This window comes from Oryctolagus cuniculus, chromosome 5 (assembly GCF_964237555.1).
Source record: "Oryctolagus cuniculus chromosome 5, mOryCun1.1, whole genome shotgun sequence".
Classification (NCBI taxonomy): Eukaryota; Metazoa; Chordata; class Mammalia; order Lagomorpha; family Leporidae; genus Oryctolagus; species Oryctolagus cuniculus.
In genome coordinates, this window is record NC_091436.1 from 16,504,832 (window position 1) to 16,791,917 (window position 287,086).

Below are 287,086 nucleotides of genomic sequence, written 5' to 3' on the forward strand. Positions count from 1 at the left end.
AAGTTTTCAACTGTGTGGTTTCCCTCAGGGGACCCTCCCCTTTGATGAGACAATGCATCACTCTACTGAAGTTCTTTTTTTTTTTTAAGATTTATTTATTTATTTGCGAGTCAGAGTTACACAGAGAGAGGAGAGGCAGAGAGAGAGAGAGAAAGAGAGAGAGAGAGAGAGGTCTTCCATCCGCTGGTTCAGTCTCCAATTGGCCGCAACGGCTGGAGCTGCACTGATCCAAAGCCAGGAGCCATGGAGCTTCTTCCAGGTCTCCCGTGCAGGTGCAGGGGCCCAAGGACTTGAGCCATCTTCTACTGATCTCTCAGGCCATATCAGAGAGCTGGATCGGAAGTGGAGCAGCCAGGACTTGAACGGGTGCCCTTATGGGATGCTGGCACTGCACGCGGCAGCCTTACCCACTACACCACAGCACCAGCCCCTCTACTGAAGTTCTACAGGGAAGCAAGCATCATCTTGGCACTGCCCAACTGAGTGGAAGCTGAGAATGTGACTCCAGCCCTGAACTGTTCCTGGCATCCCTTGAAACACCTTCACATAATCACAAGGCTGCTTCTTTTTAAAGATTTGTTTATTAATGTAAGAGGTAGAATTATAGACAGAAAGAGGGAGAGACAGAAAGGTCTTCCATCTACTGGTTCACTCCCCAAATGGCCACAATAACTGGAGCTGGGCCAATCCAAAGCCAGGAGCCAGGAGCGTCTTCTGGTCTCCCACATGGATACAAGGGCCCACTTGGGCCATCTACTGTCTTCTCAGGCTGTAAGCAGAGAGCTGGATCAGAGGAGGAGCAGCTGGGACACAAACCAGTACCCACATGGGATGTTGGTGCTGCAGGCAGAGGTTTAGCCTACTGCGCCACAGCACCAGCCCTCACAGCGCCTCTTGGGAGCACAGCTTGAAAGTCACAGCTTCTACTACTACAATCACAAAATCAGATACAGGTCACCCCAAACACCCTGAGTTTCCCTTATAAACACATGAGAGTTTTCTTCTACTGAGACTTCAACACATCAGTAATCCATAATATGGCTTATCGTCCACATCATCATGGCCCAAATTTCCATTGATCTTATATTCATTCATTTTTCAAAAGAATTTAGGCACCAGAATTGTGACACAGCAGGTTAAGCAGCTTTCAATGCCAGCATCCCATATCAGAGTGCAAGTTCGGGACTTTGCTGCTCTGTCTCAGATCCAGCTCCCTGCTATTGTACCCGGGGAAGCAGTGGAAGAAAGCTGAGTGCAAGGGGCCTTGCCACCCACACGAGAGACCCAGAAGAAGTTCCTAGCTCCTGGCTTCAGCCTGCTGCAACCTTAGCTGTTGTGGCCATTTGGGAAGTGATTCTCTCTCTCTCTCTCTCTCTTTCTCTCTCTCTCTCTTTCTCCCTCCCTTCACCTTTCAAATAAATAAATATTTAAAAATCAAAATAATTTAATTAGATGGCTACCAAGTATGCTAAAAGAATGGTAACTTCAAATACTACTACTTCAAATAACTATAACTTGAGTTTTGGAGTGCAGCAGATAAGAGTTCAAATCTGGCTCTATCAACTCACCTGGAGGCCTTGTGCCAGTTACTTAAAATCCAAGACTTGATAACCTTGTGTACATAATGGAATAAAAGCATTGTCTCCATGATTTCTATGAGGATATCATGCCACAGTATGACTAAGCACTTAATACAATGATGGTGCTTCATAAATGGCACTTTGAGACTCATAATATGGCTCTGTGCTTGATGTCACTGGTTACCAAAGACTATCCAAAAGTTGAGAATACACATGAAAGACACTGTCGTGACCTTTGCCTCTTGCCTCATATTTTAAACAGCCCTTTCAGGGTTCTCATTTTTAGGAACTTTAAAATACTTTAAGAAATCTAAGGGCCAGCGCAGTGGCATATCAGGTAAAGCCGCCGCCTGCAGTACCAGCATCCCATGTGGGCACCGGTTCGAGTCCCGGCTGCTCCACTTCTGATCCAGCTCTCTGCTATGGCCTGGGAAAGCAGTGGAAGTTGGCCCAAGACCTTGGGCCCCTGTACCCACATGGGAGACCCAGAAGAAGCACCTGGTTCCTGGCTTCGGATCGGCAGAGCTCTGACCACTGTGGCTATCTGGGGAGTGAACCAGCGGATGGAAGATCTCTCTCTCTCTCTCTCTCTCTCTCTCTCGACCTCTCTCTCTCTTTCTGCTTCTCTGTAACTCTGCCTTTCAAATAAATAAATAAAACTTTGAAAAAAAACACAAAGGAAAAAGGTGCATTGAAATACTAACTAAAACAGTTTAAAAAAGACAAATTTGTAATAAAGTAAATAAAATACACGTGATTATTACTGTATGAAATAAGATCTAACGGGGCCAGAGCTTTGGCGCAGTGGGTTAGCACCCTAGCCTGAATCGTCAGCATCCCATATGGGAGTCGGTTCAAGTCCCAGCTGCTCCACTTCCGATCCAGCTCTCTGCTTTGGCCTGGAAAAGCAGTAGAAGCTGGCCCAAGTTCTTGGGCCGCTGCACCCACATGGGAGACCCAGAAGAAGCTCCATGGCTCTTGGCTTTGGATCGGAGCAGCTCTGGCCATTGCAGCCAACTGGGGAGTGGACCATCAGATGGAGGACCTCTCTCTCTCTCTCTTTCTGCCTCTCCTCTCTCTGTGCAACTCTGACTTGCAAATAAATAAATAAAATCTTTAAAAAAAATAAAATAAGATCTAACAATGAGCTTCATTGTTCTGATTTTGACATAATGATGAAACAATGTTTTAAAACTGCTGAAACAACCAATTTAGTATGAAAAACCCATGATTTCTACAGGTGGCATGGTACTGCTATAACTGCTGAGGTTTCTTTTTATTGGAAATTGAAGAAAATATTGAGAGTAAAGAAAATAAAGATGAATTTTTTTCCCAGCCAAGTTCATAGGTCACCTGAATCCTATCAAATGAATGAACCACTTGGGCACCAGTTTTAGAATTTCTATATTTGGAGCTGGCGTGGATCAGCAGGTTAAAGCCACTGCTTGAAACACAAGCATCCCATATTGACCCACCCACGTTTAGAATCCCAGCTGCTCCACTTCCCATCCAACTCCCCGCTAATGCATCTGGGAAAGCAGCAGAAGATGGGCCAAGTACTGGGGCCCCTACACCCACATGGGAGACCCAGATGGAGTTCCTGGCTCCTGGCTTTCACCTTATCCAGCCCAGGCTGTAAAAGCCTTAATCCCTACATTAGAGACACACCCAACCCAAATTGTATCCTCTTAAATGTAGAATGGGATTAAAATATTAATGCCTTTAAATCTTCTCAATCATGGTAAAAATTAATTCATTGTACTATAATTAACAACTTAAGGAGAAAAAATACAGTATTTCTCCTTTTCTTGAATTTCTCATATGAAATATCCAAGCAAAGTAAAAAGAAAGCAATTATTTTTGTTGTCTTACAAAGTTTTTTCTAGTGTGACTTTTTTATATTATTAAACAGAATTCTGTTTCTGGTTCCTTCACCTATTTTATGACATGTTATGATAAATCACTGTAATATTTTGTTGCAAGAATTTGTATACATTAAAACTAAGGCAACAAATAAATGAGGACATATCCAACTTTGTTGTTTGACCTGACTGTGCCAGAATCTTAGCTCCTGGGTAATGATTTTACAATGGAAACCGCAAGAATGTGCCAGTCAACAACAGCTTTTCTTGCCGAAACCTCTGTACTAAGTAGCACAGAAGAAAAAAAAATCAGCCACTTTATCGTGCTAAAGGATCTCCCCCTTGTGCCTAAGCTTTGTATTAAACTCAGGCAGAATTTGAGAGTCATCAGCATGACATATAACAGAGATTAAGACAGAGAGGGGAAGCAAGTTTGCAGTCCTTGATAAGTGACTGAGAGTTGAGGCTTACAAATCCAATGCAAACACTATTCCAGGAGGACTAGAACAACTGGGTGACTCCAACTAATAAGCAGTGCCTGAAGAACTCTGTCTTAATGAGTATTGGTTGTTTGAAGATGTTCATTCCATCCCTTTAAAATAATAGAAAAAAAAAAACAAATGATCTATTTAGCAAAATAAAAATGATCAAGCCATATGATGAAGTAAATGTTTGTGGCCATGAAAAGTCCCATTTTCAAGATTTTTAACACATGGAAAGCTGACAATATTGAAGGAAGAAAGCAGTATTTGAAGATGCATTTGTTGAAAACCCTGGGCCAGTGCTGTGGCACAGTGGGTTAAGCCACTGTAGCAACTTGGCATCCCACATGGATGCTGGTTTAAGTCCCAGCTGTTCCACTTCTGATCCAGCTCCCTACTTATGTACCTGGAAAAGCAGCAGAAGATGGCCTAAGTGCTTGGGCCCCTGCCATGTGTGTGGGAGACCCAGATAAAGCTCCTGGCTCCTGGCTTTGTTGGAGTCTAGCCCCAGCCATTAACTCCATTTGGGGAGTGAACCAGCAGATGGAAGATCTCTTGTGTCTCTCCTTCTCTCTGTAACTCTGCCTTTCATATAAATAAATATTTGTTTTTAGATTTTTGTTTAGAGGTAGAGTTACGGACAGGAGAGAGACAGAGAGAAAGGTCTTCCATCTGCTGGTTCACCCCCAAATAACCGCAGCACCTAGAGCTGAGCCAATCTGAAGCCAGGAGCCAGGAGCTTCTTTCAAGTTTCCCTCGTGGGTGCCGGGGCCAAAGCATGGGGCCATCCTCTGCTGCTTTCCCAGGTTATAGGAAAAAGCTGGATCAGAAGAGGAGCAGCTGGGACTAGAACTGGTGCCCATATGGGATGCCAGAGCCATAGGCAAAGGCTTAGCCCACTATGCCATGGTGCTGGCCCCCAAATAAATAAATCTTAAAGAAAAGGATACCCTGGCCGGCGCCGCGGCTCACTAGGCTAATCCTCCGCCTTGCGGCACCGGCACACTGGGTTCTAGTCCTGGTCAGGGCGCCAGATTCTGTCCCGGTTGCCCCTCTTCTAGGCCAGCTCTCTGCTGTGGCCAGGGAGTGCAGTAGAGGATGGCCCAAGTACTTGGGCCCTGCACCCCATGGGAGACCAGGATAAGTACCTGGCTCCTGCCATCGGATCAGCGCGGTGCGCCAGCCGCAGCGGGCTGGCCGTGGCGGCCATTGGAGGGTGAACCAACGGCAAAAGGAAGACCTTTCTGTCTGTCTCTCTCTCTCACTGTCCACCCTGCCTGTCAAAATAAATACATACATACATACATACATACATACCCCAAATTAAGAAATTGTGTACCATATGTTCCTTTAGTCATTCAAAAAGTACTAACTGATTTCCTAATGCGTGTCACATTTTCTAGTAGATGCATTTCACTTTCACTTTTCAGATCCCAGTTTAAATAGCATCATCGCAGAGGTTGAAAGTATTTTCAGAGGTGGGCATTTGGTGCACCATTCCCTGTCCGGAGTGCCTGTTTGAGTCCTAGCTACTCGATTTCCTGCAAATGTGCACCCTGGGAGGCCGCAGATGATGGTGTGAATGCTGCCTCCCATGTGGGAGACCCAGATGGAGTTCTGGGCTCTGAGTTTTGGCCTGCCCAGCCCTGGTTGTTGCGGACATGGACATTTGAGGAGTGAACTAGCAGATGAAAGATTTCTCTGTGTCTGTCTCTGTCTTTCTGCTTTCCAAATAAAATGAAAATAAATTAGAAAATGCAAAGAATTATTTCAAATGGTGGAATTCCTCATTGAGCACCCACTCTGTGTTCGTGGTGTGCAGCACAGGCACACAGAATAGAAGGTTGTGGCTGCCCTAGAAATGTACCAGTGGGAGTCAGAATCAACATGCTAGAAGTGTCTTCCATATAAACTGATTTTCCCCTTTATGTTCTAAAACTTCTGAAAATGGGGAGAAGAAACATTAAATAAGCTGAAGGGGGGAAATGGGGCACACCTAAGGAGAGCAGGAAGGAAGCAGACAACCTGCACGGTAATGGCTTAGAGCAAGCTGACTGCAGCTCCACCAGGTTCCCTGTGCAGTTCACAAAGGTAGGGGCCAGGCCAGATTCTAGGAATATTCAGGTGGCCACCAGGGGATGCCAGAATGGCAACATCTTTCCATTTTCCTGGGGTCAGTGAGCGAAAATCATTTTCTGTGCGGTATGATAGTGAGAATGGAACTTAGGGGCACAGTTAATAGGAGGCTGGTGCTATGGCCCTGGGTTAAAACTTAGTGGCCAAAGTGATGTCTTTAAGAGGGGATCAGGTCCCCAGGGAACCCTCACCTCTTGAGAATAGGTTCAAGGGCCCTGTAAAGGGGGTTTCAGATAGCTCAGCTTGTTTCCCTCCTGCATGTCCTCACCTGAGGACACAGGGCTCCTCCTCCCCAGCACCTGGGATGCTAACTGGCCCTCACCAGACCAGGAAACCACCTGTGTCTTTATCCCAAGTCCTCAGCCTTCAGAACTGTGAGAAATGTATTTCTGTTGCTTTAAAATTACTCAGTGAGGGGGCCAACGTCGTGGCTCACTTGGTTAATCCTCCACCTGTGGCACTGGCATCCCATATGGGCGTCAGATTCTAGTCCCGGTTGCTCCTCTTCCAGTCCAGCTCTCTGCTGTGGCCCCGGAAGGCAGTGCAGGAAGGCCCAAGTGCTTGGGCCCCTGCACCTGAATGGAAGACTGGAAGAAACCACCTGGCTCCTGGCTTCGGATCAGCGTAGCTCCGGCCATAGTGGTGATTTGGGGGGTGAACCAACGGAAGGAAGACCTTTCTCTCTGTCTTTCTCTCTCACTGTCTAACTCTATCTGTCAAAAAAAAAAAAAAAAAAAAGACTACTCAGTGAACAGCATTTTGTTATAGCAGCACAAATAGACTAAGAGAACTGGAAATTACAGATCTAGAACTCAGGAGTCCCAAGCCAGTACTAAGTGCCTGGTCATAATCCTATCTAGACCAAACGTCTATTCCTCCAGCAGGAACTAATTAGTAGACTACAAAAAAATTATAAAAATAAATGACAACAATAATAAAATCAATCAACCAACTAAAATCAAGAATTGGAAAATATTCAGATTTTTTAAAATTTGACATTAGGATCCTATATTTTTTAAAATTTATTTAAGAAATACAAACCTTATGCATTTCATATTTACAGATTTAGGAACATAGTGATTCTTCCCACCCTTCCACCCGCCCATATTCCCACCCTTGTTCCTCCTCCCTCTCCCATTCCCATTCTTTTATTTTATAAAGATGTATTTTCAGTTAACTTTATAATCATAAGATTAAATCTATACTAAGGGGCCGGCACTGTGGCACAGTGGGTTAATCCTCCACCTGCAGCGCCGGCATCCCATATGGGCGTCAGTTCAAGTCCTGGCTGCTCCACTTCCAATGCAGCTCTCTGCTATGGCCTGGGAAAGCAGTAGAAGATGGCCCAAGCACTTGGGCCCCTACACCCATGCAGGAGACTCAGAAGAAGCTCCAGGCTCCTGGCTTCAGATTGGTTCGGCTCTGGCCATTGCAGCAATTTGGAGAGTGAACCAGTGGATGGAAGACCATTCTCTCTGTCTCTCCCTCTCACTGTCTGTAAATCTATCAAATAAATAAATAAAAACTTCTTTAAAAAAAAACTTCTCATAAAGAGAGAGTTCAACAAATAGTATTAAGAAAAATGAAAAAAAAATTGTTCCTCAACAAAGGGCTATTCAAAATCATCACATCAAAGAATGTCAATTTCACTTCTGTAGATTACCTTTTAGGTATTCTACTAGTTACCACAGATCAGAAAGAACATACAGTCTTTTTATTTTGGGGACTGACTTATTTCACTTAAATTATATTTAAATGGTTTATAGTTATACCTGTTTTGTTGCAAATGACAGGATTTCATTTTTTACTGCTATGTAGTATTCCACAGTGTATATATACCATAATTTGTCTACCCAGTCTTCAGTTGATGGACATCTGGGTTGATTCCATATCTTAACTATCGTGAATTGAGCTGCAATGAACAGGGGGGTACAGATAACTCTTGCATATGCTGATTTCATTTCCTTTAGGTAAATTCCCAGGAGTGGGATGGCTGGGTCATATGGTAGGTCTATATTCAGATTTCTGAGATATCTCTATACTGTCTTCCATAGTGGCTTCACTAGTTTACATCCCCACCAACAGTGGGTTAGGGTACCCTTTTCCCCACATCCTTGCCAGCATTTGTTGTTTGTTGACTTCTGGATGAAAGCCATTCTAACTGGGGTGAGGTGAAACCTCACTATGGTTTTGATTTGCATTTCCCTGACAGCTAGCGATCTTGAGCATTTTTCATGCACCTGTTGGCCATTTGAATCCCCTCTCTTGCCCTCTCATTCCTGTTCATGGGCCGGTGCTGTGGCTTAGTAGGTTAATCCTCCGCCTGTGGCACCAGCATCCCATATGGGTGTCGGGTTCTAGTCCTGACTGCTCCTCTTCCATTCCAGCTCTCTGCTGTGGCCTGGGAAAGCAGTAGAAGATGGCCCAAGTCCTTGGGCCCCTGCACCCGCATGGGAGACCAGGAAGAAGCACCTGGCTCCTGGCTCTGGATCTGCACAGTTCCGGCTATTGCGACCATTTGTGGAGTGAACCAGTGAAAGGAAGACCTTTCTCTTTGTCTCTCCCTCTCACTGTCTGTAACTCTACCTCTCAAATGAATAAATAAAATCTTTAAAAAAATGTCTGTTCAGCTCCTTTGCCCATTTCTTAACAGGATTGTTTTGTTGTTGCTTAGTTTCTTGAGCTCTTTATAGATTCTCAATATTAATCCTTTATCAGTTGCCTAGTTTACAAATTTTTTCTCCCACTGTCGGTTGCCTCTTCACTTTGCTGTTTCTTTTGCAGTGTAGAAGCTTCTCCGTTTGATGTGATCCCATTTGTCAATTTTGGTTTTGATTGTCTGCTTTTGGGGTCTTTTCAAAGAAATCTTTTCCTATGCCAATGTCTTGTAGGGTTTCCCCAGTGTTCTCTAGTAATTTGATGGTATCAGGTCATAGATTTAGGTCTTTGATCATTCTGAGTGGATTTTTGTGTAAGGTGTAAGGTAGGGGTCTTGTTTCATACTTAGGCATATGAAGATCCAGTTTTCTCAGCACAATTTGTTGAAGAGACTGTCTTTACTCTAGGGATTTATTTTTGCTCCTTTGTCAAAAAATAAGTTGGCTATAGATGTGTAAATTGATTTCTGGAGTTTCTATTCTATTCCATTGGTCTACACATCTGTTTTGTACAAAACAGTACTAGGCGGTCTTGATTATAACTGCCCTGTAGTGTGTCTTAAAATCTGGTATTGTGATACCCGCAGCTTTGTTTTTGTTGTATAAGACTGCTGTAGCTATTCAGGGTCTCTTGTGTTTCCATGTGAATTTTAGCATTTTTCTAGATCTGAGAAGAATGTTGTTAGTATTTTGATTCAGATCACATTGAATTTATAAATCATTTTTGGTAGTGTGGACATTTTGATGATACTGATTATAGGAGATAATAGAAGATTTTCCCATTTTTTTTATGTCTTCTTCTATTTCTTTCTTTAAAGATCTTTGACATCCTTAGTTAAATTTATTCCAAGGAATTTAATTTTTTTGTAGCTATTGTGAATGGGATTGATCCTAGAAGTTCTTTCTCAGCTATGGCATTGTCTGTATATACAAAGGCTATTGATTTTTGTGTGTTTTTATATCCTGCCACTTTACCAAACTCTTTTATGAGTTCCAATAGTCTCTCAGTGGAGTCTTTTTGATCCCCTATGTATGAATCATGTCATCTGCAAATAGGGATAGTTTGACTTCCTCCTTCCCAGTTTGTATCTCTTTGATTTCTTTGTCTTACCTAATGGCTCGGGCTAAAACTTAGGATCCCATATTTTAAAACCTGGACATGTAAAATAGAAGACTGGGGGGCAGTGTTGTGGTGTAGCATGTTAGACTTCTGCCAGTGATGCAGCATCCCACATGGACACCAGTTTGAGTCCCAGCTGCTCCACTTCCAATCTAGCTCCCTGTTAATGTGCATGGGAAAGCTGCAGAAGGTGGCTCCTTGGGCCCCTGCACTGATGTGGGAGACCTGGAATAAGCTCCTGGCTCCTGGCTTCTGCTTGGCCATTTGGGGAGTGAACCAACAGATGGAAGATTTCTCTCTCCCTCCCTGTGTAACTCTGCCTTTCAATGAATAAATCTTAAAAAAAAAAAAAAAGATAAGCCTATACATACAGAAAAACATATATATACATATAAAAACATATATATATATATATATATATACACATCAAAGTCTTGATGGTATATATGGAAGTGGTGATGTTATGTTCTTGTTGTTTTTCCGTTTTTTTTTTCCTTCTGGTTTATCCATTTTCTACAAATTCAAAATATCATTTATTGCTTACCCAAAGTGTCAGGCCTTACATTAGCACTTTATCTAGGTTATGACAGGCATGTTTAGAAGTGTTCAAAGTCTTCCCCACCCCTAATCTAGAAGGAGAAGGGGGAGGGGTAACGGGGAGTGAAGAGGAAGAGGGGGAGAAGAAAAGTGTCGTGGCAGGGAATATCCTGGAACAAAACAAACAAAAGTTTGTACAAAGAGAACTGTATTAGAAAAATCAAATGTGTGGGAGAGGGAATGTTAAGCAGTACTACTTTGGGGATAGGCTTTTTGCATAGCAGTTTAGTTGTGCTTGGGATGCTTGCATCCCCTAATCAGAGTGCCTGGGTTCTAGTCCTGCCTCCATTTTTGATTCTAGCTTCCTGCTGAGGCATACATACCCTGGAAGGCAGCAGGTGATGGCTCAATTCCTGAAATCCATTTGGGAGACCAGATTGAGTTCTGGTCTCCTGGCTTCCATTTGGTACAGCCCTAGCTGTTGGGTGGCATTTGGACAGTGAATCAGTGGATGGATGATCTCTGTATCTGAAGTAAATATTAAAAAATAATTTTTTTCAAGTATCACTCTAAATTGTATTTTCAGTCCACCCTGGGGTTTTCTTAAAAATGCAAGTAAAATGTGAACTATGTTGATGTTGTGTCTTGTGTGAATTTCTTTTATAAAAACAAACCTTGAGATTGAACAATGGCCAACTGTGGCTTTAGAAAGATTCAAAAACATCATTGCATTTTGCCAAATGCCAAGCATTACCTCAAATCAGAGAGAAAAGCTGGATCACGCCCATAAATCTTATCTTGCTGTTGAGTAAAATCCACCATCCTCTGCCTGTTTGCCTGCCCTTCACCCATGTTTCCATCCTAAGGAACCTGGGAAACTGAATCTCTGCCTTGATAAAAAGCTGTTGCATGAGATTTACAAGCTGCATTTACTTCATACCTAACCGTGTGTGTGGCATTATCAGTAACTGAAACAAGTTAATATGCTATTTTGGGAAAGTTTCTCAAGATCTCTCAGCTCCTCAGAGGAAAACCTGCCCACGTCTGATTCCAGAGCTCCAGCTCCCAGCCTGCCACCCATGCTACTCTGCACCTGCGCCAAACAAGCTAGTTCGTAGGCCACATTTGCTCACATGGAAAGACCAGCGGGGAGCTGTAGGCAGAGCCTGGCCATTGGGTTTCTTGGCCCCTCCCTTCAGCGGCCCTTTTAGAGATTTTTAGAAAGCATTTCAAACACCAGTTTTATAACAAAAGAAAAAATAAAGAAGACTTGTAAACATCACTTGACATGCCCATACCTCATATCCCAGTGACTGGGTTTCAGCTCCCACATCCCAGCCCCCAGTGCTCTGCTTCTGATCTCACTTCCTGCGAAGGCACACCCTGGGAGACATCAGCTGATGGCCCAAGTACTTGGGTCCCTGCCACCCACATGGCAGACCCAGATGGAGTTTCCAGGGTTGTGACTTTGGCCTGGCCCAACCTTGGTTGTTGTGGACATTTGGGGAGTGAACCAGCAGATGGAAGATCTCTGGTCTTCCCCTGTCTCTCTACTTTTCAAATAAAGTGAAAAATAAAAGTGATTCAATTAAAAAAAATGAAAACAGTGCGGTGAATGAGAGAAAATACTTGAAATTACCTATGTGGTAAGAGGTTTATGGACATGCTTTAAAGATCTTACAATAAAGATATTTTAATTTTAAATGGGTAGAGAAGACATTTCCCCCCAAAAATATACAAATGGCAATAAGTACATGAAATTATGCTTGACATCACTATTCACTAGGGAAATGCAAATAAAAACCACAAGGCAACACTTTCTATCCAGCAGCACAGCTACAATAAAAAAATCCAGAGAGACAGAAGGCAGATTAGTGTCTACCGAGTGCTAAGGAAATGAAGAACAGGCAATGACTGCTAAGGGGTATGAGGCTTCTTTTAGGGGTGAGAAAAACGTTCTCAAACTGGCTTGTGGTAACGGTTGCACAGCCTTGTGAATATAAAAATATTGTCATTCAATGGATTATCTGTATGTGAATTATATCAATAAAGTTGTTCTAAAAACTCAACTCATGGGGTGGACATTTAGCCTAGGAGTTAAGATGGCGGCATCCCACATCAGAGTTCAATACCTTGCTCCAAGTCCTGACTCCAGCTTCCTGCTCATGCAGACCCTGGGAGGCAACAGGTGATGGCTCGAGTAATTGGATCCCTGCACTGAAATGGGAGACCTGAATTGACTTCTCAGCTTCTGGCTATGGCCCAGCTCAGTCCTGGCCATTGCAGGCATTTGGGGAATGAACCAGCAAATGGAAGCTCTGTCTCCCAACCAAAAACAAATTTTATATATATATATATATGTGTGTGTGTGTGTGTGTGTGTGTATTTTTATGTGTGTGTGTATATATATATTCAGAGACCCTGTTCCTCCTAATATTTTTTTAAAAATCCTCCCCCCCCCCCTTTCTAAAGATTCACTTATTTATTTTAAATGCAGAGTTAGAGACAGACCTTCCATCTGCAGGTTCATTTCCCAAATGGCCACAATGGCTGGAGCTGGGCCAGGCTGAAGCCAGCAACTTCTTCCAGGTCTCCTATGTGGATGCAGGGGCCCAAGCACTTGGGCAATCCTCTGCTGCTTTTCCCAGGCCATTAGCAGGGAGCTGAAAGGGGAGCAGCCATAACTTGAACCAGTGCCCATATTCATGCCAGTGTCACAAGTAGTAACTTAGCTCGCTACACCATGACACCAGCCCCTAAAACTCCCATCTTGAGTGGCACTGCCATCTTCCTTCCTCTTTCTTGGGAGGTGGTGGTGAATGACCTCCTAATATACTCACACACTAAAATGTCATGTTCTTAATAAACATAGGGGGAAAAAATGGCACTCTGGAAAATGTAATATATTACACAATAGCTCATGCTGTGACTATGGAAGTCAACCATTATTCAACTGTGTTCTAAATTACGTCGTAACTACAGGTAATTCTAATGGGATAGATGTTTTTAGTAACAATGTTTAAAACATGAACACTTGCAGATAAGGAAACAGAGTAAATTAAAAATGTGTACCTATATAAATAAAAAAATTTAAGCATTTAGCTATCACCTCATTTGCTAGACACATTATTTAGGAACTGTTATTGGCAACATCTATGGCACACATTAAAGGTTTCTTTAGTATATAGATCTCATTTTTAGTATTTTCTTGATCTTTTTCCCATTGGAAAATAAAAAACAATGAGATTCTTAGTACAATTCACTTTATTATTCCAGTGCAAGAAAACATTTCCAGGTTATTTTCCAATTTCAGTTTCAAAACAAATTGAAGATTTTTAGTCTTTAATATCTGCAATGATAACTAATAATAAAATGTTTAAGGATATAAAACAGGAACTGATTCATTGTTGTTAATACTCCAAATGCATAATAATCTTCTAAAGTAGCAAACTAAAAAAATCTGCTCACTTACAACACTTATGGGGTAAAATAATTTCAATTGCTTACAGATATCATAAATAGAATGTAAAATATATTATATTTCTTCAAATACCATCTGTTTCATTGTCCAATTTTGTGGTTTCCTAACACTTGTTCCACAGGTCAATAAACATTCATATACATGCAAATAAAATGGGTTATTGAAAAGAAATAGAATCCCACAGGAACAAAGTTAGAATTAATTTATGAGGTAAGTTTTGCTTTTATGTGTTCAAACATGACAATGTAAGAAAAGCCTTCCTTTACAAAGAATCAAGTCAAATAAAATCCCATGCTTTTTAGAATGTTAAACACAATGCAGTATATCATTTAAGAAAAAACAACTTAAAAAGCAGAATACATTTCTGTTTTGCTTTCTACCCAATAAAGCTCATTAAAGCTACTTGAAATTCTGCATTTAACTTGAAATGCCACTACAATTCCAACATATATGTAAAATCGGTAGTGAGCCTAAATCATCCAGCCCCAGACCAGTGTGGCGGGCCAAGACATCCCCAAGAAACACTACCGAGAGAGCATGGAAGGCGCACCCAGAAGCTAAGCTCCCCAGGGCTACTGCAGAGCGGCCAGGTGATTACGTTCACTGCTTTTCTGGGGGTGAAAAAGGGCTTGCCACATCTTCTACACAGCTGAGGGTTCCTTGACCGCGTCAAAGTGGACCATCGAACTGAAACACGCCGTACTTCCCACCGGTCAGCCAGCTGGGCTCAGCAGCTGTGAGCTGCTCCCCTTGCCCAGGCTGCAGACCGACCTGGATCTCAGCTTTTAATGTTCGGATGCTGCACAGAGGTGCAGGATGGAAGCCATTCAGAGCCTGATGAAACGGAACAGTGAACTCCCATTTTCTGTCGCCTGTCAGCTTCCTGTAATTCAAATCACCCTTGAATAAAATCAAATGTGCCTTTTGTAGTTCGGCATATAAGTCAGGAGCGACCTGAGGCATTGCACAGTATTCGTGGGGCAGAGTCCAAAATATATGATCGTGGTAAATCCATCTACCCATTTTAAGGTACTTTCCCCAGTCAGCCCCACACTTGGACATCCACTTATGGTTACAAGACTTAACCTGCTCAATCAACCAATTGAAATCACGTATGGTCGTGTCAGAAACAAACCATGGAATAGTTTTTCCATGAAAATGAATCTCAGTGGCCAGTTTAGAGGACAAGAAGAAGTCGGCTAGTACTAAATCAGTGACGAGTTCAAACCCAGAATTGTCCAGAACAATGTCCACTCTAACGAGAGGGGTGCTTCCTCCTGCTTTCTTGTATTTGCTAAGCAGTGACCAAAGCTGTTCCAAGTCATTCACTAAAATGAAAGGTTTCAGGTCTTCCAAAGAATTTAACACGTCAGTCTTCTGAGAACTACTTTCCCCACCCGATATAGAGAGATCACACTTATTTCCCCACAGCGAAATCTGCAAAAGAAAAGCACAAAGCATTCATTTGAAAGAACCAACCAAAACTCAGTTATGTAAGATGTGAGGGAGGGTCACTAAGCATATTCATAAAATTTATTTCTGCAGCATTTTTTTTTTTTGACAGGCAGAGTGGGCAGTGAGAGAGACAGACAGACAGAAAGGTCCTCCTTTTTCCGTTGGTTTACCCCGCAATGGCGGCTGTGGCCAGCGCGCTGTGGCCGGCGCACCGCACTGATCTGAAGCCAGGAGCCAGGTGCTTCTCCTGGTCTCCCATGAGAGTGCAGGGCCCAAGGACTTGGGCCATCCTCCACTGCACTCCCTGGCCACAGCAGAGAGCTGGCCTGGAAGAGGAGCAACCGGGACAGAATCCGGCGACCCAACTGGGACTAGAACCCAGTGTGCCGGCACCGCAGGCGGAGGATTAACCTATTGAGCTGTGGCGCCGGCCCTGCAGAACTCTTAAAAATGTCCATGGGGTGGCGCTGTGGCACAGTAGGTTAATCCTCCACCTGTGGTGCTGGCATCCCATATGGGTGCCGGTTCTAGTCCTGGCTGCTCCTCTTCCAATCCAGCTCTATACTATGGCCTGGGAAAGCAGTAGAAGATAGCCTAAGCACCTGGGCCCCTGCACCCATGTGGGAGGCCCGGAAGATCTTGGCTCCTGGCTTTGGATCAGCCCAGCTCCGGCCATTTGTAGTGTGAATCAGTGGATGGAAGACCTTTTTCTAGGTCTCTCCCTCTCACTGTCTATAACTCTACCTCTCAAATAAATAAATAAAATCTTTAAAAATAAATAAATAGTCCATCAAGTAGGTATTTTCTCTAATAATGCAAAGATTGTGTTTACATGATGCTATATGAAATAAAACAATGACATTTTAAAGTAGTACATACATAAAACATTTTTTAAAAACTGGTTTGAATGACTTAAGAATCCACACTGTTGGCGCCAGCACTGTGGCGCAGCAGGTTAACACCCTGGCCTGAGGTGCCAGCATCCCATATGGGTGCCGGTTTGAGACCCAGCTGCTCCATTTCCAATCCAGCTCTTGGCTATGGCCTGGGAAAGCAGTACAAGATGGCCCAAGTTCTTGGGCCCCTGCATCCACGTGGGAGACCTGGAAGAAGCTCCTGGCTCCTGGCTTCAGATCGGTGCAGCTCCAGCTGTTGCAGCCATTTGGAGAGTGAACCAGTAGATGGGAAGACCTCTCTCTCTCTCTGCCTCTCCTCTCTCTGTGTTACTCTTTCAAATAAATAAATAAATAGATTAAAAAAAAAATCCACACTGTTTATTCAGAATGAAAATGTATGCACCTTGGAGATATCAGGACATCATCAGACACTATGCAGAGGGAGGCTCAGTGAAACAGAGAATCAAAACTGTTCTTTCTTCCTTCTCAAACCCCCACTAAAACTGCCTGGTTTCTTCTTCTAATTGTAATTGTAGGAATAAAACCTTAGGCCGCCTCTCTGAGATTTAGTGCTCTCATCTGTAAAATAAACAAATGGGACAAGATGATGTCCAAAGACCCAATGCTTCAGATAAGGTGAAGCCAGTTAAGGACCTACTGTAATCAATGATCTATTATTTGGCTTATATCAAAGTAATACTCAAATAGTATGTAGCCCTGTTTTCTTTAATCTATAAAATTACATGTTCAGGACTGCAGACTTCAGAGACACACCTGGGTTAAAATCCTAGCATGGTCAACTAAGATCTCTAAGGCTCAGATTCTGCAACTGAAAAATGAGACGCTACTTACCCCAGAGAATTAACTGACATAATACATGCAAATAAACCAAATATCCTGGACATATAAGTATTCAGTAAATATTGGGCAATACAGAGTCAACTCATTTGTGATTTAGGGTGAGAAAAATTCATGTTCTAACCAAGAATATTATTTTTAAAAAGAAAGAAAAGAACACATTTTTAAAATGCATAAGGATTAAATAATAACTGAAGTGTCTAACTAGGGCTGCACTTCTGTATGACTTGTTGGGGAAACACATACCATGGCACCCACTAGCTAAACTAAGGTTGTCTGCTGGCCTGCACTTTTCCTTCACACCACCTCCCAGTTCATAACCACATAGTTATCTGAGCGAATACTGAACTGTCTCAAGATTACAAATTCTAAGACAGCAAAGAATCTGCTGGGTTTGTTTTTTTTTTTCCTAATCCATGAATCTAAAGAAACATTTATTCACTAGTAAATTTTGTGGCTTTTTTTTGCAGCTAAACTAGAAATTTATAGTTTTTCCCCTAAAAAATGCAGTGGTGTCCTTTCTTATGAATAAATTCTCTGATTTTCTTGTCAGCCTGCCTCAAGGAAATGCACGGGTTGAATATGCTTGCTTGCGTTTGGGCCCATATCAAATGGTTATTTAATCCAAATTCTGAGCTGCAAACTGAGCTGATCCTTCCGGACAAAGAATGTTTGAACAGATGACAGCACTGGGTAATAGAAGAGAAGACCACTCATCCCGGACACGGCCGAGAACTGGAAACACGGTCTTACCAGACACTACTGGGCCCAAACCATTGTTCTGCCCGCCACTGCCACGAGCACAGCAGGAATGCCAGCCCTACTTCCTACTGAGCTTTAATCCTCGGGGTTTCGTCCGGTCCTTTATGGGCAGATGTTACACGGAGTTCACATGGGATTCCAAAAGCTTCACAAGCCTTCTTGATTTGTGCACAGTGAATGAGATCGGAAGTCGAGCCCATCAACACTACAACCCTGCATCCACTTTCTGATTTCAGAAGCAACTCCACGCTCTCTGCAACCCACTCAAAGTTTTTCTTTATCATCTGGAGCCCTTCGGGAGTCACTTCTTTGAGGTCGCTGTTAAGACTGTTTTTCTGATGGCTTCTCTCTCCTGATGGCCAGAATCTCCAGGAATCATTATCAGTAACATCGACAAGAACAAATCCTTTGGTGGTTACATCAACACCAAATTCAGTGTAAGGTCTGGGTGGACTGGGACTTCTCCAGTATTTGGAAAACAGCCTGCGTGGTGTGACTCATCATGTCCGCTCAGTCTGACCTGTAAGGCCGGCAAAGCAAAATCTGGCAGTGATGTACTGTTCCTCAGACCACTGTGGATCATGATTGGCATCATCCTTAAAAACATCTCCACTTTAGGAGGGTAAAACCTGATCCTTCCTGGACACAGATTTCTTCTGAGAAAACAGCCAGTTGCTGTCCCTCTGCAAACCCACTCAGTGGGCATGATTTCACGCTGGGCTGCGATGAAAGCCGTCTCCCCATATTTTCTGGTGAAAGCAGTTCCGATACCTCCTCTTGTAATAACTGAAACATACAACTGGTAATTTTATTGAGACCGAAGCTTTTCCTTCCAGATAGAGGATTGGTTCTGGCCACATTTCCTGCTGTAATGTGGTCCTTGGACTGCAGGAGAACTTTTCCCGGATTATCTAACAACTCATAGGCTTCTTTTGTGTTGTCCTTGTAGAGTTCTGACCAGTCTTCAGTACCTCAGCTGTTGTCATTAACCCAAGTGTAATCTGCTTGCTTCTTCCACCGCCACCTGCCCAAGGCCTAGAACAACGTTAGACCCAACAGGCCCGGAAATACTCCGGTGCACAGCTGTAGGTGCTATGAGCTCTGGGAACGATCATTGCTCCCTGCATACTAAATGTCTTCAGGCTTCTCTTGGGATGTTACCGTGAGACTCGCTATGGCCACGAAAGAAAGGCAACTTTTGCCTTTACTTGGGAGCGCAGGCAGTGTGGACCAAGAGGCCAAACTGCATGGCAGAAAATAGATAAGCAGTCATTGTTCTTCACGACTTATTATACTAAAGGGATAAAGAATACATTCTAGAGGGCCAGCACTGTGATGCAGTGGGTAAAGCCACCTGCTGTGACACTGGCAGCCCATACAAGCACCAGTTCGTGTCCCAGCTGCTTTACTTCCAATCCAGCTCTCTCTCTGCTAATGCACCTGAGAAAGCAGCAGAATATGGCTGGGTGCCTGGGGCCCTGACACCCACATAGGAGACCCAGATGAAGCTCCTGGCTCCTGGCTTCTGCCTGGCCTAACACTATCATCTGGGAAGTGAACTAGCAGATGGAAGATCTCCCTCTGTCTCCCCCGTCTAACTCTTTCAAAATACATAAATCTTTTTTTAAAGGATTTTATTTATTTATTTGAGAGGTAGAGTTACAGACAGTGAGAGGGACAGGCAGAGAAAAAGGTCTTCCTTCCATTGGTTTACTCCCCAAGAATGGCCACAACGGCCAGAGCTGTGCCTATCCAAAGCCAGGAGCCAGGTGCTTCTTCCCAGTCTCCCATGTAGGTGCAGGGGCTCAAGGCCTTGGGCCATCTTCTACTGCTTTCCCAGGCCATAGTGGAGAGCTGGATTGGAAGAGGGGCAGCCGGGACTAGAACCAGTGCCCATATGGGATGGCGACACCGCAGGCGGAGGATTAACCTACTGTACCACAGAGCTGGCCCCTACATAAATTTTTATTAAAAAAAAAAAAAAAAAAAAAAGAAACACGGCAGCATCAAATCTATTTAAAAAATATTCAAAGCAGATTAATCCCTGAATGTATGGGCTACCCAGGAATCAAGAGCTGGCATGCTAGGTTTTTTTCCTTTTCAGTTCCAAGCTAAGCCTAAAGCATAATTCAGAGAAAAAAACAAAAACAAATCTAGGTTTAAGAAACTGGTAATAGGCTTCACAGAACTGAATACAAAAGATACTCATATTACCTGCAGAAGTTTAAAGAACTCATTTTTCAGCTGATTTTCTTCTAGGTCATCAATAGTTCTCGTCAACTGTTGCAGGTGAGTACATAAAGCAATGACAGATTCCTGTGACTCAAAAAAATTCTGGTCTTTGGATTCTTTAAATACATCAAAGTCATCAATTGGTGGACTAAAGGAGGAAAACATAAGAGATCCATTTATATAAGTTTATATTTTTTAGAAAAAATATTTTTGTTAACTTTAAAACAAAGAGAACAGCACCATTGAGTCTCAATAATGAGTAGTAACAGATACTATACACCCTGTAGACAACAAAGTTACACAAAAGTAGATACTCCACACTCATTTTAAGTAACTATTAAAAGTTTCCAGATCAACTTTCTTAGCAGAAGTATTATTAAATAATTATAATATACTAGCAGGAATTCCAAGGTAAAAGAAGAAGAAAAATAAAATATCAAGATAATTGCTTTATTTCAACAAAACTTTTTTGAATACCCAACATAGAAGGATCCAAGTAAGTTACAAACAGCATGTGAATACAAATGTAGTTATCACATAGAGTCAAACACAGAATAATGTGACACACAACGTAAACATGAGACAAATCAGACTTCATACCACTGTAAATCTCACTAGAACAAATCACTTATAAATAGATATTTACTGATCAACTTTTATGCCCAGGTTGATTTCTACCAAAGGTGATGTATGTGCCACGGCTGTTTCTTCATGCCATCCAATGAAAGAAACCTAACTAAGACACGACCTGTACAGGTTGAATATCCTTTATCTGAAACGCTTGGGAACAGAAATATTTCAGATGTCAGTGTTTTCATAGTTTGGGATATTTGCATGGACTTTTTGATTAAGTACCCTTAGCCTGAAAATCTGAAATCCAAAATGCTCCAAAATCTACAACTTTTGAGCATCAATATGATGCTAGTGTTTTTGTTTGTTACATAGGTTATGATGCAGCTTGGGATCCACGCATCCCATACCACAGCGCTTGGCTTGAATACCAGCTCTGCTCTGATCAAGCTTCCTGATAAAGTGCACCCTGGGAGGTAACAAGTGAAGGTTCAAGTACTAGGAGCCTACTGCATGGGAGACCCAGATGGAGTTCCAGGCTCCTGGTTTCGGCTTCACCAACAGCTCCAGCTGTTGAAGGTATCTGGGGAATAAGCCAGTGAATGGAAGATCTCTCTCCCTCTCGCTCTCTGCCTTTCAAGTAAAGTGAAGAAAAATAAATAAATAAATGTTTTAAAAGATGTGATTTTTTTTTTTTAAAAGTTTCTACTTTGGAGCATTTCAGATGTTCCGATTAAAGATCCTCAACCTATAATAGTTTTTATAGAATTGAATAGAAAAGACATTCATATTATCTGATCTAAATTAGCTACTTTTCTTGTGAGCCAGTAGAAACAAATTAAGACTGACATAAGGGGATTGATTTCTTAAAACAACATACCAGGCTTCATACACCAAATGCTGGCTGGCTCCTCCTGGCCAGCGGTAACCTATGCCAAGGATGCTGCCACTGCTCAAAGCGCTTTTGGAATTCCTTTTTGAGGATTTTCTGTATCAATTTTTAAATATCTTGTCATTGACCACACAGCTTTGTCTTTTGTACTCCATTCGTTTTTGGAAACAGCCAAAAGTCACTCAGAGCCATTTCAGGAGAATGAGGTTCAGAATCAAACTGAATACAAACATTTTTGGTTAGAAAAGAGGAGTGACTAAAAAGTAATGAGACAAAGTTTTCTTTTCGAGGCTTTTAAACTGGCAGTGAAGAGCTTTCACAGAATTCAAAGATGTTTGTAGCAATGGCAGCATTGCTGGGATCAGTCTCTGTAGGGGCCTTGCAGGGATAAAAACTATTTAATAGATGCTTAGTTTGAAATGCAGGGGTCCTTACACCAAAGCTCACAGACCCAATCTGCCCTACTACCTGTTCCGTAGGACACCAGCTAAGGATGGTTTTCATATTTCTGAATGTGACACATGAAATTCAAACTTCAAGGTGACAAGTAAAAGTTTTACTGGCACACCAGCCAACCTTGTTCACTTACTCCTTGTCTATGGCAGAGCTGAACAGCTGCAACAGAGAATATAGATCCACAAAGCCAAAATACTATTTGGCCCTTCATATGAAAAATTTGCCCACCTATGTTCCAATGTTTTACTGACAAATAATTCATTAGCTTCAAGTCACACCTCATGTTAAGAAGGAGCCCTATGTCTTATATTTAAGAGTATAAACTCACATATACATAATTGGTTTTAAAATTTTTGCTATTTTAATAAGACTACTAAAGCTGTACATGTGCATATACTACAAGCTGGTAATAAAATCCTAGATATATAACCAACAGAAAATCACACATATGTTCATCAAGAACATAACAGTGGCTGGTGCCGTGGTGTAGAAGGTTAAGCCTTCATCTGCAGTGCCAGCATCCTATGTGGGTGCCTGTTCAAGTCCGGGCTGCTCCACTTCCAATCCAGCTCCCTGCTAATGGCCTGGGAAAGCAGTAGAAGATGGCCCAAGTTCACCTGGCACTCATGTTACAGTTAAGACTCTCAGGGCCTTGGACTATGGAAGTCAGTGGACAAATGCTTTCTCTGGCTCTACAGACTGTTGATTATACAGTCCCTCCACTTCTGCTCCCTTGAGACACCCTCAGAGATTAAGAAATCTGCTTGCTGCTAAGCTCAATACAACACTTCTTTATATATCCTAAAAACAAAAAAAAAGAGGGAAGAAGAGGAGGAGGAGGAAGGAGGAGAAGAGGAGGATGAGGAGAAGAGGAGGAGGAAGAAGGAGAAGAAGAGGAAGGGGAAGAAGAAGAGGAGGAGGAGGAAGAAGGAGAAGAGGAGGAGGAAGAAGGAGAAGAGGAGGAGGAGGAAGGAGAAGAGGAGGAGGAGGAAGGAGAAGAGGAGGAGGAAGAAGGAGAAGAGGAGGAGGAGGAGGAAGAAGAGGAGGAAGAAGAAGAAGAAGAAAGAACCAAGTGTTTGGGCCTCTGGGAGACCTGGAAGAAGCTCCTGGCAACTGGATTCACACTGGCCCAGTTCTGGCCGTTGTGGCCATCTGGGGAGTGAACCAGCAGATAGAAGACCTCTCTCTCTGTGTCTGAAACTCTGCCTCTCAAATAAATAAATCTTAAAAAGAAAAAAAAAAATTGTCATAATGTTTACAGCACCATTCTTCATAATAATGCCAAACTGGAAACTACTCAAACTACTACACTGTGGGGAGCAACTCGGACTAGACTAAGTTACTGGAATTAAGACTTATTCTATGCATCTGCTCTCCCACAATATGGCGCTGGGAGAGGAGAAAACAGCTTCTACACAGCTGCCTCCAGTTCAACCAATAAACTGTAGGACCTGCTCCTGATTGGAGGAGAGCAGCGTACTCAGCGTGTGGGTAGCAGAGTTGGGATTGGTGGAAGAGGACTATAAAGGAGGAGAGAGACAACATGCACCAGGAACATCTATCTGGAGGAACACCTGTGCAGCCCCCGAGAGAGCCGGCCGGCGGTGTGCCGCTCCCCCGCGGAAGTGGGGAAGGTGGCAGGGGGGCCCGCCCCTCCACGGAGGTGGAGGGACGGTAGCCAACCCGGGAAGAACCAGCAGCAAACCCGGGAAGGGCCGAGCAGACAAAAGAACAGCGCAGGGTTTAGTGTCGTTCCTCCACGAAGAGGGGGAGCGACATAATGGTGCCGTGACTCGGATATGAAGCCTAGGCAGGGTTTAGTGTCGTTCCTCCATGAAGAGGGGGAGCAACACTACACAATACAATAATAGATTATAACACACTCATATAGTGCTCATATAATGCATTCCTATACAGAAATGAGAATGCACAACACTATGGATGAATCCCACCTACATCATCATGAGTGAAAGGAGCCAGGCACAAAACCACATACAACATAATTTCTTCAAACTCAAGTTTATAAACAGGCTAAATTGGGGCAGGCATTGTAGCACAGCAGGTTGTCACCGCATTCTGAGTGCTTGTCTTAGTCCCAGCTACTTTGCTTCTTTTTGTTTTTTATTTTTATGACAGGCAGAGTGGACAGTGAGAGAGACAAAGGTCTTCCTTTGCTGTTGGTTCACCCTCCAATGGCCGCTGTGGCCAGCGCGCTGCAACTGGCGCACCGCGCTGATCTGAAGCCAGGAGCCAGGTAGTTCTCCTGGTCTCCCATGGGGTGCAGGGCCCAAGCACTTGGCCATCCTCCACTGCACTCCCAGGCCACAGCAGAGAACTGGCCTGGAAGAGGGGCAACCGGGACAGAACCCGGTGTATGGCGCCGCAAGGCGGAGGATTAGCCTAGTGAGCCGCGATACCGGCCCGCGACTTTGCTTCTAATCCAGCCTCTTGTTAATGTATCTGAGAGGGAGCAGATGACAGCTCAACAGCTTGGGTCCTGGCCACATGGGAGCCCTGGGTGGAGTTCCTGGCTCCTGTGTTTGGCCTTGCCCAACCCTGGCTGTTGCAGACATTTGGGGGAGTGAACAAGAAGATGGAAGATCTTTCTCTTTCTCTGTCTCCCTCTCTTTCTCTCTGTTGCATTGCCTTTCAAGAAGATGAAAATAATGAGTAAACAGGCAAAATTAACACAGGCCAGGAAAATGGTTATCCACTACAGGTGATGCTGGCAGTGACCAGCTCCTGAGGGACTAGCAAGGGTCTGTCTGCCTCTTAATGTGTGCACTAGGTGCATGGACATGTTCCAGAATATTTAACGCATGTACATTTCTCTATATGTACATTATACCTTAATAAAAAGTGTTAAAATGCCGATTTTCTCTGTACTTTCATGTTTCTATATCTGATGTACATTTGCTTAATATTCTTACATTTCACATATGGCCAAAACAATGAATCTTGGGGCTGGCGCTGAGGCATAGTGGGTAAACCCATGGCCTACAGTGCTGGTATCCCATATGGGCACCAGTTCAAGACCTGGCTGTTCCCTTCCAATCCAGCTCTCTGCTATGGCCTGGGAAAGCAGAGGAAGATGGCCCAAGTACTTGGGCCCCTGCACCCACGTGGGAGACCAGGAAGAAGCTCCTGGCTCCTGGCTTCAGGTCAGCCCAGCTCCAGCCATTGCAGCTATTTGGGGAGTGAACCAGTGGATGGAAGATCTGTCTCTGCTTCTGCTCTAACTCTGCCTTTCAAATAAATAAATATTTTTTTAAAAAATTGAATCTTAATTCAGACTTGCAGGCTATTTGATAAAAATCAAACATTTTGGGGGCCAGCACTCTGGTACAGTAGGCTAAGCCTCTCCTGTGGCGTCAGAATCCCATATGGGCACCTGTTCATTTCCTGGTTGCTCCTCTTCTGATCCAGCTCTCTGCTATGGCTTCGGAAAACAGTGAAAGATGGTCCAAGACCTTGGGCCCCTGCACCCACATGGCAGACCCAGAGGAAGCTCCTGGCTCCTGGCTTCAGGTCAGCCCAGCTATGGCCACTGCAGCCATGTGGAGAGTGAACCAGCAGATAGAAGCTCGCTCTCGCTCTCTCTGTCTCTCCCTCTCTCTGTTACTCTCCCTCTCAAATAAATAAAATCTTTAAAAAAATTTTTTTAAATCAAACATTTTGGCAAAGAAAACAACATAAACACACTGTGAAACGACTGTGTGCTTTAGGATCCTGCAAAAATCACCTTGGAGTTGCCACTGACCCAGACAGCAGTCCCCCTACAAGAACCTCACAGACTGGACATTTAGAAACCCCTTCAGAGGTGGACAGCTCTTTGTCACACTGTCTCAACATTGAGTTCTTGCACAAAATAACATGGATCCCCAGGCCTTCAAATGCCTGCCCTAGAAGCCACTTTGAGGGAGCTCCATACCCAAGGCTAATATTCCAGTTTCTTGAATTTAAAGCAAAATCCTCTCTACATCCTTTTTACAGGCTGTCTACTGGACTGGTTGCCAGAAACCCCATCTCCCTGACAGGCCCCAAAAAAACAGACACCCGGGCTCCATCTCACAAAAATTAAACCATCAGTGTTAATGGCTTAAAAATCTGCTTTTTGAAACGACCTTTCTTTTCCCCAACTGAGTTGTACGTGTGCAGCCAGATCTGGCAACGCCTGCCCTAGACGTTCGTTCTCCGACCCTGACCCCCTGCTAAATCACACACAGAAACGGCATTCCTTTTGCTTCCAACTCCACTAACCCTGCTCACACACCATCCAGTCTTTCAACACTGTCCCCTTTGGCTCACAGCACAGATATTTTCCAAATTAGAAAACCATCATCCGGAATTTTGCACTAACCTTAGTCCTCAACAGGCAATCAAACCTACTACCTGGAAAAGACAGTCTGATGAGGCGGCTCATCTAGTTTATGCCCACTGGGCTCCAACTCTGGCCCTTCCCCTCACTAACCAAGTAATCAGGAGGAAGTTAAACCGCTGAGCCTCAGCTTCCACACCTGTAAAATGGAAATCATAACAGCTGCACTTCACTGGGTTGCACAGTGCCCGGCACATAGCTAGGGTTCAACATGTGACAGCACCGTCCGTCTCCTATTGGGGGACCTTGTGTTCGCTAGGCAATGTGGCAGAATTTTAATCTTGCATTTTGCTTTCAGAGCGGCTTTAAACATACCTATTCAGCACAAATAATAAACTGTGATTTTGTAACATCATTTATAAAGGACAGAAAAACGAATACTAAGCAGTATGTTTCCCAAAATAATTTTATTTTACAGTTTGTGCTGGTTGGTCAGCTGCTTTAAATCTTCCTACGATTTAGGAACAGAAACTAAGAGTCCTCTTACTCAGCAAACCTCTATTTTTGGAACTTGTAAGCTAAAAGGGGCAATCTGTGCTACTTCTTTTGCACTATAAAACAATTCTGCATCAGAATTTTCCCAAGGGGAATGAAAAAGTATAAATAAGCCTACAAAAGTTTCTTTGAAACGTGTTTCCAAGTGTGTAAAACAATAGTGACTTAACATTCTGATGGCACCTTACACCACAAAAATTCTGACATACTATTTTCTTGAAGAAAATACATGCTTACTTTGTCCCATCTTGATCTGTCATACATACATATGATTTCAAATTAACATATTTTGCTCAATAAGCATAGAAGTCTTCCTGATAATATTTAATTAGTTCATATTTCACATTTTCTATCCTAACTGTAGCCAAGTGGGTTCCAATAGCCAAGAATCTATTTAATCAGTATCACTTGTGGAAACATCCACCAGTAAGTACCATTAACATTTGCTGAGCTCAGCTGAATGCAAGCTCCCACAGGTGTTTATTTCCAAGCTTGCCCTCTTACAATTTCAAGAGAAGCACAAAGTATCTAAACATTTGCTCTTTGATGGTTATGCACTTACCTCTGGATAATTGCCTCATGAATTCTACGGTACATGTAGCATTCTACAAACAACCACGGGGATTGGAACCAGCTTGGTTTTCCATTACTTTCATTTAGAAGACTCTGCTGATATTCTAGGTACTGATTCCATATGTCGGTATCAGCAAATTTCTCAACAAAGGGGACAATTGGTTTATCTGTTTGCAATTCATTCCGTAACTTAGAAAGAAGAGAAATAGCTTTCTTCTCAGCTTCCATGCCTTCCTGTGGGGGAAAAAAAAGAAATTTAATGTATTTCTGTGTGTGTGTAATTCACTCTAGAGTAACACATTTCTATGGATCTAAACTTAAGGAAAGTAAAAATACCAAATTTCCAAACTACATTTTGTCTTTCATAAACTACATTTTAAACATTTAAATTTAGAATGCTTTTAAGCTGAAAAATCAAAGACTACACATAGATGTCACACCAACATAATTATGCCTTACCTGTCCTCCCTTTTTCTTCTTAAAGTTCTGGCCTTGATTAACACATGATTCTATTTCACATGTTACATGAAAACCAGATACACCTTTACATTTTACATGAAAACTGAAACTTTCAATACCTGTTAGTGTGTTTCTGTTAACTAGAAATTAAAGTTAAAACAATTCTTACCTCCCCATGTTTCTCAAAAAATTCACTTTTATGTCGATGCAATGTATCAATGACCTTTGTTAAGATCTGTGGTATTCTATCCTTAATTGTAAGGTATGCAAATGATCTAGAAGAGAGTCACATACAAAATATTACTCAGTAGCACCGACACTAGGTTGGCCATCTTTTAGTTTCTGTAACACTTCCTTTAAATTAAACTTCCAGGGCCCATGCTGTGGCATAGCAGGTAAAGTTTCCGCCTGCAGCCCTGGCATCCCATATAGGCATCGGTTGGAGTCCCAGCAGCTCCACTTCTGATCCAGTCCCCTGCCAATATGCCTGGGAAAGCAGTGGAAGACGGCCCAAATGCTTGGCCCCTGCACCCTTGTGGGACACCCGGAAGAAGCTCCTGGTTTCTGCCTTCGGAGCAGCCCAGCTCTGGCCATTGTGGCCATTTGGGGAGTGAACCAGCTGATGGAAGACCTCTTTCTCTTCCTCTTAAATAAATCTTTAAAAAAGAAATTAAAATTCCTTTTCACACAAGTATTAGAAGGTAAACCAGAGAGAGTCATTATATTCTTAGAATTGTATCTACAGGGCCAGTGCCGTGGCTCACTAGGCTAATCCTCCGCCTTGCGGCGCCGGCACACTGGGTTCTAGTCCCAGTCGGGGTGCCGGATTCTGTCCCGGTTGCCCCTCTTCCAGGCCAGCTCTCTGCTGTGGCCAGAGAGTGCAGTGGAGGATGGCCCAAGTGCTTGGGCCCTGCACCCCATGGGAGACCAGGAGAAGCTCCTGGCTCCTGCCTTTGGATCAGCACGGTGCGCTGACTGCAGTGCACTGGCCGCGGCGGCCACTGGAGGGTGAACCAACGGCAAAGGAAGACCTTTCTCTCTGTCTCTCTCTCTCACTGTCCACTCTGCCTGTCAAAAAAAAAAAAATTGTATCTACTAAAAGTTAGTTAAAAATAAATTAATTATAAAGGTAAAGAAATGATCTTTCTAAAGTGCTGCAAAAAATGACTTCTAAGAATTGTATATTATGCAAATATTATACCAATTAAAGTGGAGTTTAAGGTGAGAAATAAGACTTCAGAAGAATATTTCATTATGATAAAAGTGTCAGCTCAACAAGCTATTACAATGCTAATTTCTTGTGTATCATGGCAGGTCCAAAACTGTAATGGCCTTTTTTCTTGGATAAATCCATAGTTACCAAAATTCCAATCAACTGAATTTATACTACACTAATGTGAATAAATGAATAATATACCAAAGGGGTGGGGGGAGGTAAGCTAGTACTGCCTATTATATTGATACAGGAATGTTTTTGGGAAAAGTTACTGCTGTGACATGGAAGCTAGGTAGTTTGTGCTTTAAGTGCTGGGTTCTCTCTGGAGTCTGTCTATTCTTCTCATTTTCCTGAATCAGAAACTAGTTTAATAGTGTGAAATATCTGTGTTTCCAAGAAAAAAAATTGGATACGTGTGTATATACATATATAAAAGTCTACATATAAGTAAATGTAGCAAACTGCTAAAATTTGTTAATTTGTTAAACATTTATTGATTTATTTGAAAGTCAGAGCTACAGAGAGAGAGGGAGAGACACAGAGGGAGAGACCTTCCATCCACTGGTTCATGCCCCAGGTGGCTACAATGGCCAGGGTGGGTCAGGCCAAAGCCAGGAGCTTCATCAGGTCTCCCAGGTGTGTGGCAGTGCCCCGAGCACTTGCGCTATCTCCCACCTCTTTTCCCAGGCCATTAACAGAGAGCTGCATCAGAACTGGAGCAGCTGGACATGCACTGGCAGCACAGGCAGTGGCTTCACTTGCTGTCACAATGCCAGCCCCTGAAATTCAAATTCTAAAACTTAAAAATAAACTTACTTTTAAAACTGTGACAGGACAGGAAAAGATGGCTCTAGAAATCAGTAAGGCTCCTCTCCCAATTCTTCACACGGTTAGAAAGATGAATGAGGTAACTGATATAAAATTATCTTTGCCTTAAAACCCTTAAATATGCTTGAAGAACACAGAGAACTAAAGATATGTAAGAACCCACTTCTCTCTCTTTGTCTGTCTATATTTTTAGTCTATTCTAATCCTTTTCAAAGGTCTCCCTTGCTGCACAGTAGACTCTTCTATGCAGATCTGCTCCTAAAACAATTAAGGCTCCCTACTGTCTTGTTCTCCCAGGCAAAAAATTAAGAGATTTTCTCTAAGTGTAAAAAATGAAGTTGGAGGTAAAAAAAATACTTGCATTAAAAAATCAAAAGGGAGGAGCCAGTGATGTGGCACAGTGGGTTAAAACCCTGGCCTGAACCGCTGGCATACCATGTGGGCACCGGTTCTAGTCCCAGCTGCTCCTCTTCCCATCTAGCTCTCTGCTGTGACCCAAATCCTTGGGCCCCTGCACCCAGGTGGGAGACCCGGAAGAAGCTCCTGGCTCCTGGCTTCAGATCAGTGCAACTCCGGCTGCTGCGGTCATCTGGGGAGTGTACCAGCGGATGGAAGACCTCTCTGTCTCTACCTCTCTCTGTAACTCTTTCAAATAAATAAAAATAAAATCTTTTTTTTTTTTTTTTTTGACAGGCAGAGTGGACAGTGAGAGAGAGAGACAGAGAGAAAGGTCTTCCTTTGCCGTTGGTTCACCCTCCAATGGCCGCCGCGGCTGGCGCGCTGCGGCCGGCGCACCGCGCTGATCCGATGGCAGGAGCCAGGTGCTTCTCCTGGTCTCCCATGGGGTGCAGGGCCCAAGCACCTGGGCCATCCTCCACTGCACTCCCGGGCCACAGCAGAGAGCTGGCCTGGAAGAGGGGCAACCGGGACAGAATCCGGCGCCCCGACCGGGACTAGAACCCGGTGTGCCGGCGCCGCTAGGCGGAGGATTAGCCCAGTGAGCCGCGGCGCCGGCCTAAAAATAAAATCTTTAAAAAAAAAAAAATCAAAAGAGGCCAGCATTGTGGCTTAGTTGGTAAAGCTACCACCTGCAAAGCTGGCATTCCACATGAGAGCCGGTTTTGAGTTCTGGCTGTTTCACTTCTGACCCAGCTCCCTGATAGCGGCATGGGAAAGGCAGAGGAAGCTGGTCCAAGTGCTTGGGATCCTGCCACCCAGCTGGGAGACCTAGGATTTGTAACTTCAGGTCATCAGAGACGAAGTAACAATAAAAACGTTCACAAGATACTCTTTAAAAAAAAACCAAGAAGTCAGGGCCAGCACTGTGAAGTAGTGGGTAAAGCCGCCACCTGCGGTGCCAGAATGCCATATGGGATCAAGTCCCGGCTGCTCCACTTCCAATCCAGCTCTCTGCTATGGTCTGGGAAAGCAGTAGAACATGGCCCAAGTCCATGGACCTCTGCACCTGCGTGGGAAGACCCAGAAGAAGCTCCTGGCTCCTAGCTGCAGATCGGCACAGCTCTGGCCCATTGCGGCCAGTTGGGGAATGAACCAGCAGATAGAAGACCTCTCTCAGCCTCTCCTCCCTCTGTGTAACTCTGACTTGCAAATAAGTAAATAAATCTAAAAAAAAAAAAAAAGTCTTTACCCAAATCAACTATTTACAATTTCAATCTGAGATCATCACACTTCTGAAAACTCATGATTGTTATTTCAATTTTAAAATTATTGCTTGTGCTTTCCTCAAAAGGATTCCTGAAAGGACAACTATAAAACTTGAAGAAAAAACTTGCCAAAACAGGCATATTCTCATTCCGTGCTGCTCTGAGTATCCTACATTGGTAATCGGGTTTTAGCATGCAGAGTAGTTACTCTGATCAGAACTTGTTTTTTAAAATCACTAATACTCTAGAGAGAGAGAAGCAACACTTCCTTAAGCCAAGTGACACTGGAATAACCCAAGAGGGCAGGGACAAAGACAGACACCCACCCTTGAGATCTCGCTTCAGTGGTGAAGAATCAGCCCCTTCCCCAGACCCAGGCCAGCGCCAGGGGGCGGCCCGAGGCAGCCAGGAAGGCACTCACCACCGAGTCCGCAGGACGCTGGGGGTGCCGCCCTAGATGCCTCCCCTCCCGGGCCTCACCCCGGACAGGCGCCCAGGCAGGTGCGGCGCCCGCAACACTCTGAGGGACCTGTTTCCAACATCGACCGGGCCGTTGCATCGATGCACACAGACCTTGCACTCGTGTGCCTCCGTCCGCAGTGCTATCTAGAATCGATCAGGCGACGCGCCCGAAAAAGTCGGAAACCGCAGCAGCCCCTCCCCCTCCGCTTTCCTAGAAGCGATCGACTGCGGTCTAAAAAGTGTTAATCGGAAAACTCCAAACATAAGCGGTACACGCAGGTCTTCATTCAACAGCTTTGCCACAGCACGCTAGGCTCCACTGTCTCGTTGATTATTGCCTCTTCCTGAGCCTACCTCGCAAGGTAAGCTTCACCCAGGTCTGTAAGAGCATCCACAGGGTCTAGACTCTCCCAGGCTTCAGCCACCCACTGGGGGCCTCGGAACATTTACGGGGGGCACAGACATTGCTGTGAGACTATCAACCGACCTGATCAGCAAAAGGAAGAACACGCGTTTCTCAACAGACCTGGGAGTCCCAATTTTCCCTGGAAAAATCCTAATTCCCCCACCCCCACCCCGCCAAGGCGAGTTCACTAAAACGGACGGAAGCTGCCGCCGAGGAAGCGCCTGCAAAGCCAAGTCCAAGCCGCGCCGGGCTCCCCGTGGCCGCCGGCGAAAGCCGAGCCCGGCGGCGGGCGCCCACCGCTGGTCCCCCACAGGCTCCCCTCGAGGCCGGCTTAGCCCCGCAGAAGTGAGGCGAACGAAAACGAGACGAACCCCACGTCCTGGCCGGAGAGAGACGCCGGCGGTCCCGCCATCACGCCCCACGACACCGGCGGCAGGGGCAGCAGAGCCGCGGCCGCCGCGAAGGAACCCAGAAGGAGAGCGATGTGGCTTTAAAAAAAAAAAAAGTGATTTTGAATGAAGAAACTTTATTGGTGACCGTACAAACAAGCAGCGGGTGGCTCTGGGACAGGGAAATCTTCCGGGGACGAAGGCGGGGACAACGGGAGCAGACGTGAGGAGCGGAATAGGAAGCGGGCGGAAGGCGGAAGCAGGCAAGGACCGGGAGGGACCAGGAACCAGGGACCGGAAGAAGCCGCGCCGCGCGGGTCACGTGGTGGGGCAGTCACGTGGCGCCGGCAGCTCGCGCGGCCCGGGCCTGGAGTTCTCTGCGCCTGCGCGGTGCCGCGCGCTGGGAGGGTGTTCCCTTCGGGGAGAGGGTTGGCTGTGGGGACCGGAGCTGAGTGGCCGCCGCGTGGGCGCTCTTCCAGCGCAGTCCATCCGCGGAGCTCTGCGCTCCAGGCGCTTCCTTCTTCCTTTGCGGCGGAGAGGTTAGTGCGCCGCCTGCCCCGCGCAGCCTGTGTGGTCCCGCGCAGCGGCAGGGGTGGTCTCGGCTCCCGGCACCCCCTCTGGCTTTGCAGGTTTCCGGGCGCCGCTGCGATGCGCCGTGAGCGAGCTTTGGCCTACCTGGCTGGCAGTGGAGGGCGCTCAGCCAGTGGACGCTGGTGAAGCTCCGTTTTAGAGCCAGTGCAGCGCGGTAGCTGCGAGGATGAGTCAGATACTTGGGAGCTGCAGGGGCTGGGAGGCCGGCTGCAAAGCCGAGCGCGCCTCTCCGTTGAATGGTGGTGGCGTAGCTGGAGTCGTTTTCCTGGTTGCTGTCGTTGCTCTCAGAAAGCTGAGACGTGCCCAAGAACTGAGTAGCTGTCTTGTGTTTTTAAAAAAAAATCAGTTTATGCCAATGCACTGGGCGCTAATGTCACAGAAATACTGTGTGATAATATACAGAACTCTCCCTCTGGGAGGCGCTCACGTTCTAGAAGGGAGAGCGGAAAATCTGTCCTCCCGCTGCTATTTTGTCTCGGCGGCATTGTCCCTGATGTGTGATTTGCCACGCTTACTGTCTGCAACTCCCGATGTAAGCCCAAGTTCAAAAAATAGGAAGTTTTGGTCCATTTTCTTTAAAGCTGCGTTATCAGCGAACTAGCACAATTCCCGGCACGTGGTAAGAGCCCAGTCCCTGCTTGTTGAATGAATTGGCAAGCTGGAAAAGGTATGCAGGTGATGTTAGGTGTAATGGGGAAGTAGGAAGTGGAGGAAGATAGAGAACGGGTGCTGGTTGTACCTGGTAAGTGAAGCGGTTGGGTTAAGCCTCACTGAGTCAGAGCCGTGAGAGCAAAGCTTGAGAGAAGGGATGCAGTAACCAGGTGGATCCCTGGGAGGGGGGCACAGGGAGAGAGTACAAAGATCAGAGGCCAGAGTGATTGGAGCAGAATGAGCAATCGAGAGAGCTGTGGGCGATGTCAGACATTTTAGGGCCTCGCAGGCCATTTCAAGGGCTTTGGCTTTTATTGTAAGCGAAGTGTGAGGCCATCTTCAAATTTTGCTCCAAGGAAAAAGAACACCCAACTTAGGTTTTCAGAGGGTGGCTTTGGATGCTGTGTGGAGAAGAATCTATCGAAGACAGAGAAGCGGGGAGAGCAGTGAAGAGCAGCGGGAAGAACCCATGGAGAAGACAGGCACTGGTTGTGAGAACGGTACCGAATAAGGCCAGTGTCATGGGGAATGAAGGCAGGAGCCAAGGTGGACTCCAGGGTTGTGGCCTTAGCAAATATGAATGTGATTGTTATTTACGGGGAGATTTCAGAAATGCAGGTTTTTTTGTTTGTTTGTTTTTGTTTTTTTGGTTTTTTGGTTTTTTTTTGACAGGCAGAGTGGACAGTGAGAGAGAGAGAGAGAGACAGAGAGAAAGGTCTTCCTTTGCCGTTGGTTCACCCTCCAGTGGCCACCGTGGCCGGCGCGCTGCGGACCAGCGCACCGCGCTGATCCAAAGCCAGGAGCCAGGTGCTTCTCCTGGTCTCCCATGGGGTGCAGGGCCCAAGCACTTGGGCCATCCTCCACTGTACTCCTGGGCCACAGCAGAGAGCTGGCCTGGAAGAGGGGCGACCGGGACAGAATCCGGTGCCCCGACCAGGACTAGAACCCGGTGTGCCGGTGCCACAGGCGGAGGATTAGCCTATTGAGCCACGGCGCCGGCCTGAAATGCAGTTTTGAGCTCCTTGCATCCTTGATGCTTCTCAGATGGGTTTAGAGATAAGTGTTTGATATTCGTCAACATATATCAGTGTTCTGTAAAAACAGCAGAAGCGGAGCAGCCGGGACTCTAACCATTGCTCAGATATCGGACGCTGGCATCACAAGTAGTGACAACCTGCTGTGTGACAATACCAGTCCTAAAAGTTCTTGTAATTACGTTCTTGAAAACTCACGTTTGGGGCTAGCACAGTGGTATGGCAGGTTAAGCCACACCGCTGCAATGCCAGCATCCCGTATAGGCACAGGTTCAAGTCACGGCTACTCCACTTCCAATCCAGCTCCCTGCTAATGCACCTGGGAAAACAGCAAAAGATGGCCCTAGTGCTTGGGCCCCTGCACCCACGTGGGAGACACGGAAGAATCCCAGGCTCCAGTCTGGCCTAGCCTTGGCTATTGCAATCATTTGAGGAGTGAACCAGCCGATGGAAGATCCCTCTCTCAGTATCTCCCTTTCCTCTAACTCTACCTTTCAAATAAATTAAATCTTAATTTAAAAAAATAAACAACCCACTGGTTCAAGTGATGAGGCATGGTACTAATCAGAGATGAGCTACAAGAATTAATTGAACTAAGACAGAACACCAGCTGCTGAAGATAATTGTGAAAGCAGCCTGGAGCATGTTCTACTTAAATTCACCATGACTCATATTTTTCCTTACCCTTGAAAACAAAAAATATATTTATTTGAACATCAGAGTGACAGTTTCCAACCACTGGTTAAATTCCAACGGCTGCAGCAGCTTGGGCTGGGCTGGACCAAAGCCGGGAGCCTGGAGCTCTGTTTGAGTTTCCCACGTGGGTGGCAGGAGTCCAAGGACTTGGGCCATCACCTGCTGCCTTTCCGTGCTTGTCAGCAGTGAGCTGGATTTGAAGTGGAGCAACCTGGACTTGAACTGGCACTCAGATATGAGTGAGACGCAGGCAGTCCAGCTGACACCTGCAATACTTGCCCTATGTTTGTCCTTTCTTAAAAGATTGTTTGAAAGGCAAAGTTACAGAGAAAGAATCTTCATCTGCTAGCTCGCTCCCCAAATGGCCACAACAGCCAGGGCTGGGCCACATCAAAGCTGGGAACCTGAACTCCAGCCTGGTCTCCCACATGGCTGGCAGGGACCCAAGTACTTGGACCATCCTCTGCTGCTTTCCCAGGTGCATTGGCAGAGAGCAGGATCAGAAGAGCAGTGAGGACCTGAACCATTGCTCATGTAGGATGCCAGTTTGCAATGGCCTAACCTGATCGGCCACAATGCTGGTTCCAGGGCTTAGTTAACATCTGTTTTACCCTGTAAATATTTGGGGGGTGGAATGCCTCTGTGACTTGCCCCAGCCTGAAAAGCATTTCCCCTGCAAGAAACAGCATGGTCTTTCCGGTACTTTCCACCTCTCCTGTACAGTCAGGTACATTTCCTGTGTTTCCTCAGCCTCATTCCTGTTTTAGCTGTCTTCAGTTGAAGTATAGTGCACAGATGCAAATGCAGTCTCCTTAAGGAGGTCTTCGTGCCACGGTAGCAGGGAAATCTACCCCTGCCTTCAGCTCCTGCTTAGCTGGTTGTAAAAGCTGGATCAGTAGACTCAGTACGGGAAAAGCACAGATCTGATAAATGTCGATATGCTAATGAAGGAAATGAAGGGTCCCACTTCATGTCAGTGGCTTTACAGTCTTGTCCTCCAGGAAGAAGGCCAAAACTGCATGAAAAGTGCTGTATTTTTAAGATTTATTTTATTTATTTGAAAGAGTTACAGAGAGAGGTAGAGACAGAGAGAGAGGTCTTCCATCCGCTGGTTCACTCCCCAGATGGCCACAACGACCAGAGCTGTGCTGATCCAAAGCCAGGAGCCAGGAGCTTCTCCTGGGTCTCCCACGTGGATGCAGGGGCCCAAGGACTTGGGCCATCTTCTACTGCTTTCCCAGGCCATAGCAGAGAGCTGGATGGGAAGAGGAGCAGCCAGGACTAGAACCCGGCACCCATAGGGGATGCTGGCACCACAGGTGGAGGATTAACCAAGTGAGCCACAGCGCTGGCCCCATATATTTGTTTTTTTAACCTTGTTCTTTTATTAGAATTAGGTCAAGATGTATCTGTTCTACAAAAATTTTTAAGAGAAATATGCCTTTATCTGGGGAAATACAAATATATATATATTTTTTTTTTTTTTTTTTTTAAAGGCTGGTGTTTAACGCAGCTGTTTAGGTGCCACTTGGGACACCTGCATGCTTTATCAAAGTGCCTAGGTTCAAGTCTCAGCTCTGCTTCTGATTCTAACTTCCAGTAATGTGCACCCTGGGAAGCCCGTAGGTGGTTGAGTTCCTGCCATCCATGTGGGAGACCCACGTTCAGTTACCAGCTCCCATGTGGGAGTGAACCCGGGGATTCGAGAGCTCTCTGTGTGTCCTTGGCTGCCTTTCAGATAAGTGAAAATCAAAATCAACAAAACCAAAAACTCTTCAAACTTTGAATTGATTTTCTTTTAGCTTGGGATGTGGTGATGCCTGCCAGACTTCTCCGAGCCCTGGCCGGATCTCACAGTCTATTACCCAAAGTGCATCAGTGCCGAAGACCCATTCATTGGATGTTAAGTCCACGTAAGGAATTTGAAACTACAACATGCAACACCCTGACAATACGTCAAAACTTGGATTTGTTCTTTCCTGATGCATCGGCTGGTGGTTTGAATAAGTTTCAGATGCTGGGAATGAATGAGAAAATATTAAATACAAGCCTGTTCTCTCCACTAAATATTGCACGTTGCCAGGGTGAAAGAGTGCAGCTTCCAACCCTGAAGTCATTGGATACTTGCAGGAAAGTGACCCACAAACCAAACTTCTTGGGTTCTAAGTGGTTTATAAAAATATTAAGGAGGAATTACTCATCTGTATCAACCGAAACCTTTGTTCCCAAACAAGACGTTCCTCAAATCAAGAGACCACTGAAAGCTTCCAGGACCAGGCAACCATCCAGGACCAACCTCCCAGTGCTGTCCGTGAATGAGGTAAGGTGGGTGCGTTAGTGATTGTCGCTCACACTGTAAACTAGTGTGCTTGTACCACGGCCTCACTGCTAACCTAAGAGAGCTAGCAACCCACTCAGTGTTTGTCATCAAGGTCTTTGAATCCTAATATATCCAAGAGGAATCACAGTGTTAATTTTTGAGAATGGATGAAGGCTGGCGTGGCACAGCAGGTTAAGCCTCTGCTTGTGATACTGGCATATTGGAGCACTGGTGTGAGGCCTGGCTACTCTGTTTCTGATCCAGCTTCCCACTAACGCACCTGGGAAGGCAGCAGATGATGGCCCAAGTGCTTGGGTCCCTCACACCAATGAGGGAAACCCAGATGCAGTTCTTGCCTCCTGGCTTTGGCATGGCCCGGTCCCAGCTGTTGCAGCCATTTGTGGGGAGAGCCAATGGATGAAAGAGCTCTATATCTCTATATCTCTTTCTGTCTCTCCTTCCTATCCCTCTGATTCTGCGTCATTCAAATAAATAAATCTTTTTTTTTTTTTTTTTGACAGAGTAGACAGTGAGAGAGACAGAAAGGTCTTCCTTTACCATTGGTTCACCCTGCAATGGCCGCTGCGGCCAGCACGCTGTGGCCAGCGCACTGCACTGATCCGAAGCCAGGAGCCAGGTGCTTCCTCCTGATCTCTCATGCGGGTACAGGGCCCAAGGACCTGGGCCATCCTCCACTGCCCTCCCGGGCCACAGCAGAGAGCTGGACTGGAAGAGGAGCAACCAGGACAGAACCCGGCACCCCGACCGGGACTAGAACCCGGTGTGCAAGCGCCGCAGGCGGAGGATTAGCCTATTAAGCCACAGCACCAGCCAATAAATCTTCTTAAAAGAAGAATATGTGAAACATTAAAGCAAAATATAAGCAATAAGATATATAAAAATACAGTTTATGAAATATTGGCCAAAAGCGGCTGAAGAAAGAGGACAGTATTAAGTCCAATCTAGGAATGGAGCTGCAAGGAAAAAAAAGTTTTTAGAAAATCAAGCTAGAAATTCTTCATCAGATTAAAAAGCTAACCGTGCAAACAGGCAGCATTCATTAGCTGCTCACTGTGCGCTGGTGGCAAGTTGACTTGGCAAGGTAGAATCAAAAATCAGCAACAAGGTGTTTGTGTTTTCATCCTCTGAAGCTCCAAGCGGGTAGTTTTTACTCACCAGTAAGGCTTTCAGGATTTTTAGCTACGGTTTGGTACTTCTCTCATAAGAGATGAGCTAATTAAAGGTCGAGATCAAGCCCTTGTTATCCTTTGTGTCCTGTAGGATGCCTAGGATTGTGCCTTGAGCTGATAAATGCTTATTAAATTGGAAAGGTTGGAAAAGAGGCAAAGGGATCTTTAATGTCTGCGGTCACCAGTATCCAACATTAGAAATAGGAGTGCAGCCCCATGGGAGACCAGGAAAAGCACCTGGCTCCTGGCTCCTGCCATCGGATCAGCGCGGTGCGCCGGCCGCAGCGCGCCGGCCGCGGCGGCCATTGGAGGGTGAACCAACGGCAAAGGAAGACCTTTCTCTCTGTCTCTCTCTCTCACTGTCCACTCTGCCTGTCAAAAAAATTAAAAAAAAAAAAAGAAAAAAAATAGGAGTGCAGATATCTAAAACTTGACTAGGCCTTCTGAGAAAGCCAGAATAATGCCTTCCTTTGCATCTTGATTTTTTTTTTTTAATTTGAGAGGTAGAATTACAGATAGAGGGAGAGACAGAGAAAGGCCTCTTCATCTGTTGCTTCACTCCCCAAATGGCCACAATGGCTGGAGCTGAGCTGATATGAAGCCCGGAGCCTCTTCCAGGTCTCCCACATGGGTGCAGGGGCCCAAGCACTTGGGCCACCTTCCACTGCTTTCCCAGGCCATGGCAGAAGCTGGATCAAAAGAGAAGCAGCCAGGTTAGAACCAGCACCACAAGTGATGCCAGCACCACAGGCAGAGGCTTAGCCTACTGTACCACAGTGCTGGCCCTGCATCTTGATTCTGAGAATAGAACTGAGCATGTCTGATTTTGGCTGTTTGTTTTCCTGTGAGGACAACAGCCTTTGATCAAGTCCACAACTTATTACTCATCCTCAGGTTGTGAAATCAGGGGTCAACGAATGCTTGTTATTAAGTCTCACGTTTTGCCTGGATTTTCTGCACCCAGACGTAAGGGGTGGCAGTGCTGGTGTGGGTGCTACACTCAAGACTGCCTCTTTCCAGGAGCCTGGTTCCCAGGGCCTGGAGGTAGGCTGGGAAATTTCTGTTAAGTAGAAAAAACTGCCTTGGAGGCAGATCCAGAAAAGAGAAAGTTTGTTTTTTCCTTCGTTAAATCTAGCAGCACAGTGTGTCCAGTTTCTTAGGAAGGAGGTGATACAAAGAAGATACTTTTTTTATAGTTATGGACTGAGAGCTATCAAAAGAAGCTTTGCTTTATTTCTTTGGGGTGGCCCTAGACTTGGAGGCAATTCTCCTGAGTTCGATTTTCATTAGGATTTTTTTCTACTTGCTTTCAGGAAAGAATTTGAAATAGATTTTTAAAATTCAAGGCAATTCCATATGAAATAATAAAGTCATTTAAATTTAGCAGAGCAAACAGTTGATGTGAACAGAAAAATAATTGTTATCATGTACCTGGTGTGAGTAATCTAGTTGGACACTGAGTATTAAGAAGCTTAGTATTTAAAGGAAGGAAGAAAGGGAATCTCCATGGGTTATGTGTCTCTTGTCTGGGTGGGGTGTGGATCGTGTCAGAGCAAAACATAAAAAATGTGTTTTTAGGAAGGAGTTTGTTTCATTTATTAGAAAGAGGCAGACAGATCTTTCCTCTCTAGCTTACTTCCCAGATGCCCTCAGCAGGTGGGGTTAGGCCAGGCTCGGTCCAGCCACATGGCTGTCAGGGACTCTTCCACCTGAGCCCCCATCTGCCGCCTCCCAGGGTGCACATTAGCAGGAAGCTGGATTGGAAACAGAGCCAGGCCTCAGATCCAGGCACTCTGATGGGGGTACAGGCATCCTAAGTGGCATCTCAACTCCTGCACCCAGTAAAAAATGTCTTAAGGGAGTTGACTTTCTCCAGCACTGAAGTTAAGAAGTCATTTATTTTATTTCATGAGTCCTTTTATTATAGGAGTTGTGTAACAGACAATGACTGCAGCTGCAGTTTTGGGAAAACGAGAGAGATGTTATCCTTCAAAAAGCACAAGAAAATTGTGGGAAATCTTACTTCTCTGAAGTAATCTGAGGTGATATAATTTCAGAACAATGTTTTCTGAAGGTTTTACTCTTCATGGGAGAAATCAGTCCTGACATGTGGCTATGTAGGTGCTTCAAAAAGTTTGTGGAATGGAATGAAAAGATGAGCTTACCTTGGTGCTGAGAGTTTTGAAATCCATGCATAACTTTTTCATAATACACTTCTCCCATGAACTCTTTGAAGACCCCTCTTATTTTCTCATGACTGAAGACAGACTTCTCTGTCCCCAACAGAGGGCCGCTCCACTTTCATGTGGGTGTGGTGGGGCTGGAAATCCTTGTAACCAGATGTCCTTTTTACCACCCTTGAATGGGACGAGGGAGGGCCTCTGCTCAAGGGCTGTTTGTCCTTTCCCACTCCTGCTCCTGAGCCAGCATTGGAAACTGAGTGGGTTTCACTCATCCTGCTTTGGAATTAACCCCTTACCTGCTCTCATTCGTAGAGACCTACTGATTTATTCGCCTGCCCCCCCCCCCCCATCCCATGGGCATGAGAGCAATGGTAGTGCTCCTTGTTGTTCATGTCCCACACTTTAGAAGAATGCTGGAGGATGAAAATCACTGATCTCGGCAGTAAGGAGCCCGGCAGCAGGAGAGTAAGAGGATGCCCATTGGTGATTTCCAGTCTTAGCGTCACAGTGTGCTGTAACAGCAACTACTGAGCAGTCAGTCTTTAAAAAATAAATAGATAACATCTAAGTGCACTGCTCCTAATGAAGCTAATGACTGGTATGTCGAGCTTGTATATGGCAGTCACTGGTGTGTGTGCATAGATGTGTGTGCAACATGATTTCTCATCATAGGGTGTAGTCAATAAAGCCTACAAGCAAAGCATTATACAGTAGCCCTCCTTTATCCATGGGGAAGCCGTCCCAAGATACCACTCCCTGCTCCATGGATGCTTGAAACTGCAGATGCCTTTTCCATCTTTTAAAAAAAATATTTCTGGGGCCGGCGCTGTGGCACAGTGGGTTAAAGCCCCAGCCTGCAGCGCCAGCATGCCATGTGGGCCCCAGTTCGAGTCTCGGCTGCTCCTCTTCCTATCTAGCTCTCTGCTATGGCCTGGAAAAGAAGTGGAAGATGGCCCAAGTGCTTGGGCCCCTACACCCACGTGGGAGACTGGGAGAAGCTCCTGGCTTCTCTCTTTGGATCGGCACAGCTTTGGCTATTGTGGCTAATTGGGAAGTGAACAAGAGGAAAGAAGACCTTTTTCTCTGTCTCTCCCTCTCACTGTTTGTAACTCTGCCTCTCAAATAAATAAATAAAATCTTTTAAAATTTTCTTTTAAAGATCTATTTATATTATTTGAAGGTAGAGAGAGAGGGCTTCCATCTACTGGTTCACTCCCCAAATGGCTGCAATGGCTGGAGCTGGGCCAGTCCAGAGCCAGTAGTTTCTTTCAGGTCTCCCACATGGGTGCCGGGACCCAGATACTTGGACCATGGTCCACTACTTACCCAGTCACATTAGCAGGGACCTGGATCAGGAGTGGAGCAGCTGGGACATGAATTGGCACCCATTTGGGATGCTGGTGGCACACTGTGGTGCCACAGCACCAACCCCTCCCCAAAAAATTATTTTTTTATTTTGGAAAGACACGCACAAGCACACACACACAAATTTCCATCCGCTGGTTTACTCTCCAAATGCCTGCAACAATGAGGGCTCAGCCAGGCAGAAACCAGGAGCCCAGAATTCAGTCTGGGTCTCCCATATGGGTAGCAGAGACCCAAGTACTTGAACCATCACCATGGCCTTCCAGAGTGCACATTAGCAGGAAGTTGGAGTTGGAAGTGGAACCAGGTCTTGAACCAGGCAATCTGATATGGGATCCCAAGCAGTGTGTGAACAGTTGTGCCAAATATCTGCCCTGCCTTTTCCATTTTAACTACGTACATAGGCACTGTGGCTATAACTTTGGTGGTTTGAGGTGTCTCAGCAAAACTAGCACAGATTCTTGTCCCTCCTTCACAATTTCAAAAATAGAAGATTGATTCTGGGGCTGGCATTGTGGCACAGCAGCTTGGCTGCAACACTGGCATCCCATACCACAGTGCCAGTTCAAGTCCCAACTGTTCCACTTCTGATCCAGCTCCCTGCCAATGTACCTGGGAAAGTAGTGGAAGATGTGGAAGATATCCCAAGTACTTCAGCCCTTATTACAAATGTGGGAGAGCTGGGTAGACTTCCTGGTTCTGGCTTTGGCTTGGCCTAGTTGAGGCCATTTGAGGAGTGAACCAGCAGATGGAAGCTCTCTCTCTGGCTCTCCCTGTCTCTCTGTAACTCTGCCTTTTAAATAAATAAATTTTAAAAAAGAGATTCATTCTTATTGTAGACCTTAGCAACTTCAGCGTATGATTTTTTTCTTTCTTTTAGTTGGGAACTTTCACTTTTTCATTTAAAGGAAGCACATTATAGCTCTTCTTCGTCATATCCAAATTGCCAGCCTCACTAGTCATGCACTTTGGGGCCACTGTTAAGTAGAATAAGGATAATTTGAACATGAGCACTGCAACACTTCAACAGTCGATCAGATAACCAAGACAGCTTCTGAATGACTAACAGGCAGTGTATGCTGCATGCCTGTGCTGGACAGAGGGATGAGTCATGTCCCAGGCATGGTGGAGTAGGATGGTGCGAGATTGCATCGGTCACTCAGAATGGTGTATACTTAAAAACTTAGAAATTTGTTATTTCTGGAATTTTTTTAAAAAGATTTATTTATTTGAGAGGTAGAGTTATAGACCGTGGGAGAGACATAGAGGTCTTTGATATGCTGGTTCACGCCCCAGATGGCTGCAACGGCTGGAGCTGAGCTGAGCTGAGCTGACCCGAAGACAGGATCCAGGAGCTTCTTCTGGGTCTCCCACATAGGTGCAGGGGCCCAAACACTTGGGCCATGTTCCACTGCTTTCCCAGGCTATAACAGAGAGCTGGATGGGAAAAGGAGCAGCTGGGACACAAACCAGCACCCATATGGGATGCCAGTGCCACAGGCAGAGGCCTAGCCTACCTACTACACCACAGTACCAAGCCCCTGGAATTTTTTTTTTTTTTTTTAAAGATTTACTTATTTGAAAGGCAGAGAGGGAGAGGTCTTCCATCTGCTGGTTCACTCCCCAAATGGCTACAGTGGCCAGAGTTGCACTAATCCAAAGCCAGGAGCCAGGAGCCTCTTCCAGGTCTCCCATGCAGGTGCAGGGATCCAAGCACTTGGTCCATCCTCTGCTGCTTTCCCAGGCCACAGCAGAGAGCTGGATCAGAAGTGGATTAACCGCCATTCAAACCAGCACCCATAAGGAATGCCAGCACTACAGGCAGCAGCCTTACCCACTAAGCCACAGCACCAGCCCCTGGAATTTTTCTTTTAACATTTCAAATTGACCATGGGTAAGTAAAACCATGGTTTCAGGACTGGGGAAGGGGGGGCACTATCATCCCAGTAATGTAAAATGTATCCATGTTTTATAACTTCCATCTACAATCAGTGTATAGCAGAAAAGTAGGCGTCTTCCTCTTGGTAAGTACAGCCTGTTTCTACTCACTGTCCTCTTGACACCAAGATGTGGGGTTTTCTCATCCCCCCTCACCAACCTCTTGTCCACCTCTCCAGCCACAGCTCAGTTCAGTTCTGGCAGTGACTAAAGAGTTAGTTTGGACACTGCAGGATAATTTCAGGTCCATGAGACTACCCCTCACATCAGACACGCGATTCAAGTTCCAGGTTGACTCCTGTACCATACTACTACTACTACTACTACTACTACTACTACTTTTTTTTTTTTTTTTTAAGATTTTGTGTATATTTTTTAAAGGCACAGTTAGAGGAAGAGACACAGAAAGCAAGAGATCTTCCCTCTGCTTGTTCACTCTCCAAATAGCCACAATGGCCAGGGCTGGGCCAGACTAAACCCTGGAGCTTCTTCCAGTTCTCCCATGTGGGTACAGGGGCCATCCTTTGCTGCTCTCCCAGGTGCATTAGCAGGGAGCTGGATCAGAAGTGGAACAGCCAAGACTCGAACCAGTGCCCAGATGGGATTCCAGCATTGAAGGCAGCAGCTTTACCTATTACGCCACAACACCTTCCCGACCCTGTACTTCTAACAACCAGCTGTCATTCGGGGTCTCAGTGACGCCGTCCTCTGGTTTGATGATTTGCTAGAATGGCTCACAGAGCTCAGGGAAACATTTACTGGTTTCTATAAATGTGGTTATAAAGGATACAGATGAGCAGCCAGAGTCAGAGGCGTATCAGGCAAAGTCTAGAAGTGCCCAGGACACAAAGCCTGTGTTCCTGGGGGGTTGGGGTTTGCCCCCACCCTCTACACAGAGGCACATTGTCCAATCTGAACCAAACTTCTTGTTGAGGTGTTTACATCACGTAGACATGGTCAACCGTGGGCTGAATGCAGCCTTTCTCCCTTTCCCAGGGATGGGCTGGGGGCTGAAAGTTCCAGGGTTCTCATCAAGGGCTGGTGTTCTAGCAGGTGGCCCCTATCCTGCCGCCATCCAGGAGCCCAGCAAGAGTGACCTTGCTTGAGCAGACATTCCTGGTGCTCATGGAGTGACCAGGGTGTCGGAGCTCTGTGCCAAGAACCACGGACAGAACCCAAACATAAACTCACTGTTAGAACACGGCCATGTAACAGCAACATGGCCATAATATACTAATTTTCTTCAAGAAAATTAGCAATGCTACTAAAACACAAATTGTACATTGATTTATGGCCGCATCTGCTGGAGCTTTGTCTTCTGTACCAGAAAAACAAAACACAACCGAAATAAAGTGGTTTGGGCTGCTTTTGTATTTTAAAACTGGAAGTCCTAAGTTTAGGGCCTAAATGCAGTGACTATTTTAGGTTGGTTGGTTGTTGATCTCCATCCTGAAACCTGAAATTTGTTTTACATATATGTGCAATTAGTGCTAAATATAAATTCACTATAAAAACCCAGAAAAACCATTTCTAAAAATGAAAGCTTTTCGCAGAGTGACAGCATCCTTGGTTCATGGGGGTAAAATGGAAAGAAAAGACATTCTGTGGTTCTCTCTTCCTTCTCTCATCAGGCCTTAATAAAAACTTGAAATTAAAAGCACAGGAAACAAGATGACAAAAAAAGCCAATTATTGGGCCAGCGCCGCAGCTCAATAGGCTAATCCTCCGCCTGCAGCACCGGCGCACCGGGTTCTAGTCCCGGTCGGGGCGCCGGATTCTGTCCCGGTTGCCCCTCTTCCAGGCCAGCCCTCTGCTGTGGCCAGGGAGTGCAGTGGAGGATGGCCCAAGTGCTTGGGCCCTGCACCCCATGGGAGACCAGGAGAAGTACCTGGCTCCTGCCATTGGATCAGCGCGGTGCGTCGGCCACAGCGCGGTGGCCATTGGAGGGTGAACCAATGGAAAAAGAAGACCTTTCTCTCTGTCTCTGTCTCTCTCACTGTCTACTCTGCCTGTCAAAAAAAAAAAAAATTATTAAAACGTGTGAATTGTTTAATAATAGAACAAGCCCCACAACTTAAACAGAGACTCAGATCCAAGAAGTTGAATTCAGGGAGAGCAGGGTGGCAGCCATGTCCGCAGTGCCACTGAGTAGAAATTCGAGCCAAATGAATCAGAAATACTGCAGGAAGGTAATAAGGTAACAATCTTCGAAAAATGGAACAGAGATCCTTGGAACAGTTGAATGAAGACAAGTTGTTTTTATTTATTTATTACATTTTAGGCTTTTATTCAGTGAGAGAAATCATAGGGATGTGAGAGCTTTATCTAAGAGAGAGAGGTAAATCTGGGTTCATACCAAGCACCAGGAACCAGCCACGTAGAGGAGCATCTAGGCCAGGAAGCCTAAGGCAGGTGGCCTGAAGGCCACGCGCCCTGGAGGCACAGGGCTACAGCAAGCCCCCTCCTGGCAAGAGGCCAGGGAAAGGAAGAGAGGCGCAGGACACACCTTGTCCCAGGCTTCTAACCCACTTCCAAAGGGGAGTGGTTAATTAAACAAGTTGTTTTTAAAGATGTATTTGTCATCTATTTGGACATAAGAATCTATTTTCTCATAAACATGGTGATTGAATACTTCAGCTTGTCTCATCCTTGAGAGTTCCATGTATTATAGCATGGGTGGACCTGGCCAGTAACAAACTAGAGTGAAACCAGCAAGAGACAGTGGGGAGGAAGGGGCTGCGTGGGCTGGAGACCACGCGCTGCCTACTCTAGTTCGTGATTGCCACGTCTTCCACTGGGTCAGGAGATGGTGGGAATCCAGATTTTATGCAGTGTCTCCACTTGTTGTTGACAATTAGCTCAAACTTTAGAAATGCTATGTAGGTCAACTCTTGCGTCAGATGTTTCTTTGAGCTGCAGGTTTACAACCCTGATTCTAAAGACACAGGCTCCACAGTTTTCAGTACAGTTATGGGAAAATAGCTCCACTGGCCCCACTCTTGACCTTTTTAATCCCCTGTCCTCCTCTGGTGCCTCTTCTCCCACTTCAGCCCAAACGGAGTGCGTCAGCTGCAGCAGTCACGGAAGTAATTCTGAGGTCCACCCTCATAGTCTGCAGTTTTGCCTAGCGAGGGTCAATCTGTTAGTTGTCACAGGCAGGCTCTGCCTGCGCTGGCCGTACCAGATGCCTTTTAACAGGACTCCTCCATTCCGCCAGCTTTATCGCTGGGTTCACATCACATCTGCTCTTTTCACTGCTCAAGGCCATGAAAAAATAGCCAGCACTCATAACCCTTCAGCACCCACGTGGTTCCCACACTCCCATCACCACGACTTCTTCCGCTCTCTTGATCCACGTGTATGTGACTGTGTCTGTGTGCTCCTCCCTCCCTACACAACCCTGGAAACTAGCCCATCCATTCTCTGTGAAAACAGGGCAATACGTCCATGCGTGCCCACTTATCCAGAGACAGAGTTCGTCTGACTTTGCAGTTTTTCTGATTTAGCTGCACTGATCTTGTTCCTGAGAGGGTATTGTATTGAGTTTAGACTTTGCCATTTGTGTGGATCCTCAGATCCTCTGTGTTCATTCATCTCCTTTTGAGTGTAGACAGATTGAGGACAGAGCAAAGCAGGGTTAGGCAGGCAAGAGAATGAGAGGACTCGTGGACTGGGTCTCTAAAATCTTACCCTGGGAATGCACCGGAGCAGCCAAGGATCTAGGAGCCAAGAAGGTAGGTCCTAAGAATGACTCAGAGCTCTTTTTAAAAGATTGACTTATTTTTTGAAAGTCAGAGTTACATAGAGAAGGAGAGGCAGAGAGAGAGGTCTTCCATCTGCTGGTTCACTCCCCCATTGGCCATAACGGCCCGAGCTACACCAATCCAAGGCCAGGAGCCAGGAACTTCCTCAGGGTCTTTCCATGAGGGTGCAGGGGCCCAAAGATTTGGGCCATATATTTTTTTTTTTAAGATTTTTATGTATTTATTTGAAAGGTAGAGTTACAGACAGAGAGAAAGGTCTTCCTTCCGTTGGTTCACTCCCCAAATGGCCGCTACAGCCGGCGCTGAGCCAATCCAAAGCCAGGAGCCAGGTGCTTCTTCCTGGTCTCCCATGGGGTGCAGGGCCCAAGGACCTGGGCCATCCTCCACTGCACTCCCTGGCCACAGCAGAGAGCTGGCCTGGAAGAGGGGCAACCGGGACAGAATCTGGCGCCCCAACCGGGACCAGAACCCAGTGTGCCGGCACCGCAGGCGGAGGATTAGCCTGTTGAGCCACGGCGCCGGCCCTTTTTGCTTTTTAAAGCTGACTTAAACCAACTAAATTGATGACAGAAATCACTAATGGATTGTGTCCTGCAGTTTGAAAAAACATAGCCATGGGCCATATTGCTTACTGTGTGTGTTACCGGTCGCAAAGGGGAAGGCGGTTTCCGGAGCAAGTCTCTTGGACTCTTCCTCAGCCTAGTATTGAAATAAAAAGCCGGGAAACAATTTGCAAAGAGGCAGAACGTTTTATTCAATTGGCAAGTGATAGGTAAAGCGTCTGGTCTGAGAGGAGACCAGGCGGGGTGCTTGAGTGAAACACTGGCTTTGAGGAAGTGTCCAGGTTTTTAAGTCATTACTGTTGTTTTCCAGTGGGTCATTCTGTGGGGGCACCCATTGGATGGGGGTTTCACATAGGTATGTTGATTGGCTTGGGGCTTGGAGATGGGGCGGCGGGTCTCCTGGAGACTGTCTCCTCAGGGGCTCAGCCCCCTCCTCTGCTAGCTCTAGGTGGAAGATGGCAACTAACTTGAAGAACTAGTTTAAAACTGCAAGGTCACACAAGATAGCCAGGGCCTCTCGGACCGTCTAACTCTCCCCAGGTGCTCAGCCCCTTCCCTTGCCAGCTCTGAGTGAAAACCTGCACCCACCCTGAAGGTGTGATTTAAAGCCACAAGGTCATGCATGCAGCACGAGAAGCTATTGTGGGGGAGATGCCAGCTGGCCTGGAGACAGGCTTTCCAGCCACAGCGGGCAGCCTGCTCGTGAAGGGCATTCTCCGTAGGTCTGAAGAGGCCCACAGACTCCCAGCCCCACTGGCTGTCTTCAGTATGTATGCCATATAGACACACACAACATGATAACTATGTATGCACAGTACAGGAACCAAAGCCCTAACCAAACCAGGAGGCATTTCCAGTTTTACAGGCAAAAAAATTTTGAAATCCCTGCATAGTTTTTTCATAACATTTTTGCGTTTTTGGAGCTTCCTCATTTGATAAGGAGTCTGTATCTTGCTCCATCTTTTTTTGCCTTGTAGGGGCAAGATCTTTGGTAGAATGAGCTGAAATTTGTCTCCAGGTCCCTCTGTCTCTTCATCCTTGTCGCATCCTTTGTGTGAAACCTTTGAGGTTTCTGAAGACAGCTCTGCAGCACCAGCTTTGCAGCTGGAGTCGCGTAAGGGGACACAGCTGCCGTCGCACAGGTGTGTCAGCCTCTTGGTAAACCGTGTTGTGCTCCTCTCTCTGCGACAGGACCTGATGCACTGCACAGCATTCGCAACAGCAGACGAGTATCACCTGGGAAGTCTGTCCCAAGAGCTGACCTCCCACGGATACGTGGAAGTAACAAGCTTGCCTAGAGGTACTTCTGCTTGAACCTGGGGCCAAGTATGTTAAAATGCATTAGAAAATCATTTTCTGTTCTGTCGTCTGAAGCATACACCTGTTTGCCTTTCATTGTCTGTTGAAAGGATTTTATCATTAAAGTGGCATTTAATCTTTTTATACAAATAACATGTAAAGAAAAGAAATTGTATTTACAGAGGACTTAGTTCTCAGAATAAAATCAGTGTGCTTTTATTAAGTTTCAGTTATAGGATCACTCTTCCTTGAGATGATCAAAGGCCAAACAACTTCCTGTCATGTCAGAAAGTTATTTTAGTACTGCAGAATGCTAAAACTGATAGAAATAGGAAGAGCTTTTAAAACAAATCACAAAATAGACAATAAGCACAATGAATATAAGAAGAAATATTTCGAGGATTTTAGGTTAGTCTCAGGAAGGATTCTCAAGAAAGTAGTGATTTAATGAAAAATGAAAAACTTAGGACATTTTGATGGAAGAAAATTTTATAGTAAAACTCAGATATCTTCATAACAACAAAATTTATGAATTTAGCCCAGAGTAGCAAAAATAGCAGGTTGGAAATCTCCCTGCTAGCGGAAAATCTTTTTTTTTTTTTTTTTTTTTTTTGACAGGCAGAGTTAGTGAGAGAGAGAGAAAGGTCTTCCTTCCATTGGTTCACACACACACACCCCCCAAAGTGGCTGCTACGGCAGGAGTTATGCCGATTCGAAGCCAGGAGCCAGGTGCTTCCTCCTGATCTCCCATGCAGGTGCAGGTGCCCAAGTGCTTGGGCCATCCTCCACTGCCTTCCCAGGCCACTACAGAGAGCTGGACTGGAAGAGGGGCAACCGGGACAAAACTGGCACCCCAACCAGGACTAGAACCCGGGGTGCCCACGCTGCAGGCAGAGGATTAGCCAAGTGAGCCAGGGCGCCGGCCCCACAGAGGAAAATCTTAAAGAGAGTCATTGAGTCCATATAAAAACAGCTGTGGGGGCCAGCGCTGTGGCTCACTGGGTTAATCCTCCACCTGTGGTGCCGGCATCCCACATGAGCACCGGGTTCTAGTCCCAGTTGCTCCTCTTTCAGTCCAGCTCTTTGCTGTGTTCCAGGAGGGCAGTGGAGGATGGCCTAAGTGTTTGGGCTCCTGCATCCGCATGGGAGACCAGGAAGAAGCACCTGGCTCCTGGCTTCAGATTGGCTCAGCACTGGCCGTGGCGGCCATTTGGGGAGTGAACCAATGGAAGGAGGACCTTTCTCCCTGTCTCTCTCTCTCTCTGTCTATAACTCTACCTGTCAGATAAAAAGAGGAAAACAACTATGATGTCCTTGTGGTTTTTCCAGCCTTGACCATTTGAACAGATGATCTGTGCCATTTGATAACAAAAACAAGTTGTAGCTGACTTAGAAAACCAGCTGTAGAGGCCAGGGCTATGGTATACTGGGTAAAACTACCACCTGCAGTCAGCATCCCATATGGGCGCCGCTGGTTCAAGACCCATCTGCTCCATTTCTGATCCAGTTCTCTGCTATGTCCTGGGCAAGCAGTGGAAGATGGTCCAAGTCTTGGGCTCTTGCACCCATGTGGGAGACCTGCAAGAAGCTCCTGGCTTCAGATCAGCTCAGCTCTGGCTGTTGTAGCCATCTGGGGAGTGAACCAACAGATGGAAAACCTGTTTCTCTGCCTCTAACTCTCTGTAACTCTGCCTTTCAAATAAATAAACAAACCTAAAAAAAAAAGAAAATCTGTCCAGAGCCCGTAAGATGAAAACTTGCCCAGGTGCATCCCTGGCTAAGATGCCAGCAGCATGGCTCAGTGCCTTGCAGGCTGGGGGTCTCCATGCCTGGGTCTCTTCTTTTAATTTGTGTTACTCTGGCTACATAGAAAACCTCTGACTGGTACAGCATGTAGTTCCATGGGAAGTTAGAGCTCATCAAAAGAGGTACTTTAAGACTTGGGCTCTGTCTGAAGAACCTGTCCCCTAACTTCTCCCAGAAATTCTGAAATTTTGAAGATAGTAATTTATATTTAGAAATATATGTTTTGCAAGTTAATAATATATTTTTGGTATGTTAACATTTATAATGTGCATTATAGAATATGTGTGTATAATAAATATTATTACCTTAATATGCAAAGCAACTATTCTTGATAAATTTTGGTATATTAATCTGTTTAATAACACTGATTATTTGAATGTGAAAACTTAAAAATAACTACAAATGATTTTAATGGTAGTTTTCATAATTAACCTGGAAATCAGATATGTTTAGAAATGTTCAGTATCGGCCGGTGCCTCAGCTCACTAGGCTAATCCTCTGCCTGCTGCGCCGGCACACCGGGTTCTAGTCCCGGTTGGGGCGCCGGATTCTTGTCCTGGTTGCTCCTCTTCCAGTCCAGCTCTGCTGTGGCCCGGGAGTGCAGTGGAGGAGGGTGGGCCCTGCACCCACATGGGAGACCAGGAAGAAGCACCTGGCTCCCGGCTTCAGATTGGTGCAGCGCACTGGCCATAGTGGCTGTTTTGGGGGTGAACCAATGGAAGGAAGACCTTTCTCTCTGTCTCTCTCTCTCACTGTCTAGCTCTGCCTGTTAAAAAAAAAAAAAAAAAACGAAAGAAATGTTCAGTATCTTTTATTTCTGTATATTTTCTATTGGGCCACACTTCATACAACAGAATTTAAAAATCATCAGAGCCTGGGAAGAGTGTGGGGAAGGGAGGGATGGAAAGAGGATGGTTAATGGGTTGCAGGGCTGCAGTTCGGTAGGAGGGATAACATTTAATGTTCTGTAGCTTGGTACGGTGAATGCAATTGACAATAATTATTGGATATTTCAAAATAGCTAGTAGAGAAGGTTTTGAATGTTGCCAACATAAAGATATGATATGTGTTTAAGATGTTAAAAATGCCAGTTACACACCGTATACATGCACTTAAATGTCATACCATACCCCATAGATATCGTTATAATTATGTGTCAATTAAAAATAAAAAGATAATTTTTAAGTTCAGTAGAATGATTAATTTGAGAATATTCAAATTACATTATTGATGAAATGGTGTTTAAAGGAAGTTATATTAATACTTCAGATTTTAGTTTAATTTCATAAAAAGCTTAATTTGTTAAAGATTTATTTTACTTGAAAGGCAGAGTTACAGAGAGGCAGAGAAAAAGAGAGAGATTTTCCATCCTCTGGTTCAGTCCCCAAATGGCCAGGACAGCTGAAGTTGGGCTGGTCCAAAGCCAAGAGCCAGGAGCTTCTTCCTTGTCTCCCACATGGGTGCAGGGGCCCAAACACTTGAGCCATCTTCTGCTGCTTTCACAGGCCACAGCAGAGAGCTGGATTGGAAGAGGAGCAGCCGGGACTCAAACCAGTGCCTATCTGGAATGCAGTGCTGTAAACCCGCTACACCACAGCGCCAGCCCCAAAGCTTAATTCTTGAACCTTAGTTTTATTGAACCTAGCACTTTAATAATTGGTAGTTGGACTGATTACTTAATCAAAAAGGGTGTGGGTGAACAGTTTTAAAATGTACTAACAATAATAGCAAAGTAATTTAATATGAAAATAGTTTATTTCAAAATAATATGGGAGTCATTTAATATATTAAAGCCTATCAAACTTTAGTAGAAAGAGAGATTGAGTTATGGGCATATCATGGTAGATAAATGACCTTAAGTACTTTATAAAAATGTTGATAAGTGACTCTTAAACCTATGTCACCCTGTGACATAGCTTTCATTCACTGATCTTTAAACCACAGATGCAGCAAATATTTTGGTGATGGGTGTGGGAAGTTCTGCAAAAGAAGGTGATCCTGGAACAGTGTTCTTCTTCAGGTGAGACAGGAGAGAAACCTCAGTGGGAAACGGGGTCATGGGCAGGGAATGGTGGCCACCCAAGGTGCAGGTATACCTCTTTAACAAAGGATCTGTTCAGAAATGTGTACGTGATTTAAAATCAACATTTGGTTCTTGTTTTAGCTCGGACAGTTCATCAGTGTCAGGAATCCTCTGATAAATCCTGTTTTGAAATAGAGTTTCGAAACTAGTGATCTTCCCCTGCTTTGTCTGTAAATGTGGGTTTCCATTGACTGCTGATGTAGACACCACTCCCGTTGTCTTCAGTGCTCTCAGCCTTGGCCCGTGCCCTGTCTCCTGCTGTCTTTACATCCTCGCTATTCTCTTTCTGCCCTTCTGTAGTTTCTCAGCTAAAGTTTAGCCCATCTTACTTCTCCAGAGACTTCAGCTGGTGAGACCTCATGTGCGAGTACACCTTAAACTCTCTCTAGGCTCTTATGTTAGCAAGTCTGCCTAGGGACTATATTGTCAAATCAGTAAGTGAATCATATTTTTTGAAAATTTCATTCTGGAAACATCCTATAAGTTATCTGAACGTGGCCTTATTATGACCCTAAAGAATGTGTTCTACCTTTAACTTAGTTGATTGCTTTGTTCTTTTAAATCAGGGAAGGAGCTGCTGTGTTTTGGAATGTGAAAGACAAAACTGTAAGTATAAGTGAAATATAGAACTATAAAAAGCCTCTAAAAGTACAAATCTTTAATTAACCCTCACTAATTTAAAATATTGGATGGAGGCCGGCGCCGCGGCTCACTAGGCTAATCCTCCGCCTAGCGGCGCCGGCACACCGGGTTCTAGTCCCGGTCGGGGCGCCGGATTCTGTCCCGGTTGCCCCTCTTCCAGGCCAGCCCTCTGCTGTGGCCAGGGAGTGCAGTGGAGGATGGCCCAGGTGCTTGGGCCCTGCACCCCATGGGAGACCAGGAAAAGCACCTGGCTCCTGGCTCCTGCCATCGGATCAGCGCGGTGCGCCAGCCGCAGCGCGCCGGCCGCGGCGGCCATTGGAGGGTGAACCAACGGCAAAAGGAAGACCTTTCTCTCTGTCTCTCTCTCTCTCACTGTCCACTCTGCCTGTCAAAAAAAAAAAAAAAAGAAAAAAAAAAATATTGAATGGAAAGTCAGAACCATCCTAGCTATACAACCGACAGAAGTATTTTAGCATGTGATAATGTATAAAATGAATAATGTATACAGTTACTTGCAAGTAATACATTTTCTAAGCTATATCATTCATGGGAAATGATTTCTTCAGTAGCCAAATCGGGATTTGTTTAGTATGTACACAGCCTTTTTAGAAGCAGTTGGGTGGCCAGGGTGAGTTAAGCCACAGCCTGCAGCGCTAGAATCTGATCTAGGTGCTGGTTCAAGTCTCAACTGCTCCATTTCCTATCCAGCTCCCTGCTAATGAACCTTGGAAAGCAGTGGTGGGTACCCTAGTGCTTGGGCCCCTGCTCCCATGTTGGAGACCTGGAAGAATCTGCTTCTGACTTTGCCCTGGCCCAGCCCTGGCTGCTGCGCCATTCGTTGAATGAACCAGCAGATGGAAGACTCCCCTTCTCTGTCAAATAAATAAAGCTTTACCAAAAAAAAAAAAAAAAAAAAAAAAAAAGCCACAGTTTGGTAATAAACATCAAGGTTTTATATTTAACTCAGCAGTTTTATACTCAAGAAGTTATCCAGAGGAAATAATCACAGTTCATGCATGATGAATTATGAACAAATTTTCATCGAAGCATTATTTACAATATCAAATATTATAAATAGATAAAATATGCAATAATGGGAAGCTTGTTACATATCCATAGGATAAAATATACTACAACTCTTAAGAATCATATTCCTAGAAAACTGCCTAGGTATATGATATAGTTAAACTCAACGAGCAGATTACAAAATATAACCAACATAATATCAGATCTTATTTAAAAATAAGCTTCATGGAATCACAGTTTAGGAAATATACCCTCATGTGATGGGGAGGGGGAAGATAGTCAATAAATAGGCATTTGTATAAAAGTACAAATGCTTGAGTTCTAAAATTGGAAAAACCGTTTTGGACAGCAGTTTAGCGATATTTATCAGATTTATAAGTGTGTGTGTCTTTTGAGCTAATATTTCCTAAAGAAATACTCCCACAAGGCCATGAAGATAGATGCATAAATAAAGATGGTGTCTTGAGGCATTATCAGAGTAAAGAGTAAAAATAATCTCCCATGGCGCTGGCCTTGTGGCACAGCAGATTAATCTGCTCCTGAGATACCAGCGTCCCATATCAGAGTGCTGGTTTGAATCGCAGCTAATGTGCTTCCAGCCCGGCTTCCTACTTAGATGTGTAGGAAGGCAGCGGAAGACAGCACAAGTGTTTGAGCCTCTGCCACCAGTGTGAGAGACCCAGATGGAGTATCTGGCCGCTGGCTTCAGCCTGGCCCAGCTGTGGCTGTTGTAGCCATTTAGGGAGTGAACCAGTAGATGGAAGGTATCTGGGTCTCTGTATCTGAGTCCCTCTGTTTTTGTCATTCTGTCGTTAAAATAAATAATAAATCTTTTAAAAAAAATATCTCCCATGAATGACCATTTAAGATGATGAAATAAATTCTGGTTCCTCCATTAAGGACACTAGTGTTGAAAAGATTCACATGTATGGTATGATCCCATTTCATATAAAAAGTAAAATGAATAAAAAGTATGGGAGAAAATTCATCATGTCTAATCATGATTGCCTCTAGGGACTAGGATTTCACACCAGAAGAAAGTCGTTCACTTTCTACTTCTGTGTTTTCGAAGATTAGATTTTACAAGTATGTTGGCCTTTGCTTTTTCTTTAGAGATTTACCAAACTATGTTACTGCTGGTTTCCTTTGGGTTGTGGGATATTGATAATTTTTTTTACTCCTTTATGCTTACTTGTTTTTCCCAAACATTAAAAAGAAAAAAAAAAGGTCAACCTGATTGGTATAATGTCACAGTGAACTTGCCTTTTCCTTAAAAACTAAGCAATAGAAAACACACTGTTAAATGTAATGGGAAAAAATGTTATAATCATTAACATTGTGACGTTCGCACTGCGGGAATTAGTTTTTAATTTCAGTTTTAACCTTCCTTTTCTTCTAGAGGAAACATGTGATGCAAGTTCTAGAAAAACATGAAATTCAGCCCTATGAAATTGCGTTGGTACACTGGGAAAACGAAGAGCTTAACTACGTAAAAGTAGAGTAAGTAACTTTAATCACTTGAAATAAACCAGGTGAAACAGTGGAGGAGATAAACATGAACATGGGAGACTTAAAGTTTTGTAGGCAGCCTACATCAATAAAATAGTATACCTTCATCAGAATGAACCGATCATGTTATTTCAGAAGAGTTTTCTCTCTAGTAAGTCCACATCGTTCTGCTGATTTGGGATGTGTAAAGGGAGTGTAATAGGGCTGGGTATGAGAACCCTTGGGGAATGTGAGCCTGCGGGGCCGTCCCAGGTCGGGTGAGTGGATGTCGTTGGGCCAGCGGATTTCCTTCTCAGCTAGGTGGGGAAGGTGGAGAGCAGTGAGCGCGGCAGAAGGCAATGGGCAAGAGACAGAAAGGTCTTTTTCCTTGTGGAGCTGCTGTCCAGTGAAACAGGAGAGATGGTTGCTGTGGATTAAGAAAGGAAGTGTAGAAAGCAGAGCTTGGAACGTTCCAGAGACTCAGCAGCTACAGAAAGACCACGAGAGAAGACAGCCGATGACAAGAATTACTGTTTCCAAGCGTTCTTCCGTGTCATCTCCAGTCTGACAAACCCCTGCCAAGGCAGTTACCTGGCTTTCAGGTGGGGCTCAGTGAGGCTCCTGCCTAAGGCTCCTGCCTGGTGACTGAGGACCTAGGCCCAGGGGCTGCCAGGGACTGAGGGTGTGAACCTAAGAGACAACAAATGGAGAGCTGATGGGATTGTATTAATTACTAAGCCCTCGGCCCTGTGGCCCGGTTCCATGCATTCTCCTCCTTCACTCTACTTCCAGATCACACTGTTGCTTACTGGGCACTCAGTTCTGCAAACGTGCTCATACACGCGTGCACACACATACACACACGCACACTTACAGTTGCTGGAGGGGTAAAACCTTCTGCCCTGCTCTTTGGAGCCCAGGTTCCTGCTGGCTCCAGTAAAGCATCTTGTCAGCTCTGCTCTAGGTCTGCATTCCCTTCCCTCTGGTGTTGTCAGGGCAGGCTCTGCCTCTGGCAGGCCCTGTGTCCACCTCCCTGGTCTCGGCTTCCTGGGTGGACGTTTACCTGTCCCCTTCATGCTCACTCGTGATGTTTATGTTCACCAGTTCCTTCCCCCCTGTCCCAAGTCCCTACCAGAGCCCTTCGGGCACTCCGTGAGTTCTCACAAACTCCCCTGTTTCACTCCCTTCCCGGTCAGGTCGGTGTGATTTTTAGATTGCACTGTGTGTATAGTTTTATATTTGGAATCATTACCATAGCAATTTATTATGAATGTTTTCCCTGTCTATTAAATATACTTCTAAATACGCTTTATAATTTTTGTTCTTAGAAAATTAACTATTGTTGAAGCATTGTCCTACTGAATATTTAGTTTCTTTTCTAATTTTTTACTGTTCAACTTTTAGACATAAAAAGGTATATTCACAAAGTGTTCTTTGCATCTTTGAATGTTTTCCTAGGATAAATTCCTAGAAGTGGAATTATTTGCATCAAAACATATGAGAACATTTATATGACTGATAGAAACTGTCAAAATGACCTCTAGAAAGAAAAATTGTAAAGTGGCTTTTTCCAAAGAAAATAAAATGTTTTCACATTTAGAAGATCCCCTTTTCTTTGTCTGTGCAGGGGGCAGTCAAAACTTCACAGAGGGGAAATCAGGTTAAACTCGGAGCTGGATTTAGACGATGTCATTCTGGAGAAATTCGCTTTCTCCAATGCTCTTTGTCTTTCAGGTGAGTGAGTGCTGTTGACTGTTGCCATTTTCTCAAGGGAAGATTAGACCTTTAGTAAAAATTCTGACTCGTTTTCAAAGAACATTCAACAAATCCTTAGCATTCCTTTTTCTCCCTCAATAGTAGTTACTATCAAAGACAGTATCTAGTATCTGTGTTGATCAAGCCTACCATCTCCAGAAGTATTTTACCCGTGCTTTTTACTGCCTTTGTTTTCCTTTGCTTGTCTCGCTGTGTGACTGTTACACTTAGGTAGCATGTAACCCACACTGAGAGCCCAGGCCTGTGTGTAGAAAACCACCCTCTGGCATTTCCCAAGAAAGGGGCAGAGTGTCACAGCAGCTCTAATATTGTGGAAGATCCGTGCTCCTGAGTAAGCTGTCTCAGTCCCCTGAGCCCGCCTTTGGCTGCTGCTGCAGCATGTCTGTACCTTCCTGGGAAGCTCAGAGCTTTCTAAGCTTCATGGAGAGCTCCCACAAGTGTCCCTCCTTCCCCATCTGCAAAGCTGCCACAGCGTCAGGGGGTCCTTTACCCCATCTGGGTTTCCAAGGATGTAGAATCGGAAATTAGAAAGTCGGGAATTGACTTATATGCACCTGTGTTCTGCAAACAGGGCTTGGAAACCCGTTCAGTTTCCTGGATCTTGTTCTACTTCAGTTCTGTCCTCTACAGTAATAACTATTCTTAAATTTCACTGTCAGATTTTAACTCATTTGCTTCTTAAACTGTCATTGAAATGACAACAAAGGTACTGTGTAATTATGCATTTCGTGTACACATGAATATGATGATAAAGAAATATTCCATTGTTAATTTTTTTTCCCAGTGAAACTGGCTATTTGGGAAGCAACACTGGATAAGTTTATTGAGTCTATTCAGTCAATTCCAGAGGTAATTATATCAATTTTATGCTTGCTTTCAAGGATTGATTTCTAGTTAGAGAAAATATAAAATTTCCCAATACAACAACACATGTTAACAACAAAAAAATAGTCACAACAATAATAAAGCTATACTGAATTTAAGCACAAAGAAAAAGCTTCCCAGTTACATATAAAATGAGGAAATAAATTTTATATTGATTATTTTCAACTTTTTAAAACTTGAAATTGTTTTCTTGTGACAAAGCAATTTTTTTTTTTTTTTGGTAAATTTTATTTTTTTGAGAGGCAGAGAGAACGAGCAAACTCCCATCTGTTTCACTCACCAAACAGTTGCAATGGCTGGAGCTGGGGCCCAAAGCTGGGGGCTGAGAACTTAATCCAGGACACCCACGTGGGTAGCAGAAACTCAGTAACTTGAGCCATCTTGACTGCCAGGTTCTACATCAGCAGGAAACTGGAGTCAGGAACCAGTGCTGGGTATCAAACGCAGGTACTCCAGTGTGGATGCAGGCAGGCATCTTAACTGCCAGGCTAAATGCCCACTCGTTGAAATATTTTTAATGCAACTGAATTAAAGTACAAGAAAATAAATCTTTCTTAAGAAAGAAGACTATTACCACTTGTTCTTGATGAAAAAAATATTTAGCTAAATTATGAAAGAAATAATGTCATGAATAATAATTATAGTCAAATATTTTAGTATGTAGTTATATTGTAATATTAAAATTTCAGTATGTTAAAATTATTATAATTAATTTTGTTCTCACTGGAACAGAATAAGGTAATTATACTTAGGAAAAGAGACCCTGCTTTTCCAATAAGAGTTTAAGACTGTACAAAGGTATGGAAATGCTGCTGAGGGGGGAAACTTAAAATATAAAGCTTCTACTTAATAAGATTGGGGGAAGGTGACCTTGTGACACAGCAGATTAAGCTGCCACTTGCAACCCCAGCATGCTACATTGGCATGCTTGTTTGAGTTCCAGCTACTCTGCTTCCGATCCAGCTCCCTGCTAACGTACTAGGAAAGCAGCGGAAGGTGGTCCAAATGGTTGGCCCCTGCCACCCACAGGGGAGACCCAGATGGGGTTCCTGGCATCTGGCTTCTGCTCAGCCCTGGGTGTTGCAGCCATTTGGGGAGTGAACCAGCAGATGAAAGATCTCTGTCTCTCATTCTGCCTTTCAAATGAAAATAAATCATTTCCAAAAAAAAAAGTTGGATATATTTCAGGATGAATTAAAACGCATCTGGGAGACAGTCATCCACAAGATGTTTGCATAGTGTCAGAATGATGCTTCTTTACAGTTTGCTTTATGGACCTAATACTTATTAAAAATATATGTGTGTGTGTGTGTATGTCTGTATACACACATATGTACATACATACAGTCATGTCTCAGAATATGTAGGGGATTAGACCCCCTAAGGACACCAAAATCTGTGGATGCTCAAGTCTCTTCTAGAAAATATTGTAGTATTTGCCTATAACCTATGCATATCTGTTGTATGCTGTGAGTCATCTCTAGGTAATTTTTAGCAGTACAATGTATGCGCCTTATAAAAGTTGTTACATTGTGTTGTCTAGGACATCATGACAAGAAAAAGAAATCTATACAATACAGATGTTTTTTTTTGTTTGTTTTTTTTTTTTTTTTTTTTTTTTTTTTTTTTTTTTTTTTTTTTTTACTTTTCTATCCAGGTTGATTGAATCCATGGATGCAGAACCTCTGGATACAAGGGACTGGCTATTTATGTGGGCTTTTTTCCTTCTCTCCCAAACAGGCTTTAAAAGCTGGGAAGAAAGTGAAACTATCTCACAAAGAAGTCATGCAGAAAATGGGTGAACTATTTTCCCTAAGGTAAAATTTGCGTTGTAAATAATATACTTCATACATTTCACAATCTCAAGAAAACATTCTAATAATTCTGGAAGGATAGTGAAGAGCAAACATTTGTACCTTTATAGGAATTACAGCTATTTTCATTTCATTGATTATAAGCAGGAAAACCATTACCCATGAGAAGCAGTTGAACTGTGTTAGGAATACACTGGAAGAAATTTTGCATGTGCAGGAGATCATAATTTACATGAAACCCATCTTAAAGAGCATAGTTGCTGTACTTTGAGGGAAGAAACATTCTGGAGTTTTGGTTAATGGGAATTTTCAATACAAATATATCACTGCATCGTGTATGCTAAATAGACATAATTTGCTACAAGAAAGTTTATGTATTATATTTTATTGAATCTGAGACATGATACAATGTCACAGGCCATGCAAAATGCTGCCAGTTAAACTATGATGGTGTGTTTTATCACAGAATTTAAATCTTAGACTTACTGAAATGGCATCTTACTTGGATATAGATTATGTCACATTCCCTCTTGGGCATACCTTAAAAGGAAAGCATAAAGGATATCTTCATGCACTGACTCACTCCCCAAATGTTTGCCAGCATTGGGCCAGGCCAAAGTCAGGAGCCAGGAACTCCATCCTCGTCTTTCACATGAGTAGCAGGGCCCCAATTACCTGACCCATCATCTGCTGATTATGGTTCCTAGGTACATTAGTAAAAAGCTGCATCAGAAGTAGTAGAGGCAGGACTTGATCCCATTCACTCCAGAATGGGATGCAGGTATCCCAAGTGGTAGAAAGTTAGGATTAAATATACTGAGGTTTCTGAATAGTTTCTATAATGGCTTACTTTTTTACCCCCAGTTTTCTTATCTTTACAATAAAGTGCTATATGTAGTTAGAAGGAATGTAATATATCTGTGAAAACAAATCTAGAAAGTTAGGTGAAAAATTCAGTCACAGATCATTTAATGGTACTTCAAAAAACTCATGAGAATTACACATTAATTCAGTTTTTATGAACTTTATTTTTAAAGATTGATATATTTATTGAAAAGCAGTTACAGAGAAAGAGAAATCCATTGATCTTCTGTCTACTGGTTCACTACCTAAATGGCTGCAACAGCCAAGGCTAGACCAAGCTGAAGCTAGAAGCCAAGAACTCTGTTAGGGTTTCCTCTGTGGGTGGAAGGGGTCCAAGCACTTCCAGTGCTTTCCCAGGTACATGGGAAAGGAACAGGGAGCTGGATCAGAAGTGGAGCAGCTGGGATTCAAAGCAGCACCTCACTTCACTGTGCTACAGTGCCAGCCCTTTTCATGAACTCTGAAATACCATTATATATGGTATCCCCTTTGTGTCAGCAAACAAAAATACATTTCATATTTATCTTGATATATATATTTATATGTACACATGTGTGCTTGCGCATACTCCTATGCATGGAAGAACAGGAAGACCTCATTAGAATGTTTGGAGGATCTGTCCATGAAGAAGAAAGGGTTTGAGTTTGTAGTTGGGTGGTAAGAGGAACTACCACTGTTTTTCTCAATTCTTCTTTAGGGTATTTTTATACTGAAGAGCTATTTATACCTTTTACATAAATTTTCATCTAATTAAAAATTTTAAAGTAAGCTTAGATCTCTTGTTAAAAAAGGATAAGGTAGGTGTGGGCACAGCAATTCAGTCACTGCTTGGGATGCCCGCATCGCATATTCAAGTCTCTGGGTGCAGTCCTAGCTCCTCAGATCCAGTGTCCTAGTAATGTGCACCCTAGGAGGCAGCACATAATGGCCCAGGAACTTAGGTCCCTGCCACCCACATGGGAAACCTGGATTGAGTTCCAGGTTCCTGGCTTTGGCCTCGTCTAATCCTGGCTGTTAAGAGCATTTAGGGAATGAGCTAGAGATAGAATGTCTGTATATATATCTCAAATAAAATGACAATAAAAATCTTTTTAAAAAAATTGCTTAAAATGCAGAAAAAAGAGAGAGAGTGTATATGTTTGTATATATGTATTTGCTTATCCAGTGTTTCCATGTACATGGAGGGGTACTGAAGAAACTGACAATTACACAGGGAGTCGGGGAAGGGGGAAGATGTGTATTTTTGATGTTTGAGCTATGTCCCCAAAAAGTGTGTGTATATTGTAACTTTCCTAATGAAATAAAACAAGCTTAGAAATTTAAAACAAAAAGAGATTTCTCTCTATCCACTTAATAAGTAATATTGGTATTAAATATTAGATTAATTTGGATGAAAATTTTGAAATTAAGTGTTTTAGCTTGCATGTTTCTCAGAAGCATTTTGCAAATGTCAGCATTAAAAATTTTTTCTTGACACATCATGTAAATATGGAATTAATAGAAACAATGATTTTTACTACAAAATAGATTAAAAAATTATAATTTCCCTTTTTTAAGGCATCGTATAAACTTGAGTTCAGACTTCTTGATCACTCCTGACTTCTACTGGGACAGAGAAAACCTGGAAGAGCTCTATGATAAAACCTGTCAATTCCTTAGCATTGCTCGAAGAGTTAAGGTATGTATTTTGTACTTGCACTGAGAGACACACATAATTTGCCCATAATTTATGTGATTGTGTGAAAAGAAATTTTAAACTAAATAAGTTTGACTCCTTGCTGACAAATATTTTGTTTGATTTCTTTAGGTCTCTTAGATTTCCCCTCCTTCTTGTCCTCTGCACACTTTTGAACTTTTTGTGTCAAAAGATCTTCTGGTATTTGCTCTGTAAGCTAGATAAGGCCTGGGAGCTTGTAGCCTCTGTTAAGTTTCAAGCAAGAGTTTATGAGGTCCTGAACAATAATGGTAACGGTGAGAACAGAATGGATTTAACAAAGGATCTTGTAAGACAGATGGAGTGACAGCCAGGTATTGAACTATGCTATCACATAAAGATCTCCTTCATGCTGTCCCCTTATCATCACACCTGCTCTCTTCCCTCCATCACCCTGAACCCTGTCAGAGAGTAATCTATCCCCATCTCTTTACTGAGAATGTTCTATAGAATCATATAGACTTTGACTTTTAAAAACTGGCTCTTTTCACTGAGTGTAATGCTCTTGAATCCATCTGAGCTGTTGGGTCTATCAATTCCTGCCTTCCTGGGGTTACCTGAACATCTTGTGGAACCCCAATATGATTTGGGTGTATTATTTTTGAAGTTATCTGTTTGCACAAATAGGTAGTGGTTGCTGTAGGCATTACATTTTACATAAATAAGTTACAATAATCTCCTGGTTTCAACACCTTTTTATATCAAATCATGCATAGAAACTTTTTTTTCCATTACCCTCCATATTTTTAACTGTTACTTAACTATTCTTCTGCAGACACACTGCATCAGATAATGCTAGAATTTTTGCTTCAACCACCAAATAGAATTTAGAAAAGAGGGGAAGGAAAATCTGTTCTAATTACCCATATCTTTATTCTTTCTGTGTTTCTTGTTTCCTTCTGACATTCAACAGTTTCTTTTATTATTTCCTTTCTGTTGAGGAGTTTTGGTTGGCTTTTCTTAGCTAAGTCTGCTGAGACAGATTCTCAGTGTTCCTCCATTGGGGAATTTCTTGATTTCCCTTTCATACTTGAAGGGTACTTCCACTAACTGTGGGGTTCCTGGGCTGACAGGTTTTTTTCTTTCAGCACCTGAAAAATGCTATGCCACTTCTGACTGCCTGGTTCCCAGTGGGAAATCTCTGTCTTCTAATGACATGGGATGTCTGACCATAATTGCATTCATATAAGTCTTTGAAGCACTGTTCATTTTTTTTTTCCCACCAGCATCTTTTCTCTGTACTTTTCAGATTGGGTAATTTCCATTATTCCATCTTCAGTCACCTTCATCATACTGTCCAGGATAAAAGAAAATTAGGCCTACAAGGTATAAAAGAGGAGTATTACAAGCTTCATAGTGATGAGTTACTGCCTGTGGTTGGATTAATTAGCTGTTGCTGTGTAGCAAATTACCCCAAAAGTTAGTGCCATAAAATACTTTTTATCAAATGCCTTCTCTGCAACTACTGAGATAATCATATGGTTTTTGTTCTTCAGTTTGTTAATATGATGTATCACATTGATTTGCGAATGTTGAACCATCCTTGCATTCCAGGGATAAATCCCACTTGGTCAGGGTGAATGATCTTTCTGGTGTGTTGTTGGATTTGAAGGCTAGTGTTTTGTTGAGGATTTTGCGTCTGTGTTCATCAGGGATATTGGTCTGTAGTTCTTTTTCTCTGTTGTATGTTTTTCACATTTAGGAATTAAGGTGATGCTGGCTTCATAGATGGAATTTGGGAAGATTTCCTGCCTTCCAGGTGCTTTGAATAGCTAGAGAAGAATTGGAGTTACTTCTCTGAATGTCTGGTAGAATTCAGCAGTAAAGCCATCTAGTCCTGGGCTTTTCTTTGTAAGGAGAGTCTTTATTACTGATTCAATTTCTGTCTTGGTTATTGGTCCGTTTAGGCTTTCTGTGCCTTCATGACTCAGTTTTAGGCAGTTTGTTTGTGTCCAGGAATCCGTCCATTTCTTCTAGATTTTCCAGTTTGTTGGCATACAGCTCTTTGTAGTAATTTTTTTTTTTTTTTTTTTTTTTTTTTTTTTTTTTTTTTTTTTTTTTTTTGAGGACAGGCAGAGTGGACAGTGAGAGAGAGAGAGAGAGAGACAGGGAGAAAGGTCTTCCTTTGCCGTTGGTTCACCCTCCAATGGCCACCACGGCCGGCGCACCGCGCTGATCCGATGGCAGGAGCACTTGGGCCATCCTCCACTGCATTCCCTGGCCACAGCAGAGAGCTGGCCTGGAAGAGGGGCAACCGGGACAGAATCCGGCGCCCCGACCGGGACTAGAACCCGGTGTGCCCGCGCCGCAAGGCGGAGGATTAGCCTAGTGAGCCACGGCGCTTGCCCTGTAGTAATTTCTGATGATAATTTTTATTTCTACTGTGTCTGTTGTCCTTTGTCATCCCTAATTTTATTGATTTGTATCTTCTTCTTCCTTTTCTTGATTAGTTGGGCCAGTGATGTGTCAATTTTATTTATTTACTTATTTTTCAAAAACCAGCTCTTCATTTCACTGATCTTTTGTATTTTTTTGTTTCAGTTTTGTTGATTTCTTCTCTAATTTTAATTATTTCTTTACTCCTACTAATTTTGGGTTTGGTTTGCTGTTGTTTTTCTAGGTCCTTGAGATGCATGGATAGCTCATTTATTTCTGCCTTTGCAAAGTCTTGATGTAGGCACCAACTGCTACAAACTTTCCTCTTAACACTGCTTTTTCCCCTGAAGCTTTGATGTGTTGGATTGTCATCTTCATTTGTTTCCAGAAATTTTTTGATTTCTCTATTGATTTCTTCTGTCACCCACTGTTCATTCAGGAGAATGTTGTTCAGTATCCATGTGTTTGCATATGTTCTAGAGATTCTTGAGTTGTTGATTTCCAGCTTCATTCCATTGTTGTCAGAGACGATACATGGTATGGTTTCAATTTTTTGAATTTGCTGAGACTTGCTTTATGGCCTGGCCTGTGGTCTATCTTAGAGAAAGTTCCATGCACTGGTGAAAAGCGTGTGTATTCTGGAACTGTAGGATGAAAAATTCTATAGCTATCTTAGTTCCATTTGGTCTGTAGTGTCAATTAAATCTGTTGTTTATTTCCTTGCTGATTTTCTATCTTCTTGATCTGTCCATTGCTGAAAGTGGGGTAATGAAGTCCCCTGTTACTATTGTATTGGAGTCTATGTCTCCCTTTAGATCCATTATCATTTCTTTTAAATAGCCAGGTTCCCTGTAATCAGGTGCATATATGTTTATAATAGTCACATCTTCCTGAAAACAGCGCTTGTTATCTCATGGTTCTGCTGGCCAGGCATCTGAGGGCAGCTTAGCTGGATCCCGTGGCTCTGCATCTGTCACACAGCTGCAGTCATCTCAGGCTGGCCGGGAAGGACTCACCTCCTTGTTTACTCATGTGGTTGTTGACAAGATTCACTTCCTCTCAGGCTGTGGGGTTGAGGCTTCAGTTCCTCATGAGGTTTTGGCCAGGGACGTCCCCCCAGTTCCTTGCCAGAGCTTCCTCCATAGAGCCTTTGAAACACAGCAGCTGGTGGTGTCAGAGCGAGCACCTTCAGGATCCAGAAAGACTGTCCACTAGAGAGAGCGCTGGCAAGAGAGGAGGCACAATCCTTGTAATTTCTTCACAGCAGTGATGTTCCAACACTGTTGTATTCTGTTTGCTAATGACAACTCAGCAGACCCAGCCCACACCCCAGTAAACACACACACCCGAGAACAGCAGGAGGTGGAGAATCTTTGCTGGCATCTTAGATATCTGCCTACCAAAAGGTTTTGAAAAAGACGGAGGAAATTGTAGAAGTCTACTTTGTGAACACTGAGCCACATCATCCTCACACTGCCAGTTATCTTTGATAGTGATAGGCCACCAAAGATGCTGGACCGTTGCTGATCTCCTTGTGTTCAGAACCATGTGACACTGCATAGACTAGAAAGTTGATGCCAAAAGCAGTGATATTCTAGTTTTTGGCCTTGGTGGAAATTTTTAAAGATAAGTAAGACCTGTGTCCTAAAACTGCAAAACATGGCTGAGAAACTAAAGTTCTGAGTGAATGAAATGTACTTATATGTGTATCATGTTTGTGACATAGATGTTACTTCTGCAAAGTGATTTGTAGATTGAATTCAATTCCAATCAAAATCCCAACAGGCATGCACTTTTTTTTAGAACTTGCAGGCTGATTTTATTTTATTTTTAAAATTTTTATCTGCTTATTTATTTTTATTTGAAAAGTAGAGAGAGAAAAAGAGAAAGATCTTTATCTACTGGTTCATTCTCCAAATGCCCAGAGCAGCTGGAGCTGTGCCAGGCCAAAGCCAGGGGCTGAGAACTCAATTTGGGTCTCCCATGTGAATGAGAGACCCAACTACTGCCTCTCAGAGTGCACGTTAGCAGGAAGCTGAAATGAAGAGTGGAGCAGAACTCAAACCTAGGCAACTCTGAAATGCGATGTGAGTGTCCCAAGTGGTAGCTTTTCCACTCTACAGATGCCTGTACCTCAAAACTTTATTCCACCAAAATAAACTTGACCTTTTAATTCCATTTTCACAAACATTTTGAAGTAGCAACATAAAAAATTTTTATCTACCTCCATTTATTTATTTAAAGATTTATTTGACGACAAAGTTAGAGAGAGAAAGATACCCTCCATCCTCTGGTTTACTCCCCAAATGGCTGTAACAGGCCAGGCTGGGCCAGGCTGGAGCCAGGAGCCAGCAGCTTCTTCAGGCTCTCCCATATGAGTAGCAGGGGCTCAAGCACTTGGGCCATCTTCCACTGCTTTCCCAGGCTGTCAGCAGGGAGATGGGTTGGAATTGGAGCAGCTAGGACAGGAACCAGTGCCCAAATGGGATGCCGGCATCACGAGAGGTGGCTTTACTCGATACACCACAATGCCAACCCCTTCTCTATTTTATTTTATTTTATTTTTTTTCAATTTATTTTAGAGAGTTCCCATCCACTGATTTAACTCCCTAAATGCTTGCAACACCTGGGGCTGGGCCAGGGTGGAAGAAGGCAGCCAGAAATACCCTCCAGGGTTCTCTGGGTGGCAGGAGCCCAATTACTTGAGCCATCACAACTTCCTCCAAGGATCTGTATTAGGAGGAAGCTGGATTCAGGAGCCAGAGCTGAGTATCAATCCCAGGTATTTGTTTAACCCATGTCTTAACCATTTTACACACACCTGCAAGCTAATTTTGAAATGAAAATGCCAAGGGCCTAGAGGCCTAGACTGGCTAAAGCAAAGCACAAAGCTGAAGAATTTTATTGCCTGATTTATAAAACTCACTTCAAAGCTACAGTAACCAAAAAACAGTTAAATACTAGCATAAGGATAGACATACATGTCAGTGGAACAGAAGAGAGTCCAGAAATAGACTCAAACACTTATGAGCAGTTATTTTTAACAAAGATGGCAAGTTCAATAGCAAAGGGATAGTCTTCTCAACAAATGATGCTAGAACAACATGTAAAAAATAACCCTATCCCATACTTGATACTGTTTTGAATTTGATCAGAACTAAATATAAAATTATGAAACTTCAGTAGAAAAATAGAAGAGAAAAACCTCATGATCTTCAAACAAGATCTCTCAGGATTGATTAAAAAAAAAAAAGCACAAGCCATGAAAAAGAAAAAAACTTGAAAGTTAAACTTTATAAGAATTAAAAACTTCTCTTTAAAAGACTAAGACTATGAAAAGGCAAGCCACAGACTCACAAGAAACATTCTCAATAAATCAACATGACAACAGACTTGTTCAGAACTTACAAAGCACTGTTTCTACATAAAGACAGCCCAGTTATTTAAATGGGCTTAAGATTTGAACAGACTTTGCAAAAAGATATATGAATGGCCATATGAAAAGATGTTCCAAGTCATTATTTGTCAGTGATTCAAATTAAACCTCAGAGACTTTTTAACCCATTAAAGCTGCTAAAATTTATTTTAATTTGAGAGGCAGAGAGCTACCATCCACTGGTTCACTCCCCAAATGCACACAGTGGTTCAGGCTGGGCAAGGCCAAAGCTGGGAACCAGGAGCTCAATCCAGATCTCCCCAGTGGTGGCAGGGAGTCCATTACTTGAGTCATAACCACTGCCTCCCAGGATATGCATTAGCAGGAAGTGGAATCGGGAACAGAGTCTGGACTTGAACCCAGTCACTCGGACATGGCATTAAGAGTGCCTCAACCAGTATCTTAAGTGCTAGATCAAACTTCTAGTCCAAAATGGCCAAAACTTTAAAAACTGACAACACTGAGTGTTGGTGAGGATGTAGAGTGATTGAATTTTCATGCATTACTTGTACAATACAATTTGGTACAACCACTTTGCAAAAGAAGTTGGCAGTTTCTCATAAAGTTAATCATAAACTTACCATATGACCCAGTAATTCCATTCTGTTTACTCATGAGAAATTAAAACATGTCCTCACACAGATTTGTACCTGTGTATAGGAACATTATTTATAATAGTCAAAAGCTACAAACAGGAATGCATTTGTCAAGAATCCCCAAGTCGTAGGTCTAGAATGGGTACATTTTATTGTATGTAAATTAATTTGAAAATACAGTCTTTTGTGAGAATCCTTTAGAGACAGCTATATTTACTGGGGACATGATTGAAAGTATTTGGCACTAAATGTTCTTGAGTATCTCTCCTTTTTCTCTGGGTATAGAGACTTCTGGAGGAATCATCATGATGAGATACAGGATCATTGCCACCAAGCAGATGCAGACCTCTCTCCCTCTTCTGATAACCAGCCTGCTCTGCTTAATTAAGGCAATAAAAGTGACTGAGCAATAGCCAAGCTGCTTGGAGAGGTTGAGCTCAGGCACCCTGGGGCCTCCTCAGATCCCAGTTCTGTTTGACATTGGTGCCTCTGGTATATTTCGCACGTGCCTCCAGGACAGAAGTATAGGGAAAGAGAACACGGTGACAGTCCCCAGTCATGGTTTGAGTAGAGGAGATACTGAATACATGGCCTAGACAAAGAGAAGTATAAAGATAAAGGTATCTTTCTAGAACTTACTCAGATCCCTTAGGTTCACCATGGCAGCCACAGTAAAAGATAAGAAATGTTAAAAGGTCAATGAAAAGGAAAGTGCGTGAATAAGCAACTAGTTGGGTAAAAATTAAACTTCCAAGAAGGAGAAAACCTGGAGAAAGTACCACTGTCTTGTTGCCCTGTTAACCCAGATGCCAGGAAGGGTACCCTGGACTTGTCTGGGGACAGAGCTCATCTGAATGCAAGGGCTCCTCTGTACCATTGGGCAGTCTCCCAAGCAGCCCAGAAAGCAGGTAGAGCAGGTATCATTCAGTCCAGCTGGAAGATTCTTTTGACAGCTCAATTCTCAGGCAGAGATTTCTTTTTTTAAAGATTCATTTATGTATTTTGAAAGAGTTACAGAGGGAGAAACAGAGATCTTCCATCCACTGGTTCACTCCCCAGATGGAAAACTTCATGATACTCTTCAGGCTCAGCAAGTCACAGATGACATATGACAGTAATTTCATGACTATCTCTAGGACTGTTTTCCTGGGGAAGTCCTGTGTCTTTAGGGTCTCCAGGATATCCAAACACACAGCAGGCTTCATGAATGAATGAAAGCTTCTGTGAAAAGCTTTAGCCAAAGAATGGGAACATAGAGAAAAATGCTTTCCCTTACTGTTTCTCAGAGGTCTCTACCAGCAGAGGTCTCAGGCTTCTCAGGCAGCTGAAATGCCTATTTTATTATCTCCACCACTCACATGTCAACTGTTCTTTTTTTCCTTCAGTGGTCTTACTCTGAGACATAGTTTTGGTGTTAAGATGTGTTATTTGAAAGGCAGAGAGAGAGAGAGAGAGAGATCTACTCATTCTACTAGTTCACTGTCTGAATGGCCACAGTGGCCTGCCCTGGGCCAGACCAAAGCAAAGCCAGGAGACAGGAACTCCATCCATGTCTCCTACGTGGATGGCAGGGGCTGAAGTCTTCTGCTGCCTTCCCAGGCCCATTAGTAGGAAGCTGGATTGGAAGCAAGATTACTGGGACTAGAACCAGTGTTCCCATATGGGGTGCGGGCAGCACAAATGCAGCTTAACCCATTGTGCCACAACACAGCCCCCACATGAGTTATGAGGCACACCTAAATTTTCTCAGACTGTATCTCTCAGAGTACCTTCCTGGTGTCCCAAATGCAGTTAAGACTAGTTGGCTTACGTTATGATTATTCAGAGGGGATCAGTTTACCCTCCCTCATTGTGGTTACTGTGGTGTTGGCAGGATAGGTTCTAAAAGGTAAGCCCTAGCACTGACCTTCAGCAAGCAAGCATGGAGGTAGTATGAGGAGAAAGTTGTTCCATGTTCTTTCCTCAAAAGATAGAGCAGGGGCGGGCACTGTGGGGTAACTGATGAGGCTGCTGCTTGCAGTGCTGGCATCCCAATACGGTGCCGGTTCGAGTCCCTCTTCCAATCCAGCTCTCTCCTATGGCCTGGGAAAGCAGTAGAAGATGGCCCAAGTCCTTGGGCCCCTGCACTTGTGTGGGAGATCCAGAAGAGGCTCCTGGCTCCTGGCTTTGGATCTGCACAGTTCCAGCCGTTGCAGCCATCTGGGGAGTGAACCAGCAGATGAAAGATTGATCTCTCTCTGTCTCTCTCTCCCTTTCTCTCTTCCTTTCTTTCTTTCTCTGCCTCCCTGTAACTCTGCCTTTCAAACAAATAAATCTTAAAAAAAAAAAAAAGGCAAGGAGTTTTAGGAAAATAGGAGTGATTGGGCATAGGCCATGCTGAAAAGAAGCCAAAGGTAAAATCATTTTTATTTGGTAATTACGTCATGGGAAAACATTAAGATAGCAGTTACAGAAGTGTTGTAAGGAAAGCAGCCAGTTTGTGCCACATTTTCTCAAGCTGGTTCCCCAAGGTTGTCACTGATTCCTTTTTTTTTAAGATTCATTTTGTTATTTGAAAGTTAGAGAGAATCTTCAGTCTACTGGTTCACTCCCCAAATGGCCACAAGCCAGGAGCCAGGAGCATCATCTGGGTCTCCAATGTAGGTGGCAGGGCCCCAAACACTTGGGCCATGTTCTGCTGCTTTTCCCAGGCCATTAGCAGGGAGCTTGGTTGGAAGTGGAGCAGCAATGAGACATGAACTGGTGCCCATCGGGGATGCCAGTGTTGCAGGTGGCAGCTTCGCTCACCACATCACACTAGTCCCCACTGATTCTAATTCATGCTGTATACACAATGCGCATTTGTTCTCATGAGTTCTCCCTTTTCTTCCTTGTAGTTTTCGGATGTGTGCCTTGAGCCCCAAATATTTCATAGATCCTCCACATTTAGGTATTGCTTCTTTTTTAGAATTATGTGATTCCTCACTAGAATGTACGCTTTATGAGATCAAGATCAGAGACCATGATTATATTATTTCGTTAAGAATATAATAACGTAGGGAGCCTGGAACACCCACATCCCAAGTTAGAGTACTGGGGTTCTATCCTTGGCTCTGGCCCCTTACCCCAACTCCCTGCTAATGTACACCCTGGAAGGCAGGAGCTGATGGCTCAAGTAGTTTCCCTGCCACTCACATGGTAGACCTAGACTGAGTTCCTGGCTCACAGCTTTGGTCTGGATCAGCCCTGGCCATTGCAGATATTTGGGAGACTGAACCAGCAATGAAAAGAATTAAAAGAATACTCTTGGCAAAGACTTTACATATAATACCTACTTGAAAAGTATTTGTATGGTTAATCAGTGATTAAGATTTCAAAATGAGGATCCAGCATTGTACAGCAGGTTAAGCCACTGCCTATGACACCAGCATCACATATGAACATAGGTTCAAGTCCCAGCCGCTCCGCCTCTGATCCAGCTCCCCACTGATACACCTAGGAAAGCAGTGGAAGTTGGCCCAAGGAATCAGGCCCCTGCCACCCATGTGAAAGATCCAGATTAAGTTTCAGGTTCCTATTATTGGCCTGTCCCAGCCCCAACTGTTGGGACCATTTGAGAAGTGGCCAGGCAGATGGAAAATTTCTTTCCCTCTCTGTAACACTACCTTAAATTTTTTTTAAATATGGAGCCTTCTCTGTTGTTTCAGCTAATGGCAGGACCACCTAGCCTCATCTGTGTAGTTGGTTATCCACAAACTTAAGTCACCTGGGTGTCCTCTCAGCCACATCCAGTCATTTTCATTTTATGCATTCCTATATTGATTTCTCTCAAAATATCATTCACTCGTTGGCAAATATTTGTGGCAAGTTTGTGCAGTAGACCCTGGGCTGGTGAGTGGTGCCATACTGACCCCTGCCTTCAAGCTTGCAGGCAGGATGAGTGTGCACCCCCTGGCACTCACCTGGACTGGCCCCCTACCCACTTCCCTGCCTCCAACGCTCCCCACAGGCCCTTTCCAGGCTGTCTGCATCTGCTGACCTGAAGGCAAAGAGGTGGTATCTTACCTATTGGTCAGTCTCCTCTGCCCAGGGTTGAACAAAGGACCTGCAGAGTAAATTCAGACCCTAGAGCACTGCATATTTGTTTTCTATTGCTGCTATAAAAAATTACAAGCCTAGCAGCTGAACACAAATGTGTCATCTCACAGTTCTGGAGGTCACAAGTCTTCAAGTGTTACTAGGACAAAAATCGAACTGTTCCCCAGGCTGCATTCTTCTCTGTAGGCTGGAGCCACTTCCTTGCCTTTTCCGGCTCCTAGGGGCCACCCACATCCCTTGGTTTGAAGCCCCTTCCTCCATCTAGCACAGGTTAGTTGGGCCTTCACTGCGTCATTCTGAATTCTGCCTCCTACTTCCAGTCCTATTACGTTGTACTCTCCTGGAAAACCTAGGGATTTTGCAGTCTTTTTACAGTCTCCTTTGCCATATTTTACCCATAGGCACATCCTAACTCCATGAATCTATCTATGGGGTAGGAGGAGCTTTATTTCTGCCTGTGCTACATGGGGTATGCAACACCTCAGTTTGGTACTTACCTCCTTAACCTCATTTCCATGTGCTTCTTTCCAAGTTGTCTAGGTCTAGTTGTGTTTGTTTCTGGACTGTTTCTGCTGTTTGAAAAGCTTCCCTTCTGCCCCCACCTCTACACTTGCCTTCCTAGGAACTGCCTACTTACAGCCTGACCCACACTGAGCGTGTCTGTGATGGTTTTTCCTGCTTCCTCTTCTGCATGCAAGTAGGATGCATGCCTAGCTAGCTAGCTGAAATAGGAAACACATAGTAGCAGCAGGGACTCATGTGGGCCCATTTCACCGTATAGTCCAGTGCTTGGATTAACTGAACACTGGAACTAATAAAAGTTATCAGATTTAATAACTGGGAGTTTCGAGGTTTTGGTAATAGTACAAATAATACAAATTGCAAAAGATGGGAAGAGGAAGAAAAGGTTCTTTGGTCAGAGTTGAAGCTAAATGGAAGAAGACTGGATCAGTAGTTTGAGAAGAGAAGCAAATGCACACCAGGGTCAAGCAGCTCCTAGAAATGAAGAAAGATGAAAGAGATGGGAGAGGAATATTCTGAACATTTACTCAGGCTAGAAACCACAGGACCCTAGGAATCCCTAAATAAGAGCAAATCATCTCAGAGTTTCAATATGTTAACTCATTAGTAAAGGCAGTTTCATGTTGTGTAAGAATCATAAAAATGAGTAGAATACGCTAACATGTTCCTATCAATACCTGCACTTGCAGTAATGGTAACTGGTCTCCTGATTTTCACTTACCAAACCTGCACCCTCCCCAAATCCCATGAGACTATTAAATAGTCCTTTTTCTTTTTTTGGATTTATTTATTTTACTTGGAAGTCATAGTTAGAGAGAGAGGAGAGGCAGAGAGGTCTTCCATCCACTGGTTCACTCCCCACATGGCTGCAACAGCCAGAGCTATGCCGATCCAAAGCTAGGAGCCAAGAGCTTCTTCTGGGTCTCCCATGCCTGTGCAGGGACCCAAGGAATTAGGCCATCTTCTACTGCTTTCCCAGGCCATAGCAGAGAGCTGGATCGGAAGTAGAGCAGCCAGAACTCGAACCCCGGCACCCACATGGGATGCCGGGACTGCAGGCGGAGGATTAACCTACTGTGCCACAGCACCGGCCCCAATCAAATAGTCTAAAAAAGTTTATTAGCAGACTTCTCAATTGCCATAGGAAAGTGAGAAATATTGAGTAGGGGGGCCAGTGCTGTGGCATAGCAGGTAAAGCTGCAGCCCATGGTGGTGGTGTCCTGTGTGGGTGCCGGTTCGAGTCTGGCTGCACCACTTCTGATACAGCTCTCTGCTATGGCCTGGGCAAGCATTGGAAGATGGGTCAAGTCCTTGGGCCCCTGTGCCCATATGGGAGACCTGGAAGAAGCTCCTGGCTCTGGATCGGCACGTTGTGGCCATTTGGGGAGTGAGCCAGTGATGGAAGACACCTTTCCCTCTCCTGCTCTCTCTCCCTCTCTGTAACTCTGCCTTTCAAATAAATATTTTTAAAAAACTGAGTAGGTATATAGGTTGCCAAGTCAAGTTCAGGCCTAAAAATCAAGGTTTATTTTCTGTGAACTACAATATGTTCATGAAGCATCCTAAAACAGAACCTTTGCATTTCAAAGTAGTGCCATCTGGTGGTGAGTGTGCAGCAGGTCCGGTGTTAAGTATTTGGGGTTTTTCAGATGATAATCGCTGTTTTCATGACCTTTAGGCTGTGCTAGTTTCAGGGCTGCTTTGTTTAAAATTTGAGAGGCTTCTGCTGGTTCACTTCCCAAATGCCTGCAACAGCCAGTGCCAGGCTGGAGAGAAGTCAGCTCCTACATGGGTGGCAGGACTCCAATTACTTGAGCCATCACTACTGCCTCCAAGGTTTGCATTACCAGGAAGCTGGAGTCAAGAACAGGAGATGGGCATCAAAACCACCTCCTCTAATAATGGGATAAGGATGCCTTACTTAGCATTTTAACTGCTACACCAAATACCTGCCCCAAGGATGCCTTTTTAAATTGCTAAACATCTAAGATCAGCTACCAAAACTAGGACTTTTCAGAAACATTTTCAGGTCTTTACCAATATTCACAAATAGAGAAGTTTTGGTATGCAAAGTATTTCTTGCAGTTAAGTCTGCTTTACAGGATGTCTCCCAGATGGAATCACAAGGCTGGCTGTCCTTGGCTGGGTGACCAAGGACCAAGAGTGGAAGGGATGATTTCCACGGTGTACCTGCAGAATTCTGCAGCATGCAACCAAAATAATTTTCCTAGACATGAACACTTGACTATACTTTTAAAAATACAGGTCATGAATGAAAAACTTCAGCACTGCATGGAACTGACAGATCTGATGCGGAACCACCTTAACGAGAAGAGGGCCCTGCGACTCGAATGGATGATTGTCATCCTCATCACCATAGAGGTGAGCAGAGCCCTCCTGGCCCACGCCCACCATCTCTGCACAAACACAGGGCTAAGAAAGAATTACAGCACGAAAGAGGATGGCCTTGTTCTAATTACTGATTCTACTTAGAAGTGAGGCAAGTTCTCAGTGATAGTATTTTGCAGCTGCATTCAATGTACTATTTTGAAGATTCCACATTTGTGAAGGTAGCATCTGGGAAAAGTTGTAGCTGCTTCTAACAGCCCAACACCAGGAATCCGTCTCTCACCGGCAGCTTGCCCTGTAAGGAAGGCAGATATTCACTCTAACATTTTTAATTAATCAGTCTTGGAAAAGTCATTTTAGTTTGCTCTGATAATTTACCTGCCAGGAAGTAATTTTTACTTTTTTCATCCTAAGGTAATGTTTGAGCTGGGACGAGTATTTTTTTGATCAAGTGTAACCAAAGTGTCATTGCCAAGATGCTTAAGTTCTACAATCAAAAGTGAAGTTCAACATTGGGTAATCTCATTTAATAGGTTATTTTTTAAAATAAAATTGTAATAATGGGCCGTTTCAGCTCCCAAATACATTGCTGCTTGAATAAAAATTATTAAGAACTGGTATGCGGCTCTCTATCACTAGCAGTTCAAAAAGGAAAAGTTTATTTCACCTTAAAGAACTTTGAGAACTCTTTAAAAAAGCATTCCTTAACCTGTCCCTGAATCCCAATCATTGTAATGAGAGCCACACAACTCAGGAGTGTTGAAATCAGTATATGCAACAAACTAGACCTTGGATGGCAGAAATGGATTTTGTATAACTACCTCAGTGGTGTAATTTGTGTTACTATTCACTGGCACTTCACTTTGTATTAATATTTTGTCTTTTTACCACTCAAGATTTATATATTTGAAAAGCAGAGAGAAATTGGGCCTCTGGGTGGCAGGTGATAGACTGAATTTTCCTCCGCTAGTCTGGTCTCCAAATGGCTGCAACAGCCAGGGCCAAGCCAGGCAGAAGCCAGGAGCCCAGAACTTCATCCACGTCTTCCACCTGGGTGGCAGGGGGCCAAGTTCTGGGGACCTCATCATCTGCTGCTTTCCCAGGCACATCAGCACGCAGCTGGTTTAGAAGCAGAGGAGCCGGCACTCCACACAGTGCTCCAAAATGGGACGCTGACATCACATAACTTGCTTTTCTGCAACACTGGCCCAGTCACGTCTGGGTTCCCAGAGACCTTTTATTTAATTTTGCATATACTTTGGCAAAATTATAAAATACTGAACACAATTAACATCCTGAGTGTTTTTTTTTTTTTTTTAATCTTCGTTGACGTATTTTTACACACAATCCCACCCACAATCCCACCGGAGTAAATTTTTCTTTTCCCACCCACAATCCCACCAGAGTAAATTTTTCTTTTAAGGTTTCAAAGAGTAATATACTGGTTCACTTCCCAAATGGCAACTGACTGGGGTTAGGCCAAGAACTCCATCCAGGTCTACATAAGTAGCAGAGGCCCAAGCACTTGAGCCATCTGCTGCCTTCCTTAGGCACAATAGCAGGGACCTGGAGCTAAAGTGGAGCAGTCCTAACTCAAACTGGCACTCACATGAAATCTCTGTGTCACAGGCAGTGGTTCAACAATGCAGACCCTACTGGGTGAATTTAATGTTCCCTTTATCTTATGTACAATGGTTAAGTTAGTAAGACAAGCCCACAATTTTTTTTTTAATTACCACTAACTTTTTAAAGACCCCTCCTATGCATATCCATGATCAGTCATTTTAAACTTAATTGCTTCAGTGCCCCATCAACATATACATTCATCACCTTATTAGTGGCCATTTACTTGCCAAGTGCCAGGGTGAACATCTGGTGGCATTTTGAGGTGTGCATATCCCAAAGGTATCCAATAACTTTCCAAAGGGATGTAGGCTTGGATAGCTGGAAGAAAATTTTCCTTAAACCAAATTACATGGCTCTAAAAACTCAACATGCTATGTACCCATCTGCAATCAATGAACCAAGCCTGTTCTTTCCCATCTTTTCTTCTAAACAGAAGGAGCTTTCTCCCATCCTGAATTATCTGGCCCTTTATACTTAAAATCCTGACATCTATTTACCCTATATGTTAAAACCTTTGTGAAGCTACAAGAGAAAAATGTCAAAGACTTGTCAATAAAACTCTTCTTTCCCCTATCTATGAAGAGGTGTACTTCCAGTAGTATTTCACTCTCAAGTATCAATGTGTACAACTTGCTGTTTGTGTTGATAGATTATAACAACTTTATATTTTTTAAAATTTATTTATTTGAAAGGCAGAGAGAGAGGTCTTCCATCTGCTGGTTCACTCCCTAATTAGCTGCAACAACTGGAGGGAGCTGTGCTGACCCAAAGCCAGGAGCCAGTAGCTTCTGGGTCTCCCACATGGATGATATGGGCCATCTACTGTTTTCCCAGTCCATAGCAGAGAGCTGGTTCGGAAGTGGAGCAGCTGGGACTCAAACTGGCGGCCACATGGGATGCTGGCACTGCAGGCAGCTGCCTCGATTATAACAACTTAATAAGCCAGAAAAATCATCAACATTTGGCGCCTTTTAGTCAGAGCATACTGAAATTTAACAATTTGTCAGAGTAAAGGATAAACCAAAGACTTTCATAAACATTTATTAAAATAATGTGGGGGAAATGCAACATATACAAATATTAAGAAAAAAAGAACAGTATTAAATTTGAATAAAACACTCATGTGTAAATGGCTCATGGTAGACATCAATTCAGTTATGGTAATATATCCCACTAAATATAGTCTTTGAAAGGTGCCGTTATAGCTTTATTTTGAAATGTCAATATTTGATACTTTCAAAATATTCTTTTTCAACTATTTAAATTTTATCTGAAAGGCACAGTTAGAGAAGAGAAAGGGAAGGAAAGAGTATCCCAAAGGTATCCAATTTTGGATACTTCCATCCACTAGTTCACTCTGCAAATGGCCAAAATGGCTGGGGCTACGCCAGCAAAGCCACAAGCCTAGAACTCCTGCCACACCATGTGGATGGTAGGGGCCTGGAAGTCCTTGGGCCGTCTTCCCCTGCTTTCCCAGGCCCGTTAGCGGGGAGTGGAGCAGCCAGAACGCAAATCAGCACATCACAGGCAGCAGCTTCACCTCCTGAGTCACAATGCCGTCTCCTAACTTTAATTACGACTAAAAACTTCAACTTAAGTTGCAGAAGAGTTCTGAAAATGTTACAACACAACAAAAAAAAAATGACCAAAAAAAACTATACCTGAATATTGAGAGCATACAGGAAGTATATTCACCATCAGCTTTGGGCACAGTTCTCAAAAGTGGTATGGGATTTCTACCACCTCTTTGGGTTTGGTCTAAAAGGCTGAGTTAGCAAGAGAGGGAGAAAGATATCTTCCACCCACTGATCACTCCCCAAACGGCCTCAAGTCAGGGCTGGGTCAGGCTAAAGTCAAGAGCTCCATCTGGAGCTCCCACATGGGTGCAGGGGACCAAGGACTTAGATCATTTTCGGCTGTTTTCCCAAGCGCATTATCAGGGAGCTGGATCAAAGTGGAGCAGCCAGGATTCCAATCAGTGTTCACACAGGAGGCCAGCATCACAGGCATAACCCACTGTGCCACAGGAGTACCCCTGGATTTGAATTCTTGCTTCATCACTACTTACTGCCTATTTAAGAGTGTTATCACCCTGGCGCAGCAGGTTAAGCTGCAACTCCTAATGCTGGCATCTCCTATCAGCGCTGGTATAAGTCACAGCTGCTCCACTTCCAATCCACCTTCCTGCTAATGCACCTGGGAAGGAAATGAGAGGATGCTTCAAGTGCTTGGATCCCTGCAGCCCACAAGGGAGACCCAGAAGGGCTCCCTGGCTTCTGATTTTTGGTTTGCCCCAGCCCTGGCTGTTGTCATCTTTTGGGGAGTAAGCCAGCAGATGTAACTCGCTCTTCCTTCGTCACTTTTTTTTTTTTTTTATTTGACAGAGTTATAGACAGAAACAGCAAGAAAGGTCTTCCTTCCGTTGGTTCACTACTCAAATGGCTGCTATGGCCAGCACTGCGCCGATCCGAAGCCAGGAGCCAGGTGCTTCTTCCTGGTCTCCCATGACGGTGCAGGGGCCCAATACTTGGGCCATCCTCCACTGCCCTCCCGGGCCACAGCAGAGAGCTGGACTGGAAGAGGAGCAACCAGGACTAGAACCCAGCGCCCATATGCGATGCCGGCACCACAGAGGATTAGCCAAAGTGAGCCACGGCGCCAGCCCCTCCCTAGCACTCTTTCAAATAACTATTAAAAAAAAAAAAGTGTACCACTTTGGGCAACTCATTATCTCTTTGGGCCCCCTTTCCTCATCTTTCAGTTGGTTTTAACAGTACTATCTGGTTGGGGTGCTGTGAGGATTAATGGACTATATATGAAGCAGTGAGACAGTTAATTACTACAGGCACCTTATGTGTGCGTCTTTCAAAAAGTTTGTGGAAAATGGAATTGAAAGATGTTTATTTTGGTGCAAAAAGATTTTGAGCAGGCAGTTAGTGTGGTCAGAATGCCCAAGTTCAAGTTCCAACTCCATTCTCCATTCCAGCTTCCTGCTAATGTGCGCTGGGAGCGAGAAGGTGATGGCTTCACTAGTTGGGTTCCCCACCACCCAAATGGAAGACTCAAGCTTAAGTTCTCAGCTCCTGGCTTTGACTTGGCCCAGCTCTGGCTATTGCAAACATTTGGGGAGTCAACCAGCAGACAGGAGACCACTGTTTCTATCTTAAATTAAACAAAAAAAATCCTTTGGAATGCATGCATTTGAGGGGTCTTCAAGAAGTTCATGAGATGTATATTATGAAAAAAGTATACATGAATTTTCCCACATATGGTTCTGAAAATAAATGGAGGCCAAATGAGAATTTCCAGGATTTCCTCTGAATCTTTATGTTTGAGATTTAAAGGAGAGATGTTATTGAATCCTGCCTGAGAATGGAGTGGCTCACCTAAACAGTATTTCCACTGTTTAAAATGGGCTGGCTCTTCAATACAAGTCCAAACAATCTTTTTTAGATTCTACAAATTTTGCATAAACCAGGTGGCTGCCAACAAATATTCTGGGGCACCTTCTTGAATAACCACAGCAGTTAGCAGCAAAGATTTTTTAAATATACAAAAATCAATATATTTCCAGTTTCATAATTTAACTACACCACAAGTACCTATTTTAAATTACTGTGCACCATGTAAAGCATTTTCCAAAACACTGTCCTCACACAAAGTGCATCAGTACACCACCAAGCTGTCCCGCAACGTTACGGATGTCTCAGTGCCACACCACAGTTACTAAACAAGAACCTCTGGGACTGCAGCCAGGGAATGAGTTTCCTACAACTCCCTGCAACATTCTTATGTTCACTAAACTCTGAGACCCATTAACTTAGGAGCTATCTATTGATATGTACCAAGGTTATATAGATTTAAATGATTCATTAGCACTCATGCTTACTGAGTACCAAATCCCAAGTGACTAAGTTTTCTTTCCCCAACCTAACCTCATATCCCACTCTCGCTGCTGTTAAAAAATGTGCACATTGGAAAGTGATGAGGATGAGAAGTAGAGGGAAATTTTCAAATTCCATCAATTCAAATCCATTTACACTTTCCTCTCCCCACAGGTTCTGAATTACTATTTTTAAAGATTTAAGGTCATTCTAAATTCCCTTTCCCTAGAGCATTAACAACAAAAATTTAAGAACACATTTTCACTACCTCTGTACAACTTGAAACAAAACATAGATTTAAATGATTCTTCAGTCCATACAGCAGACTCATAGAATGACAATCACTTTAAGTAGACTATGACCTCAGAGTCGGCTTTAAGGCATGGCATTCTGGTCTGGCATGGAAAGCCAAGATACTGTGGCAAAAAATGTCCTACATGAAGAAGGACCTCGGTGGGTGAGACCCCAGTGCAAAGGAGGTACTTTTCTCTGAAGGGAAGCGAGAACTTCCACTTTGCTTGTGGCCTTGTCTAAATACTGACGGAACTTGTACATTCAGAAAGATTTCATAGCCTAGGCAGCTCATGTCAAGAACCTTGGGTGATCACTGACATCATATGTAAGAGTGTTAATTGTTAAATTAACAACAGGAGTCACTGTGCACTAACTTCCCATGCAGGATCTCCTCAAAGATTTATGAGTTAACAATAAAACTTGCTCTCAAAGATTTGTCTCATTTTAGTCTATTAAGTGAAGGTTATTCTTATGTCTCATAAGTTATAGTTATGTCTAGTGCTTGCAGAAGATGTATTGACTGCTGCTTTAAGATCAAGTTTCTCAAAAAAAAAAAAAAGTGAAATTAACTGAGATGCAATGACTATGAACAGCCCTTATCTCTACTGTTGAGGAACAATTTTATTTTTTCCATGCAAACTGTTGAATTCTTTACTTAGTACAGAATTGGTCCTCTGTGTATAAAGTTCACTGAAAATGAATCCTAGTGGAAAATGGAACTGGGAATGGGAGAGGGAGGAGGAGGGGTGGGAGTGGGGGTGGGAGGGCAGGTATGGTGGGAAGAATCACTATATTCCTAAAGTTGTATAAAGTTTGTATTCTTTAAATAAAAGGTCTCTTTGAAAAAAAGTAAATAAATATATATTATAAAATTAAAAAAATAAATAAATGCTTCCTTAAAAACAAAATGCTTCAACATCCCCTACCCTATTGTAATAATACAATCTGGAAAGCATGCAGCATTGTAAAGCCTACTCATTGAGACAGGCATTGCAGCACAGGGGATTAAAGTCACTGTCTATGATGCTGGCATCCTATATGGGCTCATTCAAGTCTCAGCTGCTGCACTTTTTTTTTTTTTTTTTTTTTTTTTTTTTTTTGACAGGCAGAGTTAGAGAGAAAGGTCTTCCTTCCACTGGTTCACCCCCCAAATGGCCAATACAGCCGGTGCGCTGCGCCAATCCGAAGCCAGGAGCCAGGTGCTTCCTCCCGGTCTCCTATGCGGGTACAGGGCCCAAGCACTTGGGCCATCCTGCACTGCCTTCCCGGACCACAGCAGAGAGCTGGACTGGAAGAGGAGCAACCAGGATAGAACTGGCGCCCCAACCAGGACTAGAACCCAGGGTGCCGGCGCCACAGGCAGAGGATTAGCCTAGTGAGTCACGGCTATGGCCAACTTCTGATCAGTTCCCTGCTAATGTACCCGGGAAAGCAGTGGAGGAGGGCCCAAGTCTTTAGGCCCCTGCCACCCATGTAGGGGTAAACCAGCAGATGGGAAAATCTCTGTATCTATGTGTAACTCTTTCAAATAAAATAAATAAATCTTAAAAAAAACTACTTATTGATAATCATCCTTTCAGCCAATTCACTAAATAGAAGTTGCAATGTGCTAGTGTAGGCTCCAAGAACAGTGGTAACCATGACAGATCATGGCTCTTGCTTTCATGAAGCTTACATTCCTAAAGAAGTCAGCAGAAAACAAGCAAATGACAGTAATCTTCTTACAGACACTCTATAAAAAAGTCTATAGAAGACGTTCAGGGGTGGTATGAAAAGTCAGGAAAGGGAACAGACTAGTTAAACTAAAGAACTTAAAATTTATTTGAGGTTATAAACATCACCATCTGAATTTTAAAACTCAACTCTGGTTAAGTATAAACTACTCTATACATGAGCTTTGGGGATCTGCTTACCATAACAATTTTTCAAAATACTGCTGGTATAAAAAGATGAGTACCTCTGGAACTCACCAAATGAAGACGTACAAAAGGCAGAAAACTAACAAAAATTAATGTTACTTCCAACCAAATCTACATCTCTAGCCACCTTAAATTCAAGGTATTGATCTTAAAAGTCTCAGGTGGCATGGATTCTGGTTACCTGAGAGATTTTGATTAGGGACCTTGATTGCAATTAATTAGTTGAAATGCGTGTACATGGTTCACTGTTGAAACCTGATGAACTGGAATCCTTTAATTTTCTTTCCATCTCCCTTTTTAGGTGGAGTGACCAACCATCCTGGGTTTTCTGGAACACAGGGGTTTCCTGGGAGCAGCTAGACTTTCAGTGCTAAGATAGCAAGTCCTAGACAAACCAGGACTGGTTACCAGACCTTCAGAGCACATTTTAGAAATGAATGAGGTTTAAATAGCCATGTTTTTTCAATTCAGGACTTTGCTGCAACTCTATAGGTCTCTAATGTGGATCAACTACTAAAAATAAGGACCTTCATACAATGATCAATCATTTTCATAAAAATGTGCTGATACCATACACAGGCCCCAATTATTCATCAAGGAAATCAAGATGCTCCTCAACTCATGATGGGGTCACACCCGAATGAACCTCTGGTGAATGTCCTTAATGCTCCTAACTACACACAGCACACTGCGAAGTGCTGGCTGTTTCCCCTCATTAGTGCAGGGCTGACTGGGAGTTGTGGCTGCTGCTCTAGGAAGATCCAAATTCAAAGTACAGTTGCTCCCGTACCTGTAACCTTTGCACTACTACAAAAAATAAATAAGAAATAATTTTTAAAAAATCTTAAACTGAACCACTAAGTCAGGGGCTATATGCAGCAATTTTCCCTCTGAATTTCATTATTTACCTCATTTTTAAACATGAAAAACCCAAGTCAAACACAACCTGAAGTCTGTAAGAATTCAGATCCACTGAATTTAACATCTTTAAAAAGGAGGTATGAATTACTGATACTTGTAACAACTTGGATGAATCTCTCAATTTGGCCAGTCTGAAAAGGCTGTATATGCATAATCCCACTTATATAACATGCTAGAACAGACAAAACTAGGGAAGGAGAACAGATCTGTGACCACTGGGGTCAGGAGTGGAAGGTCAACCCTATAAAATAGCAACAGGGAATTTTCTGCAGACAGACTTGCCCTGTATCCTGGTAGTGGTACAGATGTACACAACGTTGGAATTCACAGAACTATACAACTAAAGGAAAAAGTCAATTGTACTGAATAAAATCTGTTTTTTAAAAAAAGTGGTTACTTTTAGATAGAATTAATTTACTGAGGTACTGTGCTAAGACCCTTTACATAGGTAATTTAGACTCACAAGCCTCTGACATAAATATGTATTATCCCTGCTTAAGTAAAACAAAAAACTGGCTAGGAAGTAAACATCCAAAGCCAAAAAGCTTGTAAGGGATGGAGAATGACTCCAACCCAGATCTGACCCCAAAGCCTATATTCACAGCCTCTGCAACATACTATACCCACTTCCCTCCACTCATAAATACCAACCACTGTCTCTCTGAATGATACAATCAGGACATTAAGTTTATTCTATTCTGAACAAAACACACTATATACACAAAGTGAAAAAACAATTCTATAACCCCATTGTCCAGAACTTCCTGCAACAGTAAAGTTCTACAAACCACACTGTCCAATACAGTAGCCTCTAGCCACATGTGACTGTTGAGCACATGGCTGGTGTGTCATTAATTTGTAAGCCACATGTAGCTAAGTAGCTACTGAATTGGACAGCACAGTTCTAGAGAATGATACACAAATGGGGGCCAGTGTGGTGCATCAGGTTAACCCTTGGCTTGAGACAATGTTATCCCATACTGGAGTGCTAGTTTGAGTCTCAACTGCTGTTTCTGACTCAGCACCCAGCTAATTCACCTGGGAAGGCAGAAGAGGGCCCAGCTACTTGCACTCCTGCTGCCCACGTGGGAGACCAGGATGAAGTTTCTGGGCCTTGGTGTTGGCCTGGTACAGACCTGGCCATTTGAGGAGTTTGAGGCCATTTGAGGAGTAAATCATCAAGTGGAAGATCTCCCTCCCTCTCTCTCTCTTGACACTCTGCCTTTCAAATCAATTAATCAATTTTTTTTAATAAAGAAGAATATATATGCCACAGAATGAAGAAACTTGTTAAATTATGATGGTAACTCACCAACAATAAGAGGAAAACAATTCAAGATACATGTAACAAATGCATTATGCGCAAACACATCACAAAAGCATGTCTACCTTTTGAACACCTGCTTACCACTTCAAGACTCAGCCTAAATACCAACTGTATCTACACTACCCCAGCACTGGGTACCTCTGCAGAGCAGAACAAACTGTACATTAAGTGTCTGAGTGTGTCTCCCCACCCACTGCGCGTGTGAGCACATTCAGCAGAAACAGCTGTTCACATATATCCCGCCGTGAGCACCTACCAACTATACCCAGAGGCTCTCTGTAGCAATAAACACTTTTTCACTCAGTTCTAGTGGGAGAAATGATCACCTTAGGTCCTGGAGTTTTTGAGAACCAGCAGTATACATAAAAGGAAGCCCCTGCCCTCAAGGCACTTACAGTGGGGGGTGAGGGGATAGGAGTGGAAAGACAGTAGACAAATAACAAGAATAATCAAAATAAGTGTGTACAGAGCTATGGATCAGAACAGGAACTGTCAGGAACCAAGATGGGAAGAGAAACTGGAAAATGGTTTAAGAAAAAAGGTAGCCAGTATCCTGTGTGTGTTTAGCAAAAGCATAATGTAACTTAACTGTATTATCTCCAACACTACTCAGAAAAACCTAATGAATTAAAAAAGAAACAAAACCAGGGATGGCCTCGAAGTTTATCCTGGTTTCATCCACACTACCAACATCAAAGTCTCATCCTATTCTTTGTACCACTAAACCAAAACCAGTCTTAGAACAAAAGATTCTATGAAGATTTCACAGCATAAAGAAGCAGTGCAGTAACTGTTTTTACACTTGTCTTGATGCTAACTCAAGATAGTTTGAATTCACTTAATATATTTTCCGTTTCCTCTAAAAGTTAATAGGGTGAGAGAAGTATTAACATGAGGAACTGACAAATCCAGACACATGGAATCTGTAGTTTAAATATCACATAGGAACCTGCAAGCTGGAACAGAGGACTAGAACAGTTCTAACATTGTAACTTTTTTCAAAAAGACTTTTAAAGTTTACCAGCCAAATTTCTCATTTTTATCAGCCCACAGATTGTTCATGACAAAGGTCAGAGAAATTTTGTTAAGTTTTCCTAGACTTAATGGCCCTGGGCAACTTAATTACTTAACTTCTTGGACTTGCTGCCTTAAAATTGAGAATGGAGTCAGACTAGATGCCCTCAGAGACAAAAATGACTTCATTAAAAAAGACTGACCTCAGCAAGGTTTTTGGTTGAATCCTAACTCATCCATAAACTGGAAAAATATAGAACTGCAGCAGTTATTAAATGATGTTCATGAACTCTTTGTATTCCTCTCTTAAAAAGGAGGAGCTTAATTCTCCCCCTTAAATTCAGGCTGGACTTAGCGACTTGTTGCTGATAGAATATGGCAGAAGCGATGATATGTGGCTTCCTCTTGCTCTTGCTCGGATCAGCTGCTGCAGGGACAGCCAACCACTACCATGTTGTAAGCATACTCTAACAGTGCAATGGAGAAGACCTCAGACCTGCTGCAGTCAGCCAGCACTAACTTGCCAGAGCATGAGACACTCTGAAAGCAGTTCCTCCATCCCCTGTCAACAATGGGACTGTAAACTCATGGAAGACTGACCCAGGACCACCTACCTTAGCTACTCCCAGATTTCTGACTCACAGAAACCGTATGAGATAAAAACATGCTTACTGTTCTAAGCCACTAAATTTGGAGTTAATTTATAACAAGAGAACTAATACACCAGCAGTGTTTTTCAGACTATGGGACCTGCCCCATTTGTGGTTGATGAAATCAATTTAGTGCAGCACAATTAATTTTTTTAAATGAAATCCAAGATAGCAAAGTTCATCACCCATAACAGTAAGTAGTATTCCCGAAAATCTTCAGTTTTACATGTATGTGTGCACTAAGTAGCAACTTAAAATGTATTTCTTACAATCACAGTTGAAAACACTGAAACCGAAAGGTCTACACCAGTAAGTTTAAAATAAACAGCTCCCTAAAGCATTAGGGAATTCCTTAAGGAAATATTGTCAACAACAGCCAACTATAAAACAAGCACTTCTTATAAACTTTATGACCAACCAACAATATTTAAGAAACTTAAAATACATCTTATTTGTTAAGCTTGATATTAAACAGGATATAGTATATACCCTAGACTTAACATTCTAACATGTAAAAGCTTGTCATTTCCCTAACTCAACAGGATACCCTTTATAAAATTATTTAATGAAAACACTGCTTGGGGCCCTAAAAACATTTATTTCCTCCTACTATTTCTTCTATTATCAATGTTAAAGGAAATTCTACCTTCAACTTGAGCAAAACTAAGCACATATAAATTGTTTTCTGCCCACTGTCCAAGTCTCACTGGAGCTTTCTTCAGAACAACCAAGTATATTTTTATGGTTGTGCCTCAGCAGAACACATACCAAAAACTTTCGGTAACACAGAACTTTGCAGAATATTTGTGTGTAACTTCTAATGAATGTGTGAAAACTATTTTTGAACTCCTAATTTGCCACATTTCCAAAATACCAAAAATAATTTGGTACATAGACTCAACAGTGATTTAGCATCTTATTTTTCTTATTACTTAAAGCATTCCTGGTTCTACAACAAAGACTTATTAAACAACCAACAGTTTCTCTTGGACTTACCCTGATACACACTAACTAGCCCCTCTCTGCAAAGGTTACTACTGTTTTCTATTCAATCTTTGCAAAGGGATAAATGTTGCTATTTCAATGAGGAGCCAGCAGTCTGATTAGCTCTCTTTAGGATACTGTTATTCCATAATGGTGACTAAAAATCAAAATAACCTGCATACTTGGCAAAATTTAAGTTTGTCTCCCTATGCTTTAGCAGCCAAATTCTGAAATCAAGAGCAGCAGCTCTTGACAGAATTATCTCTAGGAAGGATGCCCAGTTTCAGGGCTTACCCCGGATTTTTTTTTAAATGTATTTATTTACTTATTTGAAAGTCAAGAGCGACAGAGAGACCGAAGTCTTCCATCCACTGATTCTCTCCCCAAATGCCTACAACAGCCAAACTGGATGGATCCAAAAACAGGAGCTTCCTCTGAGTCTCCCATGTGGGTACAGGGGCCCAAGGAATTATCCTTTACTGCATTCCCAGGCCACAGCAGAGAGCTAGATCAGAAGTGGAACAGCTGGTTCAAGCCGATGACCATATGACACCGGCACTGCGGGCTGCAGTTTTACCTGCTATGCCACAGCACCGGCCCCTGGATTTACTTTTATAAATCTATACAGGAGCATAATACTGGGAAACCAGTCACTGGCCTTAAAAACATAGTTATTCTGACTTAAGGCCAATTCTAACCACATAGCCAAGTTTCTGCTCAAGGGCCTTTACCATTGGGGCCAGCATGGGTCTGTAGTTTATGACACGGACTGGGATGTGGGATGACAGCATCCATTCTGTAGTGTCTGTGTTCCCACAGGCTCTGCTCCCGATTCCAGCTTCCTGCTAACGTGAACCCTGAGAAGCAGCAGGTGATGGCCCAAGTGGTTGGGTCCCTGCCACCCGTGTGAGAGACCCAGACTGAATTCCCTGCTCCCAGCTTCAGCCTGGCCAGGTGCTGACTGTTGCAGGCATTTGGGGAGTGAACCAGCAGACAAGAGCTCTCTCCCCCTCTCAAATAAATAAAGTAATGAAAAATTTTAAAAAATCTTTAGAATCAGTTTTGCTCAGTTTTTTCTATCAGTTTCTCTTAAGTCAGCTTACTGTTCACCTGGGTACTCCATCAACACCATCAACTTGAACGTTTTCAGATTCAGGGTCTGGAAGAATCAAGACCTTAGTATCTCTGTAAGTCTCTGTGAAACAATCAAAATCACTTCAGTTTCCCGTTAAGATGAAACAGATCTGGATTCTAGAGCCAGTCCAGGGAACCGCCTACCAGTCAGAAGGGCAACTCTGATGATCCAGCGCTGGTGCGCTAGAACAATCGGGGTCAGAACTCAGTTTTGGGGGCAGATAGTCAAGCACCCAACAATCACTTATCTAGTTGATCAAGGCAGGTACATACTCAATTACTCATTTGGGGGCCATCAAGTTACACAGTTGCTTACTTCGCCTTCAAAGAAGAAATTAGTCATCAGCAGTGTGTGTATAACTGGATTGCTAAATCAAACTCAAGTTTTTTAAAAGGGACACTGTATATTAAATTGTCGTTAAGTTACTGAGCTTGCCTAAAGTCTTATAAACTATGTGCCAGGCATTGTGCTCGGCAGAACAGCTGTATGATCAAAATGGGTTAGACACCAGTCAAATCACGATACTTACAAACAGGATGGCTTAGACACCAATCAAATCAAGGTTCTTCAAAACAGGTCAAGATTCAAAACCAAAGAGATCCTGTAAACTGCTGCCTCCTTTTCCTTACCAATCAAGTCTTACACTCTACACTCTAGACATGTGCAACAAGTCAATCATTAAATTCCAGTCATCAAGACTCAACCCTACTTCCACAGATTTAGCAAAACAGCAACACTACAAAGTGAATTATAAAACGTTAAGAACGACCATCAAGGAATCCTAACTACCCTGCCCTGTGGCCATGTTTTGGAGATTTCCCTGGTGAACGTTTTCAGACCTCCAAATCTAACAGAATTGCCAACTCTGGGATCCACTCTATCAGCACCTCAGAAACCAAAACTTACCAGGAAAGTAAACCATTCTCAAACCACAAACATGCCCTGCAGACTCTGGTTTTTGGAACCAGAGCTTCATGAACTAAAATCCAACGCCTAGGATGAGCGTCCACTCCTACCCAGCCAGGCCCGCCTCACATCGCACCTCCAGCCCTCTGCACTTCACCTCGACTTCCCATCACTACGGGTGACAGAAAGGTACTGGTGATTTACAGTATCTCCACGGCTCTCAAGTCCAAGCTCACACGGGGAGTCAAGGGGACAAAGGTGTCAAGCACAGGCGGAGCGGCACTTCATCCCTGCCCCGAGCGCCTGCAGGATCCGTCCGACCCACACACACTGTCAGCAAGGGGGCCGTGCGCGGGCCGCAGCCCCAGTCGCTGCAGCGAAGTTTCCTCGCCTCGGCTGCACATGGTCTGCAGAAGTTTGGCTGGAGCGGGGCGCCGAGCTGGTGGGAGCGGCTGCGTGGTGAGTGCTGCAGGCGGCGGCGGCGGCGGCGGCGGCGGAGCAGCAGGAGGCGGAGGCGGGCGGGGGGAGGGGAGCGGCTGGGGGGCGGAGGGGGCTCTTGCCGCCACTGCTCTCTCGCCGCCTCTCCCCCCCGGCGGGAGCCGCTCGCAGCCTCTTTGCACTAGTCGCTCCGCTCTCTCGGTCATGTGACCTTAACGTAACCGGACAGGAAAAGCCCCGCCGCCGCCGCCGCCGCCGCGCCGGAGACACCGACCGCGGCGGCAGCAGCAGCAGCAGCAGCAGCGGCGGCGGCGAGAGGCAGAGGCGGCGGCGGCGGCGGGGACAGCGTGGCCGACGCTGCCCAGCTGTGGCTCCTCCACACCCCCCGCCGCAGCGGCACCGGCGACAGGTAAGCGCGCACCGCCGCCGCCTCCCGGGGCCGGTGCCCACGTGCCGCCCCCCGGCCCGGGCTCCGGGAAGACCGAGGTGGGGGGCGGGGGCCACCGGAGCTCGCAAACGGTTCCGGCTGAGGCGGTGGCAACAAAGACGGCGAATGACCGCCCCGTCCCGGGGCTCCGGGTGAAGGCAGGCGGAGGGCCCGGGCCACTCGGGGCCCCGGTTCTGGGAAAGCGAGGGCAGGGGCGCCCCGCGGGGGCGGCGGCGGCGGCGGCGCCTGGCGCCGGGTCTCTGGCCGCCTGACAAAACCATCCCCCGGAGCCAGGCGGCGGCGAGTCGGCGGCGGCTCCATCCGGGGCTTTGCGGGAGGGGGAGGGGACGGAAGCCGAGAGGGCGGGCGGCGGAGCGGAGGAGGAGGGAGGGAGGGAGGGAGGGAGGAAGGGGAGGGGGGCGACTCGCGTTCCGTTCCCCGCCGCCGGTGCCTCCCTTCCCGCCGCCACCGCGAAGTGCGTCCGAGCGGCGGCGGCGGCCGGCGAGCGTCCCGCGTGGGAGCCCCGAGAGGCGGGCCCGTCAGGTGCGTAATCCTCCCGCCGCCTCGCCGTCGCCTCCTGCTGCTGCCGCCGCTGCTGCTTCGGCGGCCAGGCCGCGAGCTGCGGAAGTGGGTTTGGGGGAGGGGAGCGAGCAGGGAGGGGGAGGGGAGGGATCCGGTCGGACCGGAGCAGGCCCGGCCTCTCTGGCGCTTCTCCCAGCTGCAGCGGCTCCTACAGCTGCTGCCGCTCCTGCTGCGGCTCCGCCTCCCCGCTCGCGGGCGGGGGCGCGCACGCGCGCTTCCGGCCTGCTCGGGTCTCGCGCTGTCTCCGGCTCTCGCGCGCGCTCAGCCCCTCTCCCAGGCCGGGCTCCCCCCGCCCCCGGCGCCGGGGCTGCTGCGCCGGCCCGGGCGTCGCGCACGGCGTAGGCGTCGCATTGTGCTAAACTCCGCGGGACTTGGGGCGAGCGAGCGAGCGAGCGCGCGCGCGCACGCGGGGCTGAGGCGAGCGGCGAGGCGTGCGGCGCGGCCGGAGTGCGTCGCCCCTCCCCTCCGCTCGCCTCAGCCCTCGGGGGTGAGGCGGGGCGGGCGGGACCGGCGCGGCCTGCGGGCGGCCTGGGGGCGGCCTGGGGCCGCGGCTCCGCCCCCGGCCTGGCTCCCGCCCCCTGGGGCGGGGTGGGGCCGCGCGGCGGTGGGGCCGGCGCTCCGCGGGCAGGGGCGCCCGGGCCTCTCAGGGCGCCGCCGGCGCGGAGCTGCGGCCCGGAGCTTCCGCCTCGGGAGCGATCTGCGCCTGCGATAAAGCCCCGGGGGCCCGCGGCGGCGCTGCGCTGTCTGCTGCCCGCCTGGAGCCTGGGGCCGCCGCGGTCGGGCTCCGAGGAGCGGAGGTGGGGGCGGCGGAGCCGTCCCCCGGGGCCGGAGTCGGCTTTTTTTCTTTTTCTGTTTCTTTTTTTTTTCTTTTTTTTCTTTTTTTTTTTTTATTTTTGCGCTGCAGCGAAGTCCCGCGACCATGCTTTTTTTTTTTTTTTTTTTTTTTTTTTTAAGGAAGGCCGCGGATACGACTGTTCGGTCTAGTCGCCGTCGGCCGGGAGGGAAGAAGCGACTGGACGGGGTGCCCGGGGCTGCCGCGGGAGCTCACGCCCTCGGCTGCAGCCCTGGCCGTGCCTGAGGGGACGACCCGGGTGCCTCGCGCCCCGCCCGTCCGCACCCTCGGTTTGCTCTTTGAGCAGACAATGGGCCCGCTTAGTGTGTGAGCCTGGGCGCGATCCACCTCCAGGGGTTACTGTTTTCGTAAATTCGGCCTAAAGAGGTCCGAATTGCAGCCCGCGCAGCTCCAGGGTGACCAGGGGATGCCCTGACCTCCAGGGTCCGCCGTCCACGTTGACCCCGAGGGAGTGCCACAGCAAGGTGTGGCCTGAGAGGACTGACATTTTCACGTAAAAGCAGAACTAGGACGTTTTCGTCCTCACTTGTCACAAGCAGAATTCATTGGTCGGTTCTGTTTTGCGTTCTGAGTAACCTTGGTGTATATGCAGCACGTTTTGAAAAAGGTAAAAGGTAGTTTTCAGAAAGGAAGTACCCCAACTAACAGCGCATCTCTTTGCAGTAGGCGGTTCTCGTGTCAACCTCGTGGTCTGTACATATTTTCCTGGCCAAACAATTGGCCTGTTACTGACACCAGAATATCTGAACGACAGGCAGTGATGCCGGTGTGAACTGGCACCGGTAGTCAGTGCAGGAGCCCATGAATGAGCAAGGTACAGCCCAGCTGCTTCCCTGCCACCCTCTCCTCTTCCGGGGAGGTCTAACTGATGCTCTGCTTGCTCTCCCCCCCCCAACAGTCTCATGGGGGGGGGGGGGTTGCCACGGTAGCACACTTTTTGTGCCTCAAAGAACTCTGCCTTTTCATAAACCCCCTGTGATTCCCTGTATCCATAGCAGGTCCCCGAGTAACTGGATGTGCTTTCCCCAGCTTGAGAATTACCTGAATACCAGGGCACTTGAACAAGTTGGTGGGAAGGAGGATTAAAAGATGATAAGTTTGTTTTGGTGTAAATTAATTTTGAAGTCTGTGCATGGTTTTTTCACAAGGCACATTTTCCATAAACTTTCTGAAGAAGTCTCTGTGGATTTCAGGTTTTTTGTGTGTGCCAAAAATCTTTTCATTCCAGTTTTCACAGCCTTTTTGAGGTGCCCTCAGGGGGTAGGAAGTGAAGGAAACATCTGAGGCTGCCCTGTGGCGCTGCCTTGGGATCAGCTTCTTTGCAGCTAGTGATGATCCTGCCGTCTATTGCTGTCTCTTAGAGCTTTGTCCCTAGGCCCACTCACCTTTCCCCATAGGAACTGAAAAGTGGGGCAAGCAGGCTGTCATAGGAAAGGAAGGTTGAAAGAACTGATCTGGGGGTTTTTACCATAATTTCAAAATGCATTTTCCTATTTCTCTGTGCTCTTTGGGTATCCAGCCATGATTCTGAAAAAGGGAATTGAATTTTTATTTTTCTGAAGGGAAAAAAAAAAAGCTGCAAACATTCTAAGCCTTAGATGGAGGTTTTTTGCTTTGAGAAGTAATGAGTGAGAGGCTGCTTCCATGCTTGTCCACTCACCCAAAAGGCCACAGTGGCCTGGGGTGCTGAAGCCAGGAACCAGCAACTCTATCTAAGCCTCCCAGTGGGTGGCAGGGCCCCAGCCACTTGAGCCATCACCACTGTCTCCTAAGGGTATGCATCAGCAGGAAACTAGAATGAGAACAGGGATCAAACTCAGGTGCTCTGAAGGTGGGACAAAGGCAACCTAACCAGGGTCTTAACCACCAAGCCAAACACCTACTCCTGGAGAATATTTTCAAGATCTTTTTATGCTCACGTAGATTATAGTTTTTATAGCAAATCGAGGCTGGTGTTGTGACAAAGTGGACTAAGCCACGCCTTGGGACACAGGCATCCCATATCAAGTGCTGGTTTGGGTCCCAGCTGCTCTGCTTCCAATCCAGCTCCCTGTTAACAGGCCTGGGAAAACAGCAGATGATGATGGCCTAAGTGCTTGGGTCGCTGCCACCCACGTGGAAGGCTCAGATGGAGTTCCAGGCTCCTGGTTTCTACCTGACCCTTGGGACCATTTGGAGAATGAGCCAACAAATGGAAAATATATATTTCTGTCTGTTTTCTCCTCTCATTCTGCCTTTCAAATAACTAAAATATTTTTAGAAGATAAATTCTACTTTGATTATTAGAAGCAGATTAGGGTTTAATTTGTCTGTATGATCTTAACGTAAATTTCCTTAAATTTGCTTATAGCACAATGTCTTTAGAATTAATCACTTTAATATGAATGCTTTATTACCCATAAATATCTGACCTAGTTTCTACTTGACACCTAAAATGTCCCTGAACTGCCTACTTTTGACTGCAACTTAAATTTTGAAACTAGTTTTTAATGTAAACATAAGCAAAATATAATTTAAAAGGCAGATCTTTTACCCATGTGATACTTTCCAATGTGAAAATAAGACTGTTAGTTAATTTATGCACTTCCTTTTTCCAGTTACTCTGAAAGAAGGTTGACTAAAGAAATGTTAAGCATGCCAATCTGTCATCACAATAAATACGATGCATTTCCTGTCTTTGAAGTACAGGGGTTTTTGTTTGTTTGTTTTTAAGATTTATTTATTTATTTATTTGAAAGGCAGAATTACAGAGAGGCAGAGGCAGAGAGAGAGAGGTCTTCCATCCGCTGGTTCACTCCCCAGATGACTGCAACAGCCGGAGCTGAGCCGATCCAAAGCCAGGATCCAGGAGCTTCTTCCGGGTCTCCCATGTGGGTGCTGGGGCCCAAGGACTTGGGCCACCTTCTACTGCTTTCCCAAGCCAAAGCAGAGAGCTGGATCAGAAGTGGAGCAGCCAGGACTCGAACCGGCGCCCATATGGAATGCCGGCACTGCGGGCGGAGGCTGTGCCCACTGAACCACAGTGCTGGCCCCTGAAGTAGTTTTAAAATATATTGAAATTCAAATGATCAGCCTCATTCAACTTTACTTCATGAACACTGCAATATTAATTATTAATAATACTAATTGGAAAAGCAGCTTTTCATCCTGGTAAGTGGTCTAAGCTACTTGGAAGAATCTGTCTGACTTGTGGGTAATGCTTCTCCTGTTAGTGATGTGCCCTGTGCATTACCGTATTCATTTATGCTTCACTTAAATAAAATCAAGGACTTCAAAGGACCCTTTTAGTGCACTTGACTCGGGTAGTCTAAGTGGTATTTAGTGTCTCTGAAAAGCTATTATCTTTAAAAAGTGAATTCACCAATTCCCAAAAGCTGTTTTGATCTCATGTTCCTATAGTGAAAGCAAAGGAGGAATTTAGATGGTCAAAATATAACTTGATTGTGGGTTTCCTCTTCAGCTGCACGTTTGAAGATGAATAACTGAGATGGGCATTTGTCACAGCAATTAAGATAGTACTTGGGAATCTCATATCCCGTATCAAAGTGTCTGGGTTCCAGCTCTGGCCCTGCTCCTGATTTCAGATTCCTGCCAAAACGCACCCTGGGAGGCAGCAGTTGATGGCCCAAGTACTTGGGTCCTCTGCCACCCATTTAGGAAACCTAAGTTGAGTGCTCCCTCCTGGCTTTGGCCTCACCCATTTCCGGCTGTTGCAGGCATTTAGGGACTGAACCAGCAGGTGGGAGAGCTTTCTGTTTCTCTCTGTCCCTCTGCCTTTCAAATAAAATTTAAAAAGAAGAAGAAGAACTTTAAAACTCAAAACCAAAACCAAGTTACTAGCTAATGGATCAGCCACACATGGTGTGTGGCAGAGACTGAAAGCCTTGACCACAGATGGTCAGCATCCTTCCATCCAAGTGGGATGGAAACCACAGCACCACATAGCCTAAGTGATCATTGATTTTCGACTTTGGAAACTGCTTTTTTGGTTTCTAAAGCTTCAACATGACTACTCATATGTCTTTTTTTTTTTTTAAGATTTTATTTTATTTATTTGAAAGACAGAGTTACAGAGAGAGGTAGAGACAGAGGGAGAGGTCTTCCATCCACTGGTTCACTCCCCAGATGGCCGCAACAGCCGGAGCTGCACCGATCCAAAGCCAGGATCCAGGAGCTTCTTCCAGGTCTCCCACATGGGTGCAGGGGCCCAAGGACCTGGGCCATCTTCTACTGCCTTCCCAGACCATAGCAGAGAGCTTGATCGGAAGATGAGCGGCTGGGACTAGAACCGGTGCCCATGTAGGATGCCGGCGCTTCAAGCCAGGGCGTTAACCCATTGCGCCACAGTGCCGGCCCCATCATATGTCTTACAGTCCTTGAATTTACTTAAGAAAGAGACTACCTGTGGTAGTTTTCCATAATTTCCTGAAAACCCCCTCCTCTTTACTTGAATTTCAAAAATTTTTTGCACCAAAATAAACTTAGCTTTTAAATCCATTTTTCCATGAACTTTCAAAGTTCCCTCCTACATGAAGATGACATTCCATAAAAACCCACTTGGAAGCATTGCCTCCCCTCTCCGTCTCTCTTTTTCTTCAGTTCCTCTCTGCTCACTATTCTAATTTAGGAACAGCTTGATAGTTCTCATTTAGTTGACATCTTTAAAAAATTCCACTTATCGGGGCTGGCATTGTGGTCTAGCAAGTGAAGCCACCACCAGCAACACCAGCACTTCATGTGGGTGCCAGTTCGGGTCCTGGCTGCTCCACTTCCAGTCCAGCTCTCTGTTGGTGTGCCGGGGAGGACATTAGAGGGCATCCCCAGTGCTTATGCCCCTGCACCGATGTAGGAGATCTGGAGGAAGCTCCTGCTCCTGGGCTTATCCTGGCCATTGCAGCCATTTGGGGAGTGAACCAACGGATGGAAGATCTCTCTCTCTTTCTCTTTCTATATATATAGATAGATAGATAGATAGATAGATAAAATTATAAATATTGTGTGTGTGTATATATATATGTATATATATACACTGCCTTTCAATTAAATAAATCTTTAAAAGACAGTTCCATTTATCAGTATTACATGGTTAGAGATTTTGTACAGGTCTTTAGTTTCATGTCTGATTGTCAGCCCTTTGAGTAGGATCAGTAAGAACTTTCAGGAGTGCTCTGTGGAGCAAGGCAACGTAGAGGAAAGTGGGGTTCAATCTCAACTCTTTATTGACAGTTTTAGCCTCTCGGACCCCGAGTAGTGATTTAAGAACATGGCTTCAGGAGTTGGGTACAGCTAGTTTCTCTGAGGAATCTCAGAGATAAATCACAGGACTTTTCACCTCCAGACCGATACGACCACACATATTAAACGTCTCTGCTTGGGGGTCTCCAAAGCATCTCAAACCCAAGATACCTGAACCTAACCTCAAACTCTTCCACACCAAACTGGGTCCTTGCCCTGTGTTCTGCCCCAGTAGAGAACACAAGGATCCACCAGGATCCATCCATCCAGTTATACAAATAAGTCTGGGAATCCTATTAGTCGCTTTGATCTTCCCCATCCTCCTCCATCTCTACCTGATCCACCCAGCAACCGATTCTGCTGGTTTTCATTCTCCTAAATATCTCCTGAATCCTGCCTATGTCCTGCCATCCTCAGCATCACCACCTCAGCTGTCATCTCTTTTTCAGGCTACTAGACCATCTGCCCTGAAAGTCACTTTTTAACAGATCTCCCCTCACCACGTTTTACTCCCCAGTTTCGTGAGTTCTGCAGTGGTAACCACCTGACTGCACAGGTCAGGATGGCCTTCATAATTGTGGCTATCTTATTGTGTCACCAGGCTAAAAATCCCCTTCCGGAATGTCTCATTTTTTTTTTTTCTTTTTTTTTTTTTTTTGACAGGCAGAGTGGACAGTGAGAGAGAGAGACAGAGAGAAAGGTCTTCCTTTGCCGTTGGTTCACCCTCCAATGGCCGCCGCGGCCGGCGCGCTGCGGCCGGCGCACCGCGCTGATCCGATGGCAGGAGCCAGGAGCCAGGTGCTTTTCCTGGTCTCCCATGGGGTGCAGGGCCCAAGCACCTGGGCCATCCTCCACTGCACTCCCGGGCCACAGCAGAGGGCTGGCCTGGAAGAGGGGCAACCGGGACAGAATCCGGTGCCCCAACCGGGACTAGAACCCGGTGTGCCGGCGCCGCTAGGCGGAGGATTAGCCTAGTGAGCCGCGGCGCCGGCCCGGAATGTCTCATTTTTAAGATGAGGACCACAGTCTATAAGGAGACCTGTGTCTCCAGCCTGGGTCTCTGGTCTCAATCTTCTGAGGCACTTTATCCTACAGGGTAATCACAAAGTAATAAAGCACTATTCAGAACTTAATTATTAGCAAGAAAAAACAGAAGGTCCCTTTTTTGTAGGGTTTTGTGTTTGTTTTGTTCATTTTTGTTTGCTTGTGTTTTGGTGGGAGGCAGAGAGACAGCTCCCATTCACTGGGTCATTCTCCAGATGCCCACAGCAGGTGGGGCTGGACCAGGCTGAAGTTGGGAGCTGGTCACCCAATCCAGGTCTCCCACATAGGTGACAGGAATCCCAAAGTAAGCATTAGCAGGATGAGATCACCTAAGAGAGGCTATAGAATGAGAAGGGGGCTGTGGCCTAGACACTGAAGGACTGTAGCAAGTGGAATAGCCAGAGGGCATACAAAAACCAGAGAGCCTTGGCTTGGAAGCAGAGATTCATCACAGCAAGAGAATGGGTGCAAAACTCCACAGAGAAGTCAAGTGAGCTCCTAAGTCCATACAGCCCTGGCTGACCCTGGTGAGCCTACTCTGGTGAGGAGTGGGCAGGAGCCCAACCCAACCACAGCCAGTGAGCCAGTGATGAGCTGGAAGGACTGCCAGCCATTTCCATGAAGGAGGGGTAGCCTGGACCAGAGCCATCTTCCGGTGCTGTGTCCTTGGCACGTGCAGCACTTCCATGCATGTAAAGCCTCATGGAGCCCATGAGCGGGGGGACAGTGATGAGGAAGGAGAGAAAAATCTGAAGACGTTGGCTGGGTGGGCCAAGAGCTGCTTGTGATGCACTTCTGGATAGAATCCACCACCCTCTCGCCCCATTTTCTCAGGCTAGTTCTCACATGGAAGAGTCTAGGGATTCCATTGTTCTCCTTGAGAAAGGCTTTCTTGGTCTCCAAAGTAAGATTTTAAAAAGTTGATCTGTGAGTTTTCTCCTGTGAATTTTAAGCATGTGACTTGTTCTCTTTTTTTTCTTTCTTTTCATTTGGCTTTTCTGCTTCTCTGGAGTCACACGGGCAGGGGCATTCTTACTTCTGTTTCAATACCTGAGTCCTTTGGACTTACTAGTTGCTAAATTGAGGACCTAAAATAACTCCAAAACTCCCTTGAAAAAGCAACATTAAACATTTTTATCATGGCTTCATTCTTAGGGTCTAAGTAGAATACATGTATATTAGTTTGCTTATGGAAGGAGAGAGAACCATGCATTTTGATTCATTGAAGGAGATAATATACATCCATTAATGTAAAAGCCAAAATCCTCTTAGAAATATTCATTAATTTGATGACAAGGGCTGGCATTGTGGCATAGCAAGTAAAGCCACTGCCTGAGACACTGGCAACCCATAAAGGCACCAGTTTGTGTCCTGGATGCTCCATTTCCCATCCAGCTCCCTGTTAATGGCCTGGGAAAAGCAGTAGAAGACGGCCCAAATGTTTGGGCCCCTGCAACCCACGTGGGAGACCTAAAAGAAACTCCTGGATCCTGGCTTCAGCCTGGTGCCGCACTGGCCATTGCAGCCATCTGGGGAGTAAACCAGCAGATGGAAGATATTCTCTCCCCCAACCCCCCAACTTCTCTCTCTCTAACTCTTTCAAATAAATTCATTAACTAAAAAAAATTTTTAATGATGTTAAAGCAAAATTATATGTGCCAGAAATCTCTATGGGGGCAAGCATTTGGTGCAGTGGTTAAGGCCTCACTTGGAATCCCCACGTACCATATTGGAGTACCTGGGTTCATAACCCAGTTCAACTTACAATTCCAGCTTCCTGCTAATGTGCACCCTGGGAGATAACAGGTGATGACTCAAGTCCTTGGGTCCTTGCCACCCACATGGGAGACTCAAGTTGAGTTACCTGTTCCCAGCTTCAGCCTGTCCCAGCCCTGGCTATTGTGGGCAGTTGGACAGTCAGTCAGCTGATAGGAGATCTCTTGCTGTTTCTCAAATAAAAAATTATTAATTAATTATATAAAAATATAAAATCTCTATAAGCAGAAGAAAATGAGGAGGCCAGTATTGTGTAACAGCCTGTTAAGCCTCTGCTTATAACACTTGCATCCCATATTGGAGAGCAGCTTCAAGAGTCCCAGCTGCTCCCACTTCCGGTCTATCTTCCTTGCTGATGATGCCTGGGAAAGCATTGGCTGCTTACTCAAGCACTTGGATCCCTGTCTTCTCTGTGGAAGACCTGGATGCCATTCCCTGCTCCTGGAACACCAGAGTCCATTGAGCTTTTATTTGTATGCATGTGTTACATCCCTACAAAAAGAATCCCAGAATTTTCCCTCCTGTGTGTTTCCATCTTCTTCATGGTCCAAGATGCCAGCTGAGGTTGTCAGTACAATGAAACCAAACTAGTGGGATGCAAGCAGATTATTCTGTCATTTTTCTAGATCTTTAAACTGTGTTGTCAACTCAGAGGCTGATCACTCCACACTTGCTTAACCTGCACGCAAGATTCACAACAATTTTCCCGGCTCTGTGATCATCAGGGATTTCAGATTCACCAGTGTAACCATGCTTCATCGTCACAGTTAGAAACTTGATGATGACTTTGGAGCACAGCCCAATAAGAACCTGGCACTCGCCTCTTTTTTCAGCATTGTTGATGCTCTTGAGAGCAAAGGCCGGGACGTACATGCCCACCATGATGGCGGCACAGAAAGATGGCAGGAAAGAGCTAAATCTCATTTCTTCAATTTATTGCTGCTATAATCTTGAGCAAGCTACCTACCTGCACTCTCTAAGCCTATTTCCACATTTATAAAAATGTAGGTACCAGTGCCTTGAATATCTCACTTAAGTTAGTGTGAAATTAAATGAAGCAGCATATGGAAATGAGTGATTGATGGTAGCACTCCATAAATAACAATGAGTCAGTCCATCTTTATCCTCAAGAGAGAAATAGGAATGTGGTGTTAACACTTGAAGCTACCGTGATGAAGCCTAAAGCTGGACACACAGGTGAACCTGATCAGGATCAGAGAACATTGACAGAGTTGTGCATCACGGTCTTTGGAGAAAAGCAAATTAGTAAGGTGGAAAAGGAAATACTGTGACACAGAAAAGAGCCATAAAGACAAGCTTCCAAGTTGCCTCCTGGTGGAGGGCATGTTCCTCTGAAATCCCAGCCTCATGTCTGGCTCTCATCCTGAGCCCCTTGCCTTTCATGCATCCCCCGATCCCTAATCTGTGTGGTTGTGCCTTTTCTACATGGAGTGGTCTCACAGGTCCTGTACTTGGTTTCCCCTGGTGGAAACATCATTCAAAACTGTAGTACGCAGCCAGGATACTGACATGGACACAATTGAACTGCAGAGGGTTCTATCCCTACAAGCATCACTCCTATTGCTCTTCTGTAGCCAACCCAATAGGAATCTCTTCTCCATGTTTTATTCCTTAGCCCACCGCTAGGAATCTATCCGCCATGTCTATAACTTTCAAGAATATTATTATATCAAAAGAGTCATGTAGTCTGTAACCTTTTAGGATTGGCATTTTTCACTGAGCCTCAGGAGTTGTTTTTTCTGTGGTTGAGTAGTTACCCTTGGTATGTAGCTATTCAGCTATTGAAAGACCTCTTGATTGTTTATAGTTTTTTACTATTAGGAATAAAGCTGTTAGGACATTTGTGTACAAGTTTTTTATGTGAACTTAAGTTTTCATTTTTCTAGGATAGATGCCTGAGAGTGCAGTTGCTAATCATATGGTATTTGCGTGTTTAGTTTTTTAAGAAAATCCTAACTTTCCAGAATAACCTCACTTTTCACATTCCTACCGGCAGTGCATGAGTAATCCAGTTTCTTCACCTCCTTGCCAGCATTTGGTAATGTGACTGTTTGTTGGCTGTCCTGATAGGTGTGTGGCGATTGTGTTTTTAATTTGTATTTCCCTGGTGGTGAATGACATTGAATATTTTCATGTGTTTATTTGTCATCTGTATATCTTCCTAGGTGAATTGTGTCTCCAAATCTATTACAAGTGTTTTACTGATGAGTCTTGAGAGTTCTCTATATATTGCAAATAATAGTCATTTGTCAAAGGAATAGTTTGCAAAGATTTTAAAACATTTTTTCCAGTCTTCAGCTTATCTTTTCATCTTTTTACAGAGCAAAAGTTTTTAATTCTGAAGACCACTCTAACAATTTCCCCTTTTAAGAATTCTGCTTTTGATGTCAAGTATAAAAATTCTTTGCCTAGATTTAGAGCCCTACAATTTTCTTTCTTTTTTTTTTTTTTTCAAAAAGTTTAATAGCTTTGTATTTTATACTGAAGCCCATGATCCCTTTTTGAGTTTATTTTTCTATAAGGTACAAGACTAGGATTGTTTCTTTTCTCTTCTTTTTATTTTTTGCTCATGGAAATTCTATTGACCCAACACCATTTGTTCAGAAAATTACTCTCCTGAATTGCTTTTGCACCTTTGTCAGCAGTCAGTTGTGTGTATTTTGTGGGCCTGTCTCTGGGTTCCAGCTTCTCTTTCATTGACTTGCATGTCTACCTAGTCTTGAATGCTAAAGCAGTGTGACACATCTTGAAACTGGATGGCTGATTCTTCCCTCTCCATTATTACATCTGAAAAATGGTTTCAGCTATTTCAGTTCCTTTGCCTCAAGGTAAACATTTTGGAGTAGTCTTCTCTATATCTGAAAAAAAAAAAAAAAACTTGCTGAGATTTTGATAAGAATTGTGTCAAACTATATATCAATTTGGGGAAAAACGAAACCCTCTGTATGAGAGCCTTCATAAACGTAGTATGTCTATCCATTTATTTAGATCCTCTTTGATTTCTTTCATCATTATTTTATAGTTTTCAACATGGAAGTTTTATACACATTTTTTGTTAGATTTATACCTGCTATTTTTTTTTAATTACTGTAAATGGAATGATACTGTTAAGTTCAATGTCCACATGGCCATTGCTGGTGTATACAGTTACAACTGATTTTGGTTTTTTTTGCATGGTTATGACCTTATGAGACTCATATGTTAGTTCTGGGAGTTTCTTGTAGGTTCCTTGAGATTTTCTATGTTACAATTATGTTATCTGCCAGACAGGACAGTTTTCTTTCTTTCTTTCCCATCTGTTTGCTCTTTATTTCCTTTCTTGCTTTATTGTACTAGTTTGTTCTTCCATTACTTGTTGAGTAGTGAGAGCTGGCATCTTCGTCCCAGTCTTAGGGGGAAGGCTGTTTCTCCCCATCAAGCATAATGTTTAGTATAATGCCGATCTATGTACAGAAAGCTTTTATAAATGCTGCTTGTGGAAAAAGGAGCAGTCTAGTGACTAGAGTGGTTCAGGCCAGAGTGCTTTCCTAGGGTCAAGTGTGAGCAAAGACAGAGAATTTAGAGTCCATATTTGTATTTAAACTTTGACTCCCCTACACTCTAGCTGGAAGGCCTGGAGCAAATTGCCTGTATGTATTAAAGCCCATTTTCTTCTCTACAACAAAGGGAGCAGAGCACCAACCCTGCGTCCCTCACGCTTTTGAAGTGTTAACAGCAAGGGGATAACAGATGTGTCCACCATTACGCATCCCTGGAAGGTGCTTACTGTCGGAACAAGAAAATTGCCTTAAACTTAGTAACATTTTCATCCTGCTTCGCGATGACCCCAGCCCACAACCCTAATTTGTCTCTGTGGAAGCTTTGACAAATTCTGATGCATCAATAGCATTACTATTTGGGGTCTTAAATGACTGACTAGCCCAGGAGTAGTTGCTGTGTCAAGCACTTGAAAGCACACCACTGCTTTCAAGTTTCCTGGTTTCTCTGACATCATCAGTAAACCAGGAGTAATGACAGAACCACCGCAGGGGGCTGTTGTGAATTCTAAATGAGTTAAGTTATAGATCGTGGTTAGTGGCGCCTGACAGCTATGATAATTACTGTTGGTGACTTTAAAGGACACATTCTTATTTGTGAATCACCTTTCTTAAAAATAAAATTGTTTGCTTTGCAGATTTTTTAAAAAATGGATTTGGCCAACCATGGACTTATTCTACTGCAGCAGTTAAACGCTCAGCGAGAGTTTGGTTTCCTGTGTGACTGCACGGTTGCAATCGGCGATGTGTACTTCAAGGCACACAAATCAGTTCTTGCTTCATTCTCCAATTACTTTAAGATGTTGTTTGTCCATCAGACCAGGTAACTAAAGTGGTTGATGATAATCTAATGACTGTAGCCTCCCTCACTGCCCGGCCCCTCTTCCCACGGAGCCGGCTCTTTGCCCACATCACACCACGGGCTCTGCCTCTCCTGGGCTTCCAGGTGCCCAGATCCCTTGTGGTTACCAGCACGTGCTTTCAGGAGCACTTGAGGATGCCCGCCGCACCTGCTAGCTCCACGCAGCCCCCGCCTGCACAGTCAGGCTGGGCAGGGTCCATCACGGAGCCCGCCTGCGGGAGACCTCAGGGGACCCCTCTGTCAGGAAGCTTTGTGGACTCTGTATCTGAGGCCTTTCTCTCACTCCTCCAGTCCCGATACCGTAAGCAGCCCCCTGACTTCCAACACTTGTTCTTGTTCCCTACTCTCAGGAGGCACTTGAGACTGTGAATTTCTCCGGGGTCCCTCTTGTCTGCCTTAAGACCTCTCTATATCTTGGCCCAGTACTCTCTTTCCCATCACTCCTTCTGAGAGTAAAAGGCCTGTTAGTGTCCGAGGAAAGCCGTCGTCCTCCCTGCCTGTGTTCCGAGATCTTGCCCCCTGCCATTGCCGTCATCCTGTGCGTTGTGCACTGATAGTCTCCATCCTCCCCGGCGTGCAGTCTGCAGGGAGCAGGATGCCTCAGGCCCTGCTGTCTACCTGAGTTACTCCTGGATTTTACCGTGGAAGTTCTCAAAAGGCTCATCATGTCCTTGTGTGTGCTTTCCTCATCCCACACTCTTCCTGTCCATGTGCACGGTGGTTCCCATCCCATCACTCTGCTGAAAGCATTTCCCAAGGTCACCCCCTCACCAAAACCACTGTCCTCCGCAGCCTTCGCTGTTGTGTTCCTCATTCTTCAGCTGCATCCTTACACCCACTGTCGGTGGTCTTAGCTCCTTCATGCTGTGCCCTGGGTGTGGGTCTTGAGCCCTCCCGGGTCCCTCCTGCCACTCTTCTAGGAGTGCTTATTTTTCCCCTGTATCTTGCCTCTTCTGCTAACTTGGAATTTATAGCTCTGGCCAGGATCTGTCTGTCTCCAGAACTTTGTTCCAAGGCCCCAGGCTGCCTCTTGGGCATTTAGGATTGAATCTACATCAGATCTCTTCCCAGAAGCCCCTTCTGACTTGCCTGTGTTCTTATCTTCGAGTAACCCAAGCTGAAAATCTCTCAAACCACATCGGAGGGGTCCCAAATCATATTTCCTCCAAAATGCCTTTCACCTGTTGCCTTCCCTTCCCTTTGTCACTTCTGTTTTCCAGTCATTCATTTCCTCCGTTATTCTCAGACTAATATTCCTAAGCCCTGCTCTGACTGTGGTGTGTACCTCTGATTAGTGTTCTTCCTTTGATCAACAACCACAACGATACCTGTTGCATATCAGATACCTGTTGCATATCAGATAAGACGCAGTCTCCTTACTCTGTCACTCAAGGTCCTGCAGGCTCAGAACCTGTCTTTCCAGCCTCATCAGCTGGGCCCTCTGGGACATCCCCACCCTTCATCTTCACCACCCCCACCTGGCCATCATTTTTGGTTTTTGTTGTTGTTATTATTGTCGTGTTTTTGGTGCCACTTTACAACAGCTGCACTGTTTGCCTAAATTGATGCTTCTATATATACTTAACCCGCTTCCTTTTACGTAAGTTTTCTGAGGGCAAAGACTGGGCTTTACAAGTCTTGGGGCCACCACAGAGACAGAATAACAGGCGCAAAGGCGAGGGCAGTGGCGGAGGAGGCGTCCTCTGAGCTTCACTGTGTCAGACACTTTGTGGCTCTTGAGGGCTTTGTAGTTAACATTCTCACCACACTGATTTCAACTGTCTTGCAAAGGGGGAGGGGACTATTTTGAGGAGGAAAGATACACTGTAGTAGATTTTAATTAGATGCAAGGGGCTTATCTCATGTAGAGGGCAGCAGGTGAATGCCTTTCTAACCAGGAAATGTGATATTTGTGTAATTGAAGGCCCAGGTTTAAGCAGTAGTGGGTGTTCCTGCAGCAGATGTGACTGACACATGCCGTTTGGGCTGCTGCCTGGTGGCCGGCCGTGCCCACCTCCGCGTGCAGAATTCGAGCTCACTGAGACACACACGGGACGGAGACCAAGGGCTGCTTTTACACTTCACTTCCTGTGCCAGGCGCTGTGGCCTAGGCCTGACTGCTCACTCAGATGTCTTCAGGTTAGTTTAGTGCACAGTTTATGTCCTATACTTGCCACTAGGGGTCTCTGTCTTCTGTGCGCTACACTGAGTTTAAATCACATAAGGCTACAGACTGAGCTGGCAAAAACAAACTAACCAAGAGGGACTGGCCTTGCTAACCACAGTGCTTAACATCACTTGTAAATCCTTATATTAAAATTCTAGTGAAGGAAAATATGAAAGTGGAAATTACTGTGAACGTGTAAGCAGGCTAAAACTGTACTAAAACTATATAAAAGGTTCATGTCAAACACATCTGCAAACTAAGCCTTGCAGATATATAGAATTATATTGTGGAGGGCAGGGAGATGAGCCAAGGCTGCCCACAGCGAGTGAGTAAGAGAGAAGTATAGGCTGCCTGCCTGGCAGGAAAAGCCATCAAGGATGGTGAGGACTGAAATATGACTTAGGAACCTTGACAGACTCCACCTGTTCTTCCAAGTGTGTGTGTGTGTGTATGTGTGCACATGTGTTTCTGCTTAAAAAAACATTTCTTAAAGTAAACAAATCAAAATAAATTGGTGTCTGGAGACATCCACGGGCCCCAGGGCTCCTGGCTGTAGCCCAGAGACTGACTGCATCCTCCTGACACTCAACAGCCCGGCAGGCCTTGGGAGCCCCTTCTCCCTCCAGGCCTGGCTGTGGCATGGGCCGTGTGCTCCCCAGCTCTCTCCTTTCCCTGCCAGCAGGGACTGCACAAAGTTCTTTACCCTTTGAGAGGTTTGCTGTCGGGTTGACCATTCACAGGCAATAGGCAGGACAGTCTAGCAATAAATGAGAGAAAATAATTGTAAAACTTGCACCAGAGCTTGTGTGGGAAGGGGCTCTGCTCAGTAGAGCCTCACACGGATGCTACAATGCAAGTCTTCTTTGACTTTCCACCCTTTCTCCTTTGGCGGGGGTACGGGGAGGTAGGAGTAGTAGTCCACCAAGAGCCCCCAACTCTGTCCCCTCCTTCCCCTGAAGAACCCTACAGTCCTTGCACAAGGAAAGGAGCCATCAATCTGGGGTAATCCATGCCTCTGAAGGCGGAGGGTTTCCTCGTTCCTTCGGCCTCTGCCTGATCCTGGGAAGGCCCCAGTTTCTTCTTCACCTGAGTTATTGTATCACTGAAGTCTTCTTTACTATACACAGTCCCTGAAGCTTTATTTGAAATTCTGAATTTCCCCAGAGTACTTAACTATGGTGTACCTTGCATACAGTACTGTTGGAACACATCTTGTGCTTAAAGGAATATTCTGAAACGCCAAATAAAGATATGAACGATCTGTGTGTCTTTTTTAAAAGAAAAGAGAAATAAAGTCACACATACTCATATTCTTCTCTTTATACTGTCAAAGGGGTACTAGTTTTTAATGCTTGATTTTTTTCCTTTGGCTTATACACTTTGTAGTCAAACATTTTTCATGCAACTGTATGTAGTCTCTTAAATCTACACAATGATAGCAATACCATATATATTCAAATCTGTCAAAATTTCTGTTAAAGTCACTTTTTTCTTTTTTAAATTGCATAAAATAAATTTAGAAGTGAAGGGTATGTTGGTATTTTAATGTACTGAAAAATAATGAACATAATTGCTCAAAGGGCCAACAAGAGTTATAATAACAAAAAGTCATAAAATCAAAACTAATAACCCTAATGGCATTCAAGGAAGCTGTCTTTGAGGCTAAAAATGCCTTGGCTCTAGGTAGATTCACTTAGTGGATGATCATCTGTACCTTGTGATCCGTGGATATTTATGTACCACTGGGTTTTAGGATGCATTAGAATTTGTCATTACTGACTGTTTGGAAAGAGATCCTGGGGACTCCTCATTTTTGCCGCTCCATCAGATTGATGTTTCTAAAATGATACATGGTAGAATCTGAGCTAGAAAATGAGCGGTACCACCAACTGCTAGTGACACCTCAAATAAATCCCTCAACTTTGGGGGTTTCAGTTTCCGTGGCTGGCAGTGGGAATAACCAAGTCCACCCTGTCTGCCACACAGCACTGCTTTAACAGTCAGAGGACCTTGGTGAGGCGGCTTTGGAATTGGACGCAGATTCAAAGCCCAGCCCCAGCGCTCTCCCCTTCCATGAAGCAAAGCTTCCAAACCGTTACCTGTCAAGTGGGTGCTGATGACTGCACTTGATAAGGTTCACCTGTAGCTTCCCTGTGATTGTTCGAATCATGCAGATCGTCTGACTCATCCTGAAAGACCTGCTGTGCTCTGAATTGCATCAGTGCAGAACCCCAGACTTTGACCTAAAAGATCCGCCAGGGTCAGTGCTTCTAACAGTTGGGAATGGGAAGTGTTTTGTTCTTGGAGCTTTATGTTATCATTTGAAACATCCCTTGACATCTGCCTAACAGGCTTTTTCTTGTTTCTTTCAGTGAGTGTGTCCGTTTGAAGCCCACGGACATTCAGCCCGATATTTTCAGCTATCTCCTGCACTTGATGTACACCGGGAAGATGGCACCCCAGCTTATTGACCCTGTCCGCCTAGAGCAGGGAATCAAGTTCCTGCACGCGTACCCGCTGATCCAGGAAGCGAGCCTCGCCAGCCAAGGAGCCTTCTCGCACCCTGATCAGGTTTTCCCGCTGGCTTCTTCCTTGTATGGCATCCAGATTGCTGATCACCAGCTGAGACAAGCCACTAAGATTGCTGCGGCCCCTGAGAAACTTGGGCGAGACCCAAGGCCTCAGAACTCCAGGATGAGCCAGGAGCCAGTGCCAGAGGCGTCCCAGCTCTCCCAGCTGACGTCCAACCTGGCCCAGGTGAATCGGACAAACATGACCCCTTCGGACCCGCTGCAGACCTCGCTATCTCCAGAACTGGTTTCCACTCCCGTGCCTCCCCCTCCCCCCGGAGAGGAGACCAATCTGGAAGCCTCCTCCTCTGACGAGCAGCCCGCGTCCCTCACGATTGCCCACGTCAAGCCGAGCATCATGAAGAGGAACGGAAGCTTCCCGAAGTACTACGCCTGCCACCTGTGCGGCCGGCGCTTCACCCTCCGGAGCAGCCTGCGAGAGCACCTGCAGATTCACACCGGAGTACCGTTCCCGTCCAGCCAGCAGGGCGAGAGCCGCGTGCCCCTGTCTCTCTGTAGCAATGCGGCCGACCTTGGCAAAGACGCCATGGAAGTGCCTGAGGCTGGCATGATAAGTGACAGTGAGCTACAGCACATCTCCGATTCCCCAGTCATTGACGGACAGCAGCAGTCGGAAACACCACCCCCCTCCGACATCGCCGACATTGACAACTTGGAGCAGGCCGACCAGGAGCGGGAGGTGAAGAGGCGGAAGTACGAGTGCACCATCTGTGGACGCAAATTCATCCAGAAAAGCCACTGGCGGGAGCACATGTACATACACACCGGGAAGCCTTTCAAATGTAGCACTTGCGACAAGAGTTTTTGCAGAGCTAACCAGGCTGCCCGCCACGTGTGCCTCAACCAGAGCATCGACACCTACACCATGGTGGACAAACAGACCCTGGAACTGTGCACGTTTGAGGAGGGCAGTCAGATGGACAACATGCTGGTGCAGACCAACAAGCCCTACAAATGCAACCTGTGTGACAAAACGTTCTCAACTCCCAACGAGGTTGTTAAACACTCATGCCAAAACCAGAACTCGGACGTGTTTGCCCTGGACGAGGGGCGGTCCATTCTCCTGGGCAGTGGAGACTCAGAGGTCACAGAACCTGACCACCCAGTGTTAGCTTCCATCAAAAAGGAACAGGAAACTGTATTGTTGGACTGAATGTTACTTACCATTTTAAAAAAAAAAAAAAAAAAAAAAAAAAAACAGAAACTGTCGTTTTTACAAAGACTGTCTTCCTTCCCTTCCCCCAAGTTCAGAGCTGAAGTTCTCCATGGCATGATACGAACAGGTCCCTGTTCCCCTCTCTTCCCCTTCTCCCCTGCCCCCGCCCCACCCCTGTGAAGGCTTTGTGCATTATAAACCTGGAATATATTTACTTAAATTCAGGGGATTTTGAAAGGATAATGGTCCATAATACTTATAAACTCAAATAGATTTGGAGACATTTTAGATTACTTGAAAGCATACTTGGAACTAATGAAGGGTATATAACAAACCAAAACAACCAGAATGCAATTTGGTAAACTAAAATTATGACTTTCCCTGGGTAATAAGTCTTCCTTCTGAGAAAGTGTCAGAAAATGCAGCGTTCTCCCTGAAGTAAAGCTGGGCTCTGTACTATGCAAAATCTGGAAGGTGTCGGGGAAGCTTCCACCCCAAGAAAATGCTCGTAGTGTTTACCCTCCAGGTGTCTTACTTCAGAATGCTTCCTTTGAGATTATGTCCCGTTCAGAAAAATCACTAGTTAAGAAATCTACCTTTACAAAACACGAAAGAAAAAGTAATAATGTGATGGCAATCTTAATTTGTGGATAACACATGACAAGCTGTGAGTGTGTGTGTTTGTAAGAGGAAGCGTGTGGGTACTTGCTAGAAACAGGTGAATTAATGCGCATGCCTTATCTAACTGCTGGCTTCTTTCCAAGTTGAACAACAACAAAACGCTGTATTCTAGTTTCCGGCAAATTTATTGTTTTCAAAAATCAGATTTGAAAGTACTGTTCTATAGATTGTCTCTCTGTATAGAAACCGGTATGCCATTTCCTAGCAGTTGCCAGTGGTAAATTCATTTTAGGACCAACCATCTGTCTGTACTACAGGGAAAATCAGTGTGTGTACTCCAGGGAAAAGGACATAGGAATGTGTGCCTCTCGTAGGGAAAGTGGCGAGCAGATACAGTAACCATATTGACTTTACCAGTCAACACTGATAGTTTAGTGGCAGCATTCATGAAGCATCAAAAATGGCAAAGAGAAATCAGGACCAAAAAAAAAAAAAAATCTAGTTGCTGTTTGGGGAAAATGAAAAACTTGATTTTGAAGTTTATTCTCCAACTTTTTAAATGTCTAAAATTTTCTCCATTGGCCTGAAAGCAGTAAAATTTGTCCATTGCTCTTCCCTTAGGCCAATAAGAGAATAGTCCCTCAAGACAAAGTAGGAGCCAGAAATAAGGACCGAAGGGGAGAGGGACGGGGGGAGGGGGGGATAGTTGATAGCTATACTGTACGCGTATGTTAAAAACTGAATATCCCACCATCCTATCCTATGTATAGTTGAGTTCTCAGATTTGTAAGTTTTTATACATCCTTTCATTGAATAAACCTTTAATTAAATGGCTGCATGACTCTCTGTGTATTTGTCTACCCAAAGAGATGCAGGAAGTGTGCAGAGCCTGGCGCCCTGCATTGTTCTCACTGCATCTCCTGCTGCGTGCAGGGCTTTGAACCCTACCCTGGCTGCCATTTTCCATCTTTGTGAGATGTTAACTGTTCAGTGCAAAGGATTAGACGCTCCATGAAGATGCTCTGATGGTCAGAATTGGCCTGGAATTGGACCCAGAGGTTCCTCTTACCCAACACTTACAAGAAGAAAAAAGGAGACCACAAGGAGTTTGCCTCAAGATGACACAGATTCAAAGTGCGGTATAATCCTAGATTAAGTATCAAGTGGTTTCCACCGATTTTATTTATTTATTTTTGAGAGAGCTCCTGTCTGCTGGTTGACTCCCCGAATGCCCACAGTAACCCCCGAGCCTGGAGACAAGAACTCAATCTGTCTCCCATGTAGATGTCAGGAACCCAATTACATGAGCCATCACTGCTGCCTCCCAGGGTCTGCATTAGCAGGAAGCTGAGCTGGGCTTCAAACCCGCGTATTCTGATACAGGACACAGGCATCTCAACAAATGACTTAACTGCTAGGCTGAATGTCCACCCCTATCTTTTTTTTTTTTTTTTTAACCATATTCACATTGCCTAACTTAAGTGAGAGCCTTGTACCAAGTTAATTTTTTGAATGTCTATGAAAAAGTAAATCAGGGTATGCCTCATGCGCTCCCATGCAGCTTTGAAGGAAAAGGAGATACAGTCAAAGGGCAGGGTCTGAGACCCCAGGAAGTTGTGAGAACCACGAGGGACAATGAAGGGTGAAGACAAGACGCCAGCAGGTGGGGTGGTGTGGTATAGTGGGTTAAGCAGCCGCTTGTAACACCAGCATCCTGTATCAGAGGGCTGGTTCAAGTTCCCACTATTCCACTCCCCCAATCCAGCTTCCTGCTAATGTATCTGGGAAGGTATTGGGCCCCTGACACCCGTGTATCAGTTCCTGGCTCCTGGCCCAGACCTGGCTGTTGCAGCCATTTAGGAGTGAACCAGCAGATGGATGACCTCTCTCTGTCTCTCCCTCTGTCACTCTTTCAAATAGATCAATAAATGAAAGAAAAAAAAAAGCAATAGAAAGAAAAAGAAGAAAGGAAAAAGAGAAAAGACATTGACAGCTGGCCCCAGTTCAGCTTTCAAAGTTGGTGGTGGGGGATGAGCAGCATTGTGTTCCTCTAATTATGTTTGGGATGCAGTGGCTTTAGCAATAACTCATGGCCACCGCTTCTGCCTGGCAGACCTCCGTCCACCTTCCAAAATAAAGAAAAGCTAGGTATCAACACTGAAGCCCACCCACCCCACCCTGCAAAACTTAGTGCCTGTTCCCATGTTCTCTTATGACCAACAGGTCAGAAGTAGCAATTCTAAGTCTTTGATGGTACCCATTTGAACAAGCTTTGGGGATCTCAGTGATGGCCTAGGCAATCTGAGTGTGCAGGCTTCACAATTCCTGTGGACTGTCACTCTCTGTCCCTTGTTAATACCATTGCTGCTATTGCCTAAGGAAAACAAGTGACTCCATTCATTCATTCATTCATTCATCAGATGTTGCTTAAAGATAGATCTTGTTAAGTGCTATACGGTTTTGCCATAGGAAATCAGTCTTTGGTGGGAAGAAAGCATTGTCATTAAAAGGGGCCAGTATTGGAGCCGGCGATGTGGTGTAGCAGGTAAAGATGCTGTTTGCAGTGCCGGCATCCCATATGGGCTTTGGTTCAAGTCCCAGCTGCTCCTCTTCTGATCCAGCTCTCTGCTATGGCCTGGGAAAGCAGCAGAAGATGGGCCAAGTCCTTGGGCCCCTGCACCCACATGGGAGACTTGAAAGAAGCTCCTGGCTCCTGGCTTCAGATCAGCGCAGCTCCAGCAATTATGGGGGAGTGAACCAGCAGATGAAAGATCTTTCGCTCACTCTCTCTCTCGATCTCTCTCTCTCTGCCTCTCCTTCTCTCTGTGTGTAACTCTGACTTTCAAATAAATAAATAAAATCTTAAAAAAAAAGTGGGGGGGGTGCATTGTTTTGGCTCAGTGTGTTAAGCCACCTCCTGCAAGGCCTACATTGCCTATGAGCACCCATTGAAGTCCCGGCTGCTTTGCTTCTGATCCGGCTTCTTGCTGGTGTGCCAGGGAAGGTAGCAGAAGACAGTTAATGTACTTGGGCCCCTGCCACCTGCATGTGAGACTTAGATGGAGTACCAGGCTCTTGGCTTCAGCCTGGCCCAGCCTTGGCTGTTGGTGGCCATTTGGAAAGAGAACCAGAAGATAGAAGATCTCTCTCTCTCTCTTTGTCTCTCTCTGTCACTCTACCTTTCAAATAAATAAATCAATCTTTGGAAGAAAAAAAGTTTGCCTTTCAAGAAAGAGTGGCCCCTTTAGTTCAAAATTTCAGACAAAACACTACACTGCTACAGTTAAGAAGCTGGGTGGAGGCTGTTGCTGTGGCATAGTTGGTTAGGCCTCCGCCTGCAGTTCTGGCTTCCCATATGGACCCCAGTTCATGTCCTGGCTGCTCTACTTCCGATCCAGCTCCCTGCTGATGGTCTGCAAAAGCAGTAGAAGTTGGGCCCCTGCACCCCATGGAAGACACGGAAGAAGCTCCTGGCTCCTGGCTTTAGATTAGCCCAGCTCTGGCTGTCGCTGCCATTTGGGGAGTGAACCAAATGGTTCCATTTGGGATGGAAGCTCTCTCTATGTGTGTGTCTATCTCTCTCTCCCTCTCTCTGTCTGTAACTCTGCCTCTCACATAAATAAATAAATCTTTAAAAAAAAAATGGGTGGTAAGCGGCTTCCTGCAATTTGGTTGGGAAATATGATGGGGAGGGAGACTCCTCACTAGGAGTGAATTCTAAAACCACCTTATTTGTATGGGCTTGTAATTTACTGTCATGGAATGCAACCTGTTTTTCAAGTTGATACTTGGATTTTTATGAAAATTTTCAGAACCCTCTGAATATTTAAATTACATGCTGCTTGGTTTTAGTCCTCTGTCTTGGTCTAGAATAAAGGATCATTGTGTTTGTTTCATCTGCAGGCAAGATTTGGTTTTAGAAATCTTCAAGCCAGGGGCCGGTGCTGTGGCATAACGCATAAAGCCGGCGCCTGCAGTGCCAGTATCCCACATGGGCACCGGTTTGAGTCCCGGCTGCTCCACTTCTGATCCAGCGCTCTGCTATGGCCTGGGAAAGCAGTAGAAGATGGCCCAAGTCCTTGGGCCCCTGCACCCACGTGGGAGACCTGGAAGAATCTCCTGGCTCCTGGATTTGAATCAGTGCAGATCTGGTGTTGCAGCAAATTGGGGAGTGAACCAGCAGATGGAAGACCCCTCTCTCTCTCTGCCTCTCCTTCTTTCTCTGTGTAACTGTGACTTTCAAGTAAAATAAATAAATCTAAAAAAAAAAAAAAATCCTCAAGCCAATAAAAAGTCAATTACCTTGTGATATTCATACAGAACAATTAATCTTCCTTTTCTGGAATGAGCCCCTTAAATACACCTGTAGAGGTAGGTGTTTGGCGCAGCAGTTCCAATGACCCTTAGGAAGCACACAGCAGCTTAATCAGTGGTGCCACAATGCCCACCCCTCTGTGACCGGTTTAGCGAAGGAAAACAGACAACAGAATTCTCTATTTCCAGTTGGAAAATGATGCTCATAAGCAGACCAAGGGGCAGGCAGTCGGCCTGAGAACCCACGGTCTGAGCAACACGTGGTCTGCAGGGAAGTGGGAGTGGCCAGGAGACTGCAGGTGCGGCCGCCTCCTCCCTACTTGATGTCCCCCGCCCTCAAGGAGCTGTGCTAGCTGGCTGCAAATGCCCAAAAGGCAGCTGAGGAGGAGGAACGAGACCAGATGCAGCTGACCTGCAAAATGGATGTTGCCCCTTTAACTGAGAGTATGTCTGCATGTGACATACACTTAGATAATTTTAAGGAAGACCAGAGCTGTTATTCTGAAGAAACCAAAATATCTGAGAGAGCAGCAGCCATAAAGTTGCTTCTGGTGGAAAGTTTCACCAAAATTGCTCTCTTTGAATTCCTGGTATGAATGCATTACAGTGCGTTTTGCTTTCTAGTTTATAAAGAATTTTCATAATGAAGATCTTGTGATAGATTAATAGATACACTGAAATGAATGGGTTAAGATAGGGCAAGTGAACTCTAAATCCTTGTCTTTCTCAGTCAACAAGCCAAAGTTTATACATGAATTTTTAAGAAATGTTGCAAGGATCTGTGTGTATTATTTTCATCTATGTGTCTCCAAGGACATAGAAGACAACAAAGCTGTTGATGTCTCTTCCTGGGTTGAGTAGAACTTGTCTCCCCAAAACTCTTGCAAGATGCTTCAACTCTGATGTCTTGATGCTAATGGTTGATAGATCGAGGGTGGACACTTGACCATCCTGGTGTCCTGAGAGATGGGTCTGGTGGGAGGTCTTTAGTCATTGGGGTGTGCCCTCCAAGGAGATTCTTTTGAGTTCAAGTGCAGTATAGCTATTCTCACTCTGTTTCCTGGCTCACCATGGGGTCGTTCCTTCCACATTCGCATGAGCATCCACCATCAGTCACTGAACTAAGGGATCACCCAGTCCTGAACTGTAATCTCCGAAGTATAAGCTGAAATAGAACTTTCCCTTCTTAGGAAGCTCCTCCTGAGTACTTTAGCGATAGTAACAAAAAGTGGACTAATACAGTCCCAAACTTTTTTATTCTGTTTGTGTGTTCACCTGTTAACTCCACATTTGCCCTGAATCTCATAGGCCTCTCAATTTGAACTTTTCCAAATCTGTTCTCTCTCTGTGGCCTGTGTGAGTGGCTCCCTAGCCAGGTTTGCAATGCAGAAGCTTCATTCTTTTTTTTTTTTTTTTTTTTTTTTTTTTTTTTTCAGAGTGGACAGTGAGAGAGACAGAGAGAAAGGTCTTCCTTTGCTGTTGGTTCACCCTCCAATGGCCGCTGCGGCCGGCGCACCGCGCTGATCCGATGGCAGGAGCCAGGTGCTTCTCCTGGTCTCCCATGCAGGTGCAGGCCCAAGGACTTGGGCCATCCTGCACTGCACTCCCAGGCCATAGCAGAGAGCTGGCCTGGAAGAGGAGCAACCGGGACAGAATCCGGCACCCCGACTAGGACTAGAACCTGGTGTGCCGGCGCCGCAAGGTGGAGGATTAGCCTAGTGAGCCGGGCGCCAGCCTAGAATCTTCATTCTTTACTTCATGCTATTCATGCGACAGTCTTCCAATATTGTGTCCCGTTCATCCTGCCTAATAGCTCTTGATCTAGCCCCTGGCTCCCCAACCAAACTGCCACAGTACTAGAGGCTATTATCAGCTCTTGCCTGGATGATCCTAACAGGATGTGCAAAGTTAGTTTCCCAAACTCCAGCCTTAGTTCTGTAGAAGCTGGGAACCACTGGCATTTTAGGTAGAAACTCCTTTCTCAAGACTAGTCCATGCCTTGCAGGATGTCAGGCAGCTCTGACCTCAACATGCTACATACCAATAACCCCTAGCCGCTGTGGTACCTAATACAGGGGCAGCCAGTACAGGAGGCGGAGTGGGGCAGCATCTCAGCCCCCAGCACTGCCTGGACTCACGTGGGAAAGTCATCACTTTCCTGCTAAGCCATGTTATTGATGTCCTAGGACAAATCCCCTACAGTTATTGTTTCTGAAGAACCCTTGTTATGTTTAGGTGTCATTTTCAAAAGGCAAACCCATCTGCTTTTCTAGGAATTAGGTAAGCACCTGAAGCTAATAGGGTTCAGTTAGAGCAAGCTCCAGTTTTAAAATTGGCCTAATTTTCAGTATTGCCTCTGTGTTCACAAATTATACCAAGTTGTTGGGATTAATAGAATAAACAAGGAAAAGCACAAGGTTAAGAATTAGGGGCCAGCGCTATGGCGTAGTAGTCTAAACCTCTGCCTAAGGCACCGGCATCCCCTGTGGATGCCGGTTTGTATCCCGATGGCTCCTCTTCCGATCCAGCTCTCTGCTATGGCCTGGGAAGGCAGTAGAAGAAGGGCCAAGTCCTTGGACCCCTGAACCCTTGTGGGAGACCTGGAAGAAGCTCCTGGTCCCTGGCTTCGGACTGGCCCAGCTCAGGTTGTTGCAGCCATTTGGGGAGTGAACAAGTGGATGAAAGATCTCTCTTTCAAATCAATCTTTCTTTTAAAAAACTCTTGACATCAACAAGCAACAGACGAGTATGCAGTATTCTAAGACAACTTCACTCCTAAATGTGGAACACTAGAAAAGCCGTGGAACTTTCCGGTAGACAACAGTGCACGTGACAATTGTCTGACAAGGTTCTGATGACACAATTCTGACGTCCAGATGTACAAAATAAAGGTGGGGAGGGGTGTGGGCATTTGGCTTAGCAGTTCAGATATCATATCCCATATCTGAATGGGTGGGTTCGAGTTTCAGCTGATTACAGTTCCAACTTCCTGTTAATGTATACACTGTTAGCAGCAGCAGGTGATGCCTCAGGTAAGTAGGTCATTGCCACCAATATGGGAGAAATGAACCAAGTCCCTGCTCCCAGCTTTGGCCTATCCACCCCTGGCTGTGGCAGAATATTTGGGCAGTGAACTAGTGGATGTAAGCTCTCTCTAGCACTGAAAAACAAAGGAGGGGGGTGATGAGGGTGCATTAAGTTGTGACAGTATCCTTTTTAAAGAAAAAACAGGCCGGTGCCTCCGCTCACTAGGCTAATCCTCCACCTGTGGCGCTGGCACCTGGGTTCTGGTCCTGGTTGGGGTGCTGGATTCTGTCCCGGTTGCTCCTCTTCCAGTCCAGCTCTCTGTTGTGGCCTGGAAGGGCAGTGGAGGATGGCCCACGTCCTTGGGCCCTGCACCTGCATGAGACCAGGAGGAAGCACCTGGCTCCTGGCTTTGGATCGGCGTAGCTCCAGCCATAGCGGCCATTTGTGGGGTGAACCAACGGAAAGAAGATCTTTCGGTCTGTCTCTCTAACTGCCTAACTCTACCTGTCCAAAAAGAAAAAGAAAAGTGTTTGCCATTATGGTATCCTCATGTCCTGAATGACTTAGCCCAGCCCCATGATGCCACTTAAAAGTTGTAGCTTTCTCATCTCATATGTGGAAGAGGGCACAGATTGTTTTCCTAATTCCAAATACAGAGACTGGAGGCAGTGAGAGATTTGGTAGTGAGGAGAAGCTTGCATCAGATGCTCAAGAATCCCAATAGAGAGAGAGTTTTGGATTTGGATTTCCGTGATACTGGTTTTATGTTCAGGTCCCAACCTCTTACCATGTGCGGATCCCTGGACCGTGTCCTATTCTTAGACAAAGGGGGTCTAACTTTCACTCTGGCTATTGCTCGCCATTTCGGAGGGGGTTTCTGTGATGATCCAAAACTTGTATATAAAACTGTATTTGGGGGATTCAGAGGTCAGCCACAGACCCCAGGTTCTATTAAAGGGGCCTGGGAACCAAAAGGCTAAAAACCACTTGCAAAGACTTTAGTGTATCCACACTTATCTCATTTATAAATCTTCACTTCAAACTCCCAGGACTCTGTGGACCGCCTCACAAAGGCTGGCTTAGAGTTGAAGATAAAACATGTGTGATGAATCCAGGTGAAATTACAGAAAGAAGAGCCATGGCATTTAATTAGATTGCATTTTATTTAGAGAAATGAAAATGTGCCCCCAAACAAAACTAGGAATCAAAAATTGTCTGGCACTAGAGGTAACTGCTAAGCTTGAAGCTTATACTGAAAGCTAAAATTCCAAGCCCTTGACTATCTTTAGCTCCAAACATCAAAAGAAAATATCAGAACAATATCTATATACAGAGAGAGGCAACACATGGGAACCATAAACAAAGTCACCTGAGGAGGAACATTTAATATTCCTCAATTACAAGAAGCAAAAGAGTTTACAAGTCTTGCATTGCCCTTAATTGTACATGGTTCCACAGTGATGCCAAAAATAGCAAAATTGAGGCACTTGCTTCAATGTCTGCAGTTGACACTTGATTATGATGCTCATCAATTAACAGCTTTAGAATTACAAAACAGGACTGTATTTCATGCTGCTGTTGGTGTTCCATGTACTAATGAAACAATGGACCCAGATGGAGAGCTTGCACAGAAGCAATTCACGACACACTCAGATATTGAGAACACCACAGAAAAGCCGATGTGGAGACCAGAAGCATCTGGCTTAATGTGGCAAGGAAATGTAACTTCACAAGGGTTGAATCTGTCGCAAACAGTACAATGTGTCTTCTCACCAGAGACAAAGTTAATCAATATGAATCCCTTATAAACTGCCAGCATCTCCAGTATTTTTCAGTTGATCTTCAAAAATTGACTTTAGCACTTGTTAAAGTCTCAGTTGGCGAAAAAAAAAGTGTTCTAATTTGGAGATTTTTAACATTGAATATTCAAACACAAGTGGCTATGATATACATATGAAAATAACTCCTAGGAAGGTATTAAATGTTTTCTGACTACAAGCCCATACACAGGTATGATGAGGTGTCTTACTAATAGAGCCAATTATTATGTGGTTGGGTTTGCTAACTTAGGGAAACTACTTATAACTGAAATGTTATGCTTTAAAGATCATCAATTGACAGTCAAAATTTTAATTTTCAACTTTGAGCGATGAGTTTGAGTAAAACTTAAGCACATATGTCAGACCCATCGTATCTGTGAAAAAGTGGAACTTCACACATGTAGATGGATGACAAACTGTTCTTTATGTGACAATTGTCTGACAAAGTGCTTTATGTGTCAGCATGACTCATTGATTTTTGACATTTAAAAAAAATTTCCCAAGATGATCATTTAGATAGGGATTTTCACTATTAAACCCTTGTTTCTAGAGACATTTGTCATTGTTAGAAACCAAAAATACTTGTATTAATGCAGCAAAATGACTCAAGAATTACCAGATGGTAGAATTATATCAGCAACGCCAGTCTGAAAAGCTACTGGTTCATTTCAACAGAAACTTCTGTGCCTCCACTGCCTCTGAGACATTCAGCTCAAACCAGCGCAAAGTGAGTCTTCCTGTGGTTGACTGTACTAGAAACTTCCGGCTTATCTCGTCATTATAATCTTCATCTCATCATTGCGCTCATCTTACCATCCTAACACACTAAACATACTCCCAGGCTTCCTAGTATCTAATAAACCAGAAAAGCTAAGTGAAACAAATATTTTATTTAAACCAGTTGTCAAATGACAATTTATCCAAATGAACATAATAATGCAACATTGTTCTTAAAGAAGGAGTACAATTATGGCACAGACACAATCCAGTATCTATCAAAATACCATTTATAAAGAACTTGACTTATTCCTCTCTGTGTGTGAATGTGGCCCAGCACGTGAGAGTTTTAAAACCAAAAGCTTACAATCAGTTCTTTTCTTCACCACATGAAAAACATCTCACGACTCTGCCTTAGGAATTCAGCCCACTCATCTGTCCGAACAGCCATTACAATTAGGAGAAAAGATGTTAATCCACCACTGAAAAAAGTTTCTTTCCAAATTCTGCTGGACTAGAAAGAAAAATTTCACAGTAACAATGCGACATTCTGCACACTTCAAAATGCTTTTTATTTTTAGCCCACTGTGCATAATAGGAAAGTGACCAATTTCAGAGTATTACTAAGCATAGATCTAATAATCAATAGTGGATTTTTTTAAAATAAGAATTGCACCTGCCGATCAGGAATGTTACTTGTAGGAAGCTCTGTTTTTCACATGTTATAATTGAGGCTCGAAGCTTTCCGAGGTTTCACTATGGGTGCATGCCCCATCACCTACTGGGTGGTAGAAAAGGCTTGTACTGTCCTGCACATTTCCTTAAACGTTAAGAAAAAAAAATATACACTAGATACAGAAGGAGGGTTACATAAAACATACACGCACACAAAGAATGATACTCCAGTTTGAGAAGCAGAACTAGGTATTGCCAACTCCAGTTCCAGGTTAGGAATTCAGGACCTTAAATCAGAAACATTATATGGTATCAAGGTAAAATAACAGGAGGGTCTTGAAAAAAGGAAATGTTAAAAGGCTGGAGCTCCTGATGCGGCCTCAGGATTGTCGCGGGCTCTCCCGAAGCGAGAGCAGAGGATGGGCTGCTCTCCCAGCTCGCTGTCTCCAACACTGGTCTTGAGTCTCAGTAGCAGCAGCACTCCTTTTCTTCCACCAGCCGTCTTCACAGTCTGCTCTTGCGAGTACACACCGAGCTTAGCTGTAGAAGGAAGAACCACAGTAAATCAATCTCTTTTTCCTCTCTTTTCTCCAAAGAGTAGTTGGGAAAGTAGACTGCATCAGGTGGGAACCCTAACAATACCATAGTTTAACTCTGCTAAAATGAAAAAAGATGGGGCAGGTATTTGGCACAGCAGTGAAGACGCCAGTTGGGGCACCTGCATCCCATCTTGGAGAGCCTGGGATCAAGTCCTCACTTTGCTTCTGATTCCAGCTTCCTGATAATGTGCACCCTAGGAGGCAGCAGATGATGGCTCAAGTGCTTGGACTTCTGCCACCCTCATGGGAGGCCTGGATGGAGGTCCAGTATCCTGGCTTCAGCCTGGCCCAGACCTGGCTATAGCTGGCAAATGGGGAAAGAAGCAGCAGATGGGAGGTCTCTCTGGCTTTCAAATAAAAAATGAAAATACATTAAAAATCAAAAGCAAACTGTGTGACAACATTTCTAAAAAAGATTTATTTTTTTTAGTTGTAAGGCAGGGTTAAAGAGAGACCTTCCATCTGCTGGTTCACTCCCCAAATGGTTGCAAAGGCCAACACCAGGCCAGGCTGAAGCCAGGAGCTTCATCCCACTCTTCCTTGTCAGTATAACGGTCCAAGTACTTGGGCCATCTTCCACTGCTTTCCTAGGCACATTAGCAAAGAGTTGGATCAGGAGCAGGACCCATATGGGATGTCAGCATTGCAGGCAGAGGTTTAACCCCCCTTGCCACAATGCCAGCCCCATGATCTAACATTTAAAGATGAAACATGATAAAAGCCCATATTGTTTTATGCTGCGCTACTACAAAACTAATGGCTGCAGTAGCACAGTCATGGTCACCATGTTCACTGAAAAATTTTAAAAAATGCTTGCTTATACTGCTGGTGAAAAAAAAATTCACCATTCCTCTTCCTGCAAAGAAATATAAGTGAAATTTCAAGCAGTCTGACAGAAACCTACTTTTGGCTCCTACATTAAAACAATAACAACAACAAAACTCAACAAACAAGCTAGTTGGTACAGTGCTGAGTGAACAACACCTCCCCCTAGACATGCCCCTTTATTTTCTTGGAAAGCAGTCACATGAGGTGGGAAAAAAAAAAAAAAAAAAAAAAAAAAAAAAAAAAAAAAACCACGGCACCTTTATTTCCATATCAATGATCCCAAATGAAATTTCTGAAAGGAACAAAAGCCATCCTGGGGCCGGCACTATGGTGCAGGGGGTTAAAGCCCCAGCCAGCAGTGCCAATATCCCATATGGGCGCCGGTTCGAGTCCCGACTGCTCCTCTTCTGATCCAGCTCTCTGATGGCCTGGAAAAGCAGTAGAAGATGGCCAAAATCCTTGAGCCCCAGCACCCGCATGTGAGACCCGGAAAAGCTCCTGGCTCCTGGCTTCAGATCAGATCAGCTCTGGCTGTGGTCATCTGAAGAGGTAACCAACAGAATGGAAGACCTCTCTCTCTCTCTCTCTCTGACTCTACCTCTCTCTGTAACTGTCTTTCAAATAAATAAAATAATTCTTTAAAAAAAACAAAAGCCATCCTAGATCTTTGACTCCAGTCAATAGTTATTTCCCAAACTGAAGGCTCTCTATAAAATCATAATTATTTGAACTCCCAATTTCTTTCTCTCTCTTTTTTTTTTTTTTTTTTTTTTTTTTGACAGGCAGAGTGGATAGTGAGAGGGAGAGACAGAGAGAGAAAGGTCTTCCTTTGCCGTTGGCCGGTGCACCATGCCGATCCGAAGCCAGGAGCCAGGTGCCTCTCCTGGTCTCCCATGTGGGTGCAGGGTCCAAGCACTTGGGCCTTCCTCCACTGCACCCCCGGGCCACAGCAGAGAGCTGGCCTGGAAGACGAGCAACTGGGAAAGAATCCGGCACCCTGACCAGGACTAGAACCTGGTGTGCCAGCGCCGCAGGTGGAGGATTAGCCTATGAGCCGTGGCGCCAGCCCCCAATTTCTTTATAACAAATTTGCTATTTAAAGATTTGAAAGAAGAAAAATTATTTTAGGAGAAAATGAAGCTTACTTACACGATGTTCTGGGCTTCTGCAAGTTCGGACTTTGCTGGCTCTATCTCCTGTTTCTGTGTCTCCTCCTGCATTTGGGTTTTAATCTCCTTGTCTGACTCACTATGCACTCTTCCTTCCTGAAACTCTACTTCCTGGGTGCCTTCCATCTCTTTGAGTTTTGGTCCATTTGTATCCGAGGACTCTTTGGTTAAGCCTTCTGCGGCATCTGTGTGTGCCACGGCTGAGCTCTGGTTCTCTGGGTCACAGACAGCATCACCTTTTTCGCCTTCTTTGGACTCCAGTTGCGACTTCTCTGTTCTTTCTCCTAACATAGCTTGACCCTCTTCTTTTGGTACAGACAGTGCTGTGGTGCTGCCCTCCTCGTCCTTGGATGTGAGAATCTCCTCTTCAAGCTGCTGGTCACTGACACTGGAACTGTCTACCTCACCGGTCAGGATGGTCTCTGAAGCTGCACTGGCAACTCTGCAGGGATCTGCATGCACCTGTCCCACTGCACTGAGCTCTGACTCCTCTGCAGCTTCAAGAACAAGTGTTTCTTCCTGTGCACACACCTGATGGTCACTGCCTGCCTTCTCTGGTTTCTGTCCAGCTGCCTGGCTGTCAACTGTCACCTGGTGCACCTCTGTCTGCAAGTCAGATGTCAACATATCAGTGACTGTGTCTTCTGTGCGTACAAACTGGTCCACAGCTGTCTGAATGATGTTTTGGACAAGTTTACTGCTCTCACTCTCAAGTTCCAAAATCTCATTTTCAGCCTTCACCCCTTCCTCTTGCGCTGCACTCACTTTGACATCCTCACAAGCCACCTGCTCACCATCTTCCTCTGATGTCCACTTCTGTGATGTGGTTTTGTCTCCTTCTGGCTCAGAACTTACATCTTCTTCAGTACCAGCACCTGCCATCACTGGTATCGACTCTGCCTGAGCATCAGGCACTGGGGACACAGCATCTTCTCCTGGCTGAGTCATCAAGTCATCTTTTTCAGAGGATTTCTCTTCTGGTACTAAATGTGCACCTGCAGACACCAAAGTCTCACCTGTTTCTAAAATCTTGACAGTTTCTCCTAAGACCTTCTCCTCCACTGCTACAGCTGTAAGAGGTAATGATGCCTCAGAGCTTTGAACTTGAACTTCTACACATCCTACCTCCTCTTGCTCTAGGCAAGCAGGACTTTCTTCTAAACTCACTTCCTTTTCTGTGTCTGTGACGGTCACATCATCTGTCTGAACCAGCTGCTTGGAGAGCTCTGTGGACGTAGGAATAGTTGTTTTTTGGTCAAGTCTCTCTTCACTCACCTGGGTTGGCTTTGCTTCACTTTCCTCACTTTCTACTTCAAATTTCATCTCTCTCCCCTCTGGACTTGGAAGAGACTTAGCATGACCCTTGAGTTCAAGATTAGCATCATTTGGACACTCTGCTTCTTTAACTACTTCTTCTTTGAAGGGGACTTCTGTTGCCTTTTCCTGCCCAACTGTTACATCTATGTCTGCAGACACCTCACTTCCTTTGTCTTTCATTTCATCAGCAAACTGGCAGGCCTCTTGTGTTGCCTCAGTCTCGGACAGAATGGGTGCAGTTTCCACTGATGGTTCTTCTTCTGAATGTTCTAGAACTTCTTCCATTTTTGTTTGTTCTTTATTTTCTTCCTGGGACTGAAGAGTAGATGGTACCGGAGGGCTCTCTTTCGGTACAGACTCGGCCTCTGCTTCTATGATCTGTGATTGGGTGCCAGTTGCGACCTCATGGAGCTCCATGACCTCAACCTGCTGTATTGTATCTAGAGTTTCAGAATCCGCCACAGGGGTGCTTCCATTCGTCTCACTGTCTGTAAGGGTTTCAGTGGGGTCAGGGGGAACAGCCTGCTCCACTATAATTTCCTGGGTTTTTTCCTCAGCTAAGGTTTCAGCTTGGCAAGTGCTTCTAAGCAGCTCACTAGACCCTATACTCTCTATGACTTGAGGACCTTCTCCAAAGCTTTCAGTGGTGGTCTGCACAATCACCTCTTCATGCATAAAATGACCTGTTGTAGTTTCTTGTATGTGTCCTTCCAAGTCTACATGTATCTCTTCCTTCAGATCCACCTCCACAGAGTCCTCCTCTGCTTCTTCCACCTTCTCTAGTGCTTTCGATGCTACTTTCTGCAAGGTGGGAACTGTGTCCTCTGGGCCACTGGTGTCTGGCAGCTGTGATTCCTCTTTCACTTTTTCTGCAACTGCTCGTAGAACTGCATGAGTCCGCCTCTCTTGATCTTCTATGTCCAGCCCGGCACCTTCTACCTCCTGAACAGGGGTGGCTTCCTCTGTGGTGTTGGGGGAGTCAGTCAGTTGGGAAACTGCCGACACCATTTCAGTGGTCTCTTCAGCACCAGATGCTTCGGTGGTTTCTTCGGCAGCAAACACCTCAGCAGTTTCCACTGCCACCACAGCTCCCGGAGTTAATTCCCTGGCACCAACCACTGTGTCATCGCAGGCATCTGGACTCTCTGGTACAGCTTTGGGAACCTCAGGGCCTTCTTCTGCAGTGACTTCTTTTTCCAACTCCTCCCCCATGGGTGCTGTGGCTTCCTCTTCTGCTGGTTCAAGAGGTCCTGTCACTGAAGTGGATATCCAAGAAGGAGATCTTTCTTCCACGCTAGTAACCATTATTGTATGAACCTGACTCTTACTGAGCTCCTGGGACACGGCAACAGCCATTGGCTCAGCCTTCTCTGGGCTTGTCTGGGCTTGCTGTGCTTCCATTTTCTCCCTTTCCACGGCATCGTATTCAGACAGAGGCACAACGGCTGGGACATCAGGGTCATCTTCGTTGGCGTCTGCTGGCCCTGCATCTTCAGCAGTAGCCTGTTCATGTTTCCCATCTGGCCTTTTCTTTCTTCGTCCAGGAATAAATTTCTTAATCGAAACCCAAGATTCTTCTTTCCCAGGTTCAACATCTGAGACTGAATGTTCTGGAGCAGAGTCCTCATTTTTCTCTTCCATTTTTGTCTTCGATTTTTTCCTGGCGGTGACTAATCTTTTAAATGACTCCCAGGTGGAAACGCCCTCCCCTTCAGAGGGGCTTCCAGCTGGCTCAGGCGAGGAGCTCCCTGGCCCTTGATCACGTTCTTGGGAACCCGTGAGGATGGCATCTGACCCTGCTTCTTTGTCTTTCCCGGCCTCCTCTGCTTTCTGGCCGTCTCCACCCGTCGTTTTGGGTCCCCCTTCCTCATCAGAAGACGATGCTTTTCTTGCTCTTTTCTTGGACGATCCCACACAAATTAAAGCTTCCCAAGAGACTGACGTGTCCACCTTGCGCTTGGGCTCTTCCGGCTTGGGCTCCTCGCCTGTTGCCCTGACTTCTTGAATTTCGGAGGCCGCGCTTTCTGTGGAAGACAAGGTGGCGCTCTTGACCTTGTCCAGCTCGTCTTCTTTGTCACTTTCGGAAGGCCTCCGGACGCGTTTCTTGGGCGTCACCATCTTTTTGAAGGAAGCCCAGGGAGTAACACCTTCTCTCTTCTTCTCTCCGTCGGAAACGGCTCCTTCTTCAGCGTCCCCTTCCTGGTGTCCTTCCGCCATCCCTTTCTCCACACAAATGATCTCCTCCGGCTCGTCGGGCGAGGAAGCAGAGCTCTCGCCCCGCTGCTCGTCGGCACTATCCGGGGACTCCGCGGGAGCCTGGCTGTGTTCCCCCGACTCTTCGTCTCCCGCCCGCTTCCCTTTCTGTCGCTTTCCGGAGAGCTTCTTCAAGCCAGTGCTGGTAAACAGCTTCTTCAGAGGGCTCCCTTGCACCTTGGCCCTCTCCTGGGCGGACAGCGCGTCCGCCTCGCTGAGGATGCCCTCGGGGGGCTTTGCGAGCACTTTCTCCTCAGGACTGGGTTCCGGCGGCTGGGTCTGGTCCGCGCCAGGAACCAACGCTTCTGCGGGCTCCTCAGCAGCTTCGGCGTCGTCGGGTCCGGCGCTCGTCTCGGGCGATTTTGCAGGCGGCAAGGCCTCTGCGGCCTCTGGCTGGCGCTCGGCCTCTGGCTCCTCCGGCGGCCTCTCCACGCTGCTGACGTGGACTTCGGCGACGACCTCCTGGAAGACTTCGTCTTTCTCATCGAACACCTCCGTGGCCAGCGGAGCGGCTCTCTCGCCGCGCTCGTCCAGGGGCAGCTCGACCTTCTCGTACTCGGCCGACAGCCTCGCCTCAGCCGCGCTTCCGGCGGCGTCCGGCTCCTGGGCGGGCGGCTGCTCCTGCTCGCAGGCCGGCGACGCTTTCTCAGCGCCGCCTTCCATGTGTCCGTTCTCCTGTGCGTCTCCCTTTTCCGGCTCTTGGTCCTTTTTCTTCTCGGCGGCCTCCGGCTCCTCGTCCTTGGGCTTCCTGAAGCTGGTCTTCTTGCGCCAGCCGGCCCAGCCTTGAGTGAAGAATTTCCTGAAGGGTGATGCTGTCTCGCTGGCCACGGGGCTGCTGGGAGACTCCGGGGACTTGGTGGGCTCTTTCTCTCGCTTGTCCTCTCCTTCTTCATCTCTGCCCTCCTCCGCCACTGGGCCAGCCTCGGCGGGAAGCGAAGTGCCCGTGTCGCTCTGCTCCTGCACCGGGCCGTCCTCCGGCTTCTCCGTGGACTGCTTCAGTTCGCTCTCTTTGGACGCTGCTTCCCCAGTCTCGCCGCTGGGCTCCTGGTGGTCGCCAGCCCCAATGGACCCTCCTGCGCCATCCCCTTCGTCTTTTTTGACAGTGATCAGCTGGACGGTGTCAGACTTCTCGGTCTTATCCTTTTTCACGGTGAATTTGAAGCCGACGAACTTGAACACTTTCTTAAAGCCAACATCGTTAGCCTGGGACTCAGCAGGCTGAGCTAGCTCTTCCAGATTGCTCTCTGAAGAAGGGATCTGTTCAATGATCTCAGGCATGTCCTCCTGCCCATCCTTGGTGATGTCTCCAACAACCGCCGAGTCTGCAGCCATTTCTTTAGCCGAGTCTCTCTCACTCACATCTTCAGACTCTCTCTGTCCAACTGTTAACAAGTGGGAGGGCGGAGAGAAGGGGAAAAAGGATTACGACTCAAGAAAATCAAACGTTTTAAATCATCCATCAAGACGCTCATTAATGTCAGGAAAGGGTCTTAGAGATAGCTATTACTCTTAACAGATTGGGTCATGTCTGCTTCTTCCAGGTTCCAGGGTACCACCTCTGGTCTTTCTGTTCCCTGTCAAAGGGAATGTAAACAGACTCAACTAGCAAAACATTAGGCGCCACGATCTGGCACAGTAGTTGAGCTCCCACTTGACACATACCTGCATCCCATATCAGGTGCCTGGGTTTGAGTCCCCAACTCTGTTTCTGACTCCAGGGCCCTGCTCACCTGCACCCTGAGAGGCAACAGGTGATGGCTCAAGTGCTTGGTTCCCTGCCACCCATGTGAGAAACCTTAGAGTTCTGGGATCCCAGCTTCCACCTGGTCTAGCCCTGGCTATTGTAGGCATTTGATAACTGAACCTGCACATGGCAGATTCTGTCAGTTTTTCAAATAAAAGTTAAAAGTTACACATAAGGAGGCAAACTTCACTAAGAGTGATCAGGTGATCAACCAGACAGCATTATCTTCTGTTACAAGGTAAAACGGAATCACATTTCATACCCCAGATTTCAAAATAGAATCTATCAAGTCTGAGAGATATAGGAAAATCTATATATTATATAAATATATTTATGAAATATCTCTCTATATTGGGTTAGATGAGTAAGCTAAATAGCAGCACAATGCTAAAGGAACTGAACTCCTTGGAAATACTCCAGGCGGGCTCATAGAAAGTATGAGGAACATTTTATTGTGACAGAAAGGAAATGTTCACTAACCATCAGGGAAATGCAAATCAAAACCACAATGAGATGTCACCTCACCCTGTCAGAATGGCTATTATACAAAAGACAGCAACAAACGCTGGTGAGGATGTGGATGTGGAGAAAGGAGAACTCTTATACACCATTGTTAAGAATATAAATTAGTGCAGCCACTGTGAAAACAGTATGGAGATTCCTTTTTTTTTTTTTTTTAAAGATTTTTTGTTTGTTTATTTGAGCGGTAGAGTTACAGACAGTGAGAGGGAGAGACAGAGAGAGAGGTCTTCCATCTGCTGGTTCACTCCCCAAATGGCCACAATGGCTGGAGCTGTGCCGATCTGAAGCCAGGAGCCAGGAGCTTTATCTGGGTCTCCTATGTGGGTGCCCAAGGACTTGGGCCATCCTCCACTGCTTTCCCAGGCCATAGCAGAGAGCTGGATCGGAAGTGGAGCTGGATCTATTTTATGGGAGCAGTGAATTCTAGTATATGCTATTCATTGTATTTTTTAAAGTTAAATTTTATATATTTTTTGGAAAAGGTAACAAATACACAGTACAAAATGACACACTGACACACCGCCCACACCCTACCCAGTCTTCCACCCTAGAGGCACTGCTAAGCATCTTGTGTCTGTTTCCAGAAACATTCCATGTATTTTACAAACCTAAAGGACTGGCACCCATAAGGGATGCCGGCACCGCAGGCGGAGGATTAACCTACTGTACCACAGTGCCAGCCCCTGGCTATTTCTTTAAAAACTAGAAACAGAATTTCCCTGTGATCCAGCAATCCCACTGCTGGGTATATATCCAAAAGACATGAACTCACTGTATCAAAGAGTTATCTGCTCCACTATGTTTATAGCAGCGTTGTTCACAACAGCCAAAATATGGAATCAAGCAAGGCGTCCATCATCAGATGAATGGATAAAGAAAATATGGTGTGGGGTGTATGTGTGTGTGTGTGTGTGTGCGCGCGCTAATATTTTCCACTATAAAACAAAATGAAATTCTATCATTTGCAGCAAAATGGTAGGAACTGAAGAACATCATGTTGCCCAAAATAAGCTAGACACAGAAAGATAAATGCCACATATTCTTCCTTCTATGTGGGAACTAAATTTTTTTTAATTTCAAAAAAGCAAATGCCCATGTGTGTCAATTTTGCTATAAATACAGTGTTTTCTCAAACTTTGGTTTGTTTTTATTTATTTAATATTTATTTATTTATTTGAAAGAGTTAGAGAGAGAGAGAGAGAGAGAGATTCCATCCACTGGTTCACTCCTCAAAAGTGGCCAGCCACCGTAGGGAACCAAACAATCATCCATTGCTTTTCTCAGGCCATTAACAGGGAGCTGGATTGGAAGTAGAGCAGCTGGGCATGAACTGACACCCATATGGGATGCCAGCATTGCCAAAGGTAACGTAACCCATTGCACCATGATTTGTGATGTTTTAAATCTTTGGCAAATAAATTCATAGGAATTACACATTACTAGAGTTCTAATGATTTTGTGACTTTTAAAATTTGAAAGAAGTTGAATATCTTTTCCTTTGATTGCTGCTTATAGCCCTTGCCTATTTTCCTGCTGGACTATGGTCTTTTTATTTACTGCACTCAAGACAGTAGAGTGATTAAGCTTTTGACTATAATTTAAATTAATGTTATTTCAAAAATAAGTAAAATATTCAGAAAAAATAAAAAATATTTGTCAGATAATTATTTTAAAAAGAGGAAGGAAGCAAGGAGCTCAAATATGGTGGGGGTGTGTCAAAAAAACATAAGGGGAGCTGGCGCTGTGGCATAGCGGGTAAGGCTGCTGCCTGCAGTGGTGGCATCCCATGTGGGCACTGGCTCGAGTCCCGGCTACTCCACTTCCGATTTGGCTCTCTGCTATGGCCTGGGAAAGCAGTGGAAGATGACCCAAGTCCTTGGGCCCCTGCACCTGCTTGGGAGACCTGGAGGAAGCTCCTGACTTCTGTCTTCAGATCAGCGCAGCTCCAGCCATTGCAGCCAACTGGGGAGTGAACCAGCAGATGGAAGACCTCTCTCTTTCTCTCTCTCTCTGCCTCTCTTTTCCTCTCTGTGTAATTCTGATTTTCAAATAAATAAATAAATATTTTTTAAAAAAAGGCACAAGGGCCAGCTGGAAGGAACGCCCACTGACCAAAATTTGAAGTATAAAATTATTTTGACATTGATGTTACAACACATTGAATAACATTTTTTTAAAAAAATCCAATGAATTGAGAGTAATTCTTCTTTTTTAAAGATTTATCAGAGAGAGAGAGAGAGAGAGAGAGAGAGAGAGAGATCCCTTCCATCTGCTGGTTCACTCTCCAAATGGCCATAACAGGCCTGGGCTGGTCCAGGCCGAAGTCAGGAGGCAGGAACTCCATCCCATGTATCAGGGACTCAGGGACTCAAGTACTTAAGCCACTGTCAGCTGCCTGCCAGGACGCACATTAGCAAGAAGCTGGATGAAAAATGGAGCAGCTAGGATTCGAACCAGCATTCCGGTATGTGCCACAATACCTGCCCCAGCAGCATTCCTTTTTAAAGCATGTACCATCTCCTGAGGTGAGAATGCTTTAGGTTCCCATTTGTTCTTATTTTTTTAAGATGTATCTATTTGAAAGGTGGAGTTACAGAGACACAGAGGCGGAGAGGAGAGGGGGAGAGGGGGAGAGAGAAAGATTGATCTTCCATCTGCTGGACACTCCCCAAAAGGCCATAACGGCCAAGGCTGGGCCAGGCTTGAGCCAGGAGCCAGGAACTTCATTCGGGTCTCCCATGTGGGTTCAGGGGCCCAAGCACCTGGGCTACCTTCCACTGCTTTCCCAGGTGTATTAGCAGGGAGCTGGATCGGAAGTGGAGCAGCCAGGACGTGAACCAGCACCCATATAGGATGTTGGCACTCTGCGGCTTAACCTGCTATGCCACAGCTCCAGTTCCCCATATGATCCTATTATACATCAACATTGTGATCGACTCCCAGTTAAATCTAAGAATTTCTTGAACATTTCCATGCAGTATTTAAAATTCTCGCAATTATAAAAGCATACTTTCTGCACACACTTCTAACGCAACACAAGGGATGACATTTTTTAAATGGTGGATGCCATCACTGGGAACATACTGGGTAAGAATGGCAAACTCCAACAACAAACTCTCTTCCAGCACAGTTGCATTAAGCATATAAATATAAGACATAAGTATATAAATAAGTAGATAAAATATATAAGTATATAAATATAAGGCAAGTATCCTGCCATGAAGCTGAGGTTACAAATGAACGCTGCTAACATCGTAGGAGAGAGCAGGTGTTTACACACACCACTTCCCCTCACTACTCTCCCTCCATCTCCCAAATCTGTTCCCACAAATACTTCTTTTTTTCCTTTTTCATTCTAGGAGAACTGAAATATTTGCAGTCAAACCTAGGGGGCCAAAGATGATATTGTTTTCGCCAAACATAATTCAGTATAGCTAAGCAATAGTCACATGTTCTCTCTATAGAGTGAGTGACAAACTGAGCACATTAAAAAAAAAAAAAAGGCATACAGGAATTTAAATCCTAACTGGTCAACTGGTTCCTTGTTTCTTGGCTCTAAGTAACCCTAAGAGCTACTGCTGGAGGACCCCTCCTTGCATAGGCTGGACACAGAGAGCAGGGCCCTGAGTCAGCCATACAGACTTGACAGGGAGACCCTGATCCGTGGAATACGGCTTCCACCACACCATCAAGCACCTGTCAGGCACCTAATGGTTCAAGTCCTGTGGACAGGCTCCTACACGACCTGCTCTGGCAGCCAAGGCCATTCAAATCAGATGCCAGAGGGAAAGGCAACTGCCCTTGCACACCTGCACATGATCTGCCCCAACCATGTGCACTCACCATGGCTGCCCACTCGGTCAAATCCACATGGAAGCCTGCCCTCTCCCCCGCCTTTTAAAGTTTAGTTCATTTATTTGAAAGGCACAGTAAGAGACAGAGGCAGACACAGAGAAAAAAAGATCTTCCATCCCCTGGTTCATTCCCCAAAAGGCCTCGAGGACCAGGACTAGGCCAGCGGGAAGCTAGGAGCCTAGAACTCCGTGCAGGTCCTCCACCTGGTGCAGGGATTCAACCACTGCTTTTCCAGCCCGTTAGCAGGATGCTGGGTTGAGAGCAGAGCAGCTGAGACAGGAGTCGGGCTCACCAGAGATCCAGCGTCACAGCCACTACACCACAGCACGGCCCGCCCAGGTTCCATCATGTCACGCAGTGCGCAAGGCCTGTTCCGTCCCATTCAGCATCCCACCCTTGGCTCGCCGCCAGGCTCTCGTCCCTTCCTACCCCCTCGCTGCACCCTACCGCTGTGACTTCCCCCTGACAAGGAAGAAGGATGGAAAACCCACACACCGCGTCTGGCCGGCACTAAAGGCCACGTTCGCCGCTCCCGGGTTCCGCGCCTGCAGTCGCCCGGGCAAGGCAAACAGCCGCTGGGGGGCGCCCGCTACTCACAGCAAAGGTTACTCCACCAGGGCATGGCGCGCGGCGGCCGGCCGGGGCAGGTGCAGCCGGACGGGGGCCCGCGAGGCCCGACCTGCCCCTCGCGGCTGCCCCATCGCTGGGCGCAGACTGTGCCCCGCAGGCACCGGCCACGCGGCTGACGGGAGTGTCCGTGGGGGTCGCCGTGCACGTCACAGAGGCCGGCCCCCCTTGCGCTACTCAAGCCGCCACAGGTGTGGCTCCCAGTGAGACTCGTGCATCATACAGGGGAGCAGAACCAGTCCTGGCCAAAGGCCTGCCCGATCCCTGCCAACCATCTTCACCCCCGGTGCATAAGGTGCTTCTCTTACCCGCCACGCCCATCACGTGGTCAGCTCTGAAGTCCACACTGCAAAGCCAAGGCGCACGGCATGGCAGGAAGCTGTGTGTGGACCTGAGCTGTAAAAGCTTTAAGTTCTGAACGAACATCAGGGTACAGCTCACCTGGTCACTACATCCAGGCAACACCGGCAGCGCTGATTACACAAACGGTACAGTTAACTCGCAGGTGAGCCCGGCGTATTAAGCAGACTCTTGCCGTGTGACCCAGCAGTCAGAGCCCCTTGGTATTCACCCAGATGAGCTGAAAAAACTTTCTTCCATACCAAGGACTGCACAGAGATGTTTACAGCCACTTTATTCACCATTGCCCAAACTTGGAAGCAACAAAGATGGCCATCAGCAGTTGAATGGACACACAGTGGAACATCCAGACAATGGAATATTATTCAGCATTAACACGAAATGAGCTGTCGAGCCATGCAAAGACCCAGAAGCACCTCAAATGCGTAATGCTGGAGCAAGCACCGGCACAGGGCAGCAATGCTCACATCCCACAGTGGCGTGCCCAGGCCTGAGTCCTGGCTCCAGTCTCCATTCCAGCTTCCCTAATGCACACCCTGGGAGGCAGCAGGTGACGGCGTGCTAGATGAGGGGGAGGTGTGTGGCAGCAGGATCTTTACAGGCTTATTGGTTGAAGGGAAGAGGGGAAAACCAGTTCTACAGGGGGAGAAATGGGTAAAACCTCAGCATCAACCTAGGAGGGACAGATGGGCCTTGCATGCAACACCCTGAGCAGGGCTCTACAGTGTTCTGTGTAAAAATGAGCAACCCAAATAGAATCAGGGGGAACCACACACAGACTGAGGGATGGGGTAGGAAGGGGAGAGGAGACAATATGCTTAGAATACATCCATGTCTCAAGGCAAAGGCTACAGCAACGTTCCAGATCAAAACACTGGCACAAATATGCACCCTATCACATCACCATCCGAACCGCTGCGCAGGCTTTTGAACAGCAGAGGGCAGCATCGAGCAGCGTGTGGCTGCCTACCTGCCGCTTTTCATGCCGTTCAGGCTGGAAGAAGCTGCAGAAACCTACTGTGTGCCAAGTGGAGGTGTGCTTGGAGATTCCGTTAAGATGGATGTCCAACTGCACCTATTACCCCTGAATTCCAGAAGAAGCACTGCTGGGAGAGTGAAGGGGCGTCGACATCTCCCATTAGCTTCCTGCCTGCTTTCTTTTTACTTGTGGAGATGCAGGTCCTTTCCCCCACTGTGGACCCAGTGCAGGTAAAAGGTGGCTGGTGCACTTCCCCTCCTTGCTTCCTCTGCTCTCCCCAGCTCTACTGTATCCAGTGCACCAAAACCACGCCACACTGCCCAGATCTGGCTGGAGGCAGATTCCCCAGGTGACCCCAGCATCATTTTCCATCCATCATTCCCATCCAGTTTGTGGTGAGCAGAAACCTTTGAAAAGATGTTTTTACGTGCCCCTTGCTTGCTGATTCTGGGTGAGTTACGATCTGTGGCTGAGTGAGCAAACAGGGAGTCAGTTAAATGCACTAAACACACACACACAGTATCTCATGAATATGTATGTTTTTTTATTACTTAAAAAAAATTAACAGAGGCAGGCATTTGGTTAAGATGCTACTTGTGACATCCCCTGACACCCCATATTGGAGTGCCAGGTTCAAGACCGGACTCCCCTCAGATTCCAGCTTCCCACTATAGTGTGCAACCTGAGAGGCAGCAGGTGACGTGTGGCTCAAGTACTTGAGTCCCTGTCAACCAGGTGAGACCTGGATTGACTTCTGGGCTCCTGGCTTTGGACTTGCTCAGGCCTCAATATGGCAAGCATTTGGGGAGTGAACCAGCCCCCCGTTTCTGCCTTTCAAATAAATTTTTAAAAATTTTAAATCTAGGGGCCAGCATTGTAGCATAGCAGGTTAAGCCTCCACCTGTGATACTGGCATCCCATATGGGCACCAGGAAGAGAGAGACGAGGTAGGTGCTGTAGCACAGCCAGTTACACCACCTCTATGGCATGCACGTCCCATACTGGAGTGCCTGAGATCGAGTCCTGCCTCTGCTTCCAGCCCAACTTCCTGCTAATGCACACCCTGGTAGACAGCAGCTGATGGCTCAAGTACTCAGGGTCACTGCCACCCACGTGGGAGACCAGGACGGAACTCCTGGTTCCTGACTTGGACCTGCTCAGCCCTGGCTGTTGCAGGCATCTGGGGACTGAACCAGTGGACAGGAAGATGTCTGTCTCTCCCTGTCACTCTGCCTCCCAGATAAATAAATAAGTAAATCTTGGGAAACAATGATAGAGACAGCTTCCAGACAAGGGAGTTCATGTTCACGAGCTCACACTTAACAGAGTAGAATCCAGGCACAACTACACTTCATGGAGACCTTCCATTAACACTGACTTTTGGGGCCAGTGCTGTGGCACAGCGGGTTAACGCCCTGGCCTGAAGCGCCAGCATTCCATATGGGCACCGGTTCTAGTCCCGACTGCTCCTCTTCCGATCCAGCTCTCTGCTATGGCCTGAGAAAGCAGTGGAAGATGGCCCAAGTCCTTGGGCCCCTGCACCTGCATGGGAGACCCAGAAGAAGCTCCTGGCTTCGGACTGGTGCAGCTCCAGCCATTGCAGTCATCTGGAGAGTGAACCAGCAGATGGAGGACCTCTCTCTGCCTCCCCTCTCTCTGTGTAACTCTTTTGAATAAATAAATAAAAAAAAAAAAACCAACTTTTAACTTAAGGCTTCAAAACCTCCCTCTTGTGCTATGCTTTTCGACACATCAGCTCCCCCATGGAATTCTCTGCCTTAGATTGGTCCAACAGGAAGCAGCAAATCAAAAAGCCTAAACCTCAAAGCATCATCGGTGCAGGGGTTCCCTTTTTTTGGCCCCCAAACAAGTCCTTCCCCAGCCACCACCAGCTTCAGAGTGGGCCTTTGTCACCAACACACAATCACCATCCTGGCAGGACAGAGAGGGGCCATGCTCGGGACGGACATCACTATGCATCCAGCAAGCCACCCAAATGCCCACGGATTCACCAGTGCCGGGGTCCTGCCACAAACAGCTCTGCCATCTCCCTGGGGATCAAAGATGCCCAAAATGGGAGTGGCCAGGGCGTCCACCGGGCCAGGCAGCTACTCCCCTCCTCACCCGGTCCTGCTAGCCACTGTTTTCCTCCTGCCCTACAGATGCCTAGCAGGGTGGGGACAGGCCCGCAGTCCTTCCCTGTGGTCACCCCCACAGCCTTCTGTACACCCCAGACACTGCATTACAGGCACGTTCCGTGCCAACAGATTTTCCCACTAGAAGCATTAGTGCAAGCAACATCACACGTGTCGTGCATCTCCGAAGAACATCACCACAGAAACCAAATATTTTTATTCCCTTTTTCTGGGTGGAGACAGGGATCATATGCTTGTGTGGGACAGTGTCTGTGTGTTGAAAACATCAGTTGGAAAAAAAGTTGATTTTAAGAATGATGGTGAAAAGGCTATCATTGGCCAGTGCTGCAGATCATTTGGCTAATCCTCCGCCTGCAACGCTGGCACTCCAGGTTCTAGTCCCGGTTAGGGTGCCAGGTCTGTCCCGGTTGCTCCTCTTCCAGTCCAGCTCTCTGCTGTGGCCCAGGAAGGCAGTGGAGGATGGCCCAAGTGCTTGGGCCCTGCACCCCATGGGAGACCAGGAGGAAGCACCTGGCTCTTGGCTTTGGATTGGCACAGCGCACCAGCTGTGGTGGCCATTTGGGGGGTGAACCAATGGAAAAAGACCTTTCTCTCTGTCTCTCTCACTAACTCTGCCTGTCAAAAAAAGAAAAAAAAGAAAAAGAAAGAAAGAAAGAAAAGGCTATCATTCAATTAATTTCCTTTTTACAAAAAAAATTGTTCATTTATTTGAGAAGCAGAGGAACAGAAAGACACAGAGAGCTGCCGTCCTCTGGTTCATTCCCCAAATGCCCACAAGAGCCCCTGGCTGGGGATGAGGCCAGGAGCTGGGAGCTCAATCCAGCTCTCCTGTTGGGTGGCAAGAAGTCGGTTACTGAGCCATCACCACTCCTCCCCAGGTCTGCATCGGCAGGAATCTGGAGACAGGAGCCAGGGGCAGGCATTAACTGCTGCCTGGCCCTCTGGTACAGCACGTGAGCATCCTAACTACTGGGCCAACACCCACCATCTTAATTTTCTGCACATACTCTAGGAGGCAGAGTCCACAGCAGGTGCATCTAAGTGTGTAAGATGCAGAAGGCTGGCAGGGGAAAGTGGTCAGGCCCCCATCGCCAAGCCGAAGACCCAGACTGTGTTCCAGCTTCTGGCTTCCACCAGACCCAGCCCAGCCTACCCCAGCTCTTGTGAGCATTTGGGAGGAGAACCAGTGAACGAGAGCTCTTTCATGCACACACACTCCCTCTCTCACATGAAAAAACAAAAGTTGAAATTTGCAGCACAGAAATCCCATTTTGTCAGAATTTTCAGGAGTCTCACACTAAGACGTTATTTTCTACTACATTGACCTGTAAGAAATACCACCACTTAGAAAATAAATCCCAGGAGATCCACAGTGTGTGTGTGTGTGTGTGTGTGTGTGCAAATATACTTTTTTTCTTGTGAAAATACCCACAGTTCCCACTAAGGTATCAAAAGCTCTGTGATCCCATAGCCAGGGAAGGCCCTGATTTGCCACGGGGCACCGGCCCCACAGCACCTCAGCTCACCTTTCTCCACTCTTCCAGATACTTGGAGATGAAGAAATAATGCTATAACTTGTTTCCTTTTAAAAAGCTTTAGGGGCTTAAAAGAAAAAAAACTTTTTTTAAGGAGTATGTTGAATTATGCTACAAAATGTTCGTGTTTTCATCCAGAGTTTCTCATTGTATTTTGGTGACATAACATCATCATTCCTGGCAGAGAAAAGTTAAGTACAATATTGCAAAAAGAAAAAGAAAAAAGGTAATAGACCTCTTCCAGGCTCACAATAACCAGGACCGTCAGGAGGACGGTTTACTGGGACATCTGGAATTGATTAACTCCACCCCCCCCCCCCCAAAGATTTGTAAGCATTGTTCTGGAATTCTTCCAGGAATTCTCTGCATTCTACATCTAACCCCTCCTGTCCTACACACCCAACTCCCCTTGTTCTAAAGCTCATTAAGCACAAATCCTCCATGTGGAGGTGATTAACCAGGATTCAGACTCAGAGAAGCCAAGCCCTGGACAGGAGCGCGAGGTGACATCATCGTAGGCTCTGGTTTTCACAGGGATCTTTCACTGCAGGGCCCTAAACGTCTGCGCATCACCGAGCAAGCGTTACATCTTTTGCACAAGAAACAGGTCTTGTAGGAGGGAAACCTGGTTAGGCGTCCCACGAGCTGTGAACCCACGAGATGCCTGCTTGATGAAAAGGAGGCGAACTAGCCCCTTTCTGCAGGATTATCATGAGGAATACATGAAAACCTCCACAGAGCACCCGCGCTCCGTACGTGCTAATTATTATTATCAAATGAGCAGGTGCAGAGGTATCCAGGCCATATCCCACAAGTCAGCTTGACAACCAATTGGCCTCCAAAGCAGACTGCGAACAGCCACATGCAGGGTGTGCTTTTGACTTGCAATCCAGAAGGAGCGTGCACCACCGCTGGAGGAGCCCTCCCCCCTCGGTTTACCTTAGCGATAAGGACTAATGTTGCCCTAATTTCTCATGCTGTTTCACAAAATTTGTAAATCATTACTATCAGTGAATCCCGACAATCTGTTTCAGAGAAAACAGGAAAACCATTTTGCTAATTCAAGAGGTTTTTTTTTTTTTTTTTTTTTTTTTTCAGGCCTGTCATTGAGATTGTGTGGGAACAGGGGCGTCTTTTTCATCATGGTGTCAAATCACTTATTTTCTGGTTCTCAAGCTATATCATGGCTCACGGGAGGGGAGGCATCGAGGCTTCGGGAATGGGGAAAGTATGTGATGCCGACAGTCATTTCACACTCCAGGTTCCACTGCACACATTTCAGCACGAGCCAGGCAGAGGGGAAGGTTAGTGTGCGACAGATGTTCCCTCCTTTCAGAAATGAAAACTTGTCCCTAAGTAGTCCCATTCTCAGACTGTGGGATTTAAACCCAATCCTCCTCAAACAGTCTACTACTAAAGAGGACCCCAGCATTCAAACAAGTAATCCCAAATGTGCAAGAGACCTTGGACACTTAACTAATTCTTAACATGGACATTTTACAAAAAGCCCTGGTTGCTCTTCAAGATGTAACCAGCCTTTTACAGGCTCTGATTACAAATCTGCCTTATCAGCACAATTCACAGAGCAGAGAAGAAAACAGAAGACAGCTGAAAGGCCCTTTAGGCTTTACTTCTTCCATTATGAAAACATTTATTTGCTGTTAATTTTTTGAGTTAAGATTTTATGACCAGAAAAAAAAATAAACACTTTGCCACATCCTTCAGATTGTAATAAAGGTAAAATTCAGAAAGTGATAGATCAAATTACCTGAGACTACCTTAAAAATTAGAGCATCCTTCCAACTTTTTCCATTCATTTGTCATTCTGTTGAAATTATCTGGATCAACTGTTAAAAGCCCCAATGCCCCAAATTTATGAGCCCTTAATGACTGCTAAAAAGGACAACTTTCCTTTCCCTAAGAAACGCAGCATAAGGTAAACTAATCAAATAATGAATAGGGTAAGAATCGCATTGCACACTTAAAGTACTCAGGGAAAAAATGATGACTGGAGAGGCTCCACCCCCAGCTACTGCTCCTGTCCCGGGGAAGCCATGGTCAGGGTTGGGCATTTGCATATTTCATTCATAAAAAAGTTAATGATCTGGATAAAGCAGAGAACTGTCTTGATTTTTAAAAATTTTGTCTACTTAATAATAGTTTTTAGGTATCAGGTGAATCTTCCTGCCAGATAAACAGTAGAGAGGTCAGTCAACTTGGGGAAGGAATTTGAAGGAAATCTCAAAATAAACAAGCTAATCTATAGGAAGTGAGAGGTATTTTTAGCTCTGCTACACTTTCACATTCATTTAAAATTCCATAGGAAGACAAGACTTTGCAAAAGCAGTTGCATTAAGAAAATTATTCAGCTCTAGAGATTCTACCCTGCACTTTTAATGCTTAGGACTTGGCAGTAATGATCTCAAATATTTTAAAGAGCTGTGCTTACAACTTAAATTACCGATTGGAGTTGAATTTTCTGGATCAGGGGAGGAGGGAGAGAGGAACGAAGACACACCGGAGCTGGGCAGCAGTACAGGTGCATAACATACAATTAGGTATAAGAACACCCTCAAAGTTTGATGTATATAATCTATTGATAAGTGGGTAACTCATATTCACAACCGGATTTCTAGAAAGCATGCTGGAAAGACCACTTCTTCTTTTTTTTTTTTTTAATCACTGCCTACATGGTGTTGCCACCAAACTGACCCAATTGCGGCTGCACAAGTAGCCCCGCTTAAACCAGAGGTCAAGTTTACTCCCCCGCAACGCCAAGTGTACCTCTCCGGGAAGTGCACCCGGAATAAGCGAGTTAAAATGCCAAACCTAGATTCTCACAGCGAGCGGCTTACTTAGCGCACGACCCTTCCGAGGGACTCAGCCACCACAACCCATTTCCCCGTTCACACCAACCGCGTGTGTTTCTGTGCAGGCGGCTGCGAACAGAAACCGAAGCTCAAAGTCCCCAGGACACACCTTCAGGGAGACTCCCGCTCGCGCGAAAATCAGACGCTGGGTCGCTGGGGCACTTTGTGCACCAAAGAGGCACGAACGCGGGCACCCGGGCGGAGATAGTGGCCAGCCACGGGCCTCCGGACCGCCACCCAGGGCCCCACCTGCGCCTTACCTGTGATGGTGATGGTCCCCAGCATACTGGACCCGCACGGCCGCGCCTCGCCCTCCGCCGCCGCCTCGTCCACCCGCGGAGCAGTCTGGCTGGGATGGGAAAGCAGCAGGCGCCCGGCCACCCTCGGAGGATCGCGGAGAGCGGGAAGTGCCCCGGCAGCTGCGGCCCCGCGCTAATTATAGGAGGGCCGCCGCCCACCGCCCACCGCCCACCGCCCACCGCCCGGGGCTCCGCCCCCGCGGCGCCCAGCACCCGCCCCGGCCGCGCCGCGCGCTCGGGTCTCCACGGCCAGACGCTGCCCGGCGCGAGTGTCCCGCTCTGCAGAGACCCGCGCAGGGCTCGCGAGCCAGGGGCGGTCGCCCGGGACCTACACGACGACTCCATGCCTGGCGCCGAGGGGCTGTGTGCATCTCAGCTTTTCAAAGTACTGGAAGAGAGTAGCCGCCCAATAGTGAATTCCTCTGCAACTGTTACCACTGTGTCCTGTAGGAGGTGCAAAACACGGCTCCCTTTCTAGCACCTGCAGGATTTTGTTCTGTCACCATCTGCTCCTCACGTGAGGGCTGGTGCGTCTCTGCATTTCGTTTGCTAAACTCCTGGAAAAGGCGAGACGTGTGCCTTCCAGCACTGGATCAAGGCAACCCTGAACAGGCACAAACACTTGAACATGCGTTTGCTTTATTTTTTTAAATGGAAGAAGTTAGCTAAACCTTTAGCTCCCACTGCGCCTGTTCCCCCCGCCCCACACACATACCCACAAACGTGCATCTCTAATACACAAGCTCCCAGCGTGGAAGCCAACCACAAGCTACGTTAAACCTCCCCCAGAATTTCTGGCAGCTTAGTACCGTCCCTGCATAAACCGCGAGGACCCAGTGCACCGGCGTGGGCGCTGGCTCGGCTTTAACGCACGCCAGGTTGCGGCCAGGGAAGATCTATGCGTCCCGGGGGTCGGTCCCTGCTTTTCCTGCTTTTCCACTGATTTCTCCACGCCTTGCCCGTCCGACCCCATTAGCCGCCGGCTCTTCCCCTAAGCAAACAGAAAAGTTTCGCCGTGGCTCTTGTCTCCAGACGTGAAGATCTTGTCAGTGTCTGCTTGGGGACACGGAGTCGGGGCGGGGGGCCTCGGCGCGGACCCCGGTGCAAACAGTCGCGACAAGGCGAGGGGGAGGGGAGGCTCCAGGCGCAGCCGGGGCGTAGGGGCGCGGCGGGCAGGGCACGCAATGGCGCCTTCTGCACACCAGGGGGCGAAACGCACCACATCCAGGTCCAGGGTGAACAAAGCTCAGCCTGCTTCCTTGCTGGCTATCTGACATTGTTAAAACAATCAGCGAGGGGGACCTGGCTTCTGTCTTCTATGCTGGCAAACACGCAGCCTGGCCGGCAGGCACGTGCCAAGAGAGAGTGATGGGCCTTGTCCTGAGCTGGCCCCTCAGCAGCTTCCTAGCTTGCATCTTCCCTAGAGGGGCCCTAACCTTAGCTCACAAGTGCTTCCAAATACTGAGAACAGAACAAGCAACCGCTATTCCACTGAATAAAGACAGCTGCACTTGTTACAAATTAAGCCCCGAGACAACACTGGGAAAGGTAAGCATGCTGCTGTTCAACCCGAGCACTGAAACTTTTTTCTTTTTATGACCCTGGTACTGCACGAGCACATCGGATTTGATGTTCTTACAGGGGAAGTGAAAATCTCAAGACAGAGCAATAGATCAGGCGGTAAGCTGTTGCCTCCTGAGCAGACAGTTCTCCTTTGATCTCTGCCTCCGAGAGTAATCAAGGACAGGATGCCTGCCGCAGCTGTCCGGCAGCCTCTGTGTATCTGGATTTACAAAGAAACGCCATAAATCAGGGTTAGAGCAGGAGTGGGGCTCAGGCACAAGGTCAGTGTGCATCACAGGCGACCTTCTTTCCTCACCACTTCCAGGCTCTGTTAGTTTTCGTTGAACCAGATTTTTAAATTAATTAATTAGAATGAGAGAAAAAAGATCTCAGCTACTGGCTCACGGTCCAGTTATACACCCTGGCCAGGGCTGAAGCAGATAGCCAGGAACTCAGTCCACGTGACTGGCAAGGACCCAACGACGTGAGCCCCCACTTGCTGTCTTCTAGGGTATGCATTAGCAGGAAGCTGGAATCAGAAGTAGACCTGAGGCCTGAACCCCCAGGAACTCCAATACAGGATGCAGGCAGCCCAAGCAGGGTCTTAACCTCTATGCCAAATGCCTGCTCCCAATCAGAATTCTTAGAGAAAGACATCATCACTCAAAGCAAAAACTATGGGGCCAGCACTGTGGCACAGTGGGCTAAGTCTTTGCCTGTGGCACTGGCAACTCATAAGGCCGCGGGTTCGAGTCCTGGCTTCTCCACTTCCAATCCAGCTCTCTGCTATGGCCTGGGAAGGCAGAGGAAAATGCCCAAGTGCTTGGGCCCTGCACCCACATGGGAGACCACGAAGAAGCTCCTGGCTTCAGATAGGGCCACCTCGGGCTGTTGCAGCCAATTTGGGGAGTGAACCAGTACAGCAGTTGGAAGACCCTTCTTTTTGTCTCCCTCTCTCTCTCTCTCTCTCCCTTTGTAACTCTACCTCTCAAATAAGTAAATAAAATATTTTTTTTTAAATTATAAAACATTTCCCATATCATTATAAGTAGATAGATGATGGAATATGTCTTCTCAACTCTGACTGGGTAATTCAACAAATACCTCCCAAGTCCTTGCACCTTATTTATTATGCTAGTGTCCAGAGGTACAATTGGGAATTGTCCCTGGTCTCAGGGAACTGAGTCTACACTACAGCTCACCTCTGAGCTAAGACTCCTAGCCTCTGGAAGCTTGGGGGACAGCCCTCCCTGGGGCACTGAGAAACACAGCAAGGAGAGGGGACAGCAAGGCAAAGGCACAAAGAGCCAGCGTGCACTCCTTAGAGCAACCAGCTCAGAGTCCACTTGGGGAGACCAGGGGAGGGACGGGAGGGCCTGGGATGACAACCAGCAAGACTAGAAACCTTAGGAAGGTTTCAAATGACATTTCAAGAATTTTCTAACAAGGCATTTCTAACTGGTATTGTGGCACAGCAGGTTAAGCCTCTGCTTGTGATGCCAGCATCCTAAATTGGAGTGCCAGTTCCAGTCCCAGCTGTTCCACTTTCAATCCAGCTTCCTGCTAACACTCCTGGGAAAGCAGTGGAAGATGGCCCAAGTGCTTGGGCCCCTGCAGCCATGTGGGAGACCTGGATGAAGCTCCTGGCTCCTGGGTTTGGTCTGGCTCAGCCCTGGCTGTTGTAGCCATTTGGGGAGTGAACTAGTAGATGGAAGATTTCTCTTTCTGTCTCACCTCCTCTCTCTGTAATTCTGCCTTTCAAATAAATAAATAATTTTTTTAAAAGAAAAGAAGTGGTGCAGCTGCTTTGGAAAGCAGCCTGGCAGTTCCTCATGAGGCTGAGCAGGGACTCAACATACGACTCAGTGAGTCTCCCAGCTATTTCCCAACAGGAATGAAAAGCCATCCATACAAAACCTGGGCGTGACTGCTCACAGCAGCGTTATTCACAGAAGCCAAAAGGGAAGCAGATCAGCTGTCCATCACAGGGTACAGGGGAAAATATGATCTGGCATATCTATACAATGGGATATCAGCAACAATAAAGAGGAATAAAGAAAGAGCTGGAACAGAGACGAACAGTGAAAAAAGTAAGTCAAAGAAGCAAGTCGCAAAAGACAGCACAGTGCTTGATTTCATATATATGAAATGCCTCCAAGAGGCAAACCTGCACACATAAAGTAGGTCCGTGGTCACCCAGGACTGGGGAGTTGGGGGAGGGAAGGAATGATTTCTAACCTATACAAGGTTTCTTTGTAAGGTAATGAAAACACTCCAAAGTTAAATGTAGTGATGGTTATACAACTCCGTGAACATACTGAAAACTACTGGACTGTGTATTTGAAATGAGTAACTGCATGGTAGGTGAATTATGTCTCATTAAAGCTGGTTGAGGGCTGGTGCTGTGGCGTGGTGGGTTAAGCCACCATCTACAATGCTGGCATCCCATATGGGCACTGGTTCCAGTCCTGCCTGCTCTGCTTCCAATCCAGCTCCCTGCTACTATGCCTGGGACAGCAGCAGAGGATGGCCCAAGTACTTGGGCCCATGCACCCATGTGGGAGAACCAGAAGAAGCTCCTGGTTCCAGGCTTTGGTCTGGCCCAGCCCCAACTGTTGTGGCCACTTGGGGAATGAACCAGTACACGGAAAACCTCTCTTTCTCTATCTCTCCCTCTCTGTCACTGTGCCTTTCAAATAAATCACTAAAAACAAACACATAAATAAAGGTGGTTGGTGGAGGGGGCATTTAGCCTAGTAGTTACAATGCTGGTGATGACACCTGCGACCCACATTGGAGTACCTGGGTTCAGTTCCCAGTTCCAGCTCCTGGTTTCAATTTTCTGCTGACACAGACACTGAATGGTAAAAATTGGGTTTCTACCACCCATGTGGGAGGCCTGGGTCGAGTTCCTGGCTCCGAGCTCTGGCCTCAGCCCAGTCCTGACCATTGTGGGCATTTGAAGAGTCAATCTATAGGTGGGAGCTCTCTGTCCCTGTGTCTCAAATAGACAAATATCATCCTTAGATTACTTATTTTTAAACGCACCTGGTTTGTTTGTATTTTGTAAGCAATGATCGTTCTGAAGGAAACCCACTGGAGATTGGGAGGCAGGGGTTGGTGGCACAGAGTTTGACCTGTGAATGAGAAAAGGCAACTGGGCAGGAACAAGAGGGAGAAGACACTCAGGGAACGAAGCAGATGGCGGCGGCAGTGAGGCTCCCATTCCCCCCAAAGATGCTGGGCAGGCAACTTGAAGTGCTGGTGTCCAAGAAACAAGGAAGGCCTGGGACCCCAAGGAAGAGGAATCTGAGAGATGGCCCTGAGTATGGACATAACACAGAAAGAGGGGTTGGACACAGAAGCTGGGGAGGCCTGCAGACAGAAGCAGCAATGGCAGCCTTGGTGGTCACTTAGCGGGGACAACAGAGCAGAGCCGGAACAATGGATTCAACACCAAACCCAGCCCCCAGGGGCCTCCTCTCCTCTTACTTTCCTTTCCTCCTGGCCACACACTTGGGAGAAAAAATAACCCAAAACCCATTGGGGCCTTGAGACGATGAACTCGCGCACTACGGGGAATCTTCACCACTGCTCTCCCTTTGGAAGGCTCCCAGATAATTTCAAATTCAACTGGAAACTGTCCCAACCTGGCTAACTGTAAGAGGCGATAAGCAGGCCTGCAGCCATCCCTTGGTATCCCGGGGTGGCTCCGGGACTCTCCAAGGACACTGCCATCTGCAAGCACTCAAGTCCCTCATAAAAAGGGAAGAAGTATTTGCAGAAAACCCACACACATTCTCTCCTCTACTGTAAATCATCTCTACCTTACCTACTAAAATGTCAGTGCTATGAAAATAGCTGTTTTATTGTATTATTTTAAAAACTGGACATGTTCTTTTTTAAAAAAATAAAAAAGAGCATTGTGGGTTTCTTAAAGACATATTTATTTGGAAGCCACAGCAATAAAGAATGAGGGAGAGGAAGAAAAGAGAGAGGGGCCCGGAGCTGTGGCACAGTGGGTAAGGCATGTGGGCGCTGGTTCAAGTCCCAGCTGCTCCACTTCCGATCCAGCTCTCTGCTATGGCCTGAGAAAGCAGTAGAAGATGACCCAAGTCTTTGGGCCCCTGCACCCATGTGGGAAGACCCAGAAGAATCTCCTGGCTCCTGGCTTCGGATCAGCACAGCTCCGGCTGTTGCAACCAATTGGGGAGTGAACCAGCAGACGGAAGACCTCTCTCTTTCTCTCTCTCTCTCTCTCTCTCTCTCTCTGCCTCTCCTCCTCTCTCTGTGTAACTCTTGCAAATAAATAAATCTTTTTATTTTTTATATGGAAGGAAGAAAGGAAGGGAAAAATAGAGGCCTTCCATCCACTGGTTCATTCCCCCAAATGGCTGCAACAGCCAAGTCTGAGCCAGGCCAATGCCAGGAGCTGGGAACTCCATCTGGGTCTCCCATGTGGGTGCAGGGGCCCAAGCACTGGGCCATCTTCCATTGCCTTCCCAGGTGCATCAGCAGGAAGCTACAGAGTAGCTGGGACTTGAACCAGAGCTCAGATAGGGGAAGACTTGTGTCCACAACACTGGCCCATTTCTAATAGTTCTGATCCTTGGTGAACTGGATCCAAGGATGTGGAACCCAAGGACAGACGCCAACGCACACTGAATCTAAACAACACTGCCAAGTTAGACACAGGATGCGCTGGCTCTTAGGCTCAGTGCATCTTCAGGTCTCTGCCCCATGCTACAAACACAAATAACAGTTAATTGAATTTTATGGTCCAGTTGACTGGCTAGGCCTGTATAGACAAGGCTATTTCAATCCAGAATCCCCACAACAAATAATTCCATGAAAAGTTCCTTAAAGAGGCTGCTGTGATACAACAGAAAAGCTAAAGGGAGATTTTTAAACCACTTAAAAATCAAGGGCAACATTGAAAACTGAATCCAAATACAAGCAGAATATAGAATAAACATTGTTCCCTTTGGAGTCTGTGCATATTTATTCCCCATGGTTTGTCTATTTTCTTTCTGGGATCTTTTTACCTTAGTTCACATACGTACAATTATATATATATATATATATATATATATATATATATATACACATACATAATATAATATATATAATAAGGTTTTTTTTTTAAAAAAAAAGACTTATTTTATTTATTTGAAAGAATTACAGAGACAGGTAGAGACAGGTATTTCCATGAAACAAACCAAGGGAAAGGTCTATAGATTAGCGTATGAGAATGTGCACTTCCTGGGACATACAACACTTAAAGAAACTAAGTGCCCCAATTATAGGGAAACAGCAGATCTAACTCTTCAGTGGAATATCTGGAAAAAAACACATGTTTGAAGGTGTTCATTACAAGGAAAATGCCTATGCTGACATACAAACTCACACCCCTCTGTTTCCATCTCAAACCTTATACAGAATATAATTCTAATTTTGCTTTCTTTTAAAACTCATTCCTTCCTCTCTCCCTCTTTTTCTCTCCCCACCCTTTCTTTCTTCCTTCCTAGGCAGAGAGAGAGAGAGAGAGAGACAGACAGACAGACAGAGCTTCCACCTGCTGGATCACTCCCTAAATGCCTGAAATGGCTGGGACTTCATCAGGCCAAAGCCAGTAACCCAAAACTCAATCCAGATCTCTCATGTGGGTGGAATGGAGCCACATACTTGAGCCACCACCTGCTGCCTCCCAGGGTGCACATTAGCAGGAAGCTGGCCTTGGGAGAGAGCTGAAACTTGAACCCAGGCACTCAGTGCAGGATGCCAGCACCCCAACCAGCATCTTTTCTGCTTGACCAAATGCTCGGCCCCTAACTTCGCTATGTAAAATGCATAGACGAGGCCAGCGCTGTGGCACAGAGGGTTAAAGCCCTGGCCTGCAGTGCCAGCATCCCATATGGGTGCTGGTTCAAGTCCTGGCTGCTCCACTACTGATGCAGCTCCCTGCTAACGTGCCTGGGAAAGCATTGGAGGATGGCCCAAGCCCCTGCACCTGCATGGGAGACCCATAAGAAGCTCCTGGCTCCTGGCTTTAGACCAGCCCAGCTCTGGCTATTGGCAGCCATTAGTGGAGTAAACTAGTGGATGGAAGATCTCTCTCTCTCTGTCTCTACCTGTCTCTGTAATTCTTTCAAATAAATAAAATCTTTTTTAAAAAAAAAAAAACTTATAAAATGTATATATAACTGTACATATGTGAACTAAGGTAAAAAGATCCCAGAAAGAAAATAGACAAACCATGGGGAAATTTGTGTCTCAACATGTTTCCAATTTTACAAATCTGTGTGACAAACCTCGGCTCCTTTGATGACCTTAGCCCACGGCCAGGGTTGTACATGGTGGCCCAGCTCCATGCTCTAAGGGGAGAACCTGAGGACAATGCCTTTGATTTTGTCAACAATACAAAATTACCCAAATCAGGATCTGATGCTCTCAAAGCACTGGAACACCTCCATTAGCAAAAGCCAAAAGCTGACTGAAGTCACGGTGTCATCCTTTAGAAACAATGAAAGAAGAAAAAAACACTCGCTCTTCCACCAAGTATGCCCAGGTATATAGGAACGGGAATCCAGTTCTTTCCTCAGTACCATGTGGTTCCAATCCTGTACACCTCATAAGACTCTGTACTCCTAATAAAGTCAAAAAAGGAGTGCAGAGTCTGAAAAGCTGATCTCTAGACCTGCATCTTCTGTTAGCTATGTGACCAGAGGCAAAGGATTTAGTTAAGCCTCAAAGCATCGACTGATGCGAGAATAAAAACAGCACTGTGGGGGCATGCATTTGCTATAGTTGACGCACTCATCAGGACACCTAGATTCCAAGTCCCAGTGATGGAGTTCCAGTCCTGGTTCCATTTGGGATTCCAGTTTCCTGTTCACACACCCTGGGAGGCAGCAGGTGGTGGTTCAAGCCCTTAGGTCCCTCGTGGGAAACCCGGGATTGAATTCCAGGCTCCTGGCTTCAGCTTGGCCCAGCCCTGGCTGTTCTGGGCACTTGGGGAATGAACCAGTGGGTACAAGATTTCTGTCTGTCTCTCTACCTTTTAAATAAGTAACAATAAAATAAAACTTATGAAAATGCCATTATATTAGTGCTATTCTGAGGCACAAATAAAAGTCAACACTAATACTGTGGAATATGTTCCAGAAGGAGAATGTTCTTTTTTTAATATAAAAAATATTTATTTATTTGAAAGGCAGAATTATAGAAAGAAAGGGAGAGGCGGAGAGAGAGATCTTCCATCTGCTGGTTCACTCCCTAAATGGCCTCAACAGCCAGGGCTGGGCCAGGCCAAAGCCAGGAGCCAGGAGCCAGGAGCTTCATTCCAGTCTCCCAGATATGTGCAGAGGCCCAAACACCTGGGCCATCTTCCACTGCTTTCCCAGGCCATAGCAGAGAGCTGGATTGGAAGTGAAGCAGCCGGGACTCAAACCCACGCCCATATGGAATCCCAGGTGCCACAGGCAGTGGCTTTACCCACCACGCCACAGCACAAGCACCGAATGTTTGTTCTTGGGCTCACCTTAAATCATGCACTCCCCATGAAGATGACAGTGTCCTCAATGGGGTGAAAACTGTCTCACAGGACTGAGTGGGGTGGGGCTAAAAATGCCTTGCTCCTTTTGTAAAAAGCAAGAAGGTCTCTTCATTATCAGCTTTTCAGGAATGCACCCTAATCAGAGATGCATCCTCTTGAGCTGTAGGTAATCACTTGACAGAGCCCTCTAACCTTCCCCGAGGGGAAAGGCCGGATCTCCCGTGTGCTAAAGTCTGAACTTTTCTGGGGGGAGAGGCAGGCGGAAGCAGAAGCCACAGACTTGGAAGAAATAATGGCGACAGCACACCCAGCACTGACTCTGGACAACAGGGAGATCCTCCCCAGCCAGCATGTGAACCCCTTGCTGCCGCATACATGACTTACAACCTTCCAGCAGTCACGTTAAAAAGAAACAGTCGAGGGCGATTTAACTATGATTAACCCCATCTACCTACAATGCTGCGTCAACACATACTCCTTGGTGAAAAAGTTATTAATGAGCTATTTTATATTTTTTTGTCCTAAGTCTTTGAAATCTGGCGTGTATCTTACAGATAAAGCACAACTCCATGCTATCAGCCGCATTTCAGCCGGCGCAGCGCTCTAACAGTGCAGTAACTGAGTGGTCAGCCCCACCTCCAGGCTAACGCGCATGAGGACTGCCGCTTTCCCACCGACCAGCCCATCCCTGCCGTCATCTCCTTGCCTCCTGGATCGAAACGTGCAAGGTACCCAACCAAGGCACTGCCTCACTTCCTCAGTGTGCTAGGGTTTGGATATGGGCTGAGGTGCCCTCAAGGGTTCCTGTGTTGAACTGTACCCCCCATTGTGAGGTATGAAGATGCCGCGAAGCTAATCCACTGTGATGTTTACAGTGAGGCCGGGATCGAATCCTGGTGCCTTATAAGAAGAGGAGATGGGGTTGGGGTTGTGGTACAGCAGGTTCAGCCACCCCTTGTGACGCCAGCATCCCACACTGGAGCACTGGTTCTAGTCCCGGCTGCTGCGATTCCAATCCAGCTCCCTGCTAATGCACCTGGGAAGCAGTGAATGATGGGCCATGTCCTTGGGCCCTGGCCACCCACATGGGAGACCAAGAAGGGGTTCTTGGCTCTTGGCATTAGACTGGCCCAGCCATGGCTGTTGCAGCCATTTCTGGAGGGAACCAGTAGATGGAAGATCTCTCTTTTGTAGTTCTGCCTTTCGATCAATCAATCTTATTTTTTATTTATTTAAGATTTTACTTATTTATTTGAGAAGTAGAATTACAGACAGAGAAAGGGGGAGACAGAGAGAGAGGTCCTCTATTCACTGGTTCACTCCCCAAATGGTCGCAATGGCCAGAGCTGAGCCAATCAGAAGCCAGGAACCAGGAGCTTCCTCTGGGTCTCCCATACAGGTACAGGGAGCCAAGCACTTGGGCCATCTTCTACTGCTTTCCCAGGTCATAATAGAGACCCTGGATCAGAAGAGGAGCAGCAGAGACATGAACCAGCGCCCATATGTGGAGGCTTAGCTCACGATGCCACAGCGCCGGCCCCTAAATCAATCTTAAAAACAAAAGAAGGGGGAGAGACCAGAGAAGAACCCCATGTCTATTCCCTGACTTCGAGTCAATGCCCGGCGCTGCCTCAGGACCCTGCAAGCAAGAAGACCACCGCCAGATACCGACCCCTGGACCTCCAAAACCATGAGCTAAAAACCAGATAAGCTTTTCTTTATTAAAGCTACCCAATTGCAAGGTTCTCACCATCATAACGCAAAGTGGACTAAAGGACAGTGTCCAGTCCGGAACCAGGCTTCACGCCCCCACTCTTCTCAAAGTTACCCAGCACCAGCTCAGATCCTAGACAAAGGCCCTCCCCACACCCATGACCTGACACCCATGCAGGAGTCCTCCCCTTCTGCGTCAAGCTAAGTAAAGCTAACTTGGTCTGACCACACATCGAGTTCCTGACAGTCTCTAAGTGGCAAAGAACTAGGTTCCCATCAACAGATTTATTCGATACTGCCTCTTTATCTGAGTAAAAATAGTCTATCATATACACTGACAGTGCATGGAGATGATTTTTTCCCCCTTACAAACTGAACCGTCTAGTATAGACTGGCTCAAACATAAAGGGGGAAAAATGAACATTTGCAGAAGTCATAGGTGTGAGGATCAGTTTCCTAGGAGATGACTGGGTGTTTATATTCCTAAGATGGTTAACTTAAGGGTCTGGGTTGGGGAGGAGGAAGACGGACACACCCAGGCCATCATCATGAAAAGCAAGGTGGCATCCACGCACTGGCTCTCAGGTCTCCTCACGCCAGCCTCCTGCCATCATCGGGCTTATACCAGTTAGGCAAATCCACTCCAGAAATGAGAATAGAAGCCTTCCTGGAGAGCTGGAGCAGCCTGACAAATTCCTTTACAGCGACACACCAGTCAATCTTTAACTATGAGAAACCAGCCCCAAATCAGACATGGAATGAAAACATCTAATGGGAGAGACCGACAAAACAAACAAAAAAGCAATTTGGAGGCGACAGAGGCTATGCAGAGGGGGAGAAAAAAAAACCCTCAGAGACAGAAAAGATATTGTAGGGGCCGCCTGCAAAACCAGCATCACATATAATTCTCTCTAACTCTGCCTTTCAAATAATCTTTTTAAAAAAAAGAAAGAAAGGATATTGTTGTCAAGAAAAAAATAGGAAACTTTCCAAAAAGGAATATTTAGAACAAAAAATGAATTTTTGAAAATTAAAAATACAGTAAAAAATTAAATCTAGACTTGAGGACATTTTCTGGAAAATGGAGCCAAATACAAAGAGATGGAAAATTGAAGGGGGGCCATTATTTACTTATTTGAAAGGCAGACTTACAGACAGAGAGGGAAAGATGAGAGAGTGTGAGTTGCTCTTCCACAAACTGGTTCACTCCCCAAGTGTCTACGATGACCGGGGCTGGGCCAGGCCAAAACTGGAAGCCCAGAATTCCATCCAAGTCTCCCATGTGGGTGGCAGGGGCCCAAGCACTCAGGCCATCTTCCGCAGCCTTCCCAGGCCATTAGCAGGGAGATGGCTCAGAACTGCTGCTCATATGGGGTGTCGGCGTCAGGCTGAGTGTGGCTTAACGAGCAGTGCACCACAATGCTGGCCCCAAGCGGGGAATTTTTCATCAGGAACATTCTAGAAGGTCTAAAATCTGAGTAATAGCAAATCTAAAAAGAGAACAAGGAAAAAGAGGGAAATGGGGAAAAAAATCATTTCCCAGGTATTAAGTTCGTGATTTTATAGACTGAATCAGGTCAGAAGAACCTGGCGAGCGGAAAGAAAATGGACTCACGGGAGGTTTCCCATTGGAGCAGCTTCAGAACACTGAAGACCAAGGGCTTCCATGAGTTGCACGGGACGGAGATCAGAACACCACCAGGCCGGCGCCGCGGCTCACTAGGCTAATCCTCCACCTTGTGGCGCTGGCACACCGGGTTCTAGTCCCGGTCGGGGTGCCGGATTCTGTCCTGGTTGCCCCTCTTCCAGGCCAGCTCTCTGCTGTGGCCAGGGAGTGCAGTGGAGGATGGCCCAAGTCCTTGGGCCCTGCACCCCATGGGAGACCAGGAGAAGCACCTGGCTCCTGCCATCGGATCAGCGCGGTGCGCCGGCCACAGCACGCCAGCCGCGGCGGCCATTGGAGGGTGAACCAACGGCAAAGGAAGACCTTTCTCTCTGTCTCTCTCTCACTGTCCACTCTGCCTGTCAAAAAAAAAAAAAAAAAAAAAAAAAACAAAACACCACCAGATCTCAGTGGCAATTCAGCCATCAAGACAGCACTGACAGAATCCTCACGTGTGGACAGACCGCACCGAAATTAGCTCTGCGGGTGCTCAGGGTCGAGACTTAGTGAAGCATGAGGAGAATGCGGTGCTTTCAGAACACGGTCATTCTCTGAGTGCCTTTGTCCCCTCAGGCCGCTATTACAAAGCACCGTGGAGTGGTAACTCATAAACTGACGTTTCAATTTACCTATTTTATTTGAAAGGCTGAGACCTCTCATCCACTGTTTCACTCCCCAAATGCCAGCGAGATCCTGGGCTAGGCCACGCGAAAGGCAGGAGTCAGGAATTCAGTGTAGGTCTCCCGCATGAGTGGCAGGGATCCAACTGCTTGAGACAGCACCTGCTGCCTGCTAGGTCTGCTAATGCAGGAAGCTGGAATGGGAGCCGGGACTCAAACCCTAAACTCACATTTAGTTCTCGCAGGTCTGGAGATCAGGGTGCCAGGATGGCTGGGTTTTGAGGAGGGTCTCCATCTGCACTGCAAATGTTGACTTCCCGTCGCGTAGTGACGTGGTAGAAAGGGAGCAAAAGAGTTCTTTCACTTTAAGTATTTCGAAACACACTGAGACAGGCACTCATCCCACTCCCGAGGACTCCACCCTCTGAGTCCTAGTTGCCTCCTAAGGGCTCCAAATACTCCCCTCTTAGGGGCTAGGATCTCAACATGAATCTCGGGGCGGAGGGTGTTGGGGGACATAAACATCTGGTCGGAGACACTGAGACACGGAGAGGCCACGAGCTTGGGGTAAGGTAAGGGGTTCTTGCAGGAGGCTGCACACAAGCAAAGCTGGTCTGCCACCAGAACATGCTGCCGGAGACCTCGAGTCTTCCAGTGTGTTTCCGAGTATTTGAAACCAGCAGTTCTCTCACTCTGATCTTGGGCTGCCACGTCGTGGAAGACTGGGTGCTACAGATCGAGTTGAGCAAGGTACCAATAGAGCAACTGGTAATTTCATGTTAGAAATATACGTCAATATAGATTGATATTTTCTTCACTCTGTTTGGCAGTAGCCCATTTAGCAACATCTTTGGAACCCCTTTATAGGTGATACATACTTCAGGATCAATTACTCATCTCCTTAATCAATCCTTCCAGTACATAATACTCACTTTAAAGCAACTTCTGTTGTTCTCATGTTTTAAAGCATTTGAGACATAAACTGTTCTTATATTGAAACCGAAACCCAGTTGTGCTTGGCAAGCGTCCATCAAACACATTCCTATTTAAAATATATATAAGCCCTGGCATTTTTCTTTTTATGTGCGACAGCTTATTTTCTCTGGAGATGTTTTGCCTAGAGAAGAAAAGATGAAAGGAGAGACACGATAAATGTTTTCAAATACTTAAAGGGCTGCCATGTGGAAAGAGGAGGTGAGTTTTTGCTGGGTAGTTCCAGGAGGCAGCGCTGGGACAGAGGAGAGCAGACAGAGGGAGGTGTATCTTAGCTCCAGTGGACTAACTGGCTTCCTTTTATGGAGAAAACTCCCCCAAATTTTCCACTGTTTGAGCAGAAGAGCCTGCTGCAAGGGGCAGGGGCGTGCCTCAGATGCCGTCAAAGCTCCCGCCATAAGAATGCTCACTGCCGACTCTTGACTTCGCTGTTGGGCAGTCGTGGAGGCGTAGTCTGGGCTCAACTGTGTACCCCACCAAATCACTTCCTGAAGCTGTAACCCCGGCACTGCAAAATGTGAGTGCAGGGGCCGGCACTGTGGCATAGCAGGTAAAGTTGCCACCTGCAGTGCTTGCATCCCATATGGGCAGTGGTTCAGGACCCGGCTGCTCCATTTCCAATCCAGCTCTCTGCTATGGCCTAGGAAAGCAGTGTAAGATGGCCCAAGTCCTCGGGCCCCTGCACCTGTGTGGGAGACCTGGAAGAAGCTCTTGACTCCTGGCTTTGGATCGGCACAGCTCCGGTCATGGCAGCCATTTGGGGGCATGAACCAGTGGATGGAAGACCTCTCTCTGTTTGCCTCTGCCTCTGCCTCTCTGTACTTTTGCCATTCAAATAAATTTTTTTTTAAAAGTGAGTGCATTTGGAGAGAAGGACTTTAAAGAGATGACTGAGTTAAAACAGAGCCAACAGGGCAGATCCTAATCCAACTGCACTGGTGTCCTTATATGAAAAGGATTTTTTTTTTAACTATTTATTTATTTGAAGGGGGAAAGAGGGAGAGAGTGTGTGTTGGTTCACTCCCCAATGGCCGCAGTTGGGCCAGGGCGAAGACAGGAGCCCAGGTACTTGGGCCATCCTCTGCTGCTTTCCCAGGCGCATTAGCAGGGAGCTGGGTCAGATGCAGGGCAGCCGGGACTGGAACCAGCGCTCCAAAATGAGATGCTGTCATTGCAGGCAGCAGCTCAGCTTGCTGGGCCACAATGCCAGCCCAAGAAGGGGATATTCAGACACAGGGAGACGCCAGAGAGGCGTACACAGAGGAAACACCACGGGAGGACACACAGAGAAGGCGTTCACAGCCAAGGAGACAGGCCCTAAGAGAAACCCAGCTTGCCAACACTGTGATCTTGGACTTCCAGCCTCCAGAACTGAGAACACACACGGCTCTTGTTTAAACCACCCCGTCTGGTAGCCTTAGCCGGATAACGGCCTTGTGCTTGGCATTGTTCTAAATAGTGCACCGTCCGCGTTAAGATATATTAAAGCAACTGGAGCATTCAATCAAATCTAGCAAATGTCACTTTTCACCTATATAACTAAAGCATGCACACTGTTAACACAGGGGCCCAGGGAGGACTACTTGATTTCACTGTCCTGACACTTAACTACAAAACCAATTGGAAACAATTCAAAATGTGGTCTTTAGGAACAAGTCTTAAAGGACAGGCTAAAAGGGTGTTGAATTCTAAACCCAGAGAAGAAGCTCTCTTTGGGTGTTATCAAACTTTTTATAATATAGGGACATTGTGTTCTAGAATACACCCCTGCCAGAACTGTTTGGGGGTTACTATATTAGGTGAGATTGCAGCTGTTTCACTCTGAAAGTGAGTCAGTCCTTGAGAAAACAGCTAAAGGATTTTCATTAAATAAATAAAATGGCTGCTATGGTGTAAATGTTTATATTCCCATGAGGTTCATGTTAAGACCTAATCCCCAAGGTGATGGTGGGAGAAGGAGGGGCTGCCTTGGGCGGTGATTCGGAATGAGAGCCCTTTCAGCACAGGCGGAGCACTAGGGAGCCTCTCTGCCCCCTCATATGAGGGACACCTGTGCGTGCGCCACCCGCGGGAGCACCTTGGTCTTGGCCTTCTCAGCCTCCAGAAATGTGTTGTTTATAGATGACCTGGCCTGAGGTATTTTACAGCAGCCTGAGGGCACTAAGAGAACAGCTAAAATAATAGGATGTTCCCATGAGTGGCTTAGTACCACTGGAGAAGCATTCGTTGTGAACCACCTGCTATGTTACTGGGCCGGGCGACCAGCTGCCCCTCCTTGCTCCTCCGCCAGTGGACCAGAACATTAGCCCTATCCAAGGGTGGACCTGAACAGCCTCAACACTCGAGAGATCCTAGATAACATCTCTCAGATTGGCTGACAGTCTTTAGGGCAAACAGCTGCAACATTTAGCAACAGTTCTCACCCATCCTGGGCTATTACCTATCCCTATTCCATAGTCCTGACCTTCCAGTAAGTGCAGAGCTAACACACAGAGAGACTGACGCCTTGGGCTATTACACTTGAGCTATTACCACCGTCTTCCAGGGTCTACATTAGCCGGAAGCTGGAATCAGGAACTAGGTGCTGAACCTAGGTACTTCGGTGCAGGATGCAGGTATATTAACCACTGAGCTAAATGTCTACTGTATACTATTTAATTTTTGGTGCTCCTATTACTGATATTAGTCACAGAATTTCACACATAAATGGAGAGGATCATTTTATGATGAAAATTGACTCTTAATGAGATAAGGGATGTTTCTGAATCAAGATCACATAGAAAAAGTGATGAAAGCAACTTCACTATGTTTCTCTGTCCTGGAATTAGGTGGTTTAGAAAAGATTGCATTGTGGGGGTTGGTGCTGTGGCATAGCGGGTAAAGTTGCCGCCTGCAGTGCCAGCATCCCATATGCACGCTGGTTCAAGTACTGTCTGCTCCAGTTCCCATCCAGCTCTCTGCTATGGCCTGGAAAAGCAGAAGATGGCCCGGAGTCCTTGGGCCCCTTCCTGCACCTGTGTGGGAGACCTGGAAGAAGCTCCTGACTCCTGGCTTCGGATTGGCTCAGCTCAGCTCTCAGCTTGTGCAACCATCTGGGGAGTGAACCAGTGGATGGAAGCCCTCTCTCTGCCTCTGCCTCTCAGTAACTCTGCCTTTCAAAATAAATAAAAATAAATCTTAAAAAAAAGAGAGAGAGAGAGCATTGTGGCATAGCAGATTAAGTCGCTGCCTGTGATGCTGGTAACTCATATGGAAAAGCCAGTTCGAGTCCCGCCTGCTCCATTTCCCTGCTAATGTGCCTGGGAAGGTGGCCGAAGACAGCCCAAGTACATGAGCCCATGCCATCCATGTGGGAGACCCAGATGGAGTTCCAGGCTCCTGGCTTTTGCCTGACCGCAGCCCCTGGTCATTGCTGCAATTTGGGGAGTGAATCAGTGGATAGAAAAATGTCTCTGTGTTTCTCTCTGTAACTCTGACTTTCAAATTAAAAAAAAAAAAAAGGCAAGAGAAATGAATAGAAGTCTTCCTCTCCTTCTTTCTCACCCCTTGTCCCATTGTTTTGCTTGGTCAGAAGGAAAAATAACAGTTCACAGAACCGACTTTGGAGGACAATAGTCTTATCTGTACATCTGGGCTGTTGGGTACTAAAAAACAAATCTGTGTTTCCTTAAGGATGAAAGCAACAGAATATTTGCCCCGGAAGTTAGTCAATGACATAAGTAATTTCAGAGCAGCCTCCCTGAACCGAGGGAATGCATTCCAAGCAGGTCCCAGAAGCTGCGCACCACAGTACTTTTACCCAAGTGCAGGGCCCATTTTGTGTGCGTTCTATCTGGTTTTAAAGCATATCAAACCAGGACACAGCTTGAGAAAATGGCATGCAGTAACACTGTCTCTGACATGCCCAAGTGGGCTGGGGGCCTCTGTCTGCTGAGCTCCTGGTTGATAGCATTACCGGGACTCATTGAATCACAGGCAGGTCAGGGTTGGATTTCATGTATCCAGGCAACACCTGGCCAGGCAGTAAGCACCTGTGAGAGCCCAGCGTGGGGAAGTGAAAAGGATTTGGCCTTGTTAGCGCTCATGCCACAAAGGAACCAGGCCTTGGATGAAATCAATGAAGCTGCAGCCGGTAGCGATGCAGGAAATGACTTGATATAAAATTAAAAGCAAACAGATCCCCCCTCCCCACAGGGTTAAAAATATATACTATTTTGAACTCTAAAACCTGAAACCGTGTCTTCATTTACGCAACTATTCATTGAGCACTTACTGTGTTTCAGATGCTATTCTAAGCCCAAAGAATTCCAACAATAAAACAAAACGAAATAGAACACACTGCCCCCAACTGTATCTCCAAGAAGCCTCTGCCCCCGCAGCTCTTATCTTCTGCCGGGGTGGAGGTAAGAGACAGGGTTCCTAGATGTGGAGAAAAGCAAAGGAGGAGCAGAGGGCAGCGAAGCAGGTAACAGGCATGTGTATCGTCATGAAGAAACTAATAAGACACCGATTATGTCATGAACTGAAATACAGAAAGAATCAAATCATAAAAATATTTCTGAGTACAGAAGGTAGCCTCTTGCAGAAAAACAAGTATGGGGGAAGGGGAGCATTCATGTGTTAAAGAGACCCAGAGCAGGTGCTAGGGGACCGCGCTCCAGATAAAGCCATTACACCTGCAGAGCGAGGAAGCGCGCCTTTCACTGCAGGATGGATTTTCTGTAAGGTAACAAGATCCGCGGGCAGGGCGGTGATTACTTGGCAGTAACCTTTTGGCCTTGCCCTATCCCAAAGGAACCATACACCAGGAGCTGGCGGGTGCCAGCAGCAAACTTAATTAAGGCAAAGACAGTGATGTGAAGCACCAGGAGAAAAATGAAATACTCCTAACTGTTGCAAATTAAACCATTAAATAACTGAGCAACGAATCCGCCATTTGTGACTGTATCTGGAGGGAAATATCCAGTTGTGGAAAAGTGGAGCTCTGGAAATGGAAGAAATGCACTCCCTCTAAGAGACTTTTGCTTCAAGCAACAACAATTAGGTTTTTGGCTTTTTTTAAGATCTTTTTTTCCCCTGGGTGCAAGGAGTCCGGCCCAGGATTGCGGCAGGTGTAACAATGGTGGTGGTGCACCTGCAACTTACAGAAGCAGCCTCCTCACTGTTCCCTGATCAGCATAAACACGGTCTGGCCCATCTGGTCCACGGGCCGATCCTTTTAAAGCAGTTGGTCCCAGAGCGGCAAACGCCAAGGGCAGAGCACCCAGCCGCTTGCCGCTTCCTTGTGGCTGGTGCGAACATCCTCAAGTTTGGGTGTACAAAGATGTGAACAAAAATTATTTGAAAACCAAGGAGAGGACCACCATTGTTTGCTCACATCAACAAGTGTGATGCAGAAGGACAGACAGAACACGGTGTCCACGTGCTGTATGTCTTCTGCATATACTCTGCAGACGGGGAATCTCAGGAAACAGAAAGAACTGCCCTGTAAGTGATTAATGTATCAAGATCTGAGACAATCACTTGATAACTTGAAATGGCAATGAATTCTGCGGGTACTTAATTTCATGACTGATTGCATTATTATCAAAACAAATCAGGTGTTAAGTTTTTTTCATTTTGTAATATTGATTTTCCCAAGTCTGGCAAAAAATAATTTAACAGGTACGAAGATTAAATCTCTTTTTGAGCCGGCACCACGGCTCACTAGGCTAATCCTCTGCTTGAGGCGCCGGCACACGGGGTTCTAGTCCCGGTCGGGGCGCTGGATTCTGTCCTGGTTGCCCCTCTTCCAGTCCAGCTCTCTGCTGTGGCCCGGGAGTGCAGTGGAGGATGGCCCAGGTCCGTTGTTTTAATTTGCATGAGATTTAAGTCTAAAATTGACTCCAGACTGTGATATGATGTTTCTTTTTTTTTATGATTGATTTATTTATATTGAAAGTCACAGTTGCAGAGAGAGAGAGAGGGAGAGACAGAGAGACAGGTCTTCCACCCACTGTTTCACTCCCTAGATGGCCACAATGGCTGGCGATGGGTCAGGCAGAAGCCAGGAACCTGGAGCTTCATCCGGGTCTCCCACGTGGTTGCAAAGGTCTGAATGTTGGGACTATCGTTTGCTGCTTTCCCAAACAGATTAGCAGGGAGCTGGATTGAAAGTAGAGCAGCGGGGCCACCAACCAAAGCCCTGTGGGATGCCAGTGTCACAGGTGATGGTGCTACCTGCTTTGCTACAACACTGCCCTACATGATGTTTCTAAAATCACTGCTGTTTAGGTGTTTAATGTACAGAAAGCCACAGAAGCCAGAGACTATGAAGCACACGATGAGGGCTGGCACTGTGGCCCAGCACTTAAAACTGCTGCCTGTGATGCCGGCATCCCATATCGGAGCACCAGGTTCAAATCCTAGCTGCTCCATTTCTAATCCAGTGCCCTGCGAATATGCCTGGAAAAGCAGTGAAAGATGGCCCAATTCCTTGGACCCCTGCCACCCACTGGGAGACCTGGATGGAATTTCAGGGTCCTGGCTTCAGCCTGGACCATCCCTGGCCATTGCAGTCTTTGAGGAGTGAACCAGTAGATAAAAGATCTCTCTCACTTCTCTCTCTTTCTCTCTCTCTCTCTTGATCACTCTTCTTCCTCTCTCTTTAACTCTGCCTTTCAAATAAATAAATCTTTATAATTTGCATGGGGGAACTTTATTTATTTTTATCTTTTTCATCAGAAGATAAGATTTGCCACAAAACCGCTGTCACCTGTACAGCCCCTGTGAATGCTGGGAGTGGCAGCTGCAGCCAGGTAGCCAGGCTGTCTTTCTAGATAAACAATTTTCATAAACTGCTAAGTCACCTAAAAACAGTTCAGAAGAAAACAGGCTTAATCTCCAAGGGAAGCAATTTGTTGTGACTTCTTTTTTGCAAAATTGCAAATAAATGTTTGTGTCCTTGCCTGATTGAATACACTCTAAAAGATGGCCTCAAGTTACATACTCTTTAGGGCACCTCCCAAACATGCATACGTCTCTTGCCCCACTTTTCTGTTTAGAAAATACATAGCAGACAGTCCCTTCTTTCTGTTTTTTACCAAAGTCCACACGGACCCAGGAGCCTGCTTTCCCCACAGAGGAGAGGACTGGCTCCGAATTACCAGCAGTTCTGGTTTCAGAAACAGTGAGTGAACCCATCGGGAAAAACAGGTTCACTCCTGGCTTCATACAACCAGCTCTGCCAATCGAAAGTAAAAACTCCACAGCAGAATGCCTGCTGATCTGTTATTTAACTGTAGCGAGACGAATCCCACTGTCGTCCTGGGCCCCAGAAGGGTCAGGCTTGTTCTTGATTTAGGTGGAAACCAATGTGCCCCAAATCCCACTGTGGGGAGCAGCTCGGACTAGACTGAGTTACTGGAATTAAGACTTATTCTATGCATCTGCTCTCCCACAATATGGCGCTGGGAGAGAAGAAAACAGCTTCTACACAGCTGCCTCCAGTTCAGCCAATGGACTGTAGGACTTGCTCCTGATTGGAGGAGAGCAGCGTACTCGGCGTGTGGGCAGCCGAGTTGGGATTGGCGGAGGAGGACTATAAAGGAGGAGAGAGAGAACATGCACCAGGAACATCTAAGGGGAACACCTGTGCAGCCCCCGAGAGAGCCGGCCGGCCGGCGGTGTGCCGCTCCCCTGCGGAAGTGGGGAAAGTGGCCAGGGGGAACCGCCCTTCCACGGAGGTGGAAGGGACAGTAGCCAACCCGGGAAGAACCAGCAGCAAACCCGGGGAGGGCCGAGCAGACGAAAGAACAGCGCAGGGTCCTGTGTCGTTCCTCCATGAAGAGGGGGAGCGACACCCACAATTAAGCATTTACAAGGCAAATGATACCTTGTTTCCTATAAACCTCCCTGTAGATTCATGGAAATAACCATGAACTCCAACCATATCCTATCACTGATGTCAAAAGAAAAGCATGAAAAATAGTATTTAATAATTTAGCAGGAAGATTCTGTCTGTGTTTACACTGCCTGGCAGACAAGATAAAGAACAAGTGGACCACGTTGCCTCAGACACTCCGATAAGCCAAGGCAGTAGCAGCTTCACTACACAGAATTCGGCCCAAGAACAAGGTCTCCAGAATGCCTCTGGCCTGGAGCCAGCGTTGTGTCCAAGGGGTTAAGCCACCACCTGCAATGCCACCATCCCATGTCAGAGCATCAGTTCAAATCCTGGCTGGGCATTTCTGCTCCAGCTCCCTGTGAATGTGCCTAGGAAAACAGCGGAAGATAGCACAAGTGCTTGGGCCCTGCACCCACGTGGGAGATCCAGATGGCGTTCCAGGCTCCTGGCTCCATCCTGGCCCAGTCTTGGCCTTTGTGGCTATTTGGAGAGTGAAGCAGCAGATGGAAGGTCTCTTTGCCTTCCCCTCTCTCAGTCACTCTGCCTTTCAAATAAATAAAAAAGAAATCTTAGAAAAAAAAAGGGAAAAACAAGAAATGCCTCTGGTGACACAGGGGAACAGCTAGCTCTGCCTTTCCTTGGGGACAAGGATTTTTCAGGACTTTCTGAAGGACAGAGTGGATTAATGACCACTCTTCCTGCAAGAGGCGCTTGGTATTTGCTCAGACAGAAGGTCAACCTCGGTTAGAAGCTTGGGTCAGCTCAGGGAGACAATGGAATAATCGCAGGGTGGGGGCAGAACCACTTTCTATAAAAATCAGTGTTTACTTATGTGGCTGAAATGTAAAAGAATCACATCTGGCTTGGAGGAAGAGCCGGCAGATCTGTAGTAAACAGGCCACAGATTAGCAAGAGTCTCCAGCTATCTGGGAATACTTGGGAACACCTCCCTGTCCCATCCCTCCCTCTTATCCACCCAACACATCAACTAAGTCAGATAAGAAGCCTGTAGCCTGGTCCCCCTGGGTGGCCTGTTTCAGGGACCTCACAGTGCTCATGAACGCTCTCCAACCCATACCCTGCTTTAGAACCCTCCTATCCTATGCTGCCCCAGCGTTCCTTTCTGGGCTGCCACTCTACGCCCTTCAGTAAAAATTCTTTGCTGGGATTATGCAGTTCCAACAGACCAGCCGTGAGACACGCCCTGCACAGGCTTAGTTCCGAGGAATTTGCTGAATTGGGTGTCGGTCTTGGGCACCACGCTCTCTATCTATGGGTTAACGTAACTATTCAAGGTGACAATGCACAGGAGGCACAGTTCCTGGCCCCAGCAGAAAAGCCCTCAAAGCCCTGGCTACTATTGTCCTAAATACTTTTGCTGGTTTCCCTTGTTTTGATTTATCTAGGTCCAACTTCCCCTATCCTCTGACCTCAAGGGGTTGCCCCACCTAGTCTCAGGTTCTCAACCCTTGCAAAATTCGTTAGGTTATCAACGAGTGGGTTTGTCTTAGCCTTGTTTTTATCTCACTGAATCTTCCAGAGACCATCTTCCCATCTCTCTGGGTAGTGGAGCAGCCATTTGTTAACTTTCTTCATCTTCCCTAAAGCACCCAGTATGGTGACTTGGCCACAGTGAACTCAGAGACTGCTGTGGCTTGATTTGATTCAAAGTTAATCTGGGAAAGGACATAGCGTTGGGAGTTTGAGTTGGGTCCATTCCAACTATTTGGAGAGAAATTATGTGAAACTCTCACACAAGGTCATGCAAATACTCTGTCTGTGAGACTTGTATTCCTAGCTCTATATTGTGCCTGTGGAGCTATATAAAGATCAGTATTCCCACCAACTTCAAAAGCAGCTCCCTGCTTGAAGCAGCTCTGTGGGGGCATCGAACAAGAAGAGAAACAGGTTCCACATGTTGGAAGAATCTCATCTAACCAAGGCAATATCGAATCTCCATCCACAGAACTCTTCCTTCCATTTATCTCTCTTAATCATGCCACACAGAAGGGTCAACTAACTAAATGCTGAGTCACCATTTTATGTATCTTCAAAAAGCGTGATTAATTATCTCATGATTAAACAGGAGGATGAAACGAGAATTCACAGTACAGGACAGTCCTTCTCCAGCATACAATCTTTTGGTTTTCACAAAAGATGTTCTGGCCATGGCTTGATTCAGACCCCCAGGCATGGATCCTTCCTCCCCCCGACATGGGCTAAAATCAGATGAGCGGGACGTGGCAAGAGACTCGCTTTCCAACAACAGCCCTTCCGGGGCCTCAGTTCAGGGGAAGGGGGTGTGCACCTCACAATGGATCTATCTGAAAAATCTATGTAAACATAGCAGGCTTCCTTCAAATGACAGATACAGACTCTTGTAAAGCAATCATGACTTCAGTGTGCCCACCAAGCATTCCTATTCAGCACTAGACAACCAGTTGGCACAAGGAAACAATAATTTTAAAAGACATTAAGTTCCAGAGAAGGATGTCTAAGGGAGAGGAAATATAACTTTAGACCTAAGTACTGGGGTATTCACTGACAGATGGTCAGGTAAATACTTCCTTTGGGAACCAACTGATTGTTCTGGTTGTGAACAGCATCTACCACGGGGGACTATAACGGTGCATTTTCTGTGAAACCACACGAGAACCGAGTTCTTCACTGCTCATTGCAAGTGTTGTTGGCTCTCCTGTCCCTCGCGTTCTGCCTGGAGCCTGGAGGAGTGGCTTACCCTCTGTGAGGACAACTGGCTCTTCCTCCTGGCCATTCAGGGCTCCCTCCTCGAGGCCGAGCTCGCCTTGTTCTGCTAAGCCATTGAGAGTGGACAGCTGACCATTCTTCTGCAGGAGCTGTGGGAAGACAAAGCCACGAAAACTTAATTGTGCTCTTCGGGACCTACAGTGAAAACAATGCATTCCAGAATACAAACCCCTTCAAGGAGAAACGCGGAGAAGTGGGGGTTCAACAGCAATGCAGATGGAAGTCCTGCATTTGTCTGAAAGATCCAGCGACCTCACAAAAGGCACAAGCAGGTATGCTATCTCACACACACAGATCCTAGTATCTGCACGAGTTTCAGCCAAGTCTTTCACTCATCCAGTCATTCCTTCGTTGATCTGAACACCATGCAGGAAACACGCTCTTCATTCCAGGTGACTGGGGATCTAGTGATGAGGAAGTCAGGTGTGATCCCTACAGCTCTGAGCTTACAATCTACTACGGAAGGCAGACTTCTCCAGAACAGTTTTTACATTAATGTCTCCCTGTGATTAGACTGGGATACGTAAGTGACAGTGTGGTGTGTCCTTCTCAGGAAACAAGGCAGGCCCAGCACAAAAGAATTACTAAGCCGCAGCTACGGCAAGCATCATGAGGGAGGCAGATGTACAGCAAATGGCAGTAACCACAGGGAGCTCACTCAGGCCAGGGTTCTCCAAGGAGGAAGCGGAAGGCTGAGATCTGAGCTCCCTGGGGCCGTGGCTGGGTGGGCCTAGAAGAGATGAAAGGTAGAAGGCCCTGGAGCATAAAACTCAGTGTGGGGCCCAGCACTGTGGCATAGCGGGTAAAGCTGCCACCTGCAGTGCTGGCATCCCATGTGGGTGCCGGTTCAAGTCCCGGCTGCTCCACTTCTAATCCAGCTCTCTGCTGTGGCCTGGAAAAGCAGAAAATGGCCCAAGTCCTTGATCCTCTGCACCCACTTGGGAGACCCAGACAAAGCTCCTGCCTCCTTGGTTTGGATTGGCCTAGCTCCGGCCATTGTGGCCATTTGGGGAGTGAATCAACAATGCAAGACACTTCTCTCTCTCTGCTTCTGCCTCTGCCTCTCTCTAACTCTGCCTTTCAAATAAATACATAAATCTTAAAAAAAAAAAACTACTCAGAGTGTCCACAGCCCAGAGAACAGAGATAGGAGATGCATGCATATTAGTTATGACCTTTTCCTTAAAAATATTATGGAAATGCTCACTCGCAATCCTCCCATAGGAAGGCCTCCACGCTGATAGCATCAATGGCATGCCCAGTTATCTTTTTACTCATGTGACCAGATGTAGAAAGTTTTAAGGCAACTAAGAACGGCACAACAACCACTAGGAACCTCAAGGTTTCGACAATGTTTTGTAGTTTGTACACATTTCTCGCTTATAAGCAACATAGGCAGGTACCATCATTTCCAGCTTACAGGTTAAGGACTCTGAGACTCAAGGTGGTGATGGTGAGGTCGGGCTGTCCTGCCACAAGCCCCACAGCTCTGCAGTGTGACCAAGCCAGACAGGTCTGTCACAACACCATGAATGGCTGAAGGCCCCCACAGAAAGACATGTACCAGGGCTTAAAGAACCTGTTATTGCACACAATGATAAAATGACTTAAAGAGAGTTCTGTGGTAACCAGTCCTGATGGCTACAAAGAAATCTCAAAGCATTCCCCTCCCTCTGACATCATTCCATCCTGCTTATGGTACAGGGCTAACTCTGGCCAGCCAGACCATGGGCTTAGAACAGAGTCTTGCAGGAACACGCAGTGCAGAGCCTGGAGCTGTGCTAAATTGATTTCACCTGGCTATCCCTTGCTCCCAGCAAAGCTGCCCTTCAGCTGCCTGAGTCTCCTCCTGAAATAATACCATTGTACTTTCATACTGACATCACAGATGGAAGAGTTGGCTTCAAAATGCTCATGCTGAGTCTATATATTAAACAGAATACTCAGATTACATTTCCACTTAAAGTCTTCTCTTACCAAAATATGAAAGATCGGAATTTTAAATGAAACCCAAAGACAAAAGCAAGGGGCAGAGGGGTGGTGTCTCCACAAGGCCCATCAGCAAAAATGTCAGAATACTTTAAATATCATCAGTCACATGCACAGGTCAGACTGCAATTTGATTAACAACATAAAGAAGAGCCAGAGGAGGAGGCAGGAACCATATACCACTGTGGACTACATGGTAGTGCAATGAATCTTGAATCTGCAAAATGCTGAAGTATGCATCGTGATATATACGGTGAGCTAAATAGAGAACAGGAGAAAGTCATCCCAATACCTCAATTTCAATGCAATAAACTCTGGTCAAGTGTGGCCCTGGTGGGAGAACCAGACCAGAACGCTGCATGTCTATGGAGTTTCTGAGTTCTACAGAGTTTCAATAATTCTTAGGAATTTTCTCATAATTGTTGGTAAATTGTTCAATTCAAGCTATCTTCAGTTGGGGCCAGAGTGAATCTCTCCAAACATGAGGGATCTCTGTGATATCTGCACAATCTTCCTTCTGCTCTTTTTGAAATGTTATACCTACATAGCAAGATTCAGCGCATAGAGAATGAGTCTGAAAAACTAAGACTAGGGACAGGCTTTGTGCACAGCAGGTTAAGCCACTGCCTGCAATGTGGCAACCATATGAATGCCAGTTCGAATCCTAGGTGATCCAGCTCCCTGCTGGTGCACCCAGGAAAGCAACAAAAGGTGGCCTATGAGTTGGGCCCCTGCCACCCACATGGAAGATCCAGATGAAATTCCAGGCTCCTGGCTTCCGCCTGGCCCAGCCCTGACTGTTGTGGACAGCATTTGGGGAGTTAACTATTGGATGAACATTCCCTCTCTCTCTCTCTCTCTCTCACTCTCCCTTTCAAATAAATAAATCTTTAAAAAAAATTTAAAAAGCTGAGTCTAATAGCTTGACTCCCTTCTGTATGATGATAAATAAATTATGGAGTCATCGTTTGTAGTGACTGGAGTTGACTGTGTCTGCCTCCAAAAACACTCAGTGCCCTATTAACTTTGTTTACAGACAATGTATGACAGTGACGTTATGGAAACTGAGTTTGAGTGTATTTTATTATGTGCATAGCTTGGGTCCAACAGGCACACGACATGACCCACGGGTAAGTATTTGGAGCTCTTGCTGCACCAACATTCCACACAGGACGGAGACTTCATTCTGGGTCATATTCAGACTTTCCCACCACTCTATCCTTGCATTTACAGATGGTTTTGCAAAATTTCACGTGTCCTGGAAGATGGATGACTCCCTTTCTTCACTCACCCCCCCAGTAAAGTATTTTTCCTTTCTTTTCCTCCCATCTCCAACCTTATACATAGTTTTTATATTGTTAGAAATTTTGGCCGGCGCCGTGGCTCACTAAGCTAATCCTCCGCCTTGCGGCCCTGGCACACCGGGTTCTAGTCCTGGTCGGGGCACCGGATTCTGTCCTGGTTGCTCCTCTTCCAGTCCAGTTCTCTGCTGTGGCCAGGGAGTGCAGTGGAGGATGGCCCAAGTGCTTGGGCCCTGCACCCACATGAGAGACCAGGAGGAAGCACCTGGCTCCTGGCTTCGGATCAGCGCAGTGCACTGCTGTAGCGGCCATTTAGGGGGTGAACCAACGGAAGGAAGACCTTTCTCTCTGTCTCTCTCTCTCTCTTTCACTGTCTAACTATGCCTGTCAAAAAAAATTTTTTTTTCAGTACTTCTGAGAGCTGTCAAAAGGTTAAAGTCAACTCTATTCATTAGAAACCTAATCCAGGTTTGCTTAAGACGATTCAGGCTTTTCTACGTGAGGTTAAGACACCCATGTCCCATATCAGAGTGCCTGATTACAACTCCTGGCTCTAACTCCTAACTCCAATAGTAGCCTATTACTGCAAACTCAGGGAGGCAGTACTGATGGCTCAAGTAATTGAGACCCTGCCACCTGAGAGACTCATATTGCATTTTAAAAAAAATATTTATTTATTTATTTTAAAGGCAGAGCTACAGAGAGGCAGAGGCAGAGAGGCAGAGGTGGGGGGAAAGAGAGAGAGAGAGAGAGAGGTCTTCCATCTGCTGGTTCACTCCCCAAATGGCCAAAATGGCCAGAGCTGAGCTGATTCCAAGCCAGGAGCCAGGAGCTTCTCCCATGTGGGTGCTGGGGCCCAAGGACTTGGGCCATCTTCTACCACTTTCCCAGGCCATAGCAGAGAGCTTGGATCAGAAGTGAAGCAGCTGGGACTCGAACCAGTGCCCATGTGAGATGCCAGCGCTGCAGGTAGCAGCTTTACCTGCTATGTCACAGCGCCGGCCCCTCAGATTGCATTTGTAGCTCCCAATTTCAGGTCCCACAGGCATTACAGACATTTGAGAAATGAATCAGTGATGGGCGCGCTCTGTTTCTCAGCCTCTCTAATAAATATTTAAATTTAAAAATACATAAAAATAGAAATGGGAATACATGCTGTTTTATACTATAATGGTTCCATTTTTTAAGGTTTATTTAATTATTTGAAAAGCAGAGTTACCCAAATGCCCACAACAGTCGGGACTGGGACACATTAAAGCCTGGAGCCTGGAACTCCATCTGGGTCTCCCATGTGGGTAGCAGAGCCCAAGCACTTGGGCCAAGTTCTGCTGCTTTCCCAGGTGCATCGGCAGGAAGGCGGATTGGAAGCGGAGCTGCTGGGATTTGAACCGGTGCCCTTAGGGAATATCCATATCACAGGGAGTAGCCTAACCTGCTATGCTACAATGCGGCCTCAGACATGTTTATCAATAAACATGTATTGTGCTTGTCTTCTGTCTTCCTTTTCCCATAATTCAAATGGCCACAGAAGACAGGATTTACACACACTTCTACCCAGCGAGGCCTAAAGGATGAAGGACACAGCTTAGTGACAGTGGGAGAGCCAGGAGGACATTCAGGGGCCACGTGGTTCAGGGAGGAAAGCAGCACTGATAGTTCAGATTTTCAAATGAGAAAGGAGCAAATCTGTGTTCCACGGTGTCACCCTGAAGCTTCCTCACAAAGCCTTTTCCACCCATGAACCCCATTTCATGAATACATTTATATCTTGAGACAAGAATTGGCCTTGAGAATCACTCCTTACACTTAAATATGGTAAGCACCAGCAAACCCATTTTCCCACTGGATTTGTTCTTCAAAAAGCATAAATGCCTCCTTTGAACAAATCAAAACCCTCAGTGTTTTCAGGCTTATATCCTTTGAGTGGGTCAGCCAGAGTTTATTCCCATCAAGTGTTACCACATTACAACTACAAAAGCATTTTTAGAAAAAAAAAACTCAAATGCTTCCAGCCACAGTGTTTTCTTCTCGTTTCTGTAAGAACAACTGAGAATATCCAAAATGGTAGCCAAGGCATTGCAAAAGCAAACACAAAAATATCACGCTTTGCCTTTTCCCTGTTCTCTACAAAACTGCCCAAAACTGTCTTGAACCCACTTTGCAGAGAAAGTGATAGGAGTACCAAGCTCCTTAATGAACGTGTGAGACAATCAACAAAGAAGACAGGCATCAGGATGCTGGGGGCCGAGGAGGGGCGCCTGCTCAGGCAATGACTGTTTGCACACCAACAGCGATGCTCTCAAATCTACAATCTCACCGGACAACCAGCTCAGGTGGAGGTGGCCGGGCATCCAGTGGAAACCATCACACCTGTGGTGTAAAACCCAAAAGCAGGACTGCTAAATGGTCATAACTGGGAAGGAACCAGAGTCAACAAGTACACACACACAGGACCAAGACAACAAAGACATCTGCAAGGAATTTTAAAGCCTAGGGAAAAATCTAGTCAGGAAAACCCTTCCATGTGTTTTTTCTCTTCATTCTAATAGAAAATGTTTTAAAAGTAAAAGATCAAATAGAAGAAAACAAAAATCAGAGTATAAATCAGCAAACAGTATCCTTGAAGAGCAATTTGAAACAGGTACACAAATTTTAAATATACATAAACCCTTAGCTCCACCATGCCATTCCAACAAAGATGGCACTTCATACCATGCAGGAATGGGCACAATGATGGGCAGGATGAAATAATGCATGAAAGAAAAAAAAAAAAAATAAGTGTCTACGAGTAGGGAAAAACAGTCAAATTACGGGATATCCATACAATGAGGGAGAATCGGAAAAGGAGATAAATCCAGGCAGGCTGATGCAGGAAGATGTCCCCAGTATAAGTAGAAAAAAGCAGATTGCTGAGAATGCTGGATTCTTTTATGTTTTCAAAACAAAACAAAACAAAACAAATATAACCCACTTAACAGAGAGGGGGAAAGGGAGGGAAGGAAGGGGGGGGAGGGAGGATGTTTGTTTCTGCAAGCATTAAAAAAGAAAAGTCTAGAATAAAACCTACCAAATCTTTAACAATGGCTGCCTCTGAGGAACTGGTGTCCTTGTTTGGGTTTATCCTTGGGGGCGGGTAGGGGGAGGAGAAGTCAGGAAAAGCAACAAAAGTGAAAACACACAGAACCCTAAAATCCATAGATTCCTGGGCCATAAGCATCTTAATAACCTGGCAATCTAGAGTCCATACATCTTTTAAGGTCATGAAAACCAAAAAGCAACAACTGTTGAAACCACAATTAGCATAACGTCCTTCATCGAAAATATGGACCGAGAGCTAAGACCATCACAGCCCTGCAGCAGACCACTAGCAGCTCGTGCTATATCGACACCTGCTTTCCGTAGCGTGCACTCTTCACAAACCTGTGTCTTACCTGCATTCGCCTCCACCTGAAGGAAGTGAAGATCATGACCTTGAGCGTGTTTTCATCTACCTCAAAGATTATTTGGCGCATCACGCTGCACTTAAGTCCTTAATGTGTCAAATACAGGTTGAGTAGCTCTAAGCCAAAATGCTTAGGACCAGAAGTGTTTTGGATTTCAGATATTTTTTGAATTTGAGAATATTTATATCTATGTAATCATATATCTTGGGAACAGGACCCAAGTCTAAACTCAGCATTCATTTGGGGCCAGCGCTGTGGTGTAGCGGGTGAGGCTGCCGCCTGCAGTGCCAGCATCCCATATGGGTTCCGGTTCCAGTCCCGGCTGCTCCACCTCTGTTCCAGCTCTCTGCTATGGCCTGGGAAGGCAGTGGAAGATGGCCCAAGTCCTTAGGCCCCTGCAGCCACATGGGAGACCTGGAGGAAGTTCCTGGGTCCTGGTTTTGGATCAGCTCAGCTCTAGCCTCCCTCTTGCTGCCTCTGCCTCTCTGTAACTCTGCCATCAAATAAATGAATAAATCTTTAAAAAAAAAAAAAAAACAGCATTCATTTATGTTTCTTATACATATAGGGTGGAGATAATTTTATACAATTTTTTAAAGATTTATTTTACTTATTTGAAAGGCAGAGTGACAGAGAGGGAGGGGAAGGAACAGAGAGAGAGAGAGAGAGAGAGAGAGAGAGATTTTCCATCTGCTGGTTTATTTCCCAAATGGCTGCAACAACTGGAGCTGGGCCGGGCCAAAGCCAGGAGCCTAGAACTCTATCCAGATTTCCAACATGGGTGGCAGGGGCCAACCACTTGAGCATCTTCTGCTACCTTCCTAGGCACATTAGCTGGGAGCTGGATCTCAAGTGGAGAAGCCAGGACTCAAACCAGCACTCATATAGGATGTATCTGAGCTTAACTCACTGTGCCACAACTCTCTCTGTCCCTCCCCCATTCAATATATTTAATGGTTCTTTGCATGAAACAAAGTTGCATGGTGAATTTTGTACCTGTAGTGTTCTGTCAGCACCTAGAAAGTTTGGGTTTTGGAGATTTCAGATTAGGATGCTCAACCTGTATTAAGATTTTGCTGATTTGGGGGCTGGCACTGTGGCGTAGCGGGTAAAGCCACCACCCGCAGTTCCAGCATCCTATATAGGCACCAGTTCGAGTCCCAGCTGCTCTACTTTTGTTCCAGCTCTCTGCTATGGCCTGGGAAAGCAGTAGAAGATGGCCCAAGTCCTTGGGCCCCTGCACCCACGTGGGAGACCCGGAAGAAGCTCCTGGCTCCTGGCTTCGGATTTGGCCCAGCTCTGGGCGTTGCAGCCATTTGGGTTCTGCCTCTCTGAACTCTGCCTTTCAAATAAATATTCCTGATCTGTACTCAGCAGAACACTTGGCAAATGACAAAGACTTCTAATCCTTCCAATCTCCTAGACCTGGGTGGAGAAAGAACAATTTGTACAAAGATCTAAATGGGGGAGAGCTACCTGAAATTTTACTTCTCTTTTTTCTTTTTTCTAACCATGGAGGTATGGGAGAAACACAGACAGCACAGCATATTCGAGACCTGGGCTGGAGACCAAGCACCCCTTAACTGTGGACTCTACAAATTTAGACCTATGCCACCCCTGTTTTCAGATTCTGAAATGAAGTAGTACTGGGGAAGCTCACTCTCTCTACACAGAAAGGCACTGAGCAGCCACTTCACGAGTCTTGGTCCATCTGATCAAATCAAGGCATATGCGCTATTCCACTTTTTCCCAGCCTTTATGTCACACTAAGGTGACCTTTATTTATTTTTTAAACAAAATGGTAGATTTAATGCAATAACAACAATAATCTGAGGATGAACAAATCAACACACAATAGACTTTGAAAATTCTTTTCCTTTCTTTGCAGAAAGAATGGTTGTCTTGAAAACACATAGGACTGAAGATGTCAGAACAAAACTTTAATTTTAGGGTGGGTAGGTCTGGTGCTCCCTGCTGTCCTCCTAGCACTGGCCACTGGCCACCAGCCATGGGCACGGCCTCCCCTGTGGCCCAGGGCGGATGTGAGCTTCAAGAGTAAGTGGGTGGGTTGTTTCCTGAATCTCCTCTTGTGAGCCCACACTCTTGCACAAACCGGCCGCTCGTCCAGCTCTGTGCACTTCAGCATCTCCTGATCCATGTGCTGGAGTACGGCTGGGTTGTTGTATGTCTCAGGGTTGTCATGGAAACTGACCATCCCGTCCATCTGATTAATACTTGCAAAAACCTCACCATCTTCTATCATGTGTAGAACATTGTTTTCTGCCTCGGGAGGGCCAGCCAGCTGCACGCGACTCGCCATGTCTTGTAAGGACAGCGTTAGGAGGTCTGTGTCGGCCTCTGGATGCCCTTGTACAGTGACGACAGGCACTGCTTCACCAGCCACATGTTGTCTTGGCTGAACGCCTCATTGTGCTTGTTCCCCAGGTTCCAGGGTTCTGAGGGGTTGTTGGTAAAATTAACTGTGCTAACTCATGGTAGGCACTGCTGAGGGTCTTAACGAATCCACCCACAATCTGGGACGTATATTTTGGTAGCTGTTGCACTTTGCCAAGTAATATCAAAGACACCAGAAGATCCTTTCTGTGGAATTCCAACACAGGCCGACTGACGGCCATGGCAGGAGTGGTAATAGCCTGTTCGTAGAAGCACAGCCCGTGTCGATCATGCCTCCGTATGAACAGGAACACAAGAAGTGCTCTGCGTCATAGGCTCCATTCTCTTGACAGATGTCCATTATGTCCACATCAAGATATGGAAGGGCAGGTTTAGAGATTTTGCCAAGGAGCCGGCGCTGTGGCGCAGCAGGTTAACATCCTGACCTGAAGTTCTAGCATCCCACATGGACACAGGTTCGAGTCCCAGCTGCTCCACTTCCAATCCAGCTCTCTGCTATGGCCTGGGAAAGCAGTGGAGGATGGCCCAAGTGCTTGGGCTCCCGCACCCGTGTGGGAGACCCAGAAGAAGCTCCTGGCTCCTGGCTTTGGATCGGCGCAGCTCCGGTGTTGTGGCCAATTGGGAAGTGAACCATCCAATGGAAGACTCTCAATCTCCCTCCCCTCTCTATGTGTAACTCTGACTTTCAAATAAATAAATACATCTTTAAAAAAAGGTTTTGCCAACACACAGAGCTGGCAGAGGGCAGCTGGCTCGTGTTCATCTGCATCTTGTGCACGGCTTGCTTAAGGACTCACAGGGGCTGCGTTCTTTCCACAAGTGCGTGTGCGAGCTGATGGCAAAGCCCAGCAAAGGTGTCTGCTGCGTGTCGAACGTGCTCCCCGCTACAAGTCCTGATGGAAAGCTGAACCTTGAGAACAGCATCTCGAAGTCGGGAACGCTGCACACAGAAAACTCCACAAACCTTGAGCAAGAGCTGTCAGACACTGCTCACGAACTGCTCCAGGGCAGACACCAGGTTTCCCCCCAGGCAGCCCGAGTGGCAGAGGCTGCTCTGGGAAGAGGGGCTGCCTCGATCCACCTAACTCTCCTCATACTTGTGTTTCAAAGGAGACGCATTGGATTTGGGTCTTAGAGATGAGACGACAATGGAATCTAACCAATCAGACACAGTTCTGTCCAGAACACACCTCATTAAGTCCAATCACACATCATGCAGTCCAAGACACGGGTCACCACTACAGGCAAAAGGGTTATACAGCCTTGAACTAGACTTGGCCACAAGGAGAGGAAACAGTGACTGAAGACACGCAGATCCTGAGATTGCAAAGGGAAGTTACCTGTGTGTAAGAATGGGCCCGTCAGTGATGCCCCGGGCCACATACACAGTATCAGGGCTATGTAGTACAGTGGGTCATCCATCAGCATGACGGCTGAGGATTCTTTTTTTTTTTTTTTTTTTTTTTTTGACAGGCAGAGTTAGACAGTGAGAGAGAGAGACAGAGAGAAAGGTCTTCCTTCCGTTGGTTCACCCCCCAAATGGCCGCTACGGCCGGCGCTGCGCTGATCCAAAGCCAGGAGCCAGGTGTACTTCCTCCTGGTCTCCCATGGGGTGCAGGCATTGCACTCCCGGGCCACAGCAGAGAGCTGGACTGGAAGAGGAGCACCCGGGACAGAATCTGGCGCCCCAACCGGGACTAGAACCCGGGGTGCCGACGCTGCAGGCAGAGGATTAGCCTAGTGAGCCGCGGCGCCGGCCTGGCTCATGATTCTTTCCTTGGTTCCTTCCTTCCTTCCTCTCTTCCTCCTACCCACCCTCCCTTCCTTCATTTTCATGTATTTGAAAGGCAGAGTGAGAGAGAGGAAGAGAGGGAGGGAGGCAGGGGAGGGAGGGGGAGAGAGGGAGGGAGAGAAAGAGAGGGAGAAATCTTTTATCTGCTGGTTCACTTGTCAAATGGCCACAACGGCATGAGCAGGGCCAGGTAGAAATCAGGAGCCTGAAACTCCATCTGGGTCTCCCATGTGGGTGTCAGGGACCAAGTACTTGTGTCATCTTCCACTGCTTTCCCAAGTGCACTAGCAGGAAGCTGGATCAAAAGTGGAACAGCCAGAAACTCACACCAGCCCTCCAATGGATGCCAGTGTCACAAGTAAGAACTTTGTGCCACAACTCTGGCTCCTAAAATATTTTTATATGCTTTAAAATATGCAAATAATTTTTAAAATTAAAACTAAACAAAATAAGATTGATAAAATGTCAAATATAGACAAAGCTGGGTGACAGGCATGGACATTGATTATATTCTTTTCTACTTTTGTGTATGTTTTGAAATTTTTTCAAAATTAGAAGAAAAATGTTTTCTTTCAAGAAGTTTCTCACAGAGTTTAACTTTGGGGTACAGACAATAAAATCTGTACAAGTTGATGAAACGTCAATATAGCCAGTGAAGAGTTAATCGTTATCTATTTGAAATAATGATATGCTTCATCCCTTGGTATTGATATAACTTCTAATTAGCTCACAGACCTAAGCAGTGCTAAGAGAATCAGGAACATATATTTATAGCCCATGACTTTTAGAAAGGTGTAAGCCAATCTGTAAAGACAACTATGAGGAAATCTTTTACTAGCAAAGTTCTCAGAGAGAAAAGGAACCGTTTATCAAATGTCAGAAGTGTTATCAAAACGCAGAGCCAAAAGCCCCCTCCAACCGCATGAAAATGAGAAGAGTACGCAGCCTGGGGTGGCAGTGACTCTGGTAACCTCTGACTATCAGAAGTGCTTCTCCCTGAGAAAGTGAGCTTTAGCTATCTCCCTCCCATCTCCGTCTTCCTTGGGGCAGAGGAAACAGGGCCTCCTGTGCATGGCACCAAGTGCCAGCTCTCAAAACACAAACACCCAGAAGTTCTTTTTGTTGTTGTTAAAGATTTACTTATTTGGGCCAGCACCATGGCTCAATAGGCTAATCCTCCTTGCTAACTTGTGACATTAAACACAACTGAGCTCATCTGAAGGGCCCAGAGAAGGGGGCGGCAACTCCCAAAATCATTGAGAGTCACCGGGACTCCCCCGTCCCCAGACCCACACAATGGAAGCAGCACCACCAACTACCGACTGGACCTCTGCATCCATCGGGTCCAGCTTGCAGGTGCTGGGCTCGTGAGACCCGACTTGTCGTTTCAGCATCGCCCAACCCAGCGGCGCAAGTGAAAACCCTGACCCCTCTGCAACATTTATCCAATGTGTACACTTGATTGGCTTAGAGGAGTTTCACCGTGTGGTCACTGGTTTCATCCATTTAATCCCAGTGTCCACATTCTGATTTTCAGGATGCAAGGATGAATCTTGCTTTGTGGTGGTTTTTGTGAGATTCCACCAGGACGTACCATGGCCGGAAAGTGCAGAAGGTGATGGTGCAGCCCATCGTGTCTTACTCAGCATGACGGGACTGGAGGTTCAGGGCAGGCGAGAGCAGGCTGGAGGGAGCCCCCTCCCATGAGCCCCCAGGGCAGCCGAGCCCGGGAGAAAGCTCCGAGATCTCGGATTCAGGTGCGGCTCTAGGAACAGGGACTATGTGGATAGAGGACTGTATCGTTGGTGTTGATGAGTACATGCACCTCAGATTACATGATACAGAAGGGGTTCATTCTAAAACAAAGCCAAGAAAATGACTGGGTTGGATCATGCTAAAAGGAGATAATATTACTTTGCTACAAAGTGTCTCCAACTAGAAATGATCGATGAAGTGAGAAAATATTGAGAAGGCAATATAGTGGTTTTTGGTTTTGTTTTTTTTTTAGGTGCCTTTTTATTGGGAGTACAGGTCCAAAACATTTGTTCATATTGTTTTGATTACCATTATATTATTACAAGACAATAAATACTGTTAGGTTTTTACTTTTAAAAAAATTTTGGGGCTAGTGCTGTGGCACAGCAGGTAAAGCCACTGCCTACAGTGCCGGCATCCCATATGGGCACTGGTTCTTGTCCCAGCTGCTCCACTTCCGATCCAGCTCTCTGCTATGGCCTGGGAAAGCAGTAGAAGATAGCCCAAGTCCTTGGGCCCCTGCACACGCGTGGGAGACCCAGAGGAAGCTCCAGTCTCCTGGCTTCAGATCAGCACAGTCCAGCCATTGCAGCCACCTGGGGAGTGAACCATCCAATGGAAGACCTCTCTCTCTTCCTCTGTAACTCTAACTTTCAAATAAATAAAATAAATCTTTTAAAAAAATATTGTTTTGCTTTTGCTGTGGCAGTGCTTACTAGTTAAGGAATTTTCTGGAATGGTACACACTGCAGCAAGGGGATGGGCCTCTAAGTAGCAGGTGCTGAAGAGTTTACACACCAGACAGTCCTCGGCTGTTGTCTACACATCCCTTTATTTCTCCTATTTCCTGTAATTTGAGTAAAATTCATGAAAATTAATGTAGTTTCAAAAGGAATAACCCAATTCACCTTTGGACATAAGAATGAACACTAAGAGAGGTCCACTATAATCATCAGCCTGCAAAGCTTATTTAATTCAATTGGGCACTAACTTCCAAAGTTTGTGGGAAAATGCAAATAGAGGTAAGTGTATGGCTCGGTATTGTGGCACAGTGGTGAAGCCACCACCTGTGACGCAGGCACTGTTCAAGTCCTGGCTGCTCTACTTCCCATCCAGCTCCCTGCTAACATGCCTGCCTGGGAAAGCAGCAGCAGATGACCCAAGTACTTGGGCTCCTGCCACCCCTGTGATACCCAGATAGGGTTCCAGGTTCCTAGCTTCAGCCTGGCCCAGCATCAACTGTTGGCGGTCATTTGGGGAATGAATCAGCAGGTGGACTGTCTCTGTCCATCTCTCTCTCTGTCTATACCTTTCAAATAAGTATGGTTTCTTTTAAGAAAAAAAAAAGTAATTTTACGGAGCAGTATGTCATGCAGCTGTTAAGTAGCTACTTGGGATGCCCACATCCCGTATCTGAGTTTCTGAGTCTGGTCCCAGCTACTCCAGTTCCAACCCAACCCCCTGTTAAGGACACCCTGGTAAGCAGCAGAAGATGGCTGGAGTAGTTAGGTCGCTGCCACCCATGTGGGGACCTGGATTAGTTTCCAGGCTCCTTGCTTTTGCCTGACCCAGCCATGAATATGAATACTGCAAGTACTGGAGGACTGAACCAGCGGATGGAAGATCTTATCTGTCTCTGCCTTCCAAATAAAACGAAAAAGTTCTGTAGAAGTTAAAACATTAGTGCAAAAGAATTGGAAATCAATGAGTATTATTTCATAATATACATAAGCCATATATATTATTTTAATCACCCTTTATATGTATGAAGTACCCTTGTGTTCAAATATTCAAACTGAGTGTATTAGAAAATAATGTATCTCACATCCTTAAGTCAAGTCTATAGGACTTGACCACTGCAGGTAAACTCATTTCATTAGGAATTCTGTCTATAAATTAAACTTTTAAATCTCAAAGAAAAGCATTTTTCAATCTGACTTCCAAGAATACCAGTAGAGGAGCTGCCTCGACACCAGCATACCAGGCACATCACCTGAGAAGCAGTCTGTGCACAGCTCAGCTTGGGAAAGTGTCTAGACAGAGTTAAGCAGATCTGCTAAGAACTTGAAAGCTCTGAAATGTGTGTTCTGAACTCCTAGGGAGGAAATCACTGTAGCATTTTCTCAAATGATCTGCCCATAGGACACTTTCTGAGTCACATCTGTTAACACCCCTGCTACTAAAGAAACCATGATACGTGCAGTATGCTTTAACACACATTTCAGCTAAGTGTTCCCCTGCTTTAAAAAGTTATAGCTGTTTTTAAAAGTATTAAAACTCCTGGGTTCTGTGGGAAAGTATGCAAAAGAAAACACAGAACTCTAAATCCAGTTAGGTGGGAGATCAACCATGCTGATTTCAGGCAAAGGGAATTTATAACATCTCTGCTTGAGATGAGGAGATAAAAAGCACTACCTATCAACAGCAGTGACCTGCGGGGACACGGGGCTACCAGAATTCCACTCCCAAAACGCTTTCCTCGTAACGTTAGCCTGCAATGCCCGTGACATTGAGGGCCGCGCTACTTAGAACAGAGACGTGGCTGTGGTTTGAATGTTAGCTGGAGTGCACTGCCAGAGAGGTGGCCTCCATGATCAAACTGGGTGGCTTTATTTGGAGAGGCACCGATGCACGTGCTTCTTCCTGCCACATGAGCTCGGTGTCCCCTTGGGACTCTGCTAGTGAGAACGCCATCACCAGACAACGCCCGACCTTGGATGTGAAGCCCCAAAACCTGGAGCTGAAATAAACCTCTCTCCTTCCTCAATAGCCCACATCAGGTATTTTGTTACAGTAATGGAATGCTCAAAAAACACAACGGGAAGAAATGTGTGACTCCCAGGCCACACCTCTACCACATCCTCTTCTGCATGGACATTGTGCACACAGGAACTACAGGACACGGGTACCTGTGGTCACCCCTGAAATGCGTCAGCTCTCCTGGGGCTGTGGTGCTAACACTCCTGGTTAAGAACCACTACTGTCCATCTCACAGAGCCAAGAACTTTCAGAACTCAAAGAACTGCTCCTTCTGTTTGTTTCTTTTTCAAGATTTATGTATTTGAAAGCAGAGTTACAGAGAAAGAAGGAAAGACAGACACAAAGTGGGGAGGAGGTCTTCTAGCTGCTGGTTCACCCCTCAAATGGCCACAACAACCAGGGCTGGACCAGGTTGAAGCCAGAAGCCTGAAACTCCGTCCAGGTCTCCCATGCGGTGCAAGGGCCCAAAGACTTGGGCCATCTTCTGCTGCTTTCTCATGCGCATTAGCAGGGAGCTGGTTCGGAAGTGGAGCAGCCGGGTCTCGAACCAGCACCCACATGGGATGCCAGTGTCACGGCTGGTGCCTAAACCTGCTGCACCACAATGCCTGCCAGAAGAACTGTTTCTTTCCATCCCCCAACATGCCTTAAACCAGGAAGAGGCACCCTTACTTCTACTACGCTGGATCTATGCGACAGCCCATCGGACAGCTTCCTACCCGAGCAAACGATGGCTGAACTTGGGAGACATGACAAAGCAATGCTACAACTCAGAGCCTTGTGTTAAAGAAAGCTCCCCTCTCGCATTACTAATGCCCCCCTTAATGTTCAAGGCAATGCTGAAGTTCCACGTCTGACAGTAAAGCGAGCACCTAACATTTCCTGGGTCACTGTTTGACTCCGGACCTCAGACCTCATCAAGGCAGACAGAGGCAGACCCCTAGAGCTTCACACCCCGGTGCCAGGACCTTCATCAGGAAAGTCTCGGGTAAATTTCCCCACTTCGGAGCCCTCGAGCCTCCAAGCTGCCCATGGCACATCAACTGCCAACATGACCCCCTCAGCCTCCACCGATTCCAAACGCAAAACAAGCAACATGTCACTGAGAAGAGCTAAAGCAATGACAATGAGTAGCCTCGAAGCACAAACTGCATTCAGACACAATTCTAATAATTCCGGCAGTTTCCATGGCTGGTTCCTTTGGAGGCTCTGCGCCAGAGAATTCTTTTTTTTTTTTTTTTTTTTTTTTTTTTTGACAGGCAGAGTGGACAGTGAGAGAGACAGAGAGAAAGGTCTTCCTTTGCCGTTGGTTCACCCTCCAATGGCCACCGCGGCTGGCGCACTGCGGCCGGCGCACCGCGCTGATCCGATGGCAGGAGCCAGGTACTTCTGGTCTCCCATAGGGTGCAGGGCCCAAGTACGTGGGCCATCCTCCACTGCACTCCTGGGCCACAGCAGAGAGCTGGCCTTGCGCCAGAGAATTCTACAAGGTTCTCATCTGCCTCCTGCACCAGAGAATTCTACTAGGCTTTCACCTGCAGCAGGCATAGAGTCGAGATCTGGATTCCCGCTTAACGCCTGCACACCATGTCACAGTCAAGAGCTTACTCTCGCAGCAAGTGGCTGCTTCTCTCCAAGGGATCTGCCATTGGGTGGTAGAATAATTACAACACATCCCTGCTTAGGAATTTGATAATAAAATATGTTTTGAAATCTACTGCGTGCCACAGAAAGGCTAAATAGTTTCTTAGCCTGATGGAGAAACAATTTCAACAAAGCAAGAAACCAGCATCTCAAGCTTAGAATTTAAATGCTGACATTATTTCTTCTGCTCAAAAGTGTGTCCCTAAAACATGGGTGTCAGAAATTCTACCATGGAGGGAATCAGACATGTAAAATACACACACATGGTGCCTAAATCTGGCACAACCATCTCCTGCTTATGGGAGAGGAAGCAGAGACAGGCAAGGGAGAGACACAAGAGGGTCTCTCTCTCTTTAAGGTTTTTTAAAATTTATTTGAAAGGCAGAGCTGCAGAGAGGAGGAGAGACAGGAGGGAGGGAGAGAGAGAGAGAGAGAAAGAGAATCTTCGTCTGCTGGTTCACTCCCCAAAAGGCCGCAAAGGCTGGGGCTGGGCTAGAGGGAAGCTCCCTCTAGGTCTCCTATGTAAGTATAGGGTCCCAAATACTTGGTCGTTTTCTGCTGCTTTTGCAGGTGCATTAGCAGGGAGCTGGACTGGAAGTGGAACCGTCAAGTCTCGAACCGGTACCCATATGGGATGCTGGCGCCACAGGTGGAGGCTTTACTTGCTACGCCACAACACTTTCCCCAAGACAGTTTCTTATAAAATGATCTTCTGGAGTGAGCAATTAGCCTAGTGTTAGAATACCGTTAAAATGCCAGTGTCCCAATTTGGAGCTCCTGGGTTTCAGTCCCGGCTCCAGCTCTGGGCTCCAACTTCCTGCTAATGCAGACCCTGTGAGGCAGTGGTGACCGTTGAAGTAATTGGATTCCTGCCACCCATGTGGGAGAGAGACCTGGATTAAGTTCCCAGCTCCTGGTTTCAGCTCCAGCCCAGTTCTGGCCATTGCAGGCAAGTTGGAGAGTAAACCAGCTTGCTCTGTGTGTGTGTGTGTGTGTGTGTCTCAAATGGGAAAAATAGATAATTTACACACACACACATACACACACACACACACAAACCCTCTTCTCCTAGGGACGCCTGTCTGTTGTAAGCAGCCCAGGATTTTGTAAGCAGCCCAAGATAGCTTGCAGCAGCACCTCTCAGGTTCATGTTGACGGCTGCTGAACAGAGACGGGGAACAGGTATTTCCTTTTTGCCCAACACAAGCAAAGTATTGTTTAATTAGAAGGATAATGGAGACCACTGGCAAAGTTAAATATGCACATGGCCAGGGTGCAAATTCAGCAGCTAAACTGCCTTTGAACCACACTGCTTTAAATGATTCTGATTTCTTTTTAAACCCAGTTAGAATTTATTGACCACCCCTTTGCTATTTCAATCTTTAAACGATTTATTTATTTATCTGAAAGGCTGAGTTACAAGGGAGGGGTGGAGCAGAAAGAGAGAAGAGAGATTTCATGCTCTGGCCACAACAGCTGGGGCCTAGCCAGGCCAAAGCCAGGAGCCAGATCTTCTTCCTGGTCTCCCATGTGGGCGGTAGGCGCCCAAGTACTTGGGCCATCTTCTGCTGCTTCCAAACACATTAGCTGGGAGCTGGATTGGAAATGGAGCAGCTGGGACTCAAACTGGCACTCATAAGGGATGCCGGCATCCCAGACAGCAGCTTAACCTGCTACACCACAAAGTGGGCCCCTGCTATTTCAATTTTAAGTCTGTGCACTATTTGATTGAAAAGAAAAATGAACACGGGGCCAGCATTGCGATGCAGCAAATTAAGGGGCCTGTGACGTCTGTATCCCTCATCAGAGTGCCTCTTCCAGTTCTGGCTGTTCCACTTCCAATCCAGCTCTCTACTAAAGTGCCTGGGAAAGCAACAGAGGATACTCCAAGTACTTGGGCCCTTACCACCCACATGGAAGACCCAGATGGAGTTCCTGGCTCCTGGTTTCAGCCTGACCCAGCCTGGGCAGTTGTGGCCATTTAGAGAGAACCAGCAGATGGAAGATCTCCCTTTCAGTTTCTCCCTTTTTCTGTCACTCTGCCTTCCAAATAAAAAATAAATCTTTAAAAAGAAAAAAATGAACAAGCAAAATTGCTTGTTTTATTTGCAACAGAATGCACTTAATTTGTAAAGATGGCCATCTAAGATGATGTGATGTAGCCAAAAATCAACAGTTGCTGTACCATAATCTCCTACTCCAAATATTTCTAGCACAATCACAGAAAAGCTTAGGTTACAGAATGGAAAAAAAAAAGCAGTAAATTACTAATCCTCAAAGAGCCATGCCGTGATTGCTAAAGAGGCGCCATGGCCCTGCCTGCCGAATTCTAAACGGCTTTTCAATTGATTAACAGTCTCTGCCTCACATCTGCTCCACTCTGGAGCCACTAAGCAGGGGCCTCACCGCCAGACCTCTCCTGGCTACAGTGTTCAGCATGGAAGAGAGAGGAAGAGGTCAGTCAGCTGGCCAGCCTCAGAGCTCCATGAAGCCACCCCAAGGGAGTTTGCAAAATGCCTCCTTATATGTAAAACAAAACAAAACAAAAACTAAAGAAGCTGCCCACACCCCACGACATGGATTATTTAATAAAGTCATCAAACATCGAGCTCTCATAATGGACTGGCTGATGCCATTCGAGTGAATCCATTTAGGGTGTGTGGATGGTTAATAGCAAAATCAAAATGATAAATTGAAATGGGCTTCTCTGACGTGTGTGCTGAGCTCTGCACTCCATGGAATTGAAATGCCTGCTGCACACCAAGCAAACAGTGGCGAGACTCCAGTCCCAAGGATGCTCGGGCACCGCCAGTGTCCATCAGTCAGTCTGCTCGGGAGGAAATAGACAGCCCAGGTGCACTGACTCATAAGAGGCGGCTAACAGCAGGAGCCGCTCGTGGATTGGAAATTATGACATGATCCAGGTTTCTCTGCACCAGCACAACGCCAGCACCGAGACTATAAGGAGCCCAAGCTGCCATGAGACCCATGGGGAGAAAACCCCAGCTTAGCCACTTACTGGCTATGAGGCAGCTCAGCAAATTTCTCATCCTCTGAGCCTCAATTTGTTCATCTATGAAATGGGGAAACAATGCTTCTGCAGGGTCCTTGCTGTAGCCACACTCCAAACCAACAAAGTCAGAACCTCTCTCAAGGAAAGAGAGGCAGAGGTTGATGGTTTTAAGGCCCCGAGACGGTGCCAACAGGACAATTGGTGAATGGGACATTGGATGAGGTCATTTGCAGGAACCGGGAAACCAGCTCTCAAAACGAAAGCAGATCTGAATGCAGAGGCAGGGAAGTTTATAGGAGACCCAGAGTGAGCAATTCTAAGGTGGAGGAGGGGAGGTTATTTGCTGGGGGCTTGAGAAGTAACACAAGAACCTGGTGAAGAGGGCCATTGCTGTGGCACGGCAGGTTAAGTTGCCACTTGGGACACTGGCATCTCACGGGGAGCACCAGTTTGAATCCTGACAGCTTGGCTTCTGATCCAGCTCCCTGCCAATGCACCTGGGAAGGCAGTGGAAGATGGCCCAAGTGCTTGGGTCCCTGCTACCCACGTGGGAGATCTGGATGGAGTTCCTGGCTCCTGGCTTCTAACTGGCCCAGCCCAGTTGTTTGGGGAGTAAAACATAGGATGGAAGATTCTCTCTCTCTCTTTCTCTCTCTCTCTCTCCCCCAACCCCCTTTCTCTGGCTTTCAAATAAATGAATTAATAAATTAAATAAAATAAATATTTAAAAGGAAACTGTTGGCCAGTGCTGCGGCTCACTAGGCTAATCCTCCACCTTGCGGCACTGGTACCCTGGGTTCTAGTCCCAGTTGGGGCACTGGATTCTGTCCCGGTTGCTCCTCTTCCAGTCCAGCTCTCTGCTGTGGCCCGGGAAGGCAGTGGAGGATAGCCCAAGTGCTTGGGCCCTGCACCTGCATGGGAGACCAGGAGGAAGCACCTGGCTCCTGGCTTTGGATCGGTGCAGCGCGTCGGCTGTAGTGGTCATTTGGAAGGAAGGAACCAACATAAGGAAGACCTTTCTCTCTGTCTCTCTCTCCCACTGTCTAACTCTGCCTGTCAAAAAAAAAAAAAAAAAAAAAAAAAAGGAAACTGTTGATGCCTGGGAACAAACCACCATGGAGGGGAATAGGAGAAGAAGGTGGCATTCAGGAAATAAACAGACCTGGCGGAGCGCTAACTGAACGCTGATACTCACTGCCAGGGTCGATCTGCTTGTCTTGGGTTTTCCTCTGCAAGCACCCAGCTGTGTGCATGTACCTGTGGAGAACAGGCTGCAGAGCTGGATGACGGATGTGACAGCTAGCATCTCTCCATGACATCTGGCCAAGTCCAGCCTGGGATTTAGTTCTTCCAGGTGCCCAACTGATACCCCAGTGAACTAGCTGAGACCCCACCACCCAGCCCTCCCTGGAGGGTGCACAGATGGCCTTGGCCTTTACAGACAACGGCCAGTGTTCGCGTCACACAAATGGCCCTAATCAGGCCAGCTGAACTCAGCGGAGAAGGAATTCAATGACAGTCCCTGTAAGTATTAGCAGGTGCTAAAATGATGTTTCCTGCAAAGAAAACACATTCTTCAGTCTCCACCGGAAGCTTCCAAACCACCTTGCTCACAGGCCTCTTCCCAGCCAATGCCCAATCTTCTGAAAAGTGGACGTCAGCCACAGCGCGCTAGCCTTCCCGCTGCCCTCGGAGGCAGGAGCCACAGTCGGGGTCACACACCAGAGTCCCCAAGCTAGGCATCGCTCAGCCTTTGCTTTGAATGAGCTGAGTGCAGCCCATCACCAAAACTTCACGAGTGAGAGGACATCTGGGCAGCTTCACCCTCACTTACCAAATCAGCCTGCCACAGCACCCACATGTAAGAGCTCTGGGGCTCCCCGCTTACAGCTCGGCCTGGGCTGCACATCTCTCTATTTCAAACTCTTCTTTCTATTTTTTTTTTTTTTTTATTTGAGAGGCAGAGAGAAAGGGGGGGCGGGGGGGGGGTGTGGAGATAAAGGGAGAGTGAACTCCCATCCTCTGCGTACTCCCCAAACACTTGCAAGGGCCCTGGGCCAAGGCCTTAGTCAACTCAGTCCAGGCCTCCCACATGGGTGCCGGGAACTTGAGTCATTACCATTGCCTCCCAGGGTCTGCATTGGCAGGAGGCTGAAGTCAGGAGCTGCAGCCTGCTAAGTACCCAGGCACTCTCACACGGGACCCAGGCTCTTAACCTCTACACCGAATTCTCACCACCAATCGAGTCGTGCTGACAGTGCCTCGATAGAACAATGTAACTCTGCAACCTTTGTATATTTTCTTGGTTTTTAAAAATTATTCAGGGGCGCCTTTCCGGGAAGCCGACACGACGGCGGAAGTGGACATTCGGTAAGTTCACCTGCCGCGGCGTGGACCTCGACCAGCTTCTGGACGCGTCCCACCAGCAGCTCAAGCAGGCGCGCAGCACCGGGCGGCAGCTGGGCCTGCGGCGGAAGCAGCACTCGCTCCCGAGGCGCCGCCCTTGGAGAAGCCGGGGGTGGTGCAGACGCACCTGCGGGTGTGATCGCCCTGCCCGAGACGGTGGGCAGCGTGGTACACGCGTACAACGTCAAGACCTTCTTCAGCCAGGTGGAGCTCAAGCCAGAGATGATTGGCCACCTCCTGGGCGAGTTCTCCATCACCCACAAGCCCGTGCCGGCCGGGCCCATTTCCCTAGATAGTCCTCAATGAAGGCGCTGGTTCCTATATGTGTGTGTGTGTGTGTGTGCACGCGCGCGTGTGTGCATGTGTGTGTGTGTATCCAGGGGCAGGCATTTGGCACAAAGATTAAGTTGCTGCTTGGGATGCCTGCATCCCATATCAGTGCTTGATTTGAATCACAGCGACTCTACTTTCAACCCAGCTTCTCGCAAATGCACACCCTGGGAGGTAGCAGGTAACAGCCCAAGGACTCCTGCTACCCATTTGGGAGTCCCACATAGAGTTCTGGGATCCTAACTTCAGCCTGACCTAACCCTGGCAGGCATTTGGGGAATAAACTACCAGACAGAAGATCTTGCCTTCAGTCTCTCTGTCTTTCAAGTAAAAATGAAAATAAATAAGTAAAATGTAATTATGCAGCAAAGAAGTCAGTGTATACCCCCATTAACCTTCTAATATCAGATGAAACGCTACTTGAGGAAAAATGAAAAGTGTCGCTAAAGAAACAGACACTAATACATAAGCAAATGCTCCAAAAAGCGTTGCCTGATTAAAAATGCATTCGCAGTCTTGCCATGTACAATGCATTTGTGGGGGGTCTGGACGCTGTATCACCATCTCTCTCAACATCGGGGTGGAGACGCTCAGCTTGAATCTCTTAATCTGTTCTCAGGGGCTGGCTGGTGCAGGTTATTTTGGGAAAGGTAATGATTATGGCCTTGCTATTAGTCTCTCATGGCACATTTAAATGATTCTGATTCTTTGTAATCTGCTGCAAATTTAATACAGAAAAAATAAAATTTGTGTCCTGTAATGCCTAGTAAAAAATAAAAAATTCTCCAGAAAGATACATTCTCCGAAGAAAGCACTCGCAGTAGGTACTTTGTTACGACTTGAATATAAGCAATCTTACACGAGAGCATTTTCCACAAAAGGAATCATTAACCTAATTTATAAATCATAAGTTACAGTTCTCAAAATAGCTTTCAGAGCTGCCAGCTATTTTAGAGAACAACTTGACATGCCATTAATACCTTAATTCTTAGCTTTATCAGTAGACAGACCAAGTCTCATTCTCCACAAAGACACACTCAATTCGTTAAGACATTAATTTAGGAAAAATTCATGCGGCTCTCCCAAAGCATATGGGGGAAGGGTGGAGTTGGGATAAGGGGTGGAGGTGGGAGGAGTGATGTACTCCAAGCCCAATGAAACTATGAATTAAATATTTCTGGTGCCCTTGGTGATCCTAAATTATAACTTTATTAACTCTGGAATAGCATTTAATTTATTTTGACACTCATGGTTGGAAATGTTGGTCTGCACAGTGTGTTTGTGATTTAACCAAATATATCTACCCCCATCTTTGCCACCGACAATCGTAGGACCTTGGTCGAGTCAGTGGCAGTAGCTTTGCCTCCTGTTTGATTGTTTTTCTCTGTAAAATAGATGACCCAAACTCTCCTGGGCTCTGAACTCCACTCTTCTCTGTATCAGATCGTGTTTAGGACAAGATGGGAGAGCTGCTCTGCTTTTACTCCTGGACAAGAATACAAAATAGCTTGGGTAGCCCAGACCTGCATAAATACAAATAATGGACATCACCCTGGAGATGGCTCATTTCTCAATGACTTGGTTCAAAACCTGAAACAAAATTCCACGATTTCACAAAGTATAGGCTTTTTTTATTTTTTTTTTTAAGATTTATTTATTTGTTTGAAAGAGTAACAGAGAGGCAGAGGCAGAGAAAGAGAGATCTTCCATCCTCTGGTTCACTCCTCAAATGGCCATAATAGCCAGAGCGGGGCCAATCCAAAGCCAGAAGCCAGGAGCCAGGAGCTTCTTCTGCATTTCCCATGCAGGTGCAGGGGCCCAAGGACTTGGACCACCCCCCACTGCTTTTCCATGCATATTAGCAGGGAGCTGGATGGGAAGTGGAACAGCCGGGACTTGAACCGGAGCCCATACGGTAGCTTTACCTGCTACGCCCCAGTGCCAATCCCCAAGAAGTAGAGGCTTTTAATTGCTAGTGGAATAGTCTCCAAAAATACTCACATCTGAGCAAGCAAAAAGGGAGAGCTTTGTTTTGTTGAATTTTTTGTCATTTATTTTATTTATTTGACAGACAGTGAGATTAGAAAGCTTGAGACAGCCAGCCAGCTAGACAGACAGACAGAGAGACCTCGCACCTGCTGATTCACTCCCCAGATGCCTGCAACAACAGCTGAGGCTGGGCCAGGCCAAAGCCAGGAGCCAGCAACTCAATCCAGGTCTTCCTCGTGGGTGGCACGAGCCATCACCAGGGCATGCATTGGGAGGAAGCTGTGGAGTCTAGAGTGCAGCCAGGTCTCAAACACCAAGCACTCAAACACTCTGATACGGGATACGGGCATCGCAAGCAGCATCTTAACCACTACGCCAAGTGCCCACTCTTATTTTTCTGTTCAAGAATGCAAGCCCACACTTCATCTAACTAGGGACAGTACGTCCTCGCGAAGTGGCAGGGGCTTCTGGGAATGCCTTCCCCGAGCTGCTGCTGGTCTTGGACCTTCAAAGCCCTCAAAAGGAAATGCATTTGTACAATAAGAGAGCAGAGGTGGGGAGGCGGGTGCCAGCTTCCCCTGCTCACTTCCTCTGAAACACAAACAGCCCTTTCAGCTCAGTGCTGTTCCTGAAGCAAGCTTCCTTCTCCGGGGAAGACAGTGGCCCCCAAGCAAATGCCCAATCAATGACTCAGTCTCGAGACTTCATGGCACGGCAGGTTAAGCCGCTGCATCCCACGAGAGTGCAGGTTTGAGTCTCGCTGTTCCAATTCTGGGAAAGCAGCAGATGATGGCCCAAGTGCTTGGACCCCTGCCACCCACATGGGAGACCTGGATGGACTTCTAGTCTCCTGGCTTTGGCTTGGCCCAGCCCCTGCCATTGTGGCCATGTGGGGAGTGACCTAGGATGGAGATTTCTTGCTCTCTTTCTTTCTGTCTGTCTCTCCCTCTCTCTGTACCTTGGTCTTTCAAATACATAAATAATCTTAAAAAAAAAAAAAAGAGAGAGAGAGAGAGACACACACACACACACACATAAAATGCAGTGCTCCAACATGCACCTCTTGGCAAGGCAAAAAATAGCAAATTGGATATTGCAAATCATTGCCAAGACAGGAAAACAGCCATTCAGTATCCATTCATATAAATAGTTTTTTATATCAATCAGGTCAGAAAATATCCTATAAAACTGCTTTCAGTTGTTGTCTCTGGGGAGGGAAGGGAACTTACCTGCCTGAGTATGAAAGGTTTTGGAGCCTTAGCCTTCTGCACTCCACTGCTTCCTGCACGGTAACTGCTCGGAGATGGTCTGCAGGTGGCTCACAGGCCTGAAGCCCGGTCCTCAGTGTGGCGATGTTGAGAAGGCAGGAAGCTCTAGCAGGTGGGGCCTAAACTCTACATAGTCCATTCAATATGGAATAGACAAACCAGCATCGAGAGCTGAGGCCTCGTGGTACAGTGGGTTAAGCTGCTGCCTGTGATGCTGGCATCCCATGCAGGCGCTGGTTCACGTCCTGGCTGTTCCACTTTCAACCCAGCTCCCTGCTAATGGCCTGGGAAAGCAGCAGCAGATGTCCCAAGTGCTTGGGCCCCAGGATACATGTGGGACACTTGGATAAAGCTCCTGGCTCCTGGCTTCGGCCTGGCCCAGTGCTGGCCATCACAGCCATTTAGGGAGTGAACTGGCAGATGGATGAGCAATCTTTGTCTCTCCATCTCGTTCTATAACTCTTTCAAAATAAATAAATCTTTAAAATATATATATATTAAAAAGCCCAGTGCACAGTAAGTAGGTCCTGAGGACGTTGCCCTAGGGTCAAGGAGTAAGTTAATTCTCACAAGAGCACATTGTTATAAACCAGGGCCACCCTATACAGTTTGCCCATTCTGCACAAGGCCAGACTCTTTCTGCTTGTCAGCCATGCTGTGACGTAGTCGGGAGTACTGCTGTACCACACTGTTTAGCTCCTCCAGCCACCAGAAGAATGACCAAATAAACCCCTTTTCTTTCTCTCTCCCTTTCTTTCTTTCTTTCTTTCAAGATTGTATTTATTTATTTGAAAGGTAGAGTTACAGACAGAGGGAGGGAGAGACAGAGAGAAAGGTCTTCCATCTGCCAGTTCACCCCCAAAATGGCTGTCACGGCCGGCACGCTGCGCCGATCCGAAGCCAGGAGCCAGGTGCTTCCTCCTGGTCTCCCATGCGGGTGCAGGGCCTAAGCACTTGGGCCATCCTCCACTGCCTTCCCAGGGCACAACAGAGAGCTGGACTGGAAGAGGAGCAATTGGGACAGAATCCGGCGCCCCGACCAGGACTAGAACCCAGAGTACCAGCACCGCAGGCAGAGGATTAGCCTAGAGAGCCGCAGCACCAGCCCTTACATAATTCTTAAAAGAAAGTGCCTGAATAATACAATGCGGACCACTACACACTCCTACCGCATCTGATGTTTCCTTCTCTTCGCTGATCTCCTACATTCACTCTGTGCAGCTTCTGAGTCTCCACTGCTTTTCATAAGCCCTAACCCTACTGTATGTCCCCGACATCATTCAACACTTGATTAACCCCTGTGATGAGAAGATCAAATCGAAAGTAAGCCCCAACATATCTGAGACCAAAAGCAGTGATATGCAATATTCAACAGGGGCGGATCCTTGTTAACTGTATTGATATCAGAAGGTGCCCAGTAAGAAGTGAGTTTGAGCTTGATCTTGCTGGGCAAAACTACCAAGGGCAGGAAGAAGAGAAAGACATTAGCTGTGTTGCTTTTTATCTCAGGTCAGGCACGGCAGAGGGTGCAGTGTCGGGGTGAAGCCAAGGAGCAATGCTAATGGCAGGATTCAGTTTACAGGGTGAGATCACTTTGTACGTGCAGAATGGTGTACACAGCTGTTTATGTGTGTTCAAGGAAGTCAGAACCGTCGCTACATTTTGGACAGCAACAACTGGAAGGAGCTACAGGAGGACTGGAAGGCTCTGGTTACTTTCCACATAACCTGAGCGGGGAGGCAGTTATGTGCCTGTGTTCACTATGTAAGAATTCATGAAGCTAGGGGCATTTAGCCTAGCGCTTAAGACATCCGTGTCCCATAGCCAGGTGCATGGGAGTGATTTCTGGCTCCAGCTCTTGTTTCCAGCTTCCTGCTCGAGGAGATCCTGGGAAGCAACAGTGGAAGCTCAAATTCTTGGGTCTCTGCACCCACGTGGGAGAGCTGGATTGAGCTCCCAGCTCCTCGCTCCGGCCTCAGACCAGCCCTGGGCATCAGTGGGCATCTGAGGAGTGAACCAGCAGATGGGAGAGCTCCACTGGCCTCTCTCTCTTTCTCTCTCTAATAAATGAAATAATAATAAATTTAAAAAAAAAAAAAACCTTACCAACCTAAACACTTAAGACTTGTACACTTTACTGGCTGTAAGCTGACCATAAGCAAACAGCCCTAAAAACCCACAAACCACCAATCTTGCTGTAGAGTGCAGGGACTGACTACAGGAGGCCAACAGTGAGGCAGGAAGTTGCTCCTCCAGTCCCCAAAGAAGCATGGCACCAGGGAGGAGACCCTAGGGGAAGGAAGGATCAACTTGAAATATGTATTTGAAACAAAGCCAAGAGGACTCACCAGTGGAAAAAAGACCCCCAGGCCAGAGGCTGGTTTAGGTCAGTGGCTGCTGCTGAATTCCAAGGAACACGCTTGTCTCTGTTCCTTACCTGTAGCTCTCTGTATCCTGAATTCTGTCTCAAGCATTCTCTGAGCCAGAATGCCGAAGCTGGAAAGAAGCGCTTCACCCGTATGCTTGCTTCCACATTAGCAAAGCGGGGATTTACAAAGTTCCATGTGCAACAGGCTTAGGGCAGCGTTGATTAAGGTCACCAAGATCACAAGGAGCAGATCACTGTGCTTGTCCCCCGCTCCCTCAACCTTCCAGGTCAGTGGTTTGGCCGTTTCTTTTCTTGGTGCTACTCTTTTCTAGGAAAGGAATAATTTCCTACAAGAGCCTAGACACTTGGGGTCAGCAGGGGCGTGCCCGTGTCCTGTGCTGGCGTCTTCTCAAGTCCTCTCTCTCCTTTGTTTTCAGTGCTGTCTGCACCCATTCCTTGATTTCTCCCTAACGCAGGCTTCAGCCTGTCCTGTTGGATGGAACACAGCGCCCTAGGAGCTGCTCTCTGCCTCTCACAACTCCACTTAGCTTTCTCCTTGTTCTCAATCTGTCCTGCTGGCCAGCCTATCATTTCACTCTCATCAGACGGAGCCCCTGGGGCCAGTGCTGTGGCATAGCGGGTTAAGCCGCCGTCTGCAGTGCCAGCATCCCATGTGGACACCGGTTCGAGATTCGGCTGCTCCACTTCCGATCCAGCTTTCTGCTGTGGCCTGGGAAAGCAGTAGAAGATGGCCCAAGTCCCCGGGCCCCTGCACCCACTTAAGAGACCCGAAAGAAGCTCCTGGCTCCTGGCTTTGGATTGGCACAGCTCCGGCAGTTGCGGCCAATTGAGGAGTGAACCAGCAGGTGGAAGACCTATCTCTCTCTCTCTCTCTACGCTTGCCTCTCTGTAACTCTTTCAAATAAATAAACTAATCTTTAGAAAAATAAATAAATAAATAAATAAATAGAGCCCAGCCTCCTTTTTTTTTTTTTTTTTTTTTAAAGATAGAGTTAGACAGTGAGAGAGAGACACAGAGAGAAAGGTCTTCCTTCCGTTGGTTCACCCCCCAAATGGCTGCCACGGCCGGCGCACTGCACCGATCCGAAGCCAGGAGCCAGGTACTTCCTCCTGGTCTCCCATGCGGGTGCAGGGCCCAAGCACTTGGGCCATTTTCCACTGCCTTCCCGGGCCACAGCAGAGAGCTGGACTGGAAGAGGAGCACCAGGACAGAACTGGCTCCCCAACTGGGACTAGAACCCGGGATGCCGGCGCCAGAGGCAGAGGATTAGCTTAGTGAGCCACGGCGCCGGCCCCCAACCTCCTTTTTATACCATCACCTCTCACCACCCTCTTTTGTAATGGCTTAGTCCTGAGATACCAAGTCAAAAAGACATCTTCAATGTTCTCTCATAAACATTTGTTCACAACAAGAATTCAAGCTACACTGGGGATGTTAATAAGAGCTAAGCCAACATAAAAACTCAATACACTCCATGAGGGTGGGGACAGCATCACTCTTACACATCCGGCACTCAAACATCAGACACTGTCAATAATTACCAAATTCAAGTCTGAGCAGCCTGAACTTGAAGAGCCACCAGAAACTAATAACATAACCACGATGCAGACAGCAGGGAACGGATCATCAAGTTAACAGACTGCAGGAATTAGGGGGAAAGCAATTGCTTCAAATAATGCACTTGACCAGTAATGCCATTAAACCCAGGAACAGAGCCCCTAACTACACAGAACCCCAGACTGGCCCTCTGTTACCTGCCTGCTACCTTCACAGGAACCAACAGCGCAAACCTACCTGAAATGAAAAGGACCCAGGATTGTGGCCTCCCCAGGGCCTGTGCATGCCTCTCCCCCAGGCACCCCTGCAGCAGAGGGGCAGCCAAAAGGCATCCTTTTCAGTGGAGTTTGGGAGCTAGAAAATCCGATGCATGAGCTGGAGGTCCCTCAAGGTGTAGAAGCAGCCAGGAGTGGAAACCAAAAGGAGGACAGGCTGGAGGCTGCCACTCTGGTATCACACACCCCAGCATGGAAGGACCAGGCGTCTAAGGAGTCTAATTCCAGACCTGGCCTTCTGGGTGGTGGTGACGGCTTCACTGTCAACCATGGTGGCAAGAACATTTTACTTCACGGTTTGTTAGCTTGCTTTATAGTGTTCCAATAGTGCGCCAGATGGCGGATGTATCTTCATTTGCAGCCTTGCCCTGGGTTTCCCAAATCTTAAGAGTGAGTCTGCATAAGGGTCCAACCTAGGGTATAAGCAACCAAGCCATAATGAGAAAATGAGCACATTCTGCTATAGCGTTAGTCTGCAGAGGGAAATGGCATTGTCCCTGCTGCCGGACCACCAGGTTTCCCACCCAGGCTCCACTTACTAGAGCCATGTGACCTTAGGCAAGCTGTTTCACCAGTTAGGCTGTGCCTCAGTTTCCCCAACTATAAAGTGGGAATAACAGACCACTACCCCTTAAGTCTCTTAAAAGGATTCCAGGGCCAGCATCGTGGCATAGGGGTAAAGCTGCCACCTGCGAAGTCAGCATAGCATATGGTCACTGGTTCCACCCTAATTGCTCCACTTCCAGTCCAGCTCTCTGCTGATGCAGCTGGGAAAGCAGAAGAAGAGGGCCCAGGTCTTTGGGCCCCTGCACCCATGTGGGAGACCTGGAAGAATCTACGAGCTCCTGGCTTTGGTCTGGCACAGCCCCAGTCATTGCAGCCATTTGGGGAGTGAAAGGATAGATGGAAGATTTCTCTGTGTGTGTGCAAATCTGCTTTTCAAATAAATAAAAATAAATATGTATTAAAAAAAGAGGATTCCACGTGTTAATATATGAAGTGTCTGAAGCAACCTCCGAAAAACATAGTAAGCATCACAGAAGTTGTGTAAAGAACAAATGTGTGTGGAGAAAAGAAAGGGGCCACAGGAAATCAGGTTCCAGTCTCACACGCAATAGCTAAAACCCAAGCCTTAAAACTACCATAGCACCAAGACACAACGAGTTAAGACCGAGACTTTGTCGGGAATCCTGATCCCAATGGAGGGAACTTCTTTTAAAAAAAATTATTTATTTTGTTTGAAATTCAGAGTTACACAGAGAGAGGAGAGGCAGAGAGAGAGAGAGAGAGAGAGAGAGAGGTCTTCCATCTGCTGGCTTACTCCCAATTGGCCACAACGGCCTGAGCTGTGCCGATCCAAAGCCAGGAGCTTCTTCCGGGTCTCCCACGCGGGTACAGGAGCCCAAGGGCTTGGGCCCTCCTCTACTGCTTTTCCAGGCCATAGCAGAGAGCTGGATAGGAAGTGGAGCAGCCAGGACTTGCACTGGCACCCACATGGGATGGCGGAACTGCAGGTAGCAGCCCTAACCCCTATGCCACAGCACCAGCCCCCAGGAGGGAACTTCTAAGGAAAGATGTTTCCAACTACTAAACTCACAGACAAAGTCTGGGAAAAAACTGTGATCTGAGAGACTACTTGCAAATGTGGAAGTAAAAACCATTAGTTTTAAATAATAAGAACCCTGTATATAAAGTGGGCAAAAAATACTATTCATACCATGAAATTAAATAGTGAATGCCAGTACTGTGGCATAGCAAGTGAAGCCACTGCCTGCAGTGCCAGCATCCCATACGGGCACTGGTTCAAGTCCCAGCTGCTCCACTTCTGTTCCAGCTCTCTACTATGGCCTGGGAAAGCAGTAGAAGATGGCCCAACTGCTTGGGCCCCTGTACCCACGTGGGAGACCGGGAAGAACTCCTGGCTCCTGGCTTCAGATCAGTGCAGCTCCAGCTGTTGCCGCCATCTGGGTGTGAACCAGCAGATGGAAAACCTCTCTTTCTCTCTGCCTCTGCTTCTCTTAACTCTGCCTTTTAAATAAATAAATAAATCTCTCTAGAAAAATGAAATTAAATAGTGAATAAATACATGGACTTATTATCTGCTCTAATAAACAAAAGACAAGCAAAAAGCAAAGCAAATTTAGAACACTATCCTTCTTCTGTCACAGTTAAGTCACCAAAATCAGGGTGGCCAAGGTGAAATCTGTCATTCGTTCATCAAACGTGCATCACGATTAGCCTACTCATAAAAACACCCCCGATTTAGTCTGTAGAGAGAGGCTCACAAGTTAAGCCTCTAGTCTGTGGCATAGGCGGGGACTTAGAGCCACATCTTAACTGCTCAGCACACACCCTTGCAAGTATGCCATGAAGCCTGCATGTTTACACAAAGCAAATAGCAAGAGCAGGACACAGAAAGAAAGCTACTTCCTGCGGGGTGGAAATAAGCTGTCAGTGTGGTCACTGGCACATAACAAGAATGGCTTCATCAGCTAATCTATTTTTTAAATTACATGGAGAGAGGAGGAATAGTTACTCCATCCGTGAAAGCAAAATGGGAGTGTTTCAAACTAATTGCAAGGCATATGCGTATAAAAGATGATTAATAAAGTTAGGGAGAGGAGGGTTATTTTGCAAAATATCTACTATTATAATATTTTTCAAACGATAAGAGTGCTCACTTTGGCAGCACATATCGTAACGATACAGAGATTAGCATGGCCCCATACAAGTATGATATGCAAATTCATGAAGCATTCCAGGTTTTTATATACAGTGTGTGCTGAGAGCAACTGGGAGCTGAAAGTATCCAGCATATTTTGAAGCTGAAATCATTTCTTGGTTAACAAATAAGTTTATAGAAATTCATCATAATAGCAAAAAACAGAAGAGTGGGATATTTCTTTTCACTCAGAAATTAGGCCTACAGAAGTACTTGTACAGCTACTAGTTAATAGGTATAGTAGATATAATTTGCATTATATATACATTATATTATATATGAAAGGATGTTCATTTCAGCATTATCTATAATAGCAAAACAATGCAGTCAACCGAAATGTTGATCTGTAGAAAGACTGGTTAAATAAATTAGAGCGGATCCTTGTCACTGAACCTACAGCTGTTAATCAGATAGCCGGGTCTGCATGAACTGAACCAGAAGGGACTCCGCCTGTCTGCAAAGCGGCATTCCCCTACCGAGCATCTGTGAAAGACTAGTGCGGAGAGGATGCTTGTGTGCGTGTACGAAGGTCTCAGACGAAAACAGGAGGGAATGCAGGCACTTTTCTTATTTGGTGCTGACATTTCACGACCACAATGTACAACTTTATAATTTTAACAAGGTTGTTGCAGAACAGTTTGAAAATTTTACTTTCACTTGCTCATTGTCTCCATTCTGTTTCTGTCATTCAGAATGCCTTGGCCTGCTGTCTTCTCCCGGTCAGATTTTTCTCCCTTTAGCATCTGCTCGGACTGCTGTTTTCTTCTCGCGATACGTGGCAAACGGTGTGCGATTTTTCTTAGGTCAAGGACAGCCGCATGTACATGGACTAGGTTAATCACACACACAAGCCCCAACCCATTGGAGCATGGACCTCTCCAAGGTCACCTAGAACAATCCATGTTACTTGTGCAAGGTCACAGACCTTGTTAGGAAAAGAAACCACACTAGAGAAGTCTTTCTCTATCTCCACATTTTTTTTAAATCACATTTTGATAAAAACAAGGCCAAGGAATGCGATCTTCTAAAATGCTAGAGCAATGAAGACAGTCTTCCTAAGAGTTAGGATAAGGTTTTGGATGGGGCCTTCGAGGCCAACAAAGCAGCATGGACAATAAAGTCGGAGCTCCAGGTTCGGTTTTGTTGTCCTCAGCTTCAAACCCACTGCAACTCTCTATTGAAAAATGCACTCAGGAACCTTAGGAAGTGAGAAAGAGGTACGTTTTGGTGAAGAACACATTCAAACTCAATGTTCTAGGTTCAGTCATAAACTAGACACTGTCTTTTATTAGCTGTGGCACCAATACCATCATTGCAGAGAGCAAGTGATCTCCAACACATCTTTTGGAGACTTCTCCAGGAATGCCTCCAACTGGACTTAGAATGCTGTAATTCTTCTTCAATAATAATAAACTACAGTTGGGTTTTCTTTCATTGTAAGTCTATCCACATCAATACATATGGACTTACAGATTGTCTTCTACATAGAAGATAATATGAAATTAACACACGAACCATTCAAGTGCTACCTTAACTGCTACATTTCCATTATCCTAGGTTCTAAATAAAATATGAAAGAGAAGATAGACAGATCCTATTATTTCCCTTCCACAGTAGTAGAAGAAATCTTTGCTTCTTGCTAGAAAAATACACACACACACACACACACACACACATATCCTCTGTTAGCTCTTCTCTAAGGATCTGAAAAGGGAAAGCTTAATATATTTTATGTATTTCAGTGACCAAAGCTTTATTTAATGTTAGGAAAAACATTAGTGCCAGACAAACCAATACAACAGAAGAATAAATCCTTACAAAATCCATACATTACTCGTAAAATGTGTCTTGCCTTGATTCTTATTAGTGCTTAAAATGCCTTTTATATTTGTTTAAAAAGAAGATATAGGGAAAGCTAAGTGAAAAATAGGATTTACAGCCCTGTTAAAATATAACACAACACACCAAGGAAAACAGGGAAATAGTATGCAATAGTCCTTTTGCTCATTTTTTGTTTTTAAAGGAAACTGGCTAGTTCTAATTAACACCTGAAGTTAAACTCATTCAATAAATACCTATTGGGCAACTACCATTCACCGGGCATCACACTGAGCCAAAGGAGTCTAACATGTACTGTTTCAGATTATTTCAGTTCTACAAAGTTCTCCCATTGTAAACTTTCAGATTTTAAAAACAAAATGCCAGGAGTCCTCTTTCCAGTTATTTTGCACTTTAAAAATTCTTCAAGAGGAGCAGTTCCAGAAACCAAGTTTTATCTGTATGGGTGTGGTTATCTTAGGAGCACTCCACTCCCCCACAAAAGGACAAAAGCCAGGCTTTCTTTTAAACCAAGAACACACATTTCTGATTAGAGCATCCCAGCCTATGCAGCCCCATCCATTCACCAGCGTTTGCAGACACGGGTATCACATCTGCACGGGCTCCAGTGGAGACTGGGGGACTCAGGGCACGGAACCCACCTTCAGACAGCTGCAGAAGTGACCACCCCTGGGGAAAGGCGCGTCCATTGTCTTCTGTCTCTTCAAGACTGCACAGGTTTGTTGGTTTGCTTTCTCACTTAATGACTAAGAACAAGATTTGATTTAAGCCGCATCCATGGAGCCTGTGCCCGTGGAAATGCACAAGCCAAGAATTCCACCTCAAAACTGTCAAGAAAAACTCAACCCTTAGGTACCAGTCCATTATGATAAGTCTTTTAAAAGACAGGTCCCCTCACCTTCTTATTCTAAAGAGATAAAAAGGGACAAAGACACTGATGGGCCATGTGAATCTTTCATAAAAGCAATGACTTCCTAGGGAGAAGAAAGAGGCAAACAAATAAGTAAGTTTCTTCAAATCGTGGCTCTCTGGTGTGTCGAGCTCCTGGAGCCACTCCCAGCTGCGCTGGCTTCTTTGTGTGAGGCTGGGGGGGGGGGGGGGTGCTGACCACCGGTGATCGCACTGCAGTGACTGGGAGGCGCGTTCACATCCCTGCCACGCACGCCAGCGGCGCTGACTAAGCAAGGTGGGATTAATTAGCCATCCTCCTCTCAGTTCCGCTAAAGCCCCAAGCAAAAAACACAGACATGGCCTCGAACACGCTGGCACCTATGAAAATGTCTTAATCACTTTCAAACATCAAGCAAGTTCTTGGAGGGGGGAAAAAATCTACATTTTTAACTCCATTCTGGCGCTGCCAAAAAGCATTCATTTCCAATAACTACTACGAGCACCAGGACACGATGCTACTAAAATTAACTTCTACAGTTTTAGCTTTGCTGCGTTTGAATTTTATTCAAGATTTTTTTTTTTTTTTTTTTTTTTTTTTAATTTTTGACAGGCAGAGTGGACAGTGAGAGAGAGAGACAGAGAGAAAGGTCTTCCTTTGCCGTTGGTTCACCCTCCAATGGCCGCCGCTGCAGCCGGCGCACCGCGCTGATCCGATGGCAGGAGCCAGGATCCAGGTGCTTTTCCTGGTCTCCCATGGGGTGCAGGGCCCAAGCACCTGGGCCATCCTCCACTGCACTCCCTGGCCATAGCAGAGAGCTGGCCTGGAAGAGGGGCAACCGGGACAGAATCCGGTGCCCCAACCGGGTCTAGAACCCGGTGTGCCGGCGCCGCAAGGTGGAGGATTAGCCTATTGAGCCACGGCGCCGGCTATTCAAGATTTTTAAAAAGGTGTTCAAGGACGTGGAAAGATGAAGAGACAAGATTTATTGTTCTGCACTGAAAATTGAATTTCAAGATCTCCAGGCCAAACACTACCAGAAGTAACTTCACAGGCAAAATTTCCATCTGACCCATTTGCTAACCAACAATTGTTGGACCAAAACAAACGGCTGGTGGTGTCCTCAATTAGTAATGAAGTTCAATCTGATTCTTCTTTACAGCTATTATCTTCCTACAGAGATAAGTGCTAAACAACTCAACCAAACCAGTCTGGATGTCTACATAATGACTTTCCAGGTCAATGAGGTAGTCTACTGATTTCATCTGCAAAAGGGCATTAAAAAACAAGAAAATCTGCCCTCCTTCCTTGCCACCCCGCAGTGGAAAATACAAATGTACAACTTGGCGAGTTCATCATAAATTCCGTGGAAGGGAAAGGATGTGCAGGTGGTGCCACTGACAACAGATGGCAGGAAAATAATCCTATAAAACCTTCCTCCTTCCAGCGACAGCGACGTCGTGAGAGATTTCTCATTTTAACGTTCTGAATCAACATAAACGACATGAAGTCCGTTGATAAGAAAGGTCGTTAATGATTCATTCCAATGTCTTCTACAACAAAATCCGAACTCCAGCCACGTGAGTCTTGCACAACGCAATGTCTGAGTAAGAAGGGCTCAGTACAGCTATTTTTGTGTGCTACCTCCTTGGAAGATTTTCCAAAATTCTCCTCCTGTGTGAAGTCAAATATATTCACATTCTTAAAGCATCTGTTACTCTAAGGACACAACACCCGACAGCAAGCAAAAGTGAAAACTTTCACCTGTGCACTTCAGGGACACCTCTTCCCAGCACCAGTCTCCCCTCTGTGCAACACCTTACACCTTTCAAGAGACACAGCGAGCCGAGACTGGGAAAAGAGCTTGGGGATCCTTGCTGGTGAACACATCTCACTCGACTGCATATGGCCTCACAGATGCACCAAGAGACTTTAACAGTCTGGCTGGAAAAGCCAAGACACTGTGGCAAAAAAATGCCCTACATGAAGGATCTCGGTGGGTGAGACCCCAGTGGAAAGAAGGGGTCATCAGAGAACTTCCACTTTGCTTATGTCCCTGTCTAAATACTGACGGAGTTTGTGGATTCAAAAAGCTTCCATAGCCTTGGCAGCTCACGTCAAGAGCCTCGGGTGATCACTGACATCATACATGAGTGTTAATTGTTAAATCAACAACAGGAGTCATGGTGCACTAACTCCCCATGCAGGACCTCTGTCCTCAAAGAGCTGTATTATAATTATATCTAAGTGCTCACAAAAGGTGTATCACTCTTGGGTGCTTCTTTAATTAAAGTTAATTAAATTTCTAAAAAAAATAAATAAAGAAGTGAAACTAACTTTGAGATGCAATGACTATGAACAGCTCTTGTCTCCACTGTTGAGGAACAGGTTTGTTTGTATTCATGCAAATTGTTGAACTCTTAGTATAGAGTTGGTGTTCTGTGTATAAAGTTCGTCAAAAATGGATTTTAGTGGAGAATGGGACTGCGAATGGGAGACGGGGTGAGGGGTAGGAGTGTGGGTGGAAGGGCAGGTATGGTGGGAAAGAATCACCATATACCTACCTAAAGTGGTACTTATGAAATGCATGAAGTTTGTATTCCTTAAATAAAAGGTTTCTTTGTGTGTGTGGGGGGGGGGGGGGTCTACCTGGAATTCTTACCTTCATTTTTATACCACTGTTTCTATGAACCTGGGTTTTTTAAAAAATGCCTTGAAGCTAGAAATTGATCATAAAATTGTAAGATGAGGGTGGATGTTTGGCCTACTGGTTAAGACACCCACATCCCATACTGTAATACCTGGATTCAATATCTAGCTCCAGTTCCTGACTCCAGCTTCCTGCTAGTGCAGACCATGGGAGGTAGCAGCAATGGCTCAAGTAATGGGGACCCTGCCACCCACATGGGAGATTTGTATTGAGTTCCAGCCCTTGGCTTTAGTTCTGGCACCACCCTGGCTACTGTGGGCATGTGGGGAATGAACCAGCAGATAGAAGAGCTGTCACTCTGCCTTTCAACTAAATGAATAGATAACTCTTTAAACACATACACACAGAAGTGATAATGCTTGTGTTGAGCTTGAACTTCTATTTTTCTATAATTTCTAGTTTCCGTATTTATAATGTCTAAAGGCCCTACTTTGCCAGGGACAGGATTTATTTTTGGCATTATCTAACTCACAACTTTCAGGAGAACATTCCTGACAATGTATTTCTGATACACATTAATGAAATTAAGATTTACGAGTCTAGTTACCCACTTCCCTGCAAGCTGGCCCCGCCATCACCATCACCACATGCACCCAGCCAGTCCTCAGGAGCCAAAAATCACCTTGACCAAGTCTTGTGGGCAGTCTAACAGGAACTTCAGAATCCTCCTCTTTTTCTGCTAAATGTCCTACCAAAAGGGTCTTTGAATTGGCCCAATGGAGGTCTCCTTCCCTGAGGCAAGCTTGAAATTAAAGGGGGAAATATACAACCTGACTGCTGAGGGAAAAAAAGGTTTTTAACTTTAAGGGAAAAAGGGGAAAGAAGAAGGTAAAAAGGAAGAAATCATTGAAAACATAGAATACTGGGGCCGGCGCTGTGGCACAGTGGGTTAACGCCTTGGCTTGAAGCACCGGCTTCCCATATGGGTGTAGGTTCTAGTCCCAGCTGCTCCTCTTCCGATCCAGCTCTCTGCTATGGCCTGGGAAAGCAGTAGAAAATGACCCAAGTCCTTGGGCCCCTGCACCCACATGGGAGACCCGGAAGAAGCTCCTGGCTCCTGGCTTCGGATCAGCACAGCTCTGGCTGTTGTGGCCATCAGATGGAAGACCTCTCTTTCTCTCTCTGCCTCTCTTCTGTCTGTGTAACTTTGACTTTTGAATAAATAAATAAATAAATCTTTTTTTTTTTTTTTTTAAAGAAAATACAGAAGACTAATAGCTGAGAGAGTCCTTGCAATGATTCAGGCAGGGACCAGCTAAGACAATACAACCAGCAACACAAGAATGACTTTCAAATGACTACAGGATCCTCCAGGGAAAAGCACACCTTTATAATGAAGTGTCCTGGTGGAAGTCCCTCACCGATTGATCAAACTCAGCGTCCCCAACAATGGGGCACCCACAACTCGTGGTGAGAGCAATACCACAAGTACTCAGGGTCATCTGGTGATATTGCTGCGAAGCATGGTCAACCTCACCCGAGCGTGGTCATCCTCACCCGAGCGTGGTCAACCTCAACCGAATTATAAAACAGTTTACCTGGCAGATCTACCATAGAAGACAACTGGCCAGGCCTCATCACAAAATAAATCCCATGAAAAACAAGAAAACAAAGGAAATAGTCTGGTTTAAAAGGCGTAACCAAGGGCAACGCGGAGACCTGATTATAGTCAGAGAAGTAGTTTTTTGAGAACACAGGTAAAAGACGTATTTAAGGACTAAAAGGAAGCCTGAATAGCAACTCTGTGTTCGATGACATTATTAAATCTCAGTGTGAGAATGGGACGGAGAGCTGCCAAACCACCTAGGGGCAAAGTGTTTTGATGTCTGAAGCTTACTCTAAATCAGCAACAAAAAAGGATGTAAATGAGAGAAAGAAGCAAACATGGCTGAATGCTAATGCCTGGTAACTGCAACAGAAGAAACTTCTGTGTGTTTGTTGAAGAAAAACATGTTTAAACTACAGGAGACCTCCTCGCTGGGAGGGACGTCTTGTGTAGGGGTTAACGTGTCAGTATCCTGAATCAGAGTGCCTGGGTTCCAACAGATGTTGGCGCAAGTAACTGGCTCCATGCCACCCATGTGGGAGACCCGTATGGATGTCTCAGTCTCCAGCTTTGCCTGGCCCAGCCCTGCCCTAGCCATTGAGGACCTCTGGGGACTGAACAAGCAGATGGGAGTTCTGTCTGTCTTTCAAATAAATTAAATTAAAAAAAGAAACTCTCCGTACCATCCCAACCCTCCCCACCATGGGAACATTTTATTTGATTAACTCCCCAATCCAGAAACGGTGCTTCTTATCTAAATACTAAGTCAGGATTGCAAGACCCACATTCACAAGCCAGAAAAAGCACATGCTCTGATTGCCAAGGGTGCAAAATGTTCATTTGCATTCCTCGTGTGTTTTTGCTTACACATTCATTTCAGAAGTCATTTTTAATTTTCTGCATTACTTTGGTATACGAGACTATCAGAAATTTAGTTCACTAAAAACAAACCGGATCAACATTATTAGCCAATCTGGGAAATGCAAATTGAAATGAGAGTGACCCCACTTCACTAGGACGTCTGTATTGCAAAGGGCAGATAGCGAAGATGTGGAGGAACTGGAAGCATCGGACACTGTGCGCCAGGGTGTAAAAGAGGGCAGGTGCTTGGGAAGACAACCCGGTAGTTCTTCAAAAGATTAAACAACGGGGCTGGAGTGGTGGCACAGGGGGTTCAGCCACCACCTGCGACACCAGCATCCCATATCTGAGCGCTGGATGAAGTCCAGCTGCTCTGATTCCAATCCAACTCCCTGCTAATGCACCTGGGAAGGCAGTGGAAGATGGCCCAAGTGCTTGTCCCCTGTCACGCCTGTAGGAGATCTGGAAGAATCTCCAGGGTCCTGCCTTCAGCCTGGCACAGCCCCAGCCACTGTGGCCATTTGAAGAGTGAACTAATAAATGAAATATTTCTCTCTGTCTCTCTGTACCTACCTTTCAAGTAAATAAATAAGTCATTTGAAAAGTGTGAGCGAACCTTGTGGCATAGCAGGTGGGGTCAGCATCCCATAAGGGCACCAATTTATGTCCTGGCTGCTCCATTTCCAATCCAGCTCTCTGCTGGTGGCTTGGGAAAATCAGCAGAAGATGGCAAAAGTGTTTAGGCCACTGCCAGCCACGTAGGAGACCCAGAAGAAGTTCCTGGTTCCTGGCTTCAGCCTGGCTCAGCCCTGTATGTTGCAGCCACTTGAGGAGTGAACTAGAGGATGTAAAACATCTTTCTCTCTCTCTCCCTCTGATTTTCCCTCTCTATCTCTCTCTCTCTCTCTCTGTAACTCTTCCAAATAAATAAGTAAATCTTAAAAAAAAAAAAAAGATTAAACAAAGTAACTCTATTCCTAGATAAATCCGCAAAAGGAATGAAAAGATTATGTTCATATGAAAACTCACACACTTACAGCAGTCAGCTGTATAATTCACTAGAGCCAAAGAGTGGAGACAATCCAAATGTCGAGCAGTTGATGCAGGAATAAACAAAAGTGGAGTTTAGCCACACAATGACTATTACTTAGCAACTAATAAGAAACGAAGTGGGGTAGGTACTGTGGTACACAGGGTTAAGCCACCACTTGGGATGCCCACAGTGGCTGCTCGACTTCTGACCTAGCTCCCTACTAATGCACCTGGGAAGCACTGGAGGATGGCCCGTGTCTCCAGGTCCTTGACAATCACATGAGAGATCTGGGTGGAGTTCCAGACTCCTGGCTTTGCCTGGACCCATCCTGGCTGTGGCAGGCATTTGGGGAGTGAACCAGTAAGGGAAAGCTCTCTCTATCTCTCTCTCTCTGTCCTCTGTCTTTCAAATAAATAGATCACTGTTTAAAAAAGAAATGAAGTATTGACACATGGATGAATACTGCAGCTCCTACACTAAATGAAAGAAGCTAAACATAACGCCCACATATGTGATTCCATTTATGTGAAATGTCCATAATGGGCAAACATGGAGACACAGAAGGCAGACTGAGAGTGAGTGGGGATAGGGAGCTGGATGACTACTCACAGGTGTGAGATTTTTTGGGGGGTGAAAATGTTCTAAAATTACTCATCTCTGTGAACCTGCTAAAAATGACTGCATTGTAGACCTTAAATTATGAATTGTTCAGCACCTGAAGTATATCTTAATAAAGCAAATTTTTATTTTTTTAAAGATTTATTTGTTTATTTGAAAGTCAGAGTGACCAAGAGAGAGGGAGAGACAGAGAGAGAGATCTTGCATCTGCTGGTTCACTCCCCAGATGGCCATAATGGCCAGGGCTGGGCTAGGCCGAATCCAGGAGCCAGGATCTTCATCCAGGTTTCCCATGTGCATGGCCGGGGCTCAGACACTTGGGCTGTCTGCTGCTGCTTTTCCCAGGCTGTGATCTGGGAGCTGGATTGGAAGTGGAGCAGCCAGGAAACAAACTAGTGCTCAGATGGGATGCTGGTGTCATAGGCGGTGGCTTTACTCCCAGGCCACAATGCTGGCCCCACTAAAATGCTTCAGAATTAAAAGTTTTCCAGCATCTGAGGGGAGGGAGTATTCTGGAAGGAATCCTGTTCCTGGGGTAAAGAGATCTGCTGCAGTGGATTCTCTGTCTGCTAATCCCGACCAACAGCTACAGTGCTTCCCAGCCAGCGGGAAATCGTCACAACCACTCAGAGTCAAGCAGCGCTGATTTCTAAAGGAAATGAAATGCATTCCTTAATTATGAAATCCTCCCCAGATGTCCTGGCAAATTCTTAAGATGGAAATAAGCTCCTTTCCCACTAACTTTGGAGAGGAAACTGAATAGGTAGACAATCAAGTCTGAAACACGGAGCTAAAAATCTTCCCTAAATAACTGGGAGGATACACACAGCTTGAACACACAAAAAGTATCTCAGATTCAGCTTGCCATTGTGGGATTATCATCCGTCCTTGCACGGGGAATTACTGATGGACTAGAGCCATCTTCAGAAAGTTGTACTCCAAAACTTGGGAACAGCCATTCGTAGGATTCAGATTCAAATACATGCAGGAAACTTTCATGAAGAAGATTTCGACTGAGTATCTTTCATCCTGATCATGAGATGTAATCATTAGACACAAATGCTCCCCACTCCTGGGACTGGGAGCTGTAAGGACAGCCTCCTTGCACAATGCTAACAGGGTATCCACATTACACTAAACCGGGATATGTCCCACATTTCAATTTCCCTGCTCTAATATTAAGACAAGGACTTGAGAGTTGATAAAACATCCCTATAAGCCATCAATACAAGTCTGCTCCAAAACGGAAACACTGCATAGACTCGGAAGTTTCCATATAACATAGGTATTGAGTAAGACGTCCTACATAACCAGAAAAGAGCTTACAGATTCACACTGTCTGCTTTTAGACGGCTGCCAACGCTTTGATTTCGCTTTAAATACATATATTTAAGAACACATAGTCATATTTTTAAAGATTTATTCATTTATTTGAAAGGCAAAGCACCAGAGAGAGAGAGAGGCAGACTGGAAGAGAGAGCAAGTGAGTGAGTGAGCTTTTAGCCGATGATTCACTCATCAAATGCCCACAACAGCCAGCCCTGAGCCCAGACAAGGCCAGGAGCCAGGAACTCCATCCAGGTCTCCCACACGGGTGAAAGGGGCCCAAGCACTTGGGCCACCCCCTGTTGTCTTCCTAGGTGCATCAGCAGGCACGCAGCCGGGACCCTGGCGCTGTCATGTGGGATGCCAGCCAGCCTCACAAGCAGCAGCTTGACCCTGCAGCACAATGCTGGCCCCACACTGTTCTCCTGATGCTCACTTGCTTGGTCCCTTTAGGGTTCCTGGATCTAGCGTTTGAGGAGAGGAGCCAGAGCCTACAGGGCAGGCTACAGAGCGCTCAGGTGACTCCCTCCATCAGCAATCCAGCAATGTCTACAGAGCAGGATTCAGGCGGCTGCCTGCAGAACAGGAAATCTGGTGGCCCGGGGACTGTGCCTTTGAACTCTCAGCTGCTGCTATGAAGACAGCTTATCCTACACATTCCTACTGAGTTCCTGCCACAGCCCCTGTTATTTTTGCATATGCAAAGCCTGCAGTAATTGACAATGATAGCTTGCCTATCTATGAGAATAGGTATGGTGTCACTTGATGGCTGCATTCTAGAAATTTAATCAGTCCTGATAACAGGGATCAAACGTGGCATGCAATGGCTACAGACACAATGTCTTGCCCTTTGCTCTATAAATCTCTAACTTATTTTGTAAAACTTGTCACAGGTAAAGGGCTGGCATGCGGAAAACCACCTGGTTTCCCTATTCCAGACTCCCCTTCTCACTACTGGTCATGGTTTGGCATTTTGTGCACTCTGCTAAATCCTGAAGTATTATCGGTGCTCCGGCACCTGTCCAAAAGGCCTGAAAATGTTCATGAGTCTCTTAAAGACCAAAATCTACACTTCTCATTTGCATATGGCACAACCTGGAATTCTGAGCTTGGGAGCTAATTAAATACAGTCAGCCTGGCCTAAACACCAATTCCACATCTGTGGATTTGACCAACCACAGGTAGAAAGTAGTTGGAGAACTGGGAGGGGGTTGTGTCTGTACTGCATGAGTGCAGACTTCTCTCCTGTCATTACTCCCCAAACCACACAGTGCGACAACTATTCACACAGCACTGACCTTGCAGTAGGTTCTGTAAGTCATCTAGAGATGATGTAAGTATAAGGAAGGGTGCGCATGGGTTACACACAAATATTATGCCATGTTTTACAAGAGACTCGGGCATCCAGGATGTTTGTAGGGGTCCTGGAACCAATCTCCCTCAGATGCTGAGAGACACCTGTGCTCCAATGGTCTCTGAGCGGGGTAGACCACAGTATGAATCTAAGGGTCTGGGGCAGACGCTGTGGCGTAGCAGGTAAAGCTGCTGTCTGCAGTGCCAGCATCCCATATGGGTGCCAGTTCAAGACCAGGATGCTCCACTTCCTATCCAGCTCTCTGCTACGACCAGGTCATTGGGCCCCTGTACCCATGTGGGAGACCCAGAAGAACCTTCTGGCTCTGGACTGGTATAGCTCCGGCCGCTGCAGCCAGCTGGAGAGTGAACCAGCAGATGGAAGACTCTCTCTCTACCTCTGCTTCTCTGTAACTCTGCCTTTCAAGTAAATAAATAAAATCTCAAACATACACAAAAATTTAAAAAAAATTTTTTTAAAAGCATCTAAGGGTCTATTTGCACCCTCTCACATTTTAGCTTAGAGTGAATATAAATTCAACTAAATGCCTAGCTTATTTCACTCCCTGATTGTAAAGGGGGTTGTCTTTCATCCTCAACCCCCTGCCATGTTGATCTAACTGCTAGTTTTTCAAGTCTTGAAGTGGGGAAATGCTGGGGTCATGGTTGCGGCACAGTGGTTTAAGCTGGCATGCCGTATGGACCCTGTTTCAAGTCGTGGATGCTCCACTTGTGATCCAGCTCCCTGTTAATGTGCCTGGAAAAGTAGTAGAAGAGGCCTGAGCATTTGAGCTCCTGTCACCCATGTGGGAGACCTAGATGGAGTTACAGACTCCTGGCTTCGGCCTGGCCCAGCTCTGGCTGTCCCAACCATTTGGGGAGTGAACCAGCAGATGGAAGATGTATCTCTCTCTCCCTCTTTCTGCCAATCTTTTTATTATTTATTTGAAAGGCAGAGAGGCAGAGAGACACAGAGTGAGAGATCTTCCATCTGCTGGTTCATTCCCCAAATGGCTATTATCAGCCAGAGCTGGGCCAGCTGAAGCTAGGAACTTCATCCAGGTGTCCCACATGGATGCAGGAAGACTCTCACAGGGGTGGAAATCTTCCACTGCTTTCCCACATGGAGCAGCAGGAAGCTGGATCAGAAGTGGAGCAGGAGCTGGCGCTGTGGCATAGCGGATAAGGCCGCCGCCTGTGTGGGTGCCTGTGCAGTCCTGGCTGCTCCACTTCCAGTCCAGCTCTCTGCTATGGCCTGGGAGGGCAGTGGAGGATGGCCCAAGTCCTTGGAACCCTGCACTCTACAAGGGAGACCTGGAGGAAGCTCCTGGCTCCTGGCTTCAGATTGGTGCAGTTCCAGCCACTGCAGCCATCTGGGAAGTGAACTGGCAGATGGAGGGCCTTGGAGGACCCCCCCACCTCTCCGCCTCTGCCTCTCTGTAACTGCCTTCCATATAAATAAATAAATCTTAAAAAAAAAAAAGGAAGAAGAGCACACATATGGGATTGTCAGCTGTGCAGGTGGCAGCTTAACACACCACACCATGGTGTCTGCCCCTAAAATAAATCTTTAAAAAAAAAAAGCAGAAGGGGGACTGTATGGGCCTGGTGTTGTTATATGCAAATCAGAAAAGTGATAGCAAGTCTTAGCAGGTCACATGACCTGCTTCTACACCCAAACAGTCCTAAGTGCCTGGCAGCAGCTGTCTCCAGGTCATGATGAGGCTGAGAAGAGAAAGGGGAAGGTCTGACATAAGAGGTTGAGCACTAAAAATGTCATTGTCCATGTACCTGCAGGTCTTAGTAATATGTCCCCAAATAATAACACACCCCTAGAAAGGCAGAGCACACTGGGGTCTTAGGAGTGGTCTACTATCCCAGAACTTAAAACATGAGAGAGAGCTGATCAGCATCACAGCCAAGGCCAGCTGTGCAGTGGTCTCATACCCACTGCTAGCCCCAAGACTAGGAGGAGACCTAGCAGGTGTGAGAACTCTGATACTGAACTCAAGGGCTAAGGAAACAAAAGCTCTATCTTTTAGTTAATGTTTCACATTATTGTCTCATTTTAAAAATGAAAGTGATCTAAGCACTTTACAGAAGTTATAAACTATTGGTACAATAGAGAAAAAACAAGCATAGGTGCCCAGAAAAACCACCTACAAGATACTCAAACCCAACAAACATAGACCAATTGACAGGCATGGAGGGAAGCAACTATATATTTAAGATGAATTCATTTATTTGAAAGGCAGAGTTACAGAAAGAGAGAAAGGGCCGGCGCAATAGGCTAATCCTCCACCTAGTGGCGCCGGCACACCGGGTTCTAGTCCCGGTCGGGGCGCCAGATTCTGTCCTGGCTGCCCCTCTTCCAGGCCAGCTCTCTGCTGTGGCCCGGGAGTGCAGTGGAGGATGGCTCAAGTGCTTGGGCCCTGCACCTGCATGGGAGACCAGGAGAAGCACCTGGCTCCTGGCTCGGATCAGCGCGGTGCGCCAGCCGTAGCGCGCGGGCCGTGGCAGCCATTGGAGGGTGAACCAACAGCAAAGGAAGATCTTTCTCTCTGTCTCTCTCTCTCTCTCTCTCTCACTGTCCACTCTGACTGTCAAAAAAAAAGAAAGAAAAAAAAAAAAAAACAGAGAGAAAGACAGAGAGAGAGATTGATTAATTTTCCATCTACTGGTTCATTCCCCACATGGCCCCAACAGCCAGAGTTGGGCCAGACTGAAGCTAGGAATCCAGGAGACAGGATCTCCATTCAGGATCATTCAGACAGGATCTCCCATGGGTGCAGGGGCCCAAGTACTCAGACCATCTTGTGTTGCCTTCTCAAGCACATTAGCAGGAAGCCGGATCAGAAGTCAGCAGCTAGGACTTGAACCAGTGCTCCAGTGTGAGATGCCAGCAACGCTGCACCACAATGTTGGCCCCAGTATTTCTGCATGCACCTGACCCTTAACATTTCAACACAAAAATACACTCCAGACAGGAGTGAAATGCCCTAAACTTGTTCATCCAATCCCATCTCTTTTACTCAACACCAAGTTAAAGTTTTGTGCAAGAATCAACACATAAAGTTACACTGAGAGAAGGGCCCATAAGTGGGTATGTTAAATATATGTGCAAACACAAATGTGCTAATCTTTTTTAAATAAAATTTAGTAGTTATTTATTAGGAAGCAGGAATCAGTAGATTGTTGATGCCATTTACAAAGTCATCTTACAAAGAATAACCCTCGATGCATTTTAGGTTTCACAACTTTCTTAAAAGTGAGGTTATTATCCCAGAATTTGGGGTTATTATCCCAGATTATAGTTATTTGCTTTTTTAGTCATCAAACTATGAGACTTACAGTGATCAGACTCAAGGAAAAAATAAATCAGGGTCTTTCTCAAGTTCTTATCTGAGGCTGAAATAAACCAGCTGGGCAGCTCACAGCAAAGGAATCACGAGCTCTGGGGATTTTTCCTTCTTCATGACCATAAAAAGCAAAAAATGAGTGACATTTCCCTCTACTCCTATTTGCCAGAGGAAGAATTCGCAACTCCATTCAAGAAGGCGTTGTTTGACCTTCCCCGGATCTTCGTTCAAGTTCACATACAGTTACAATACCTCCAGTATTCACTGCAGGAGCTGCAGAGAGTCTGAGGAACCCAATCCTTCACTGCTTTTAACCCCACAGTTGTACAACCGTCTCTGGCCCCAGAAAAGACAGCTAAGGGAAACTCTGGGGCATAATGCGGTTTGCACCAGCATGCTTTGCACTATGCACCATGAAGTGCCATAGAAATTGAGTCTGTAAACAGTTATTACTGCAGACTGAAAACAAAACACTGAATCTGATACAATTATCCAGATGATGCTAACAACAAAATTAACCCAAAGGGTACTCAATCCAAAAAATTCGGAATTGTCCTATTGTGGCATCGATTTTCAACTTCATTTTCTCCTGTCATCCGTCTCCTTGTCCCTAATACCAGCAAGTCTAATAAGAAGGTAAAAAAATTCAGGGTGGGTGCTTGCCTGGTGGGTAAGATGCTGCTTGGCCAGCCTGAGTTCCAGCTCCAGGCTCAGCATGGCCAGCTCTGGCTCTGGTGGGCAGTTGAGGAGTGAACCAAAGGTTGCAGTGGTTGGAAGCTAGCTCACTGTGAGGTAGGCAGGCACACATGGTTCTCTCTCCCTCCTTCTCTCTTTGTCTCTGTTCCTCAAATAAATACATAAAGAAATAATTTAAATATATATATTTATATTTTCATTTCAGGATAACCAGAGATACTTCCCAATTAATATACATTTAAAAGGTGTGACAGACATATCACACATTTTTCCTAGAGGGTAAGAATTTATGTTTGGTTAATTTAAAAATTAAAGGAAATAAAAATCCACTCTTTCTCCTCCAGAAAAAGAGAGAGAAAATGCCTAAATATCCTAGAATTACCCTCGCAGCCCCGGCTCAGAACTATAAAGCCAGGCTTGGAGTTCCCACGTGCGTCCTGAAGGTTAATTACTGGCTTCACATTGCTGCCGGTAATAAATTCAGAGGTCGCACTCTGGTATTCAAAATTCCACACAGCAAAGCCACAAAAGACCTCTCAGGCTTCTCAATTACTACTCTAATTGCACTCTTTTCTCCAAACCCGGTTTTTCACTGTATTTAGGTAAAGACGCATATTCTAATTCCCCTATTGAAGATGGATAATTAATATTAACATGCTAAGCAATTGAGAAACAAACCTCCTGAAGGTGAACCCACACCCTGAGGGCCGTTCCCGCCTCACTCCTGAGTGCCTCCTTTTCTCAAGCAACTCCATTCTTCAAAGGTTCACCCTAAATTCTGTTTCCTCCATGCCTCCTTGCCCCCCATCAGTTCTCTCCCTGCCTTTGACCCCTCTGACGCCTGTGCCTCTTGGGCAGTATCAAGTAGAGACTGTGGGTGCTACAGCCACCCCTGACTACACAGGGACTCAGATGGGTCCCCAGCAATACTTAATATTGGTAGCAAAGACCCCAAGTCCTTTCAAAGGACCCGTAGGTCTTCCTCTTCTTCCGATATGGATTTAAACACCATCTGCCTATTACCACTTGCCATCACTCTCTAAATACTTTTTAAAAATTTTATTTAGTTTTTATATTTTATTTGAAAGACAGAGACAGGAGGGAGAGACATACAGAGAGATCTTCCAACTGCTGGTTCACTCTTCAAATGCTTGTAGCAACCAGAGTTAGGCCAGGCCTTGGCCAAGAACCAGAAACTCAATCCAGGTCTCACATGACCCAGCCACTTGGGCCATCATTGGTTGCCTGCCAGGGTGCACATTAGCAGGGAGCTGGATTTGACAGCAGTCGGGACTAGAACCGGGCACTCTGATGTGGAATGCCACTGACCCAAGAAGCATCTGAATCATTACACCAATCAATGCCATACCCTCTTATTCCAAAATCACTCAGTGAAGAAGCAGGGGCGGCATTGTGCATAGCGGGTTAAGCTGCCGCCTGCAAACCAGGCTTTCCATATGAGCGCTGGTTCGAGTCCCAGCTGCTCTGCTTCTGATCCAGCTAGGGAGCAGGGCTAACGCACCTGGGAAAGCAGCAGAAAATGCTCCTCCAAGTCCTTGGGCCTCTGAACCTACATGGGAGACCTGGAAGAAGCTCTAGACTCCTGGCTTCAGATCAGCCCAGCTCTAGTCATTGTGGCCATCTGGGGAGTGAACCAGTGGATGGAGGACCTCTCTCTCTCCCTGTCTTTCTCTCTGCCTCAGTAACTCCACATTTCAAATAAATAAATAAATAAATCTTTAAAAAAGAAAAAGTATTTCACCCATGACATCCATTTTTCTCTAGGCATTAGCTGATAGCCCTAACGCTTTATTTTGGGGGTTGAGAGTACAACTGCACAGGGCAAATCTGTGACTTTTGGTCCAGCCCCTCTTGAGGGTAAAGAGTTAATTCTGCCACCACTCTGGTGGCACTCTGGGTAAGGCACAAGCTGAGTTGCAAGGGCCACAAGCACTGGCTGAGACTTTCTCTGCCCAGTGCAATCTTTCAACCATGACCTAGTTCCCTGGATACTTGAGCATTCTCCGCATTCCTCTGTGTCATGGAGGGATGGTTTACTTGAAATTCGTACTGTCGCAACCCTAGATAAAACAGCAGGGCCTTTTCTGTCAGCACAAAGTCTCCATACAGGACGAAAAAACTTTCCTGCTTTCAAAAGACTTCAGCATATCTTTAATTACTATCAAAAGAATAACCAATCTTAATTTCAACCAAAGCAAAATTTTCTATATTACAAACAAAACAAAGACTGGTATACAAGGGCCATCAAGCTAAGTTCAAAGCACACTTTTACTGTGAGGGTTTAGAATAAAAAAAAAATCAGCTATAAAATCAATCAACTGAGTTTTTACTCATTACAATCAAGCATTTTTTGTTTAAGCTATATATACATACCAGCTCTGGCTAGGGCTGAAAAAGATACTGTAATAATCTGGATTTATTTAGTAAACATTAGTGGTGACATTTTCCACTGCTTTTCAATAACTTATTCCATATTAAACAAAGCAGAACCAGAACAAAAATTTCCATTTAAATATTTAGATTAATGGTATAGAAGTCAGGAACTCGTGCCTAAATAAGGATTAAACATGTTATTTCTGAAGTAATTAAGAAAAGTTCATTACAGAAAGACTGGCTACATGTTCGCAATGTCCTGCTAATCAGAATCCCAGCCTTGCCTTTCTTGTGTGACACCCCACCCCCAACCCAAGCTGTCTTGCACTGCTTCTCTATTGAAAGACCATAATCTGATGGTATTGAAAAAAGTAGACCAGGGACTGGCCTCATGGTGCAGCGGGTTAAACCAGCGTCCTACACTGAGTGCAAATTCAAGGCCCAGCTGCTCAGATCAGAGCCAGCTCCCTGCTAATGCACCTGGGAAGGTTGTGGGAAATGGCTGGAGTGCTTAGCCCCTGCCAGCTGTATGGGAGACCCGGATGGAGAACCCGGCTCCTGGCTTCGGCCTGGCCCAGCCGTGGCTGTTGGGGCCATTTGAGTAGTGAATGAGTAGACAGAAAATCTCTCTTATCTCTCTCTCTCTTTCTCTCTCTCCTCCTCTCTCTTTCTGCCTTTCAAATAAATAAATAATAATAATAAATACATAAAATAATAAATACATAAATAAATAAATCTTTTTGGAAAAGACTGACCACATGCAATGTTGAATTTTCCACAGCATTCACTGTGACTGGTGTTGTGAAAACTGTTTTACATATAGCCCCAAGTGAAGGATAATTTCAAACAAAAGTTTCCAAGGAGGCAGTCTTCAAGAAGCTTGTCATAACTCAAGAAAAAATTATCCCCATGAACTGAAAATGTTAACAGGTAAAGAACCACCAAAGACATCAATAATCTTGTTTTATGTATCACAACAAATTATACTTTGTAGAGGACCGCAAACTACCCAGGAGGCAATGAAGCAGGCCTTAAACAAGGGTGGCCGTTACCAGGGAATCACAATAGCAAATGAGCACTGTGGCCAGCAAAGCCCAGAGTCTCCAAGCCTAAGAAGTCATAGGCTCAGGCACAAAGCGAAACAGCAAACCATAAATCGCCGTCTGCATGACAAACCAACGAGCAGACAGACCCTGGAGATGGGAAACATTTCAAAGAAGAAATGCCTTCCTTGGAAGTAAAGATAAGCATCCCCCAAGCAACCTGAGTTCTCTGCCTAAAATGGAAGGAAGGAGGCCACCAGCAGGCTCTTTCCTTTTCCCAGGACCCAGATGCGCTGGGTAGAAGTCACCGCTGCAGGACAGAGCCCTGCTGGGCCAGCTGCTCCATCCAGAGGCGTCCGTCCTATCTGCTCTTCCGTTCCACTGATACTCACCTACTCTTCCACCTGACCGCCCCCACGACCACCACCCATGGGTCCTTCCACGTCACCATCTCTTGGCCCAGGACGCTTGGCCTCCCATTGTGCTCACCTGCCCACCACTCCACAAGCCCGGACTGTCCCCATGCCGAGGGGCTCTGCCCTGACACAGGCCACCATCAAAGAGCTACAGAGCTCAAGAACCCCCTCAGTCATGACCTAGAGTAGAGAGTGTAGGGCGAGGGGCTGGCGCTGTGGTGCAGTGGGTAGAGCTGCTGCCTACAACGCCAGCATCCCATGTGGGCAACAGTTCAAGTCCCGGCTCCTCTGCTTCTGATCCAGCTCCTTGCTAATGCACCCAGGAAAGCAGCGGAGGATACCTAGGCCCCTGCCCACAATGTGGGAGACCTGGATGGACTTCTGGGTTCCTCCTGGCTTTGGCCTGGCCCAGCCCCAGTCACTGCAGTCATCTGGGGAGTGAACCAGCAGATGGAGGATCTCTCTCCTCACTCCTTCTCTCTTTCTGTAATTCCTTTAAAATAAATAGCCATGGCTCAGTTGGTTAATCCTCTGCCTGTGGCACCGGCATCCCATTTGGGCACTGGGTTCTAGTCCCAGTTGCTTTCTTCCAGTCCAGCTCTCTGCTGTGGCCCAGGAAGGCAGTGGAGGATGGCCCAAGTTCTTGGGCCCTGCACCCACATGGGAGACCAGGAGGAAGCACCTGGCTCCTGGCTTCAGACCGGTGCAGTGCCAGCTGTAGCGGCCATTTGTGGGGTGAACCAACGGAAGGAAGACCTTTCTCTCTATCTCTCTCTCTCACTGTCTATAACTACCTGTCAAATTAAAAAAAAATTTTTTTAAAGAAAGACTGCTGCAAACCTCTTCTCTGTGAGTCCCAAGTTCTTACTATCAAGTTACCGTCTCCTCCTGAAAACACCTTGACTGCAAACAGTTGTTGTCTGGCACGGTTGGTTATACGCCAACAGGAAACTGAAACCCCACGTCAAATCTAAACCCTGCACCAAATCCCACTGCACCTGCAAATCCCTAGCACCTCACCATATGAAATTGCTTGCACACAGTCCCCCCACGCACCCCTTCCAGCTCACTGCCCTGCGCTGCCTCCTAGAAGCTCACTATGCACTTGGTGGCATCTGGGCGGCTGTGCTTTGCTCAAAATGCTTCAGCAGCTATCTGCTCACTGTGCTGCCCTTAACCTGATCAGCTGCAACTTCATTTAATCTCCGAAACACGCCCAGGACTTGCTGTCCTCCTGCCCAACAGCCTTTTGTCTGCTTGGTACTTCCCCCAAAATGTTCTCTTCTTTTTACAGCAGTTATCTGGACAACTCGCTGAATGTACCCATAGCACCTCACAGTGATTCTCCTATTATCTGCCAGACTTATCTGAAGCTTTGTTAGTGAGCATTTCATGCAGAGAAGCCTCGCCAACCTCCCCAGATTAGGAGTGCTTAAGGTTTATGCGATTTTGCTTTTATTTTCTTATTTTCCAAAGCATCAGGACTGCTGCTTTCCATATGGTAGGTGGCTGGGAAATTCTGAGTTGACCACTTTTAATGCATAAAATTACTACATACCAAGAAAACAAATTAAGTTTAGAAGATCACACCTGTTTCCCACTTCTTTATATTTAGGTATGTATGATTTCATCATGACCACGAGAGAGATCAGGGTAATACTGGAAATACAGAATATAAAACTACTTTAGGGGCCGGCGCTGTGGCATAGTAGGCTAAGCCTCAGCCTGCAGTGCCAGCATCTCACATGGGTGCCGGTCCATGTCCTGGCTGCTCAACTTCTGATCCAGCTCCCTGCTAATGGTCTGGGAAAGCGACATAAGGTGGCCCAAGTGCTTAGGCCTGCACCCACGTGAGAGACCCAGAAGAAGCTCCTGGGTTCTGGCTTCAGATCGGCCCAGCTGCGGCCATTGCAGCCATTTGGGGAGTAAACCAGAGGATGGAAGACCTCTTTCTCTCTCTCTCTCTCTCTCTCTCTCTCTCTCTCTCTGCCTCTCTGTAACTCTGCCTTTCAAATAAATAAATAAATCTTAAAAAAAAAAAAAATCAGCACTCTGATATGGGACGCTGGTATTCCACGTGGCGGCTTACCCTGCTGCACCACAACACCAAGGCCAGGACGGAGTTTCCCTGCTTACCCTACTCCCAGTATAGATCTTGGACTACAGGCACCAGTAGAGAAGTATTCATGGAAGAGTGAATCGTAAGCAAATGGCCAAGAGAGCCATAACCCTATCCTGATCTTCAGCAACTTGGTTTGAAGAATTCTTTAGAGATTTTGCACTGGCTAAATGCAGTAAACTAAGCCCTTGGCTACCTGTGCTCACCCAGCACAGCACAGGGAGTTTTGCGTTGAGAACTGAGTACGTGAACACTGAGAAAAGCTCCTTCTTCCCGGTAAGGCTAACAGCACTCAGTTCAGCACCTCTTTGCCCTGAACAGCACAGTCTGTTTGGACAAGCCTGGACTGGCAGCACACTTGCGTGCAATACAGTAGCACCAAGGATGGAATGATGGAGGGGAACTGTTTTCCTTTATACTCCTGCAGATGTGTGGAGAAATTACCGATCTGAATCCCTCCCTGTTAGCCACCCCAGCTCCAACCTCAGTGAATCTGTGCACGCTGTCACCTAGGCCAGTGACACCTCTCCCCACCCCCACCCTGTCAGCTTGAACCCCTAACCTCTGATGACCATTTCAAGACTACAGAAAGACTCTGACATTGCCTGCCTGGGATTCTGATCTGGTAAATCTAGGAGGGTGGCCAACACACCAGTTACAATGCCCCATGCCACACTGGAGTAGCTGGGTTCAAGACCTGGTTCCCGACTCCTGCTTCCAGGTCCTGTAGACCTTGGAAGGCAGTCATGATGGTTCAAATAATTAGATTCCTGTAACCCATGTAAGAGACCTGGTTTGAGTCCCTGGCTTCTGTCTCTCATCCTGGCCTAGTCCTGGCCATTGCAAGCATTTGAGGAGTAAATCAGCTGATGGAATCTCTCTTTCCTCTCTCTCCCTCACTCACTGCCTCTCAAGTAAGTATAAATACTAAAAAAAAAAAAAAAAAAAAAATCATCAAAACCTCCCCATGTGACTACACTGCACAACCAGGCTAAGGAACCAGGAAGTGTCCTCTCTCTGGCTACCCAGCAGCTTGCAATGTCTGCATGGAACACACTAAAGACCAACCAGCGACTCGTAGTAACCTCCCCTTCTTAAATTTTGGCTTATCTTATTTACAGATTAAACAGAGAACTGACACTTTACTGAAACCAGGATTAAAGGTAGGCAGAATGAAACTACTGGGTTTCCCCTCTTTTTAAAAATATCATGGAGAAACCACGAGGAAGACAAAAACCTTTGAACTTGAATGAATACTTACATTGAGAGAAGCCTACTGGTGTCTGGGAAAGATTCCGGTTTCCATGCTTTGAACACCTACGTCTTCCTGGGAAAACAGTTACTCCACTTAACTGAGCCAGGCTGCTGCGTATAAGAACGCAGAGCGAGTTGGGGGAGGGCCTGCAGCCGACTGCTTCCCCAGGGGCTGACTTCTGCTGTCCCCACTGCCTGATCCCAACATTTCACGGATCAGAAATATGAAGAAATTTCTGGCAACTGCACGATTCTAGATTATTCTCAGGGGAGAAACTTTAACATGGACAGCTAAAGAAGTAGGTCATTGTCTGAGCAAATGAAGTTAGAAGCTGTTTACTAATTTCAAAAGGAAGAGGAGGCAGTAAGAGCAAGACTGCTCGGCCCCAGCCACATCTTCGCTCTTACACAGGTCTTTCCCCCAGCTTACCCTTTGAAAGGAAAAGTCTCTACAAATTAATAGTAAAACAAGCCAAGGCCTTCAGTCCTCCGAAAGCCAGCTCAGGCCACACTCGAGCAGCACACAGAAGACACATATGTGATCCGCTGGACTGCACGATGGAACCAGAGGCAGACAGACCAGCGTGAAGGCAGGGGAAAGCAGGTGCTGTCCTCCACAGAGCCAGAGAACCTCTCTGGAAAGTCAGTTTAGCAAAGGCTATCAAAATATAAGATGCAGGGGCCAGCGCTGTGGCAAAGCCACCATCTGCAGGACTGGCATGGGATATGGACACTGGGTTGTGTCCCAGCTGCTCTACTTCTAATCCAGCTCCCTGCCTGAGAAAGCAGTGGAAGATGGCCAAAGTCCTTAGGCCCCTGCACCCATGTGAGAGTCCTGGATGAAGCTCATGGCTTCTGGCTTTGGCCTGGCTCAGCCCTGGCCATTGAGACCATCTGGGGAGTAAACCAGCATATGGAAAATATCTATCTCTCTCTCTGTCTCTGCCTCTCTGTAATTCTGACTTTCATATAAATAAACAAAAATATAATGCATTGATATCCTTCTGTTGTGGGGAGTGGGACACTCAAATTATATTGTAGGGATAGAGAGTCCTGGCCGGGCTGGGAGAGAACCCCACCCACCCACCCCACAAGACTTACTACAGGTGCTTAAGAGGTGAGCAGAAAAGAGAAAAGCAGGTTTTATTGAAAGGCAAATGGCCAGTGTACACTCAGATGTAAGGAAGAATCACCCCACCCAGGCTGGGGTCATCGTTTTTTTTATAGGATGAGGGGCGGGGCCTGATTGACGAGCCAAAGGAGGCAGGGTTTGGGAGGAGACGGCCGCACACGTGGTGATCTAAGCTTCGTGGTGTCTGCTGCCTGATGGAAGCCGAGCTGCGCTGCACGATGAGGAGTGGGTGTGCTGAGCGTTCAGCCCTGCTGATTCAGCGTGGACAGTGACGGGATTCGGGCGGTGCACGTGGCTTGGGTGTTGGCAGTCCTCAGCTCCTTGTCTGTCACTGACTCCCTGCCTAGCCACATCACTTTAATTCAACAATTCCACTTCCAAAAACCTAACCTAGAGATACTCCGGGGCCCATTAACACACAAACAGTTATCTGAAAGTAGCATGTTCCTTGCATCGTTATTACAACAAAACACTGGGAACATTTAAACACGTGGGACTGGCTAAATTATTACAGCGCTATTTAATCCACAAGAGAGACAGCGACAGCACTCACTTCGGCAGCACATATATAAAAGTTGGAAGGATACAGAGATTAGCATGGCCCCCACACAAGGATGATACACAATTTGTAAAGCATTCCGTATTTTTTCAGGAATGTGCAACAAGTTTTGCCCCTTTTAGACACCCACATCCCACACTGGCAGGTCAGTTCAAGTCCCAGCCACTCCACTTCCAGTCTAGCTGTCTGCTAATGCGCCTGGGAAGGCAGCGGACAACGGTCCAAATCCTTGAGCCCCTGCCATCCATGTGGGACACCAGGATGGAGTTCCTGGCTCCTGCCTGGTTCAGCCTTGGCTGCTGCGGCCAGTTGGGGAGTGAACCAGCAGACGGAAAATCAGTCTATCTTTCTCTCTCTCTCTGCCTTTCAAATAAACAAATAAGTAAATATTTACTAAAGAGAAATGTATGTAGCTATGAATAAGAATGGCAGTAGAACTTTATGATAAGACACCCAAAACTTTCTTAATAGAAAGCTTTTATTTAATAAATATAAATTTCATAAGTACATTTGGATTATAGAGGTTGTTTCCCCCCATACCCACCCTCCCACCCCCAAACCATCCGACCTCCTATTCCCTCTCCCATTCCATTCTTCATTAAGATTCATTTTTTTTATTTTTTTTAATCTTTTATTTAATGAATATAAATTTCCAAAGTACGACTCATGGGTTACAATGGCTTCCCCCCCATACCGTCCCTCCCACCCACAACCCTCCCCTTTCCCACTCCCTCTCCCCTTCCATTCACATCAAGATTCATTTTTGATTACATTAAGATTCATTTTTAATTATCTTTTTTTTTGACAGGCAGAGTGGATAGTAAGAGAGAGAGACAGAGAGAAAGGTCTTCCTTTTGCCGTTGGTTCACCCTCCAGTGGTCGCCACAGCTGGCGCGCTGCGGCCTGCGCACTGCGCTGATCCGAAGGCAAGAGCCAGGTGCTTCTCCTAGTCTCCCATGGGGTACAGGGCCCAAGCACTTGGGCCATCCTCCACTGCCTTCCCTGGCCACAGCAGAGAGCTGGCCTGGAAGAGGGGCAACCGGGAAAGAATCCGGCGCCCCGACTGGGACTAGAACCCGGTGTGCCGGCGCCGCTAGGTGGAGGATTAGCCTATTGAGCCGCGGCGCCGGCCTCATTTTTAATTATCTTTATACAGAAGATCAACTCTATACTAAGTAAAGATTTCAACAGTTTGCACCCACACAGACACACAAAGTATAAAGTACTATTTGAAGACTAGTTTTACCATTAATTTTCTTTCTTTCTTTCTTTCTTTCTTTTTTTTTTTTTTTTTTTTTTTTTTTTTGACAGGCAGAGTGGGTAGTGAGAGAGAGAGAGACAGAGAGAAAGGTCTTCCTTTTGCCTTTGGTTCACCCTCCAATGGCTGCCACAGCTGGCGCGCTGCAGCCAGCGCACCGCACTGATCGGAAGCCAGGAGCCAGGTGCTTCTCCTGGTCTCCCATGGGGTGCAAGGCCCAAGTACTTGGGCCATCCTCCATTGCCTTTCTGGGCTACAGCAGAGAGCTGGCCTGGAAGAGGGGCAACCGGGAAAGAATCCGGCGCCCCGACTGGGACTAGAACCCGGTGTGCCGGCGCTGCTAGGTGGAGGGTTAGCCTATTGAGCCACGGTGCCAGCCACCATTAATTTTCATAGTACAACACATTAAGGACAGAGGTCCTACATGGGGAGCAAGTGCACAGTGACTCCCGTTGTTGATTTAACAATTGACACTCTTTATTTATGACATTAGTAATCACCCGAGGCTCTTGTCATGAGCTGCCAAAGCTATGGAAGCCTCTTGAGTCCACAAAGTCCAACATTATTTAGACAAGGCCATAATCAAAGTGAAGGTTCTCTCCTCCCTTTAGAGAAAGGTACCTCCTTTGATGGCCCCTTCTTTCCACTGGGATCTCACTCACAGAGATCTTTCATGTAGGTCATTTTTTGCCACAGTGTCTTGGCTTTCCATGCCTGAAATGCTCTCATGGGCTATTTAGCCAGATCCAAATGCCTTAAGGGCTGATTCTAAGGCCAGAGTGCTGTTTAGACCGTTTGTCATTCTATGAGTCTGCTGTGTGGCCTTTTTCCCATGTGGGATTGTTCTCTCCTTTTTAATGCTATCAATTATTATTATCAGACACTTGGTCTTACTTATGTGATCCCTTTGACAATCCTATCTTTATGATCAGTTATGAACTTAGGCTGATCACTTTAACTAGTAAGATGGCATTGGTACCTGCCAACTTAATGGGATTTGGTGTCCCATGGCAAGTTTTTAGCTTTGCCCTTAGGAGTAAGTCCAAGGGAACATGTGCCGAACTGTCCATCTCCTCCCTCTCTTATTCCCACTCTTATTTTTAACAGGGATCAACTTTCAATTGGATTTAAACACCTAAGAATAATTCTGTGTTAAGTAAAGAGTTCAACCAACGGTACTAAGTAGAAAAAGAAAATACTAAAAAAGAATAAAATAGTAAGCCATTCCTCGACAGTCAGGACAAGGGCTGATCAAGTCATTGCTCCTCATAGTGTCAGTTTCACTTCTACAGGTTTGCTTTTAGGTGCTCAGTTGGTTGTCACAGATCAGGGAGAACATATGATATTTGTCCCTTTAAGGACTGGCTTAGACTATCCAAAACTTAAAGCTACAGATCTAAAAGTTATGATCTTATTTGTTAAAAAGAAAAGATGGTGCTATTGTTGTCTTTTTCTCTTAAAGACTTATTTATTTATTTGAAAGGCAGAGTTACAGGAGAGAGGAGAGAAAATGGGGAGAGAGAGATCTTCCACCAATTGGTTCACTCCCCAAATGGATGCAACAGACAGCCAGGGCTGGGGCAAGCTAAAGCCAGGAGCCTGGAACCCCATCTATCCAGGTCTCCCACATGGGTGACAGGGGCCCAAGTACTTGGACCATCTTCCATTGCTTTCCCAGGTGCATTAGCAGGGAGCTGGAAGAGAAGTGCAACAGCCAGGGCTTGAATGGCCACTGCCACTATGCTGGCCCCATCATGTTATCTTCTTTCATGTTTCATAAAGTTTCTGAAATACTCAAGGAATCTTCGACACTAGTTTCACACTATCATCAACCTAAATGGAGTAGGAACTTCCACCACTGATTCTACTTACATATTTATTTATACTCTCAATCATTAACATTTCTTAAAATATCAAAAAAAATCCTGTTATATGACTGTAAATAGGAATCATTTTAATAAGAGTAAACAAATGCTTTTATATGATAAAGCCCTTGTGATTCAAGATTAATATCAGATGTAGTCAGCTGCAAATAAAAAAAACACTATTTGTGATGAGAAATATGAAAGTATGTATAATTGAAATTTACTACAGGGCCGGCGCCGCGGCTCAATACGCTAATCCTCCACCTTGCGGCGCTGGCATACCGGGTTCTAGTCCCGGTCGGGGAGCCAGATTCTGTCCCGGTTGCCCCTCTTCCAGGCCAGCTCTCTGCTGTGACCCAGGAGTGCAGTGGAGGATGGCCCAACTGCTTGGGCCCTGCACCCCATGGGAGACCAGGAGAAGCACCTGGCTCCTGGCATCGGATCAGTGCGTTGCGCCAGCCGCAGCGCGCCAGCTGTGGCGGCCATTGGAGGGTGAACCAAAGGCAAAAGGAAGACCTTTCTCCCTGTCTCTCTCTCTCTCACTGTGCACTCTGCCTGTCAAAAAAAAAAAAAAAGAAAAGAAAAGAAATTTACTACAAATTATTAGTATTTTACCCACATTCTTCCATTAGCTATCCTATTGCATGAGAAACAAAAGTATATTTATATGTTCAAAATCTTACTTACATTGTATAATGGGTTCTATTCCAGGAACATGGCCCAAGATCTAAACAGACAAGTCAAATTATTGTAAATATAGATTCTTCAAGAATGTATTGACAACCAGTATACACATTTGCATGGGACTTCTAACTTTCCTCCAGCTTTTTAGATATTTTCTACGATATCTCTTTATTAAAGTTAAGCTTATTTTAAATTATAATTTTTGTTAGGTTATAAGGGAACTAGGCATTAGGTTCAAGGATATTTAGGTTTTTTTTTTTTTCCAAGAGATAAAGGGACTAACTATATTTTTTTGCAGAATGCTGAGTACCATAAACCAGTTTCTCACCTCACCAACAACTACAGCACCCGCAGTGGCCAGGAATGAACACCACTTAGCTTCATTCTTCTCCCCTAGTGTTGTCTAACCTCAGAGTACGAGTTACAGCTGATGAGGACAACATAATAGACAGTACCCTTTTAAAAATATATATACTTATTTTATTTATTTGAATAAGTTACAGAGTGAGGTAGAGCCAGAGAAAGAGGTCTTCCATCCACTGGTTCAATGCCCAAATGACTGCAACGGCCAGAGCTGAGCTGATCTGAAGTCAGGGGTCAGGAGCTTCTTCCAGGTCTCCCATGCCGGTGGGTACAGGGGCCCAAGGACTTGGACCATCTTCTATTGATTTCTCAGGCCACAGTAGAGAGCTGGATAGGAAGTGGAGCAGCCAGGACTCAAACAGGAGCCCAATGGCATGCAGGCCGGGGCTTTAACCCACTGCGCCACAAGGCCGGCACTGTAATTTTGTCTTTTAACAATGTGATGTGACCATCATCACAACCACACCTCCAATTTCTGGTATTTTTTCTAATCGGAAAGCAGTACTTCTTAGCTGGGAAAAATCCATAGCAATACAGGTAATCACACAAACAAAAACATCACTCTTTAAGCAAACATCCAATTCTCCCCTAATCACCTTAAATTATGGCCCTTTTAGTGTAAAACTATAAGGAGAGGAAGCACCCTGTGTTAGGCTGGGGGAGGGATTATGAAAGCAGCTGGCACCTTAACAGTTTTGACACACAATCAAACACATCCTTAAATCTACGGACCAGACACTGGATTCTTCTGTTTGAGTTCATCTCTGCGCTTTGCAGAATCGTGGATCCTGTAAAGAAATGGAACCAAGGCTGCAGGGCTGACAAGAGTCCTCACCTCCCTGCCTGCCTGCGACACTGGCCACACCCTGTTCCATCTCCAGCTCTGAAGTCACTATACCGAAGCAGGAAATACAGCCAGGCTGAATCAGGGCGTGTGAAGTCAAGATTCGCAAGTCATTTTGTCATCAACCATCCCACCCTGTGGAGCCACCTGAATGAAAACACTCTTTCCAAGACAAATTTTTAAAAACAGACAATTGAGAGAAAATGGGAGGCTTTGCTCACCACCTGTGGTTGGGTCACCTAATCTCCCTGACCCTTGCAGTGGCTAAAAAAACCCTGGCCAGGTCTCAAGGTCAATCGAACCCGACCAGCAGCTGATCAAGCCATTTCCTCCCAGAATTTACATATGAATACTACAAATATTACTGATTCCTCCGGTTCAATTTACATGCACCATAGATAAAACCAAGACTTCTTTCTCCTGCATCTAAAGGTTGAGTAAGTTTTGATTAATACAGGAGTCATCAAAAGTTTAACTCTCCATTTGATCTGCTAGGTCTGAGAATTCAACTAGTCTGATGTCTTTTGAGCTATGGAAACTTAATGAATAAAATTAGCAGAAAAAAAAAAAAAGAAAGCAAAATGCACTGCTAAATAGCATCAGATAGGAAATTTTTTTAAAATGTGCTAACAACCTCTATGTAACGCCAACCATTCTATCCAAAAAGGTGAAAATGATGTCTTAGCCTCAATCTCCCCAAATGTCCACAGATCTCAAGAAAGTTAAAGATAGCTAAAGAATCACAATCACGTAGCAGTCTTATCTGAGCCGTTTAATGTATTTGTCTATTTAAGATTAAAGTCAATTTGAAATTGCAATGTTAACAAGCACTCTTTCTAGAAAAAAAGAAACCAAAATCTGACTGTTTCTTGCCAAATTGCTCACTTGATCTATCTTGATCTATTAATAGCCAAACAGACAGTGACTATCTGATACATGAGACTGATCATATTGAGAGGGTCAAAGGTTAAACAGAAAATGTGGATTGGCCATTGTATTCCCCAATGTGATAATCTCTAATCAAAACCAGGGAGCCACCAACATCCCTTCCTTCTTCCCTTAAGTATTTTTTTAAATATTTTATTTATTTATTTGAGGGGCAGAGTTACAGACAGAGAGAGGGAGAAACAGAGAGAAAGGTCTTCCATCTACTGGTTCACTCCCCAAATGGCTGCCAGAGCTGTGCCAATCCGCCCAGGAGCTTCTTCCTGGTCTCCCACGTGGGTGCAGAAGCCCAAGCACTTGGGCCATCTTCCAGTGCTTTCCCAGGCCATCCGCGGGGAGTCAGATTGGAAGAGGAGCAGGCAGGACAGATGCCTACATGGGATGCAGCGCCCCAGGCAGAAGCTTAGCCTACTATGCCACAGCACCTGCCCCACCTTGGTATTTATGGAGTGCCCACTGTGTGCTGGGCAGCATGCCCATGGTCAGCACACTCCCTGCCTTTGTGCAGCACTCAGAACAATCAGGACAACACTTGGCAAGCCCCGAAGGCCATCAATGTGGGAGCGGCTAGGAGGAAGAGTCCATGGAGCTGTGGGAGCCCAGAGTGCCCGCTGCGCGTACTTGGAGTCAGAAATGCAGCCAACCAGGGCAGAGTGATGGGTGCTGAGTCACTCTCAACTCAGACGTCCTTTTGAAAAGACTTAGGTCTTCAATACCTGAGCAATAAATCCTGCCAGTGGAAATGAAAAGCTACATATTGGAATCAAAGATGCATGTAAGTGTATTGATTTGTCTCCAAATTGATAACTGGGCAGCACGCCAACAAGTTCAATGATATGCTGGATGTCATTTAAGTAATTTTTTTTTTCTTACAGGAGGTTGGTTGGCTGCTTCAAGATGGTGGTGGCTAGAAAAGGGAAGGATACAGTTATGGAAGAGGGAAAAAGAAGACAATGGGAGGAATATCTTCAAGAAATTCAAGTCTCTTGGGAAGGGAATAAATCCCACATATTTCAGGGCCCACAGTTAACACCTGAAGGAATATAAAAGTGTGGCGGGGAGAATGGCCCACGACTGCCAGTTTTTTTAATAATTATACCATAAAACCACTGTCAGCACCAGACTGTAAACACTGGCCGTAGAGCCATTTTGATAGTTGCTGGCATCAGTGAGTAAATGTGACTTGGACCTCAAAGGACCGCGTATTCCTGAGGCTGGCTTAGAAAATCTAGATAGCGGAGGCACAGCACTTCTGGTTGCCTAGAGACCACGAATTTCACAAGTAGCTGTGAGTTAAGACTGGAAGGAAAACTACTATTCAGAACAGTCTGTTTGCCCCAACTAGACCAGGACTGCTAACAGCTCAAGGCACTGAGGTCACAGCTCTACCTAGATTGCAGTTTTCAATTTTACCTAGATTTCAATCCCCTCCCCCGCAACTACACATCTACACCTCTAAGATGTCTCAAAGGTTCTGCTTTACTCGCTGCCCCCCCCCCGTTCCACGCATTCGTGTTTTAAGTAGGGTGACCCACGTCTGCCTGTAAGGATGTCACAGAGTGCGCTGGGTGTGGCTCGCTGATGCACACACAGGTTGGATAATGGATCTGAAATCCACGGATCCCAACAAGCCACAGCCCCGAAGGTAGTGGGAGAGTAAGAACGGAGCCCAAAGACCGCGAAACGCAACATTTCCAGCAGTTTGTGCGCGGGGAACGCTTGCTCGCTCGCGCCTGACCACATCCTGGGAGAACTTCTAACTACTCCTTCGGTATCTGTTTATCCCGCGGAGTGCACAGGCCACGAAGCGAGCGAAAGCCAGGGCAGGACGCCGGCTTGTTTGCGAAACCTGTCATTCGTCTTGGAGACGCAGCGTCCGCCCAGGTCTTTGCCCTGGCTCCCAGCGAGCTGCACCCCGGGCGCGCAGCACCAGGAGACAGTGTCTGCTCCAGCCCCTGCCGCAGAGGACTGGGTACCAAACCGCACCCTCCGGGCGCAGCTGGTGCCACGGGCAGTGCCCGGTAGCTCCGCCAGCCCCCAGCACCTGGGTCCTGCATCTTGGGACCCCGGGCCCGGAGAGGGAGGGGGAGGCTGCAGACGCTCGACTGGGGGGATCCATCCCCCGCAGATGCCCCACGCCCCACTAGAGAGCGAAGGGGGAGCGAGAGAGAGAGGTTCAGGAGCAGCAGTAGCAGGAGGCAGATTTTATTACTGCGGATGGCGCAGTCGCCTCCCCGGAGAGACCCGCGACAAAGATGCAAGCCCCACGCCGCGCGCTCGCTGCGGTGCCGGCCCCGCCCCGGGGCAAAAGACCCTGAATTCTCACTCCCGAGTTCGCAGAGGGGTCGGACGGGCTGGGAAGTTCTCGCTGGCGGGATTCCGACACCTCACCCCTTCTCTCCCAGCCCCCCACCCCGCTCCCGCCTCCCCCAGGCAGGTGGCCCAGCGCGCCGCCGGTACCTTGCTGGCGGGGTCTGCAGCAGTGATGGCGGGATCCCCGGCAGTGCTGGGCGCCGCCTCAGCGGAGGGGCTGCCGCGGCTGGCCTCGGGCTCCGCCGGCGTGGCGTCCCCAGCCTGCGGCGGCTCCGGGCTACGCTGCTCGGTGGAGCTCCCGGCGCCCATGGCTCCTCGGTGGTTCTCCCGCGCCCTGCCGCAGGGTTACGCCTTCCGCAGGTCGCGGGGCTGCAGCCGGAGCGCGGAGCGGTGCGCTCGCGAGGTCCCGGGAGCGCCTTCCCTCCGCCGTGCTCCTGCGGACGCGCCCAGACTGCGAATGCAGGAGACGCGCTCGCGGCAAACTCCTTAAAAGAAAAAAAAAAAAAAAGCCACCTCTGAGCCTCCTCCCCCGCCCGGTTTCTCCCTCGCTCCATCACATGAGCACGGCCCCGGACACGCCTTGCAGTAGCATCGAGGACCAGAGGCGGGCCAGACGCCAGCCGGGGCCGGGGAGCCGCGCGGCCCGCCCCCGGGGCGTCTCCCGCGCCTACCCGGGGCCAGCGAGGCCCGGCAGAAGCAAAGCACGCGCCGGGGGGCGCAGGGGTCAGCGGGGCTGCGCTGGACGATGGCTCCCCCGAAGCGGGAGCGAGCCCACACCCCGATCGGTTTCCTCGGCCTGCGTTTGAACAAGGGCTCCCGCCTCCGCCCCGCATGCCCCGGCGCCTCGCGAGTGTGACCATATTAGGGCGGCTCACGTGGCCGGAGCGGGGAACAGGGAGGTTAAGGCCGTCGGGCCCCGACCTGGGAGGTGCTGCCTGGGGTCCCCCTTGCGCTCGCACCTTCGGAGCCGGTGGTGCCAGCCCATGCCTTCCGCAGGGGAACGCGGGGCAAGGAGGCGGCTCTGCAACCGCACCTGTCCTTGAGGGCCCGAGGCCGGAGGTCACCGCTCCAGGCCTCTTCTCGCGTGCGCGCTCCAACAGGAGGGCCTGGATGTGATGGTTTGCCTTCTGTGTTCCTCAGAAGGTCAGGACTTGGAATTATATCAACCCCAATGGCTTGCATTGTACCCCTTCGTTCCCGTTATACCTACATAGCAGGCAGTCGGTTTAATTGAGACTCAATTTAAATTTTAGCTGGATTGGTTGGCCGGAAGCACTAAGTTGATGGGGCAGCGAGACCAAAATTCTCCCAGCCGTAACTGGCCACTAAGTGCCTCAGTTTTCACAAGTAGTTGAAATCCCCGTTAAAAATTAACAAACTGGGCCAGGCGTTGTAGCCTAATGGGTTATGCCACAGCCTGGGGAGCCAGCAACCCTTGTGGGCCTCAGTTCAGGTCCCAGCTGCTCCATTTCCACTCCAGCTCCCTGCTAATGTGCCTGAGAAGGCGGTGGAAGACGGCCCAGGTACTTGGGCCCCCGCACCCACGTGGGAGACCCGGAAGAAGCTCCTGCCTCCTGGCTTCGGCCTGGCCCAGCCCCTGTTGTTGTGGTCATCTGGGGAGTGAACCAGCTGATAGAAGATCTCTATGTGTCTCTCCCTCTCTCTCTATTAATTCTGCTTTCAAATCAAAATAAATCCTTTTTTAAAATAATAAAATACAAAAATGCAAATAAAAAAATAAAGAAACGTGTGAAATACAGGCCTTAGACACCAGGTAACTCTCCTATGTCCAGCTTTTGTACAATTGAGCACAGAGTTGGTATAAGCCGTGGTCAGCTGTAGGATATTTTGCATATAATTTATCCCATGTAGTGCAATGGCACCTTGGGAACTATAGGCTTGGTTTTTCCAGTATAGAATTTGTTTTCTGAATTTGTTCAGTTTTTATTCAAAGGTCATCATTTTTTCCTGGAATTTATGCCCTGAGAGACAGTACACTGGAGCAGAGGATGGTGGCACAGCAGGTATCAGCCTGCCAGTCGGAGTCGCAGCTCCTCAGCAGACCCTGGAAGTCAGCAAATGATGGCTCAAGTAGTCGGGTCCCTGGCCACCTACTAACTGGGGAGATCCGGTTGAGTTCCAGGCTCCTGACTTGGGCCCAGTCACACTCAGGCTGTTGCTGATATCTGGGGAGCGAACCAGAAAATGAGAGATCTCTGTTGCTCAGCTTTTCAAGTAAACAAAAATAAATAAATGGGCATGAAAAAGATAAACACTACATTTGGAAAATGCTTATTTTTCGGAATTTTATTTGAATTTCTACTCTTTTTTTAACTTTCCACTGGGAGTCATTAGAGTTCTTATACTGAACCAGGTATTATTCAAATCACTTTGCATCTTATCCCGTATAATCCATCTTTACAATAACCCCATGTGTGGATACTCTATTTCTCCTATTACCGATGGCTGGGGGAGCAGGCTCAGAGAAACTAAATCGGAATTCAAGGTTCCATGGCTGCAGATGGGATAGCAAGGCATCCAACCCGCATCTGACTAGAAAGTCCACACGTTAGCGCTGCACAGCCCTTCCTCCCCTTCTGTAAGGAACTTCCAACTGTTTCTCTCTTCTCAGGGATGTCAGTGAAAAGCAGGGCTTGGCTCCCGTGCAAAACAGTAAGAGCTACACAGGCTCTTAAAGCCCATTTGAGGGTGATTAGCATCAGCACACTGGGAAAATGTATCCATCGGTAGTACAAAAACTATCAACATTTTCACGTTCTGTGAGATTCTATTTATTCGATTCTTGGGAAAATCTTAACAAAAGCTGTTCTCATCTGTTGGCCTTTAAATGTCTAGCAAGGATTACAAGGTCAAAGACTGCACCCAACACTACACAACGCACAAGCTGAAGGAAGACATTGACCATGGCTACTTAATCAGCAGCTGCTTGCTTGGTATCTATTTTCCACCCTATGAAAATTCACATAATTTTATTTTTAAATTTATTTGAGATACAGACAGAGCTCCCAACCACTGGTTCATTCCCCAAATTCATGAAGAAGCGAGAAACAACAGCTAAGACTATGCCAAGCTGAAGCTAAAAACCTGGAACTCAATCCACAGCTCCTACTCATATGAGTATGCAAGGACTCAAGTTCTTGAGCCCTCACCTGCTGCCTCCCAAGGAAACTGGAATTAGGAGCAGAGCCAAGATTTAACCCAGGGTATGGGTTATGGACAGCCCAAGCAGCAGCTTAAGCTATAGGCCAAATGCCTACCCCATAATCTTATGTTTAAAAAGCAAAATTGTATTTTAAGGGGCCGGTGCTGTGGCATAGCAGGTAAAGCTGCCACCTGCAGTGCTGGCATTCCATATGGGCACTGGTTCAAGTCCCAGATGCTCCACTTCTGATCCAGCTCCCTGCTAATGCACCTGGGAAAGCAGCAAAAGATGGCCTGAGTCCTTAGGCCCCTGCACCCATGTGGGAGACCCAGAAGAAGCTCCTAGCTCCTGGCTTTGCATTAGCCAGGTCCAGCCATTGCAACCATTTGGGGAGTGAGTCAGCAGATGGAAGACCTCTCTCTCTCTCTCTCTCTCTCTCTCTGCCTCTGCAACTCTGCCTTTGAAATAAATAAATAAATCTTTTTTAAAAAATGCATTTTAAGCAATGTACACACTTCAGTATTCTGTATTCTGCCCAAGACAACTCTGAATAATAGGATCATTTATAGAGCCATAGAAGCACAGGTATAGCCACATTTTGCTTCTAGACTGACCCAAGAATCATTTCCATCTTACTGACCAGGGAGTTATTTTGGTTAAGAAAAGTGGTTATGTTGGGGCTGGCATTGTGGCTCAGTGAATTAAGTTGAGGCCTGTGATGCTAGCATTCCATATCAGAGCACGGTTTCAGTACTGGATACTCCACTTCTGATCCTGCTTCCTGCTTAATGTACTTGGGAAGGCAGCAGAAGATGGCCCAAGTGCTTGGGCCCCTGCCACCCATGTGGGAGACCAGGATGGCATTCCTATCTCCTAGCTATAGCCCGGCTTAGATTTGGCTGTTGCAGCCATTTGAGGAGTGAACCAGTGGATGGAAGATCTCTGTCTCTTTGTATCTGTTACTCTGCCTTTCAAATAAATACTTAAAAAAAAAAGTAGTAGTGTTATTAATTTTCTCTAGCAATAAGATATCCCAACTTTTTGGATATGCTACTTAATATCTGAGAATATTACAAAGCTCATCGGTTCAATCATTCATTCTTTCAACGCATACTTATTGAGTGTTTTCACTCCAGGCTCTGAATAAAGTGACTAAGGGGGCCAGCGCTGTGGTGTAGCAGGTAAAGCCACCGCCTGCAGTGCCAGCATCCCATGTGGGTGCCAGTTCGAGTCCCGGCTGCTCCACTTCTGATCCAGCTCTCTGCTATGGCCTGGGAAAGCAGTAGAAGATGGCCCAAGTCCTTGGGCCCTGTACCCGCATGGGAGACCCTGAGGAAGCTCCTGGTTCCTGGCTTTGGATCGGCGCAGCTCCAGCCATTGCAGTCAGTTAGGGAGTGAACCAGCAGATAGAAGACCTCTCTCTCTCTCTCTCTCTCTCTCTCTGCTTCTTCTCTCTCTGTGTAACTCTGATTTTCAAATAAATAAATAAATCTTCAAAAAAAAAAAAAGGCGAGGGGGGGGACTAAAGTTTTTTTCTGCCGTTTCAGAGTTGCCTCAGAGTTGCTGGGATTGGCGTCACTGGTGAAAGCAAAGGCAGCTGGCCTCTATTTTGCACTCCTTGGTCCTGTCTGTCAGTTACCAGATGTCTCACCAGCAGCCCTGTCTTGGTCCTGCAAACAGCAGGATGCACACGTCCCCACACAGCCTCTCCCAAGGGGCAGTGGGTGGTAAAGGCAGTTCCCTGAGATTGCTAATTCTCTCATAAAAACAGTTCAAATCTCTCAAAAACAAACACCAAAAAAAAAAAAAAAAAATGGTGCCCCAGTAACAGGCTGAACTTGTACTTATGCTTACTTCTCCAGAAAGACTGGTCACACAAGGTTTTCCAATAAAATTTGGAGTCAGAGTTGAGCATCTTGTGTACACACCAAAACATGTTCAAATACAACATTAAAGGAATTTGCGAATGTCTAACATTTTACAACCGAGTTAATATCTTCCTTTCAAAGAGCGATAATAATTACAATTATTAAAACAATCTAAAGCCCACTCTTAATTCTACCCCAGAGAGTCCTGCGCTAGCTTCAAAGCCCTCAGGCAATCTTACTCACTCTTGGCAACTCTTTACCTTGAAACTACCTCTCTTATCACTTCTTTGTCTTCCCTGAATAAAACTCCTACTTCTTTCTGAACCAATTGCCGCAATCAAGATATCCAGTCTTCTGGGGGTGGATGTTTGGACCAGCAATTAAGGTGCCACTTGGTACAACTGCATCCCATATCTTTCAAGTCCTGGCTTCCTGCTAACGCACACCCTGGGAGGCTGCAGGTGAAGACTCAAGTTTTGGGTCTTTGCCATCCAAATGGGATACCCAGATTGAGTTCTGGGCTCCTGGCTCTGGCTCCAGCTGTTGCTGGAATTTGGGAAGTGAACCAGTGGATGGAAGATCTCTGCCTGTCTCTGTCTCTCTCTCTGCCTTTTGAGTAAACAACAAAAAATTTTTTTTATATCTAGTCATTTAAGAATTCTACCCCTACTCTCTTCCCTTGCATTTGTGAATTTTCAACTAGAGGGGTTAATAATTTTAGTCAGTGTAGAAGTAACTAATAATCCACTAGGTACATGGAAACTACAGAAAATGTCCAATTTACAGACGAAGTTCAAGGTCAGCTGTGATATACATCATATATATATGCAAGTGCTATCCTTGTACCTAAGGAATGTATGCATTTGAGGTCAGTATCCAGCTAGTTATTAGAATAACAGTTTCATGTACCAAGATTTAAGATTGGCTCAGCACTCAAATTTAAGATTACTTGAACATAATAACAAAGGAGAGTTTATCTTTTCATACATATTTATTTTTTAATCATATCTTTCCAACCACTATGGAAGCCTTTATAGAAGCAGTTATTTACAAAGAACTGATCTAACATAGCTGCAATGCTTTGTTCAAAATGCTTGGGACTTTTCAAAGCTGGAAACTTTGGTTTCATAATTCAACACTGCTTACTCAAAAAAAGACACGCATTGTAAATTAAAAGATTTTGTGTCCCTCTACCAGCTGGAATCCCTTTGTGAGTTTTTAAACTCAAATTTTGCTATATTCACCTTAGTACTTTCTGCATGTGATTTAGAATCCAAGAAAAGCCTAAGGCAAGACCTGAGCAAGAATTATTGAATCTGTGTAAGACAGGGGGTCACTATTCATCCCTCTGTGCAGATCTCCCACGCAAATTTCAACTGATGTCCAGAGGAGGTTTTGCATTCCTGGGAGTGATCTCACCTCTAACAGTTGCTTTTTTCTCCCCCTTAAACAACTTCCTGCCAGTCCCACAAATGCAGTATCTGTAGCAGGAGTAACTGATAAATCGGAAAAGGAGATAGAAAATCAGTAGTGGAACTAAGTACACGTTTCTTTCTCCCCTTCTTCCCAACCTCATTCCAACATCATTGGGAGCATAAGTGATTACACGACAAAGACTCCAGAGTCTGCAGCTGTGTGTGCTGCTAAATCAATGAAAACTTTGGCATAAAACATGAAGTCATTGCCTGGGTGTGTTGTTTTTTATTTTATTTTATTTTGTGCTTGAGGATTCTATGAAATAAATTACAAATAAATTACTTTTTTATGGGTGAACTTGAAATGTTGATTATTTTAGAGTGCAAAATTATGGGTGGTTTTCCAAGCAAAAAAAATTTATTGGTGAAAATAACATTCAGTAAAGGATTGCAATCTCTAGTATTTCCAACACTGCAGAACAAATTCCAGGATTGTCAACAATCCCTTAAGATATTTTTTGACAGCTTTACTGAGGTGTAATTGACATAAAAGGAATTGCATACATGAAAGTCTACAATTCGATGAGTTTTGACAAATACTGTATCCTTGAGCTCTTCACAATCGAGATAATTAATCTCATAACTATCCACTCTTGAAATCTCCCTATGTGTCCTGCATTCCTTCTCCAGCCCTTCCTGACCCTATCCTGACATTCCAAGTGCCTCTCTGCATTTTCGAGAATTTTATAGAAATGGGATCAGTAGGTATACAGTCAGCATTCTGTGTCTGTGGGGTCCACACGCAAAGGTTCAGCAAACTATGCATCAAAAATATTTGGGAAAAAAACTACATCTGTACTGAATATGTAAAATCTTTTCCCCTAATGAGTCCCCAAATAACAGAATACAGCAGCTACTTACCTGGAGTTTACTTTGTATTAAATAGTACAAGCAGCCTAGAGGTGATTTTAAGTATAGAGGAGGATGTATATGGTTATAAGCAAATATTGTGGCATTCTGTACAAGGGACATAAGCATCTGCAATTTTGGTATCAAAATTTGAGAGAGCCCTGGACCCATGTATATTGAGGGACAATCATGTATGTTTCCTTCTCTTCCTCTTTTTACTCGGCATAATTATTTTGAGCTGCATCCATGTGGTTGCCTTTATTAGTAACTATAGGTTATATTTATCTTATAAGATGCTTATACAATTTTTCTAAATATGCTATAAATAGCAATGGGCATTTAGCCCAACAGTATCTTAGCCCACATCCCTTGCTAGAGTACATGGGTTCGATTCCCAATTCCAGTTCCTGATTCCAGCTTTTTGCCAAAGCAGACCCTGGGAAGCAATGGTGATGGCTCAAGGAATTGGGTTTCTGCCACCCACACAGGAGACCTGGATTGAGTTCCTGGCTCCCAGCTTCAACCCTGCCCAGCTCCAGCAATCGCAGGCACGTGGGGAATGAACCAGCAGGTGGGAGCTCTGTCTGTTTCTCTGACTCTCAAATTTAAAAAGAAAAAATTATTTTAAATAATAAATATCATTTCATGAATATGGATTAGATTTTTCCCTGTAATGAGAAGATTTACCACACATGCATGATCTATGCATCTTCACGCCTAAGTTCAGTGAAGAAGAACAAGTTGGCTGGCACTAGAGCCTCAGGGAGGAAAGTGGTTCTGTTCTGGACCCAGTGAGGCTGTAATCAACTCACTCTGTGTCTTTCCTCGTTCATATCCATACCCTAATCAGGGCAGCGGAAGGATTTAGGGGAAAAATGATAATCTTAATATCTTTACATTATATATATATATTTTTTTTTTTTTTTTTTAGATTTTATCTATTCATTTGAGGGGGAGAGACAGAAAGGTCTCTGAGAGAAAGGTCTTCCATCCACTGCTTCACTCCCCAGATCGCCGCAATGGCCAAAGCTAAGCCAATCCAAAGCCGGGAGCCAGGAGCGTCTTCAGGGTCTCTCATGTGGGTGCAGGGGCCCAAGGACTTGGGCTATCTTTTGTTGCTTTCCCAGGCCATAAGCAGAGAGCTGGATTGGAAGAGGAGCCGGGGTCAAACCTGCACCTGAATGGCATGCTGGCACCACAGGCGGAGGGTTCGACTACTGTACCACAGCGCCAGCCCAGAAAGTATAGTCTTGTACTTTATTGTTTTATAGCAGCTTAAAATAGCCTTAGTAATAAGCATATATCTTAATTGCTTTTATCCATGTGTTGACAAGATCAGAGTTTATTAGATTATAGCTATGGCATTGGCGCTGTAGTGTGGCAGGTGCAGCTGCTGCCTGCAGTGGCAGCATTCCATGTGGGTGGCAGTTCAGGTCCTGGCTGCTCCACTTCCAATCCGGCTCTCTGCTGTGGCCTGAGAGAGCAGTGGAGGATGGCCCAGGTCCCTGGGCCCCTGCCCCCTTGTGGGAGACCTGAGGGAGGCGCCTGGATCCTGGCTTCCAATTGGCATGGCTCCTGCCATTGCAGCCAGTAGGGGAGTGAGCCAGTGGATGGAGGACCTCTCTCTCTTTCTCTCTCTCTCTCTCTCTCCTTCTCCCTCTCTCTCTGTGTAACTCTGACTTTCAAATAAATGACTAAATCTTTAAAAAATATATAGTTATAATCAATGTAAAATAATACTAATTTCAAATTTTCTATTATTGATATTAATAATTGCATCCAATTATCAGATATCTAAAATCACTTACTAATCTATATTTAGAATATCATCTTAACTTTGAAAGGATAAAAGCTGAATTTATATATGAAACACTCATGTGCATGCATTTTAACAAGATTAAGTGAAATATAGATATGTATGTTCAGTTGCCTAGAAAAGACTAGAATATTATAGTAATTCTCCCTGGGAAACAATTTCAAATTACATTAACCACCTTTATTATGCCTGCCTGAGTTTGTTTGGTTCCATATTTTCCACATTATATATGTGTTACTCTTGCCAACAGAGTAAAAAGAATGTTAGAAAATTTTTTATTAGCCAAGGAAGTAAGAAACTTGAAAGATATGTGCATATAATGCATTATGACAACCTGGTACCTCATATTCACAGGTTTGAATGATAGATTATAGCAGCATTCACTTCACGAGGAAGTGGACAAGAGCCTGCAACAGTTCTTAACCCTCACTGAATTCTGGAACCACCTGGGCGTTTTTACAAATTCAAATGCCTGCATCCTAACTTCAGAGCCGCTGATTTTGTTGGTCTTGGGCGCAGCCTGGGTACTGGGTTGGAAAAAGGTTCCCTGGATGATGGAAGTGTGCAGCCGAAGCTGAGAGCCATCGTTCCAAGATCTTGCGATGGAACTGGCTGTGTTGAGGCTGCCTGAGTTCTCCTGATGAGAATTAGCAAAACCACAAACAGAACAAGCACAGGACAGAAAAGCTACCTCCTTTAGCACGGTTTTTTTTTAAAATGATATTAAGGGAAATAGTCTATGCCCTGGAGCCATCACAATTACATTCAATCTGGTCCTTCCGAAGAAATCAATCCCCCTGGAAGGGCTGCACAATGGGCCTCAGGCAGGATGAATTGTGTTTTACAGTGGAATTATTTCATTACGAGAATGTATTTTCTAAAATCATGCCAAAGAAGATAGCTATTCCATTTCTATATATAGTTATAGAGAAACATAAAATAATACACAATTATCTACTACTTAACATATTCCTAGGCAGGAATATGACTAGGAAACCCTGAATATTCGCACCTAAAAATGGAATAGCTATAGAAAATATTTGGTTAATCAAAACCCACATCTGTAATGAAACAGACTGTGAACTCAGAGACGTTTTAGCTGGGAACGAAGTGAGGAAAGGCAGATAATCTAACATTTTTTTCTTACTCTTTTAAATTGACTTACTAAATGCTTTTTTTTTAAAAAAAGATTTATTTATTTATTTGAAAGTCAGAGTTACACAGAGAGAAAAGAGGCAGAGAGAGAGAGAGAGAGAGAGAAAGAGAGAGGTGTCTTTCATCCGCTAGTTCACTCCCCAACTGGCCGCAATGGCTGGAGCTGCGCCAATCCGGAGCCAAGAGCCAGGAGCTTCTTCCGGGTCTCCCATGTGGGAGCAGGGGCCCAAGGACTTGGGTCATCCTCTGCTGCTTTCCCAGGCCATAGCAGAGAGCTGGATCAGAAGTGGAGCAGCCGGGACTAGAACCGCGCCCGTATGGGATGCTGGTGCTTCAGACCAGGCTGTTAACCCACTGCACCACAGCACCAGCCCCACTAAATGCTTTTTAAAAATGTTAAATCACTTTTAATGATAACAATAAAGCCATCCAGATATGGCCAAGCGATTTTTGACAACGACAGAAAAGTAACTTAATGGAGAGAAAATGGCTTTTTCAACAAATAGGGCTGGAGCAATTCAACATTCACAGGCAACAGATAATGGTGACTTTGACTTGAGCCTCCCACCTCATAAATAAATTTAATTCAAAAGGATCACAGACTTAAATATAAAGCTTTTAGAATAAAGGAGAAAGATCTTAGGGACCTAGGGTTTGGCAAAAACTTAGACTTGACAAAAAAAAAAGTTGATTCATGACAGAAAAGAAGCTGTTAAGTTGGACTCCACCAAAATTGGAAGCTTTTGCTGTATATAAGGCCCAATGAGCAGGATGAAAAAAACAAGTTACAAACTGGGGGAAAAATGTGTGGAGACCATCCATGCTGTAAAGGACTACAATCTAGATATCAAAAGAATTCCCAGAATTCAACAGTGAAAAAATGAACAAGGGTGGGTGTTTGGCACAGAGGTTTTGTCACCCCCCCCCCCTTGAGACACCCCCATGCCCCATCAGAGTACCCGGGACAGTCTCATCTCTGCTTTGAACCCAGCTTCCCACTAACACCTACCCTGGAAGGCAGCAACTGATGGCGCAAGTACCTGGGTCTCTCCCACCCACATGGGAGACCCTATTGAGATCCCAGATCCTGGCTTTGACCTGGTCCAGACCTAGCAACAGCAGGCATTTGGGGAATGAACCAGGGAATGCAAGATTCACCTGTTTCGCTTTCTGTCTCTGTCCCTCTAATAAAAGAAAAATAAATAAGTATTTAAAAGAATCAAACAATTCAGTTATAAAGTGGCCGAAAGACTGGAAGACCCATCTCACCAAAGATGTCAAATAAACTCAAGAAATTGTGCATTTCGGGAAAAGCAAATTAAAACCACAACAAGATATCACTAAACAATGACCAGGCCAGCTAAAATTAAAAAGCAAAAACAAAAAACAGTAATAACAATACCTCCTTCTGACAGGGATGGAGATCACCTGGATCACTCCTGTTGCTGGTGAGAATGCAATATGGACTAATGACTGCAAAACAGGAAACATATAACTACCTCATGACCTCACAGTGCACTCTTGGAGTTGCATGGGCTCACCTGCAGGCAAAAACCCACACTGGAGTGTTTATCACAGCTATATTTGTAATAGCCCCAAAGTGGAAACAACCCAGACATCCTTAAACACCCTTACTGCTTAAAACAACAACAAAATACTATGTTCCATCTATACCATGAAAGACTACTCAACACTGAAAAGAAACAAATTTAATTCTTGAAACAACCTGGATTAATCTAGAGAAGTTTTTCTGGATCAATCCCCAAGGGTTATAGCCTGTATGGTTCCATCTGTAAGGCACTCTTGAAATAACAAGGTTATAGTAATAGAGATTGGTGGTAGGCATGGGTCAAGAAAGGATAGCAGGTGGAGGGCAGTGAGTGGGGCTGTAGGCAGGCAACAGATGGATCCCTGCGGGATGGGCACGTTCTGTACCTTGACAGTGTCAGTGTAAGTATCTTGGTTGCAATTTTGTATAAGTTTCTGCAAGATGTTTCCACTGGGAGAAAACTGAGTGAAGGGGATATGGAGCTTTCTCCATTATTTCTCACAACTGCATGGCAACCTGCAATGAATAGGAAAAAGTTTACCTCCTTTTCTGGAGGCAATACGTTTCAATACCCACAGAGGGTGGATAGTAGCAAATCCTGTACATATAGGAGTTTGTTCCTATGATAAATTTAAATTATAAACTAGGCACAGTAAGAGATGAGCAACAACAATAATAAAAGAGAGGCTGGCGCCGTGGCTCAATAGGCTAATCCTCCACCTTGCGGCGCCGGCACACCGGGTTCTAGTCCCGGTCGGGGCGCCGCATTCTGTCCTGGTTGCCCCTCTTCCAGGCCAGCTCTCTGCTGTGGCCCAGGAGTGCAGTGGAGGATGGCCCAAGTGCTTGGGCCCTGCACCCCATGGGAGACCAGGAAGAGCACCTGGCTCCTGGCTTCGGATCAGCGTGGTGCGCGGGCTGCAGCGGCCATTGGAGGGTGAACCAACGGCAAAAAAGGAAGACCTTTCTCTCTGTCTCTCTCTCTCTCACTGTCCACTCTGCCTGTCAAAAAAAAAAAAAAAAGAAAAAAGAGAGAGAACAATTAACAAAACAAACTAACAAAAGAACAATTATAATAATATACTATAAGAAAATTTATTTTGAAATTGTGAATTATTATTTCTGGGATTTTTCATTTAACCTTTTCCACTGTAGTTGACCCCAGTAATTGAAATCTCAGACAACACAACTTCAGAGAAGGGACTACTGTTATTTTTAAAGGGTAAAATATATTTTTTTTCAGATGGGCTAAAATAAAGGTCCAACTTAACTGTTTTTATTCAATTTACAGACTCCTTAGCTTTCCAGCACCTTGGCAATACCCTTTAAAATAAAAAATAAACCAAATGAGATGGTAACACAGCATTAGGTTGGTGTTTTGTTTCTCCTATAAGCTTGTTGACTCTGAAACAATCAGACTTGATCAAAATTCAGACAGACTTCCTGTGCCCCGCGCTCCAGGGCACCAACAAAGCAGCATCAGGTCCACCTGCAGGCTTCCTGGCCAATATCATTTCCAAGTTCTGCTCTGCAAGGACCTCCAGGGAACCATCTCAAACCAGAAACCAAGCAAAGGGAGCCATCCGCTGCTCGGTGAGCTCACCCCCAGGAGAAGCCTGCACCACACAGCTGCTTAGCCTTCTTACTGCTGGAGCTGCAACATCTCACTTCACCTCCTCTCAAAGCCTCTTTGTTATTTTAATTTTTTCTGGCTCTCACTATCATCCTGGAAGCTGCTGTTCTGATTTCAAGTCCTTATCTGCTCCACCCCCCACCCCCCCAACTCCCCACCCCCGCCTCCTCCCCTCCTCCCGGGCGCTCTCCTGTGCCTTCCTCCCAGGACACAGTTAGGGGAACTCATCTTGGGCTTAGGACCTCTCAGGCACAGTGAGGAGTGCCTCTGGGGGTGGGGGAGGGGAAGAGTGCTGAGGCAGGGCCCAAGGACACTGAGGTCACTCTCATGATTAGCCTGGCATATTTTAAGTCAGCACATTGGTCTTTGGTTTTTTTCTCTAATACTACAATTAAACAACATGATTTAGGTCACTGGCAATTGTGGAGCCAGGGGAACGAGACACAGAAAGGCACTGGGGTGCAGCGGAAACAGGAGGGCGCATTTGTAATGCATTCTAGCAAAGGCCTTTTAAAGAAAGGCGATTCTCCCGGCTATGAGAGTTCTGTGCAACAACGCTGGACACTGATGAGTATCACAGGCATTCACACGTGGGCAACCCCGTGAATCTGTCCTTAAGGCCTATGAAGCGGGATGAAAATAATCACTGGGTAGTATCTGTCCAGCACCCGTGTTTCAGCTTTCCTTCCAGTTTCACTCTGTGCCTTTTAATTCCCACCAACACAAGAATTCTGAGACCGAGGGGTGGTGTTTGGCTCAGGGTAACCCGGAGCTGTGGCACAGTAGGTTAAGCCGCCTCCTGCAGCACCGGCATCCCATTTGGGCATCGGTGGTTCGAGTCCCAGATGCTCTACTTCAGATCCAGCTCCCTGCTGATGGCCTGGGGAAGCAGTGGAGGATGGCCCAGGTGCTTGGGCCTCTGCACCCATGTGGGAGACCCGAAGAAAGCTCCTGGGTCCTGGCTTTGGATCAGCCCAGCTCCACCATTGTGGAGTGAACCAGCAGATGGAAGACCTCTCTCTGTGTCTCTCCCTCTCTCTCTCTGTAACTCTACCTCTCAAATAAATAATTTTTTTAATGCCGCTTGGGATGCTTGTGGATGCCCACATTGCATATGGGACTGTATGGTTTGAGTCTCAGCTCCTCCTCTTCCAATTCCAGCTTCCTGCTAATGCACACACGGGGAGGCAGCAGATGATGGGTCAAGTACTTGGGTCCCTGCCACCCACCCACCAGATGGAGTCCCTGGTTCCTTGCTTTGGCCTGTCCCAGCTCTAATGCTTGTGGGCATTTAGGGAGTCAATCAGCATATAAGAGATCTCTTTCTCCGTCTCTCTGCCTTTCAAATAAATTAAAAAAAAAAAAAAAAGGAATTTGTAGACTAAGGTTCTCCAGGTATTACCATGAGAAATAGTTGAGTGGCCCCAAGGGTGCTCCACACAGGACTGTAACTAATCAGTAGGCTCTCAGAGGACTCTCTTAAACACAAGAAAAAAACAGGTATTTCTATTTATGTGTAATTAATTTCATTCTATTTCAATGACTAAGTCCCATATACCATATATCTAACATATTAGTGCTACAAGAAAACAAGTGTAGTTTTTATAAGTAAATACAAATATATAGATTGATCTAAATGCTCTTTGGAAAATAATTTTTATTTATTTGAGAGACAGACAAGAGGAAGTTTGAGGAGCTGGTGCTGTGGCTCAGCAGGTTAAAGGCCCAGCCTGCAGCGTTGACATCCTGCATGGGCGTCAGTTCCAGTCCCGGCTGCTCCATTTCCAGTCCAGCTCTCTACTAATGTGCCTGGGAAAGCAGTGGGAGACAACCCAAGTGCTTGGGCCCCTGCACCCACGTGGGAGACCCGGAAGAAGTTCCTGGCTCCCTGGCTTTGGCCTGGCTCAGTCCTGGCTCCTGTGGCCATTTGGAGAGTGAACTAGCACTTGGAAGACCTCTCTCTCTTAACTCTTTCAAATAAATAAATAAATCTTAAAAAAAGAAAAGAAGGAGTTTGAGTTTGCCTGGATTTGCATCTTGGTCAGTTGCTTAATAGCTGTGTGATTTGGGGCAAGTTATCTAACCTCTTGGTGCTGAACTGTTCAGTGGGATTAATGTTAATCCTCCCTCGTGAGCTCATGAGAAGTAAAGGTGAGGATAAGCGGGAAGGATGAGAACCGTGCCTGGCACCAGCAAGGTGTTTCCAAAGCCAAGTTTCCTCTTGCCTAGGGCAATGGTCTCCAGTCTTTGGGATTGTATACTCCATCAATTAAAAAAGATCATTCTGCTCTAACATAATGGATTTGCACTTATTTATAGCATATTCCTTCTATTAATCCACGACCTGAGCATTTGTCCTATAAGGGAAAAGCCCATGTGTTATTTTGCCAGGGCTAGACCGTGTTTCCCAACAGAATATGGCATGACTTCTGAGACTGAAAACTTGGGTTCCATCTTGGATTCTCTCTTTCTTTCTGAGAAAAGCATGAGCTCATCCTGTGGACAGCCCAGAGAGGCCCTGGGTAAGGGGCTGAAGTCTCCTGCCACGGCCACTAAGAACTGGTGTCTACCAACAACCAGGACAGTAAGCTTGGGAATGGATTCTCCCGTTCCAAATGAGCCTTATTTTGTTTATTTGTTGAAAGGCTGAGTGACAGAGGGAGTGAGAAACAGAGGGAAAGAGATCTTTCCATCTGCTGGTTCACTTCCCAAACGGCTACGATGGCCAGGGCCGGGCCAGGCCAAGGCAGGGCCCAGGAATTCTATGTGGCATCGCACACGAGCGACAGGGGCCAGAGTGCATGGGCTGTCTCTCACTGCTTTCTCTCCTGCATCAGCAGGCAGCTGGGTCGGAAGTGGAGGAGCCAAGACTCAGTGGGCGCTCTGGTGTGGGGTGCCAGGCTCACAGGCAGGCAGCTCAACAGGCTGTGCCACGATGCTGGCCCCCACAGCAAGCCTGGACGTGATAGCGGCCCTGGCCAACAGCTCGAGAACAATTTCCTGGGAGACCCTGACCCAGGGCTTCCCTGCATTTCCACTGTGAAATAGTGAATGTCTGTTATTTTAAGGTATTACAAATTAGATGTTCAAAATAGGTATTGAAAGTTAAGATAAAAGGTATTAAGACAGTGGTCTGTTCTTAGGGTTTTTGAAAGCACATACTCTTAGTGGTTACCAGACTTTTCTGAGTTAAGGCCTCAATACTTTTGGTGCCATGGTTTGGCGAATGCCACATCCTGGGAGGCTGTGGCGTCACCCGATTGCCAGAGAAGATCAGGGTCAAGCTCTCAGAGGCACATGCGTGACTAGGAAAACAGTTCATTAAGTGACAGGCAGAGTCCCAGAACAACTCCGCCACCAGGATGTTGCTATAAAGAGGACCTGTGCAGGGACCACAGAAGCTCAGCTGTGAAAATGCTACGTGCAAATTAAAAAACCAGGAGGGGCTCAGTTGAAACCCACTTAAAGAGGCCTAGAGGTGTGCTGGCTTTTTCCTTGTATGTGGGGGCTGCTGGCGAGGCGGCAGAATCCCAGATAACACTGAAACACTACTATTTTCAGAGCTCAGTTCAGAATGAAAATGTAAAACCTTTTTTTTTTTGGAGTGGCAAATTATTTGTAAATTTAAATATCATCATTTAATATGGAATAGTCTTGGGATCTGAAAGATGTTTCCCAGGAGGCTGAGGAGGCATTGGTACCAGCAGCCAAAAAAGCTAAATAGACATTGTGGAAGGAGAGACTCTGCGAGGGAGGCCAAGGGGAAGTTCACAGTTTATTCCCTATGGAAGGAACTGCAAAGCACTGTCAAGGCTATGGCTAAAGTCACTATTTGTAAAGGACACGATAGCTTGACTTGCAGATGACAATTATGCTAATAATTTGAGATGAACTTTTAGCACCACTGAAGCCCTGCCTTTTCATTGAAGTAAATGCTTTAATACAAATTCCAGCTTTATTTATTTATTTACTTTTAAATTTTCTTTATTTATTTGAGAGGTAGAGTTACAGACAGAGAGAGGGAGAGACAGAGAGAGAGAGAGGTCCTCCATCTGCTGGTTCACTCCCCAAATGGCCCCATGGCCAGAGTTGAACCAATCCGAAGCCAGGAGCCAGAAGCTTCTTCTGGGTCTCCTATGTGGGTGCAGAGGCCTAAGCACTTGGGCCATCTTCCACTGCTTTCCCAGGCCACAGCAGAGAGCTGGATTGGAAGTGGAGCAGCTGGGACTTGAACCAGCACCCATATGGGATGCTAACGCCGCAGGCGGAGGATTAACCCACTGCGCCACAGCATTGGCCTCTTTATTTATTTTAAGAGGCAGAGAGACAAAGAGATGGCTCCCATCTACTGGTTCATTCTTCCAGTGCCTACCATGGTTGTCTAGGGTTGACCCAGTCTGGAGCCAGGAGCTGGGAGTACAATCCAGGTCTTCCATATGGATGGCAAGGACTCAATTATTTGAACCATCACTGTTACCTATTAGGGTGTGCATTAGCAGGAAGCTGGAATTGGGAGCACAGCCAAGAATTGAACCCAGGCACTCCCGTATGGGATGGGCATGTCTTAATTACTAGGCTAAATACCTGCCCCCAAACTCGAGCTTTAACTGTGAAGTTTCAATTATACTCAGCTTTAATTTAGTGAAGACAGTGACTGTGATATGACCTTTTCTGACACCGTGATCTTTGATAATAGGTTGTTCCCTCTTTTTCTCATGGCAAAATTAATTAGAATATCTCTTATATTCACCATTATTTAACTGGTAAATATTGGGTCTTTTGGTTTTGTCTAGCATTTTGTTATGGTAGTCAGATGTGAAGAAGAGGCTATTGATTGGTTGTTGTCTGTCAGTCACACTGGTTTCCCATGCACTGTAGGAAGCTTGTGCCACTGTGTGTCCAGGTAACGTCTCCCATGTGGGAACTGTAAATACAGGTTTTCCATCTTTTTTTTTTTTTTTTTTTTTTTTTTTTTTTTTAGCCCCAAACAGACTATCTCCTATTTTTCCTTGTCACTCTGATACCATTAAAACTCCAACTTATCCATATGGGTAATTCCCCACCTTGACTTAAACATCATAATAGATGGAGGTAACTTGTATTACCTTTATCAACTTATTACTTCATTTTTTTAAAGATTTATTTATTGATTTGAAAGGCAGAGTTACAGAGAAGGAGAGGCAGAGAAAGAGAGGTCTTCCATCCACTGGTTCATTCCCCAGACGATGGCAGTGGCCAGAGCTGCACAGATCTGAAGCCAGGAGCCAAGAGCTGCTTCTGGGTCTCCCGTTCAGGTACAGAGGCCCAAGGACTTGGGCCATCTTCCACTGCTTTCCCAGGCCGTAGCAGAGAGCTGGAATGGAAGAGGAGCAGCCAGGACTGGGCCCACAAGGGAGACCTGCACTGCGGGTGGTGGCTTTGCATGTTATGCCACAGCACTAGCCTCAATACTTTATTTTTGAGATAACATATTTACGTTATCGTCAAGGGCTTAATGGCTCTGCTAAATAAAGAGTTCAACAAATGAAAAGGAAAAAACAATAGATCAGCAGGAAAACAGGCAAGGGCTATAAACAATAATCAAATGAAGAGATGTGACCTACAGTATCGTATAAACACTAAACTCATGATGTTACATGGGCTCCATGGATAGCCTGCCCCTCACACCATCTTCAATCACTTCTATTGACTTTTATTCATACAAATGTTTAAGTTTCTTTTTGGAAAAAAGACCTAACATTATCTCTCTGTACATATGACAGCTTATATGTAGCAAACCTAATGATTTTATGCAAACAAATGAAAAACTGTTAAAACTAATAAATGTAGGCCGGCGCCGCGGCTCACTAGGCTAATCCTCCGCCTAGCGGCGCCGGCACACCGGGTTCTAGTCCCGGTTGGGGCGCCGGATTCTGTCCCGGTTGCCCCTCTTCCAGGCCAGCCCTCTGCTGTGGCCAGGGAGTGCAGTGGAGGATGGCCCAGGTGCTTGGGCCCTGCACCCCATGGGAGACCAGGAAAAGCACCTGGCTCCTGGCTCCTGCCATCGGATCAGCGCGGTGTGCCGGCCGCAGCGCGCTGGCCGCGGCGGCCATTGGAGGGTGAACCAACGGCAAGGGAAGACCTTTCTCTCTCTGTCTCTCTCTCTCACTGTCCACTCTGTCTGTCAAAAAATAAAAAAAAATAAAAAAATAAAAATAAAACTAATAAATGTGGTCAGCAAAGTTGCAGGATACCATATCAGGCAAAAATCGCTCACTTTTTTACACAATAACAGTAAACAATCTGAATAGAAATTAACAAAACAATTAGAAGGAAAAATAATAAAATATTTTGGAATGAACTTAATTAAGGAGGCAAAATATTTATAAATTGAAAAGTACAAAATGTTGCTAAAAGAAATTAAAATAGACAAATGGAAAGCCATTCCATGTTTGTCAATTGGAAGACATAATATTGTTAAAATGTCAGAAGTGGGCATTTGATGCAGCGGTTAAAATGCTGCTTAGGACCCCCCATCTCATGTGGGAATGCCAGGGTCCAAGTCCTGACTCTGTCTCCCATCCAGTTCCCTGCTACTGCACACTCTGGGAGGTAGCAAGCGATGGCTCAAGAACCTGGGTCCCTGTCACCCACATGAGAGAATCAGCCTGGTCCAGTCTCCTGGCTTCAGCCTGGTCCAGCTCTGGCATTTTGGCTATTCAGGGTCCCTTGAGTTTACATGTGAATTTTTCTATTTCTACAAAAATTGCTCTAAAGATTTACATTTTTGCTCATTTATTTTAAATTTATTTATATTCATTTCAGAGGCAGAGGCACAGATAATTTTCCTCCTTTGATTCACTCCTCAAATGCCTGCAGTTACGGGGCTGGGTCGGGACAACGCCAGGCGTTCTGTTATGGGCTATGGGCATCCCAAGTGGGGTCCTAATTGCTAGGCCAAATCTGTAAGTTGATCTAGGTGGTGCTGACATTTTTTATTTGTTTGAAAGGCAGAGAAGCAAAGAGAGAGAAAGTCAGAGACATGGAAGACAGACAGGGCTGATCGTTTGCAGCAGTGGCTAAGATGCCTCTTAGGATGCCCACATCCCCTGTCAGAGTGCCTAGCTTCAAGCCCTGGCTCTGCTTCCAATCTTGCTCCTGCTAATGTGCACCCTAGGAGGGCTTCTGGCTTTGGTCTGGCCTACCTGTGAGGTGTTGTGGGCATCTGGGGAGTGAATCAGCACATGGAAGATCTCTCTCTCTCTCTCTGCATTTTAAATGAAAATGAAAATAAATAAATAAAATTATTTTTTTAAAAAACCATACCACTGGGGCCAGCATTGTTGTGGAGTGGATAAAGCCTCAGGCTGCAGCACTGGCATCCCACATGGGCTCCAGTTCCAGACCCAGCTGCTCTACTTCTGATCCAGCTCCCTGCTAATGCATCTGGGAAAGCAGCAGCAGATGGCCCAAGTGCTTGGGCAGCTGCACCTATGTCGGGGACCCTGATGGGGTTTCTGGCTCCTGGCTTTGGGCTGGCCTGGTCCTGGTCCTGACCATTATGGCCATTTGGAGAGTGAACCAGCAGATAGAAGATCTCTCTCAATCTCTCTCTCTCTCTAACTCGGCCTTTCAAATAAATAAATTAAAAAAAAAAAAAAAAGAACGTATAACTTTGCCCAATGGCTTACGAGACTTTGTGTCTTTCACAATGAAGTTTCTCAGAAAGGACAGTCTGCGGAGCCCTTGGTCTTCGCCCCACTTCATTCCTCAGACTCTGCCATCTGGCGTCTGACCCCGCTGCTCCAGCAGACAGACACCTGCCGGAAACTCACCCCAGCGTCTACCTCTGCTCGTTCCCGCAGCGTCTGACGCTGCTGATTCCTCCAAAAGCTCTTCTCCCACTGTCCTTCGGTCTCCATGGCCGGCTCCTTAGGACTTTCCTTCCATGAGCCTCTGCCTCAATGCCCAGTCTTACACCCTCTTCTTTTCTTTCTTTGTCTCATGCACTATCCCCTACCCAAGGACCTCAGTCCCTCCCACAGCTTTGCTAGTATCTGCAAGGAAACACGTCCACCTTCTTCTTTTTAAAAGAGATCTATTTATTTGAAAGGCAGAGCAGCAGAGAGAGAGGGAGGGAGAGACAGAGAGAGAGGAATAAATTTTCCAGCTGCTGGCTCACTCCCCAAATGGCCGCAACAGCCAGGACTGGGCCAGCCCAAAGCCAGGAGCCAGGAACCCCATCAGGGTCTCCCACATGGGTGATAGGGACCCAAGCAGGTGGACCATCATGCACTGCCTTCCCAGGTGCACTAGCAGGGAGCTGGATTGGAAATAGAGTAGCTGGGAATGGATCTTGCACTGGTGCCACAAGTGGTGGTCTAACCTGTTGCATCACAACGCTGGCCCCACTTCTATCTTCTTAAGCTAAGTTATTCGGGGGCCTGAGAATAAAAGTGGCCATGAGAAAGAAACAGATTTTTACTTACATACATGACGATTCAGAGAACAATGTGACTTAGGGAGGTGATTAGAATTAGGGGCTTCGCCGGCGCCGCGGCTCACTAGGCTAATCCTCCGCCTAGCGGCGCCGGCACACCGGGTTCTAGTCCCGGTTGGGGCGCCGGATTCTGTCCCGGTTGCCCCTCTTCCAGGCCAGCTCTCTGCTGTGGCCAGGGAGTGCAGTGGAGGATGGCCCAGGTGCTTGGGCCCTGCACCCCATGGGAGACCAGGATAAGCACCTGGCTCCTGGCTCCTGCCATCGGATCAGCGCGGTGCGCCGGCCGCAGCGCGCCGGCCGTGGCGGCCATTGGAGGGTGAACCAACGGCAAAAGGAAGACCTTTCTCTCTGTCTCTCTCTCTCACTGTCCACTCTGCCTGTAAAAAAAAAAAAAAAGAAAAAAAAGAAAAGAAAAGAAAAAAAAAGAATTAGGGGCTTCTATGTCATTTTAGAAGAGGAAGAGTTGCAGGTGGAGGGTATTCGTGGGAATACTCTTAGGAGAGATAAATGACCCCTGTGGGGAGAGACAGGAATGTGATTGTCTTGCGACATTTTTGGTTTGGGTGTGGTCCTGATTCCTCTCTGTTCTCAGGGAGGAAGTTCTTTTGGAAGGCTCTGCTTTTAGGGAGAAAAAGAGGTCAGACAAAGCTTTTTCTCCAGTGTCTTCAGCTCTAAAAGTGTTTGTGCCCAGTGGCAATTTCTGGGTCCTCTCTCCAGCCAGTTCCTTGCTGAGAATGTCCATGCGTGTCCTTAGCCACCCATGTGGTACATACTTTTCTGTTCCTATAACAAAGTATCTGGGGCTGGGTTCTCCACTAAGAAGAAGGAGTTTATTTAGCTCACAGTTTTAGAAGCTGGAAGTCCAAGGTGGGGTGGCCCTATCTGTTCCTCCTCTGGCGAGGGCTCTCTGGGTTGTGTTCTAACATGGTAGAGAATGAAAAGGGAGCCAGCCAGGGCAAAAGGGGCCATGGACATGGGGTGGCCTTGGTTTATAGTTAACTCATCATGCAAGACCAGAGGTTCTGAGAGGTACTCCTCCCAGCCACCAGGCCTCACCCTTGTAAAGTCCCACAACTTCACGGCCACACTGGGACCAAGCTGCCTGTATGTGAACCTTTGGGGGACAAGCCATACCCAAGCCATAGCTGCACATTTTGTTCTCTGATCCAGAGCAGATCATCCGATTGCCTCGTTGTACCTTGCCAATACTTCCAAATGAATTTACCTGCTTCCCCTGAAATCTTACTCTTTCTATGAGTTGTATTCCAGATCCTGCTACCTCACCATGCCAGCAAACTTGTTGAAGTTATGCAAAATCTCATCACATCCCTCATCCCCTCATCCAAATGTGGTCCCCTGAGAGAGTCCAGCACTCGCTCCCTGCTGTCTGTGGTCACTGCCACAGGCCCCTCTTATTCGCTGTATCCGTTGTTCTCATTGACATTTTCAGCACAGCCATACAGTCTGACATGTGGAGGTTTGTGTAAGTTAACTTCAGTCTACGTTCTAGGGAAAGCTGCTTGACATTTAAAAGATCCTGCTCATGACATTAGCCTTTAAAAAGAATGGAATTCTGATATCCGTTACAACATGGGCTTACCTTGAAAACACTATGCTAAGTGCAGTCAGCTGCAAAAGCACAAATATTGAATGACTCCACTTAAAGGAGATCCTAGAATAGTGAAATTCCTGGGGACAAAAAAGTTGAATGGTGGCTTCCAGAAGGCGGCAGAAGTGGGTATTGGGGTGTCAGTGTTTCGTGGGGACAGAGTTTCAGTTTGGGAGCTGAGGGGGTCCTGGGGATGGATGTGGTGATCCCCACACAATATTGTGAATGTGCTGGATGCTTCTGAATTGTACCCTTGAAAATGGATAAAGTAGTAAATTGTATTTGTGCATTTTGTCTCAATGATTAAGAAAAAAAAATTGACCTCAAGCAAAAGTTTACCCCCTGAAGATGATATGTGGGAAATAGGCAGGAAGATTAGGATGAAGTAGGTGACCTACCTAATTAAGATTTTCCGGGCCAGCGCTGCGGCTCACTAGGCTAATCCTCCACCTTGCAGCGCCGGCACACCAGGTTCTAGTCCCGGTCGGGGTGCCGCATTCTGTCCCGGTTGCCCCTCTTCCAGGCCAGCTCTCTGCTGTGGCCAGGGAGTGCAGTGGAGGATGGCCCAAGTGCTTGGGCCCTGCACCCCATGGGAGACCAGGATAAGCACCTGGCTTCTGCCTTCGGATCAGCACGGTGCGCCAGCCGCAGCAGCCATTGGAGGGTGAACCAATGGCAAAAAGGAAGACCTTCCTCTCTGTCTCTCTCACTGTCCACTCTGCCTGTCAATCCAGTACACCCACTTTCCCATGATGCACCTGTGCCTCATCTAGGACTAGGAAGGAGGAAACACCACTATGGTCATGTGCAAGTTAAGTTCCATGTGGGGGTGCCATGAAACTCCCAGAAAACCTCATATACACCGGACCCCACCAAGACTCCGTCCCATTCGTAGATTCAACTAGAGCTCCAGCTCCTCCCCCTTAAGGGGACTGACTTTTGCTTTTGGCTTCCGACCCTTGCTTTTGGTTCCTTCTCTGGCCTTCTCCCCTGTTCTTCCTGTGGGTTTCTCTGGTCCACTCATGACAAGTGTCCTTCCAAGTGGTGTGGCGTGAATATATTTCCACTCTCTCACTTTACATAAATCCTACTCTTACTTGTGCACTGTACTTATGCCTATGTGGAGACAAGAACTTGAACTAAAAATTAAGATCCATATTCCCATCACAGAGGCACTGCAAATAATCTCATTCGATCTGCGTTAGAGGATATATTGGCCAGCAGAAGTGATGTCACCCATCATTTTTGGTTGGCAAATGAGGTAATGAAGGCAAGAAATTGCTAAAGAGAATTCCACACACCCTTCCCCTTTAGCACCAATGTGTGCAAGAACCACGTGATCCAGGGAGCCCAGAACCTTCCGAGTGACTCCTTAGTCTAGAAATACATGTGTGCACACATGTATACACATGAATACACACACAAACTTCATGGAAGCTTCTGTCAGGATAGGCTTGTGGATACCCTGCCTTCAGGACGCTGCTGGACTTGCCATGGGTTGAGTTTTTCATGGGAATCATCTCTGTCCAAAAGGACCGAGAGCTAGGATTTCATTGCCTAACATAAGCTGCATGACCGTGTCCGTACCTGTTGCTCCAGGACAGGTACCTGTTGGAGAACTCTGACCAAGGGTTGCTTTGTGTGTGTGTGTGTGTATGTGACATCAGCTGGAGGGGAGCTTGCTGGGAGGCTGTGCGGCTGCTGAATCTCTCCAGTCACTTTCCTATATAAAACTAGGTCACATCAATTTCTCACTCTCAGTCCCTCGGTGAGCCTCCCCACCACCCCCTGCCCCAGTACCTTCAGAGTAATTCCCAGCTCCTGGCCTGGTTCACAGCCTTTCTGCACCTGCCTTCTTTTCCCTTCCCCTCCCCACTCTCACTCTCCACCTCATCACGCTACACTGACACCGCCAAGGCAGCCCTTGAACCATCTGCATGTTTCCTCGCTCCCTCCCCACCTCTGCACCTGTCATAGATTCTGCCTGCAAAGCTCTCCCTCCTCCTCCCCCTCCACTCCATGGGCTTTTGCTTCAGGGAACACAGCCAGACCCAGGGACACCTAGAAGGATCGCATCTGTGCCTGGAATTCTACCTTTTCCGCCACATTTTCAGTAGCAATGGAAGCATCTAGTTTGCATCGCAAGAAGGGCAAAGTAGTCGCCGTAGACTCAGGCGGCTGCTCAGAGAGAGAGACCCGGAGGACAGCCGCCTTTGTTTTTAACTGGTCCATTTGTGGGCTCCATTCCTCCCGAGAAGCTCCTAGGCTGCCTGTCTTACGTTTTGGAAGCTGGTTGGGCAGCTCTTTGTGGCCAGTTGAGGCTACCAGGTCTACAGATCGCCCCTCTCCTGGTGGTGATGCCAGGCCCCAGCCGCACTGGCACTGCTGGCTTGAAGGGACTGTGACTGATCCCCATGCACTTCCAGGTGTGGCCTGTGCCAGCCTGAGCTCTGCTTTGGGAAGAACTGGTTTAGCAATCTGGCATCTTAAAGTCAAATCAGGCAATTTGATTTTCAGTTCTTTCAGCTGATCATCAAGAGGATTTTAAAAGCTGAAAGAAACTGTCAATGATTTCATCAAGAGGAACATATCTAACCTCAAAAGGCAAGAAAGAAAAGCAGGGGAGGCTCTTAAAGTCACAACAGAAACCCTGAGGAAGCAACCCAGAAGCTGCTGTTAATGCGGCCTCTCCTTCGGTATGTTCTATTGTTTCCTTTTTAAAAGTTTACTTATTCAAAAGGCAGAGTTGGAGAGAGGAGGCACAGAGAAATCTTCCATCCACTGGTTCACTCCCCAAATGGTTGCAATGGCTGGGGCTAAGCTAGGCTGAAGCCAAGAACTTCATCCGGGTCTCCCACACGGGTGGCAGGGGCCGAAGCACTTGGGCCATCTTCCCACTGCTTTCCCAGGCACATCAGTAGGGAACTAAATGGGAAGTGGAGCAGCTGAGACTCCAGATAACAGCTTCCAGGGGTGGCTTAACTCCCTGTGCCGCAGTGCCAGCCCCTGGGCCTTAATTTAACGACATCAATAAAGATTCAAAAGAACATCTTGACACCAATACGTAGTCATACAGAGCTGTGTTTGCAGCTGATTTCCGGTGTGAGACGCAGAGAGTTTTGGCTTTAGCGCTTCCTCCAGGAAAAGGGGTACCTTTGTCTCCCCACTGTGCTGGGTTGAGGCATCCTCACCTGCTCCTCCAGGAACAGGAGCCAGGCCTGCAAGCTAATTCGCTGCACACACACAGAGGCAAGGAGCGGAAGCGAGGAGTCAGATCTCCAGGGAACACTTAATCAGACTGTCAGAGCCGCTGGGCTTCCTGGGAAAGGGAGGGTGGAGTAAGCACCAGCTAGGAAGCAGCTCACTGGGAACAAGGGCAGGATGCATGGAACGAGTGCAAAATAAACCTGAACTCTGTCTGTCACAGTCAACAGTCGGCCACGAGAAAGCAGCTGGAAACAGAAGGCAGCCACCTCACCTGCAGGTTCTTGGGACTGTCCTGCTCATAGCTATTCTTAGTCACCATTCGTCCCATCCTGGTCTGGAATAGAAATGAAAAGACTGTTGGGAGTAGGCGTTTAGCCTAGTGGTTGGTACCTGGGTTTTGCCCCTGAGTCCAGCTTCCTCTCAATGCAAACCCTGGAAGGCAGCAGTGATGGCTCAAGTGCTGGGGTCCTGCCACCCACATGGGAGACCGGGACTGAGTCCTGGGCTCCTGGCTTGGGCCTGGCATCTGTGCAGTGAACCAGTGGATGAGAGATCTGTTTCTCTGTCTACAATAAATCTCGTTTCTCTCTTCCTCCCAGAATAAAGGGCTGCCATCCCGTCCCCCTTTGTTTCTTCATTTTTACCTTTTGTTCTGTAGTTTCTGTCCTGGACAAAATGAAACATGGCTAATTAACTCAAGCGAAAGCTGTGGTGAGCTGGCAAAGCATTAGCACGATGAATCAGAGGACAAGCAGAGGGTAAGAGGAGATGGAAGCTGCCTTCCCTGCTCTAGAAAATCCGAACTCCTTTCGTACTGATTATATTAGCTGTGCATTTTTTGAGCCTCTTTGACTGAAGCTGTGTGAAAATGTATTTCGTGCAAATGTATATAATCATAAAGCTACTTAATACGCTCTGTGTGGTTTCAACGACTATAAGCACTCCCTTTAAATCAGCGTCATTTTAAAATCAAAATGTTCTGAAGCCAACAGGAATGGTCATTCCTAGATAACTGTGGCGTCAACAGCCTCGTCTGTGCTCCCATTCTCTCTTCTTCGGCAACGCTGGCTGGGCTGTGTCATGAATGGCACAGCTCGAATTAGGGAGGCCCTCCAGCATCTTCCAGGTCGAGTACATGGAAGAAGCAGGCAAGACATTTCACACAGCAGTTACGATGCTGCTTGGGAGGCCCCCATCCCACACTGGAGCACCTGGGTTCAAGCCCTGGCCCGGCTGATTCCAGCTTCTTGCTAATGTGCACCCGGGAAGGCACCAGGCGATGGCTCAACTACCCGAGTCCCTGCCACCCATGTAGGAGACTTGGATTAACTCCTTGGCTCCCAACTTCTGCCTGGTCCAGCTTCAGCTGCTATGGACTTTTGGGGAGTGGATCAGCGGACTGGGAGTACTCTGTTACTCTCTTTCAGATAAATAAAATAAAACTTTTTTGAAAAAAGAGAAACCACATAAAAAATGGAATGAAAAGTTTATTTTGGTACAAAATATTTGATATCCGTGCATAGTGTTTTCATTCCTGTTTTCCATGGGTGTTTTAAAGATCCAATGTTGGCACTGATATTAATTTCTCTTGGCACCAAGTGATACTCTTCTTTGAATTCCATTTTCCATGAAATTTTTGAAGTAACCTCATGTGTCTGGTAAGATTTAGTTGAAGGGGCAAGAGAGGGACTGCCAGTGTCAGGAGCACGGAGTCTCCCAGGCTGGCACACGTGCCAGGAAAGCAGGCTTTGCTGGGGGATGGGGAGAGGTGAAACACAAGGACACAACTTTACTGCCAGGGAGACCCTGCTGCACCACGATGGGACTTCGGGTGACTGTTTCTAAAGATTTATTTATTTATTTGAGAGACAGAGTTGGGAGGGGGAGGCAGAGAGAGAAAAACAAAGATCCTCCATTGGCTGGTTTACTCCCCAAATGACTGCAACAGCCAGGCCTGGGCCAGGCTGAAGTCAGGAGCCTGGAGCTCTATCCAGGTCTCCCACATGTGTGCAGGGGCCCAAGGACTTGAGCCATCTTCTGCTGCTTTCCCAAGCACATTAGCAGAGAGCTGGATTAGACGTGGAGCGGGGGCTGGTGCTGGGGCCCAGTGGGTTAACGCCCTGGCCTGAAGTGCTGGCATCCCATATGGGCACTGGCTCGAGACCCAGCTGCTCTACTTCCAATCCAGCTCTCTGCTATGGCCTGGGAAAGCAGTGGAAGATGGCTCAAGTCCTTGGACCCTGACACCTATGTGGGAGACCAGGAAGAAGCTCCTGGCTCACGGCTTCGGACTGGTGCAGCTCCAGCTGTTGTGGTCATTTGGGGAGTGAACCAGAGGTAGAAGACCTTTCTCTCTCTCGCTGCCTCTCCTTCTCTCTATGTAACTCTGACTTTCAAATAAATAAATAAATCTTAAAAAACAAAACAAAACAAACAAACAAAAAAAAAACAAGTGGAGCGGCCAGGATTGGAACTGGCACCCCACATGAGATGCTGGTATTACAGGTGGTGGCTTAATTTGCTGTGTGACAATGCCTTGAATGGATTTGTTAAAATATTTGTTTATTTTCTAGAAATATACACAGAACTCCCATCCGGTGGTTGTGGGCTCACCAAATGCCTGGCTGAGGTTGGGAGCCAGGAACTCAATCCAGGTCTCCCACATGGGTGGCAGGAATTCTATCACATGAGACATTGCCTGCTACCTCCACATTAATGGGAAGCTGTAGTCAGCAGCCAGAGCTGGGAGTTGGACCCAGGACTCCGACGTGGGCTGTGGGCATCTTTAAGGCTAGGATAAATGCCCACCCCTGAATGATTTCTTAATGTTTTCTCCATGTCTTCCTGTTCTGTTTCCTCGGATGGGAAGTGCGGATATAAAATCCAGTTCACAGCAGGTTGTTAAAGGATTGCAGGCGATGCGAGATGTAAGACAGCAAGCCTGGCAGATGAGCACTGGCTGCTGCTGTGGTCCCAGTACCAGCCCTGCCACTGGTGACCAGGGAGGGTCAGGCAGAGCTGCTGGAACATGGCGGTTGATTTGTACAGTGGCGCTGTTAACGTGCGCGGGGAAGGATCACCGGGACGATGGTGTTTTGCCGAGGGCCTGGCACGGAGCACAGGGCCCGTCAACCTCTGAGCCTCCTTCCCACCCCTGCTCCTTCCAGAGGCTCAGGATTCAGAGGAGACAGGCCTCGCAATGGTTCAGGCTGCTCGTACGGAGGCAGCCATTGTATCTGGAACCCCATGGAAGGACTGCTCATGCAGTCGTTTAAAGACCATGGTCACAGCCGCTTCCAATAAGTTTGGGTCATATTCATGAGGTTAGAGAATCATTAGGTCATTCTGTCTGCAGACTGACTCAAGGCCCTGGCCCTGAGTGAGACACAGGACATGCAGAAAAATGCACCAATGTCTGCCGCAGGAGTTTGTGACTTGTGGCTGGACGCACAGTGAGCAGAGACCTGAAGATGGGCTGGGATCCGCAGGCTCTCTGGGGAGTCCTGGAAGTTGGGCCTGAGCAGGTGACCAGCTGCACCAGGAATGTTGGCAGGTGAAGGAGGAGGCACTGAGCAGCCACGTGGACATCAGAAAGGCTCTGAAAGGCACCCAAAGAGGGAAGGGCACGCACAAAGGCGTGAGGCGATAAGGCGAGCTTGGCAGATCTGGGGAACCTGGTGCAGCGGGCAGGACTGGGACACGCGGTGTCTGTGGGCATATTTGGGGGTGAGGGTTGCAAATGGCATCTGTAGGGCAGATACAAGGGGTGAATTAGGGTTAGAAGCTCAACAGATTTTTTTTAAAGGTTTATTTATTTGAAGACAGAGAGAGAGAGTGAGAGCAAGGGACCGGGGGGGGAGTCTTCTATCCACTGGTTCACTCCCAGATGGCTGCAATGGCCAGGGCTGGGCCAGACTTAAGCCAGGAGCCAGGAGCTTCCTCCAGGTCTCCCACTTGGGTGCAGGGGCCCAAGCACATGGACCATCTTCTACTGCTTTCCTACACGCATTAGCAGAAGCTGGCTTGGAAGTGGAGCAGCCAGGACTTGAACCAGTGCCCATATGCAATGCTGGCATCACAGGTGGTGGCTTTACCTGCTACGCCCCAGCACCACCCAGAAACTCACAGATCTTATAAGTGGTTAGGACATTCTTGAATTGCATTTAGGGGTTCATTGAAGAGTTCTGTTTTCACCTATAAAATTGATTAATTCACATATTCTATTCCTTTTGTCATATTTATTTTATCTTAAGATTTGCTTACTTACTTGAAAGGCGGAATGACAAATATATATAGAGAGAGGTCCTCATTCGCTGGTTCATTCCCCAGATGCCTGTAACAGCTGGGGCTAGGCCAGGCAGAAGCCAGGAGCCGAGGACTCCATCTGGGTCTCCCACACGGATGGCAGGAACCCAAGTCCTGGGTCATCATCTGCTAACTCCCTGGTGCATTAGCAGGAAGCTGGATCAGAAGTAGAGCAACCGGGCTTGAATTGCACGTGGCAGCTTAACCCTCTGTGCCACAAAGACCCCGACTCCAAGTGTGGAGCTTCTTTGATTCAGCTCAAGGCCTTTGCTGTTCGTCTGAGTTGGGGTCAGTATCAGCGCTTCACTCCTGTGTGCTCCTGGGGAGTGTGCCCACAGACAGACATACACAGCTGGTTTAACCACTCCCCCTTAGTTCATGCTGTCCTAAGCAATGGGAGGGACCTGGAAGCCAGAACAAGAGGGCACTGATTCGGAGAGGGGTTTCAAGGAGAGAACAGACGGCCTGAATCTCCCATCAGATGTGGGGCTGGAGGGGAGCAAGTGAACCCAGGGTGGAGCTTGGGTTCCTCACCTGGAGGAATGGTGGAGTACAGATTAGAGAACTCAGGAAGAGAAATGTGATGCAACCCAGTCCGAGGCCAGCTTTCACTTCCCTACAGAAGCCCCTCGTGGAAGGATGAACATACCCAAGGCCCCAGCACACAGCAGAGGCCCTAAGCAGACAGACGGCGCAGCCTCTGCTGTGCTCCAGGCATGGGGCTAACACTGCAGGGGCAAAGATGCAGAAGACACAGTCACTGGCCCTGAGGGATCAGCTCTGTGGACACACAACTTTAATATAATTAGGAGAATCCAAAGTCATGGACACTTTCGGTGAGACACTCAAAGGAAAGAGAAGGGCAGGGAACGGGAAGGGAAGAGGCGACGACTCTGCAGCTGGTTCTGGTGTGACGTCAGGGGAAGACCTTGCAGAGCCTTGGGTTAGCAGTGGAGCCCAGGGATCCTGACATTATCTGCCCCGATTGTCACAGCAACGGAGTTCTCATCCTCACTCACGCCAGCCAATGTCCCAGCGGGATGTGGAGCAGGTGCACAATTGCCTAGCTCATCCTTACTCCTGCAAATGAGCTGGATTGGGTCGCTAGGGTTGCCACGACAAAATACACAGACTGGGTGACTCAGACAACAGGCACTTACTTCTCATAGTTCTGGGAGCGAGGCTCCGGGTGAGGGTCCTTGTCCAGCCCTGAAGGGGGCTTCTTCTCTTTGTGTCCCCACACAGCAGAGTCGGAGGACACGCTCCAGTATGTCTTCTTATAGGGGTACTAATCCCATCCCGAGGTCTTGACTTCTGACCTCATCTAAACCTAACTACCTCCCAAATGCCCATCTCCAAGTAGCATCCCGATGGGGGTTAGGAATGTTAGGAATACAAATCCAAGGGAGAACTCAGTTCAGTCCCTAGCATCAACTCCAAGAGTAGGTCCCATTCACTGAGAGTTGGTTGTCCTTTGTAGACGGATAACTCACATCCGATGAAAAAAGCAAACTGAAATGTAGGAGTTTCATAAAACGGCAATAATAGGTAGCCTTTGTAGAGCTCTTACTGTGTTCCAATCTTGCAAATATGTGATTTTTTCCACCTTTCTAACAGCTCTAGGAGGTAATTATGGAATAGGCCCATCGTTACTTGCTCAGGGTTGTGCCTGTCCCAGTGACTGTGCCAACGGATTCCAAACTTCATTTTTTCCATTGCATCAAATGGCCTTGAAAGATCTGTAATGAGTACAAGAGTGAGCAGTCAGAAGAATGGCAAGGAAAAAGGAATTCGATACTTAGGAACATAATAAATTAGGTAGGGGAGATAGCGAAAACTAAGCAAGTGAAGGAAGAATGAATAGAATTTAGGGCAAGCAGCTACTAGCAAGAGACTGCAGTCTCAGGGACTCTTTCCTTAAAAATAATGAGGTAGGCCCAGCATTTTCCGACTTGTTTTACATGCGTGCCTGGCCTGTGTCCACACTTCTTCCCGAACACTCCTTTCTTTACTTCTCCTTTCTGGTCTCAGAAAAATCCGTCTAAAGAGGTTGCTTCTGTCACCTCCAGCTGCCTCAGTTGTCTGTCAGACTCAGCTATGCTTTCTTTGAGGTTTCGTTGGCTCTGAGTGCACCTTCCGTCCTGTCTTGAATTGTCCTAGAAGCAGAGGGCTAGGCACAGACCTTGACCTTTATAGTACGCTGATCTGTGTAAGGGGTCAGTTGACACACATAGAAAGCCATGGAAGAAAGAGCAGCAGAAAAATGGGCAGAGGCATATCAAAGGAGGAATAACTGGACAGAGAGCAGAGCAGGCTTAACTAAGAAGTCCAGGTTCACACAGAGCACCGAGGGACGCCTTTCAAGCAGGCCACGTAGTCACAGGAACGGACAGCAGCCACTCCCCCTCACCCCTGCCCCAACCAGGACCAACAGATTGGAGTTAAATATACCCTGGAATTTAGGTCAGATATATGAAAGATCTTTTGGGGAGAAAGGTTTATTTAATAAAGGAAGAATTATTGACAAGGGTTCATAAGTCACTCTGGATCAGGATGAAGCATAATTAGTAGCTGAACGCTTGGCAGTGTCCTAGACACTTAAAATGCATTCTTTGCTTCATTTAGTCTTTTTTGGAACTCTCCAGGGTGAATACTTTTACCCACATTCAACCGAAAAATAAACTGAGGCTCGCAGATGGTAAAGGGCTTACCAGTGACATTTGCAGTGAGTGGCCCAGCTGGGTGTAGATCGAGTTCTGTTTGATTCTAAAGTCAGTGCCTTTGCCACCAGCTCAACAACTCAGGGGCAGCCTAGCAGAATGACCACATCTACTCAGGTGGCCCTGAACCTTCCTTCTCTAGGGATTGGGTCGGGAAAAAGAGAAAGGAGGAGAGAGGAACAGACAGTGATCTTACATAGGCAGGTTTCCTGCTACTGCCCACGAAGCCAGATTTGTCCCAGGAAAAATCCTTTCAGATTTGAATAATGATGTCAAGAAATCCAAGATCAAGTGACAGCTTTAAAAAAAAAAAACTTTGGGCCGGCGCCATGGCTCACTAGGCTAATCCTCCACCTTGCGGCGCCAGCACACCAGGTTCTAGTCCCGGTCGGGGCGCCGGATTCTGTCCCGGTTGCCCCTCTTCCAGGCCAGCTCTCTGCTGTGGCCAGGGAGTGCAGTGGAGGATGGCCCAAGTGCTTGGGCCCTGCACCCCATGGGAGACCAGGAGAAGCACCTGGCTCCTGGCTTCGGATCAGCGCAATGCGCTGGCCGCATCGTGCCAGCCGTGGCGGCCATTGGAGGGTGAACCAATGGCAAAGGAAGACCTTTCTCTCTCTCTCTCTCTCTCACTATCCACTCTGCTTGTAAAACAACAACAACAACAAAAAAAAAACTTTGATTTTTTTTTCAAGATTTATTTATTGATTTGAAAGGCAGAAAGAGAGAACAGTGACACAGGGAGAGAGAGATCTTCCATCTGCTGGTTCAGTCCCCAAACGGCTGTAAGAGCTGGGGCTGGGCCAGGCCAAAGCCAGGAGCCACAGGCTTCTTCCAGATTTCCTACGTGGGTGGCAGGGACCCAAGTACTTGGGCCATCTTCTGCCACTTTCCCAGGCAGGGAGCCAGATCAGACTGGAGCAGCCAGGACCATATGCAATGCCAGTGTCCTTGCAGGTTGTGGCTTAACCCACTCCACCACAGTGCCAGCCCCAAGGTGGCACTTATCCAGTTCCCCGGTGAGCGCTTTCTTTGTGGTCTGAAGGCAGTGACTTTGATGCCTTTGGAATTGTGAGAATTCAATGTCTGTCGGATAAGCCACCCAGTCTGTAGTATTTTTGTGACAGCAGCTTGAGCAGATTAAACACTGAGCTTCTGACAAAAGACCAGGGGACACAGTGAGCAGAACGAGTGAAGCTCCTAACCAGGTTTGACATGCAAGATACAAAGGATATCAGAAAAATGGCTGAGAAGGGGCCTCTGAAAAGTCTCTTTTCTATAAATATCACGAGAAAACTGGCAAAAATTGTGACTTTTTTGGGGCGACTCTGGAAATTAACCAAAGACTTAAAGGAATTCATGGAGCATGTGTTCAAGAAAAATGCCCAGATTACAGTAAGTACGGAAGTTGTTGGTCTGTGGACTTGCTGTATTCCCATCTCTATAATTCCATGGCCGCCTTGAAAATGCAGGTGAGCCAGCGCTGCGGCTCACTAGGCTAATCCTCCGCCTTGCAGCGCCGGCACACCGGGTTCTAGTCCTGGTCGGGGCACCGGATTCTGTCCCGGTTGCCCCTCCTCTAGGCCAGCTCTCTGCTGTGGCCAGGGAGTGCAGTGGAGGATGGCCCGAGTACTTGGGCCCTGCACCCCATGGGAGACCAGGATAAGCACCTGGCTCCTGCCATCGGATCAGCGCGGTGCGCCGGTCTCAGCAGCCATTGGAGGGTGAACCAACGTCAAAGGAAGACCTTTCTCTCTGTCTCTCTCACTGTCCACTCTGCCTGTCAAAAAAAAAAAAAAAAAAAAATGCAGGTGAAAACCAGCAGACGGGCAGTCACCGAGAGCAGGGAGCAAGTCTGGGGCTCTGAGAATGGTCATTTTGTTGGAGGCAGGCAGATAGCATAAAACTGATCAGGTTTGTGAGCTGGAAGGTCACGCCTTCACCATGCCCCTGTGTGACCTCCTGCCCCTACCTGGCCACACCTGTGTGCCCACCAGCCAATCGGACTAATTAACCACGCCCCTTTGGAAGTGGATTAAAGGGTTGGGCCAACCATGTTCCAGCCCTTTTTGGCCCTTTTGGTCTTTTGCCTGTTTCGCCATTGCGGGCACATGGCCTTCGGGCCACCTGCCCCATGCTTTCTGGCCTGTATGCTCCTCCATGTGGCTGGCTCCTGGTGCTTGGTTTGAATCCAGATTTCCCTCTCTTTCTTGGATAGGGCCCTCACTCTCCTATGCATTTTTCTCACTGAATAAAAAGCTTAAAACTTATCACACTGCCTTGCTCATTTATGCTGGTATTCAGAATTCTTTGAATATTAGGCAAGAACCCACAGGCTTATTAATATTCCGAATCTATTAATAAGCACCCGGTAACATAAATGGCACCTCATACTCCCATAACATTTGGCACCCAACATGGAGCTTTTAAGAGGTCTGCCTCCAATAACATAAATGGTACCCGAGGTGGGACTTCCAAGGGTGTGTCTCTGATGACAATTTGACCTGTTTGGTGATTCTCTGGAAGACCTCATTTGCAGTGCTGTCCTCATCTGAGCTGACTTGGATCTTGCCCAAAGGAAAAAGCCCCTTCCTCAGGGGTGTTTGCTGTTTCCCTTTGTGGTGCCAGCTTGGTGGATAATAGTTGGGGCCAACAACAGGTGAAGCAGAACGTTTAAAAGGGAAGCTGAGGATAAGATGCTTCTAGAGACCCTGAAAAGCTGGAAGTCAGGTACCTGTGCAAGGCTGGGACCCACCGAGGACCATGCTCAAGACCGGAGATTGGCCAGCGCCGTGGCTCACTAGGCTAATCCTCCGCCTTGCGGCGCCGGCACACCAGGTTCTAGTCCCGGTCGGGGCGCCGGATTCTGTCCCGGTTGCCCCTCTTCCAGGCCAGCCCTCTGCTGTGGCCAGGGAGTGCAGTGGAGGATGGCCCAAGTGCTTGGGCCCTGCACCCCATGGGAGACCAGGAGAAGCACCTGGCTCCTGCCTTCGGATCAGCGCGGTGCGCCGGCCGCGGTGGCCATTGGAGGGTGATGCAAAAGAAGACCTTTCTCTCTGTCTCTCTCTCTCACTGTCCACTCTGCCTGTCAAAAATAAATAAATAAATAAATAAATTAAAAAACGGAGATTGTCCAGTGTCTCCCTCTGATTGATCATGAAGCTCCCAGTGAGAAGGAAGTGAAGGCCAGGGTGGAGTTACCAACTGCCTCGTCCCACACACACAGAAACTCTCCCCAAAGACTGGGAGGGCCATTTGAAATCTCTGATCACTAAGTGACACTTCAGCTCGCCCAGCAGAGACTACGGTGGCCACACACAACAAAGCTGCAGGCGTTACAGAATACTTTCAGAGAAAGCCACTGGAAAAACACAACAAACCCTGGATGGGGTTGTAAACTGATTCCAGAGTTTATGCATTATATAGAATTTCCAGATTATACATTCAAGGACATGAGACTCTGGGACCCAGGCATAGGGGAACAAAAACAGTCAGCAGAGATGTCTCGGAGGAAGCCTAGATACTGTAACTATTAGACAAACACTTTAAATGAGCCGGCCGCGGCGGCCATTGGAGGGTGAACCAACGGCAATAGGAAGACCTTTCTCTCTGTCTCTCTCTCTCACTATCCACTCTACCTGTCAAAAAAAAATTTTTTCTATCAGCTTCTTTTCAGATATATTATCTTTTCAGATATATTACTTGCAAATATTTCCAATCATTCTGTAGGCTGCCTTTTAGCTTTGTTGATGATGACCTTTGATGCACAAAGGTTTTTAAGTTTGATGTGGTTCTACTTGTCAAATTTTCTAAACTTCCTTTTGTAGTTGATTTCTCTCACTCCAATCTTACTTTGAAAGCTGATTTCCCACCTCATATTTCCTACACCTTGATTTGGTAACTCTCAGACTTATGGATCAGGAGCTCTTGCTGGGCTTGTGTACCATAAACTGCTGGGTCCCACACTAGAGTGTTTGGTGGGGTGGGGATTGAGGATTTACATACCTACCAAGTTCGCAGAGCATGCTGGTACTAACGCAGGGGCCACACTTAGGGAACTGCTGCAGGGCAAGGCGGTCCCTCCCTGTTTGTCTGATGTGGCTGGTGTGCTGCGAGCTTTGCCCCTGCTGGTTTCTCCATCCAGCACGTCCTTTGTCCTTGACCTTCTCTATGCACTTTCACTCAATGCTCAAGCTGGAAGGAATTCTCCTGCGTTTGTCACTTTCCATTTTCTCACTTACCACCTTTAGCTTTCAATTATACAGTTTATGTGCAAGCCACAGTCTCTATTAGCATAATAAGCTTTCTGATGCCAGTGCTCAGGTTTTATCTTTGTGTGGTCCCACAGTGCCTAGCAAAGTCCTTCCCTTGAAGTAGGCACGGGATGGGTGCTTGTTAAATGAATGAAAAAAACCAAGGAAATTCCCTGTGAAGAAAAAACAAGAGAGTTTAAAGAAAAAAGAGATAAGAAGGGAGGGAATGCATGTGGTAGAGTGAAGTGGGGCGAGAATCCTTTCCAAAGTGAGTTTTGTTTTGCCAACTAAATGGAAAACAAAAAGAGGCCAGGTCCTCCCAGCTGTTATGTTTGTCTGTTTTCTCACAGCTGTGCTACAATTCTTGTTTTGTTTTTTTTTTTTTAAGCTAGAATTGTTAATCATCATGCCAGTAGGGCTCTTGTGATTTAAAAAAAAAGAAAGAAAAGAAAAAGAGAGAGCGAGAAAGAGGCCAGTGATTTTAGCTCCCAAATACATAGGGTGTTAGTAGAGAGCAGCGCGATATCTAGGCACAGCAACCAAAAATCTATGTCATACTTTCCTTTTTTTCTTTTAAAGATTTTATTTATTTATTTATTTGAGAGGTAAAGTTACAGACAGTTACAGACAGAGAGGGAGAGAAAGAGAGAAAGGTCTTCCTTCCCCAAATGGCTGCAATGGCTGGAGCTGTGCCGATCCAAAGCCAGCAGCCAGGAGCTTCTTCCTGGTCTTCCACATGGGTGCAGGGGCCCAGGTACTTGGTGTTATATCTTAATGTTAGCCATCGCAAAGCACACCGGACACCGGAATAAGGGAGAGGGTTTATTGAGGAACACCCTACAGACCGGAGTGAAGGGGCGGCGAAGGAAAAGAGAGAAAGAGAATATAAGAGAGAAACAGAGAGGAGAGGAGATAGCAAGGAGAGAAGAGAGAGCAGAGGAGAGGAGAGAGGAGAGCAGAGCCAAGAGACCAGAGGAGGAGGCTGGAGAGAGGAACCGAGAGAGAGCAGGAGAAAAGGGCCAGGAACAGGCCCTTTTAAAACTTTGCCTGAGGGCGGGCAGGGAAGCAGGAGCAGCGAATCCCATTAGGATGGGGGTGGAGCCTGGCTTAGGTAGCTGGGCCATGTGTGCCAGTTTCCTAACACTGGGGTCATCTTCTGCTCTCCCAGCCCATAGCAGAGAGCTGGATCAGAAGAGGAGCAGCTGGGACTCGAACCGGCACCCATATGAGATGCCTGCACTGCAGGTACCACAGTGCCGGCCCCTATGCCATTTTTTTCTTCTGAACATAACTCAAGACCCTTTTCCTTGTGGAGAGTGAGACATGAGCCACTGTAGTGCAAAAAGTAAGTTTTGAAGATATAGGAATTCTAGACTTAGTTGTGTATGCATAGAATTTTAAATCAAAGGCTATCATCCTGATTACAACTATGGTCCCACTTCTTTGGCTGGGTATGATTCTTTTTTTTTTTTTTTTAAGATTTATTTATTTATTCATTTGAGAGAGTTACACAGAAAAAGGAGAGGCAGAGAGAGAGAGAGAGAGAGAGAGAGAGAGAGAGGTCTTCCATTCGATGGTTCACTCCCTAGATGGCCGCAACGGCCGGAGCTGCACTGATCCGAAGCCAGGAGCTCCTTCCAGGTCTCCCACGCGGGTGCAGGGACCCAAGGACTTGGACCATCTTCTACTGCTTTCCCAGGCCATAGCAGAGATCTGGATCGGAAGAGGAGCAGCCGGGACTAGAACCAGCACCCATATGGGATGCTGGCGTTTCAGTGCCACAGCGCCAGCCCCTTGGTTTGATCACTTGCTTCTTGGTTTGATCACTTGTTAGGATAATCTTCCTTTAAGGCAAAAATACACAATGAAGTGTCTTCTCTGGCTGCTGTGCCGTATGGACTGGTAGAGGGATTTCCAGTGGTTTTTGAAAAGGCTCATGGGCCTGGGAAGGCAGTCCCACTGCTAACACTCTGCACTCAGGAAAGACCAAACCAGTGAGCGTCCAGAGATTTCCTCCGGAGCCGTGCCACGCTGAAAACCACTTAGAAGGTTCTGTGAGTTTTGTCTCTACGGCAGTGGATTACCCGGAGGTTGTCTTCTTCGGCTGTTTGCCGTTTTCGTTTTTGTTTGCTTGCTGTTTGGACAGTTAGGCAGATTCCATTGTGTTCTCCAGATGTTTCTATCCCCAGGTGTCCTCCCAGGACGTTCTAAGCACTGGACATGTGTTGCTCTTTAATAGTACATAGAAAATTGAGAGAGTCTGGAGAGCTGGCCTGAAAAATTTGCCAGGCTCTCACTAAATCTTCAGTTTTAAAGTCGTTTCTCCATGGTGTGGCTGCACCTGGAGGAACAGGAAATCAACCACTCAAGTGTGAGCCCAAGAGTCCGTGAAATTAAACATTCGCAGAAATTAATGGTTTTTCTGCTTCTTTACTATGAATGATCTCTCAGTAGCCAAAGTATGTCCCGCTGCCCCAGGATGTTCCTAGGGAAGAATTTGGATGATCTTACTAAAGGGCTTTACACAAGACCTTAAATAGACTCTTTGCATTTATATGCAAATTGATCTATTAAAAGTGTCTCTCCATATGGGGAGGGAAAAGATGCGGCTGTCTAGGTAGCTCTGTGGGCGGAGCAGGAGCCTGCATTTTTTCTGGTTCATGGCTGAGATTAAATTGGGGCTGCAATGCTGGATAAAACATGACCCCAGTGGTGATAATTCTGGAGGAAATGAACGTATCAAACATGAACCTGTTCCAACATCAAATGAAAGGACTATCACGTTGCTCAGCCCCAGGGAAGCCGAAGGTGACTCCGGGCTGGACAACAATGGCCGGGTTCTTTGAGAACTTCTACACAGATGACCGTGTTTAACCACACATTTGATGGAGATGCTCACAGACATTAAAACCGAGACAGGGTAGAAGCACAACTGGGATAAAAGGATTTTTTTAAAGTACGCCAAGTCCTTTCTTTTCTTTTGAAAAGTTATGATATTCTAAAATTTGGGGAAATAAAAAAACCACAGCTACACTTACATTAGACAAGTGTTTTTTTTGATCTTCCCATTACCAACTCTTCTTCCGGGAACTGCTCCTTCCATTGCTTCAACCCTGCAATTCCCAGGGGACTGGCTGTGCTCTTCCCTGACACGGCCTCCTGCCTGTGGTTCATTAAAGGGAAAGCAACACCAAAGAGTCTCATCTCATCTCTGAGATATTTGGACCTGGTTCCAGGGAAAGCTTCCAATATCTGTAACAACCAGGGAGACCAGGGCATCCACCAATCAGAACAGAGATCGGCTGGAAATGATTGACACATGTGTAACAGCATGCTGGTGGTGGAGCACCTGTGTCTGAAGATAGACAGTGTGCGGAGTCCCTGTTCAGAGGGAGAAGTTGCAGGGTGTGATCTGGGGAAGGCACGCCTGTCTGCGTAGACAAAGCCAATCGCACTGAACAGGAATGAGGCCAGTGTCAGGATCCAGAGATGGAAGAGAGTCTTGAAGATGTTGAAACTCCCGGTCTCAGTTGTTCCAATAGGCCAAAGGGATTCCCAGGTTTTATTGCTCAACCCTTCCTCAGATCTGGAGCAAACAAATTGCATTTTTGGGGGCCGGTGCTGTGGCACAGTGGGTTAAAGCCTGCAGTGCCGGCATCCTATATGGGCACTGGTTCCAGCCCTGGCTGCTCCTCTTCCAATCCAGCTCTCTGCTGTGGCCTGGGAAAGCAGCAGAAGATGGCCCAAGTCCTTGGGCCCCTGCATCTGTGTGGGAGACCTGGAGGAAGCTCCTTGCTCCTGGCCTTGGATTGGCACAGCTCTGGCCATTGCAGTCATTTGGGGAGTGAACCAGCAGAATGGAAGACCTCTCTCTCTGTGTAACTCTGTCTTTCAAATAAATACAATAATTCTACAAATTGCATTTTTGGCCTGTTATTTTGAATTCAGTCCCCTGCCCCATTCCCCTTTCCTGGTAACAAAGAGTCCTAATAGATACACCATTAAATAACAATATAACTATATGTATATTTTTATTGGGGTATAAGGGAAGAAAAAATTTTATATTATTAAAATGTTTTGATATATATACACATAGTGAAATAATTACCACAATCAAGTTAGTTAACCCATCCATCACCTCACATAGTTATCTGGTGTGTGTGTGTAAAGACAAGACTTAAGATCTGGTGTTGTGGTGTACCAGGTAAAGCCACTGCCCGTGACACCGGTATCCCATATGGGCTCCAGTTTGAGTCCTGGCTGCTGCTCTTGCAGTCCAGCTCTCTGCTAATGCGCCTGGGAAAGCAGCAAATGACCGAAATACCTGGGCCCCTGAATGGAGTTCCAGGTTCCTGTCATCAATCTTGACTCTTCTGGGCCACTGAGGCCATTTGGGGAGTGAACCAATGGATGGAAGATCTCTCTCTCTCTCTCTCTCTCTCTCTATATATATATATATATATATATATATGTATTTATCCCTCTCTCTCTCTCTGTCACTCTGCCTTACAAATAAATAAGTTTTTTTTTAAGATTACACTCTTAGCAAACCTCAAGTATACAATAAAGTATTGTTAAAGTTAGTCACGGGCTGTACACTCGATTTCCAAGGCTTCTTCGTCCCAGATAACTGAAACTTTGTATCCTGTGACCAACATCTCCCCTTCCTCCCACCCCAGCCCCTGCAACCACCAGTCCACTCTCTGCTCTCTTATGTTCAGATTTTTTAGATTCCACATAAAGTGAGGCCATGCAGTACAAGGGGTCTTCCAAAAGTTCACAGAAAATATGTATTATGGAAAAACTAGGCGTGAATTTTGCACTGAAATAAACTTATCTTTTAATTGGATTCCATTTTCCATGAACTTTTAGAAGTTTTCTCGTATTTTTCCTTCTGTGTCTGGCTCATTACAGTCAGCATCATGGCCTCCAGGTTCATCCATGTGGTTGCAAATGGCAGGATGTCATTCTTCTTTTAAAGCTGAATACTACTCCATTTTATACTTGTAAATAAGCCCCCCCCCCAATGTTCCTGGCCATCATTTAGCTTGTTTCCATACCCTGGCTATTTTGAATAATCCTGCCATGAACCTGGGAGTACACACATCTCCTTGATATTCTGATACCACTTCCTTTGGGTGCACACCCTGAAACTGGATTGCTGGATCATGTGGTAATTGATTGCTAATGTTTTGAGGAAACTCCATAGTATTTTTCATAATGGCTGTGCCAGTCCACATTGCCACCCACTCCCTGTGTACAAGGGTTTGCTTTTCTGCACCTCCTCACTAACACTCAGTATTATCTTGTTTCCCTGATAACAGCCATTCTAGCAGTTGTGAGGTTATGTTTAGCTGTGGTTCTCATTTATGTCTCCTGATAGTGACGAAGAGCACCTTTTCATGTACCTGTGGGCTATTTGCATGACATTTTTGCCAAATGTCTTTTTTATTTTTTGGACGGCAGAGTTAGTAAGAGAGAGAGAGAGACAGAGAGAAAGTCTTCCTTTTGCCGTTGGTTCACCCTCCAATGGCCGCCATGGCCAGCGTGCTGCAGCCGGCGCACCGCGCTGATCCAAAGGCAGGAGCCAGGTGCTCCTCCTGGTCTCCCATGGGGTGCAGGGCCCAAGCACTTGGGCCATCCTCCACTGCCTTCCCGGGCCACAGCAGAGAACTGGCCTGGAAGAGGAGCAACCGGGACAGAATCTGGTGCTCCAACCAGGACTAGAACCCAGGGTGCCAGCACTGCAGGTGGAGGATTAGCCTAGTGAGCCACTGCGCCGGCCCACCAAATGTCTTTTCAGATCTTTATCCACTTTTTAAAGGTTAGTCTAGGGTCTTTCATTTTTTTGCTATTAAGTTTGTTGGACAGCTTATTTTGGTTATTAAACCCTTATCAAATATGTGCTTTGCAAATATTTCCTCTGTATCTTATCATTTCATTCTACTGACTGTTTTTTTGATTTGATGGAATCCCTTTTGTCTATTTTTTCTTTTGCCTGTGTTTTTGATGTCATATCCAAAACAATCATTATCCAGACTGATGTCTTGAAACTTTCTATGTTTTCTTCTAGTAGTTTTATGACTCCAGGCCTTACATTAAGTCTTCAGTTCAACGTACTCGATGTGCTATATGGTGTGAGATAAGGGATTAATTTCAGCCTTCTGCATGTGGATATCCAGCATCCCCAGCGCCATTTATTGAAGAGAGGATCCTTTCCCCATCGTGTATTCTTAGCAACTTTGGAAAAGATCAGATTCTGTTGCTGTAACACAGTGTCTAAGACAAGCTACTTACGGAAGAGGAAGATTCAGGGGTTCACATTCCAACACTGGCCGGGCCTCATTAGTTCAGCGTTCCGGTGAGGCTGGAGCATGGCAGTGAGGAATGTGTGCAGTGGAACAACTGCAGGGCAAGCCAGGAAGCTGCGTGTGGCTGGACTTTCATAATCAGTCCCCTGGCAAGAACTACCTTCCAAGGGTACACTTCCAGTGACCCAAGGATCTCTTACCACGTCCAACTCCCAAACAACATAATTGGATTGAAGTTCGATCCTCTTATTATCATTAATTTAGGGTTTTGGGGATTAAACATTTGCACGCATTTGGGAACCACATCCAGTTTAAACCATAGCATTCTCCTCTGGTTCCCTGAAGCTCCTGTCTTTTCCACATTAAACATACCATCATCCCATCCCCAATAGTTCCAAAGTCTTAATTTGATCCAATATTAATTTAAAAGTGCAATGTCTCCTCTGAGACTCGAGGCAAACTCCCTTAACTGTGAGCCCATTTAAAATCCCAAGCAAATTACACACTTTCAAGATACAATGGTGGGACAGATACAGGGTATACATTTCCATTCCAAAAAGAAATACAAGGCATGTAAACAGATTAATTGGACCAAAGCAAGGGCAAAAACCAGCAGGACAAACATTGACTCATAAAGCTCTATGTCTGGCTGCTGGGGCACACTGTCGCGGGGACAAGCTCCCAAGGTCTCTGCTGGTCACAGCCCAGGCTTCAGTTTTCAGAGGTTGGAGTCTTGTCTCTGCAGTTCCACGAGAAATTGCCCTGATAGGGACCCTCTGCAGCAGGTCTGATCCCACTTGTTCCCTTGGCATTGACCTAGACGCGGCTTTTTACAGTGGCTCTGCCTCTGGGACGGGGCTCTGTCTAGCACTGCCCCCTGGTTCTCTGAGATAGCCTTTGAGGTGTAAGTGGAGGCCTCCAGGTCTCTTCTGGTCTCTGCTCACATAGCTGCTCTCTGAGGCTGCTTACAGACATCTGTAGCTTTGTAAGGTTTACATGGAACTTTGGCTGGTGGCCATTTCACGTTGCTGGCACCTCTGCCTTTGTGGGGTCTCCACCGTGGCTTCAGTCTCAGCTTCACAAGGGCCTCCACCCTGGCCACCCAAGATTTTCCTTTGAAATCGGGGTGGAAGCTACTGTGACCCCATTTACTCTTCCATTCTGCACGTTTTGCAAACCCAGCATCAGAGGGATGACACCAAGATTGGCCACCAGCAGGAGCAGCACCTGGGCCCACTTGAACCCTGGCTGCAGCAGTCTTTTTAAAGCACTTTGCTGGCAATCCCTAATCCATAGCTGGCCCTAGAGGAGCAGGACACCCTGGAGCTCTTTTCTAAAAGGATTCAGCTCTTGAAAAATCTTTGAAATAAATGTACATTTCTAGGCCTCTAATGGGACTGTGATGGTAGGGGTTAGCTTAGAGGTGTCTGAAACCCCTTCGAGGCTTCTCCCATTGTCTTGTCTACAAGTACACGATTGTCTTCTCCCTGTGCGAGTCTCTGTAGCAAGATTTCTCCTCTGCACAGCCCCTTCTCAAACCTACTTTTTTTTTTTTTTTTGACAGGCAGAGTGGACAGTGAGAGAGAGAGAGACAGAGAGAAAGGTCTTCCTTTTACCGTTGGTTCACCCTCCAATGGCTGCCACGGCAGGCGCGCTGTGGCCGACACACCGCGCTGATCCGATGGCAGGAGCCAGGTACTTCTCCTGGTCTCCCATGGGGTGCAGGGCGCAAGCACTTGGGCCATCCTCCACTGCACTCCCGGGCCACAGCAGAGAGCTGGCCTGGAAGAGGGGCAACTGGGATCAGAATCCGGCGCCCCGACTGGGACTAGAACCCGGTGTGCAGCGCTGCAAGGTGGAGGATTAGCCTAGTGAGCCATGGTGCCGGCACTCAAACCTACTTTTTCTTTATTCCTTCTCTGGCTAAGCTGTGAAATTTCCAAATCTTGATACTCTGCTCATTTTAAAACAGATTTACTTATTTATTTACTTGAAAGGTATTTAAAGAGACAGAGTGAGCAAGAAAGAGAAATCTCCCATCCACTAGTTCATTCCCCAAATGGCCACAATGGCCAGGATTGGGGCAGGCGGAAGCCAGGAGCCTGGGAAACTCCACGTGACTCTCCCACATGGGTGGCAGGGACCCATGGGTGGCACTGGGCCCTTCATCTGCTGCTTTTTCAAGTGCATTAGCAGGCAGCAAGATCAGAAGTGGAGTAGCCAGGACTTGAACTGGTGCCCGTAGCGGGTGCTGGCATCACAGGCAGTAGGTTAGCCCCCTGTGCCACAACGCTGGCCCCCACTCTGCTCGTTTTTGCTTCTGATTCTCTGCACAACTTACTAACAGCACCAGTAACACCCCTGCTGCAGCCTGAATGCCTTGCTGCCTTGAAATCTCTAACAAACTGTTTACATTCAGCCTCCCACGAAGTCTCTGGAGGGGCACACAATAAAGACGGGTTCTTTGCCAGGATACAACAAGCCTGGCCTTAGTCCAGTTCTCCAGAGAAATCTCTTTTCCGTCTAAAACTTCATTAGTGTGACTTTTTTTTTGGACAGGCAGAGTGGACAATGAGAGAGAGAGACAGAGAGAAAGGTCTTCCTTTGCCATTGGTTCACCCTCCAATGGCTGCCATGGCAGGCGCTCTGCAGCCGGCGCACCGCGCTGATCCGAAGCCAGGAGCCAGGTACTTATCCTGGTCTCCCATGGGGTGCAGGGCCCAAGGACTTGGACCATCCTCCACTGCACTCCCTGGCCACAGCAGAGAGCTGGCCTGGAAGAGGGGCAACCGGGACAGAATGCGGCGCCCCAACCGGGACTAGAACCCGGTGTGCCGGCGCTGCAAGGTGGAGGATTAGCCTAGTGAGCCGCAGCGCCGGCCTTAGTGTGACTTTTTTTACCTACCTTCCTACTAGCAGTCTGGGCTTCTAAGCCCTCACCCAAACTGCCTATGTCTCTGTTTACAGGATTCCAGGCTTTTCATAGCCTGGTCTTCCAAACTCTTCCAACATCACCAGTTGATCAATTCCAAAAACTCCTTCCCTTTCTTAGGTAGTTCTAGTAACAACCCCACTCTCAGCTACCAATCTTGTCTACAAGTCAGGTTTTTGTTGTCATAACAAAGCACCTAAGGCTTAAGCCACTTCTGAAGGAAGGAGGTTTATTGTGGCTCACGGTTTCAGAGTTCACCATTTCAGACTGGGCAGACCCCCTTTGGAGGGGCCGTCTGGTGATGCTGAGGTCGTCATAGTGGGGCATGTGTGGAGGAGCAATCACACAGTGAGCCAGGAAGCAGGTCCAGGCCTGATTCAGCTTTTATAACCAACCTTCTCAGAAGAACAGCCTTCTGAGGGCATGCCCCAGTGACCTAAGGACCTCTCACGAGGCCCACCACCTAAGCACCATACTTGCATTGAATTCTACCCTCTTAGTATCACTAACTTGTGACTTTGGGGATTAACTCTGTGTGAGTTGGGGCTGGCTCTGTGGAGTAGTGGGTTAAGCCACCGCCTACAGTATCCCACATGGGCACTGGGTGGAGTCAAGGCTGCTCCACTTCTGATCCAGCTCCTTGGTAACGTGCCTGGGAAAGCAGTGGAAGATGGTCCAACTCCTTGGGCCCCGATCACTGACATGGGAGACCTGGAAGAAGCTCCTGGCTCCTGGCTCCTGGCTTCAGCCTGGTTCTGCCCCAGTTGTTGTGGCCATTTGGGAAGTAAACCAGTGGATGGAAGACCTCTTTATCTCTCTGTAACTCTGCCTTTCAAATAAATAAAATAAATCTTAAAAACAAAACAAAACTGTGTGGGTTAGGGGGCCATATCCTAGCCAATCCATGGTAGACCATAAATGTATTAATTTATTTCTGGGCTCTATTCTGTTCCAATTCTATATGTCTGTCTTAATGCCAGTACCATAGGTCTTTTTTAAAAATTTTATTTATTTATTTGAAAGTCAGAGTTATACAGAGAGAGAAGGAGAGGCAGAGAGAGAGAGAGGTCTTCCATTCACTGGTTCACTCCCCAGTTGGCCATAATGGCCGGAGCTGGGATGATCCAAAGCCAGGAGCCAGGAGCTTCTTCCTGGTCTCCCACATGGGTGCAGGGCCCAAGCACTTGGGCCACATTCTACTGCATTCCCAGGCCGTAGCAGAGAGCTGGATCAGAAGTGGAGCAGCCGGGACTTGAACCGGTGCCCATATGAGATGCAGGCGGAAGTTTTACCTGCTATGCCACAGTACTGGCCTTGATTACTGTAACATTGTAATATGTTTGGAATCAGGAAGTATAATATCTTCATTTTTTTGTTCTTGGTTATTTATAGTATTTTGTGCTCCATATGAATATTAGAATTATTTTTTCTTCTACTGAACAGAATGCCTTTGAAATTTTAATAGGGATTTCATCAAATCTAGATCATTTTGAATAGTGTGAACATTCTTACAATAAGAAAGGTCTTCAGGGGCCGGTGCTGTGGTGCAGTGGGTTAAAGCCCCCGCCTGCAGTGCCGTCATCCTCTCTCCCTCTCCCTCTCCCTCTTTCCCTCTCTCTGTCTCTCTCTCTGTAACTCTGTCTTTCAAATACATAAAATAAACCTTATAAAAAAGTACATTAAAAAAAATCATTGCAATGGCCGGAGCTAGGCTAAGGCTGACCCAAGCCAGGAGCCAGGAGCTTCTTCCAGGACTCCCATGTGGGTGCAGGGGCTCAAGCACTTGGACCATCTTCCATTGCTTTCCCAGGCCATAGCAGAGAGCTGGATGGGAAGTGGAGCAGCCAGGATTCGAATGGGCACCCATATGGGATGCTGGCACAGCAGGCAGTGGCTTTACCCACTTCACTACAGGGCCAGCCCCTCCATAACCATTTTGAAGTCCATTTTAATTCTAATTCATGAACATGGAATGTCTTTACAATTACCATGTGTTCTTTAGTTTTCTTCTTCAACACATTATAGTGTTCAGAACACAAGACTTTCACCTAAGGATTTTATTATTTTTGTTGATGTGTAAATAGGTCTGTTTTCTTAGTTTTCTTTTCAGATAACTGGTTGTTCATATATAGAAATGCCATTAATTTTTGCATGTTGATGTTGTGTAGTGCAATTTTGCTGAATCTGTTTGATTATCCTAATATTTTGTTAATGTTATTGAGTCTTTACCGTTTTCTATTATATCACCATATCACCTACAAATAAAGATAATTTGACTGCATTCTTTCTGATTTGAATGCTTTTTACCCCTTTGTCTTGTCTCATTGTTTTGTCTAAGACTTCCGTTATTATGCCCATTAGAAGTGGTGACAGGGGCTGGCATTGTGGCTCAGTGGGTTCAGCTGCCTCCTGTAATGCTAGCATCTCACATGAGCCCTGACTGGAGTCCTGGATGCTCCACTTATGATCCAACTACTTGCTAATGCACCTGGGAAAACAGCAGAGGATGGCCCATGTGGTGGGTCCCTGCCACCCTTATGGGAGACTGGGATGGAATTCCAGGCTTCTGGCTTCAGCCTGGCCCAGCCCTGTCTGTCGCAGCCATTTGGGGAGTGAACTTGTGGATAGAAGATCTCTCTCTCTCTCTTTCTGGCTCTCTTTCCAACTCTGCCTTTCAAACAAATAAATCTTAAAAAAAAAAAAAATAAGTGGTAGAGTGGACAACCTTTCCTTGTATCAGATGTTAGTGGAAAATCTTTCAGTTTTCTCTATTGAGTATGCCGTTAGCCATGGGCTTTGCATACTTGTATGTGCATTTATTGTGTTGGAGTAAGTTCCTTCTAGATCTATTCTGTTGAGAAAATTTACCATGAACGGATGTGAACTTTGTCAAATGTCTTTGCTGCATCTGTTGAGATGGTCATGTAGCTTTCTTATTTCAATCTGATAATATGATGGATCACGCTGATTGGCTTGTGTGTGATGAGCCATCCTTGCATCCCAGGATAAATCC

The 287,086-nt window shown here is 46.2% G+C and overlaps 4 protein-coding genes, 1 non-coding gene and 4 pseudogenes across 24 annotated transcripts; 5 read left to right on the top strand and 4 right to left on the bottom strand.

Annotated features, from left to right (window-relative positions):
* Positions 1–13,620: 13,620 nt before the first annotated feature.
* Positions 13,621–33,114, bottom strand: ARMT1 (acidic residue methyltransferase 1). Of its 8 annotated transcripts, XM_051854233.2 has the most exons (6): positions 32,829–32,911; positions 31,275–31,390; positions 28,051–28,156; positions 27,412–27,656; positions 20,041–20,206; positions 13,621–15,292 (listed from the first exon to the last, which is right to left on the bottom strand). In XM_051854233.2, exons 2-6 carry the CDS (start codon positions 31,292–31,294, stop codon positions 14,525–14,527), a joined length of 1,305 nt encoding a protein of 434 aa, XP_051710193.2. In that variant the 5' UTR covers positions 31,295–31,390; positions 32,829–32,911; the 3' UTR covers positions 13,621–14,524. The 8 variants fall into 8 exon arrangements, with proteins under 8 accessions (XP_051710193.2, XP_069929513.1, XP_002714989.2 ...); XM_070073412.1 differs by lacking the exons at positions 31,275–31,390; positions 32,829–32,911 and adding an exon at positions 32,995–33,114; XM_002714943.5 differs by lacking the exon at positions 31,275–31,390 and having other exon boundaries at positions 32,829–33,044.
* LOC138849568 (bifunctional phosphoribosylaminoimidazole carboxylase/phosphoribosylaminoimidazole succinocarboxamide synthetase pseudogene) lies at positions 17,433–18,949 on the bottom strand (annotated as a pseudogene).
* On the top strand, positions 32,314–78,512 carry RMND1 (required for meiotic nuclear division 1 homolog). 5 transcript variants are annotated; one of them, XM_017345423.3, is made up of 12 exons: positions 32,314–32,413; positions 37,621–38,138; positions 50,333–50,441; positions 54,191–54,266; positions 54,896–54,935; positions 57,397–57,497; positions 59,113–59,219; positions 60,046–60,110; positions 61,887–61,963; positions 64,382–64,502; positions 77,811–77,927; positions 78,309–78,512. In XM_017345423.3, exons 2-12 carry the CDS (start codon positions 37,635–37,637, stop codon positions 78,339–78,341), a joined length of 1,350 nt encoding a protein of 449 aa, XP_017200912.2. In that variant the 5' UTR covers positions 32,314–32,413; positions 37,621–37,634; the 3' UTR covers positions 78,342–78,512. The 5 variants fall into 5 exon arrangements, 4 of the variants coding, with proteins under 4 accessions (XP_017200912.2, XP_002714987.2, XP_051710192.1 ...); XM_002714941.5 differs by lacking the exon at positions 32,314–32,413 and adding an exon at positions 33,173–33,385; XM_070073410.1 differs by lacking the exon at positions 32,314–32,413 and adding an exon at positions 34,386–34,634.
* Positions 78,513–93,264: 14,752 nt separating this feature from the next.
* ZBTB2 (zinc finger and BTB domain containing 2) lies at positions 93,265–114,697 on the top strand. Of its 5 annotated transcripts, none has more exons than XM_070073408.1 (4): positions 93,265–93,401; positions 107,105–107,289; positions 109,253–109,467; positions 111,868–114,697. In XM_070073408.1, exon 4 carries the CDS (start codon positions 111,932–111,934, stop codon positions 113,237–113,239), a length of 1,308 nt encoding a protein of 435 aa, XP_069929509.1. In that variant the 5' UTR covers positions 93,265–93,401; positions 107,105–107,289; positions 109,253–109,467; positions 111,868–111,931; the 3' UTR covers positions 113,240–114,697. The 5 variants fall into 5 exon arrangements, with proteins under 5 accessions (XP_069929509.1, XP_051710188.1, XP_051710189.1 ...); XM_070073409.1 differs by lacking the exon at positions 93,265–93,401 and adding an exon at positions 93,835–93,962; XM_051854230.2 differs by lacking the exons at positions 93,265–93,401; positions 109,253–109,467 and adding exons at positions 93,836–93,962; positions 97,593–98,004.
* Positions 114,698–123,895: 9,198 nt separating this feature from the next.
* On the bottom strand, positions 123,896–237,350 carry AKAP12 (A-kinase anchoring protein 12). Of its 5 annotated transcripts, none has more exons than XM_008263684.4 (4): positions 236,903–237,350; positions 170,259–170,376; positions 126,993–131,964; positions 123,896–124,956 (listed from the first exon to the last, which is right to left on the bottom strand). In XM_008263684.4, exons 1-4 carry the CDS (start codon positions 237,062–237,064, stop codon positions 124,953–124,955), a joined length of 5,256 nt encoding a protein of 1,751 aa, XP_008261906.3. In that variant the 5' UTR covers positions 237,065–237,350; the 3' UTR covers positions 123,896–124,952. The 5 variants fall into 5 exon arrangements, with proteins under 5 accessions (XP_008261906.3, XP_069929515.1, XP_051710197.2 ...); XM_070073414.1 differs by lacking the exon at positions 236,903–237,350 and adding an exon at positions 226,800–226,923; XM_051854237.2 differs by lacking the exons at positions 170,259–170,376; positions 236,903–237,350 and adding an exon at positions 145,491–145,672.
* On the bottom strand, positions 170,384–182,859 carry LOC103349957 (COP9 signalosome complex subunit 3-like; annotated as a pseudogene).
* LOC108177315 (small ribosomal subunit protein uS19-like) lies at positions 182,931–193,111 on the top strand (annotated as a pseudogene).
* Positions 203,288–203,382, top strand: LOC127493325 (U6 spliceosomal RNA; annotated as a pseudogene).
* Positions 228,470–228,572, top strand: LOC127493328 (U6 spliceosomal RNA). Its single transcript, XR_007923385.2, has one exon. It is a non-coding gene; the product is annotated as a U6 spliceosomal RNA (small nuclear RNA).
* Positions 237,351–287,086: the final 49,736 nt, after the last annotated feature.

What these genes read in the sequence shown, in the direction of transcription:
- AKAP12 (XM_008263684.4), bottom strand. Translation starts at nt 237,064, where the DNA reads ATGGGCGCCGGGAGCTCCACCGAGCAGCGTAGCCCGGAGCCGCCGCAG. An exon ending in CTGCAGACCCCGCCAGCAAG is followed by an intron (nt 170,377 to 236,902) that starts GTACCGGCGGCG and finishes GTCTTCCCACAG; the next exon opens with CTCCTGCAGAAGAATGGTCA. An exon ending in GCCAGTTGTCCTCACAGAGG is followed by an intron (nt 131,965 to 170,258) that starts GTAAGCCACTCC and finishes ACTTGTTAACAG; the next exon opens with TTGGACAGAGAGAGTCTGAA.
- ARMT1 (XM_070073411.1), bottom strand. Translation starts at nt 32,131, where the DNA reads ATGTTGGAAACAGGTCCCTCAGAGTGTTGCGGGCGCCGCACCTGCCTG. An exon ending in CATGAGGCAATTATCCAGAG is followed by an intron (nt 20,207 to 27,411) that starts GTAAGTGCATAA and finishes TTCCTCCTTTAG; the next exon opens with TCCACCAATTGATGACTTTG. An exon ending in AGTTCTTTAAACTTCTGCAG is followed by an intron (nt 15,293 to 20,040) that starts GTAATATGAGTA and finishes TTTCTTTTGCAG; the next exon opens with ATTTCGCTGTGGGGAAATAA.
- RMND1 (XM_070073410.1), top strand. Translation starts at nt 34,487, where the DNA reads ATGCTGTGTGGAGAAGAATCTATCGAAGACAGAGAAGCGGGGAGAGCA. An exon ending in GGAACAGTGTTCTTCTTCAG is followed by an intron (nt 54,267 to 54,895) that starts GTGAGACAGGAG and finishes CTTTTAAATCAG; the next exon opens with GGAAGGAGCTGCTGTGTTTT. An exon ending in GGAATGTGAAAGACAAAACT is followed by an intron (nt 54,936 to 57,396) that starts GTAAGTATAAGT and finishes CTTTTCTTCTAG; the next exon opens with AGGAAACATGTGATGCAAGT.
- ZBTB2 (XM_051854228.2), top strand. Translation starts at nt 107,117, where the DNA reads ATGGATTTGGCCAACCATGGACTTATTCTACTGCAGCAGTTAAACGCT. An exon ending in TTGTTTGTCCATCAGACCAG is followed by an intron (nt 107,290 to 111,867) that starts GTAACTAAAGTG and finishes TGTTTCTTTCAG; the next exon opens with TGAGTGTGTCCGTTTGAAGC.